At 62.2% G+C, this 263,402-nt stretch overlaps 14 protein-coding genes and 1 long non-coding RNA gene across 50 annotated transcripts; 6 read left to right on the top strand and 9 right to left on the bottom strand.

The window, feature by feature from the left end:
- Positions 1 to 7,422: 7,422 nt before the first annotated feature.
- PCGF1 (polycomb group ring finger 1) lies at positions 7,423 to 12,582 on the bottom strand. 6 transcript variants are annotated; one of them, XM_054824214.1, is made up of 10 exons: positions 12,426 to 12,582; positions 12,133 to 12,210; positions 11,082 to 11,187; positions 10,698 to 10,850; positions 9,412 to 9,483; positions 9,139 to 9,247; positions 8,551 to 8,584; positions 8,261 to 8,347; positions 8,100 to 8,180; positions 7,423 to 7,592 (listed from the first exon to the last, which is right to left on the bottom strand). In XM_054824214.1, exons 2-10 carry the CDS (start codon positions 12,199 to 12,201, stop codon positions 7,545 to 7,547), a joined length of 759 nt encoding a protein of 252 aa, XP_054680189.1. In that variant the 5' UTR covers positions 12,202 to 12,210; positions 12,426 to 12,582; the 3' UTR covers positions 7,423 to 7,544. The 6 variants fall into 6 exon arrangements, with proteins under 6 accessions (XP_054680189.1, XP_054680187.1, XP_054680188.1 ...); XM_054824212.1 differs by lacking the exon at positions 12,426 to 12,582 and having other exon boundaries at positions 8,261 to 8,344; positions 12,133 to 12,371; XM_054824213.1 differs by lacking the exon at positions 12,426 to 12,582 and having other exon boundaries at positions 8,100 to 8,174; positions 12,133 to 12,370.
- A 9,788-nt stretch (positions 12,583 to 22,370) lies between these two features.
- TLX2 (T cell leukemia homeobox 2) lies at positions 22,371 to 27,111 on the top strand. The gene is made up of 3 exons (XM_054823788.1): positions 22,371 to 22,767; positions 25,270 to 25,507; positions 26,044 to 27,111. The coding sequence occupies exons 1-3, from the start codon at positions 22,371 to 22,373 to the stop codon at positions 26,258 to 26,260; spliced, it is 852 nt and encodes a 283-aa protein (XP_054679763.1). The 3' UTR covers positions 26,261 to 27,111.
- A 547-nt stretch (positions 27,112 to 27,658) lies between these two features.
- Positions 27,659 to 29,090, top strand: LOC129206153 (alpha-internexin-like). The gene is made up of 3 exons (XM_054824910.1): positions 27,659 to 27,989; positions 28,436 to 28,560; positions 28,626 to 29,090. Exons 1-3 carry the CDS (start codon positions 27,780 to 27,782, stop codon positions 28,675 to 28,677), a joined length of 387 nt encoding a protein of 128 aa, XP_054680885.1. The 5' UTR covers positions 27,659 to 27,779; the 3' UTR covers positions 28,678 to 29,090.
- A 1,071-nt stretch (positions 29,091 to 30,161) lies between these two features.
- On the bottom strand, positions 30,162 to 32,360 carry LOC129205721 (interleukin-12 subunit beta-like). Its single transcript, XM_054823787.1, has 6 exons — positions 32,291 to 32,360; positions 31,671 to 31,892; positions 31,260 to 31,368; positions 30,999 to 31,180; positions 30,726 to 30,874; positions 30,162 to 30,323 (listed from the first exon to the last, which is right to left on the bottom strand). Exons 1-6 carry the CDS (start codon positions 32,358 to 32,360, stop codon positions 30,162 to 30,164), a joined length of 894 nt encoding a protein of 297 aa, XP_054679762.1.
- A 2,205-nt stretch (positions 32,361 to 34,565) lies between these two features.
- DQX1 (DEAQ-box RNA dependent ATPase 1) lies at positions 34,566 to 42,420 on the bottom strand. Of its 2 annotated transcripts, none has more exons than XM_054824053.1 (12): positions 42,266 to 42,420; positions 41,364 to 41,661; positions 38,973 to 39,166; positions 38,293 to 38,668; positions 37,519 to 37,758; positions 37,139 to 37,238; positions 36,838 to 36,996; positions 36,434 to 36,625; positions 36,179 to 36,304; positions 35,670 to 35,860; positions 35,396 to 35,586; positions 34,566 to 35,164 (listed from the first exon to the last, which is right to left on the bottom strand). In XM_054824053.1, the coding sequence occupies exons 2-12, from the start codon at positions 41,643 to 41,645 to the stop codon at positions 34,984 to 34,986; spliced, it is 2,232 nt and encodes a 743-aa protein (XP_054680028.1). In that variant the 5' UTR covers positions 41,646 to 41,661; positions 42,266 to 42,420; the 3' UTR covers positions 34,566 to 34,983. The 2 variants fall into 2 exon arrangements, with proteins under 2 accessions (XP_054680028.1, XP_054680029.1); XM_054824054.1 differs by lacking the exon at positions 42,266 to 42,420 and adding an exon at positions 42,082 to 42,235.
- Positions 42,421 to 44,402: 1,982 nt separating this feature from the next.
- Positions 44,403 to 121,347, top strand: LOC129205808 (dedicator of cytokinesis protein 2-like). 3 transcript variants are annotated; one of them, XM_054824050.1, is made up of 53 exons: positions 44,403 to 44,526; positions 46,310 to 46,393; positions 46,597 to 46,637; positions 46,859 to 46,914; positions 47,014 to 47,110; positions 47,171 to 47,319; positions 47,808 to 47,943; positions 48,078 to 48,232; positions 49,051 to 49,132; positions 50,286 to 50,421; positions 51,742 to 51,817; positions 52,269 to 52,348; positions 52,857 to 52,982; positions 53,101 to 53,225; positions 53,780 to 53,878; positions 54,400 to 54,472; positions 55,378 to 55,481; positions 57,620 to 57,812; positions 60,169 to 60,266; positions 60,487 to 60,576; positions 61,156 to 61,256; positions 61,443 to 61,577; positions 67,389 to 67,500; positions 74,123 to 74,193; positions 74,774 to 74,880; positions 76,044 to 76,171; positions 76,898 to 76,969; positions 78,638 to 78,733; positions 107,247 to 107,345; positions 107,635 to 107,729; positions 108,378 to 108,456; positions 108,578 to 108,678; positions 108,901 to 108,959; positions 109,891 to 110,039; positions 111,451 to 111,536; positions 112,069 to 112,225; positions 112,518 to 112,558; positions 112,790 to 112,880; positions 112,971 to 113,090; positions 113,602 to 113,691; positions 113,830 to 113,934; positions 115,448 to 115,589; positions 115,774 to 115,855; positions 115,951 to 116,035; positions 116,292 to 116,378; positions 117,689 to 117,865; positions 118,009 to 118,092; positions 118,217 to 118,354; positions 118,716 to 118,801; positions 119,273 to 119,423; positions 119,592 to 119,703; positions 120,248 to 120,381; positions 120,453 to 121,347. In XM_054824050.1, exons 1-53 carry the CDS (start codon positions 44,484 to 44,486, stop codon positions 120,540 to 120,542), a joined length of 5,505 nt encoding a protein of 1,834 aa, XP_054680025.1. In that variant the 5' UTR covers positions 44,403 to 44,483; the 3' UTR covers positions 120,543 to 121,347. The 3 variants fall into 3 exon arrangements, with proteins under 3 accessions (XP_054680025.1, XP_054680027.1, XP_054680026.1); XM_054824052.1 differs by lacking the exons at positions 118,716 to 118,801; positions 119,273 to 119,423; positions 119,592 to 119,703; positions 120,248 to 120,381; positions 120,453 to 121,347 and having other exon boundaries at positions 44,427 to 44,526; positions 117,689 to 117,855; positions 118,217 to 118,351; XM_054824051.1 differs by lacking the exons at positions 44,403 to 44,526; positions 46,310 to 46,393; positions 46,597 to 46,637; positions 46,859 to 46,914; positions 47,014 to 47,110 and having other exon boundaries at positions 47,181 to 47,319; positions 48,137 to 48,232.
- On the bottom strand, positions 81,981 to 103,637 carry LOC129205810 (basic proline-rich protein-like). Of its 2 annotated transcripts, XM_054824056.1 has the most exons (4): positions 103,547 to 103,637; positions 91,094 to 92,989; positions 86,119 to 86,193; positions 81,981 to 82,328 (listed from the first exon to the last, which is right to left on the bottom strand). In XM_054824056.1, exons 2-4 carry the CDS (start codon positions 92,620 to 92,622, stop codon positions 82,130 to 82,132), a joined length of 1,803 nt encoding a protein of 600 aa, XP_054680031.1. In that variant the 5' UTR covers positions 92,623 to 92,989; positions 103,547 to 103,637; the 3' UTR covers positions 81,981 to 82,129. The 2 variants fall into 2 exon arrangements, with proteins under 2 accessions (XP_054680031.1, XP_054680032.1); XM_054824057.1 differs by lacking the exon at positions 103,547 to 103,637 and having other exon boundaries at positions 91,094 to 93,353.
- On the bottom strand, positions 121,305 to 124,125 carry LOC129205811 (BCL2/adenovirus E1B 19 kDa protein-interacting protein 3-like). Of its 3 annotated transcripts, XM_054824060.1 has the most exons (6): positions 123,824 to 124,125; positions 123,035 to 123,167; positions 122,797 to 122,926; positions 122,627 to 122,721; positions 122,334 to 122,483; positions 121,305 to 122,015 (listed from the first exon to the last, which is right to left on the bottom strand). In XM_054824060.1, the coding sequence occupies exons 1-6, from the start codon at positions 123,906 to 123,908 to the stop codon at positions 121,967 to 121,969; spliced, it is 642 nt and encodes a 213-aa protein (XP_054680035.1). In that variant the 5' UTR covers positions 123,909 to 124,125; the 3' UTR covers positions 121,305 to 121,966. The 3 variants fall into 3 exon arrangements, with proteins under 3 accessions (XP_054680035.1, XP_054680033.1, XP_054680034.1); XM_054824058.1 differs by lacking the exon at positions 123,824 to 124,125 and having other exon boundaries at positions 123,035 to 123,594; XM_054824059.1 differs by lacking the exon at positions 123,824 to 124,125 and having other exon boundaries at positions 121,999 to 122,015; positions 122,334 to 122,455; positions 123,035 to 123,598.
- Positions 124,126 to 124,198: 73 nt separating this feature from the next.
- On the bottom strand, positions 124,199 to 135,489 carry AUP1 (AUP1 lipid droplet regulating VLDL assembly factor). 3 transcript variants are annotated; one of them, XM_054825312.1, is made up of 12 exons: positions 135,364 to 135,489; positions 134,799 to 134,936; positions 134,101 to 134,251; positions 132,968 to 133,155; positions 132,810 to 132,882; positions 129,797 to 129,870; positions 128,846 to 128,912; positions 128,157 to 128,262; positions 127,682 to 127,828; positions 127,343 to 127,506; positions 127,049 to 127,137; positions 124,199 to 124,338 (listed from the first exon to the last, which is right to left on the bottom strand). In XM_054825312.1, exons 1-12 carry the CDS (start codon positions 135,411 to 135,413, stop codon positions 124,290 to 124,292), a joined length of 1,296 nt encoding a protein of 431 aa, XP_054681287.1. In that variant the 5' UTR covers positions 135,414 to 135,489; the 3' UTR covers positions 124,199 to 124,289. The 3 variants fall into 3 exon arrangements, with proteins under 3 accessions (XP_054681287.1, XP_054681288.1, XP_054681289.1); XM_054825313.1 differs by lacking the exon at positions 135,364 to 135,489 and adding an exon at positions 134,335 to 134,615 and having other exon boundaries at positions 124,206 to 124,338; positions 134,799 to 134,933; XM_054825314.1 differs by lacking the exon at positions 128,846 to 128,912 and having other exon boundaries at positions 124,206 to 124,338; positions 129,802 to 129,870.
- A 179-nt stretch (positions 135,490 to 135,668) lies between these two features.
- On the top strand, positions 135,669 to 144,807 carry HTRA2 (HtrA serine peptidase 2). Its single transcript, XM_054825129.1, has 8 exons — positions 135,669 to 136,232; positions 137,744 to 137,948; positions 138,019 to 138,213; positions 138,486 to 138,518; positions 138,972 to 139,080; positions 139,930 to 139,999; positions 144,021 to 144,116; positions 144,428 to 144,807. The coding sequence occupies exons 1-8, from the start codon at positions 135,874 to 135,876 to the stop codon at positions 144,591 to 144,593; spliced, it is 1,233 nt and encodes a 410-aa protein (XP_054681104.1). The 5' UTR covers positions 135,669 to 135,873; the 3' UTR covers positions 144,594 to 144,807.
- A 1,912-nt stretch (positions 144,808 to 146,719) lies between these two features.
- LOXL3 (lysyl oxidase like 3) lies at positions 146,720 to 166,769 on the bottom strand. 8 transcript variants are annotated; one of them, XM_054825134.1, is made up of 16 exons: positions 166,678 to 166,769; positions 158,159 to 158,480; positions 157,342 to 157,505; positions 156,047 to 156,258; positions 155,524 to 155,577; positions 152,835 to 152,894; positions 152,357 to 152,576; positions 151,886 to 152,066; positions 151,395 to 151,549; positions 150,376 to 150,549; positions 149,655 to 149,817; positions 149,167 to 149,410; positions 148,517 to 148,632; positions 148,234 to 148,370; positions 147,624 to 147,735; positions 146,720 to 147,402 (listed from the first exon to the last, which is right to left on the bottom strand). In XM_054825134.1, the coding sequence occupies exons 2-16, from the start codon at positions 158,466 to 158,468 to the stop codon at positions 147,329 to 147,331; spliced, it is 2,376 nt and encodes a 791-aa protein (XP_054681109.1). In that variant the 5' UTR covers positions 158,469 to 158,480; positions 166,678 to 166,769; the 3' UTR covers positions 146,720 to 147,328. The 8 variants fall into 8 exon arrangements, with proteins under 8 accessions (XP_054681109.1, XP_054681114.1, XP_054681115.1 ...); XM_054825139.1 differs by lacking the exon at positions 166,678 to 166,769 and adding an exon at positions 166,251 to 166,519; XM_054825140.1 differs by lacking the exon at positions 166,678 to 166,769 and adding an exon at positions 166,095 to 166,240.
- Positions 166,770 to 167,375: 606 nt separating this feature from the next.
- On the bottom strand, positions 167,376 to 189,539 carry LOC129206142 (protein O-GlcNAcase-like). Of its 15 annotated transcripts, none has more exons than XR_008577016.1 (18): positions 188,228 to 188,380; positions 184,608 to 184,659; positions 178,008 to 178,105; positions 177,370 to 177,500; positions 176,254 to 176,500; positions 175,788 to 175,886; positions 175,283 to 175,567; positions 174,840 to 174,968; positions 173,277 to 174,307; positions 173,031 to 173,205; positions 172,662 to 172,718; positions 171,618 to 171,703; positions 171,269 to 171,373; positions 169,399 to 169,490; positions 168,766 to 168,958; positions 168,514 to 168,685; positions 167,880 to 168,134; positions 167,376 to 167,766 (listed from the first exon to the last, which is right to left on the bottom strand). XR_008577016.1 is itself a non-coding variant. In XM_054824879.1 (18 exons), the coding sequence occupies exons 1-18, from the start codon at positions 188,265 to 188,267 to the stop codon at positions 167,998 to 168,000; spliced, it is 3,090 nt and encodes a 1,029-aa protein (XP_054680854.1). In that variant the 5' UTR covers positions 188,268 to 188,380; the 3' UTR covers positions 167,376 to 167,997. The 15 variants fall into 15 exon arrangements, 14 of the variants coding, with proteins under 14 accessions (XP_054680854.1, XP_054680853.1, XP_054680851.1 ...); XM_054824879.1 differs by having other exon boundaries at positions 167,376 to 168,134; positions 173,277 to 173,565; positions 173,605 to 174,307; XM_054824878.1 differs by lacking the exon at positions 188,228 to 188,380 and adding an exon at positions 189,102 to 189,539 and having other exon boundaries at positions 167,376 to 168,134.
- Positions 189,540 to 190,581: 1,042 nt separating this feature from the next.
- Positions 190,582 to 199,902, top strand: DOK1 (docking protein 1). Its single transcript, XM_054824890.1, has 5 exons — positions 190,582 to 192,502; positions 192,967 to 193,263; positions 196,111 to 196,222; positions 196,378 to 196,550; positions 198,338 to 199,902. Exons 1-5 carry the CDS (start codon positions 192,440 to 192,442, stop codon positions 199,448 to 199,450), a joined length of 1,758 nt encoding a protein of 585 aa, XP_054680865.1. The 5' UTR covers positions 190,582 to 192,439; the 3' UTR covers positions 199,451 to 199,902.
- A 3,588-nt stretch (positions 199,903 to 203,490) lies between these two features.
- M1AP (meiosis 1 associated protein) lies at positions 203,491 to 232,532 on the bottom strand. The gene is made up of 9 exons (XM_054824529.1): positions 232,260 to 232,532; positions 225,608 to 225,790; positions 217,225 to 217,402; positions 209,678 to 209,851; positions 208,040 to 208,190; positions 206,711 to 206,852; positions 205,944 to 206,150; positions 204,945 to 205,100; positions 203,491 to 204,644 (listed from the first exon to the last, which is right to left on the bottom strand). The coding sequence occupies exons 1-9, from the start codon at positions 232,506 to 232,508 to the stop codon at positions 204,504 to 204,506; spliced, it is 1,581 nt and encodes a 526-aa protein (XP_054680504.1). The 5' UTR covers positions 232,509 to 232,532; the 3' UTR covers positions 203,491 to 204,503.
- A 15,286-nt stretch (positions 232,533 to 247,818) lies between these two features.
- Positions 247,819 to 252,803, top strand: LOC129206458 (uncharacterized). 2 transcript variants are annotated; one of them, XR_008577148.1, is made up of 5 exons: positions 247,819 to 248,054; positions 248,167 to 248,605; positions 250,542 to 250,802; positions 250,982 to 251,091; positions 252,635 to 252,803. It is a non-coding gene; the product is annotated as an uncharacterized LOC129206458 (long non-coding RNA). The 2 variants fall into 2 exon arrangements; XR_008577149.1 differs by lacking the exons at positions 247,819 to 248,054; positions 248,167 to 248,605 and adding an exon at positions 249,955 to 250,023 and having other exon boundaries at positions 252,635 to 252,774.
- Positions 252,804 to 263,402: the final 10,599 nt, after the last annotated feature.

Raw genomic sequence — 263,402 nt, 5'->3', positions numbered from 1 at the left:
TGGGGGGGGCTCTGCCCCCCGGGGCTGGGGGCGCGGGGCTGGCTGCATGGGCGCCCGTCGTGCCCAAGCCCACGGTGGCCCGGCTGGCTGCGGTGGTCCGTGTTGACCCCCGTGTGGCGGGGCCGTCCCTGGGCCGTGGCAGGCGCGGTGGGGTCAGCGCGGCAGTGCCGCATTCCAGCTCCCGGCAGGGTGATCCGGTTACCCGCCCGGCCACTGGCCCCGTGATTAATCTTCCCGGGTGCCCTTTGGAATTTGCCGCCCGAGGCGCCGGGGGGGGGCTCCGGCCGGGCGCAGGGCTGGGGTGGCGGGGCAGGGGCAGGGGCCAGCGGCTGGCCCGGTATGGCAGCAGGAGCGGGCCGGGCCGGGAGAGCGAGATGATGGACGGGGATGGGCCCGGCACCAGGGTGATCGTGGCCACGGCAGCACGGGCACGTGCCCACCAAAGCCGGGGATGGGGACGAGGATGGGGCTGGGGCTGCCCCCTGGTTCACCTCGCTGGGAGCACCCCTCCGCCATGTCGGGGACCCTCCCTGCCCCACCAGCCCCTGCACCGCGGTGGGTGCCCGGTGCCACCGAGCCACTGGCAGAGCCACCGGGCGCGGGCGCTGCATCATTGCAGAGCGGGAGAGGGACCGCGCCGCCTGCGTGATCAGGGATCACGTGCAATTAGCTGCCAGACGGAGACGCGGCACTTCAATAACCCACCAAATTGATTTAGGGAGAACGGGACCGGGCGGGCGGTAACTGCGGCAAGATGAGCCCCCCCCCGCACTGGGAACGGGGCTTGGGGACGCCCTGCTGGCCCCTGCCCCCCGGCTGGCACCCCGGCTGGCAGCCCCACATCCCTGAGGACACGGCGGGGGGTGGGCAGCAGGACCCCCCGGGGCTGGGCTGCAGACGGGTGCATGGGGAGAGCGGGGCAGGGGGTGCCTGGAGCCGTGGAGCCCAGCCTGGGCAAGGGGCAGCGTTAATGGGGGGCTGGACGTGGGGGTCACCGTCCCCTCGTGGTGCCCTCAGCCTGGCACAGCCCGGCAGCCTTTACGCCCCACAGGGGTTGGGGGTCTCGCACCCTCCCCTGCCCAGGAATGCAGCATGGCCGGGCAGGCACCTGCCTGCTCAGCATCCCCTGCCCGCTGCCGGGGATCCCGCTCCTGCCTTCCCAGCCGCCCAGTGAGCATGGAGCTGCCACCGCGGGAGTGAGCCCAGCCCCTGCCCGCAGCCCGGCACAGCCTGGCAGAGCCGCTGCCGGATGGGGAAATGGCGCGTGGGGGCTGCCGGGCACTGCCAGGCCCCAGCACGCCCTGACGCCGGCATCGACGCCAGCACGGCCGCAGCCGGGGCTCAGCCCGGTGAGTGCAGCTGGGAGCCCCCCGCCAGGGGCTGAGCCCAGCAGTGCCCTTGCAGGGCTGGGGGTGTCAGGGCATGGTCCCGGTGCCCCGTCCTGCCGGGCGGGTGCTGCCACTGGGAGCGGGAATGCCAGGGTGCCGGCTGTGCCTCTGCCCGCGGCGCAGTGGGGAGTGGGCCGGGAGCGCCGTCCTGGTGGGCATGGAGCCACCGGCTCCGCTGGGACCAAGGGCTTCCTGCGAGGAAGGTGGGACAAGGAGGGGAAGACAATAAAACCCAGGAAATGCTCTGAATAGCGAAGGTAACCGCTGCGCCGGGCCCGCGCCGCCGGCACTGAGCCGAGCCGGAAGCCTTGGGGCGCTGGGGGCGGCCAGGCAGGGACCGGGGCAGCGGGGACCCTCCTGCAGCCCCGGCACGGGCAGCACCGCGCGGTGCATCGGGCCGGGCTGAGTCCTCGCTGTCCACAGGAATTTCCAATCTTACCGTGATTTGCCGTAAAAGCCTGACCCCGGCTCCCGCCCGTTAAACCGTGGCCCGTCTTACTGCCGGGGCTCAGCGGTGACCGGGGGTCCGGCAGGGCCGTGGGGATGGGGCCAGCCGGTGCTGTCTGTCCCTGTGGCACCAGGACAGGGTGCCGGCACGGGGGATGCACGTGTGGGGCCAAGGGGCAGGGAGGCAGCAGCGCCCGTCCCGTGGCCCCCACCCTGCCCGGGGCTCTGAGGTCCCCCTGGCCATGCCCTGGGTCCCCCCGGGGAAGAGGGGGGTGTCCCTGGGGGAGATGGCTCGGGGGCAGCCGGCTGCCTGTGCCCACGGCACCTTTGCTGGGGCGAAGTGTGGCCAGTCAGAGCCGTGGGGACCAGCGCGGCTGGTGCCCCTCACCAGGGCCGTGGGCGTGCGGCCGGCCGCGCCGCGCTCCCCCGAGCCTCCCAGCGCCGAGTGATTTATGGCCGGGGGAAGCGCGCGGCGCAGACAGATCGGGCCATAAAACCAGGGCAGGAAGTCGCCCGACTTCAAAGGCCGCGCAGGGCTGCGGCCGCGACAATAGCGGGGCCGGCGAGCACCGTGCTGCGGCACCCACGCTGCGGCACCCACGCCGCAGCACCCGCCCTGGCCCCGGGGACTGGGGTGGCACCCCAGCCTACGAGCACCCCACATCTGCACCCTGTGCACGCCTGCACCCCACGCGTGCATCCCGCGTGCGCATCCCGTGCGCATCCCATGCACGCCCCACGTGCATCTCGTGCGCGCAGCTGGTGTGTGCGCGGGGCCGGCTGCGGGGCACCCCTGCGGGTGTTGAGGCTGCTCCACGGTGATCCCGCAGAGCCCGGTGGGGCATGCCAGGGCGGTGGTCCCGCAGCGCGAGCACGGCCCCGGCGTGCATCCCCTCGCGCCGTGCCCGGCGGCACGCAGGAAGGCTGGGGGGGGTTTGGGCGGCTGCAGCCTCGCAGACAAAGGGCCGGAGGAAACGCCGCCGTCCAAGATAAACCGGGAAAGGTGAGGGGGTGCCCTCCAGCCCCGCTCCCACGGCCCTGCCGCGCCGCACACCCGTGCCTTGAGATGGGCTGGAGGCGCCCGGCCCTGGCGCCCCGTTTGCCGGGGGCACCCGCCCTGCCGCCACCCCGCACCTGGAGGATGCTGAGCCTGGGCTCGTCCCCGCAGCCGGGGCTGGGGCCGGGGGGGCCGGCCGGGCTGGTGTAAGGCTGGGGGCCAGGGTGGGGGGCCAGGGCTGCTCCCAGCACCAGCCTGGGCCACCCTGATCTCCCCCAGGGACCGCACTGGTCCCAGCCGCCTGGCCCAGGGTGGGGACGGCATGGGTGCGGGGGATGTCGGGGTCCTGGGGGCTGACGGGGGGGGCACCGGGCAGGGAGGGGGCTCCCTGTGGCGAGCGCCACTTTCCCAGGCCCCTGTGTCCGCATCCTGCAGGGCCAGAGCAGGTCCCGCCGTGGCCCCCGCAGGAAGGTGCCCCCCCCCCCCGCCCCACGTTCCCACGCTGCCGGGGCATCCCCGTGCCAGCGCCGGTGCCCACATCCGCGGGAAGCCGGCAGGAAGCCGGGTGCTGCCGTCCCGCCCGCCCCAGTCCCACTGCCTCCGCGCGGGCATGGCAGGGGCCGGTTGGCGCCGGCGCGGTGCCGGAGGGTGCACGGGCACAGCATGCCGACCCGTCAGAACCGCACGGCGTCGTTTAAAGACGATCAGGCGGTGACAGGAATTAAATTGTGTTTTGATTTTCTCATTAGCCTAATCTCCAGCGTGCCTCGTTACAGGGTAATTTCCCTGCGCCAACATGACAGCTCATTCCCACCATGACAGCCATATGCCAGCGTGCCCGTGCCGTGCACCGGCGGTCACCGGGGTACCCGGCAGGGATGGACGTGTGCCCCGACGGGCCCGTGGGTGCCCCTGGGGTGGGCTGCAGCGTGGGAGGCAGCCAGGGCGTGGGGCAGCTCTGGTTGGGCCCTGGCACACGTGTCCCCACAGTGCCCATCCATCCCGTGCCCCGCAGCGCGGCGCTGGCAGGTCCCGCTGTGCCGTGGGCTGGCAGCCGAGCGGGACCCTGTGGTGCGGCCCGGCAGCTGGTCCGGCAGCACGGTGCCGCCGTGCCGGCAGTGCCTGTGCTGGAGCCGGGAGGCCGCGGTGATGCTGCGCAGGGGGAGCCCGTCCCGGGGTGCATGGGGGTGTCGTGGGGCTGGCCCCACACGCTGGGTCCCTGGGTGCTGCCCCGCTCGCCCCGGCAATGGGGTGTGAAGGTGGTGGCAGGCGCGGGTGGCTCATTTGTCTCTGTCAGCAGCCGGCGCGGGAGACGGTGCTGCCGGAGCATGGCGGGGATGGCGCAGCTGGGGGTGCTCAGCACCGCCCTGCGGCCCCACTCGCCTGTGGCATGGCTGGTGCCAGCACCATGTGCCAGCTGCCCAGGTGACATTGGAGATCTGGTCCCTGCGCCTGCCTGTGGGACGGGGCAGGGGCTGGGGGGGCGAGCGGGGCCCCCGGGAGCGAGCACTCGTGGGACAACCGGGTTACACGAGGTGTTTGGAGGGAGCTGTGCTGCACCCCTCTGCCAGGCATCCATGGCCCCACAGCCCTCGGGGGGGGTCGCAGCCCCACAGCTTCCCCGTGGGGACCAGCTCCCCCTGCGGCCCCCCCCGACCCTCCCATCACCTACCCCGAGGGGCAGCGGGAAAGGGGGGGGTGAGCCCCCGCCAGGGCCGGTGGGGACAGGCTGTGGGGCAGGAGGGGGGCGGCAGGACGGGGTGCTTGGGGACCCTGGCACAGGCAGCGGTGGTGATGCCGTCCCCCCCCCCGGGCTGTGCCGTGCCCCCCCCCCCCCGGCACTCCGTGGTGGCCCCCAGGCACAAGGGCTGCAGGGCCGCGGGGGCTGTGACCCTCCGGACTGGGGGTGCCACCGTTGCCGATGCGGAGCCGGGCTCGCCCCGGGGACCCAGAGGCAGGGGAGTGGGAGCACCGGGGGCCCCCGCACGGCCGAGAAGCTCCCGGGGGGAGGGGGGGTCCCTGTCCCGGGCGTGGGGAGCCGCGCTGGGACCGGCCGTGCCCAGGTCCTCCCGGGCAGCGCTGTGCAGCCCCCGCCGCCCCCGGGTTAGGGCCGGCCGGATCGGGGGGCTCAGGTTTCCCTCCCTGCCGGGCTGGAGCCTGGGGCCATTAGCCCCCTCGGAGCATGACGGGGGGGCGGGATAACAAAGTGACTTCGCCCTGCGCTAACCGGCATGACCGCGGCTCGCAGCCGGCCCCCGCCCACCCCACGGCCAGGGGTGCAGCACCCCAGCCCGGCACCTGTCCCTGCCCCGCGGCCCCCCGGCACTGCCCGTGTCCACAGCCCGCAGTGGGGACCGGGGGCTCCCTGCATCCCCGAGACCAGCCTGCTCCCCCCGGGCTCCCTCTGCACCCCCGGGCTCCATCTGCTCCCCCCGGGCTCCCTCTGCAGCCCCGGGCTCATCCTTCATCCCCCCCGGCCTCCCCCTGTGAACCCCCATCTCCACGGCTGCCTGGGGCTCCCCCTGCCCCCCTGGATCTCCCCGCCCCCCCCCCCCGATTCCCCCCTTACCCCCCACTCCCCCGTACTCCGCGGCTGCCCCGCTCCCCCAGCTGCCCCCGGTCCCCCCTGGGCCCCGGCACCCCCGGGGGAGGGTACGGTACAGCCCGGGCCCCGGCGGGCGATGGGGCCGGGCCGGGCTGCGGGCGGGGGGCTGCTGGTACCGGCCCCCGCGCCAGCCCCCGCTCCGGTCCCGGCGGGGGCTCATTTACCAACGTCAGCCCCGCAGTTGGTTTGAATTAGGCTCCTCCGCGGCCGGCGCTGATAAGTGAGGGGCGCGGGGCTGGGGGGCGCGGGGGGCTCCTGCCCCGCTCCCGCTTCCTGCTCTGCCGTCTGTAACCGGCTGCCAGAGCCGCTGCTGAAAGACACGGGGACGGCCCCCGCCCCGCCGCCCCCGCCGTCCCGCCATCCATCCATCCATCCGTCCGTCCGTCCGTCCACCCGCCCGCCCGCTCCCCCGGTTGGGACCCCTGTCCCGCACCCCAACCCGTGCCCCTCCGCCCACGGCTGGGGGCTCCAGCGGGTGCCAGGGGAGGGGGGGGGGGAGGCACGGCGTCCCGGCTGCCCACCAGCCCGGGGAGCCCCGGCCGGACGCGGATCCCGGTCCCAGGACGAGCGGTGCAGCCCCGTGTCCCGCTGACCCCGGGCCTCGGCCCGCGTTTCACCACGTACTTAGCGGGGGCTTTGGGCGCGGGGGGGCCGCGGCCGCCCCCGAGTGAGGGATGGCCGACAGCTGGGCCGGGGAGAGGGGCCGGTAACCGGATCCCCCGGCGGAGGCGGCGGCTGCGCGGGGTCAGCCGCGGTGCGGAGCCGGGGGTGAGGGACGGGCCGTGCCCCCCCCCCCCCCCCCCGCGGGCTGGGGACCCCCGGGCTGGGTGGGCGGGCACGGGGCGCCCGGCGGGGACAGCCTGTCCGACGGACCCGCGGCACGGACGCCGAGGCTGGCGGGCCCCGGGCTGCTGACGGGACGCCCGGCTCCGGGGGCGACCGGGGGGGGCGGGCAGAGGGGCCGCCGTGTCGAGGGGGGGACGGGGCGGGGGCTGGGGCTGCCCGGCAGGACCGGGGGTCCGCGGGACGTCCCGCCCGGCCCCGGGCCACCGCTCCGAGAGCACCCGGCGCCCCGACCCCGAGCCCTGTGCCGCGTCCCGGAGCCGCTTTCCCGGGACCTGCGGGATCCGGCACCTGTTCCTCCGCCGGGAGCGCGTGTGCAGCGCCCGGGCGAGCGGAGCGCGGCCCCAGCCCCGCACCGGGGGACACCCCCGCAACCGGGGCACCCCCGAGCCGCCCCGCGCCGGCAGCTGGGCCCGGGGCCGCCGCACGCCCGACCCCGCCGCGCTCCGGCAGCCGCCCAGATGGCTGCGATATTGTCCCCACAATAGCGGGCTAATTAGGCGAGCGCTGGGGAGCGGGGGGGGGGGCCCGCACCGTCTCCCCCCGCTCAGGCAATCAAAGGGCCCATGACTTTATTACGGCTCATTATGCGCGGGCGGCGGGGGGGCGCGCAGCCTGCACCGAGGCGACAGGCGTGTTATTCGCCCATCGCTCCTCATTGGGATTCTGGCCCCGGCGGCGGCGGCGGGGGGGGGGGGGCCGGGCCATGCGGCAGGCAGCCGTGACGGTGATTAATCTCGGGGCGCCCGCACAACCGCGCTCGGCCGAGGGGCTGTGTGGGAGGGGCGGGGGCGCACCCCCGGGCCCACAGCCCAGCCCCCACCCGCGGTGCACCCCCACAGCCCAACCCCTCCCCCCCCCCAATGCAGCATCCACTCCCCAGAGCCCCCCAGCACTGTACCCCATAGCTCAGCCGCTCCCCACCCGGGGCAGCACCCCCTGAATCCCCAAACCTGCAGCTGACCCCCCCCCCCAGAACAGTCCTGCAGGGGGGCACTGCCCTCCCCCCACGCAGCCCCACTCCTGGAGGTGGTGTGGGAGTGAGGGGGGCTCAGCAGGGCCCCCACCCACCCACCCACCGACACCGTAGCAAGCCCCAGCCCCAGCCAAGCTCCCCCAGGATGGAGGAGGGACCCGTGGGGGATTTTCCACAGTTTTATTCAAAAAATAAACTCGAGCAGGAGGGGTATTAAGTTAGAGGGAGCAGGGTGGGGGGCACGGGGGCAGGGCTGTGCTCCGGGGGGGCAGCGCCCACCCCCAGCCCCTACCTCCTCTTGTCCTTGATGCTGTAGTGCAGCAGGAGGGGCGGGGGCTGCAAGGCAAGGAGGGAGGTCAGGGCCGCCGGTACCCCCAGCCCGGGGCAGACACCCCATACCCCAGTCCAGGACCCCTCGGGTGGGCAGGAGCGACCCCTCCCCGCAGGGCCGGCCCCAGGCAGCCTGGAGACCCCGGGGCTGCGCCGTGAACTTGTCCAACCCCTTCTGGGACCCGTCACCCCCCTGACCCGTGCGGGAACCGCGGGCCGGCCGGCTGTAGCACGGCCGTGGGCGCCCCAGGTCGCCGCTCCAGTGAGCGACATTAATCATCCTTGATTCACTGCTCCCCTGCTCCGCTGCCGCGTTCTCGGCACAGCGCTGCACCGAGCTGCCACCCGGGGAGGCTCCCCGCCGGCTGCCCGATCCCTCTGGGCCCCCCAGCCCGGGACGGGGCTCCCCCGCCTCCACCCAAAGCTGTGCTGGGTCCCCTGGGGGCAAACCCCCTGTGGTGGGGGCCACAGCGGCACGGGCAGCGGGCACCGGTCCCACCGTGGGACGCCCACCTTGCCGAACCAGCGCGAGAGCCAGAGCTGCTTCATCGTCATGTGGTCGGGGAGGGCCTCGTTGTTGAACAGGATCTGCACCTACGCGGGGGAGGCTGCGTCAGGGGGGGCTGCGACCCCCGCCCAGGGCCCGTGACCCCTCCCGGCTCCCCCCTACTCACGTGCTGCAGCGGCAGCCCCAGGCGGTGGCACAGGACCCTCCGCAGGTGCCGGATCTGCGCCCGCACGGAGCACCTCACGTACTTCTGCTGCAAAGGGCAGAGGGGTCAGGGGGTTGTGGGTGCCCCCAGCCCTGCGGGACCAGAGGCCCCAGCTCCCCTCTGCCCACCCTGCCTGGGACCCCTTGCACCAAGCCGAGCCTGGAGCGAGGGCTGTGGGGCCAGGTCTGGGCAGAGCCTGGGGGCTCGGGGCCCGGCAAACCGGCAGGGCGGCCGCAGGGACCCCCGCTCACCTGCAGCACGGCCTTGCTCTTGTCCTTGCTGGAGCTGCGGAGGGAAGAGAAGGGGCAGCCTGCCAGCTCCGGCGCAGGGAGGCGGGGGGGCCGCACGCCGTACCCCCTGCCGCTGCCCTGGGCACAGCCCGGTGCAGAGGTGGGGGCTGCCCCGGGCTGGGTGCTCCCCACCCTCCCCGGCGTTCCCCCCGCCAGCCTGTCACGCACACGCGGAGCTGAGGCTGGCTGGGCGGCACGGGGCCGGCAGCTGAGCTGCAGCCATCGATCCCATTACAGCCCCCAGAGCTGCCGCTTATTGACTTTGCTGTCAGAGCCGGCAGGCAGCTGCGCAGCGCCCGCTCCGGCAGCTATTAACGCTGGCAGCCGCCGGCAGGGCTGCAGCTCGGGGGGGGGGGACAGGGCTGGGGCAGCTCAGAGAGGCGGCGGGAGCCCCCCCAGCTCGGCCGGGTCCCCCTTCCTCCAGGGCCACAGAGATGGGGGCATGGGACGCTGCAATGCTGGGTGCCACCCCGGCCCCCCTCCCCACCGTGCCAAGGGGCAGCGGCTCCGTCGGTGTCCCGCGGCCCTGCCTGCGCTGCCGGCACTCACCTCTGCTTCTCCAGGCAGAGCGAGACGTGCTCGTCGTAGCGGAAGTAGTGGGCGCGGGAGTGATCGAAGGTGCTGTAGGGGAGCCCCATGGGGTCGCCCCCAACCGTGTCTGGGGAGATGTGGGGAGGGGGCAGGAGTCAGCCCACCTCCGCACTGTCTGACTGCTGTGGCCGGCTCCCGGAGACACCGCAGCGAGACCCCCCCATGACTCTGACCCCGCTCCCTCGGCCGGTTGCCCCCAGACCCCTCCACGCAGCCCCCGAGCGTGCCCACCCTCACTGCTGGGCTGCGTCACCCGGTCGAGCCCACGGGACTGGTAGAACTCCCGGATCCTCTTCTCTTCACCTGTGGGCGAGAGGCCGGCGCTGCTCAGGGACACCCCCTCGCCCCGCAGCCACCCCAGCCCGTCACGGCTCCCCACCCTGCAGCACCCAGAAGTGGGGGGCCCCAGGCTGCCCTTGGCCCGTCCCGCTGCTCCGACCTCGGCTTGGCAACACAGCCGACCGCCATTGTGCCGCCAGAAACCCAGATCCTCCTTCCCCGTTCGCCACCTCTGTGCCCCCAGGGGTCTCCACCAGGCCCCCGCTGTGGGCTGAGGGGCCCTGTCCTTGTCCCCATCGACACGTCCCTGCTCTCGCTGTCCATCACACCTTTCCCCACTTTCCCCCTCTCCGGCGCAGGGCGGGGGGCGAGGGCCCACGCTGTGCGTTTGCTGTGCGCCCCCCATCCAGCCCAGGCCTCCGTTGCTCCGTGGCAGCGCCCAGCTGACATTTCCAGAGAAGCGTCCCCAGCGCCGTCCCCATCCCCGTCCTGAGTGACAGTGGCTAATCTCGAGCCCACCGCTGCGCCTGCAGCGCGGGGGCTGCCCTCCCCGCACGCTGCTTTGCATTCACCACCACCGACCGTCGGTTCATCGTGCCGTCACTCAGTGCCTGGCCCCAGGGACGCTGCTCACGGAGGCAGCCCCGGCTCGCACGGCTCCCAGCCCCACAGCCGGCTGCCGGAGCCCCAGCGCCGAGAGCAGGGAGCTGAGCCGGTTAAACACACCCCAACAAAGCGCCCACCCTGGGGAGCCATGGCTGCTCCACCCACCGGCATGGCCGAGGGAAAGGTGCAGAACGCCGGCACTGGCACAGCCGGAGCCTCCTGTGGGGCTCTGCACCTGAACCTCCCAAACCGTGCAGTGCCAGCACCAAGTCCCCACCCCACTCTGCTCCCCATCCCTGCAGCCCTGTGTGCTTCCCAGGCACGGTCCCCGCACCCCCCTCCGCCATTTGTCCTGCCTTCTCCCTTGCTCTGGGGCCAGTTTTACATGGCAAGATGCTCCCCCCGGCCCCGTCTCCCCAGCCAGGCTCTAGTACCCACCACAGATGTGGTGAGCAGCATTTCGAAGACCCCGACCCACAGACAGAGTCTCTCACACCTGGCAAGGAAACACATCCCAAAAACATCCGGTTCCTCCCCCTGCCCTGGGCCCTTTCCCTCACAGCTCCCCCCAGCCTGCGCAGGACAGCGGTGCCAGGGACACCAGATCCTGTCCCCTCCCTGAGGACACTCACTCTCCTGCAGGCCGGGCACCAGTTTGTAGACGATGTCCTGCATGACACGGTCCAGCTTAAGGTTGAGCAGCGGCTGCGTCTCGTGGATCTTGGTGTTGCACATGGGGCAGTACTTGCTGGTCTGCAGGTACTTGACGATGCAGCTCTTGCAGACTGCGGCCAGAAGGAGGGGGCATCACGGGGGGCCGGGGGCGGTGGCATGGCCCCACACCCCCAGACACCCACCGTGGGCCATCAGGACACGTCCCCCATGGACCCCCCGGCAGGAGCCGCTGGGCCTGCTGGCAGGCAGGAGAGGCTCTGCCGGCCCCCACCCGGGGGACCCCAGGGACCCCGCACCGCCAGAGCCGTGCAGGCAGCTGCCGCCACCGCGCGGGGACTCACACGTGTGCAGGCACTCGGTGATGGTGGTGGCGTCGATGAAGTACCCGGCGCACAGGCAGCACACGATGTGCTCATTCAGCTCTTTCATCTTCACCTTCACCTCCTCCTGCGGAGACGCGCCACCGTCACCCGGCCCACGGCCCCCTGCACCGCTCGGCCCTTCCGCAGCAGCCCCTGCCCGCCCCACGGTCACCGGGAACACCCAGGGGCACCGGGGCCGGTCCCCCAGGGACAGCACGGCAGGGGGAACACGGGGGTGGGGGCAGCTCCCACGGGCGGAGGGACCCACGGGGTGACACAAGGGGACCGGGCTCCTTATGGCAGCAGCCCCGAGAGCTGCCCCATGCCCGGCCCCATGCCCCAGCTCACCCGTGGCCTCGCCCCACAGCCCGGTCTCAGGGCCCAGTGCAGAGCTGCCACCGTGACGGGGCCGGGGCCGGGACCGGGGCAGGGGCTGGGCATGGGACCAGGGCAGGGGCACGGGCTGGGACCGGGGCTGGCCACTCTCCTGCAGCGGGACCCGGCGCCTGCGGGCATGGGGCTGCCCGGCACCGACAGCCCAGCCCAGCCCAGCCCAGCCCAGCCCAGCCCAGCCCAGCCCAGCCCAGCCCAGCCCAGCCCAGCCCAGCCCAGCCCAGCCCAGCCCAGCCCAGCCCGCTCCGCCCCACCGCTCCGCCCCGCTGCCGCGGCCAGGGCAGGACCTAAATCACCTGTGCCCCACCCCCGCGCCTGGCCCCGCCCCCCGCGCCTGGCCCCGCCCCACCCCTCCACCGGTGCCCCCCCCCGCGCATGCCCCCGCCCCTCACCTGCACCTCGCCCATCACACCTGGCCCCCCCCTCCGCGCGCGCCCCGCCCCCCGCCCCGCCCAGCGGCCCCGCCCCGCCCCCGCGGCCCCGCCCTCCCGCGGCGTGGGCGGCCCGGCGCATGCGCGGGGCGGTCGCACGGCGCCTGCGCGGCCCCAGCGCCCCCCGAGCGGCGTCGCGGCGCCCTCTTCCGCCCACGCATGCGCCGGCCCGGTGCCGCCGCCCGCCGCCGCCCGCCGCCGCTCGCCTCGTTCCGGAGGGGGTCCATCTTGTAGACGGCCTGGAGCTGGTTCCGCAGCCGCATGGCGATCGCCATCGGGCCCCCCTGAGGAGGCGACGCCATCTTAGAACCTCCTCCGCCTCCCCGCTCACTTCCGGGTTCGGGGCGGGGCCGCCGCCGCCCGCGCCGTGACTACAGCTCCCGCCGCGCCCCGCGCGCCGCCAGGCATGCCGGGAACGGCACGGCCGGTGCCGGGCGCGGCCGCCCCCTGCTGGGCGCGGCGGGGAGCGCGGCCTCGCGGCGCTGGCCCCGGTGCTGACCTTGACCCCCGTGCTGACCCCGGTGCTGACTCCTGACCCCGGCCCGCAGGGAGACCCCGGGATCTCAGGGCCGGGCGGGGCGCTCGGCGGAAGAGGACCCCCGACCGGCTCGGCCTTGACCGAGGGGCCCCCGCCGCCGCTGTACGGGCACCGCGCGCGGGCAGGCCCCGGTCACGGGCTCCCGGACCGGCTTTGGAGGGAGGAGGGGGGGGGTGTGTGTTCCGACGGTGGCCAATAGCGGGAGGCACTCTCTTGACAGACCGCAGTCGCCGCCAATCAGAGAGGGCGCCGCGTGAGCGTGGTGTCGCGGGCCGCCGCCAGAGGGCAGCAGAGCACCGCGGGGGAGCGGAGGGCGGGGGGGGCGCGCGGGCACCGCGTGGCCCCGCTGTCCCGGGGGAACCCCGTTCCGACCCGTGACCCGCACAGGGCTGGGGTCCCCGCCGCCGTGGGGCCGTGGGGCCGTGGCGCTGTGCTCACGCCGGCCGTGGGCAGGATGGGGCCGTGCCCCGGCCCCGCCGTGCCCCCCGCAGCCTCAGGAGCTGGCGGCGGCGGCAGCCCCCGCCGGACTCGCTGTCCGAGGGTCCCCGGGAGAGCGGGAACGAGGGCCGCGTGTCCGGCTCTGCCCCGGAGCGGGGGCTGGAAGGTGCCGCAGCCGCGGCCGGCCCCGGGGTGCGGGTCCCGCCGAGCAGCGACCCTGGAGGCTGCAGGGCCCGCACGGCCCCCGATGGCGGCCCCCGATGGCAGCCCCCTCCCCGGCGGGGCAGGACCGCTGGTGGGCAGCGGGCAGCGTCCCCTCCCGCCGGGCACTGCTGGGCCAGGGCGGGCTGGGGCAGCGGAGGGTGCAGGGGGGGCATGGGGGGTGCAGGGTGACGGGGGGGGGGGGCACGCATGGGGCCGAGCTGGGGGACAGTGGGTCAGGGGCTGTACTGGGGCGGGGGTGTGCGAGGGGCTGTGTGAGGGGTGGGAGATGAAGAGGTTGTGCTGGGGGGGCAAGGGATGCAGGGCGCTGTGCTGGGAGGGGGGGCAGAGGGTGCAGGGGGGACGGGAGTGGTGGGGGCTGCGCTGGGCGGAGGGTGGGTGCATGGGACTGGGCTGGGGGTGCAGGGGCCCTGGGCTGGAGGGCGATGGGTGCGGAGAGCCAAGGTGCAGGGGCTGTACCGGGGGGGTGCAGGGGTTCAGGCCGGGGCCAGGGGCGCAGGGTGGCTGCTGCCGGCGCTGGCGGGGTGGGGGGTGCCGGGGTGCTGCCGGCGCTGGTGGGGCGGCCGGGCGGCCTCCTCGGCGCAGCCCGCCGGAGCCTGGAGCCGCGCTAATGGGGGGTGATTGGATCAGGGCTCTGGAGGGGAAGGAGCGGCCCCGCTAATGCAAAGCAGAAGCCGTTAAAGGCCGTAATGGCTCGTTATGGTTACGATTATTGCTCCAATCCCGAGCAACAAGTGCCGTCTGGGGAGACGGCGGGGGCAGCCGGCGCGGGCGAGACTGCGCGGCCCCCCCCGGGACCCCGGGAGCGGGCGGGCGTGGAGGGCGGCTGCTGCCCGCCGCGGGGTGGGAGCGGGCGGGGGCGATGTGGCGGGACCCCCGGGCCGGGCTGTATCCCCCCCGCGACCCCGCTTTCATCAGCCGAGCGGCCGCGCTGTCGCTCCGCGCACCCGGGGGGCTCCCGGGAAGTGATTAAACGCCGGCGAAAACGAAGTGACGCCGTCCCACCGGCCTGGCCCGGCACGAACCTCCTCGGCACGCAGCCCTCGCACCGGCACCGGCACCGCGCTGGCTACAGGGGCAGAGCTAACGGGGGTCCGGCCCCCCGCGGGGCTCCGGCCCAGCGGTGCCTGCAGGAGCAGCCGGGCTCAGCGGGGCCGTGTCTCCGCTCCCCTCGGTCGAGTGTGCGGGGCCGGGGGGGCCTCCGGGGCAGCGGGGAGCGGCGGCTGCGGGGCCCGTGGGCGAGCCGGCATCGGCCCCGGCACCACCGGCCTCCGTGGCACACCGACCAGCTGGCTGCGGGCTTGGGTGCTCCCGGATGGATCCTGGTCCTGGTCAGAACACCTGGTCCCCCAGCCCTTGTCACCTCTGCTCTTCCAGGTCCCAGTCAGCCCAGTATGGCCCAGTCCAGCTGGTCAGGCTGGCTCGGCCCCCCATGGCCGACCGGAGTGGTTCAGCCTGGCCCCGTGCGGTGCAGCCAGCACCGGCTGAGCCCCAGTGTTCCCCTGTGTCCCCCCCGCGGTGCCAGCCCCCCCGTCCCTGGGGGTGGGTGCGTGGCCGGGCTCCAGCACCCGCAGCCCTGCACCCCGGGGAGGGACCCGCCGGCAGCTGCCCGGCCCCCTCCTCGGTGCCGAGACCCCCCCGGGCAGAGGCGGGCAGGACCAGCCCCCTACCCCGGGGTGACCGCGGCTCCCGGACTCGCCCACCCGCTGCCGGCCGGAGCCTGCCCGCCCCTCCGGCCCGTCCTCGCCGGGAGGTGAGAAATGAGGCCGGGGCCGGGGTGACCCCCGCGTCTGGGGAGGGCCCGGTCCCATTTGTACCTGCCAGGAGCAGTTCCTGGGAGGGACGGCCGGGCTGGGGCTGCGGGGGTCACAGCCGGGCCAGCGCAGCCCTGGGGCACGGCAGCATCGCTCACTGCCAGCGCCGCACCCAGCACCGGCACCGCACCCAGCACCGGCACCGCACCCGGCACCGGCACCGCACCAGCTCTGGCACTACACCAGCACCCCATCGAGCATCCCACCCGCGTGCTGCCCCCGCCACCAGCGGTGCGACCCCCTGGGGGGTGCGGTGTGGGGTCTGTGGGGTGGCTCCGGCACCGCCCAGGCACGAAACCCCCGGGGACGAGGGGCTGCGGAGGAGCTGGGGGTCCCGCAGCACCGGGGAAGGGTGCCCACCCGTGCTCCCTGCCGGTGCTGGGCACGGGGGCCGGGGTGCTGTGCCTGCCAGCCTGCCAGCGTGAGGCCGCGCAGCTCCATCTCCCCATACATAATTAATGCCTGGGCGGCAGCCGGCACTTCTCCCAGCCTCAGAGAGGCTCCGGGGCCGGGCAGGCCGGTGCTTTTAGCAGAGACCTGCTCAAATATTCAGCTCCATTTCCGCTGCGGAGCTGCGCGGGGCCTGGGCGGCTCCTTCTGGTAAGCGCCTGCGGGGGGCTTTCCCGGCTGGGCCCCGTGTCGGGGCCGAGCGAGGCCGGAGCTGAGGCCGGACGCACTCGTGACCGCAGTGGGTGCAGGGCAGCAGCGCTCCGCGCTCCGCCCCCCCCCGCCCCGGGTCAGGCGAGGTGGGGGCCGCGGCCGGGCCCGGCCCGGGGCAGCAGGGAAGGTGCTGCCAGCGGGGAGCCGGGTGGGCAGAGCGGGGCCGGGGCGGCTGCCCGCAGGCAGGGACCCGGCAGCAGCGGGGACACGCCACCCCGCATGGCCCCCAGCCCCCACCCCGGGGTGCCCCTGCCCTGGCTGCCGGTTGGGCCCCTCCGCCCCGAGGCGTTCGCGCTGCACCGCAGCCGGAGCTGCGATCCTGTCCCGGCGTCCCCGCGGGGGAGTCCCCACGGCCGGAGCCGCTGTCCCAGCCCCACACCGGCCCCACACGCTGGGTCCTGGCCCCGCGGGGGCCCCAGGGCCGGCGGGACCATGGCAGGGCCGGTGCCCGTGGGTCTCGGGGCCGGGCAGGGCGGGCGGGCAGGGGGCCGCGGCAGGCTGCGGCACGGGCGGGCGGGGGGCTGGGCGGTTATGGACTGAACTCCTGCCTAATGCACCTGATTGCATTTGCAGAATCCAATTACCTGCCCTCGGCCTTTGATAACGAGGTTCTGAGCGACGGCTTCTGTCAACGGCCCCGCGGCAGCCAGAGCCGCGGCCGCCGGCACCCGCGGGCACCCTGGCCCACCCGGACGGGCGGCACCGGCACCCCCAGCCCCACGCCGGGCAGGACACCCCCCCCCCCCATCAGGCAGCCCCAGGCCCCGGGTTGCGGGCACCCCAAGGACCGCCCGGCCCGGCCGAGGAGAGGATGCCAGCGGGACGCCGGGCCCCGGGATGGAGCTGCCCCGGCTCGGCTCGGCATGCCTGCCCGCGGCTCCCGCACACCGGGCACCGGCCCCGCTGTGCTGCAGAACCAGGGCGGAGGAGCCGAGCCAGGCGGCGGGGCCGGAGCTGCCCGTCCTGCCCGACCCCGAGTCTGCCCGGCTGCCTGCAGCCAAAGGGGCACAGGGGCCAGGCGTGCCCCCGGTTCTTGCAGGACCCCCCCCCCCGCTCCACCTCCCACTCCCCTCCCAGCGCCCTGCCCCCCAATCCCAGCGCCCTGCTGAAGGCCCGAGGGCTTGACTGCCGCCCCAGCGTCATGCTGGCCGTGGCGGGTGCCCCCCCGCCCCCCCTCGCAGGGCTCCCCACGACCTCCCTCCAGCCGGGGAGGTGCAACCGCGGGCACCGCTGCAGCCTCCCCCAGCCCCAAAAGCAGCCGCTGCCCGCGCCCCCTCCCCAGCCGCTCCGGCCCCTGCTCCCAGCCCGCGGGAGCTGCCGGGGCCGGCGGGTGGGTTTGCAGGGGGTGGCTCACGCCGCCCCCCCCCCCCCCCCAGCTCGGGCTGCCAGCACCCGCGGGGGCAGGGGGGCTGCCCGGACCCCTGGCTCTGCTGTCCCCCACCCCTGGGGGCTGCAGCCTGGGGACGCCCGCGGGGAGCAACCCCCCCGGCAGCTCGGGGCCGGCGTCACGCTGCAGCGTCCCCGTCGCACCCAGCTCCTCCCTGAGGACGTCGCGCAGACGCCGACGGTCACCGTGACGTCCGGCCGGGGCGGCTCCGGCCGTCGGGGCCCCGGGAGCCCGCGGTCCTGCCTCGGGGCCGCCTCTCGCCGTGCGCGGCGCTGCCCACGCTGCCCCGGCAGCCGCAGCGGCCCCGTCCCGGCCATCTCGGCGGGTCGGTGTGGGGAGCGCGCCCGCCGGCTGCCACCCGCGTCACCCCACGCACCCCGGCCGGGTGCCGGCGCCCACCCCGGGGCGGGCGGCGGGGGGCACCGGGAGTGTTTCATGCGGTTAAGAAGTGTCTGATTGAGGCAGGAGGCGCCAGCAGCTCCCCCGGGAGCCGCAAGCCAAGGACTGGAGGACCAAATGCAGGCTAAAGTAATCCAATCTGGGCTGGCTTCATCTAATTAGCCCAGAATTAACCCAGCAGCCAGAGAGGAGCTGACTGTCCCTACAGTTTGCCAGCGGGTTTGGGGGGGAAGCGGGAGGAAGAAGGGGACGTCCAGCAGTAATGAGATTACGGGGGGGAGCGGGCGGGAGCGGGCGGCTTGGCAGCATCTTGCCGGTGGTAACGTGGGGCCCTTCCAGGCCTCCGCCGCTTAATTGCCGCGCGCTGCCCGGCGCGCAGGGAGCGGGCTGTCAGCGGTGAGGGGCAGGCAGGGACCCGCTTTAAAACCTCCCGCCCCGGCAGCAACACCTGAGCCCGGCAGGAGCCCCCGCACGGGACGGGGACGCTGGCACAGCGCTGCAACCGGCAGCCCGAGGGCCGCAGGAGCCCGAGGGCGCTGTGGGGGACGGGGCGAGGGGCTGGCGGCGGGGGGGCTGCGGGAGCCCCGGCAGATCCCGGGGTGGCCGCAGGGACGGGACCCCCGCACGTCAGACCCCGACGTGCGCACCCCCTTGCCTCCCGGGTCGGCTGCGCCAAGGTCCGGTGGGGCCCAGGGCAGTGGCGGGGGGGGGGGCGCGGGGCAGTGGGATGCAGCTCCGCTCCGGCACACAGCCCTTGCGGCAGCCGGTGCGGCTCCGGCGGCGGCGGGGCCCGGTGCTGTGGTCACCACCGGCAGAGTCTCCGGTGCCACCCAGGAGCCCGGTCACGCTCCTCCCCTGGCGTGGGGACGCGCCCTCTGTGCCCCTCGGGGACCCCCAGGACCACCCCGCGGGGCAGGAGGGGGCATGCACCGGGGAGCACGGGGGTGCGCGCCGTGGCCGAGGAATGAGGAGCGGGTTTGTACCGCTGCGCCGGGTGGTCCCAGCCCTCCCCGTGCCGGTGCGCGGGGGTCCCCCTGCCTGAGGCCTCGGGGGCCACAGGGTGCCAGGCTGGGGGCAGAGCCGGGGGCGGGGTCGCCCCCCCACCTCGGGCTGCACGGCGGCTCTGGGAGCCCCGGGGGCAGGGATGGGGAGATGGCCCCGTCCCGGCTGCTGCTGGCCTGAGGGTCACTGGGCAGACGGGGCCAGCGGCATGAGGAGGTGACAGTGCGGGCCCTGGGGCCAGGGGGGGGTCTCTGGAAGGGTGACCCCCTGCACCCACAGCCGGGGGGGCACGGGGCTCGCCGACTCTCCGAGCGCTCCCAGACCTTCCCCACGGGCCCTGGGGCCTCTCCCCCGCCCTGCGCCATCCTGGGGCAGCCCTAACCGCAGTGCCGGAGGGAGCCGGGCAGGGGTCTCTGCCCCAGCCGAGGGGCTGTGCGTGCTGCCAGCCCCCCCCCCGCTTGGTGGTCCCGGCCCAGCCCCCGGCTGCGGAGACCTCCCGTCCTTCCGGAGCGAGTGCCCGGCGCTGAGGTCGCACCCTGAGCGGGGGGCTGGGGCGAGCACCCACCCGACGAGGCCCTGGCTGGGGGTGCCGCCCGGCAGACCCCCGTGGGCGCGGGGTGGACCGTGGAGCAGGCAGGCGCCGCGTGAGCCCGCGCCGCCCCCGGCCCCGTCACCTGCCCCCCAATCCATCTCCCGGGACCGGCAGCATTCCAGCCCCTGGGCACTGGCAAACATCTGCCTCCTGCTCCAGGTTTAATTAACCTGCTGCCGCCTCCCTCCCCCCAGCACCAGGCATTTCCTCCCCGCCACCGCTCGGGGCCGGGGCAGGCACCGACGGGGCCTGGGCCAACGCCAGCGCCGGTGCCAGTGCCGGCTGCGCCCCGGGGGCCACGGGCGATCCCCTCTGCAGCGGCAGGCCCGGGGCTGGTGTCTCTCTCCGGGCGGGAGAGCCGCGGCCGTGCCGGGTGCGTGCAGCCGGAGCACCGGGCAGGTTTGTCCCGGCACCTGCCGGGCCGCGACCGAGAAATGCCGGGAAACTCCCAGGGCTCAGGGTCCCGGTGCTGCGGGCCGGAGTGCAGCGTCCCCGTCCCCTGCCGAGGCACACCGGGACCCCCACCCGCGGCACGGGCTCCCTCGGGAGCAGCAGGAAGGGAAATGCCCCCGGCATGGGAAGGGGCAGCCCCGCGCCTGCCCGGCACGACGGGGTGGGATGCGGGCACGGCCGGCTCGGCACGGCGTGGGGGTCGGGCAGGGCAGCGTGTGCCCAGCCGGGGCCTGGGGGGACGGACGTGCGCGGGGGGGTGTGCGTGTGCACCGACGCTGTGCAGTCAGGTCTGAGCACGCGTGTGTAGCCGTGCTGAAGTGTGAGGTGTGCGTGTGTGTGCACACAGCTGTGTGGTGCTGCGTGTGCAGGTGTAGCTGTGCCGTGCCTTGGGGGATGGATGTGAGTGTGTGTGTACATGTGCATCCGCGCCGTGCAGCGTGTGTGTGAGCGTGCGTGTGTGTACCCGCGTCCGTGCGTGTGCGGCTGTGCTGTAGGCTGTGCATGCACACGCGTGTGCAGGCAGCTGTGCCCCGCCGGGGGTGTGTGTTTGTGCATCACCACCCTGCGCCGCCGGGTGCGTGTGTGCCCGTGCAGCCCCGGGTGCCCGTGGCCCCACGCCCCGGAGGAGCCGCGGGTGCAGGGACGGTCACGCCACACCGCAGCCGGTCCGGATGAGCCCGGGTCCACCTGGTGCCCCCGGGGCATGCGGTGCCCCCGGCTCTGCCTGGTGCCCCCGGGGTGCGGCAGCTGCGGCTCCCGGTGCCGCCGTGATTTACAGGCGCAGGCCCCGGTAATGTCATTTACCCCAGACCGGTGGCGCCAGGGTGGCCGGGCGGCCGCCCTCCCCCGCCGGCCCCTGCCCCGGAGCCGTGACCCGCCGCCCCGAGCCGCTGCCCGCCCGGGAGCCGGGACCCCCAGCCCGGGAGCCGCCGGGACCGACCCGCGGGGCCGGTCCCGCCGCCCCACAGCCGCACCCCACGGGCTGCATCCACCGCTCGCGGCGCGACTGTCGCGATAGTTGCTGGGAGGCCCGGCGCGGCCCGTGCTGCTCTCCGGTTGCCGTTACCGCCCGCCGGCGGAGCTGGGCCGATCCGCGGGCCGGGGCCGGGGCCGAGCCCGCCCCGAACGGCACCGTCGCACTCCGCGCCCGGGCACCCGGTGGGGCCGCAGCCGGAGCCGCTCCTGCGAGCCAGGTACGAGCGACCCGACGGGGCCGGTCGGGGCTCCGTGCCTGGGAACGGCGGGCCGGGGGGGCCGGGGTCGGTGTCCCGGGAACGGCCGGTTAATAGGAACCGCGGGTCCGCGCTACCGGGAACGGCGGGTCCGTGGGAACCAGAGTCCGTGACTCGGGAACGGCGGGTTGGGGGAACCCGGATGCATCACCCGGGAACGGCGGGCTCGGTGGAAACGGGATCCGTGACCAGAGAACGGCGGGTCCATGGAAATTGGGGTCCGTGCTACCGGGAATGGCGGGTACCGGTGAAACGGGATCCGTGACCCGGGACCGGCGGGTCGGCGCAACTGGGGTCGGTGTCCCGGGAACGGCGGGTTCCTGGGAACCGGGGTCCTTGCTACCGGCAACGGCGGGTCGGGGGAAGCGGGGTTCGTTCCACCGGGAAGGGCGGATGGGTCCGTGCCCTGGGACCGGCGGGTCGGGGGAACCGCAATCCCTGTCCCGGGGACGGCGGGTCCGCGCTACCGGGAAGGGCGGATTGGTCCGTGTCGTGGGAACGGCGGGTGGAGGGAAGCGGACTCCGTACCACCGGGAACGGCGGATGGGTCCGTGCCCCGGGACCAGCGGCTCAGGGGAACCGCGGTCCGTTCGGGAGCGGCGGGTCGGGGCGAACCCCGGGTCGGTGTCCCAGGAGCGGCGGCTCCGGGGGCCGAGAGGTCCGTTCGCTCCGCGGTGGACGGGCTCGGTGGGACCGGGTCGGCGCGCCCGAACAGCGGCGGCACCGGGGAAAGAAGCCTGCGTGCCCCGGTAGCGGCGGGCGTGGTGCAGGGCCGTGCGCCCCGGGATCAGGGATAACGTGCGCCCCGGGATGCGCAGCCGTTTGCGCCCGGGAGGACGGGGGGGGGCGGGGGCCGCGGCTCCGCCTCGGGCGGGCGAGCGGTGTCTCCGGCCCTTCCGCGCCGGGCGCCCCGATGCCGCCGGGGCGCGGAGAGGCGCCGGTATCGCGGCGGCGGCGGCTCCGTTGGCCCCCGCGCCACCCCTTCGCTGCTGCGAGCCGGGGACGTCTGGCGGCTGCCCCGACGGCGGGGAACCGGACCGGAGCGCGGCGGGGCCGGGGGGCGTCCCGGGACCGGGCGGAGCGCCGTGCGCTCGGGGCCCGACGGGCCCGGTCGGTCGCCCCGGGGCCGCGGCGGAGCCGGTGCGGAAGCCCCGGCGGGCGGCGGTCCGGGCGGGGCGGGGGCCCGGGGCCGCGGCGGGGAGGAGGAAGGGGGGGGGGGGGGGAACCCGGTGGCGGGGCGTGGCCCCGGGATGCGCGAGTCCCCGCCCCCGGGGGCGCGGGGCTGTCAATCACGGGGCGCGACCGCCAATCAGGGAGCGGGCGGACGGGATTTTGGCAGGTCCAGATGGAGCGGGGCAGAAAAGCGCGCGCCGCCGGGGCCCGCCGCGCACCCGCGCTCCCGCGCCGGGGCCGCCAGCAGCCGCGGGCCATGCCCCGGACCCGGCCACTGCCCCGGAGCCTGCCCCGGACCCGACCCCTGCACCGGAGCCAGCCCCGGACGCGGCCACTGCCCCGGCTCCAGCCCCTGCCCCGGCCCCGGTCCCGGTCCCAGCCCCGCCGTGCCCGCAGCGGGCGCCCCGAGCCAGCCGCCCCCGCTCCCTCCCCCGCGCGGGGCCGCCCGCCGCCGCCCGCCGCCCCCCCCCGCCGCCCCCCGGCCGCAGGCCCGGCCATGCCCGCGCCCCGCCGGCTCTGAGCGGCGGCCGGGCGATGGAGGCGGCGGCGCTGGCGCGGGAGGGCGGCGGCCAGGGCCCCCCGCCCCACGAGCCCATCAGCTTCGGCATCGACCAGATCCTCGGCGGCCCCGAGCCCGCGGGCGGCGGCGCGGGTCCGGCCCGGGCGGCGGGGGAGCCCGACTACGGGCTCTACGGCGGCGGCTACGGCCCCGCCTGCTCGCTCGGCTCCTACAACCTCAACATGAGCATGAACGTGAGCGTCAACGTGACCCCCGCGCCTGCCGCGCCGCCCGCCGGGGTCATCCGCGTCCCGGCGCACCGGCCCGCGCCCGCCGCGCCGCCCGCCGCGCCGCCGCCGGTGCCCGGGCTCTCGGGACTCACCTTCCCCTGGATGGAGACGACGCGCCGCATCGCCAAGGACCGGCTCTCAGGTGAGCGCGGCGGACCGCCGACCGACGGTTACCGACGGCTCCCGGCGGCTCCGGCGGCTGTCGGCGGCGCGACGCGGCGGGCGCGGAGCGGGGCCGGGGCGGGCGCAGACCGTGGCCGCGCCGCCCGCGGAGACCGGCCGGGGTTGGCCGGGGGCCGTGCGCTCCGCCGGTTCCCGCAGCGCGGGGTCCTCGCCCGCCGCCCGCGGCCGCCGCCGCCCCGCTCCGCCGGGCACCGCCGTGCCCCGGGCCGGGCTCTCGCCGCCGCGGGAAGCGGCCGCCGTCGGGGCCCGCGGAGAGCGGCTCGGGGCTGGCGCGGCCACCGGCAGCTCCGCCGCGCTCCCGCTCCGGCTCCCGGCGGCTCCGGGCAGGGGCCGGGCCGGTGTCCGGCTTCGAGCAGCGCCCAAAGGGTCCCGCCGTGCTCGGCCTTGGGCTCCACTCCGTGTCCGGTCCCTTCCCCGGACCCGGGGGCACCGGGTGCCGGCTCCATCCCGCCCGTAACGGGGAGGCTGCCGGGGGGTGCGGGGCGGGGGCAGCGGCTGCGTCGGGAACGGGGCGCAGGGACCTGCCGTGGGGCTGCAGGACAAAACCCGTCCGTGTGCGGGGAGCAGGTGCCCCTGGGGACGGGGGGCAGGCGGTGGGGGTGCCCGTGGGGCCCGGCTGTGGGGCGCCTGCGGACGGGACCTGGAGACCCGCGTGCGTGGAGCACGGGGAGCGGGTGCTGTGGGAGAGGCTGGGGCTGGTGCGGGCTGGGGCTGGGGAGGGCGGGTGGCGACGCAGGTGTCGGGGAGGCGGTGCGGGGTCCTGATGCTGCTGGCGGGGCTGGGGGCTAAGCGCCTGCGGAGGGGGCCTGTTGCTGTGCCCCAGAGGAGAAGGTGTGGGGTGCTGTGGTTGGGGTGCTGGGCACCGGGGCTGCGTGCTGGGCGCGTGCGGGTGCCAGGGAACCCTGGCCTGGCTCGGCTCGGCTCGGCTCCTTCCCAAGATGGCGGCGCTGCCACGTCCGCAGCGCGCGGCTCCACGCAGGGACGAGGCTGGGGGCCGCGCGGGGCTGGGGGCCGAGCGATGGCCGCGGGGGAGCTGGGGCCATGTGGGGTGGGAGGCCAGGGGCTGCGGGGACCCGGCCCGGGTGCCAGCAGAGCCGGGTTCGCCTCCTGGCCCACCCCGCCATCCCGGCGGTGACGAAGCATCGTCCCCATGCAGGGGTGGCGGGTGACGTCCCCGTCTCCTGCCTGGCGCCAGCAGTGGGTGGACGGGGCGGCCCCTCCCCGGCACGGGGTCTCCCAGCCACAGCCATCACTCAGCGCCACTGGCCTTGGGGTGGTCTGCGGGCTGTCAGCATCTGTTCCCAGCGAGGGGCCGCCCCGCGCGGGGAGGGGGCGCGGGGGCCTCCGTCCCCCCGACTGTGCGGCTCCACCTGCGTCAACTGCGTCCGCCCCCGCCGGCGGGCAGGCTGGCCTCCTGCCCGGGCTGCCTGCCTGGGTGCTGGCGGGAGGGAGGGTCCGGCCCTGCGGGGAGGGTCTGCCGGGCGCCCGGCTGTCCCTGGGGCTGCTGTGGGGTCCGCCCCATGTCCCGGTGGCACAAGGTGCCAGGGGCCCATGGTAGCCCCTTGGGCCCGGCCATGTGCAGCCCTGCTCGTGCGGTGTCGGCACCGGCGAGGGCCGCGGTGCTGCGGGGCCGTGGCTTGGCCGTGGGTAACCGCCGGAGCAGGAGGGGAGCGGTATCGAGGTGCTGTGCCCTGCCAAGCTTTCGCCTTCCTCCACGCCGCTTCGCTGCCCTGACGCTCCCTGTGGCTCTGGCTGCGTCCGGGGCTGGGTTGCGGCACACCGGCCTTGCCATCCCTGGCTCACGCCTCCCTGCCGTCCCAGGGACGGCCCCTTCTCCAGCCCCCGGCACCGGGGCAGCTGGCGGTGGCCAGCCCGGATGCTGCCGGAACACAGAGGGAAACGCCGGCTGCCTCCCGACAGCTTCTGGGGTCCCGTCCCCTCCCCAGGAGGGCTGGGAAGCCCCAGCAGCGCTGCGGAAGCTCCTCTGGGGCTGGCAGCAGGGCTCAGCGTGTGGGGAAGGGTGGGCTTCTGCTTCCGGGACCCTCGCTGGCCCCGCACCGGTCCCGAGACCAGGCCTGCCCAGCCACCCTGCTGGCCCCACTCCACACCCACCGGGCTGGGGGAGCGATCGGGCTGTGGCCGTGGGGTGGGGATGGGCCCTCCTGCCACGTCTTGAGCTGCCCCGCGTGTCCCTGGGCTGCGGGGGCGGATGAGGACGACTCGGTGTCTCCTCCTCCCCTCCTCTCTGCCAGGCAGCGCCGGCGTGTCCCCCCCAGAGCTCCCTGTCCCCACGGCCCCGAGCACCCACCCCAGGGCTCCCGTGCTGCCCGTGCTGCGCCCGCTCCCACCCTGCCCTCAGCACGGGCCCTGCCCAGCCCCTGCCTGCGTGGCACCAGTGACGGGCCGGGTACTCTGCCCGCAGCTCCCCCAAGCCGCCCCTCACCCCCCCCTCTGCCCGCAGCCGCGCTGTCGCCCTTCGCGGCGACCCGGCGGATCGGACACCCCTACCAGAACCGCACGCCGCCCAAGCGGAAGAAGCCACGCACCTCCTTCAGCCGGGTGCAGATCTGCGAGCTGGAGAAGCGCTTCCACCGGCAGAAGTACCTGGCTTCGGCCGAGCGCGCCACGCTGGCCAAGGCCCTCAAGATGACGGACGCCCAGGTCAAGACCTGGTTCCAGAACCGCCGCACCAAGTGGAGGTAATGGGGCCGCCGCAGCCCCCGCAACTCTGACCTGCTCCCCCCTGCAGCAGCCCCCGCTCCCCACGGCTGTCCTCCCCGGGAGAGGCTGGGCCGGTGCGAGACGGGGTGTCTGTCCCCGCTGCACCCCCTGTGCCCGGCTGGGTGAGGCACGGTGGCGCCGAGGGAGGGATGGGCTGCGGGTGGAGGCTGCGGGGCATGGCCGTACCGGTGCACAGCGGTGCCGGCAGCAGGATGGGCTGCGGACGTAGCCTGTGGGGCATTGCCGCATCAGCGCACGTGGTGCTGAGAGAGGGACGGGGCTGTGGGGTGGCGGCTGCGGGGCATGGCTGCACCGGTGCCGAGAGACAGATGGGGCTGCGGGGCAGAGGCCGTGGGGCGGTGCCAGACCGGCGCGCAGCGGTGCTGGCAGTAGGATGGACTGTGGGCAGAGGCTGCGGGTCACCGCTGCGCTGGCACGCTGCAGTGCCGGCAGCCGGACGGACTGCGGGGCGGGGGCTGCGGGGCAGTGCCGGACGGGCCGTGTGTGCCGGCAGGAGGCAGACGGCGGAGGAGCGCGAGGCGGAGCGCCAGCAGGCCAACCGCCTGATGCTGCACCTGCAGCAAGAGGCCTTCCAGAAGAGCCTGAGCCAGCCGCTGCCCCAGGACCCGCTCTGCATGCACAACTCCTCCCTCTACGCCCTGCAGAACCTGCAGCCCTGGGCTGAGGACAACAAGGTGACGTCCGTCTCAGGGGTGGCCTCCGTGGTGTGACCTCCCATGGACGTGCCGGGAGGTGGCGGTGGGTGGCAGGAGCCCGGCGGGGTCTGAGCCCAGCACCTCCGGCCCGTGGCAGGGAGGGGGCTGCCGCTTCCCGGGAGCGCCACCCCCTCGGCAGCCCCCTCCCTCCCCGCTGCGGGCCGGCCCCCCCCCAGGCCCCCTCGCTGGCCCCCCCAGGCCCACAGCTGCTCCGCAGCTCCAGGTGGGCGGACGTGCCCCTGCGGTTGGACTCGAAAGCTCTGCCAACGCCTGCCTGGACCCCTGCCTGGAGCACCGCTGCAGGCAGCCCCTTGCCTGGACCCCCCGGGGAGCCCAGGGCTGGGCCCCCGCACCCCGTGAGCCTCTGCAAGTCCAGCCCCCCCCTCCCCAGAGCCCCCCGCTCCAGGGGCAGCTCCGCGGGTGGTCCCCGCTCAGGACCTGCTGCCCACCCATCAGCGGCTCTCCCGGCCGGGCCAGACCCCGCTCCCCCCAGGGCAGCCGCAGCCCCCGTCGCACCCAGGGCAGGCCGAGCGGGGTGCAGGGTGGACCCCCTCCATTCCCGGTGCTAGGAGCCCTCTTCGCCCTCGCTGGTGGCCGCCGTGGGGTCTGCACCACCTGCACACACTTGCCTTACCCTGGTTGGAGTTTGCCGGCTCTGACTTCCAGCTGCCGTCCCCGGGCTGGACGAGGAACCTGTCCCCGTGGCCCCCGGCCCCCCCAGCGGTGGGACAGACTGACGGACAGGGCTCGTCTGCCCTGCGGGCTGGGCTCCCCCGTGCTCTTGGCTCCCGCCGGTTTGCCGGCTCCCTGCGGCCCTGGGGCTGGACATGCCCCCACAGCACCCCACGATGGACTTGGGGTGCCCCTGCGTGCCGAAGGACTGCACCAGCCCCCCCCCCACAAGCAGGGCTGCTCCCCCCAGACCTCAGCTCCCAGGACCCCCCTCACTTTTCCCCACGCTGCTCGGGGTCGGACAGAAGCTGTGTGACACACAGCACACTCGTGGGGAGGCAGAGGGGTCTGCTGCGGGCTGAACCCCCCCCCCTCCAGCCAATATCTGCCCCCCCCCCCTCCAGTGCCCCCCTGCCCTGTGCCCCCCCCGGGATCGATGCCCTCAGCCCCACTCCAGCCTATTGCCCCCCCATCCCCAGCTCTACCGGTGTGGTGCCTGGTCACCGGGACCCCCCCACCTGAGCCAGCTCTGGCCGGGGTCCCCGGTTAATGATGTGGGGAGGGGGACATAGCGATGACCCTGACCCTAAACTTGACCTTGACCCCCACTCCGCCGCTGTCCATGGTGCTGCAGCCGCTGCACGGGGGTCGGAGGGAGCTTGCCCCCGCCCGCAGCCCAACGGGCAAGCTCCCTCCGACCCCCCTCCCCCGGCCCGTTGCTACCGGGAGGAGGCGGGCAACCACTGTCGGTTCCCCGGCGGTGGGATTGGCTGCGGTTCCGTGACGCGGCCCCGTTTTACCGGGGGGGGATGTGTGTGTGTGTGTGTGTAACCGCTGCGGCGCCGCCGCAGAAGCCACCGGGATGAGCGCGGCCGAGAGCTGGCCCCGGTCCCGGTGCCGGTGGGGCGGAGGTGAGGCGGTGCTCCGTGCCCGTGCCGAGGCTGCCGGGTACCGGAGGTTGCTGCGTGCCCGCGCTGCCGAGGTGGAAGCGCTGCGTGGGGCCGTGGGAGCGTTACACCGGCAGCTGGAGGGGCTGCGGGACCGGCGCAGCGGGGAGCTCGCCAAGTACCAGGTGCGGGTGGGCAACGACACGCGGGGATGTGGGGGGTACGGGGGGGGGGATGACACCCAGGTGGTTTGGGAGGGGACGGATGGCTGGGTTGTGGGGAAGGGGGGGAGGATGTTTGGGGTGGGGGGAGCCCAGGCACCGGGGGGGGGAGGGGGGGGCGGTGAGGGGCCTTGGACACCCGGAGGGCTCGGGGAGGGGGGGGGCGGGAGGAAGGGGGTCAGGGTGGGGATGGGGAGGGGGGTCCGGGTGGGGTTACGGGACGGAGCTGGGGAGGGGCGGGGGTCTGGATGGAACTGGGGAGGGGGGTACCAGTGGGGCGGGGGCCGGGGGGCCGGGCGGGGCAGCGGGACGGGGCTGGGCGGGGGGATCCGTGCGGGGCTGGGGTCGGGGCCCGGGGGTGCGTGTGGGCGGGCCGGGGGTCCCGGGCGGTGCTGACGGCCCGGCCGCAGGAGCGGGTGGCGGAGCTGGAGCGGGAGATCGGCGAGGCGGAGGCGGAGATGGCCCGGTGCCTGCGGGAGTACCCGGCGCTGCTGCGGCTGCGGATGGCGCTGGAGGCGGAGATCGCGGCGTACCGGTACGCGGGGGGGGGCGGGCGGGGCGGGCGGGGCGCGGGGCTCAGCCCGGGCCTGTCTCTTGCAGGGAGATGCTGGAGGGCGAGGAGCTGCGCCTGGGCTGCCTGGCCCCGCCCTGACGGGACCCCCGGCCCCGCTGCGGGACCCCGCGCTGCCGGGACCCGCCGGACCCCCGCCCGGGCCCCCAGACCCCGGACTTCTGCGCCTCGGCGTCCCCTGAGACCCCGCTCGCCCGCGCCTCGGGACCTCTGCCCCCGGACGCCCAGGCCGTGGGACCCCCCCGGACCCTCTGGACCCCTCTGGACTCCTGGAGCCCCGGTCCTTCTGTCCCCCTGGGCCATGGGCTCCCCCGACTCCTGGGACCCCCGGCTCCCCAGGCTCCCCAGACCCCCCGCCCTGGGAGGCCCTGGCCCCCCAGGAGGGCAGCGCCCACGGGGCCGCACTCTCTCACCAGCCTCTCCGGAGCAGCAGCGGGGCTGGGGTCCCGGCCCTGGCCCGCGTGGAAGCACCTCAATAAAGCCCCGTGGCATTACCTGGAGCCGGCCCGTCTGTGGTGGTGGGGCGGCATCCCACGGCTGGGCCCTGCGCTGGGGGCACCCCCCGGCTCTCTCAGCATCTGCCGAGGGCTCCGTGGGAATCTGGGTGCCAAGGTCACGTCCGGTGGGGGCTGCCTGTCTGCGGGGTCTTGGCTCCCTCCCACCTGGCCGCAGCCCCTCGCCCTTGGGCTGGCACCCCACGGGGATGCTGAGCGGGGCGCACCATGGGGGCCTGGCCATGGCCATGTAGTGCAAGGGACCGTGCCCCAGTGGTAGCTGAGCCCCCCTCCCAGTGCTGGCGGGTGCTCCCTGACCCCTCCCATCATAGCCATGTCCTGCTCTGGGGCCAGCGGTTCTGGGCTCAGGCAGGGGTCCTGCACCCCAGCACATGGAGACGGGCTGCCCCCCAGGACACGCCTTTGGTGTAGGGGCACACTGTCCCACCGCAGCCCCCAGAAAGGAGGCAGATCTGGGGGGGGCTGATGAGGAACAGGGGGGTCCAGGGTGCCTGTGTGCCTTGGCAGACCGTTGGGCAGGGCTGTGGGGGACCCCCCCACCCAGGCCAGGACTGGGTACGGCCGCTGAGCTAGGCTGGAGCGCGTGTGCACGTGCGTGTGTTACACACCTGTTTTCAGCCATGCGTAAGGACCCCATGGGCTGAGCCCGGCAGCCCAGTGCCGGCAGGGAGCGAGGGCCTCGCGGGGAGCTGTGGGGCAGTGGGGGCCTCGCGCGAGCCTGTGACCTCCCGTGGGGCAGGGGCCGGCCTGGGCACCTTGAGCAGGAGGGCAGGGCAGGGCAGGGCAGGGCAGGCAGGAGCCCGTGGGGCCCAGCACCCCCCACCCCCCACAAAGACTAGCCGAGGTTTGTGGTGGTAAAGCCAAGCCCAGCTCTTTTTAAGAGAGGTAAAAAGCCCCTTCCAAGCCGTACAAGAGAATGGGAAGGTCGGTGTCGGGTGCCTATGGCTGCCACGCCTGGGGGGTGCCCCCACCCTGGGCGTCCCCGTGCACACAGAGGTGCAGCGGGGTAGGGGACGGGTGCGAGGGGGAAGGGGGTGTCCGTGCGCAGGGTCAGCGCGCTCGGAGCCGGCTCTGCTGGGCTGCGTCGACGTCCTGCCAGGCGCTCCAGGGGCTCCAGGCGGGGTTGGCGTAGGGGTCCTGGCAGCTGATGCGCACCCGCCGCGCGCGCTCCTGCAGCCGTGTCTCCTCCGCGCCCTCCACGTACTTGTCAACCTGCGAAGCGGGGCAGGTCATGGCCTCGGGGAGCACCCGGCACCGGGGCGGAGGGCAGCCGGCATGGGCGATGCTGGAGGGGAGGCTCTGGGGAAGATGGGACAGGGCAGGAGCAGTGCTGGGGGCTCAGGGGTGGGGGACACCGGCACCTCCCCGACCCAGACGGTGATGGTGCCTTGCGTGGGCAGCGCTGGGGGGGGGGGAGCAGAGGTGACAGCCAGGAGTGACAATTCACCTCCCCAAGGAGAGCAGCACTGTGGTGGGGAGGGGGGGCATCGCTGAGCCCCTGGCAAGTCCCTGTTCCCAGTGGCGTCCCTGGGCGGGGAAGGGCTGGGGCTGGGGCACAGCGAGGACGCAGCACGTGCAGGGGCAGGCTGGGCACAGGCATCCCCCCGCCATTACCTGGGTGCCGTTGGGGAGCTCGTACTGCAGCCGGTAGAGCAGGGCGAAGTAGGACTTGGGGAGCGGCCAGGATGCAGGGGGGGCCCAGGCCAGGCGGAGCTGCTCGCCCCGCCGCTGCACGGTCAGGTCCTGCGGTGGGTCAGGTCGCACTGTGGGCAGAGCGGGGCTCAGCATGGGGCAGTGCTGCCCAGCCCTGGGGCTGAGCCCTCCCACAGGGCCCCCAGCGCCCCGAGGACGCCCCCCCGGACCCTGCTACTGCCGGTCTGAGCTCACCGATGTCACGGATGAAGAACTGGGTGGAGAAGTTGAGGTAGGAGTTGTCTGAGAGCCCCTCCAGCTGCAGCTGCAGCGGGCGCAGCTCCTCGCCGAAGGGGCAGAAGGACGGATCCGCAAAGCTGGCTCTGAACCGGCCGCGGCGGCCGGCCGCCGGCACCCACTCCCCCAAGGAGCCGTCGCTGCGGGGGTGAGGCAGGTGTGAGGGCTGGGTGGCCACAGGGCCGGGGCCGGGTTGGGGGGGGTCCCTGGGGCACCCACCTGCGTGTGAGGCGGGCGCGGAAGACGGCAGAGCGGGGTCCGGACCAGGAGCAGTGGAAGGAGCCGTGGTAGGACTCAGCCTGGCAGGAGACGTTCATCCCCTCCTTGCCTGGCGGGGCCGAGGGGTGATGGCTCAGGGGCTGCGTGGGGCTGGGAGCAGTGCCCTGTCCCCACACGGCACAGGCGAGGTTGTCCCCGCGGCCGGGCTCCCCCTGGCCCCGCACAGCCCTGCCCGGTGCATCCCCACGGCCCCGCGGGCTGGGCACGAACATCTACAGATGCACGAGCATTTCCTTGTCCTCAGCCTGCCCCAACTCCCCCTGCCCCATCACCCCCCATCCACCCCCTTGCTCCCTCAGCCCTGGCTCCCCCACCCAGCCGTGCCAGCCCCGTGTGCCCGGCCCCACGTACGGGTGCCGCTGACCACCACGTAGGTGGTGTCCAGCAGGACGGTGCCGGCCCAGCAGCTGTAGTTGCCTGCGGCCGGCAGGTCCAAGCCGATGATGGTGAGATTCCGTCCCTCAGCCACGAGCTCGGCCATGGGCTCCGGCTCCCCATTCTGCGTCCAGGTCACTTGCTGCTCTGAGGTGTTGCACTTCACCACCACGTCCCCGTTCAGTTTCCCCACCTGAACTGGAGATGAGAGGCAGAGACTGGGGTCAGAGGCGGGCTACGGTGTGGGCAGCCTGTCCCCCACACCACGATGGGGCTGGGTGCCCCCTCGTCCCGACACACCACATCCATCCTTCCTCACCCTGCTCCCGCACCCCACATCCATCCCCACCCTGCCCCATCACCCCACGTCCATCCCCCTGCTCCCTCACCCCATGTCCACCCCCCCATCACTCTCGTGCCCATCCTCTAACCCCCCCAGAAGAGCAGCCCTGCCCCAGGCTCGCGTTCCCCGATCAGAGGGATGCGGGATGTGAACGCTTCCCGCTCCCCCCCAGCTGCTGTGTGGGTCCTGCAGCCCCCCCCAGCGGGGTCTCCCCTCCAAGGCCTCCCCTGTGCCCAGGCGGGGCAGGACTCACACTTTGGGGGGAAGGCGGTCAGAGCGTCCGCAGGAGCGAGGCACAGCACCAGCCCCACCAGCACCAGCATCTGGGAGGGGAAGGGCAGCGGTAGGGGAAGGGGAAGGGAAAGGAGAAGGGAAAGGGGAAGGGGAAGGGGAAAGGCAGTCCCGAGCCAGGGAGAGGGGCCAGCCGTACCCCAGGAGCCGGGGAGCCGGTCGAGCCGGGACGCAGCCAGCAGGACCAGCAAGGACAGAGCCCTCGGCCCCGGGATGGCAGCAGGGTCAGGCAGGAGGGGGAGCGGTGCAGCGGAGAGGGGGGAGCCCCGCACAGGGTCGGCAGCCAATGCGACACCCCGACCCTTCCCACCGCAGCCCTGCCGGGTGCCCCCCCGGAGCAGCACCTTCCTGGGGCTCCCTGGTGCCCAAAGCCACCCGGGGCGGCAGTGCAAGTGCCCCCCGGCAGCCCCCCGTGCTGTGCTTACCTCGCTGCCGTGGTGTGCGCTGCTCCAGTGGGCTCAGCATGGGCTGGGGCCGGTGGGCGGCTGGGTATATACTGAGCCAGGACCCCGCGGGGCTGCCCCAAGGTGAAGCCAAACCTCAGAAGCATCACAGTTCTCAGAAGAGGAGAAAGCTGTGCTGGGTGGAGCTGCGAGCCAGGACCCACCCTCAGCCCCCAACCCACCCGGCCCCAGCCTTGCTGGGACTCACCACGGGTACTTCCCAGGCTGGGGGGCACTGGGGACCCGCTGCCCTGCTCCGACCGCGGGCATCACCGCTGGGAACCGCTGGGCGAAGGGGCGGCGCTGCGCACCTGGGACGGTGCTGGAGCCCCGGGTGCTCCCAGCTCCCACAGAGTGGTCCTGAGCCCCGGGACCGGCTGAGGGTTTGCACATCACTGTGTGCCAGACAGGGCACCCACGGTCCCCTGCCATGGCGGGAGCAGGGGCCGGAGCGTGGGGAAGGGACCACCAAGGTCCGTCAGCGCCCGTCCCAGGCGCCGTGCTTGGGCCTGGCTGGTTGGGCTGCGGTGGGTCCCCAAGGAGAGGAGTGGGTCCCTGCAGAGGCTTAGGGTGCTGCACCCAGCCAGGCGCCGGCTGTCTCGCCCCTTCCCTCCCCTCCCCAGGCCACACAGCTGCCCCGGCCACTCGTCCCGTGGGCTGCTGCGCCGGGAACGGGGACACAGAAGCAGCCACAGCCGCTGGCCTCCCCGTCGCCATCCCCGCGAGCACCGGCCCAGCTCCGCCGCATGGCTGCTCCGCTCAGCCGGGCAGGGCACAGCCCCCGCGCCCACACTGGGCCCCGGCCCCCACTGCCTGCAGCCCCGGCCCGGGGAGAGGGGACGGGGCAGCCGCCTCACCCCAGGGGCACGTGGCCCCAGGGCAGGTAGGCGTGAGCTGCGTCCCACTGCCCCCACTGACGTACTTTCTGGGGTTCCTAGAAAGCGAAGGGGGAATTGAGGCTCTGAGGAGGCTGCGGGGAGGCCCAGCCCTCAACTTCCCACCCGACCTTCGAGGTGCTGCGGTGGGGATGGGGCGGTGGAGCCTCCGGGCCCCTTCCTGGGAACAGCCTAACCCCCCCCACGTGGGCTGTGCAGAGGGAGGGAAGGAGGGAGATGGAGGGAAGGCTGGAAGGAGGGAGATGAGGGGGTGTCAGCTGCCGGGATGGAGCAGTCCGGGCCAAGGGGTCTGTCCCGGGGCAGAGGCTGGAGCACAGCATCAACGCTGGGACCCCCGGCCCCCCAGGCAGAAGCTCAGCCCCTGGCTGTGGTGCCGGGGAGTCGTGAGACAAGCGGGACTTGCTGGAACGCTGGAGGAGACCCCAAGGCAGGAAGGGGACCTCGAGGAGGGGGAGGGAGGGGGGCATCTCCCTGGGCGAGCACCCGTGCCCTGTCCCGTCCCAGGGGGAGCAGGAGCTGGCTGCACATCCAGGCTGCCGCCCGCCCCCCCGCCGGCCGCAGCTTCCTCTCTGCTTCTGCAGAAGAGCGCGCGACCGCGGAGGGGAAGGCCCGGCGCAAAGGCCAGGGCTGCCCTCAGCGCGTCGGCGTGACCAGGGGTAGCGGTACGCTACCCAGAACCGGAGGCGGGAGGTGAGCAAGACCAGGGATGCCTCATGTTCAGAAAGCCCCTGGGAGAGGGGAGGCTCGGGCGGGGGTGCGCAGAGCTGCCCCGCGGGGGCTGGGGGAGCCCTCGCCTCGCTCCAGGCAGGACCCCGGGGTCGGACGGAGCCCACCTTGGCCGGACCACTCTGCGGCGTGAGCCACCCCCAGCTGCAATGACGGACACAAGGCCAGGAGCAAAGGTCACAAAACTTTATACAGGAGAGACCTGCAAGCGGCCCCTCGGCCCCCGGGCGCTGCTCCCCCAGCCGTGGGGGGAGTGGGACAGGCACGGCTGCAGCCCCAGCCCCACAGCAGCCCCCAGGGAAACACGGGGCGAAGGAGCCGGGGCGGGGAGGGCCCGCACGACTCCCCTGGCCCCGGGCCAGCGCTCTCCCAAACCGGGCTCCGTCCCCAGGGAAGAAGCCAGGGGCCGGTCCCGTGGCCACCGGCACCGCGACCGTGGTGCAGAGCTGCAGCAGCAGCAGGCTCTGCCTGTGCCTCCCCGGGGATCGGGTCGGCCCCTGCAGCAGCACGGCCTCCCCGGGGCTCTCCCGTCCCCGGTGGCCCTAGCCAAGCCCAGGTGGCCCCGACACAGGGGCTCCCGTGGCTCCAGCTCACTGCAGCACGCAGACTTCCCTCTCCTCATCCTCCCCGCCGGCCGCCTCTCCCAGCGGCTCTGGCACCACCGGCACATCCTCCGCGGCCATCACCTTCTCCCGCAGCTCCATCAGCAGGTCGCGGCTCTCGCTGGGCGGCAGGTTGCTCAGGTAGTACTGGGGTGCCAGCTCCACCAGCCTGCAGGGACGGGGGGGTCAGGGAGGGGCAGCTGGTCCGAGGGGCCTCCCTGGAGCAGCCTCCCCGCTCCCCCGCGTGGGGACAGCCCCCCAGCTGCCCAGAGAAGAGGCGGCCCAGGCCCGGCATCACGCCCCAGGGCTCTGCTGCGCTCCCGGGCCGGCGCCAACTCCGGAGCCACGCGCAGACGCAGCCCAGGCATGACCCGTCCCTCCCCGTCCCCGAGGTCCTCACATTTGGGGCTGGATCTCCGAGACCACGCGGAGGCAGTTGTCCTGCGAGATGGTGAACTCGTGGTAGAGGACCCAGGGGGGCAGGTGCTGGGGGGGCTGCCGCAGCAGGTAGCAGCAGGCGGGGGGCAGGTGGGCCACGTGCTTGTGCGTCAGCATCACGTAGTTGCCGGAGCCGTCGATGTCCCGGGCCACCTGGGGAGCGGAGCGGGAGGGCAGCGGGGCTGGCTGGCACGACCCTCGCCCCGCGGCCGGGCCCCTCGCGGCCCCCGGCCCACCTTGAGGAAGTAGCCGGAGATGAGCGCTCTCCGGATGTTGAGCACGTTGGCGTCGGTGCCGAAGGCGGGGGGCGAGACGGGCAGCTCGATGCGCTGCATCACCTCCAGCAGCTCCGCCCGCACGATGCCGGCCAGCCGCAGCGCCTCCCCGCTCACCGCGTGCTTGCGGCACCAGCCCTCGTCCGCGTTATCTGCGGGGAGAGCGGGGTCAGCACCACGGGGATGGGGCTGGACGGGCAGAGACCCCGCCTGGCTGGGCTGGGGGCTCACAGGACACGAAACCAGGCACTGCTGCTCCCACAGACTGCGTCCCCTCAACGCAGCGGGGACAGAGAGCACGGCCCCCAGGCTGGGGCTGGGACCCCCTCGCAGCCAGGGTGCTCCCCGGAAAGGGTCACGAACGCGGCTGCAGTGCTTGCTCCCGAAGGGAGCAGGGGGCGCGCGAGGGAGCCGTGGGACACCCGTGGGCATGCAGCCCGCCAGCAGTCGAGCCCCTGCCCGGCACTCACGCTGCTGGAAGGCGTTGAAGATGTTGATGAGGGTGAAGTGGTCTCCGTCCGGGTGCAGCAGGGCCCGCCGGCGCATGGTCGCGGCCTCCTCCAGGTGCGTGGAAGGGGGCACAAAGCAGGGGGAAGCTGGGGATGGCGCAGAGGGAAGGTCACCGTGTGCCCCCCGGCACCACCCCTGCCAGCGCCGGCTCTCCCAGGGCTGCGCCGTGCCCCGCGCCAGCAGCAGAGCGGGCTCCGAGCCCCTCGGCATGGTACCCGTGAGCATGGCGGCCAGGCTGACCATCTCCTCCACGCAGTCGAACTCGCAGGAGGCGATGAGCGCCTTGGCCAGCTGGGGGTCCAGGGGGAACTCCGACATGATGATCCCGACCTCCGACAGGTTCCCGTCATCGTCCAGGGCGGCCAGATAGTCCAGGTCCTCCAGCGCTTGCATCAGCGACTCGGGGGCTGGAGCAGGACGTCAGCTGGCTGCCAGGACCAGGCAGCTCTGCCCATCGTCCTCCCGCACCCACCAGCCCCTCCAGCCCCTCTCCAGAGGCAACCCGGGCTGCAGGGATGGCCCCGGCCACGGCCAGCCTCCAGCTCCTCCGGCACGGCTGCCCCTATCGCGCCCCTCCGCTCCAGCCCCCCTATGCCGTGCCTGGCCCCGCCGGCACTACCTGGCCGGTCGAGGAAGTCGCACTGGCCCATGTCGGCGATGTCCAGGCGCTTCAGCAGCAGGACGAGGCGGCTGAGGCTGGTCTCGCTGACGTGGGGCGCGGGGCTGGGGGGCAGGCGCTGCTCGTAGGCGGCCTCTGAGTAGAGGCGCAGGCAGGTGCCTGCAGCAGAGGGGCCGTGAGCCGCGACGGAGCCCAGGGACCAGGCGGCAGGCGCAGGCAGGGCGGCGTGCTGGGCCACGGGCTGCCCGGGGCCCCACTGGGGTGGGATGCATTTGGGGGACGCCCGGGCAGGGGCTCTCACCTGGAGGGCTGCCTGCGGCTCGCTGCATGCGCGACTCTGCCTGGCTCTTGCTGATGGGCCGCAGCACCTGGGACTCTGCCCGGATGCGGGGGTTGTAGACCTGCGGGCCGGGCGGTGAGAAGGGACCCCTGCAGATGAGCCCCCACCTTCTCCAAAGCACCCCCACCCCGCCACCGCCACCTCCCCGGGGCAGGTCCCACATCTCGCACAGCGTCCTCCGTCCCAGGGCGTCATGGCAGGACCTGGGCCGAGCAGATGCCGCAGACCGCCATGGCCCCGCTGCTCCCCAGAGTGGAGCCGGGCCACCCGCTTGCCACCGTGCAGCTCCCCGTCCCGGCACCCCTGGCGCGGGCTGGCACCCCGCGGGCTGGCACACTCACGTTGCGCAGCTCCAGCCCTGAGTCGATGACGAAGCGCACAGTCCCCAGAGAGAAGGACGAGTCCGCGAGCCAGTGGGTGACGATCACCCGCCTTTCTCGGCCGCTCTCCTCCAGTGCCTCGTACACCTTCTGCGCCGCACGGCCCACGCCGGGGTGCAGGGGCAGGACCAGCAGCGGGCCCAGCCCCGGGTTCAGCGCCATGGCCTCGGTCTGGATGGCCTCGCAGCACTCGGCAATCTCCTGCGGAAGGACGGGGGAACACGAGTGACGCCCACTGACGCTCGGAGCAGCCCCATCTCTGGGACAGGGCGCCGCGCCATGGCCTGCGGCTGCCTCCTGGTGCCCTGGGGGAAAAGACTCTGGGTCCCACTCGGTGCCTGCAGCCCCGCTGCAGAGGAGCCCAGCTCTTGCGATTTAATCCCCAGCAGCCCCCGCCATCCTCAGGGCTCCCCGCACGCAGTCGAGAAGGATTTTAAGCTGAAAGAGGGTAGATTGAGATGAGATCTGAGGAAGCAATCCTTCCCTGTGAGGGTGCTGAGGCCCTGGCACAGGGTGCCCAGAGAAGCTGTGGCTGCCCCTGGCTCCCTGGCAGTGTTCAAGGCCAGGTTGGATGGGGCTTTGGGCAACCTGGGCTAGTGGAGGGTGTCCCTGCCCATGGCAGGGGGTTGGGACTGGGTGGGCTGGGAGGTCTCTGCCAACCCAAACCTTCCCCCTTCCCTGTTCCCCCTGGCACCTTGTGGTGTGGTGACACCCCCCAGAAGCCAAGCAGCCCACCTGCTCGCTGGCCAGGAAAAGCAGGACGTGGCCGGGCTCCTGCCGCCGGTGGATGTCCAGCACAGCCTGGCAGGCAGCTGCAACGTGGCCGCGGGCCGGCGGGTCCCTGTAGAGCAGCTGGGGAGGGGGCCCGGGCCCCGGCACCCGCACCACGGGGGGGTCCCCGCAGAAGGCGCGGAGCCGCTCCTCCATGGCTGGGGAGGTCACCACCACCACCTTCAGCGCGGGGCGCTGGTGCAGCACGTCCTTCAGCAGCCCCAGCAGCACGTCGGTGGGCACCGTCCGCTCCTGCGCCTCGTCCAGCACCACCACCCCGTACTGCCGCAGCAGCGGGTCCGACGTCATCTCCCGCAGCAGCATCTCGTCCGAGCAGTACCTGCCGCGGACCGGCCCCGTCAGCGAGGGGTGGCCGTGGGGACCCCCGGCACCACAGGCTGCACCCCCGCAGGCGTCCCCGCACGCAGCCCCGGGGAGCACGGCTCGCCCCCTCCCCGGTGGCAGGAGCCCCCACCGCAGCCCCGGGAGGGCCGGGGCAGCCAGCAGCCCGGTTCCTCGCTCCCCCAACGAGGCCAGGCTGGATTAAGAGATTACGCTGCAGCCGGGGAGCTCAGCGGGATTAGAGCGTAGTGCGACAGACGCTCCCGGCACTGGCGGCCCGCGGGGCCCCCCCATCCCCGTACCTGAGGATGGTCTCGGTGGTGCAGCAGTCCTCGTGGGGGACGCAGTAGCCGACCTCGTGGCCCAGGTTCAGGTCCATCTCGTCCGCCACACGCAGGGAGAGGCTGAGGGCGGCCAGGCTGTGGGGCTGGGTGCAGGCCACCGTGCCGTGGGCGAACTGCAGGGAGAGGGCGTACTCCGTGCACCACTGCGGGATCTGCGGGGCCAGAACGCCGGTCAGGACCTGGGGACAGCGCAGCCCCTGCCAGGAGTGCCGGCATGTTCCCCTCCCCATCATGGAGCGGAACCTGCTGTGCCCCCCCAGGAGGGCAGAGGGACCCTCCCCACAGTAGCCCCCCCTCCCGGGCCACAGGCTGCACAGAACGCTCGACAGCCCAGGCGGGACCTTCCCTCCCCGTGACCGCCACTTCTGAGCCCCAGCAACCTGTGACCTGAGCCCCACAGCCTCATCGCCCCGCACCGGCAGCTTTCTGCCTTGTTAGGGGACGCCTCGGCCCGGGTCCTGCACTAAGGACAGGGGACAACTGCCCTCTCCGCCTCCCAAGGAAAAAGGGGGCTGGGGGGGTACGCGCTGCACTGCCTTCACCTGAGCTGCCAGCTCAGACCGAGCGGTGTCTCCAGGTCACACCTGCCAGGGCTCAAGAGGAGTTTGGACAACGCCTGTAATAACGGGCTTTAACTTCTGGTCAGCCCTGGAGCGGTCGGGCAGTTGGACCAGACGACGGCTGCGGGTCCCTTCCGAGGGGAGCCATCCTGTCTGTTCCAACCAGCCCCCTACTCCTCTCCTGTCACCCCTCCAGGGCAGGTCCCTGCTCAGGTTCAGCGCAGAGCAGCGGTCACTGACTAGGGCCACAAGATCCAGACCTTGCAGCAGCTGCAGCTCTGTGGCAGGGGCTCGAGCATCCTCACGTGGGGCCAGAGGGATCACACACCACCCCAGGAAACCCCACGGTGAGAGACGAGGAAGGCAATGCCGGGGAGCAGCCGCTGCCCAAGCACCCAGCCAGGCACTGCGGGACGGTCCCAGGGCCGTGCGGATGTCCCCTGGGCACCAGGAATCTGCTGTTTAACTGCTCCCAACACACCCACCCGCCTCGCTCGCTCCTCCCGCCCCATGAGCCCCCCATGAGCAGATGTCTGCGCCTCTGTGTCTGCCCAGCACCCGGGGTCAAAGGCAGGCAGAGTCCTGCCCAGGGGCTGCTCACAGCCGGCCAGGAGCACACGGGTCATCCAAAACCAGCCTGGCCCTGGTGGGGTTTATTCCCCAAATCCAGGCCCGCCACAAGGGCTTCGTTCCCTAAATCCGGCACGCCGTGGGTCAGCTGGTGCCACAGTCACGCCCAAGGGAGGGAAGTGCTTTGGGCAGGCGGCCCCGAGCCCACTGCCAAGAGCCGATAGCCCCGGAGGCTATCAGGGTGTTGGCAGCTGCTGTGTGGTGACCCAGCCCACAGAGGCCACGGCTGCCCCCGCAGCTTCCAGGTGATCCCTCCCCGGGTCAAAGTCTGCCTGACGACGCCTCTGGGTGCTGCGGCAGGGGCTGCCAGGCGGGACCAGCTCCCCGGGGCGGGCAGGCGGGATCCTGGCACCCCAGACCCCCACCGTTCAGCATCCGTGCCCTGTGCCCCCGTGCCCGGCTCCAGGGAAGGGCCGTTTCCCCTCCCTGTGCCGCCTCCCGCGCCCGCACGACGCCCTGCGCCACTGTGGCAGCCGCTCCCGGGGCGGCCGTGGCAGCGCTTCCCGGCTCGTGCCGAGGCTTTGCCCGGGGCCCCAGCGCCTGCCCCGGCAGATCCCGGCACGCGACCGCCCAGCTCTGCGCTAGCCCTGCCCCACGCTGGGCTCACCACGGTGGCACGCTCCCAGGTATCGTGGTGAAGCTAAAGCCCAGCGAGCCCTGTCGCCCCCTCCGTCCCCCCACAAGCTCAGATGATGCCGTGGGGTCAGGGAGCTGCTGCCCAGCCATAGTCCCATCTCTGTGCCTTCTGCTCGCAGCCCCGCAGCCGCCCGGGCACCCACCTCCCCACCCCACCATGGCCGAGGGTGTGGCAATGCCGCGCAGGGCCTGCCCGCGCTGCTCCGGCAGGAGCGAGGGCCTGGCGACTCCCATAACATGGGTACTGTGGCTCGCTCGCACGGGAGCAGGATCTGCAGGCAGGCCCCGCGGGGAAGGCAGCGGCCTCGGGCCAGGACCCGGCTGCTGCCGACAGCAGCGCTGCAGGAGGGACGGGACGCTCAGCTGGGAGTCCGGCGGGCGCAGGGAGGGACCGTCGGCAGAACGGCGGGTACCGCAGTCCTGCGCCAGGCTCCCAGGCAGCAGCGTGGCCCTCCCTGGCCAGGCGCAGCCCCCAGCGGGGCCGGTGGCTCCCGGCTGCCCTGCCACGGCCCCCCCCACTCACCTGGGTGCTCTTGCCAGTGCCGGGGGGCCCAGAGACCAGGACGATGCCGCTGTTGCCTTCCAGGTGCTCCATGAAGCTGTACTTGGTGGTCCAGACGGGCAGCTCCCGGCGCTGCCGCAGGAGCTCGTAGTAGCGGGAGGAGAAGGGCAGCCCGTCGTAGGGGTTCACCTCCAGGTCGCCGTTGCAGCCCAGGGCCGGGTCGTCATCCTCCTCCTCCTCCTCCAGCACGGAGCCAGGGCCGCTCTGCCGGGGCGGGGAGCCAGGGGCCCCGCAGCCGGCCATGGCGGGGATGCCGGTGCTGCGAGGGCAAGCGGGAGGTGGAGCGGGACCCGCCGGCTCACGGCAGACCCGGGGGAGCCCGGCGCTGACCCACCCTCGCCCGTGACCCTGGCAGCAGCCTGGTGCGGCCCGCCGTACTGTCCCGTGGGGCGGGGGGACCCGCGGGGCACAGGGGCAGGGACGGGCAGGGGGTGGCACGGCCTGGGCTGGGGAGCAGGGACAGGCAGGGGACCGGGCCGGGGTGTGGGGGGCCGGGGCCGGTCAGGGGGGATCAGGCCAGGCAGGACCGGGGGGGGTGGGGGTGCGGTGGCACCGGGCCGGGCTGTGCGTGGGGGACCGGGCCGGGGCGCATGGGGTGTGGGACAGGGCGCACACGTTGGAGGCGGGCAGACAGCCCGGGGCTGGTTCCGGCTGACGGACCCGAATGGCACAGAGGTACCGGGCCGGGGGGGCACCGGGTCGGACCAGACCGGGCACCTGAGCACCGGGACCGGACCGGACCGGACCGGACCGGGCCGGGCCGGGCCGCACAAGACGGGACGGGACGGGGACGGGTCCCCCAACTCAGCCCCCCGAGCCGCGGTTCCGGTTCCGGCTCCGGTTCCGGCCCGGCCACCGCTCACCTGCGCGCGCCGCCGCCACCTCGGGCCCTCGGGAAACCGTCAGGTGACCGCGGCGCCGTCACGTGGCTCTGCCCGCGGCCGCCAATCAGCGCCGTGGGGCGTTCCCCGCCCGCCGGCGCGCGGCCTGTTGCTAGGCGCGGCCCTGCCTGCGTGGCGACGGGCGGGTCCCGCCGCCCCCCCCCGCCACCGGGCCCCGGGGCCTCCTGAGCGCCGCGGCGGAGGGACGGGCCTCCCGGTGCGCGGGAACCGGCCCGGGGCGCCTCCGGGCTCCGCTCTCCCCGCGGGCTCCGCCCCGCCGCCGGTGTGTTTGTACGGAGCAGCCGCCCGGGCCCCGAGCCCGGAAAGGGGGACCTGTCCCGGCAGCGCTCCCGGCTCCGGCCGCGCTCCGTGTCTGGGCCGGGACGGCGCTCGGCGGCGCGGGCCTCGCCCGCTCCCTGCTCGGAGCCCCGCGCTGCAGCCCGAGCCCGCCGGCACCCCGTGCCGGTGCCATCTGGGTGCGGGGCCTCCGGTGCCGGTGCCGGCCGTCCTGTGCCCGGGACCCCGCACCCAGAGCGGGCGCCCTCAGCCCGCGGCGGCTCCGGCGGGGGCCGGCAGGTGGAGCTCCCAGCCCGGCAGCCGGCCCGGCCCGCGCATCCCCGGCGCGCCTTGGCACGGAGCTCCCGCCGGCACGGCCGGGGCCGCGGGGACCGGGCGGCGGGGCAGAGCCGGGCGGGGACCGGGCGAGACTTCGGCGTCGGAAGCCGCCCGCGTAAGCGGGCTCCGGGGGCCCCGGCTGCCGGCGGAAAGCGAAGCTCCGGAGCCGCCCGCGGTCACCGCTCTGCCCCGCAGCTCCGGGACCGGCCGGGCAGCTCCGTGCTGGCGGGGCGGCACGTCCTGACCTTTCCGCCGAGGGGTGGCGGCTGCTGCGGCTCCCGCCCTCGCACCTCGGCCCCGGACGGCGGCTCTCCCGCACCGAAGGTCCCCGCGGCAGCCCCACGGCAAGCGCCCACCGCCCGGGAGCAGACCCCCAGGAGAGGGGAGGACGCTGGCAGAGCGGTGGCGATCCCGGGTTGTCCCTTCCAGCTCCGTGCTCGGGGGGCACCTCCCTGCTCCTGGGTCCCCCCGTACACCCCGCTCCGCTCGCCCAGCTCCGGCGGCTCACCCAAACCTGCTCGAGCTCCCTTTCCCGTGGGGCTCCCCGTCCCCTTCCAGAAGGGGTTCGGGCTGGGGGTGTCTGCCGTGGGGCCAGGGGTCACCCGTGGGATGGGGGCCCTGTGCCCGGGGCAGGCTCAGGCTGGCGGGGGAGATGGGGACCCGCAAGGGGGGCGCGAGCGGCGCAGGGAAGGAGCCTGACGCTGCCTCAAAGGGGCCGATGGAGAAGTGCTTCAAACCGCGAGAGCGGCAGCCCGGCTGCGGCAGGCCAGCAGCAGGTCTCGGGGGGCCGGGGGTCTCAGGACAGCATGGCCGTGCAGGGGGGAGAGGGCCTGGCCAGCGCTGGCTCGGGGCTGAGCAGGGCCAGAGGACGAGCATCCAGTCCCCGTGGACCTGTGGGTGCTGGTCAGCCGGGGTTTGCAGCAGGCGGGAGGAAGGAAGTGGTTGATGCTGAACCGTTGCTTCGCTCACCGTCCCGGTGCCGCAGGGAATGGAGGGCTGGGCACGGGCCCGCAGAGCCCTGGGTGCAGCCGTGCACTGCACTGGCATTCACACCGCCAAGCCTCGCACGCCGAGGAACAGGGACGGGCCAGCCCTGGCTGGGGAGGCAGAGGCGTTGTCCCAGCGGTGCTGGTCCGGAGCGGTGCGGCTGGCCCAAACGCATGGCTCCGTGCGGCTCCCCGTGCCATGGGGTGGCTGGAGCTGCACTTGCTCCGTGCCCTGGGCTCTGGCCCCGTGTCCCGCTGTCTGCTGGGCTCTGGCAGCGGCGCTCAGCTGGAGGGGCTCGCGGTGCCGCAGCATCGCCTGGGGCCGGCAGCCCCATCGCGCCCCACAAGCAGGGCCAATGACCCGCCTGGGCCCGTGGGTGGGTGGCGTGCCATGGTCCCGGGGGGTCCATCCCTGCCACCCCTGCCCCGGCATGCGGGGGGGTGCAGGGCGGTTGGGTGGGTGCCTGCAGCACCCAGCTGCGTGTTGAGGAAGCGGAGGTTTGCACAAGCCGGTAAGATAACACGTGACCCGGGGAGCGCGGCAGGAGGAACCAGCAGCCGCCCCGCGTAGGGCCCCGGTCCCCGTGGCACAGCCCGCCATGGCCCCGTGGCTGCCCACCAAGGAGGAGAAGTATGGCGTGGGTGAGTGCAGGCTTCGGGGCTGAGCGGGCGCCGGGCCCTGCTGGGCTCCCCGGCTTGGCGGAGGGGTGCGGGGCTGGCAGGATGGGGCGCTCGCGGCTGCGGTGATGCTGACGGTGTCCCCGGCTGCGGTGTCACTGCGGCAGTGGGCTGTGTAGAGGGGCGGGCGATGGTGGCCGGGCGATGGTGTGGGTCTGCGGGGTGAACGGCACCGGTGGGGCTGGGCTGCGTGGGGCCGTCGGCGGCGTGAGGCGGTGTGATGCGGGGGCCGGGTCCCTGTGATGCTGGCACTGGGGGGGTCGGTGGGGGGCTGCAGGGCTGGTGACGGGTGGCCCAGGGGATGGGGGCTGAGCAGGGCAGGTGTCGGTGGGATCCACACGTCCAGAGGCTGGGCATGGCTGGTGCTGGGTGGGGCTGGGGGTACAGCACTGGGGCAGAGGGCTTGGCACAGGATCTGGCCCCCCCTCTGAGCTGTGGGTCTGCGCTCAGCCTGGCTGTTGAAGCGCAGAAGCCCCCACCCAAGGGGTCGTTAGCTCGTTAACGGGCATCCTTGGCTCGAGCGTGACCAGCTCTCCAGGAGGTGCCTGGGGGAGCCCAGAGCCACCCCTATAATGTGCGCCAGGTCCCGGCTGCGGCTTTGCTCCCAGCCCCTGCGTTGGTGACGGCAAAGCCCTGGGCAGCTCCGTTCCCTGCACCACCCCCCAGCTCAGGGGTGCTGACCCCAGCCCCTGTGCGAGCACACGCTCCCCGTGCTGGCCCTCGCAGCCCTGTGCCTCTTCCCATTTCTGGCCAGGGCCGTTTCCCGCACCCTCCCCTTGCACTGCCGGCAGCACCTGGAGCAGGGCTGAGCCCCCGCGGGGTCCTGGGCAGCACCCGGAGCAGGGTCTCCTCTCAGTTCCTGCTTGCGCCTGACGGGTGTTACCGGTCCTGCGAGGAGCCCTGCCTGGCTGGGGCCTGGGGGTGGGAAGGGGCTGGAGGGGAGCGAGCCCGGATCGGGGCCGGGTGCTGGTCCGGGTTGGCTCAGGGTCCTCGTGCGGAGGGCAGGGTGGCAGGTTGGGTCCTGTGGGACCTCAGGGTGCTGCAAGGTGTGCCGGGACCAGCACGAGGGGTCCCGATGAGCCGTGTGGGTCCGGGGGTGTCGCAGCACGAGCTGGCCCTGGCTGGGTCTGGTGGTGGGGACAGGCAGCGTCCCAGCAGGGACCCCCCGGGTACAGGGATGTCTGCAGGGGCCCGTCCCCCGGTGCAGGGTTCAGCCGGTCCTGGGGCCAAGCCGGGGCTGCCTCCACCGGACAGAGCTGTCACTGTCCCCAGGACTAGAAATAGCGGCAGGACTAACCGCAGCCCAGCCGGGTGCAGCCTGTGCCGCAGCAGGAAGTGTCTGGCTGTCAGTGAGCTCCTGCGCTCCTGCTGCCCCTCCGCTGGCCCTGCCGCCGGCCCCCACTGTCCCCAGGGACTGCCCTGCGTGTCCCTGAGCTGCCAGCCCCGGGCAGGCTGTGGTGCGGCTCCCCTGGTGTCGGGGGTCTGCTCCCCACCCCTGCTCCGCTGTGGCCAGCGCTCCTCTGCCTCACACCGTGCGTGCTCGGGGGTCTCACGCCGTTTGTGTGGGGTTGGGGCTCTGCACCGTCTCTCGGGGCTGAGCGATGCCCGCTGAGGGGGCTCTGCCTCCCGTGGGGAGGCTGGCCATGGGGCGTGCTGCCCCGAAGGGTTCAGGGCCCAGGGGCTGTGCTGGTGGGGGCAGTTCAGGTGAGAGACCCCTACTCACGGCTCCCGGCCCCTCTCCCCGCAGCCGTGTGGAACTTCCCGCGCACCAGCGAGCATCACCTCCCGCTGCAGATCGGGGAGACGGTGCACATCCTACAAGCCTCCGAGGGTAAGGGGGTCCGGCAGCCCTGGCCAGGCCCCGTGCTGTCCCCTGCCGGGGAGAGGCTGGGCTGGGTACCCGGCTGCGCCCCGATGCGGGGGCTTTGTGCACCCTCTCTTGGCGGCGCTGCCAGCAGGCACCCAGCCCTGCCCCGCCGCAGGCTGCCAGGTCCCCGAGCCCCGCTGACGGCGTCCCCTTCCCTCCCCTTGCAGGCTGGTACCGGGGGTACTCGCTCAGGAACAGGGCTGCCCGGGTAGGTGAGGGGCTGCTGGGGTCCGGGTGCAGGGGGGGTGCGGGCACCGCCGGCGGCTTGCCCTGTCCCTGCTGCGGGGCCGCGCCGGGCACCCTGCGGCATCGCCAGGCCGGGACCCTCTGCGGGACCCTTGGTCCTGGGGCGGGGAGCCCCTGGCCCCTCGGGCAGGGCTGTCTCCTGCCCAGCTCGACCGCGGGTGCTGACGGCTCCGGCTCCCCCAGGGCATCTTCCCGGCCTCGCTCATCCACCTGAAGGGTGCCGTGGTGGCGCGCAGGGGGTAGGTACCGAGCACGGGAGGGTGGGCCCCATCTGCCTGCCCGGTGCGGGGGCCCGTGCGGTGCCACGGGGCTCCCCGTGTCCCTGTGCCTCTCCCCAGGGCGGAGGAGAGCGTGGTGCCCGCCGAGATGCCCATGGTGCAGGAGATCACCACCACGCTGCGGGAGTGGGCCACCATCTGGAAGCAGCTCTACGTGGTGAGGGCAGGCGGAGCGGGACTGGCAGGGACGCCGGTGACCCTGCGCCGCTGCCCGCAGGCAGGGCAGACGGAGCGGTACGGGCAGGTGAAGCGGATGATGTACGAGCTGATGGAGCGGCGCTCGCAGCTGCTCTCGGGGACGCTGCCCAAGGACGAGCTCCTGCAGCTCAAGAAGGAGGTGACCGGCAAGATCGACTACGGCAACAAGTGAGAACGGGGATGGAGCACGGGGGCGCCCGGGCATCTGCCCCCACCCCAGGCACGGGCTGCGCGGTGCTGAGGGACGCTCAGCCCCTCTGCTGCAGTGTCCCTGCCAGCCTGGCTGGCCGTCCCGGTGTCCCCATCATCTGGCTGGGTGTCCCTCGTTCACCCTGTGTCGCCGCTGTCCTGGCTGGCTATCCCGTGGCCGTTGGGGACAGCGAGTGTGCTGGTGGGCGTGCGAGCCACCCAGTCAAGGGCTATCGCCGACGAGCCCTGGCTGGGGCAGGAGAGTGTCCCTGGTGCTGCCCGGCTCATCCCCTTGCCAGGGCTCCGCTGCTGGCCAGGACCCATCGGGATCTGTCCTGCCCCCACGCCGTGCCTGCACCCTCAGACCCCGTGCAAGGGCAGGCGGGTCCCGGCGGGATGCACAGACCCGTGTCCCCCCGGCCCAGCCGAGCGCCGGGTCCTGCCTCACCCTGTCCTGGCCTCCGCAGGATCCTTTCACTGGACCTGGTGGTGCGGGACGAGGATGAAAACATCCTGGACCCCGACAGGACCAGCGTCATCAGCCTCTTCCAGGCGCACAAGAAGGCTGCGCAGACTGTCACGCAGCGCATCCAGGAGGAGATGGTGAGAGTCAGCCCTGGCCCCCGGCACGCTGACCCCTCCGTGCCGAGAGCCTGCTGCCCCATGCGCGGCCGTGCCACGCCAGGGGCCGTGCCGTGGGGCTGAGCCGTGGGGCTGAGCGGCCTCATGCCCCACAGAGCCCGCAACAGAGCGCGCTGGGCTGCAGCGCCCGCCTGGCAGCTTCGCCCTCCCACAGCCTCTACCTCTGCGTGCGCAACTTCGTCTGCAACATCGGCGAGGAGGCGCAGCTCTTCATGGCACTGTACGACCCCGGCGAGCAGCGCATGATCAGGTGGGGCCCCAGCGGCGCAGGACCAGCCCCGCTGCCAGACCCCTCAGCTGGGTGCCTGTCCCGCTGCTCCCTGCAGCATCCCCCGCTCTTGTCCCCCCTGTGCGGGGAAGCCCCTGTGCCCCCGTTGCCCGCCTGCCCGTCCTGCCCAGCCTGGCTGCCTGCAAGCTCAGCACGAGCCAGCACATCTCATCTCACCGGGAGAGAGGCACGTCTCTCCCCGCCGGGTTTTCTCCTCCAGAGCGGGAGGGTTTGTCGGCAGCATGCGAGGGGTGCAGTCACGTCCCGTGGGACAGCCCGTGGCTCATCCTGCCCGGGGTGGTGCGTGTTTGACACGTTATGGCCCGTCGTGGGTGGGCTGTGGCGTGCTGCCCTGTGCTGGTCTGCCCGTGGCAGGCAGATGCCAGCTCAGCCCGTGCCAGACCCGGGTACCGCTGGGGCAGCGTGGCCCCGTGCAAGGGACTGGTGAGCCGACGTGCCCGGAGCGCCTGCGAGCTGCCCGTCCTGCGGGCAGGGCTGGTCTGGCAGCCTCCTGCTCTGGGGCCGGGCAGGCTGGGCCAGTCTGTGTGTGTGACTGGGGCCGCTGGTCGGACGAGGGGTCTGCGCGGTGGGCGCTGGCAGGGGCCGGGCACGCGAACCGGGGCATGAGCAGCGCCCTGCCCATGGCTGGAACACTCCAGCCCACGTCGTGGTGCGTGCCCATGCCTGCTTGCTGGCCGCTCTGCCTGGCTGGACCCCCGCTGTGCCCCGGCTCCGGCTCTGCCGTCCTGGTGCCCGGCCCCCGTCGCGGGCTCCTCACCCCCCTCGCCTTCCCCTCGCAGCGAGAGCTACGTGATCCGCTGGGCCAGCACGGGCGTCCCCCAGGACATCGAGCTGCTCAACAACCTCAAGGCCATCTTCACGGTGAGCGCAGACCCTCGGGAGCAGCGCTGCTGCTGCCTGCCTCTCCCTCCTGCAGAGCTGCCTGCGCCTCCTCCCCTCCCCGCTGCCTGCAGAGGTGCCCTCCCCCCCAGCGGCATTTCGGATGCCCGTGTCCCCCTTCGAGCCCCCCACTCCTTCCCGCTCCTCTCTCCTTGCTGCTTGTTTCTCCCGCGCTGCCCAGCCCCGCAGCCCCTGCGCAGCCCCTGGTCCTGGCACCGGGACGTGGGTGCCCACCCTCCTCTTGCGGCCTCCCCTCCCAGGGCCAGGGCTGCTGGGGCTGTCGGGGTGCCCGTGCCCCCATCCCCGCTCCATCCCTCTCCCGCAGCCGGGCTCGGTGGTCCCTGGCCGCGGGCGGGAGGAGGCGCAGGCAGCGCCTGCTGACCCAGCGATTTTCCCGCTGCACCAGCAGAGCTGAGCTGACCCTCAGGACGGCCCAAGCGGAGCCATCAATATGCAGATGAGCCGGGAAAATCAATGCTAATGAGCAGCATCAGCACTTCCAGCCCCTGCGGTCCAGCTCCCCCAGCTCTCGGCCACCTCTGACCCCTGCCCGCTGCTGGCATCGGCCACGTGTCCCCGTGTGCCGCGTCCCCGTGCGCTGCGTCCTGACCCTGCCCCATGCCGCAGCCCCGTGCCGCAGCCCTGCAGGAAGGTTCTCACGCAGGGGCAGCACCCGTGGGACCCGGCCCCCCTGAGTGCCCGGAGCTGAGCCGCGTGGCCACCCCACCAAGCCCTAAATTGCGTCAGACCTGCTCCCTCCCAGGGCAGCGTGTCCCCCCGGGCCCTGCTGCCTGGCGCGTGGGTACCCCGTGGGGCCATCGGTCTCCACCAGCCCCAGCATCATCCCCGTCCCTCGGGCTTGGGGCTGCCTGGGCTGCACAGAAACCCCAGGCTCCCTGGGCAGCGGGGCTGTGTGCCCTCAGCTGAGCCCTCTGTGGGGCACAGCAGCAGGAGGACTCCCCAGCCCCTGCAGGCAGAGCCGGGGTGCCAGGAGCAGGGACCCGCAGTGGCTCTGCACCCTCTGGTTCATCCTCCCGCACAGCTCCGGGCACCCCGTGGTCACCCGGCGCCGGCAGAGACGCTTCCGGCACGGTGCCGCCGGCGCCTGGCTCAGGCAGCCCCTGTGTCCCCCCAGGACCTGGGCAGCAAAGACCTGAAGCGGGAGAGGCTTTTCCTGGTGTGCCAGATCATCCGGGTGGGACGCATGGACCTGCGGGACACCTACAGCCGCAAGCTCAGCACGGGCCTCCGGCGGCCCTTTGGCATCTCGGGTGAGAGCAAGATCTGCCGTGGGTGCCGGGAGGAGAACCCCCGGCGCTGTCTGTGCCGACACCCCCAGCACCCACCTCTTGGCCATTGGAGCCGTGGGGCTCGCTGGCCGTGGGGTGCCGTGGTTCGGGGCAGCAATGCCCCGGGGTTGCTCCTTCCTCCAGCCCAGCAGCTCCCATCCCCACGCGTGGACCCCGACTCTCACTTGCCATCCCCCCAGGCTCGCTGCCCTGTCTCCCATGGCGGCGCAGGGCCTTCCCCACATGTGCCCGGTGCGGGGGGGGGATCTGGCACGGCCACTCCGGCAGCCAGGAAAGCCTTGGCTCCCCGCTCCCATGATGGCCAGAGCCAAGCGCTTCCCCTGGCCGCCCTCGTGTCACCCCCACGGGCCGGCCCTGCCCCACTGGGGCCGCGGGTGCTTGGGGACACAATGCACCCGCCCCGGCAGAGGAGAGGGACTGGGGGGGCCCAGCTGTCCCTCCCTGCCACGTGGCTGCCGGAGGTGCCCCCGCAGCGGCCCCGGTCCCTCCGTGGTGCCCGTCCCCAGCGGAGCGGGGAGCTCCCCGCCTCAGCCCGTGGTGCTGCTCTGGGTATTGATCCCCACTGGATGGGCTTCCTAGGAAATTATTGATTTTACTTAGCTAATTAGCGTGTGCTAGGACGTCAGCCACAGGGCAATTACCAGGTGAATTACGAACATATCGACAGCTGATTGCGCTCCAGGCTGAGTGTGTCCCTGGGAAGGGGCCGGATGGCTCATCCTGGTGCCCACTCTGGTTCCCTGTCCATCCTGCACCAAACCCCCTGTCCGTCCTGCACCAAACCCCCTGTCCGTGGGCAATGGAGAGGTTCTGGATAAGGCTTATGTTGGTCAAAATCTGCTCCAGAGCTCTGAGGTCACCTGTGGACCCTTCCCTGGGGGGCCGATGCCGGTGCTGCTGCTGCATAGCCCCCCCGGGAGCGTTTCCCATGGGTGAGCTGTGCCAGGGTACCAGTTCCCAGCCCGTGTTGGCAGCACGTCCGTCCACCATGGAGCTGTGTGGGTGCGGGGTTTCTCCCAGCCGAGAGCCCCGCGCAGCTCGGTGCTGTCTGGCATGGGGTGGCAGAGGGGTCTCGGTGGGGTGCGATGACCTCCCCGTGGAGCACCGGCCGCGGCACAGCAGGGTCGGTGCTGGGGGCACGGGAGGAGCTGCAGGACGGGACAGAACCGGCCCCGGGTGCTGGTCCCGGGAGGATTTGGCCCGGAGGGCCCTGGCAACAGGGGCTGGGGCTGCCAGTGCCTGTGGCAGCCGCCCCATGCTGCCGCCTCTGTGCCGTTGCAGTGATGGACATCACGGACATCACCAAGGGGAAGTGCGAGAGCGACGAGGACAAGCAGCACTTCATCCCTGTGCACCTGTGAGTCCCGCGGGGGCGGGGGGCAGCGCTCCGTGGGCCCGCCTGACACGGGGACAGTGGCCGTGAGGGGGGCGAGAGGTGCCGGGATCAGAGAGAACAGATTTTTCCATTAAATGTGGCTTTGCAAAGGGACTGTGGGTCCTTGGGACACGACGTCTCCAGGACCTCGGTGAGGTGTTTCTGCGGGCAGCCACGTACTGGGAGATCCTGAAGCCCCGCCGGAGCTCCGCTTCCCGGCCCCTCGGGGCACGCGCGTGTGCTCAGGTCCCAGCTCTGCCGTGCGTGCCGTCCTGCACCTCCGTCCCAGCGGGCTGGAGGCCGGCGGGTTGGGCGGCCGCAGCGGGCTGCGGGCTGCTGTTTGCTTTGCTGGCAGGCGGGGAGCAGCCGTGCGGGGTTCCCTGGGGTGCCCGGCGGGGAGCTCCTCCGAACCGCCCCGCTCCGGTGTTTGCAGGGCGGCTGCTGACAACGATTTTCTTCACAACATGATCAGGAAAGCGGTGGAGGGGAAGGACATCAATCACAAGGGACAAGGTAGAGCCCCCGCGCCCCCCTGCCCTGCGTGCCCGCTCTGCGCTGCAGTACGTGGTGGGGGACGGGGCGAGACCCCCTCCCGGCCCATCCACGTGTCCCCACGGCTGCTGCTTGTGCTCAGGGACCCGGCCCCCGTGCTGGGGCAGCCCCCCCATGCCACTCCTCGCAGGGTCTGGGGGCTCGCTCTGGTCCCTGGGCCCCCTCCCGCTGCCTCCCCCAGGCTCCTGCACGCTGTCACCTGCTGAAAAACCGCAGCGGCCACCCACGGGGGTGCGAATCTGCCCCGGGGTGCGACCGGGGCTCACTGTGTGAACTGTCCCGGCTGTCGGGATGGGAGCTGTACAGGGTGACTGGGAGCCACCACCCACCCAAACGCATCCGGGGCTGAGCCCGGGGGGTGGGGGGCAGCCGCTTCCGCAGGAGGAGCACGTGGCCGCGGCCTTGCCCGGCACGGCACAGCTTCGGCTGAGCTGGCCATGGGGCGACGTGCCGTGCTGCGTCCTGGCAGGGTTCTGGGTGTCCCTGAAGATGCTGTGGGGAGACTTGAGCCAAGTGCGGAAGGACCATCCCCACCTCGTGGACCGCAGCACGGTGGTGGCACGCAAGCTGGGCTACCCGGAGGTCATCATGCCAGGCAAGCAGGGTGGTGGGTTGGACCATCCCTGGATGGTCTCTGGGGGTCCCAGCGTGGGGTTACGGGGTGCCCTGCTGCAGGGGAGACCCCGGCCTCGCTGACGGGGCTGTCCCCACAGGAGACGTCAGGAACGACATCTACCTGACGCTGGTGCAGGGCGAGTTTGACAAGGGGAACAAGAAGACACAGAAGAACGTGGAGGTGACGGTGTGCGTCTGCGACGAGTCGGGCAGCGTGGTGCAGGTATGGCAGGCACTGGATCAGCCCGGGGCGAGGGACTGTCCCCTGCGTCGCCCCGTCTCGCGCAGAGGCAGCAGCTCCGCGGTGTGCCGGTGTCGGTGCTGGCGTGAACCAGCTGGAGTAGCCTCTTTTCCTGGTGAGCTGGAGCCCTGAAGCTGCCTTTTAGAATAAAGATTTGGAAAAGAGGTGGGGAGGGAGAGAGAAAATCATCGTCCTTTGGGGACAGCCAGAACCCCCAGCCACCCCCGGAGGCCCCCAGGCGCAGGGCGTCCCAGCCCTTGGTGCCCCAGAGAGGCAGGAGGGGGAAGGAGCCGGGGGGCTGCCAGGAGGGCGGGGGGACGGGGGGAGGCTCAGACACCGGCTGGGTTGTTGGAAAGGGGCACCGGTGCTGGGGGGGGCTCAGGAGGGGGCTGCCGTGGGGGGCTGGACTGCTCAGGAGATCGCCTGGGTTAGCAGGGGATGCAAAATTCTTTGGCGCTTCGAGTTTATTTGATCTGTAACGAGTAATGTCAGGAGCTGACCACGAGGCATCTCTGCTGCCGCTGCCCTCTCTGCAGAATGTGATTTACCACGGCGCGGGGGACAAGCCGGCGAGCGAGTACCGCTCTGTGGTCTACTACCAGCAGCGGCACCAGCGGTGGATGGAGACGGTGAAGGTCTGTGTGAGCCCCGGGGCGCGGGGACTGAGGTGGGACTGGGGCTGCGACCCCCCGAGGCTGCGACCCCCCGAGGCTGCGACCCCCCCGTCCTCCCGCACGGCAGGACTGAGCCGCTGGGGCGGGACACCCCACCAGGGCCGGCTTTTCGGGGGCAAAGTCCACAGCTTCCCCACGTGGGGAGGACAGGAGATGCTGCCGGTGTCACGGCTCGGCCCCTGGTTGGAGACCCAGGGCGACCTGCAGCAGGTCCCGCATCACCGGCGGCTGTGCTGCATCGCCAGCGGCCCTCCTGCATCGCTCCTGCCTCTCCCCACGGGCCCGCGGACGTGCACCGCCAGCCCTGCCCGGACACCTGCGTCTCCAGTTCAGCCCCGTTAACTGAAAGGAAAGCCCGTGGGTTGGATTTAAGCAACCGATGGTTCAGCGCAGCCTTTGCCCGAGCACAGGGGGTCTCGGCCAGCCAGGTCGCTCAGCCCGTGCCCTCCTGTCCTCACGCGGGCACACGTTCTCTCCCCCAGATTGCTGTTCCCATTGAAGACGTCCACAAAACCCACCTGAGATTCACCTTCCGGCATCGCTCCTCCAGCGACTGTAAGTGTCTTTTTTCTTCACGTCTTCCTCCGCTAACGTTCCCAGCGAGGGCTGCCATCGATGGAGGTGGGCTGTCTGCAGCTCAGGGGTGCAGGAGCAGGAGGGCCCCCGAGCGGCCCTCATCCTGCGCCGTGCGGGGAATCATCAGGGATGCGGTGAAATCTGGATTCACCCGTGGGAGCAAGGAAGCTGTCCCCCCCCGTTCTGCTCTGCCCGCGGTGGGCAGCAGACCTCTGGGAAACCGCTGCCCCTCGCATGCGGCTGCTCCCCGGGTGCCTGTGCTCGGCTCCCCGCAGCACCCGCTCTGCGTCCCGTGGCGGCTGGCGGCAGCGTGTGGCCAGGAGGACGGGCTGCTCCCGGAGCAGAGGTGCTGCTGTCAGTGCCTTCGCAGAGCTGAAAACCGCACGCGGTGCGGCGCGTCCTGCGGCCGTGGGGACTTCCCCAGGGCCGTGCAGAGACCTGCACCGGAGGCTGCTGCTCGCCGGTCTGATCCTGCGCGAGCCAAGCCCTGCGTGCCCCACGCCCCGCCTGCCCCAAACCCCTCTCCTTCCCGCAGAGGTGCCTCTCCGATGGCCGCTTGCCCCGGCAGCACGTGCGGGTGGCCGGTGGCTCCTCTGGCCGCCCATCGGCTCGTCGCTGCCGTCTCTCCCCTCTTTCCCTGGCCGAGGTTCCCAAATGGCTGCAGCGGCCGCTTCTCCCGAGTGCCCGGGAGGGGCTGGGGGGGTCTCACTGCCCGTGGGCACGTCCTGTGGCTCCGGGAAAAGAAACGCGGTTTCCCCGGCAGCCCCCTCCCCGACCCGCTGGGAGGGCAGGAGCCCCCGGCTGCAGCTGCCCTTTCCCTGCCCGGTGCATCCTCGGGCTCCTCCTGAGCCGGCGTCACCTCGCCCCGTGTTTGTCTCTCCCAGCCAAAGACAAAAGCGAGCGGATTTTCTCCATGGCCTTCGTGAAGCTGATGCAACCGGACGGCACCACGCTGCGTGACGGGGAGCACGACCTGGTTCTGTACAAGGTACGGGGGGGCCGGGCAGACCCACCCTTGACGCGGGGAGGCTGCAGGATGGCAGATCTCCTGGTGCGCGGGGCTGGGGTCCCCGTCCCTGCCGGAGCTGCCGTGCTGGTGGCACGTACCCAAAGTCCCCCGGAGGGTTTCCAGCCCCTCCTCCCGTCCTTTCTGTCCTCGGCACGCGGTGCCTCTAATGTCTGCGCTGCTCCCTCGCGAATGACAAGTTTTGTTTAGAAAAAGGTAACTTAAATGTGTCTGACTTGGAAGGGAATGTCCCCGTGAAGATATTTGCTGCACTTTACCTGATTTCACCAGCGTTTTCCTGCCTAAAACTGCTTGTTTTTTCTTCTGAGAGAGCGGAGAGAGGGAAAATTCACTGTTCGTTTGGAAAAAGCGCAGTCGGCTCTGACACCGGAGTGTGAAAGACCCCATGAACGCGCTGCCCCCCCCCTTGCCTTGGTCCCCCTCTCCCGGGCTGGGGCTGGCTGCGGCCAGGGGAGCGGGAGGTGCGAGCTGGTCCCCGCTGCAAGGGCGAGCTCAGGACGCGTCCTCTGTGTGCCAGCACCCCTTTAGTGTTCCTCGCTGGCCGCGGAGCTCCAGCCTTCCCCAGGGATGACCTTCCCACCTCAGCCCCTGGGCTGCCCTGGTATTTCACTGAAGTTTTCCAATTTTCCCTGCTGTTCCTGGTGACGTGACCACAGTTACTCAACGTAGACCCATCTCCCTTCCCAAGTCCTGCATCTTTTTTGGGACGAGCACACCCGTCTCCTGCCTGCTGTGGCAGCTGTGCAGCCGGGGGACTGTCCCCTCCACAGCCCGCGCGGTGCCAGGAGCACCCAGCGCCTTCGGGACTTGCCGGTGCCGGCCGGGGCAGCGAGATGAAACCCTGCGCGCTTCCCTCCTGGATGCGTCCTCTCCTTAAAGGGTTGCTGCTGCCCTCGCTGAACCGTCGTGTTCACCGGCATCCTCCGCCCCTGAGCGAGCGAAAGCCGTCGTGCTCCGCTTCGCCTTCTCCCCGGCTGACTTCTGCTCTTCCCGGCAAACACTGGGGCTTGATTCTGGGAGTCAGAACCTATTTCATCTTTTATCTTTCTTTGCCTGAGGAATGTGAATTCTGTGCTTTTAGCTCTTCAGACCTCTTGATCTCATGCTGGTCAAGGAACATCTGAAATTAAGCCAGTTTACCCTACGAGGGCTTAGCTGCCCTCGAAGAAGCGCAGTGCCTCCCGCGAGTCAGCTGGACACCGTCAGTACGCTCAGTGGAGAGAAAAGCCAACAAACAAACAATTTTGCCATCTTTGTCTGACCTTCGGCAGAAAAGAAGTTTATTGCGCAGGGCTGCAGGCAGGGACAGACCAATGCCCTGTTGCGAAGCCACAAGCGAGCGCTCGTGAGCTCAGGGCAGCGTGGCTGTGGTCCATCGTTCGCCCGGTGCTGGCCGCGGGGCAGGGGGCTGTGGGGGGTCCTGCCCCGGGACCCCCAGCTGCTGCTTGCAGCCAGCCATCGTGTATCCGTTGGGCTCTGGGCACCCACCGTGTTCTGGTCTTGCTAACGACTCTGGAAGGATCGTTTGGGAAGTCACCCCAGTGAGTCCTCCTAAATGTAACATCATCATAATTCCTCAACTTACGAGAAGGGGACACAAAGAAATAGGCTGGTTTGCCGCTGTGCAGAGAGACCCCGGCGTGCCCGTGCAGGCACGAAACGTCCCGTCGGGCTGGAGACCGGGCCGGTTCTCGTGTCCTCCCTGCGTGGCACCGGCCCGGATTCAGTGTCTCTCCCGGTCGGTTGATCCAGCTGAGCGCGGGGCCCTGCAGGGAGCAGCTTTGTTGGATGCTTTGTTGAGATGAATGTTGGGTGAGCCCGCTGTGCTGCCTGCGCCGGGCTCTGCAGCGCGGACAGAGATTCCCCTGGGCCGGCTCCTCCATCCCAGCGACTCCCGTGAGCCGGAGGTTGCCAAGCCGTAACGATGCCGTTGGGTGGGAGCCACCGTTACCTGTGCGTGGCTCTGCTGACCTCCTTGCCCTCCCCGCTGTGCAGAACAGCGTCGCCTGTGCAGGGGACTTGATGTGGGGTCAAAACCGAGCCCGCGGGTCAGCCCTGTCCCCTGGGGCTCGCGGCGTGAGCCGTGCTCTGCCTTGCAGGGCGACAGCAGGAAGCTGGAGGATGCCGGCGTGTACCTGACCCTGCCTTCCATGAGGAACCTGTCGGAGATGAAGATCCTCTCCGGCTCCTCCTTCCGCGTGAGCGGAGGCAGCACGTCGGTCTTAACCGTGTCGGCCCGGGACAGCTTCCAAATCTCGACGCTGGTCTGCTCCACGAAGCTGACCCAGAACGGTGAGTCCCGGCTCTGCGTGGGGGTGGAGGGCTGTGCCCCCACGCTCGCCAGACCGCGCTTCTCCCAACGGCCGGCTCTCCGGCTGCTGTCTGCGGGCAGCTGGACCGGGGCCCGTGCCCGTCACACACGGCACTGGGACAGCGTGCCAAAAACGCGGGGAGATCCGGGATGGCGAGCGCTGAATCACCGTTTTGCCACGGTCAGGACTGCCGAGGCTGCTCCGGGCGGGTGCGGGCTCGGGGGGCAGCGTGGTCCTGGGGGCTTCGGGGGCCGCTGTCCCCTGGAGAGGAGTGGCAGCGAGCAGGAATGTCTGCGGCCGGGACAGTGCTGCCCTGCCTGCCGCCCCGGCGAGCCGGGTTCGCTGCCCCGCTGCCCTGTGCCGTGCTGCCCTGGCGCCGCACCGCTCGGACTGGACGCGGTTTGCTGTAGGCTCTGTTGGCGTGTTGCCGGGTCGATAGCTCCGGGCTGCAATTCAGAGAGTTTCTCATTTTCTTCTCTTTCTTTTATTAAGGTTGTCTTTTGGCTTATCTGTTTCCTGAGCCCTCCTGAGTTAGCAGATTAGTTTTCCAAGGCGAGGGAATGAGAACAAACAGTAACAGGCTGCAAGCGTTTCCAGGCGCTGTCCCACCTCGGGGGCACGGCGTGGCTGCGGGTAGTTTGCAGTTTCTTGGCTGGTGCAAACCCTTGCACATGGCAATAATCTGCTCTTCCCCGGGGGGGACTGAGCCGCTGTCTCGGATGTGGGAGCTGGAGCGAGCTGCTGAGCGTTGCTGTCGAGGGCTCCGTGACCTTCCCTGGGCCCTTCGAAGTCAGGGTGGGATTCGGGACTCCCCGTTTTCAGCCCTGCCCTCGGTTAGCTAGCGTGGCTCCCAGCCCGGGGTGCTTCGCCCGGCTCACTGCAGCGCAGCCACCTCAGCGCAGGCACGCCGGCGTTTGCAGATGGGATTTTGCCTCGTACAGAGTGTTTTGGGAGGTGGCGGAAGAAAGAGGTGTCGGCAACCTTGGGCGAGCGCTGGCCATTGCCGAACTGCCCGTGCCCCTCTGGGGAGAGCGGGGCCGGCAGCGAGCAGCCGGGTGCCGGCCCTGCAGGGAGGGAGGGCCAAAGGGGCCGCGCTGTCCGTGCGTCCTCGCTGGCGTCCAGCTCAGGGGAACGGACGCTCCTGCACCTCCGCCGTAACCGGTCTAACCGTGCTGCGCTACGTGGCGGTGCCGGCACTCGTGCCGTGGCCGTGTTTTCAGCACGTGTGTCTGCGTCGCTGCAGAAAGCCTCGCAGCCGCGGCTGCCCATCCCTCGGGGCGGGCGATACGAACGCCTGGAGATAACGTCTCCAACTGCCTGGAGAGTGCGACGCCGCACGGGCGCACTGGCAGCCGGCGGATGCCACGCTCGGGGGGCGAGCGGCAGCGGTGCTTGGCCAGGGGAAGCGGGAAAGCCGGGTTCCCTCCCCGCCGGCAGCACCGCAAGGCTGGCGGGTGGAAACGCTTTCTCCTGCTTTTGCTGAAGCACAATGACGCAGCCGGGGAAACCGCAGCCCCGGCGCAGGGCTCGGGGACCACAGCCTTGCCGCTCGGGGGATGCGACGCGTGGTGACTCATCGCTGCCGCGCTGACAGGGTCTGGGGCCGCTGCGGTTCAGTGCAAGTGGGGCTCGGGGCCGCTGCTGCTCAGTTAATTCCCCTCCTGCAGCACAATTACAGCTTCTACAGTAACAACCTCTTAGGTAGCCGAGTTTTATGCTTTGACGGTACTGAAGCCAGGAAGCTTTCTGTGCTGAGCCGCAGTTGTACAGGGGGTCGGAGGTCGGGGGGTCCTGGCGGCTCCTGGCAGCGCCGTGCTGATCACCAGCTGGTGCGGTGCTGAGCTCCGCGTGTGCCGCGGCTACTCCCCGGAGCAGCGCCGGCGGGTCGGCACGCAGCTGCCGTGGGTGGGCGGTGCGGCCGGGAGCGTGGGGCAGGTACCCCGTACCTGGGTGGGCGCCGGGGAGCCGCAAGGGACGCGGGGACCCTCACTGGGTCCCAGCCCCGGCACGGTCTGGCTGGTGGAGGGCACGAGTTGGGAGCTGGGGGGAGGACGGCGACCCACGGCCCCTCTCCGAAAGGTTTGGGGGTTCGTGGGGAAGCCACAGCTCCGGTGCCGAGTCCTGCTGTGTCGGGTCTCTGTTTCTCTCCCACGGGGGTGTAAAGAGGACGGCGGTGCCTGCCCACACTTGCCCGTGGGGCCAGCAGCGAGCGGCACCGCGTTCCCCGGGATGGGGCCTCTGCATCCGGCTGCCCTGGGCGGCGAGGGTGGGCTGGGGGTGCCTGGGGGTCTGGCAGCAGGCGAAGCTGTGCTGACCGTCCCGTTCCTCCCACCCAGTCAACCTGCTGGGGCTGCTGAAGTGGCGCTCCAAGCCCAGCCTCCTCTCCGGGAACCTCCAAAAGCTGATGAACGTGGACGGAGGGGAGGTCATCAAGGTACGGCCGGGCTCTTCCCTCCCGCCTCCTCCCTTCCCTGCTCCTGCGCTCACGTCTCTGGCCGTGTCCCCACGGCTGCTCCTGGGGGGGCAGAGGGATGTGAAAGGTCCCGGGGGGGTGGCAGTGTCGGCCAGGAAGGTCGCTCCCGCGCTCTGAGGTGGGTCCGGGACGATGGTGGGAGTTAACGCTCGAGCCCTCACAGTCCTCTTGTCTGCCCCAGTTCCTCCAGGACACGTTGGATGCCTTGTTCTCCATCATGATGGAGAATTCGGACACGGATGTCTATGACACACTTGTCTTTGACGCCCTGGTAAGCAGGACCCGCTGAGCGTGGGTCTGACCCCGCTGACCAGTGCAGGATAGGCCCAGGTCAGACTGGGGCGGGTTTGGGATGGGGCTCACCGATCTGACCGGACGAGCCGTGCTCGGAGCCACGCAGCGCCTCTGGCTCCACCGCGGGGCCTGGCGTGGGTAGAGCCCGGCACGGGGCAGGGCTGTGGCTCTGCGGGGACGCTGTCCCTCCAGGGACAATTCCAGCCGGGCCTAAAGGCGTTTCTCCTACACTGAGGCAAGAGTGACCCCGGCGGCAGGACCAGGGAAGGGTCGGGGTGGCTCTCGTGGACACCTGGGGTTGATGATGGTGCGAGCTCCATGCAAACTGGCCGTGAAGAGTCCTGCGGCCGCTGGGCTCGGGGCTCATTTTGGGCTTTCTGCCTCAGACGTCCGCCTGTCCCGGCAGGCTGGGTGGGCACGCAGGGGGCTCTGGTGGCCCCAGCAGCCCCCACAAGGGGTCAATGCCGCTTTGGCCACGGCTGCGGGCACCCGGCTGTCCCCAGGCATCCTGCTGCCCGCACCGCACCGAGCCGTGCCCGCTGCCTGCTCCCCCCAGGTGTTCATTGTGGGGCTGGTGGCCGATAGGAAGTTCCAGCATTTCAACGCTGTCCTGGAGGCCTACATCCGCCAGCACTTCAGCGCCACGCTCGCCTACAAGTGCGTACCCGGCGGCCGCGGCTTGGGGAGGGACGGGGCTGGGGTGGCAGGAGCGGGGAGGGACGGGGCCGGAGCACGGGGAGTGCCTGGCCGGCAGCGCGGCACGGCTCAGCGGCAGCCCCAGAGGCTCTTGGCCGAAGCCGGGAAGCCGACCAAGCCCTGGCCACACGTGTCCCCATCCTGCAGGAAGCTGATCTCGGTGCTGACGCAGTATGTGGACCACGCGAGCCGCGGGGAGCCCTGCGAGCCGCTCATGCGCACCTTCAAGGCCTTGGAGTACGTCTTCAAGTTCATCGTCCGCTCCCGGCACCTCTTTGCCCAGTAAGTACCAGCGATTGCTTCCACCGGAGGAGGTGCCGCGCTGTGCCGGGCTGCTACGCCAGCACCGCGTGTCACCAGCACCGCTGCAGCGTTGGCCCCTGGGGATGGGGTCTGCGGGAGGGAGGAAAGGAGGGTTCCCACGGGGTCCCTGGGCCACGGGAGCGGTGTCAGCGCCGACCACTGGCCCCGGGGACACGGCACCGGCACCTCGACCTGCCTGGTGCTGGTGCCAGCTGCTTGGGTTGGATGCGGCACCCAGGGGCGGCACTGCCGGCTCCCGGCACGCTGTGGACGTGCTGCTGTGTGGGCTGGTCCCCAGCCAGGCTCTCCTCCGCCACCGCGCTTCCTCTCCCCGAGGTTTCTGGCAGTTTTCTGCTGCGCGCTGTGCTCTGGTTGCTGCTGGAGCGGCTGTGGTCTGGTGCGGGTGGCTCAGGGCGGGAGAGCTCCTGTGGCGTGAGGGGCCGTGGCAGGACGGGTGCCGTCGCACGAACCGCTCCTTGGCCGACGCGGCGTTTTGCAGCGTTTGCAAAGCACGTCGTCGTTGAGGCGGCGCACCCGCGTTAGCATGAAGCAAGCCTGCGGTTTGCTGTCCGTCAGGCTAATTGCTGCTGGTTCCTCTTGCGCGTGTGCTGATCGAGAGCCTCGGTGCGAGGTGCTGGTGATAATCGGCGTTGGCACCGCAGCCGCAGGGCTGCCCACAAGCCCCAGCTGCAGTCGGCCGGCGTGGAGCCCACGGTCCCTCCCCATCGCGCCGGAGGCTTTGCTCCATCTCTGTGTGGTCGGGCCACGTGCCGTGGCGTTGAGCAATGCCCGGCTGCTTTGTGCAGGGCTGACCCAAAGGCCATGTGAACAAGGGCAGAGGGACCTGCAGTGACCTCCTGCCCGAGGCAGCGCTGGCTCTGCCCCTGCCCGAGCCGCCCCGCCGGGTGGGTATTTCCAACGTGCTCTTAAAAACCTCCCACGACGGAGACGGCAAAACTTCCCCGGGCAGCCTGCTCCCCTGCGTAGCCGGCACGGCGGCTGGAAAGGTTTCCCGGCGTCCAGCCTCGCTCTTCCTGCTCGTTCCCGGGGAGCTTCTGCCTGCCCGGCCCGTGCTGCTCGGGAGCTTTGTAGCGGATTTTTCCTTGGAGAGGACAACGTTGCGCTCGCCCTCAGCGAGGCTCCTCTTGCTGTGCAGCACCGTTCCGCTCCGCTCGGACCGTCTCAGCCTCTCGTCGGCCTCCGCGCTGCCCCCGCGGCACCCCCAGCTCTGCCGACGGCGTGGCCTGCGAGCCTCCCCGCTCCGTGCGGACGTGGCCGTTAGCGGGTGCGGATGGCGGCAGGCGCGCTGACAGCCACTGGGCAGCGGGGCTGTGCGAGGACCACCCCGGCACGGCAGCGACAAAGACACGAGCCTGGCGCCGGTGGGTTCCTACGAAGCACCCTCTGCCTCTGCAGCTCCGGCCTCGTCCCGCTGCTCTCGCGCTTCAGCTGGTCCCTGGCCTTTCAGATAATTTCAATGCAAAGCGTGTGTGCGGTCTCGGGGGGGCCCTTGCGCCACAGCAAAACCGGAGACGGCACGGTGCTGCCCTGGCGCCTGGGGAGGGGGTGCCTGGGGAGGGGGTGCCTGGGTGGCCCCCCCACTTGTCCTGGCTCAGTGGCTCGTCCCCCTGCTCCGCACAAGCTCTGAAGGGGGCCGTAAGGAAGAGGGAGAGACTTTTTACCGGGGTCTGTAGTGACAGGACGAGTGGCAACGGGTTTAAACTGAAGGAGGGTCGGTTTAGATGGGATGTGAGGCAGAAATCCTTCCCTGTGAGGGTGCTGAGGCCCTGGCCCAGGGTGCCCAGAGAAGCTGTGGCTGCCCCTGGCTCCCTGGCAGTGTTCAAGGCCAGGTTGGATGGGGCTTTGGGCAACCTGGGCTAGTGGAGGGTGTCCCTGCCCATGGCAGGGGTGGCACTGGGTGGGCTGGGAGGTCCCTGCCCACCCAAACCAGGCTGGGGTTCCGTCATAAGCAGCACGAGGGGCTGGGAGACTCGATGGCGCCTGGTTGCTGCGGAGGATGAGGTCAGAGCCCCCCCGGGACCTGGTTTCACTTGTTCCCCATGGACACGAGGTTCCCGTCCCAATCTGTGTGGGGGGCCAGACGGCCCTCCTGCCGGGCAGGCGTGGGTGAGCCCGGCCGTGCTGCCGGGCTGGTGGAAAACCGAAAGCACGACCGATCGGTTACCAGAAAAAGCGAGTTATGTTCCTCTTTCATTCCAAGTACACGGCACCGAAAGCCGAAGCGTCCCAAGGGAGAGGCGGGAGGTGAGGTCCCTCTGCACGCAGCATCGCTGCCTGCGCTGGGAAAGCAGCAGGGTCGCCCCGTGCTGCGGGGCCGCGGTTCGGCAGCGGGTGTTTTCCAGGGAGCGGAGCGAGAGCCCCGGTCTGCCGCCTCCACCTGAAATCCCAAGCACCTGCAGAGGTGCCAGGGAGGGGGTCGGCGTCCCCGTCGGTGCTCTGTGCCCCGCTCACGGTGAGGAGCTGTGTTGGGTTTCCGGCGTCCCCAGGGACTCGGACCCCGCTTTGCCCCCGCTTTGTCTTTGCCGCTCGCCTGCCAGCCCTTCCCAGGGTCTTGTTCGTGGCCGGGCTGCTGCTCCAGGGCTCCGGGGTGCTCCAGCGTTAGACCGACATATCTCCCTCCTCATCATGTATGAAAATACAGAGCAAATTCCCCAGCTTACAGAACTTCTGGCAGAGAAAATTAATTATATGGAGCATTTGCAAACAGCCCTGCGAATTAGTTTACATTGGAATGAAGACATCCCTGAAGACATGTAGTGGTTTTAGTCATCCTCCCTTTATCTTAGTGATCTTAACAGTGCAATAACATGGACTCCTCAGATCTTCTAAATACTTTAAACGGTGCTACAATTTGTACACAGACTATAATTTAAAGAAATTAGATTGTAATTATAATAAGTTACTGCAGGTTGCTGTATCTATTTGATTACGCGTGGCACCGCTGGAATCGGCTGAGCAGCTGACGTAGCTCGGACGAGTACCCCAGGTTGTGGCGAGGGTGGCGGCAGCGGGGCCCGGCCGGCGCGGGGCCGGAGGTTCATCGTGCCAGCCCCTTCGGCAGCTCTGTGGCCGCGGCGTGGGGAAAGGGCTCCCCGATCCCCCTCCTGCCTCAGGCACGGTGGGCTGTGAAGGGGCCGGATCCGGCACCGGCCCTGGGAGCTCTGTGCCCGAAATGCGCCACGCACCGTGCTGGGGCACGTGGGGACCAACCGAGCCCCCCAAAGCTCCCCATGCCCTTCCTGATGTTGGGGACCTCTCCTGTCCCCCACCCCAGCCCTGGTAACCCCGGCTCCCCTCGGAGCCCCCCCCGGCACCCGTGTGGCTCCGTCGCCTCGGGGAGGGGGGAGCTGGGGCTTTGGTGGCGCGGTGACACGGTCTCCCACTCGCTGCTTCCTCCCTGCCAGTTCCTCCATCTGCTTCTGCTTTTTGGCTGCCACCGAGGGTGGGAAAGTTTTCCTGAAAGCGCTTGTTGTCACCCCGGGGCTCGCCCCACGCGGGGTCCGCTCTCCTGCCGGCGCGGGGGGGCTGGGCTTGCTCTCCCACCATCCCTCCACTGCCGCCTGCTTCGCGGCTCGCAGCCCCCTCGCCCAGCCTCGCTCAGCCCCCCGGTTCCTGCAGCCAGCCCCCCGCTCCGGCAGCACCCGTGGGCTCCACTGAGGCCGCGCTCGTCCCCTCCTGTCCCTGGGGCAGCCCCGGCCCCCTGCGAGGGCAGGCTCCTTGCCCCCCCCCCCCCGCTTTAGCCAGTCACTTGTGCAGCCAGGGACCCCGTGGCTGCTGAGCGTCCCCACTGGCCCCCCCTCCTGCGGGGCCTTTTCCGGGGTCCCCGGGGTCCCCAAAGGCTGTTGCAGCTGCGGGGCTCCAGCCACCGCCTGGCTGGAGGCTCCTGCGGAAGAGCTCCGGGGGTCGCAGGCAGGGTGTCCCTTCCCGAGAGCCGCGCTGACCCCTGCCCAGTAAATCACGTTCGGCACGGCTTTCGTTGCGGTCCGTACTAATTAGCCTAGTGGGCTGGTGGCCGGATAATTCTTCCTGCCACTTTGCTGTCGGTGCTCGCCAGATTTCTGTGCCGCGCCTTGAGCTTGGTCGCGTGCCGGAGCCCGAAGCTGCAGGAACCGGGGCAGGAGCGCGCCCGGTGTCTTTACGCCCGAGAGGCTTTGGGCTCAAGGAGTGGGCTCCACCTGCCAGTTTTCCTGATGAAATCTCCAAACCAATAGATCGATGATAAATTAAAGACCACGTTGACCCATGTCTGCTGCGGCAGTGCAAATTAGCCGTTATCTGGGCTTAATTGAGCTGCACGCTCTGGCTGCTTTATGCTGCTCTTGTTTAAGTCATGACACACTTAAAAGTTCAGAAACCGGTGCTGACAATACATCTTTCAATTGTAAAATAGCGTGTCGTAGTCGCGCATGCTGTCTTTAAGATAGAAATGCAGAATTTTGTAGGCAAGAGTTTACGGTGGATGTGAGCTGGAAAATCCATGCCGGTCGGTTGTGGGTAGGTGCATTAAAAAGAGGGACTGTGAAAAATCCAACAGCTCTCTAACAAATGATGATCGTTGCATGGCATTGTTGCTGGGAGAGTAAAATCTGGATGCGGACCTTTGTTTCCTTTTGCTTATTTTAACACATACGGGTTTCTTTAAATTGCCCGGCCTCCGGTGGGGGTTTGTGCCCAGGCAGGCTGCGGGGACGGGGGCTGCCGGGGGCTCAGTAGCTCTTAACCTGCGGGGCGGGAGGCAGGGGCCTTTCCGGGGTTAGTCTAAGCTGTGCTTTGACTTGGAAGTGGGTGGAGGGCTGTGAGCCAGCCGCTGCTCGCCGAAGTTTGTCTGAGCACATCTGAGATGCCTCAGGCTTCTTCCCGCTGCCAAGGCACGGTCTGTTGTGTGTTCCCTTGGGCTCATTTACCAGATAGGAGAGATGAATTTGAAAGGAGAACTATCCAACTGTAATTACGTACAACGTAGCAGCAAAGTTTTTACGAAAGCGTGACTCAATAAAAACAGCCGTTAAGCGAAAAATGACAGGTCCTGTCTGTTCTGCTGCTGTACGCACAATTAGGAACCAAACACAACCAAAAACCAAACACGTTTTGGTGCCGTGGTGAGGGTCAGGTCGGGCTGGAAGACGCGTCTGTCTCCGCGGCCGTGGGGAGATCAGCGTTTTATCCCCCCTTGCCCACCCGGCCCCCCCGGCAGGGCTCGCTGCTTCATCCGCCGTGTCAACGGGTGGGGGGATTCGCTCCGATACGACCTGTTTCTCACAGGGAATCTTGTGTTCTTATGATGATGCGTTTGATTAGCAGCTTTGAAACTTTCTCGCAGTTTTGCACGTCTGATGGCTGCGGTTCCCCACGCGTTCGGTTTGTTCTGTGTCTGGGCACGCGGGTGGGGGCCAGGCGGGAGGGCGCAGGAGGTTTCCCGCTCAGGTGGGCAGGCGCTAACCTCCTCCGAGAGGACGTCGGTGTATAAAATCATGTAAAAGAGTCTATTTTAAAAAAAAAAGGAGTGTATATGTGGGTACGTGTACGTGGCGTATATAAATGCCGCAAGGGAGCAGATAGCAGTCTTTAACGTGGGTAACTCGGCACACCTGAAGCGTTGCTTCCGGCTGGCCCTGGGGCTGGGCAGGGGCCGTGCCGGGGCTCGCTGCGAGACCCCGCTATGGAAACGGTCACCGAGAAGCATAATTAATTGGGATCGCAGGTGACCCCCACGGTCCCTGGGGGAAGGCGCGCGGTGCGGCGGCGGTGCGGTGACTCTGGCTGTTGCAGGCTCTACGAGGGGAAGGAGACGGCCGAGTTCCAGCACTCGCTGCAGGGGTTCTTCCTCTCCCTGAACCAGCTGATGAAGTCCCCGCTGGAGGGTCCCACGCTGCTCTCCCAGGTATGGCGGGGTGCCGGTGCTGCGGGGGGGCTCAGCTCTGGTGCGCGGCGGGATGGACGGTACCCCAGCGGGGTGACGCCGTGCAGGGGTGACACCGGCGGTCCTGCGCGCAGACCTCCCCGTGCACGGGACGTCAAAGGGAGCTGGCACCCTGCGCGGTGCCTCGCTCCCCCCAGGGACCCCCACTTGTGCCCCCCGGTGCAAAGCCCCCCGAGGCCCCAGACCACAAACACCGTGTTGCGCTGGTGCCCAGGGCCGTGGCGCGGGTTTGGGTCAGCAGCTCGGTGCTGCCGGACAAACGCTCTCCCGGCCATGCCTGTCCGACGCCTGGAGAAGAGGGTCTCAGGAGGGCTCCTGGGGCTCGTCCCAGTCCCGGAGCTGGGCTGGCCCCGCTCCCTGCACCCCGGGCCCAGGCTGGCACGGGGGGGCCGGGGGAGCAGAGTCAGTGCCCTTTGCGCTGTGGGTCCCCGCGGGCACGGCTGCGTCCCGGACCTCATTTTACCGGCAGCCGGTGTCGAGGTCCTCCAGCCACAGGTGTGCCGGTGGTGGGAGCTGAACGGGGAGCGCGACGGAGCCACGTGCGCTCTGCGAAGTCGGTTAGCGAGGGGAGGCAGGAGGCGGTGCTGGGCTGAGTCCGTCTCGCTCTGGTGCTGTGCCAGGCGCCAGGATGGGGCCGCACTCGGCACCCCCGGTCTCCCAGCTGGAAGAGGCTCTGCAGAGCGCGGGGGGGGCCTCGTCGGCAGGCTGGGGGGCACGGGGGCCTGGGACAGCTGGCAGCTCCCGCTCCTGCATTGCGCTATTTCGTGGCGTTCTTAGATAATCCCGTATAAACTACGCTCATTTGAAAAAAGCAGTCTGAAGCCCAACATGACAGCTATCCCCGTGGAGTGGAGGAGGGCTGTCCCGCCTTATCCCCCCTCCCACCTAACTACGGATCATTATTCTGATTTCCATCTCAATACCGTTGCTCTAGAGACTGCAGTGCAACGTTACCCGCTGCTGCGCATTCACCTGTGCGATTTCTGCGTCACTCGGCACCTTGTTGGGGTCTGCAGAAAACAATTCACATCCCGAGCAGAGAGGGGAAGGGTCCCAGCGGGAAAGGCATCCCTGCAGCTGCCCTGTTGCTGGGAGTAGGAACGGCGGTGGGGATAGCAAATCGGAGCCATACGGCACGCGTGGCGTGGCAGGGTCCGCACCAGGCACAGACGGTGCAGCCAGGTCCGCCAGCCGCCTGTCCAAAGTGTCGGGGAGGAGGCGGAGGACTGTCAGGAGCGGACGAAGGCCACCTCCGGGATCCAGCCACGCTGCGTGTCCAGCCGAGGCGTGGGGAGACACGCGTGTGCTTCACCCCGAGCGCCCAGAGGCTGCGGCCTTACAGCAGACGGCGGTAATTGGAAAAGACGAGGCCGCAGTTACCTCGGCTGGGCTGGCGTCTCAGTGCCGGGGGAGTCCGGGCGGTCCCCGTCGCGTGGCGGTCCCCGTCGCGTGGCGGTCCCCGTCGCGTGGCCGGCAGCCACTGCCCGGCTCAGCAGGACGATTTTTCCAGCCGCAGCACTACTGCGGTTCCTCTGGGGCGCTCGAGGCACTGTGGGTGTGCGCAGCAGCCGAACATCGTTAAAAAGCAGGCTGGAAAATGGTGTTTCCTCACGTACCATCGCATTGCTTTGGCTTTGGAGCGGGATCCCTTAGTTTGGGGTGAGGGCTCGGCGGGAGCTGCCCGGAGCAGCCCGCAGTAAGCTGAGGAGGAGGCTCGGGGATTTGCCCGCCGCTGCTGCCAGGTTTGCGGAGTCTGACCGCGCTTTCTCCTGGAAACAGCCAAATTCTGCTGTGAGTGGGATCTCAGCTGCCAGGCGGGAGCTTTCCCTGTGAAAATCCCTCTTCTGGTTGCTATTACTCTGTCAGAGAGAGCAGGGGAGATGGAAGCGCCCTGGCAGATCTGTGCTGTTGTCTTTAGGGGAAATGGCCCCTTGGAACCCCCCCAGGCTCTTCCGTGGGGATTGCTGGAGTCTCGAGCAGCAGGTCTAGGTGCTGGGGCCACGCTCTGCAGAGGGCTTCGGTGCTGCACCGTAGCAGGACGCGGGCCTTCAGAGAGACTTTCCCTCTGCTCCCCTCTCTCCTGGGTGTGGATACCTGGACTCGGAGACCTCGTCACCGGGCCGCTGGCTTGGTGGTGGCTCCTTGGAGGTGGCAGACCGGGGAGCTCCGTCCATCCGAGTGGGGCGGCATCAGGGTGGGTTCTCGTTGACCTCCCCCAGGTCATTTTTGGTCATTGCCTCCCAACTTTAAAGTTGTTGATTTTGCGGATGCAGCTTGTGTTGGGTATTTCTGAGCGTGGCTTTGGGCTCAGCCGCATCGCAGTGCGCGGCGTCGACTCGTCCCGAGCGCGGTGTCAGCCGGGTCTCCTCCTCGGCACTCGCCGCCGGCTCTGCTGCTCCACAGGCGTTACGGTCACGGGGTTTCTCCCACGTCACCGACAAAGTGTTTCACTGCGGGAGAGAGTGCCCAGATAAAATTATTCAGTGTGGAAGTGAAAATCAGTAAATGGGCTTAAAAGCGAGAAACCCCTTAACGTTAAATGCACGGTGATGGGCTCTGAGCTGGCCGATGCGCTGGCGGGTCAGACCCGGGGCTAGAACGGACAGTGCTCCGGCAACCTCGGCTCTGTGCCTGGCACCGATCAGGGAACGCTCGCTCCACGTTGGGAATTAGCAGGAGGGGACTCGAGAAGAAAACAGAAAATGTCCTTTGCCGCAGCCTGAGTCCCCGTGGTGCATCTGCGTCTGGTGCCCACGCTTCAGAGCACACGGTCGAGCTGGAAAAGCCCCAGCGAGGGGTGACCAGGTGTATGGGGCAGCTTTCGGGGGGGAACCACCTACCTGGCCAGACCAGACCCCTCCATCCAGGAAAAGAGACGCGCAGGGAGGTGGGACAGGGAGCTGCAGATTCGCTTCTCATCTGGAGAGGGGGGTAGGAAACGGAAATGGTTGCTCAGGGTCGCTCTGGACGGAGGAACCATCTTGTGAACGGGGCAGAGGCAGTGCTTGTTCATGCGATGCAGCTGTCGAGCTCCTTGTGATGGTCTGCATCTGCTCCTCGGAGCAGGCTGTGGCTGCTGAGAGTTTGCACGAGGTTGCAAACAGCCGTACCGATCTGTGGAAGAAAAACCCGTCCAAGGTTATTTCAATATAAAAGCATTTCTGCCTCGAGGCCCTGACCTTGGGAAGCACCGCTGCGGGCCAGTGAGCCAGCAAGGTCTCGTCCTCTTCCCCTCTCAGCCTTGGCCTCGCCATTTCTGCCCCGTCCGGAGGGTCCCGTGGCTCCCCGGCGTCCTGAGCCCCGGCCACAGCTCCCGTGCTGCGTCCTGCACCGCTTCCTGGGGCTCCAGCCGCTGGGTTTTGCTATATCCAGCCCTGATGGGGACTCCTGCACGTCTTGAGCCGGTACTCCGAGGAGAGACCTTTTTTTCCCTTGTTCTCTAGGTGGATTTCGTAGCTGCTCTGCAGAGCTTGCAGCCCCCGGCATCTCTAGCTGCAGCAGCCAGCTCCCATGCAACAGCCGAAGGTGGTACCCCAAAGTGGCTGACGTAAGCTTTGCAGCTTCATCCCTGCTCTTTTCGTTAAAGCTGCAGTTTTCTGATCAGCCCAAGGCAGAGCTGATAATCGCTCCTTAGCTGCAACACTCCTGCAGAGGCCACCTCTCCTGTGGAGAGAGCGGGTCCTCGTGGGACCGCTGCGGGCTGGGAGCTTTTGTACTGTTGTGGCCGGTCGGAGCGGTGGAGAGGAGGGTGAGGCTCCTTTAGCTCCGCTTACTGGTGCCAGGCTGGGGGCCGGGGACGACCCACGGCGTGGTCCCAGCCCGGGAGCAGGAGCTTCAGCCAGCCCCCTCCACCACCCCCGGCAGAAGGTGCCCCCGATGCGGAGGGGGTGCGAGGTACTGGCTCCCTGCGCGCTGCTGCCTGGCGCGTCTCCGGCCGGGAGATGGGGCGTCTGCTGCAGCCGCTCCCGCCATAGCCACGGGGCCCTTGAGAAGAGCTTCCCTCATCCCACCGCTTCCCTCCTGCAGCCCTGGCTTCCCCTGCACCCAAAGAAGTTGGGTTTTGAGGTGGGATTGGGGTATGGACTTAAGCAGACGCTTGGGGCTCGTGCCAGCTGCCGAAGCGCTGAGCGAGGGGGAGCGGAGCGTCACGCTGCTGCCAGCCCGGTCTGCTTCAGGGCACCCGGACCGGGTCCCGCGCCTGGGGACAGCCCGGGCGGGCACGCAGCGACGGCAGGTCACCGCTTGTGCCGGGTGCACGTTTCCCCTTGTTCATGCCCTCAGGAGGACAACCTGCTCCCCTCTCTCTTTCCTCGGCTTCGGTCCGGGCTCACCGCAGCTCACGGGGTGGAGCGGAGGAGACGGCGCAGCCGCTGCGGCCCCTTGGAGTATTTGGGTTTCGCTTGCGTTTCACAGCCCGGGTCGGGGGCTGCCTTTTCCCGAGGGTGTGCTCGTAGTGTCCCCGGCCGGAGCTCTCTCAGGTTGCTGTGGCTCTTCCCCTTGTGCCCGCACGCCACCGGCGCCACGCGATGTCACGCGTGACGGTCACCGCCACACACGCCAGAGGCAGGTCCTGCCCCGGACCGGTGACCACCAGGCTCTGCGCCCGTCCCCGCTCTGCGCCGGGCTCCCTGACGGCCGTCTCCCTGCCCGCGACCACCGGACCCAGCGGGCGGACGCCTGCCGTCCATCGTCCAGCCCCGCCGGCTCCCGGTGCCAGAGCATCGCCAGCGAGGGCAGGGGCAAGGCGGCTGGTTTGAACAAACCTCGCTGATGTGCAGCCGGAGGGAATGGGACCCGTGCGTGTGTCGTGGCCAGGCTGGCACGCTCCTGCCACGAAAAGTCAGTGAGGGGCGGCTCGTCCTCAGCATTGTCAGTTCTGCAGGGCCAGGCAGCTACCTCGGGGGCCGCAGTAAAAGCCAGAACCAGTTTCTGGAAGAAATCCTTTCTGGGACGTAGGTGCTGATATGTAAGTAGTCTTGTAACAGGAAAAATTCTGCATGAGCCTGGTTTTTCAAAGGTGAATCGGATGACCTTGCTAACTGTAGCCCAAAGAGGCTGACCATTGATCGTGGCTCAGTCGTGGAGAGGATGCAATCAATTCAGAGTTAAAGGCTGGCAGCATAATTAATGTTAATCAGTTCAGCTTTACTAAGCATGGAGTTTAATAAAAAAAAAAAATCTCAAATTTAGCTGTTACTTTTTGAAGTTACGAATGTGACTGACTGAGATAACTGACATAATAGGCGAGACTAACAACTGTTTGACTTCATACGGCATTCTGATTTAAAATTAGCATTGCGTAAGTTTATTAAAATAACTACTTTTAATCTCCTTAATAATATATCTTCTCAGTTCTAAAAAAAGGAATTACAAATGGAGAACCGTCGTGCTGGGATGGGCATTTCTTTTGGGTCCCGGGGGGAAGTGGCTCTCGGTCCCTGGATTTACACGCAGAGAGGTGTTACACGGAAATTTCCGGAGGGGCAGGCGACGTGAAGGAGGCTGGTGGATGACGTGCCCGGCCTTGCTGCCCTCCGTTGCAACAGGTATCAGAGAAGGGTTTGCCAAAGGCTGCGGAAGTGACTCAGGGTCTGGTGCGTGTGACAAAAAGCGACGCTATTTCGGTCAGCTAGAAGAGGGTGGCAGAGATGCCGATCGCAGGCTCTGCAAACCCAGAGGGAGAAGAACCTTGCCGGAGCATCGCTTAGCGCCGCAGGCGGAGCCAAATCCTGCGAAGGGCGCTGGAGCTCACCGAGCTCGCTGGGAACGCAGCGCCGGGCGGCGGGATGGGCGACTGCCGCCGCGGGAGCCAGCTCCGTGCCGCAGGGCCTCTGGGATGGGGTTTTCAATCACACCTGGAGATCTTTGGAGAAGCCCGGCTGTCCCGGCTCGGGCCGAGGGTCCATCCTGCCTGTTACTGCCCTGACGTGGGAAGGGGTCAGCGCCGAGCAGAGGTTTCGGTCCCGCTGCAGGGTGCTCCCAGGGAACCCCTCCAGGGGCTCGCCCAGCCTGCGCCCATAGTCTCCGTACTCGCTGTGCCCCGGGGATGTGTCTAGGGTGAAGTTGTCCGGGCACTTCTAAACCGACCTGGACGTGCAGTCAGGCACCGGGCACCCCCGCTCCTCCGGCAGCCTCGGCCGCGGCAGCAGCGGGTGCCGGCGGGCGGGAGCGGTGTTCGAGGGTTTTACAAGCAGCACAAGCCAGGAACCACAGTTTGTGTTGTAGGAACTCGCGTGGTTTCAAAGTAAAAGCTGGAGGCAGTTATGCTTATGGGCCACGGTAGAGGTACGTGGCCGTAGTGGTTCTGGGCGCGTTGCTGGGTGCTGGTGGCTTGGCAGGAGGGAGCTGCTCCCGGCCGGACGCCCCTTCCCCAGGACGGCCGCGGGGCAGGCTGAGCGCAGCGCCGCTCAACGAGATGGGGGGGCTGAACGAGGACGGTGCTGGCTCAGCACCCACAGCCTGGGGGGAGGCAGGAGGGGCCAGGGGTCACCCCCCTGCCCACGCAGCGTCCGTCCGTCGTTCCTGCCCCGTGGGCGCAGGGCAAAGCACGGCCGGTGCGGTCAGCGCTCTCGTCTCTTTGCAGGGAGCAGCCCTGAAGTACCTGCCTTCCATCCTTGAGGACGTGTTTGGGATCTTCGACTCCTCTGCGCTGGGGTAGGGTCCCCATCGCCCCCGGCCCCCCCGGCCCTGCTCTGCGGCGTGCTCGGTGCCTGCAGCCACCGCCTCTGCCCCGCTCCCATCCCGCAGCGACCCCCCCTGTCCCGGAGCTGCTGACGGGGACGCAGGCTGACATCGAGCCGAGGGCAGGCGGAGGGGTCTGGGTTTCCTGATGCCTGGGAGTTGCCTCCTTATCGCCTTCCTAGTGCAAAACCGGCTCAATTTTGGCAGCAGCCTGCACTTCGGGCAGGGCTGAGCCTGGAAGCCCTCTGTCCCAGCCGGGTCCCTTTTGGGAATTCAGGAGGGGTTTATGCCGGGTGTCTCCACGCAGCCATCTGCGGTGGGCACGGGCTGCCTCGCCGTTTCGTGCAGCGGGACCGTCCTGCCCCGCACAGCTCTGCCCTCGTCGAGCAGCTGCCCCCTTCCCCGCAGCCCCTCCTGACCGGAACGTGGGGGCGATCGGTGCTCAGCTCCCCCCGCTGCTGCGTTTGTCTTCTGCAGAAGGAAAGGGGCTGCGTTGCTCGGGACTGCAAAATAAGCATTTAACGCTCATTAAATCCTCTCACCTGGACGGCAGGGCCTTGCTGCAGGACTTCGTTGGGAACCTGCCGCCCCAGCGCCTGCTGAAGCAGAAGCTGCAGTCCCTGACCGACATCGTCAACAGCAAGATCTTCCAGTGCTACGGTGAGAAGGGGCAGCGGGGGTCCTGGCGGCACTGCCCACGCTGGGCTCTCCTGGCGGGGCCGTGGCACAGGACGGGGACGGCTCTGCGGCGGGGGGCAATTCCCTCGAGGCTGTGCCGGAACCGAGCGTTGCCCAGCCGCTCGCCGGGTGCAGCGGGTGCTGTTGGAGTGAACCCCTCCTGCTGCCTGCAGCTCTGCCAGGCTGCCGAGGGCGGCACGGCGCAGCTGAAGCAACGCGCGGCCGGTGTGACGATGGTTTAGCAGTGGTGGTTGGGGAGGGAGCGTCGGGGGCTTGCTGTCAGACTGGAGGGACGTCTTGGGTAGGATTCCCCAGGCCTGCCGTGACTCTGGTATTCTTAGGGGTGCTCCGGGTGATGGAAAAAAGAGTAGATTTGGTAAATTTTGCCCTGTAAGGCAGAAGCGACTGGAGGCACGCTGGAGGACAGACTCAGGATTGAAAATAATCTCAACAAGTTGGAGAAAAGGTTTTGAAAGATAGAGATGGCATTTAAATTAAAAGCAATCCTGTAAAAGCGATCACTGAGCGAGCAGAGGACGGAGCCCAGGGCTGCGGCAGTGCGGCAGGAGGTTTGGGGCAAGGAAACAGCAGGGAAAGGTGTTCCCCCACTTTCCTTCCCCTTGCCCCCGCTTTAGAGGTGCCGTCGTAGTGATGAGCAGCAACGTGGGGCCGTCAGCGCAGCGTGGTGTTGCAAACCACAGCACAGGTTTTCATATATTCAGCCTAGAGACCCCAGTTTATCTAGACGGTGTCCAGTTTAAAAACTCTTCCTCTGCTTAGTTAAATCATAAACACCTTTAACAGAGCAGAGCAGCAGAACAAAGTCCGTCGGTGGAAGCAGAAGCAAGAGAGGTTCAGATGAGGCTTTTCTATGTTTATTTATTTTAGCAGAGAGGGTAAGCAGCCGTGTACCAGGGTGCAGTGAATTCTCTGTGTTGGAGCCCTCCCACCAGGATTTCATGTTTTTCCCAAACCCCTGCTCCCTCCGAGCAGGGAGCCGGCAGCTCCGTGCGTGCGGGGCGCAGCCCAGCCCGGGCATCGTGCTGGTCCCGTCCGTCCTGTTGGTCCCCTCCGTGCCCGGTCCTCTCCCGTGCCGGGGTGGTGCCGGCGCCCGCCAGCCCCGTGCCTCCCTGTCCGCCCCACAGAGTGCCGGGAGCTGCTGCTGCAGACGGCGGTGCCCATCCTGCAGGAGCTGATCGAGAAGGGGGAGGAGGAAGATGCCTGCATTGAGCTGCTCAGCAACATCCTGGAGGTGCTGTACAAGGCCCAGAAGGTAAATCCCCTCTTCTCTGCTGGCTCCTTTTCCCTCTCCAATAATCACCTGGGCAATCGCCTGCCTAAACCCCCTTTGAGTAGAGCTAAGCGCAAGTTATGGCCACGCTACGGTCGGGACTGACCGTGGTCCATCCGCAGCCAAAGGGGGCTGTTGGTGCCCACCATCCCAGTGGGAACCTGCCCGAGATGGGCGTAAAAGCCTTTTGATTTCCACCTCAGCCGCTCTCTGGCGAGTTCCCGTCAGCACCCATAAGCGGGGAAGAGGCCCCCAAGGGATGCACCGACCCGAAGGTGCGGGGGGCACGGCCGGCCGTGCTTCTCGCTGTCCCAGGAGGAAGGCGAGGGCAGGGGAGAAGGCAGCCGGTCAGCGATTGCCTGCTGGCCCCTGCGCAGCGTTGCGCTCCAAAATTAGCAGTGATGGCCCTAAATGTGAGCCAAAGTCCTGTGGCGTCCAGCCCAGCACCCCGCAGCAGAGAGCTGACCGTGCCCAGGCGGCGGGGACCCCCGCGTACCCCCTTCCCCCCGCGCTGCCTGCAGGAGCCTGCCTGCTGGTGCCGGCTGCCAGAGCAAGAGATCACAGTAACACACCGGTCTGGCTGCAACTCGGGGCTGGCCGTCTGACTCGGCACGGTCCTGCTGCGGGACCACCCAAACGTGACTTTGGTGGGCCGGGGCCGTCCTTGCCGGGCATCAGCCCCACTTCCCAGGGCACCGTTTGTTGCAGAGAGCGGAGGAGCTGCGAGGACAGCACGGCATAGGCAAGGGACAGCACAAGGACCGTGGGGATGCAGAGCTGGTGAGTGCCTCTCCGGCAGGCTTCGGCACTCGGCGGATGGCAGGAAGGAGCCAGGTGCCCCTGGGCGTTTGGGAAGGGCTTATCTGCACCTCTCTACGGTGGCAAACGCTGTACGGTCACCTGGAGTCAATGTATGGAGCTGGGCTGCTGGCAGGGATGCTGCAGCGATGGGCTCAGCCCCGAGCAGCGTGCGGTGCTGGGTCACGTCGCTGTGGCGCCAGGCTGATGTACCTGGGGGCCAGGCGTGCCCATGCCTCGGTAGCCGCCCCCCTTTCCCCCTGTTGCCTTCGTGCTGCCCTCGGTCCCCTGCCTTTCTGCAGCTAGCACTGGGCCGTGTCCCTGGGCCACCAGGAGCCCATCGCCGCCTCTCCCCGCAAGCCCCAGTCCGCCCGTGGCGGCGCTGAGCAGCCGCTGCCGGTGGTGGCCGTTCCCGCAACGTTTCGGGAAAGCGCAGGGATCTGTGCCCTGGCGCTGCAGGATACTTCCTCCGTTTCTGTCCTTTCTAGGCCGGTCTGTGCTTTGGGGTCCCTTGCTGGGACCCCTTGGAAGTCCAGATGTCACACCTACAGCACAGCGACCGGCGCTGTGGGAGCTGAATTAGACGCGCGCTCCCCTGTCCTGGGTGGGCGAGGTGTCTGTGTGAGCGTGGCTTGCTTAATTCCCGTGGCGCTGGGAAGCCCGGGCAGCGGAAGGGAAAACTTGGAAATTGTGGTTGAAATTTGGCCTTAACTTTTAAATCTAAAATAGCCTTTAAGGAGAGGACAGTCAGGATGCTCACGGGTGAGGACGCTTCTCTTGTTTCAGCCCTGCGTGAGCTGAAACCCACCGTTGTCTGCGGCACCGGCTGCTCTGGGGGGCAGCTCTGGCTAGCGCGGGCAGACGCGGCTGGGTGACGGCTTTGCCAGGGAGGTGCACGAGGCCGAGCTGTGCAGAAACCCCGAGCCCGTATCTACACCGGAGGGCATCGCCTTGTGCCAGCTCCAGCTGGTCGCCCTGATGCTGCCAGCCCCCCGCGCGGTGATTATGCGACACAGTACTTGCTGTGCTGGAGTGGACAAGTTTTTTATTTCACTATTTCGTATAAATCACGAATCTTTAGAGTCAGCTCGTGATTTCCCATCTCCCAAGGTGCCACGAGCCTGTCCCTCCTGGCAGCGTGCTCCCGCCCGGCTGCCGCCACAGACCAGAGCCGTCTGGTCCCACGGCTGAGGATCCCGGGCGCTGGGCTCGTCCGACGGCCGCGGTCCCCCACGGCTGGAGCTGCAGAGGTGCTGGGGCTCACCTGCCAGCCACGCTCCTGCAGCTGGAGCAGAGCTGCTTCCTCCCCGCTGCCCGGGGCACCGCGGGGTGCAGAGGGAACTTGTGCCCTCGGTCCCAGCTCCCACACCCTCTGCCAAGAATAACTGCAAACGCTTTGCAACCTCCTTGCCTGCTTTTTTTGGTGAGACGCAGTAATTGCGGCGCTGCCAAGCGCGTGTGGCCCGGGAGGCGGCGTGCCCCCAGCCCAGCCTGCTGACTGCACGCAGGGGCTGGGGACCACGTTCCAGCTCTGTGCCGGAGGGACGATGCGGTCGGCTGCGGTGCCGGTGCCGGTCACCCGTGCCCTCCCTCCCGGCTCCACGGCAGGCAGGACCAGGCGCTCGGGCCGTGACACCTCCTGCCTTACAGGTGAAGGTGAAGAAGCACATCCAGCTGATCCTGGAGCGGCTGCTGCACACCGTCAATCGAAGGGTGATCATCCTGGACCGGGAGAACACCCTGCGGGTGAGTACTGCCGCCTCGCGCCGTGCCGGACATCAGGGCTGCGCCGCTTCCCATAGCTGCCTGGGGGTGACACGGGAGAGGCAAAAAAAAAAAAAAAAAAAGGCATCGCTGGTGTAGGGGTCTGGGACCGGGTGACCAGCGCTGCTCCTCGGCTGGCACTGCAGGTATTTAACGCGGCAGGATGCATGAGAAAGCCGAAAAGGGATGGGGGGCCGTGCCAGGAGCAGGTCTGGAGCAGAGGGTGCGTTGGAAGGAGCAGGCAGGGTGTCTGTGATGCAGAAAGCCCCGTTTGGAAGCAGATGAGGGGTTTAGGCTGTGTTCTCCGGAAAAACAGAGACTGGGTCTGGTGAACCATCGCAGTTTTACATGGCAAGAACACGTGGGAGGAACGCGCTGGGACACCCGCCTCTCGTGGGAGGGGTAGGCAGGTCAGAGCGCTGCTCGGCCGAAGCTTCACGCAGAGCAGCTGCAGCGGGCGCAATGATCGAATCGTAAAAGGTGGGAGACAGAGCTGTGGGTTCACGGGCACTCTGCTGTGGACGTGGCAGCAGACCCAGCGCGCTCGGCGAGGCACGGGTCTGACAAGGGTGGCGAGGAGCTGGGTCCGACCGTATTCGGGGAACCTGGAGCAAGCGTCGGGGCTGTGCAGCAGCGGGGAAGCGCCGTGCCGTGCTGTGTGCTGTGCCTGCGGAGGTGTGAGCACCCAGAGCAGCAGCTCAGCCCTTCGCCTGAGCCCTCTTGGAATCACCCTGCAGGTTTGCCATCCAGCGCTTTGTTCTCATTAATAAAGACCTAACTACACCGAGGCGGGCAGGGCGGGAGCTTTATCCTCACTGGCCCTGCCCCTGCTCTGCGGCGGATGAGGGTGCCTGGTCTGCGAGCGTCCTGGGCGCTGGGATTGCTCCCGCCGACGCGCTGAGGCACTGGCGTCGCTGCTCCCTGCCCGGCGACCCCTTCTCATACCCCCCAGGGACAGGGGAGGCGCGAGGTCTCCCCTCCGGCTCCCGGCTCAGCCTGCCCTCTGCCCGCTCGGTCAGACGTTTCCCAGTAGCGGCTCTGCTGGCCTGGGGTGGCTTTACTGGGGTGGCTGGTGCAGCCCCTGGCACGCGCCCAGGCGCCAGCAGCCCCGTGGCCGGCAGTGCCACTTCGCCAGAGCTGCCCCCGGCTCTGCTGCCGAAAGCTGCGCCGCTGGGGCTGTGCCGGGCGGGCACTGCAGGCTCTCGGCGTTGGGGTATGATTCAGGCAGGAGATGCGACGCAGGCAGGAGATGTGACGCAGGCAGGAGATGCGTACAGGGTTGCATTTGGTATCATCTTGCTTTTAGCCTTTGTTCCCAGGCTGCGTGATTCAGCGCCGGAGGAAGCGAGAGCAAAAAGAGCTGTTGGGCGCGCTGTGACAGGCGCAGAGGGACGCTGGGTGCCGGAGCGTGGCCCCACGTACGGCGTGGGAGAAGGGGAGTGATCCTTTGGCTGTGCCTCAGTCCCTCTGCTTGCTCCCCTTCCCACGTGCTGGCCCTGCCAGGCTCCAGAAACGCCGTCTGGCAGTTTTCCCAGGGTCATTCACGATTTCCGTGCCGCTGCCGCAGCCCCTGCCTTCCCCCGGTGCCTGGGGCCCCTCAGCCCAGGCGGCTCCAGCCGCTGCGGCTGCCAGGAAGGTCTGGGGAGACCAGAGACGCGTGTGCCCACGCCGGAGGCGGCCTCGGTCCATCCTGTCGCTGCTGGCGAGAAGCAGAATTTGGGAGGAGGAGACCCCCAGACTCCCTGTCCTGGGAACTTGGGCGCTGAGAGGTCTCTGACCTCCTCTGCCCCCGCCTTGACAGCTCGTCCTCGTCCCACGAGCGCCTGCGGGAAAGGGACGAGCTGCCGCAGGAGAGGCTGCGCCGGGGGCTCGGGCGGCTGCTGGCCAGCGGGGCTGGTGCCGGGTGCTGCAGCATCTCCCACGGCCGAGCACGGGGTCCCCTCGGCACCGCCAGCCCCCCTCAGCACCGCCAGCCCCCCTGGCACCCACCGCCAGCCCCCCTCGGCACTGCTCCAGCCCCGCGAGCGCCAGGCGGGTCCCCGGCACAAGGGACGGGGTTTAGGGCCGTGTCAGCTCCTGCACGTGCGAGTCCCCTGCTTCGGGGTACCGTGGCGTGGGCACCAGCTGGAGAAGCCGTGGCCAGACCTTCCCACCCTCTGCCCCCCCCGCCGCACCTTGGTGGCTGCAGCAGCCGCTCGCAGTGGCCCAGGGTGCCCGGCGCTTCCGGAGGAGGCTGGGCGACGTCCTCCTCTCCGAGGCCAGTGGCCGCGCTGGGATGGCCGTGACTGCTCCTGCCGCCGGCGGACGCTGAGCTGAGCGCCCCGGTGCCGTGCGCGGGTGGCATCGCCTCGGGGCTCCGTGGCGCATCCCGGCGGGCTGGGCGTAGCGTGGGGAGCGCTTACTGCACCACGCTTGGCGGATGCTTGCCGCCCGCTGCTGCCGCCGGCTGCTTTGATCTGGGACCCTCGTTAAACTGACGCTGAATTTCCCCTCTCGTGGGCAGCCTTGCAGAGGCTGGAATATTTGAGCTGCTAATTTCATTCTCCCTGTAATTAGCCGGCACAGCCTGCAGCCAGGGAGGCCCCGCCAGCCGGCCGCAAAGGGGGAGAGGGAATTTCTAGCCCCCCGCAGCCGTGAGCAGCCCCCGCTCCGCTGGCAGCCCCAGGTACGGGCGGTCTGTGCGGGGCTCAGCCCCCAGCCCCCCGGCCACGCTGGAAGGAGAGCCGTGGCCTCTGGGACCCCAGCCCAGCCCGCCCTCCCACCCGGGAGGTCTCGGGGACAGGTCTCCCCCCAGCTGGGGTCCTGCAGAGACTCCGACCGGTTTCCACCGTGTCTGACCGGGGGTGCAGGAGAACTCCTCGGTGCTCCCGGTTAACCTGCCGGCAGCAGCCGGGGGGGCCGGGCGAGCAGCCCACGCTGTGGGGCGCGGGGATGGGGGAGCTGATGTCAGCTGGGGTGGGCTGGGAGCACCGGGGCTGCCGGCGGCCCTTGGGGAGCCCCGAGGCGGGGGGGGCCCGAGGCTGCTCTCGCCCAGGGGCTGCAGGTGCCTGGGGCTGGGCGAGCGCTGCAGCCTGTGCGGGGGAATGGCTGCCAGCCCCCTCCTCATCCTCATCCAGAACAGAAGTGCACAGGCGGGAGAGGATGTAACAAAAATAGCGTCTCCCTAGAATTTATTGAATTCTCATTAAATACAGCCATTGTTCCCCTCGCCTTATTTACACAGGGGCTTCAATACATTAAACGGAACGGTTAAAAATAGAAAAGCTGGTGCTACCCAAACCCTACCGTCAGAGGGAGGGAGAGGAAGGAGGAGACGTGGGCAGGGGGTCAGTGCTGGGACGGTGCCCCCACACTCCTGGCCCGCCAGGCACGGCCGGCTCACAGGAACCAGAAGCATTTGCGCCTGGATTTCTTCGCGTCCAGCTTTGCAGGCAGCTTCGTCGCTGGCGATGGCTCTTGCCTGGGTGGCAGGACAGCCCCTGCCACCGCCACGGGGGAGCTCGGCGTGGCGTCACCCTCGATATGGCTCAGCACCCGCTGGAAGCGGCCCTCCTGCTGCCGGAAATCGTGCTCCACACTGCGGGCAAGCAGGGCGAAGGGGACGGCGTTAGAGAGCATCGCCCACCATGGCCCCCCCCGCCTGCCGCAGCGCTGTGCCCCGGCGCCCGCCTCCACCTCCGTGCCCCCTCCCCGCGTCCCCAGGGAGCTCAGACCCCCCCGCGTCCCCAGGGAGCTCAGACCCCCCCGCGTCCCCAGGGCACGTCCGCAGCGAGCTCGGCCCCCGCTGCCAGGGGCATGTCCCCTGCGAGGGGACGTCCTCTTGGCGTGCACGTCCCTAAGCCTTCAGCCAGCTCCTGCCCACCGCCCTCACCCTCAGAGGCTGGGGGGGGGTGAGGGCAGGACCCGTCCCAAACAGCCGTCCCGCCTGTGGGGGGGCACATGGCACCGCACGGCTAAACCTGCTGTGCTGGAGCATCCAGGGACCTCTCCTTCCGGAGGGGCGGACCGACAGACAGCCCCTGACGTGGTGGCAGGGGGTATTTTGGGATGGGTCACCCTCAGCTGCCCCCCCCCCCCGCACCTTCTTTCTTATCCAGCCCCACAGCCTGGTGCTGCCTCTGCCCTTCTCCTGGGCTTCACTCTGCTCCTTCCTCTGTTTCACCCGCTCGCCAGAGCTCCTCCGCCCCGAACGAGGACAAAGGCACCGAGTCGGTTCTGGGGAGCTGCAAGGGGCCTCCCTAAGCGCCAGGGCTTGTTCCGAGCGGGAGCGCAGCGGCTCCTCTGCCCTGATCAGGCCATGGGCAGCAATGCCCGTTAGTGCCCCGCTGCGACCGGCGGCACTGCGGCAGGGCTGCCCGTCCTCAGCAAGGCAGCCGCGCTCCCAGCACCGAGAGGAGGGCAGAGGAAGGCTCCGGGCACCCCATAGTGATCCCTCGCCGCAGGACCACGCCGTGCTCCCTCGAGCAGGGTCTGGTTTCTGGTGGTGCTGCTCCATCCCCGGGGCTGCGGGGTCCCTCCCAGCTCAGAATAACGCGTGCCGAGACTCTGCCTGGACCTGCCCGGGGAGGGGAGCCGGCCAACCGCCCTAGCTGGGGACTGGTGCCGGTGCAGGGGGGCGAGCCCAGGGTCTGTGGGACCCCAGGTAGCACTGAGCCCCCCCGGAGAGGGGCTGCGTGTCCCTGGGGCCAGTGCCCCTTGTCCTGCCGCTGCTGCCACCAGCGCTGCACCTGGCCCCGATGGGCTGAGGGCAGCTGCGGCATCAGGAGGTGGCACAAGCGTGACTAGAGGTGCAAGGCATTAGGGTGCCCTGTGTCTGGGTAGGTAAGGAATTAGGGTGCCCACCACCATAGCCCTCAGGTTTCCTGCAAGCGCCGGAGCCCTCCGGTGTCCCCGCAGCACCCCGCAGCGCGGCCACGTGCCCTGATGCTCCCTCACATGGAAAGCGCTCCGATCTCCTCACACCAGCCACATCCCATCAGATCAGCGAGGTGCTGCGGTGTGTGTCCACATGTGGCACGGCCGCCCCGCACACGGGGAGCGCTCCATGAGCCCCCACGCGGCACGCCGACACCTCCCGTCACCTCAGCCTGCGGGGACACCGATTGTCCCCAGCAATTTCTAGGATAAAGCGTGAGCCGCAGCAGACAGCTCCTTAGCAGGGGCGGCGTGGGGATGGACCCCAACGCCCCGGCACAGACACAGCGGAGGGCTCGGGGACACCACGGGGGTGCACAGCCGGTGTGCGGCCCCGGGATGGGGGGCAGGTCTGCTCCCCTGGGGGTGATCCCCGAGGGCCGGTGCTGGGACCACTGCCCCGGCTCCTGGCACCCGGCGCACGCCGCGCTCGGTGCTGCCCCCGCGCCCCCCACCCTGTGTCCCCCGTCCCACCGGAGCCTCTTCTCATCACGTGGACGGCAACGGAGCCCAGGGGGAGTCCCCAGCGGGAGCCTGGCAATTACAGGGAGCCACCTCCCCGAGATGTGACAGCTCTCCCTGCCATAGTGCCGCGTGGAGACAGGCTCGTCAGACCCAATTAGCACTGAACTCCCCCATGAGCTACAGCGGCGGAGTTTGTGGTGTAAATAAGCGGAGAATGAGCGAGACGGATGCAGCACTGCTGCGGCGGGCGCGGGGGGTGCCGGTGCGCAGCGGGGGCCGGAGCCAGGGCACCCCCAGCCCGGAGGAGAGCGCGTCCATCCCATGCACGGGCGCTCACAAAGCACAGCGGGGCAGCGGCTAAACCGCCCCACGCGCACACGTGTGCACTGCGGAGCGCTGCTCAGCGCCAGCTCTGTGCGCCGCATCCTGCACTTCCGAGCGCCAGCAGAGTGAGCCTAATTAATAGCAAAACGAGAACACGCCTGGCCAGCCACCCGCACCTGCACGGAGGGAGACAGCAGGCTGCACGTCCGGGGGGACAAACGGACACCCACGGATGCCTGGAGGGGTGGGTGAAGACTCGGGCGAAACTGCAACTCCCCGATTCCCACAGGGCTGACGGGGAGAGGGTCCCGGCCATGTCACTGCTGCACCGGGAGGGCATGAGACACCTTCCCCCGAGACCAAATGGGCTCTGAGGAGAGAGAGGGCAGTGGAGGAAAGCGCTTCCGTGCCCTGACCCGAAGCCAGTGCCGGGGAAGCAGAGCCAAGGCCCCGTGGGCCTGGAACACAGCGAGGGGCAGGAACCCCCTGCGTGACCGGCAGTCCGTCTGCAGCATCTGTGCGAAGCTGGCACAGGGACAACGAGACGCAGCCTGGACTCAGAGCGAGCGAGCGAGCCCACCCACCCGCCACTAATGAGGCTTTCCCCGACATATTGCGTGTACGGAAGATAAACGCTCTGCCATCGAACTGGAGCAACTCATCGAACTGGAGCAACTCATCGAACTGGAGCAACTCTCCTTCCAGCTGCAGCCAGCCAGCTGTCCTTCACGAAAATCACCCCATCCGCTCCTGGGAGCGGGAGCTGCTCTCTGCAGGGATAACGGGACCGGGTTCAGGCCAAGTAACACCCGGACCCTGCTCTGGCCTTTCGACACGTGGAAGGAGCTGGCTGCAGAGCGGAGAGGTGCCGGCACCCACGCTGGGAGCCCCGGCAGCACGCCGGGGGAAGAGCTGGCACTGGTGTGCCCAAACGGCTCCTGGGCTGGCCCGGTGAGCCAAGCCCTGCTCCAAGGACAGCGAGTACCCGTGCCGTGCTAGCACCTCCACCCCTCCAAATCTGCCGCCGAGGCGTCCCGGCACGCCGGCTGCCCGCGGTGCCCAGGGATGGCTTCAGCGTCCTGCCTGGCACGGGGCTGGCCGGGCAGCTGGGTGACCGTGCCCCGGCGCGGTGTAACCTGCCGAGGGAGACGCCGTGACGAGAGCTGGGGGAGAGAGGGGAGGCTGCAAGCTCAGGGCCGGAGCGTGCTGCTGGCGGGGAGCAGCCTGTGAGCCCTGTCTGAGGGCTCCTTGCAGAGGAAGGGGGTCACCCGGCTGGCCAGGCTTCCCTCCAGCCCCAGGGGAGCTCCCAGCACCCGCTGGCCTTCACCCGGGGCTGGCAGGGGAGGTGCCCCCCAGGGCTGGTGCGAGATGAGGGTGTGCTGCAGACTGCGCAGCGTTGGCCCTCTCCTCCCTGCGAGCTGTCGCCCCGTAACTCATGATCAGCAGCAGAATCCCTTCGTGCCGATGTGGGCTTGAGCGGCTTTGGCGGTTGTAATGAGGGCGGTCCTCTGACACCCGTGGGTGGTCTGTACGTGGTGTCCCCTGACACCCAGAGACTCACAAACCCCCTGCACCTCTGCCTCGTAGCCAAATCTGGCGTCTGAAGGGCAGAGGAGAGCAGGGGCCCTGCTGGGAACGTGCAGGGTGCCGGAGCTGGCTCTCACCTGTAGATGATGCAGGCACAGTCCCGGCAGGTCCCGCAGTTGGCGATGTCTTGCCCTGTCCGGTACGAGTGTCGCCTACAACAGAGCAGAAGTGCTGTGAGCCTGGAGACCCGGCCTCGCTCTGCCCGTGCCTCCCCAGCTGCCCCCAGGGCCCTCATCTGCCTCTGGAGTTCACCCTCCAGCAGCCAGGAGCTGGGACTCTCCCCCCTGGATCCCAGCTCCTCTCCCCCCCTGGATCCCAGCTCCTCTCCCCCCTGGATCCCAGCTCCTCTCCTCCCTGGATCCCAGCTCCTCTCCTCCCCGGGATCCAGCTCCTCTCCCCCCTGGGATCCAGCTCCTCTCCCCCCTGGATCCCAGCTCCACTCCCCACTGGATCCCAGCTCCTCTCCTCCCTGGATCCCAGCTCCTCTCCTCCCCGGGATCCAGCTCCTCTCCCCCCTGGATCCCAGCTCCTCTCCTCCCTGGGATCCAGCTCCTCTCCCCCCTGGATCCCAGCTCCTCTCCTCCCTGGATCCCAGCTCCTCTCCCCACTGGATCCCAGCTCCTCTCCTCCCCGGGATCCCAGCTCCTCTCCTCCCTGGATCCCAGCTCCTCTCCCCCCTGGATCCCAGCTCCTCTCCTCCCATGCGATGCCATTTGATTCCAGGCCAAGTGCGGTGCCTCTGAGCTCCACAGATTCCTCAGATGGGTGCAAACCTGAGCCAGGCACGGCAGAAGCCCCGAACCCTTCACACTCCTTTCATCTCCATCCCAGAGCTGTACCTTGTGCCCGCAGCCACCCTGGGTCACCGTGCATCTCCCCACTCGTGGCGCCGTGGAGGGAGCGGGACCGTGGGCAGCGTGAGGTCTGTGCGGGGGCAGTGGCAGCACACAGCAGTGCCCTGACAGATGGGCAGGGGGAGATGCTCCAGACTAATCACCAGCCTACGCCACGCTCAGGATTTATCTCTTTTTGAAGCATCCTCCTCCAGGGAAGGTGCACAGGACTCAAATTAAGCTGATGACTGCCAAAGCTCAGCTCAACCCCAACGCAGTCCTCCTCCCTGATCCCTAGAGAAGGTACCTGCACCCTGAATGTTTCTGCTGCTGGTGCTAAACACCAGCCCCGATGCACGCCCAGGCCAGCTGCACGCTGTGCTGCCCCGCTGCGCAAACGTCGGCTGCCTGCCCTGCCGCCTTCCTGCCCGCAACTCCCCGGGATGCCTGCTCCCCAGGACCAGGTCTGTGCTCCGGTCCCACCGTGCAGACTGAGCGTCCCGTGTCCCCGATGTCCCCGCTGCCTGCCAGCGGCACGTCCCAGCTCTTGCCACCTTGCAAGCACAGGGCGTGCACCGGCCGCAGCGTCCCGGCGTCCCAGGGACTGGCAGTGAACCCCTCGCCCGGGCAGAGCCAGCCCGGTGCTCCCTGAGCTTGGCAGCTTCCGCACGCCACCGCTGGCCCCGGCTTCGGCTGCCGGCAGGAGAGCCACCACCTCCCCGGGGACATAAATGGTCCACCGACGTGGCTCCTCGCTTAGCAGCCTGCAGCTTCCCTGAACCGAGCTCGCGTGCCTTTGGCTTTGCAGCCCTGCCGAGCCCCCGGCACCCCAGCACTGCCGTTGGGTGCTCCCCGCTGGTGCCCCAAGGCCGGCTGCTCTCAGAGCTGTAAGAAAAGGGCCCTGTGAAATGCTTTGGGTCGCCCTTGCAGGCTCCATCTCCACATCTCCATTGCCCCTCTTAGGCAGAGCCCGCTGTGGCTTTTTGGGGGACAGCTGAGCAACCACCCCCACGTCCCACATAGTAGTCACATTTTCCTGTTTAAATCTTCCTCCTGTGACTCGACCTTGATCATGATTGTTCTCAGCCCTCAGAAACTAGGTCTTTTAATGCACCAAATTATGTATTACAATTGGGATTATACTCTTAGCACACAAATTAGATCATGATACTTTTTTTTTATATATATATAAGGTCCATATATATGTGTGTGCGGGTATCTATCAATCACTGTATAAACTGCGTCTCTCTACCAGGATGAGAGCTAACCCGGGGATAGGTGTTTGGTGTGGGAAGTCGCTGGCGGTAGATGCCAGGACCCTGTGAGGACACACTGCACCGCGAGCGGCGTCAGGGCTGGTGGCACTGCTGTGGTGCACGGCGGGCGCCTCGGAGCCACCGCGCGTCTGCAGGACGCTGACCCGTGGCAAATGAGGCCAGGCAGCTGCTCAGCATAAGGACACTGGGATAATTTTTTATGTGATTTCCTATCCCATTCCTTACGTCTCCGGGCATCTTGTTTGCTCATTTGACTGCAACAGTATATGGAGCCGAGATCTTAATTAAGCTGCCCGCAGTGAAGCTAAATCAGCTTCCTGAGCAGACAAGCTCAGTTCTGACCGCGGGAGCAAACCTGCCCTCTCAGCAGGCACCGCTCCGCAAATGCCCTCACCGTACCCTGCAGGGACGAGGCTCGGCATGGCCGCGGCACGGCTGCAGGGCTGCGGGCGCCCCGGAGGGCAGCACTGTGGGCAGGGGGTCACTCCCCGGCCTTTCCCCTCCGAGCAGCCGCACAGCCCTGGGGGCAGCAGATCCTCGTGCAACCCTGACGGGCGAGAGGGCTGTGCCGGGGCTGCGTGGTGAGAGGGCTGTGCCGGGGCTGCGTGGTGAGGGGGCTGTGCCGGGGCTGTGCGGTGAGAGGGCTGTGCCGGGGCTGTATGGTGAGGGGGCTGTGCCGGGGCTGTACGGTGAGGGGGCTGTGCCGGGGCTGTACGGTGAGAGGGCTGTGCCGGGGCTGTGCGGTGAGAGGGCTGTGCCGGGGCTGTGCGGTGAGGGGGCTGTGCCGGGGCTGTGCGGTGAGAGGGCTGTGCCGGGGCTGTATGGTGAGAGGGCTGTGCCGGGGCTGTGCGGTGAGGGGCGAGAGGGCTGTGCGGTGAGGGGGCTGTGCCGGGGCTGTATGGTGAGAGGGCTGTGCCGGGGCTGTGCGGTGAGGGGGCTGTGCCGGGGCTGTGCGGTGAGAGGGCTGTGCCGGGGCTGTATGGTGAGAGGGCTGTGCCGGGGCTGTGCGGTGAGGGGCGAGAGGGCTGTGCCGGGTGCTCAGAGCACGGGGAAGGGCGCGTGGGAGCTGGCACCCCAGGGCTGCTGGCAGCTCCCGGCTGGGACGGACACACACGGGCTGTGCCCGTGGCCGGGCAGCCTGTGCCGGGGAGGGACACGGTGCTGCACGCCCCACCTAAACACCTACGTGGACACGCAGGCTCTTGCTAACGCCTCTGTGGGATCCACACCGCCTCTATTGCCCTAACCGGAAGGAGGCACTTAGCAGTCATTAGGTTTAGACAAAACAATTAAACGTGCGCGGGCACCAGGGCCAGGACTACCAGGAGGTGCCCATCTGGCAGGTCCAGATCTCCCGTGTGCCACCCTGCCTCCCCAAAACCGCTTGCCAAATCAGACGTACCAACACCACTGCGGCACACGCCGAGCTTAGCGTCCCTGGCAGGCTGGGCCCCTCTCCACCTGCGAGGCCAAACTAACGAGCCGTAGAGCTAACGAGCTCTCCTGTCCCCGTGCCCCGGGCTGTCCTCACACGGCTGTACCTGAAATGCCACCAGTAAGCAGCGCGGGGGATGCTCCACACCACCGTGGTCCCCGGCACCCCAGGGCCACCTCGCAGACAGACGGGCAGGATGGGCCAAGCCGTGCCGCTCCGTGCGGAGCCTCGCTGGCCGTCCCTCCGGCCGTCCCTCCGGCCCAGCCCCGGCACTCCCAGTGCAGGTGCCCAGGCAAAGCGGCTGCCTCCCTCACGGCCAACCCGGGGGAATTGCAGCAGGAGCTTAAGGGGAATATCCCGAGTCGTGGCCAGTGCCCGGTACCACAAAGGCTGCATGCACGTTTCTCTTCACCATTTCTTTCCCCGTGAGGAGCAGAGGGCATAAACTGCACAAGCACCAGAGACTGGGAGCGCGTTTTCACCCCACGGGTGATCAAACACTAGGACGGGGGCCTGAGAGGTGGAGGATCTCTGTCCCCCTGGACACTAAACCGCACCCGGGCAAGGTCCCGAGCAGCCTGTCCAGACTGCACCCACCTTCGGTGGGCATTGGAGACCTCCGGCGGTCCCTTCCCACCAGCGCTGCTCTGGGAGGTGGCCTGAGGGCAGCTTTGCCTGTGCTTGTTACAGCCAACACGGGCTTCGTTAGGCGTAAACTGGTGTAGACTGGAGCGTTGCACCGCCCTGGTGGGAGCCAGCTCTCTTGGGGCGTGGGGAACAAACCCCAGAGGGTTTTACAGGAGGGTGCCAGGACCGGCACGGGGTGAGCAGCTCCTTGCATCTGCTGGGATGTTGGTGGCCCTTGCATGAGATGAGTTTGGAGGGTCTCAGCTCTGGGCCATCACAGACTAACCACTAACACCTCGCTCTGTTTGGCAAATACGTCTGGGAGGCCCAGGAGATGCCCTGCATCACCGCCCGTGGAGCAGGTCCTGGGCAGGGCAGGATGGGGATGCGTGGGCACCTCCCCAGAGCGCAGACACAGTCACTGGGGCACCAGCTGCCGAATTTGTGCCTTAAGTAACCCCAAGGCTGGAGCTGAGAGCAGGCGTGAGAAATAAGGAGGCTGTCCCCGGGGCTGAGCCTGCAATCCGGATGCGATACCCCAGATCTCCGCTCCCAGTGACCGATGGGCACGTCAGCTGCACCAGAGCCGGGCAGGGGGCCCAGCTCCCCTTGTCCCCCTGGCCTGCACCCCCCTGCACGCTTTCCCTGGGCACGGGGAGGGCACCGCAGGCTCACGCAGAACAAGCGGGGGCAGGCGAGACATCGCACCAAGACGCAGTGCCGCGTGTCTGTAGACGGCAGCTCCGAGTTTCTCAGAGGGAAACTCATCTGGCAGGCAGCAGCACCCAAATGTCTGGCAGGGTCTCCCCCGTCCTCCATCCACAGCCCCCCCCCAGGACCATCGACCCGTCCGTCTGTCCGTCCGTCCCCGCCTGCTCACCCGTCCCGCTGGGCCTCCTTCTTCTCCAGGTCCTGGATGACGTCCAGCAGCACCCGGATGGTTTGTTGGCTGGTCTCCAGCACCCCTTCCAGGGACTGCAGCTGGGACTGCAGGTCCCCCTGCTCCCCGGGCCCCCGAGGGCCCTCTCCCTGAGATGTCCGGGTGTCCTCGTCCCCCACTGGTGGTCCCACCGGCCCCTTGGCTGCCACCACCAGCTGCAGAAGGTCCTGGACGTGGCGCAGTGTCTCTGACTGCTCGGCGGTGAGGCAGGGCTGCCCATGCCGGGGGACCTCCGATGCCCACCCGGCTGGCTGCGTCCCCACACTGGGGCCCCGTGGGGCTGGGGGCAGCGGCTGCCCAGGGCCCTCTGGTCCTGCCTGGCCGTGCCCAGGCTCGGCGGCATGTAGCTGGCTGCAGATGCTGCGGGGGTCCGGACGGCCAAGCGCAGCTGGTGTCTTCTCTGGTGCCGCAGCGGCAGAGCCGTGCCAGCCCGGCGCTGGTGGAACGGGGACTGGCGAGGTGCAGCAGGGGCCCCCCCAGGTCGTGCCGCAGAGCTGGTGCTGGGGTGGCGGGGGGTCCCGCGGGGGGTTGCCCTGAGCTGGCTGGCGGAGGCCGTGGGTGTCCGTGGCGGGGACGGTCTGCCGGCGGTGCGGCGAGGGCTGCGGTGGCGGGCGCCCGTGGGGCAGGCTCCGTTCCGAGTCGCTCCGGCCAAGCCCCCACGGCTCGGCGGGCGGCCGGGGCTGACCGCAGGGCATGGAGGCTGGGCGTGGGGCGGCCCCACGGCCGCCCCCGGTGTTCCCGCGGAGCCGGGCGCAGGCAGGGGGCAGCGGGCAGGGCTCGGGGGCGCAGGTCCGCACCGGGGAGGTGCAGCGGGCAGCGGGGCACCCGGCCGTGCCCGGATAAGGGGGACAGGGATCCCTGGGCGGTGGCGGGCGGCCCGCCGCGGCGTGCGGGGCGAGGGCTGCGGCTCGGTCACGCACGGGGGGGCCGCCGGGCGCCCGCGGGGGCACAGCCCAGCTGGCACCGGGGGGCACGGCCCCCCCCGGGCACCGGGCGCTTCCCGCGGGGGCGGGCAGCACCGCGTCCCCGGCCACGTCGCAGACGCTCTTGCTGCGGGGCTGGGAGGCCGGGAAGGGCTTCTGGAGGCTGGGGGAGGTCTGGATGGCCGTGCTCATGCACGCCTTCCTGGGCATGGGCAGCGTCAGCGAGCCCGGCTGGGCCCGGGGCCAGCTCCGCCGTGAGGCACAGAGAGCCGCCGGCTCAGGGGCGTCCCTGGGGGGCGGCGAGGCACGTGGGGTGTTGGGGCCGGGGGCGGCGGCGGGCCCCGGGGGGGGGCTGGCCGCCCGCCCCACGCCGCCCTCCACCAGGTCCTTGAAGCGGACCTGCTGCGTGCGGTTGCGCCGGCGCTTGAGGCGGCTCTCGATGTCGGGCGAGTCGCGGTTGAGCAGCACCGAGCGCACCGTCATGGCTTTCTCCTGGCCGCCCTCGCCGGCGGGGGCCGGGCCGGGCAGGGGCTCCCGGCTGACCATGGCTCAGGGCCCCGGGGCCGCTGCCCTGCGGCGGGGCGCTGCGGCGGGGCGGAGCAGGGGCGGCCGGAGCCCTGGGCCGCGCCCGTCCCCGGAGCTGCCCGGGGCAGCGGGCGGCCTCATCCCGCGCCGCCGCGGAGAGGGGGGGGATGCTGCGCGGGAGGCGGGCGAGGGGCCGCCGGGCATGCCGCCCGCCGCCCGGCCCTACAGCCCCCGGCACGCCGCCCCGCCGGCCCTGCCCGCTGCCGAGCCTCCCCGCCGGCGGCCCATGGTCCCGCTGCCGTCCGGCCCGGCTCAGCGCCGCCCGCAGCGGGCTGCTCGGGGCGCCGGGTGCCGGCCGCGGCCGCCCATGGCTGCTGGGCTCCCGGACCTGCGGGGACAGAGAGAGAGAGAGAGGCGAGAGCTCCGTCAGCCCCGGCCCCGCCGCCCCGCGGAGCCGCCGGCCCCCGCCCGCCTCTGCGCTCCCTCCCGGCCCCGCCGTCGCGAAACGCGAAGAGACAAGCTCTGATCCGCGGCGCTGCCTCTTCGGCACAAAATGGGGGGGGGGGGAGAAACCCCTTTAGCATAAACACGTTACGAGTTCACAGCTCAAATCAAGCAGAAGCAGCTGTTAAAAATAGCTCTGCCTCGCCGGGGCTGGTGCCTCGCATTCGCGGGGCGCTGGCGGCGGGAGGGCAGGCGCGGGGGGCTGCTGCGCGTGGGCAGAGCTGGGCTGGGCACGGCGGGCTCCTGCGCGGGACGGACGGACACGGGGCACCCGCTGTACACAGGGCACCGGCTCTGCACGGGGCCGGACAAGGTGTGGGGTGCCCCACTCGTGTGGGCACGGCTGGAGCGGGCACGGGACCTGTCTTGTGCGGGGCAGGGCCGCACTGGGCACAGGGGACCCAGCACGTGTGGGACACGGCCGGACTGGGCGCAGAGGACCTGGTGTGTGTGGGACATGGCCGGACTGGGCACAGGGGACCCGTCGTGCGCGGAGCGTGGCCGGACTGGGCACAGGGGACCCGTCGTGTGCGGAGCGTGGCCGGACTGGGCACAAGGCCCCATCCTGCCCACGGCACCCACCAGAGGTGCGGCAGGGCTGGCTGGGCTGCACGCGTGGGGGATCAGCTCTGTGGGCAGGGGGCAAGACTGTGGCTCGGGATCTGAGCCGCTTCGGGCGTGTGAGAACCCGCCGAGAGGGCAAACAGGCGTTGCGGCTGGGATGGTGACTCTGGTGAGGCTGGGGGATCCCTCCCTCCCCCTCACGGTGGAGAAGGGCGGTTGTTGGTCTCTCCAGCTCTCACCCCCGGCTCCAGCGCAGGGCTGTGGCTTGGCAGGGTTGCGGCTTGGCAGGGTTGCCTCTGGAGAGCAAGGTCTCTCTGGGGCATCGTACCTTCTGCCATGGTGTGGCCCCAGGCAGCCTGCCCACCCGTGCCGGCTGCAGCTCTCGCCCACCCTGCCTCGTGCACAGGCACGCGGCGCGGCTCCCACTCACGCGGCCACTGCCAGGACTGGGCTGCAGGACCGAGGCCACAGCTCGTGCCTGGGGACGTGTCAGGACCCAGGGGGTGGCCCTACCTCTGAGCGGAGGCTTTTGCACAGGGGGGGATCACACCCAGCCACGTCCCTGTCCCTGCCATCGTCCCCTGTCCCTGCCACTATTAGTGCACAGCTATGCAGGGCTCCTCCTCCCCGCGCAGGCAGGGCAAACCTTCCTCCACAGCCTGGTGCCCACCTTGCTCTGCCTCTGCCCACCCTGGTCACTGGCTGCTGGCCTGGCTCGTCACCCTGCCCCCGTCACCGTGGAGCACAGGGCACGCACCAGGAGCCCTGCCCGGGCTGTCCCCAGGGTGCAGAGGACGCTAACAGCTCCTTTCGGGAAGCAGCACCAGGGACAGGGCGGGAGGGAGATGCCAGCCCCGGTGGGCAGCAGCGCTGCTTTGCTTGGAGGTTCGGTCTCCCAGCATTCGAGGTCTGCAAACATCCAGAGGTGCTTGCAGCACAGGCGAGGAGCGGAGCAATGCGGGCTCCCCCGTGGCACGGACTCACCCCCTCGCACCACGTCGTGTCTGCATCCTGCAGCACCGTGGCCCCCACCCCGGACCACATCCCACTGCTCCCCCGGTGCCCCCGCACCCTCTTCGGCACGCCAAGATGGGAGCCTTGCTTGCTCCGCAGCCCTCCTGCCCTCGCTGCGGATGGACGCATGGCAGCAGCCAGCCCCCCCGGCCCCCTCGCCGTCTTGCCTTGTTCCCGCTGTAACGAAGCGGCTGACTCAGCACAGCGGCCCGGAGTCACCCTGTGCTGGTAACGAGCAAACTTCCTGAGTGCTGAGCGTGCCGGTGCCCGGTGCCTCCCCAGGCCGGCAGCAAGCTGCTGACCCAGCGGAGCGGGGGCTCATGCAGCCCTCCCGGCCCCCGCCCCGGCACCACGCGCCCCAGCGCCTCCGCACCCCCCGCACAGTGTTAGTCGGGATGCTGCTCCACGCGCCGCCCAGCCGCCCGGCGCTTTCCTTCCCGAGCTTGGAGCCGTGCCCAGACACCGGGAGATGTTTGTGAGGCAGGACGCGGCGGAGACACAGCGGAGGAATGGGGCACCTCGTTAGTATGGACAGCAACAGGCGGAGGAGAGAGCTGGCTCGGGGATGGAGCCAGTGCCGCCTGCCCCCGTGCCCCCCGCTCGCCGCAGCCTGCGTATGAGCCCGGGAGGAGCAGCCCCACGTTCACGCCTGCCAGCGGGCACCTGGCCTGGGGCCGGGACCGTGCCGGTGCCCGCGCGGGACAGGGCAGAGCCTGCCGGGACAGCAAGGGGCTGCGGGGCGAGCCCCTCCCGAGGGCCTGCCGCAGCCATGGGGTCACCTCTCCCTGCTCACGCTGCAGCGAGGGCCGGTGCCCGGAGCTTGGTGCGCCCAGGTCCCACTTCATCATCCCCGGCTGCGTCTGTGCCAGGGAGGGCAACATGCCGAGTGGCAGAGGGGGCCGGCTGGCACGTCCCCGTGCTGGACCAGCCTCCTGAGCACGGCTCGGGACCAGCGCAGCCAGGCCGAGTGCTCCCGGAGGGCAGCCTGCGCGTGGCCAGCCCGCTCCGGAGGTTGCCTTAACAAGAGCACTAACGGGCACGGGGCAGAGGGTGCCAGGAACCGCTCCAACAGCCGAGCACGGGGCAGGAGCGCGCCGGGCACAGTCCAAGTGCGGATGCAGCCCCCGTGAGCCCACAGCAGGGGCCTGGCTGAGCCGCAGCCGACGGCAGGGCGAGACGAGGCCGTTCCACTGCCTACGCAGCAAGCGCGATGCTGTCAGTCAGCGGGGCCTCTGCCGAGGCACCCTCTGCCTCCCGAACCGCACCGCTGGAGAGATCAGAGACAAGCCACAAGGACAAAGTCTATAAATTATACATGCACTAACTCCATTTGGGAGCAGCTCTGAGGATGTCAAACACCAAAAGCTAGGACCCTCCCACTCGTCTCTCTGCGTATGCTTTATGGTACGGTTAGATTTAGTGCCACGTTCGGGTGCTGTTTGCAGCGTGCCGGCATCTTCGGGTGCTGATAATGAGTCCTGCTGTAGGACGGAATCAGGGCTGTGCAACCCAGCGGCTGCGGTATCTGATGGGCCCCCCTGTACTGCACCTGAATCCGAGGAAACCGCTCTGCCGATGGATCCGTCTGGAAGCGCGGCTCCAGGGACATTTTGGATGCACAGAAAGCGCCACCGGGAAGGGGCTGTGCAGGAAGCGCAGGCACGCAGCACCCAGCCACACCAGCACTTCCCAGCTGCTATCTCCAAGCACATTTACTGGGAAATGGCGCTCAGCACCCCAGTCCTGGGGTCACACGCTCACCCATGCCCCCCACGTGTTTGGCTACCCCAGCCGACGCACCGCGTGTCCGGCACACGGCCACGCTCCCTACTCGCCTTCCTGTGCCCCACCAGCTTCCCCGCGGGCACCCGTGCTGGTCAGACTGGAGGAGCAGGAGCAGGAGCAGGAGCAGGAGCAGGAGCAGGAGCAGGAGCAGGAGCAGGAGCAGGGGTGTCTCCCGCGAACGCTGCCCTACCCCAGCACAAGGTACATACAGGGCCGGCCAGTCCCGCAGTGCCGTCGGGAGGGCAGCGCTGTGAAGCCAGAGCCCCTGTCATTCCCCCCCCTGCCCCGCCAAGGTCCCAAACCCACAGCAGCCCCTGCCGGGGTCTGGTCCGCCGGGACCCCAGGGCTGCGGTAGCTCCTGTCTCCCAGGGGACGACTGGGACTGGGGACAGAGGCAGCGAGGGAGGCCATGGCTGAAGGAGACCTGTTCTGGCTACCGTGTCATGGCTGATGCTCGTCCTCGGGCGCCTGGTGCAGGCAGCTCTCAGGAGATCCCCGCTAGTGAGGGGGAGCGGGGAGCCCTGCCCTGCCAGAGCTCAGCCCGGAGCGGGGCTGCGCGACCTCCTGAGCCCCAGGCAGGAGCAGGGGGCTGAGCCCCGGTGCTCTGCTCTCGTGTGCCCCGTGGGCTCTGCGCCTGCGGGACAGGGGACACCGGGGTCCTCCCTGGGGCGGTCAGTGGAGAGCAGCCTCGGGACAGCCCGACTGCGTGGGATGGGGCAGCGGCAGAGCCCTGGCCCGGGGGGGTGCCAGCAGGGTTCGGGTGGGCCGGCACCGGCTGGGGGCGGTGGCAGGGGATCGGGCTCGGAGCTTGACTAATAACAGCTGAAGGACGGCAGCACGTACCAGTCACGCCAGTCAGCACAGGGCCATGGAGAACACGGCTCATCAAGCCAATTTGCTGTCTGGTTTGATGAGGTTCCAAGTTTGGTCGATGAAGGTAAAAGCCTCGACGGAGCAGACTTGGATTTCTGTGAGGCATTTGACATTTTGACGAAGGAAGCAGAATAATATGAAAGCAATGTGGCACACATTAAATGGATTAAAAACTGGCTAACCAGCATGTCTCAAGATACGATCGTCCAGTGATCATCGCCAATTAGCCGTGCTTCTGCCCAGGTCCTGTGGAGGGGCAGCTGGGCCCCGCGCGGGCGCTGGCCATCATTGACCTCATGGAAAAAACTCAGCGCTGAGGAAACGTGTGGATTATAGCACGGCTGAAAGAAGGGGAGGAAGGCAAAAGACAAGCACCGAGCCACGAGAGGAGCACGGAGCAGACGCTGCGCAGGAGGGGTCTCTGCTGCGGGAGCCTCGGGCTCCTCTCCGGCTGGGCGGGCAAAGTGCAGCAAAACACGGCGGCCCAAAATCAGGGGTCGGCGCAGTCAGAGGAGCGACTTTCTTAAAAAGCGGGGCCAGCCGGCGCTAGAGCAACTTGGAAAGGATTTGCACAGTGGTGGATCCTCCGTCTTGGCAATTTTTTAAGGTCTCAGTGTTTTTCTCCTCTAGTTCACATGGGAATTACGAGCTCATGAATAAGGTGAGACAGCAGGTCACATCAGATGATGTACAGATAAAACCAGACGATGCCACTATAGTGCAGTAGGTGACATGAGTACTTGGGCGGTGGGCTCTCCAGTTCAGCTGGATGCTCAGCGCAGTTGGGAATGACGTCTCCTCCGCTGAATGAGCCCAGGAGCTGAGGAAGTGTCAGGGACTGCTTCCTACGACCTGGCCACGGACACCACCGAACTTCAGGCACTGACTCCCACCCAGTCCGCAGACTGCCCTCGCTCCCCGCAAACATCAAACGTCAGCCCGGCTGCCATCCCCAGCCCAGAGCCGTCGGATCCACGAGCCTGTCGCGTCACTTGGGACGGTGAGATCCGAAACCTGGTCCTGCATCGCCAGCCCGTGCTTTGCTGGTGCGCTGCCAGCTCCTGCCTGCAGCCTGCAAAGGGCTCGTGAGCCGGCCCTTGGAGAGCCAACGGCCCCGTGGCCGGGTCACTCCTCTGCGGCCAGTCCTGGCGGACGGTGAGTTTTGTGAGAGGGAGGCACTAAATCTTCCGGGTTTGTACCTTAAGACTCGTCTCTCATGGGCCGCGGGGTTGACCTCAGAGGAAGAGAGCCCTGTTTCACACCGTCCTTCGGAAAGTTACCCCCCAAAAATACTGCAGAGCGGAGGGAAAGCCTCCAGCTGCCCGCCGCCGCCTCCTCCTCCTCCTCCTCCGGGGCAGCAAGGCCCGGCTCAGCTCTTCCTCCTGACTCGACGGACACCGGTGTCCTGTGGGAGAGACCCCAGCTACGGCCACGGCACAGCAGGACTGCAGGCACCGACCGAGGGCCCAGCTGCCCCCCACACCCGTGAACAACCCTGCTCGCCCCCAGCCAGCTTTGGCCCTTTTTCCACCCATCCTCCACCTCGTCCTCCTGGAAATGTCTGTGGCAGAGGGAAAACCAGAGCAGACACATAAATCTTCTCCTCAAGACGCAGGAAGCCAGGAGATTAGATTTATGAGCGAGGAAGTTATATTCTCCTGGAACTGCAGAAGAGAACAGCTAATTACCCAGCTCCACTCGCTGGGGACGATGACTTCTCTTGGGACAAAACCTTTGCTGTTCCTGATCTCTGGAAAGGAAGGACGTGCTACCGGTGCTGAGAGGGGCGGCACTGGAGGATGAGGCATTTGCTCCCAGCAGAGGACGGGGCAGGAGCCAGGTTCGCAAAACATCACTCAGCAGCACAGCTTAATCCCTCTTTGGCTCCGAGAGGACTCAACGCCTTTGTACTCAGATTGGAGCATCTGTGGGACCTGAGGATGGAGGACTAAGAGCGTCTCCCTGGGCAGCTCACGAACCTGAAATCCGGTTCCTCGCTGAGAAAGCTCCACCACGAAGCCAGCTCGTGCCCTACCCTCGCGGTTCTCTTGGAGGCTCTTCCAGAGCCCGGCTGCTCGGAGGCTCACAGACCTTCTAATTTCCTGCAGGCACTTAATCACGGCCAGTTTATATCTGGCTGCGCTCGTGCCAATGTAGTGTTTCCACTTGAACAGCTCTTCTCCCTTCTCAGCGTTCGGCCCTCGCGCGTTCACAGCGAGGACACACGTTCTTTCTCCGGCCGCGCTTTGCAGCGCTCAGCAAGTCCAGCTCTGCCAGCGTCCCCGTGTCTCCGATGATCCTCGCAGCCTCCCTCCACACCCGCGGCGCTTGACCTCCTCCCTCCTGGGAGCGTTCAAGGCAAGGTCTCGGGCTCTGCTCGAACGCTCCGGGGCCCCACCAGAAACACCCGGGCTGGCCCGGCTGAGCATGGCAGGCGCAGTCCCCTGCAGCCAGGGCAACGCCCCGGGTGCCTCGCGCTCCACGGCACCCCCAGCACCCCCAGCGAGCATCGCCCGGGGCCTCTGCGGGGCGTTGCTGACACACGGGTCCTCCCCTGTGTCGGCCGGGGCCTGGTGCAAGCAGCAGCTCGCATGAGCCAGGGGATCTGCACGCATCTCTATTTAGGTCACTGGCTGAAGTGCTCTGCAGGAAAATGAGTCGCTCTCCCAGCCGCAGGGCCCAGGAGAAGGCTCGTGTTGCCCGGCTGGAGCGCGGAGCACCCACCACCTGCCTCCCCGCAGCGCCAGCACCCCTGGGCACCCTGCGGGCACCTCTCCAGGGCTGCCTGAGGCTCCCGGCCGCCCTCACCACGGCTAATGCCCCATGGAAGGGATCCCCCCAGCTGGGGAAGAAGCAAGACCATCCTCCTCCCGGCACGCAGAGGTCGTCGACTCTCACTTGCATCGCTGCTCTCTCTTTCAACTGCAGATATGCTGCTGCTCTCGGATGGAGACCTTACGTGGTCAGGAGACACAGTGAAGTACAAAGCCTTTGCACAAAGCCTTCAGAAGCCTGCAGAAGCCAAATTATTCCTCTGTCTCCCATGGACGCTAATATGGCTGTCATGACAGTAGTGCCTCTGTTCTCATGCTACCCGCTTGCTTTCCCACCTCTCTTTGCCAGGCAGAGGAGCACCGATATCACCGTTTTAAACGATACGTGAAGAGGTAGGGTGCCCCACCTAGGGGAGCACGGGCAGGCCGTGGCACACAGCCCATAGAGAGCGAGATGAGGTCAGGAGGAGTTTGTTTCACGTCCCACGTTTTCTCTCAGCTGCGTCCGTGGAAGAGCAGGCGAGCATCCCTCGTGCAGTCTGCAGCTGCTGCTGGGCACTGCGGTTCAGCACCTTTCCTAGGGGCTACAGGAGAGACCGCCGCGGGAGGAAGCAAACACCTTGTTTGGCTGCTTCCTTCCCAGTGAACGTGGTGTGGGCAATATCACGTTCCTCCGAGTCCTGGAGACGCCTAGCACAGCTGCGGGAAAACGCTTGACGCAGAGAGCCGGCCCGGAGAGCAGGAGAGCTCAGCCAGCGCCCGGCACCTCCGACACGGGCTATTCCCACAGTGGTTACAGGGCAAGGGAAGTAGGACACAGCCCCAGGACCTTCAGTCACGGGAGACACGGCTCATTACAAGATTTCCCACAGCTCTGCGCTTTCCTGGGGCGGAACGTCTCACGTCTTGGAGAAAGGCGCTCGGGCACCCATCTGCAGTCAAACCGCCCCAGCGAGCGGAGCGGCTGGCTGGGCTGGGGAGCCCTGACAGACTGGGACTCCGTGTGCTCCTTCGCATGCCAGAAATCTTACTAGAAAGCCACAAGCTGTCCACAAAGCACCTTTCTGGAAAAAGCTAGAAAGGCTCCGCCGCCCAGCAGTTCACAGCGGTGACCGCAGGGCCATGGTCAACCCTGCGTGCGCCAGCCCAGACTCCTCGGGCTCGGCCCCGAGTGCAGGCAGTGCCCCCCAGCAGCCTCGTCGGCCCCCGCCGGGCAGCCCCCGTCCTGCCGGCACTCGCCCGGCCGCAGTCCTGGCAGCCAGCGCGGGAGGCCTCTGCGGCTGCAGCCTCCCAGCACAGATAGGGAGAAAGTCATTTCAGAACACAAATTCCTGCCTTTAAGTGGATTTCCAATGCCATCAAGCAGCCACCCCCCACTTTATTTTCATGCGCCTTAGACAATACTGGGTACCAGGGGAATTTAGGAATTAGCAAGTGTCTGTCTTTGCCATGTGCCTCGGTTTCCCCACCCACCAAGCAGCCAGGATGAGACGGACTATCTTTGTAAACACACACGAGAGACCCTGTCCAAAAGCACCAGTTAGGACTGAAATAGTATTGTTACTACGGAAGGGAATAGACCCACTAATTATTTGTGGCCTCTGGATGCTACCATACTATTAAATAATTATAATAACTATAATTCATAAAGAAGATAACCTCCGTCTAAAGGAGCTTCTGCATTTAAATCCACTCCACTCCTCCGAGCGCACTGGAAGGACTGAACACTTCCCGCAGAGAGGAGACGTACCGGGAAAGGGCGGCGGGCGCCAGCCTCAGCCCGGCTCTGCCTGGGAGTCGCTTCCCCGGCGGCTCTCGGGCCCCTCTCCTCGGGCAGCACCAGCAGGGAGGGAGCACAGCTGGCGGTCCCCAGTGTCCCCTGCCACCACGGCTGTCCCAAGGGACTCGCTCCCGTGCCCCTCGGGAGGTGACGAGACCAGCGGGAGCTGCAAGCTGGCAAGGAGAGCTCTGCGCATCCAAGATCAGGCAGGCGGCCTGGCTGACACCCGCCATCCCCGCGCGGGCACACGCTGGCAAAGCCCGGGTCCCGGCGATTACTCATTCGTGTCCACCTCGTGCTCCGAACAGAAAATCGGCTCCACGGAGACCTCCAGGCTCCCTCCACACTTCTGTGAGGAGCCGCGGCTCTAACTGGGTTTTGTGCGCACTCCCACCGGGAGGAGAGGGGCTGGAGCAGTCCTGGAAGCTGCACCTTCCTATTTCTCGGGGAGCAACTAAGGCTGCGCCTGGCTCCGCTCCTGCCTCAGCGGCTGCCGAAGCCCCACCGGCAGACACAAAGGCCTTGAACGCAGAGCACGGCGCTGGGAGCTGCTGGGAGCAACGTGGGCTGAATCCCTCCAGCGCGAGCAGCCGTACCCTCGGCCGGCGTCAGCGCGGCGTGCGGTACAGAAAGCGACATCCCTGGGATCATGCGTGCGCGTGTGTCAACCAAACACAGCCCTGGCTGATGGACGCATCTCCTAACGAGGGGGAGCAGAGCGCCAGCCAGGCTGCTCCGGGTGCGCAGCTCCCCCACATCTCCCGCACGGAGCTGCTCGGCAAGCAGCGGTGCCACGGCCGGGTGGCACAGCAGGGCAGGCGGAGCGGGCAGCGGGGCTGCAGCACAGGGGCCTGACCCTCGGGGGTCTTCTAACGCAGCAGCTCTCAGCGCAGATTTATCTCCCTCGGCCGCGCACCACGCCACCGCCTCCAGCACGGCTGTGTCCCCTGGAGACCCCTGCCACGGCAGCCAACGGCTTGCTCGGTGCAGGGTGCCACCGGCCACCTCGCTGCGGGGTGCCCAGCGTAGGGTGCCCGGCGCAGGGTGCGCGGTGTGGGGTGCCAGCCGGCTCCGTGCCTCCCGCGCTTCCCCGGGCAGCCCCTTCTCGGCGGCGGGGCAGAAGAGGAGAGGAGCGGGGGAGCGCTGTGACCCCCGGCAGCACCGAGGCCGCTCGGGACCGGGCACCGCGCACCGGCGGCGGGGAGGAAGGGGCACGGCCGCCCCGGGCACCGCGGATCGCCCCCCACCCCGCCCAGCCCGGCTCCCTGCCCCGGCCCCGCCGGCCCCCGCGCATCCCGCGGGCTCCCGGCTGCCCGCACCGCCCCCGGGCTTCCCGCACCGCCGAGGGGTCCCGGTTTCGGGGCTCCCCGTACCGCTCCGCGGTTCCCGGCAGCAGGGTCCCCGCACCGCACCGGCCGCCCCCGGCCGCGGGTGCCCCCGCCCCGGCCGCATGGCTACCGCGCCGCCCCGGGTGCCCGCGCCGCCCGGGGTCCCGGTCCCGGCCCCGGCCCGGTCCCGGCCCGGTCCTGCCGCCGTGGCGCTCCCGGCGCAGCGAACGGGCGCCGCAGGGCCGATGCCCGCAGAGCCCGGCCCGGCCGCCGCCCCGCTCCGCTCCGCCGATCGGGACCCCGCTCCCCAGCCCGCCCGGTACCTGGTGCTCGGCGGCGGCGGCGGCGGCGGAGGCGCGGGTCGGGCAGCGGCGGGCGCGGGGCACGGCGGGGCGGAGCCGCGCGAGCTCGCCGGTACCGGGGCGGAGCCGGCAGGGGCGGGGCCGGGCTGGGGCGGAGCCGGTGTCGGCCCGGAGCGGCGGACGGGCGCTGGCGGCGGTGCGGGCTGGACGCGGGGATTGGGGGCGTCTGGACGGTGCCGTGCCGTGCCGTGCCGTGCCGTGCTCTGCCCTGCCCTGCCCTGCCCTGCCCTGCCCCGGTACCTGTCGGCCGGGTCCTGCCCGGGCCGGGCTCCCCGGGCGGTGCGATGGCTGCACGCTCCTCTGGCACCGCGGGCACCCGGCGCTGCCCCGCGGTGTCGGGCAGGCGGGGAGGGCAGAGCCGGGCCGGGCCGGGCCGGGCGGGGGAGAAGGGGCCGGGACCGCCGGGGCTCGGGGGGGGGGGGGGGGTGCAGGCGCCGTGGCCAGTCCCGTGCTCGAGGCCGCGCACACGGCGGGCACAGCCCGTGTCCCCCCGCCGTCCCCCCGCCAGCCGCTGGGCCCCGGAGCAGCTGCACGGCGCCGGGAAAGGCCCCTGCCCGCCCCGGGGCTGGGGGCGCGGTGGCAGCCGTGGGCAGCGGGGGAGGCCGGCCTTGGCCCCGGGCAGGGCTGCGGGACCACCGGCACAGCGGCGCGCAGGGGCTGGGTGCCCGCGCTGGGGAGCAGCAGGCAGGAGCGCAGCATCGCCCGGAGACCGCGGACCCCCTTGTCCGGCTTTGAGCCTGTCCTGCCTACGGCCCTGCCGTGTGCCCTGCGGCCGGGGCTGTGCTGGGGCCGCAGCTGCTGGTGCTCCGGGAGGCGCTGGGTGGTGGGACTGCGGCTGGGCCGGGGGCTGTCCGGGACTCTGTGACCACCCAGTGAGCTTTGGGGGTCGTGTGATGTGCCGGGTACCCCTGGGCCCGTTCGCCGCACACACACCATCCACAGAACAAACCACGTCCGTGTGTGCAGCAGTGCCTGGCTGTGTGGCTCCCAGTAACGTAATTTAAATGTAAATACGGTTTCCCTTGAAGAAGGTGTAGCAGGCGGTGCAGGGAGTTCACCTGAATCTAATTCCAGCAGCCACCAGAGCAGCTGTTTCCAGATGACTGAACTGATCTCATCAAATCCCCAGAACAGACTGGCTTGCCGCAAAAGTTTCCTCCCGTCGCCTTCCTGCCTTGCCCCGCGTTCCCCGTGGGGCTGTGCTGGTTGCGCAGCACTTCCCTCGGAAGCGAGGGTGGGTGACGTCCGCCCCTGGCTGGTGCGTGAGAAATGCCCCCCCCAGAACCTCGCAAAGGCTCAGGTCGCTCCTGCTCTGCTCCGGTGAGCCGCGCGGCCACACAGCCGGGCTCTGTCAGCGGGGAAGGCGGCCCCGGCTCCCACCGCAGGGTCTCTCCCGAGTCTGGGATTCTGTGGCACTGCATGCACGGACGCTCAGGGAACATAGGTGGATTTGTGGCACTTTCCCTGCTTTGCCGGTGCTTGGTGCTTGCTTCCTTGCAGATAGGACATCCCCTGCTCCTGAGCTCAGTCCTGGGAGCAGGCCGTGCTGCGCAGTGAGGAGGAACTCGCCTCCAGCTTTGTGGGCAAGTTGTACTCGCTCAGGCTCGCGCAGGCAGCCGGTGACCTGGGGGTCTCTGCGGGACTGCTGCAGCGTGCCCGTGTGGCTTCCCCGCGTGCAGGAGCTGCTGGCCCTGCTGCGTGCCGGCGTTCAGCAAGGAAGCCTCAGGTCTGTGGCTTCACTTTGATGCTAAAAGGACTGGGATTTATCGGGGTTTTATTCATTTGCTTCTCAAAAGATAATTCCGGGCAAACCTGCCTGCACCCTTGACGTCAGCCGGGGCTGGCCGTGGGGCGCAGCAGCAATCCCTGCCGCATGCTGCCGCCCTTCCCGAGGAGCCCCCCCTGCGCCGCTGCCGGGGCTGCCCAGGGGCCAGCGGGGTGAACCTGGGGCCCTTGGTCACAGGCAGCAGCTGAGTGGCCCTGGGCTGTCCCCCTTGGCCTCTCAAACCTCTCTGCGCAGGCTGCTCCGTGCAGCTGGCCCGGGGCTGCGATGGGGCTCCGTCCCTGCCGCGGGGTGAGGGAGTGCCGGAGCTGGGGGAATGAGCCAGGAGGAGGCTCTGGCAGCGGCGGAGCTGCCAGGGCTGGAAGGGGCCTGCGTCGCCCCGTGCCTCCACGCAGCTGCCGGAGCGGCTCCTGCGCGCCTGGGGCGGGCAGTGGTGCTCAGCACCCAGCGGGCCCTCGCAGCACGGCAGTCTCCAGGGAAGGGTTGGCAGCTGAAGCCACCCACAAAGCTCTGTCGGTGATGCTGGGGCACGGCAGGGCCTTTGCTCCTCCTGAGCTGCCAGACGATGCACCCTCCTGCTCTTACCCCCAGAAATAGCCGCCCTTTCCCGCAGTTTCCAGTCCTGGGCACGCCCCAGGACAGCTTCCTGGCTGAGCAGTCATGCGGGGGCTGCGCTGGACACTGCTGGAACCTGGGTCTTTAATAACATGAAGCGTGTTCTCACGGCCAAGCCTTCGCCCCACTCAGCCCCGGCGGTGCCAGGCTTCCCGCCACGCCGGAGTGACCTGACCGACCGCGGGCAGTGCCCGTCCCGGGCACACCATGGTGCTCCAAGGGCGGTTGGGTTGGGTTGGGTTGGGTTGAGTTGTGCGTTCCCTGGCATGTGCAGCTCTGGTGGTGGTTTGCAGGGTGACGGCACCCTTGCGAGGGTGGTTGATGCTGCGAGCAGCCAGCTTTTCCATGCGCTGACTCTGCTGCTGCGCTGCGGGGCTGGACCGGGGCTGCTGCATCCCCGGGTGGCTTTGGATGTGGGACAACTCCTGAGATCAGTTCCCCAGGGAGTTTCCGGTAGCTCTGTCCCAAGAGCGAAGCTTCCTCTTAACGAGGCAATACTCAAAGTGCTTTAAAGTCTATTGCAGACTCAGTATCGTCCAGAAAACGTTGCGCTGATTAGCTAAAGGGAAGGTGAAACGCTGGAGGGAGCAGCAGGCGGGTGGTGCACCCTGCCACCCGTGCCTCTCATTTCACAAGCGGTGCGGCTGCACGCAGGGTGGAGATCAGGCACGGCCTTACTCACCGTGCAGCGACGGGCACCCTGGTCAGCCAGCGCCACTGCCGCTCTGCCTGCCTCGCGATAAAGCTGTGTGAGCACCCAGAACAGGAGTGGAGTTAATGGCTCAATTTGGGACCCTTCGCCAGAGGAAGTCTAGACACATCAGCCTCCAGAAAAAAGCTGCTTGCCATTTTCAAAATGCACTTACATCCACATATTGCCTTAAATTACCTTAAAAATGACAGACGTATGCTACAGCAAATACGCTATGTAGTTACGTCGGTGTCCTCCCCGGATCACGGCAGGTGCCAGAGCTGTCCCAGCCCCGGCGTGGGATGTGCGGCACCGGGAGGGGAAGGGCTGGCTGCGGGAGCCGAGGCTGAGTGGGGCAGGAGGAGAGGTCTGGAGAGCCGGGGAGGGGGGCACCGCAGCAGGCGGAGGGCGAGGGGTCCCCGGGGCAGCTGGGGGTCCGGGGTACAGACCCGCTGGAGGAACGCGGACGGGGCCCCTGCAGTGCCAGCCATGGGGGGCCCCCTTGGCCCCAGCACAGCCCACGGTGGCGGCCGTGGGGCCTCGGCAGTGCCTGAGCGGCCTCTCTCCCCCAGAGTCACTACGTGGCCTGCATGGCTGCCATCCTGAGCCAGATGGACAAGGACCACTACAGCTCCTACATCAAGGCGTTCCCCTCCCGGCCCGAGCTGATGGTGAGTGCTGCCCCACGCAGCGAGACCTGGGCCCTCCATCACCGGCACCTCCCTGCCTCTCCACGCCACATCTCGGCTGGGGCGTCCCACTGGTCCCAGTGCCCTGCCTGCACCCGGCACTGGTGCCACCTGCCCTGGGTGCCGGCACAGCCACATCCCCACTCCACAGAGGTGAAGCTATCGCTGTTGGGTGGCAAGGGCTGCTCCCAGCCCCGGTGCTCAGCACAGCATCCCCCCAGGAGGGCATCACGGTCGAGCCCAGCTCCTGACATCTCCTCCTCCCCGGCAGGACTTCCTCATGGAGACCTTCATCCTCTTCAAGGACCTGATAGGCAAGACGGTGTACCCGTCTGACTGGATGGTGATGAACATGGTGCAGAACCGGTGAGGACCTCTGTGCTGGGAGGGACCTGCGGGCAGCCGTTGGGGCTGGACGTGAGAGCCTGCGGTGCCTTGCGGGGGCAGAGGGCATGCAGGCGCTGCAGCACGGCTGTGCTGGGCAGCCTAAGGCTGGCTGAGCCCCCTCCAAATCCCCCTCAAACAGCGCTGGGTCTGTGCTCAGGCTGGCTCAGGGCAGCTCCAGACGCTCCCCGCTCTGTCCTGGGACAGTCCAGCCCCATCTGGGAGCCGGGTGGCAGAGCCGCTCTCTGCAGCCCCATCCGTGTGCTTGGGGGGCTCCCGGGGGGCAGCAGGAAGCTGATGCCAGACACCCCATCCCTCCCACCGTGGGCGTCTGCGCACGGCGTGGATGCCAGGCGCGCAGGACCGGTGCACCGGGGCAGCATTCGGCTGCGCCGCAGTGGGCAGCAAGGACCGGCTGGAGCGTGGGTGCGGGAAAAGCACGCTGCGAGCCCCAGCCCCAGGGCACTGCGAGGACTGGCCCCGCCTGGCCCCGCCACTGCTCCTCGCCTCGCCAGCACCGGGACCCCCAGCCCGGCTCTCCCCCCGCTGCAGTCCGGCCCTGCCTGCGGGTCGGTGGGCAGGCAGCACGGCTGCCCTCCGCTCAGCGCCCCACGGCCGCTCGCCCCACAGGGAGTTCCTGCGCGCCATCAACCACTTTGCCGCGACCTTGACAGAGATGTTCCTGAGCAACAGCAGCTTTGAGCTGCAGGTGAGCGGGCGCTGCCCCGGCACCGGGGCTGCCTGTGCCCTGCGGGGACCAGGGGGCCGGGGAGGGGACCCAGCCCCCCGTGCCACCCAGCCTGGCATTCATCCTCATGTTCTCTCTGCAGCTTTGGAACAACTATTTCCACCTGGCCGTGGCTTTCCTCACCCAGGACTCCCTGCAGCTGGAGAACTTCTCCCAGGCCAAGCGCAACAGCATCCTGGCCAAGTGAGTCACCCTTGCCCTCGCTGGCCCTCCCTGGCCCAGCCACTTGCCAGCAGTGCCGCGGGGCTGAGCTCTGCAGCTCGGCTTCGGGTTCCTGCCCCAGCCTTCTGCCGTGCCACGGGGTCGGGGATTTTGGGATGAGCCCGTCAGACTGTGCTTGGGCCCCTGGCCTGGATGCTGCGTCCTGGGCTGCAGAGTGACGCTAACCAACATCTGTCCTGGCAGGTATGGGGACATGAGAGCCACGATCGGAGCTTCCATTCGGGACATGTGGTACAACCTAGGTGAGCCGCAGTGCCGCAGCGTGGCCAGCAATGAGGAGGTCTCGCAAGTCTCTCCAGGCTGGGGTTCATCAGCACTGTCCCCAGCGTGGGTGCTGGGGAGCGGGGTGTTGCTGGTGTGGGGCATGGGAGCCCGAGGGCGTGAACGGGGTGTATGAGCACGCGAATCTGCAGGCACGCAAGCCTGTGGGACACGTGAGCCCGTAGGATGTGCAGTCTGTGGGACACGCGAGCCCGTAGGATGTGCAGTCTGTGGGATGCTATGGGATGTGCAGTCTGTGGGACACGTGAGCCCGTGGGGTGTGCACATCTGCGGGCACGCGAGGCCGTGTGTGTGCAAGCCCACCGGCGCTGTGACCAGTCACAAACTCGCACTCCCTGCCCCCTCTCCAGACTGGTGTCTGCCTGCAGCCCTGCCTTCCCATTCCCCGGTCCCGCGGGCTCCTGCCATGCCCCGTTTCCCCGGCACGGTGCGGGTCGTGCTGCCGGCAGCATCCCGGGGCCAGGCAGGGAGGACGCAGTACCTCGGGTACTCTCTGCCCCACGCCTAGCAGAGAGCGGGGAGCTGTGGGGAGCGCGTGGGGCAGCCCGCAGCGCAGCAGTGGAGCAGCGACGGGTGCCTGCAGGCTCCTGTGTGGGTTGTTGACACGCGCCAGGGCCTCCAGGACATAGCGCAGCCCCAGCTGATGGTCCCGTAGTGTTTGCCGTGCTGTCCTGGCCGTACAGCATTACCCGCCTGCCAGCACGGCTGCCCCGGAGGATCGCCCGGCTCTGCCACGGCTGCCTGCCCCGGGGCGTGCAGACCTCCTCCTGGCACCACTCTCCCTCCTCCCCTTCCACGTGTTGCTGCCCATTCGCAGCCGTGGGGCCCCAGGCCGGGGCTGGCCCCGGGGGACAGGCTGCAGGAGCCCCCAGCCTTCCCTGCCCTCCCCAGGCCATCGCAAGATCGAGTTCATCCCGGGCATGGTGGGCCCCATCCTGGAGATGACGCTCGTGCCGGAGCTGGAGCTGCGCAAGTCCACCATCCCCATCTTCTTCGACATGATGCTCTGCGAGTACCAGCTGACCAAGAGCTTCAGCCGGGTGAGTGCCCAGGGCTGCGGCTGGGCCGTGGCAGGAGGCCAACGCGGCCGGATCCTGCTCCTCACCCCGGCTGGACCGTCCCTTTCGGGGTGGGTGGAGGCAATGCTCAGCCTCCCCTCTCTCATCCTGGGATGCGGGGATGCAGGAGGGAGGGATGAGGGAGCTGGAGGGGACGTGAGGAGCAGGGAGGGCTGCCGGGTGATGCAGAGGATTTCCCAGGGACGAGCAGGCATCACCCACTCAGCCGGTCCCAGCACTGCCTGGAAACAAGAACACAGTGGGAGGGGGGAGGTCTGCATAAACCTCTGCATTTCCACTTGTCTTCCCTCATCGCTGTGAGTTTTCTCCATGCAAAAGGCTCTTCCAGTTTATGATGAGGTGGCATTTGTCTCTTCTGAGCTGGAAGCCTTTCACCCTGTTGGGATGTCCCATGGGAGGAGAGGGGCTGGGACTGCCCTGGGAGCCACGGGTGACACGGGTCGTGGTGGAGTCCCTGCCCCTGCCCGTGCTCGCACCCGGGTCTGCAGCCACAGGAGAGCTGCGTTGGAGGAGCAGCGTGGGCACGGCTGGGCTCACAGGACCTGAGGCCCTCGCAGGGGATGTCCCTGAGCCATCCTGCTGCAGCACAGGGGCTCTGCAGCTCAGCAGCCAACCATGGCAGCACCCCTGGCCCAGGGGGACAAGGTCCCCCAAGTTTGGGAAGTGCAGACCCCGGAGGGACCCAGCAAGGGGTACCAACGGGTACCAGCAATCAGATATCTGCTCCAGACCTGCCCCCCCCATCCCATCCCATCCCATCCCATCCCATCCCATCCCATCCCATCCCATCCCATCCCATGCATGTGCAGGATCCCCCAGGCTTTTGGGTCCACCAGCTCCAGCCAGACAAACCCCACGAATCTGAAGGCTGAGCATCACCTGGGCGATGGGGGGCCCCAGGCAGGCACAGCTCTGCCACTCCTGGCAGGGAAAGCTGTGGCTTTGGGGGGCACAGGGCACTGTCCAGAGACCCCCGGGGTCAGTTGGGGGACGGCGACGAGGCCAGCGCAGGAGCGGGACAGGGACCTGGAGAGCAAGTCGGGGACCTGCCTGTGCTGGGGAGCAGGTCAGGGACCCAGAGAGCAGGATGGGTCCCTGTCTGTGCTGGGGCAGTGCGGGGACTCATCTGCACCAGGGAGCAGTATGTCCTGGGAGGGAGGACAGGGACCCGTCTGTGCCGGGCAGTCCTGGGGGAAGGGGCTGCAGCAGCAGATCCTGGGGGCTGTTTGGGGGCCCGAGCTGGCTCCAGCCCCCGCAGACCCTCCCGTCCCAGTGCAGCAGCCCCAAGTCCCAGGCACTGCAGCTGCGGCAGCCTGGCGCCAAGCTCGGCACGTCCTCGGCTCCTTGGCTGCGCTCACGCACATCTCTGCAGTTTGAGGACGAGATCCTGCGCAAGCTGGACAGCGAGGTGGAGGGCGGCCGGGGAGATGAGCAGTACAAGCAGCTTTTTGAGAGCATGTGAGTGTGCAGTGACATCCCCACAACCTTCTCGCCGGGGCATGACCCCTTGCTGCCCACCATGCTCCTGCCCCGGCTGAATCTCGGCCATCCAGCTCCTCCTCACGCTGTGCTCCCACCCAGAGCATGCTTCTCGGGGGAGCGGGACCTGAGAAAGGGAAGACTGCTGCTCGGTCGCCAGCCAGCCCGCCCCTCCCTGCCCCCAGCAATGCCCCTGCCCCAGGAATTGCCCCTGCCCTGCGTGATGCCCCTGCCGTGCCCAGGCTCTGCTCTTGCCCCGTGGTGCCCATCACAGATTCGTCTGCAGGGTGGCTGGAGCTTTCAGGTCTCGCCCCCATCCCTGACGTACCTGTCGGGGCACAGCATGGGGCTCGCTCTGTCTTGCTGGAGACCAGGTGTTGCTTTTTGTCCCCGTTGGGGGGGCTTGGCCCCCCCCCAACGCCCTGCACCTTGGGGGAGCTGAGCTGGGGAATGGTGGGAGCACTGCAGAGCTGGGCGTGCAGCGAGACTCATGACCTCCTCTCCTCCCCAGCCTGCTCAGCTGCTGCCAGAGACACCCGGAGCTGGCCAAGCCTGGGGAGAACTTCGTCGCGCTGGTGACTGGGCTCCTGGAGCGGCTCCTTGACTACCGGGCTGTGATGAATGACGAGAACAAAACCTACAGCATGAGCTGCACCGTCAACCTCCTGGTGGGCACCTGCCCCGTGCCCCCAGCTCCCCCAGGGCTCAGCCCCGTGGTCCCCCCCAGGTCTCCCCAGGGCCCGCGGCACAACAGAGATGGGGTGCACACGGTGCCAGCCCCAGTGTCCCCCGGAGGTGCTTGCTGGCAGCTCCCCACTGCCCAGGGCAGCCCAGTGCCGGAGTGGGGACGGTCCCGGCAGCACCATGACCCAGAGCAAAGTGTGGGAGCATGGGGGAGGGGGCTGCGGCACGTGCCCCCTCCTTGGCCCACTCAAAACAGCCTCATCTGCTCTTCCCCAGAACTTCTACAAGGAGATCGACCGCCAGGCCATGTACATCAGGTGAGCGCAGCCCCGCGGAGCCCGGCATTGCCCCCGGGGTGAGCGGTCCTGGGGCCCCGAGCTGCCCTAGCCCCCGGCCCCAGGCACGTGGGATGGGGATGGCGGAGCGGCCAGAGGGGTTGGGCGCTGGGGGCTCTGCCCCCCACCTGGCTGCCAGCCAGGGATACAGCAGGGGCCGGACCCCGAGCCACGCCGGCCGTTGTGCCCCACGCTCGGTACCCTCGCCCCCAGGTACCTGTACAAGCTGAAAGACCTGCACGTCAGCTACGAGAACTACACGGAGGGAGCCTACACCCTGTTGCTGCACGCCCGGCTCCTCAAGGTGGGACACAGGGGGGCTGCGGGGGCCATGGGAGCCGCCCAGCCGGGGCCCGAGGGCTCGGCATGATGGGCCCCCACTGCCTCTGCACAGTGGTCGGACGAGGCGAACACAGCCCCCATGCAGGGCTTGCACAGCCCCAGCCTGCACACCCAGCGCCAGCTCAAAGAAGCTCTCTACAACCAGATCATCGACTACTTCGACCAGGGCAAGGTGAGCGTGGCCAAATGCCCCCGGCAGCCCCCCTCACCCCGGCCAGCTGGCGGGAGCTGGGCTGTCCCAGGGCAAGCCTGGTTCCCCAGCCACCGCCGCCTCCTGCTCCGAGCCCCCAGCCGCGGCACAGCCCGTCCGCTCTCCCCGCTGCCGTGGTGGGGCTGGAGCTGCCCCACGGCGAGCCCGGGCTGGACGGTTCAGCCCCACGGCCGCCTGGCTGCCGCGGCTGTCCTTCCCCCGTCCCGTCCCAGCCAAGCCCAGTCTCAGCCCCCGGCCCCATCACTGCCTGGGGGCCGGCAGCTGGGGACAGCGGGAAACCGAGTCCCGCTGCTGCCCACCAGCACCCGGCCAGACCACCAGCCCGCACGGGGAGAGCCCTTCCCTCCTCGCCGAGCAGCAGGGGTGCAGGTGCCCCCGCAGACGGGGCGGGTCTCCTCTGGAAGCCCCCTGTGCCCCCCGCCCCAGCTCACCCCACACCATGGGGCCCCTGCCCTGGCCCCGTCTCCTGCAGATGTGGGAGGAGGCCATCCACATCTGCAAGGAGCTGGCGGAGCAGTACGAGAGCGAAGTCTTCGACTACGAAATGCTGAGTGACATCCTGGTGAGCGCCCGGCCGGGTGGGGGGGGGCGGCTGCTGGCAGAGCAGGCGAGCCGTGGGGAGAGACAGGGGGGTCTGCAGCGCTGCCGTCCCACGGCGGGGCCCTGATCCGTCCCCATTCCTGCCCCTGTCCCCCTGCAGCAGCGGGAAGCCAAGTTCTACGAGAAGATCCTGAAGGTGCTGCGGCCCAGCCCAGACTACTTCGCCGTGGGCTACTACGGGCAAGGCTTCCCCACCTTCCTCCGGGTAAGCGGCTCCAGCCGCCCCGCAGCCAGCACCGCGCCAGCAGCCGGCACGCTGCGCCTGCCCGGGCTGGCGGCCTTGGCCATCTCGGGGTGGCACCCTGCGAACCGAGCCCTGGTGTGCCCCTGCTCCCTCGGGACGGGGCTCCTCGCCGACCGGGTGCCCAGGGCCAAGCGCTCCGGCCAGGCTAGCCCCGACTGGGAGAACCTGAGCAGGTCTGGCAGTGCTTGGGGTCCCTGCCCGCTGGGATGGAGGTGTCCCCGGGGACAGGGCGAGCGGGCACAGCGGGGAGCTCGGCGCCTGCTGGGAGACAGGCTGGCTCGCTGCGGGGTGCAGCACAGGGTCTGTGAGCCCGCGCTGTTCGGGCGTGCTGCTTTTGAGACCAGGGATGTGCCAGGGTTGGAACAGGATCTTGGCCAGAAGTGAAAAGCACAAAGCGAGCGGCAGGTGAGAAGCCCCTGCTCCTCCAGCTCCCGGTTCCCTTCCCGGAACCCTCTGGGAGCGCTGCCCCTCCAGCTCTCGGCCTGTGCTCCAGCAGCAGGGAGGGTCGTGTGTGCAGCACGTCCCCCAGGTCCGCCTCCTCCTTATGAAAGAACTGATGAAATGTCTCACGTTAGCAGCTCTCACTTGGCGTGCGCTGCCAGTCCTGCCCAGGCCAGGTGCCAGCCGGGCGGCGGACGTGACCATGGCCCTGGGTGCCACCTGGCTCCGCGAGCGCCTGGGGCGGACGCTCCTCTTCCCAGCACGCGCCGCACTCCTGCCCCTAAGGCAGCAGATCGTCCCGTCGAGCCTCCTCCGAGGATGAGCGGCGTGGCGGGGTGGGCTCGGTCCCAAAGCTGCTCTCCTCCGTGCCCCCGCCCGCAGGCGCCTGGCCGTGCCTGCACCCCTCTGGCACGGGGCAGTGCCAGGTCCAGGCAGGTTTGGCTTTGCTGGCGGGCGCCCTCCCCGTGCCTCCCACCGCTGCCCGTGCTCTGCACCGTGTCGTATCTGGGGCGCGGGGAGGGATGTCTGTGCTATGGCACCTGCGGTGCAGAGATGGGTCTGTGCTAACGGTGCTGTTTATGAACAGCTTTGGGTACCTCCGGGGTCACTGCGGGCCCCTCGCCCCGCCGACCCTCTCCCCGTCCCTGCAGGGCGATGCTGTAGGCAGGGGTGTGCTCAGCACCTCTCCCTGTCCCTGTGCTGGCCAACAGGCTCCTGGCGTCCACCCGCGAGAGCAGGGTTTGTCTTTCTGGACGAGAGCAAAGCGTTGCACCCCCGTTCACTCCTGTTACATTCCTTAGGTTTTTAATCCACTCAGATATAAGTTGGCGTGCTTGGTGGGCTTCTTCCATCCAAAGTGTTCATCCTTATTTTTTTTCAAGAGGGGGGTCTCCCAGTCGGCTGGGGGCTCGGCCTCATCGGCACCTGCACCCCTAACGCGCTGGGGCTTGCCGCAGCCGGAGCACAGGGCCAAGGGCTCCCTGGCCCCGCTCCGCAGTACGCTGGGATGGGCTGCCGTCTTCTTCCCCCACAGAACAAGGTCTTCATTTACCGGGGCAAGGAGTACGAGCGCCGGGAGGACTTTGAGATGCGGCTGCTGAGCCCCTTCCCCAACGCTGAGAAGCTGAAGAGCACATCTCCACCCGGCCAGGACATCACCGGCTCCCCGGGCCAGTGTATCCTCCGAGCACGGGGACGGGGCTGGGAGGGCGGCTCGTTCCCTGCGCCATCGCCCCCAGCACGGGTCCCACAGTGCCTCCCCGTGCACCCCTGGGGCTGTCCCCATCCAGGCTCTGGGCCCCTCTCCCCCACAGCCCCCGTCCCCCACGGTGTGTGCCCGTGGCTCCTTCACTCCCGCAGACATCCAGTGTTTCACCGTGCAGCCGGTGGAGGAAGCCAAGGTCCGGTTCAAGGACCGGAGCATCCCGGAGCAGATCACCAAGTGAGTGCCCCGGCGCGGAGGGGGTGCACCCGCCCTGCTCCCCCCCCCGCTGCTACAGGGGGACCACTCCCATGCTCTGCCCCCTCCCTCTGCAGCTTCTATAAAGCCAACCACGTCCAGAAGTTCAGCTACTCACGGCCCTTCAAGAAAGGCCCAAAGGATCCAGACAACGAATTTGCAGTGAGTGCTGGCGGGGGCTGCTGGGCCCCCCAGCTAGGAGGGACGGGGAGAGCTGGGGGGGCCCTATGAGGAGCCAGGTGTCCAGAGGTAGGGGATGCAGGAGAGACGGGGTGTTCCCCCAGTCCTGGGATGGGGAAGGTGGTGGTCCCATGCCCATGGGAAGGGGAGGTGGGAGCCCCCTGCCCCACGGGGCGGCCAGGGGTGTCCCAGGGTGATGGGGAGGAGGGTGGTGGGATGAATGCTGCTCTCCCCGCAGACCATGTGGATCGAGCGAACGACCTTCATAACAGCCTACCCCCTGCCCGGCATCCTGCGCTGGTTTGCGGTGACCTCCACCACCACGGTGAGGAGGGAGGCGTGGGGGGAGCGGGCCCCTCCCAGGGCATCCCTTCCCCAAGCAGCACCACAGGCCCCGGATCCAGGCGGGCACGCTGCCCCCGGCCCCTTCCAGGCTTCCTGAGCTCAAGTGGCTGAAGCCGGGGTGCGGGGAGCACGTCCCGCCTGGTACCCCCGCCGAGCCCCTGCCCCGCTCCCCGCATCCCATCGGTCCCTGCTCTCCGTGCAAACCTGGTCCAGCCCACCCAGCGCTCGAGCCCCAAACCCTGCGACTCCCAGCTCACCCCCGTGTCCCCGCGGTCCCTTGGGCGCGTGGCCTGGGACAGCGTCTGCGGCGGAGCGGCACGGCTCCCACACGCACCCTCCGCCTGCAGAATGGGGTGCGAGCACGGTCCCCTCCCCTCCGCGAGCACAGAGCCCGGCTCCCAGCCCTGCCCCGCGGCGGGGGATAACCCTCCTTCGGCATTGCCTTGGCCCCCGCTGCCCCGGCGCTGATCTCAGGCCTATGCCACGTGTCCTCGGGCCACGGGGAAGGGTTTCTCTGCCGATAGCGGGCACGGAGACCCCCCAGCACTCAGGGCACTGACCGGCTCCGTTGGGTGGTGCCCATGGCATCAGCCTGGTGACAGGGACCGGTTTGCGTGGCTCACCCAGCGGGATGCACGTCACCTGGGGACAGCAGGAGACCGTGCGTGGGGAGCAGCAGAGGCGCTGGAGGGGTTTCAGCAGACCGCTGCTACTTCTGGCGCTGCTGACAACAGCTCCGCGCGTGGGTTTTACGCCTCTGTCAGATGGAGGTTCTTGGCCAAAGCCCAGGGTGTTTCGAGCGCGGCAGCAAGGAAGACGCGTGCAATGCTCTGGCTGGGCTGTCACAGGACAGCTGTGCTGCGCGGCGACCGTACGGCTGCGTCGGTGCCGCCACACGCACGCGTCTGCCGCAGTGCTCGGGCCGTGCACGCTGCTGTTGCACAGCTGCCCCCCAGGACGACGGCGTTTGCCCGAGTTTCCCATAAGCTCACGCCGAGCCGTCGTTGCCACACGTCCGTCACCTGGCCTGCGGCCTCTTGCCTGCAGGACTAACCCTGCCAGCGCCTGTGCTCGGAGCCGGGGACCGGCACTTCCAGTGCTCCCCCGTGAGCCTTCGGCTCAGCTCAGGCAGCCGGTGCCAGGGGTCCGAGGGGCTTCGTGGGGTGAGATGTGAAACCCTGGGGTCTCCCTCCTGCGGGGCCGGGGAGAGACCACCCTGCCGACCCGCACCAGGATGGGCAGGTCTCTGGGCCAGCCGGCTGCTGACCTGTCCTCCCTCCCCGGGCACAGACCATCATCTCCCCCCTGGAAAACGCCATCGAGACCATGATGAAAACGAATGAGAAAATTATGAGTGAGATCAACCGGCACCAGAACGACCCCAGCCTGCCCGTCAACCCACTCTCCATGCTGCTCAACGGCATCGTGGACCCTGCTGTCATGGGTGGCTTTGCCAAGTACGAGACGGTGAGGACATGCGGGTGCTCCGCCAGAGCCGGTGCGGGCACTCTTGGGGCTGGCGGCCGCAGGCACTAGCACGCTTCACACCATTCCCTGCCTGCGCGGAGCCGAGCCAGCCCATCAGCGGGACTGAGAGCAGGTTGTTGCAGGCCTTTTTCCAGGAGTCCTACCTGCAGGAGCACCCTGAGGATGAGGGGAACATCGAGAAGCTGAAGGACCTGATCGCCTGGCAGGTACAGCCGGCGGCATCCCTCCAGGGGCCGGAGGGGACAGCTGCCCTGGGGTGCCAAGTGCCCAGCGCCCCGGTCCCAGGGGAGCCCCACGAGCCCAGGCAGACCTGTCCCCATTCTCCTGCAGACCCCGTTGCTGGCAGAGGGGATCCGGATCCACAGGCGGAAGGTGACGGAGGACCTGCGGCCCTTCCACGAGCGCATGGAGCAGTGCTTCGTGCAGCTGCGGGCCAAGGTGGAGAGCCAGTACGGGGTGCGGGAGATGGTGAGTACCGGGGGTAGGCACAGCGCAGGCACGGCCAGGGCTGCACGGGTGGTGCGTGGCAGCCACGGGATGACGCTGGACAAGCCAACGCAGGTCTGGAGCAGCAGGGAACAGTTTGATGGGGCCACGGCTGCAGCATCAACAGGGTGAGGGGCACTGTGCCTGGGGGGCCTGGGGGACCTTGGGGTCCCTGCCCGCCCTGGGCTGGGGGGGCAGCACTGCCATGGGGTAGCTGATAGTGGCACAAAACCGGGGCCCGGCAGAGAGGGCACTGCTGGCCCCGGCTGAGCCAAGGGAAGGAGAGGGGAGGCTCTGCGCTCCCATCCCTCCTGGCTCACTCTCATGCTCCCTGCGCTCTCAGGTCTGCTTCGAGGAGCGGCGGAGTGGACGGCCCCGGTCCATGGTGTGGGGACCTGACTGGGACCGGCTGAGCCATGCTGGAGACAGGCAAGTGCTGTGGTGGGGAGCGCTGGCCCCAAGCCCCCCCCCACTGCCCTCACCCCTCCCTGCTGGCCCCACACTGCTGAGCCATCCTCGCTCTCCTCCACCCCAGACGCTTCTCTCCCACCTCCCCAGCCCACTGCCCTCCCCGCTCCCCTCTATGTCAAGCCACATCTCAGGGGTCCATCCCGCCATGCCACCATGGTGGCCCTGTCCCTGTGGAGGGGCATGGAGCAGAGACGCCCCACGTACAGCCCCCAGGCTCACCTGGACACCACTGTGACCTGAGCCAGCCACACTCGTCTTGCTGACTTGTTCCCCACCCAAGCACCCACTGCTGAGCTCGGCCGGAGACGGTGCTGGTGCCTGGCTGAGGGCGGCTACTCCTGGCCATGGTCCAGCCGGCCCCCGGCGTAGCCCTGCTCCCCATTCCCCCTGCCGCCCACCTGCCCCTCACCAGCCACAGTTGCTCCACAGCCTGGAGGCAACCCTGACCCCAAAGCCTGTCCCTCGCACCTCCGAGAGCGAGGACCACAGGAACGAGCGCAAGGAGAAAAGCTCCAGCACCTTCTTCGGGTACCGGCGGCAGGACCTGCGCCAGTCCATCTCGGAGCTGCCGGAGCCCAAGGTGATGTTCAGCACAGCCCTGGTGCCTCCCCTCCTCCCCAGGCGCCCGCTCACGCTCCCCCGGGTGTCCTGCTGCACCTGCGGCCCCTGGCTCCTGGGTTCCCGGGGCTGCGGGTGCTTCCATGCAGCCTGTCCCCCCCAGGCGCTGAGCCTCCCCTCTGCACCCCAGGACGAGAGGCGGAGACTCTCCCGCAACATGAGCGAGAGCAGCCTGGGCAGCTCTGACGGGAAACCGCCCCCGCCAAGCCGAGATGCCCCTGGTGCTCAGCCCAGCGCAGCAGGTACTCCCCACCACGACTGCTGGCCCGGGGTGCTTTCCCAGCCACCCCCCGCCCCTGGCATGGCTGGGGGGGCACCTCCCCCGGTCCCTACAGCCACCAGCAGCATCCAGCCCTCGTCCCCACGAGCAGGGCTGTGCCCCCACCCCAGCAGTGCGGGTACCAGCACCCCCAGCACAGACACCCTCACCCCCTTGCCCCATCCCCACAATGGCGCAGCTGTGTCCCGCAGCTGGGAGCTCCGGGTACCGAAAGCACAAGCAGACCCCGCGCGGCCCGCGCGGCCCCCGCCAAACGCTCCCCGTGGAGCTGCCGGCCGTTGATCTCGGACCTGGTGCCGCTGGATCTCGGTGCTGAGCTCAGCCCCCAGCGGGAGCCAGCCCCTTCTTCCCGGCCGGGCTCGCACCCCACGCCACCCCCAGCCCCTCTGCCCAGGGCCGCGATGGTCCCGCACGCGGAGAGCTGGCCCTGGCAGCCCAGGGCATCCGGCGGCCCAGGCCCCCCCAGGGCCGGGTGTCTGCCCAGCCGCCCTCCTCTGCCCGCGCAGGGCTGTCCCTGTCTCCCACCGGTTTCGGTGGCCGTGTGAAGAGCGCCAGCAAGGCCCCGCCGCTGCCCCGCAAGATCAGCCCCACCGTGTACGAGACGTTCCTGGAGCACAGCGATGCCGCGACCGGAGGGAAGGTACTGCCTGGCCCCGCTGCCCCCCACCCCTGCCGCCCCCCGCCCCCAGTAACGGCCCTCGCTGCTCGCAGGCATCCGCACCGCCGACAGCAAACGGAAATAAAGGGCTGAAGTCGCCACCACCTCCGCCACCGAAATCCAAGCGAATGTCACAGCTCTGACCTGTGCCCGCTCGCAGCCGCGCCGTCCGCTCGCAGCCACCCCTGCCCACGGGGACGGAAGAGCCCGCGGTGCCGCTGCTCCCAGCCGGTCGCTGGACTAACGGCCCTGCTTGATCCTCGCCCGCCGGACCACCCCTCGCCCGCCTCCCTTGCAGCTTTTACACCAGAAGCACCCTGCACAGCCAGGGCAGCGCCGTCCTGCGCCCAGCCGGGTCTGGCGATCGCCACGCTCCAGGTGCCCCCCAGGGCTGGGACTCACCCGTCCTCGGGGGCTTCCCAGCCCCAGTGCTCTGCATCGGCCCCCGGCCGCGCTCGCGTTCCTGCCGAGGCGAAGCAGCTCGCGCCAGCCTGTGCCAGGACGCCTCTCCCGCAGAGCTGTGCCGAGCTCCCACCCACGCAGCCCCCCCAGCGGGACGACCACTGCGCCAGAGGGTTTTCCTCCCTCTGCCCCGAACTGCCCATGGACCGCGCCACGTGCAGGGTGACAAAGCTCCCCGCCGGCACGGGCCGAGCTCTTCCCTCCCCTCCTGCGCTCTGCCCCAGGGGCAGCTCCTGTCCCTCGGCCGCCCACCCCATCCCGCAGCACCAGGACAAACGCTTCTGGCCCAGGCGCTCTGACTGCACGGGAGTGGGCCCGGGCAGCGTCGCGCTTTGCAGTGCCAGCTCTCCTGCCGGTATCTGGCGTTGCAGCCCTGCCTGCGCCAGGCTGGTGCAGCTGCCTTGGCCGGCCGTGCAGGGCTCCGGCCCCGGCCTCCCTGCTGCATCAGGCCACAGCCACGGCCACCTAATAAAGGACTAACGCATCAGCTGGGCACCCTGCGGTGAGGCTGAAAACCCTGTGTGCACCCCAGCACTCGTCCCTGCCCACGCGCAGCCCAACCGCGGGCCTTTCCACCGCCAGGCACCACACCGGCACAGCAGCCCAGCACCCTAAAGAGCGGGGACTCGCCCTCCTGCAGCCTGGAGCCCCACGGCAGGCAAAACCCACAGGAACCTGGTGCTGCTGGGGAGCACACCCGCTCTCCCCCGGCTGGGTTGTGCCGGGTCTGGCGCGGTGACTGCTGGCACGCTGCTCTGCCTCCCGAGCTGGCACGGGGCTGTTTATTCGCACGTAGTGTTGTGGGCTCAGGAGTCGTATTTACAATCTTGTGTTAAAAAGGAGGAACCTGGACCCGTAACCAAGGGATGGGGAGGGCAGGGGCTGCCTGCAGTGGGGAGCTGCCATCAGTGGGTTCCTGTCTACGGGGGAGGGTAGGATCAGCTCCCTGGGCTGGAGCTAAAGAAGGGACAAGGGGAGACAGCGCCTTGTGCCACAAACACGAGGTCTGGGACCAGATGGGCCGCGCTGGTGCCTGGGCTCCCTGCACACGCTGAGCGGAGGAGCAGGGCAGTGGAGCCACCCGTCTCTCGCTGAGCCCAGCTCTTCACAGCGGGTTTGCCGAGGAGGCTGCCAGCCGCTTCCCAATGTAGATCCTGGATTGGAGAGAGCGACTGTAAGGCACTTGCAGAGGGGCAGCCTGCTTGGCCTCAGCGAGCCAGCAGTGAGGGGAGAGGGCAGCAGCCGTGGAGACGACTGGGAGAAGTGGTGTAGGACAGCACCCAAGGATGAGCAGTCCAACTCCAGGAGCGTTCCTCCACTTCCCGTGGGGACAGCCCCCGGGGTCGGGGCAGCCAGAGGCCCCCGGACAGCCCCAGACACCCAGCAGCACAGGGCTCACCCTGCCTGCACCCGAGGGGTCGGTTCTGGCCAAGGCCACTCGACAGCACAGGTCAGGCCCGTCAGAAACTCACCCCAGTCCCAGGGTCAGCACGTGGCTGAGCAGCAGCGAGGGGATGAAGAGCAGCAGCAGCTCCGAACTGAAAAGTCTCTTCTTTCTCCCCACTGCACCTCCCTGCAGGCTCCACAGCACCGGCTGGGGGGAGCACACAAAGGCAAACTCCCTGGGGAAAGCGCACGGTTAAAGGGGGCACGAGGGAAGAGGGCAGAGCACACAGGAGGGTACGGGGACAGCAGGATGGGGCGGTGAGGCAGACAGCAAGGGTGGGGGACAGCAGGACACGCCGGTGGGGGCCACGGGCCTTACTTTGGAGACAGATGCCGAGGGCGGCGGGCACAGGCCCAGCCGAGGGATGCTGGCAGGCGTCGCTCCCTCCACTCGGCTTCCTCCGGCACATCCCGCTAGAAGGAGGTGTAGGGCAGGTGAGGCCAGCGGCACGGCCCGCGGGGCGCAGTGCAGGGGGTCGGCTCCCTTACCTGCCGGGGGTGAGGGCAGCCCGGCTGGGGCTGGCTGCGGGGAGGGAGCAGCTCGCTCTCCCTAGGCTGCTCGCTCGCCTGCCTGGCTCCATCGTCGTCCCAGGCCGGGGAGCCCAGCGTGAGCAGGCCACTGCAAACATAACCCCCTCGGTCACCAAGGCTGCGCTGCTCCTCGACCCCCCGACGCCCACCCTGGCCAGGCAGGACTCCAGGTGCCCGGATCCTCCTTGGGACTCACCCGTCACCGCTCTCCGTCTCCAGCTGGGCCTCCAGCAGCATCCGCTCCACGTCGGCGTGGCAGGAGGAGAACCGCGAGGGCACGGGCTCGGGCTCTGGGCACCCTGGGCCACACCACAGCTCCACCCAGGAGCCTGGGGGGGCCGTCAGCCCAGCACCAGCCCGTCCCCCGAGCTGCCCACCCGCTCTGCCCCAGGCCCGCCAGCGGACCCCGCTCTGCTCAAGAGGCGTCCCTGGCTCGCCCCGTCCTGGCTGGGAGCCCCCCCCCGGTGCATCCTGCACCGCTGCCCAGGGCCCCACCGAGCACAGTCTCCGACCTGGGACGTCCCGTGCACCCCTACCTGCCCCGGGGCTGCTCCTCGGCACGCCCCGCTCCCCCGGGACCCCCGTCGGTGCAACGCCAGCCCGCCCGTCCATGCCCCCCGTCGGTCCAGCATCCCCTGGCGCACATCAGCCCCTCCCGGTGCGTGCCGGCCTGCCCGGGACCCCTGGGCTCCCCGCTGACCCGGACCCGCGGCGCACGTCAGCCCACCCAGGCTCCCCGGCGCCCGCCAACCCTCCCGGGGCTCCCGCTGACCTAGACCCTCCCGCGTGCACGCCAGCCCCCCCCCGGGATCCCCCGGACCCGCACCCCGGATCACGCCGGCCCGCCCGGGACCCCCCACTGACCTCCCCCCGGCGCACGTCAGCCCTCCCGGGGCTCCCACCGACCCAGATCCCCCGCGTCTGGCCGGCCCGCCCGGGACCCCCGGTAGCTCAGCCCCCCCGTTGCCCCGCGCGCCCCACGGACCGTCGTCGCACGCCATGGCCCAGCGGGTGCGGCCGCGCTCAGCCCCCGCCGCTCTGCCAGTCACGTGGCGCCCGCGAGCCCCCATGTAAATAAAGCCACCGGCACCGGGAGCTCGCCTCTTAAAAGGGCACCGGCTCCGTCCTCTGGGGCCCGCGGGGTCGGCACCCCGGGCTAAAGCGCGGCCGCCGGCTGCAGCCCGCCCGGCACGGGAGGCGCCGCGCTCGTCGCGTTGCCCCTTTAAGCGGCGCCTACGTGCGGCGAGCGAACGGGCGGCAGCCGCGGCGCGTGCGGATCCGCACGGAGCCGGGGTGGCCCCGCCCCCCCGTGGCCCCGCCCCCCCGTGGCCCCGGTGCCCACAGAGCCGAGCCGCGCCAGACGCTGCCGCCGTTTATTTCCGCCGCCAGGGGGCGCCCCGGCCCGGCCGCGCAGGGCACGGGAGGTTCCGGGGCCGCCCCGCCCCGCCCGCTCAGGGGCTGCCGCCGGCCCGCGCCGCGCCGTGCTTCTCGGCGAACCTCCTGCGGGAGAAAGCGCCGTCAGGCACGGCCCCGGCCCCCGCCGCCCCCCGCGGGGGGAAGCTGGCTGGCATCCCCCCGCCGGCTCCTCCCAGACACCCGACCGGGAAGCTCCGTCGCCGGGGAAGGGGAAGGGGAAGGGGAAGGGGAAGGGGAAGGGGAAGGGGAAGGGGAGACCCCACGGGGTGAGGGGGCCGGAGGGCAGCGCCGGGCAGCTGAGCGACCCCCCAGCCCCCGGAGGCCCAGCGTCAGCCACTGACGCGGGACCTGCCCAGACCGCACGCTCGCTCGAGTCGCACCCCGTCTTCACTTCAAGCTCGTCTACAGCCTTAGGGAAACTCGGGCGAGCGCAGCAGGCAGAGCAGGCGGCTCCAGGGAAGCCACGGGGCTAAATAAAGCCACGGCTGGGACACCCCAACGGCATTAACCCAGCACGGGCTGGAGACCAGCAGCAGCCGCTCCGGGCCCAGGGCGGGTCACTGCCCGGCTTTGGGGACGGGGGTTTCCTGACACAAAGGTTCTCCCAAACCACCCTGCCATTCCACGTCCAGCAACTCCAGGCACGGCCTGCATCCAAAGCGTTCTCCCTGGGTGAGCTAAAAAAGCACACGGGGAGCGGTGCGGGCTGCTGGTAAGAAGCTGTAACTGTCCCTGAGCGTGGGACGGTGAAAGCCAAGCCTTACAGCTCACTTTGGACGAGACACACAACGCTCCAGGCCCCAAGGGCAGGAAAAGGTGCCAGACCAGACCAACCCCACTGGGAGAACGGAGAGGCGACATTGAAGACCACCAGACTCCTGTGACCACTGTCCTGACCTGACAGACACCCAGCTTCCGCCACCGCCTACGTGCGCTGCCATTCAACACCGGCTAGCTGCAGAATGAACTGTCCTGAAAAAGCAAAATCCTGCCCCGAGAACAGGCACGTCTTGCACTGCGATTTGCTGGTACTGTCCGCAGCCTGGGCAGAGGGCTACACGAAAATAAAACATTCAGCAAGCCTTGAGCTGCGAACCTCTTCTGAGCCTGAAACGGCTGAGTGACAGGGGTTGCTGCTGTCACTCAGAACTTGAGACAGACATGTACCTGCTCTCGAGCCTGGGACAGCAAGGGAGGCCCTTCTTTGGCGTAAAGAAAGGTGAGGAGCACAATCGCCTTTCCAAATCCCATTGGGATCCCTCCCTCTCAGAGAAATACAGAGATCACTATAGCCAGAAGAGCCTCAGAAAAGGGACATCAAGGATCGGCACACAGAAGAGTGACAAATGCAGGGGGGTATCCACAGGAAAGGATTTCCACCCTCTTTGCTGGTGAACACATCATGCCCGGTGGATCCACCAAGAGCCCTCAGCCATCTCTGTGCTCACGTCAAAAGGTCTGAGGGACAGTTCCGAAGACAGAGTCTACCATTCTCTACGCCATAGTACTATTCTGAGATGTAATTTCTCTAAACTGAAAGGACTTTTCAGAAGAACAGACCTGTTTAAATTCTTGGTGACTAAGAGCTACCCAGAGTCACCTAGGGCTAGCCCTTTACACATGGGCACTTAGAATTTGCCTAGCTTCAACTTTCAGGCATGGGAATTCCTGACTTTCAGTAGTAGGGAGAAGCTGATGCGGTGTCAAAAAGTCACAGGATCTCAAAGGTTTAAGTGATCCCTGAACCTTCGCAATCTCCCCCTGCCTCTCCCGGAGCAAAGCTCAGCACAACACCCGAGCACGACACCAGACAGGTTCTCCCCTTCAGCAAGGCCCTACAGAGAGGGGAACCGATCCTGCAGCAAGCAGGCCTGGTCACTCCGGACTGAGCCAAACGCTCCGTTATCTCTACCATCTTCTACAGGGTCAGCCAGGCACCGAGAAGCCATCATTTCTGATGGAAGCTTATTCCACTGATTAATCCATTTCCTTTGCAGAAACGACTACCCCATTACCTGTGTAAAATCTGTCTGCCTACAACTGGTAACCATTAGTTACTATTCTGCTTTTCTCTAGCACATTAAACAGCCTTTCAGAACCTGGTTCCTTCACCCAGAACTATATATAGTGTGCCATCTCATTTACAGTTAAGTTAATCAGACTTAACCTCCCCTCCAAACTCATCCTGAATTTTCTGTATCTTTTCTAAAAAAAGACCCAGACGCTTGTTCCAATAGCTGCCTCATCAAAACCACGCACAGAGGTCAAACTCGCTCCCTGCTCTGTTATTCTCCGCTTACACTGAGGAAGATTAATTGCACTGTCCCTGCTGCCAAACAGCAAACTTCTTTTTAAAATGAGTGTTCCATAGCATCAATACCGATTTCAAGGAAATCTAGTCCCGCAATGACTTCTGTCAGTCAAACCCGCTACACCAAAGAACCAAACAAGGGTTTTTTCTGCTAAGCCCTATTCCTCAGCAGCCGTGTTTCTGGCAAACAGCTTCTATCCCACCTAGTCCCCAAAACCAGAAGCCCAGTGGCAATTCAGGAGACAGAGAGTGCTTCCCAGGAATGACAAGGGGCTGCACACTTGGAAGACGTGAAGCAGACAAACATCTGCCTCCTCTTTCCTTCAGCCAGGGTTCACCACCTCAGCCCTGCTGCCTTGGGCCAGAGGAGAGGAATAGGACGCGAGGCAAAGCAAGGGCTGACCCTTCCTTGGGGCATATCTGGGTGCTGCTGGGGACGGGGCTTCGGGACTCTGACGGGGCGAGGCGCAGGTGGACTCTCACCTCCTCGCATAGTCGTACAACGCTCGTTTCCGCTCCTGCAAGGACAGATGCCGCTCCACAGGGGACTTTGCAAATTGCTTTGTAGCTGGCTGGAACAAAAAGCACAAGAGCCATCAGGAGACAGTCAGAGCCAGGAGACCGCCTTAGTGGCTCTGCAAGGACTCGGCATGCCAATTCACCCTCCAGTTTAAAATGCTCCGTTCCCCTGATGTCATGGCTGGTCCTGAACACAGGCCATCATGCTCTGGCTGCGAGCCATCAGACCAGAGGAGAGGACACAACCACCAAAAGTACCTTGGAAGAAGGCACAGCTACGGAGCCCTGGATGCCAGAAGCAGCTGCAGCCTGGGAGGTAGACGGGGCAGGCAGGTCAGTACCAGCCTCCTTACTTTCAGGGAAGAAGGGTACTCTCCCCTCCAGCAAGTTGGCAATGGTGGTATCCACACAGTTGGTTTGCGCTGTAGGGACAAAGAGGATCTGTTAGAGAGGGAGCTGCTACATCAGGACCCTCACATCCTTGCTGCCATTGTGCTCCACAGTGCAGCAGGGACAAGGTTTCTGCTATCAGGTGTCACAGAGACTTGGCGTGGAAGGTGACCCTGCGTCGCTGCTAACACCCCAGGCATCACCTACCCAGGTCTATCCTGATGACCTCCAGAGGCACATGAGGCAACACCTCCTTGACCCGCTGAGCCATTGCCGTGATCCGCACGTCCTCGGGAGCAACACCGGTCAGGCTGGAAGGCATCCTGGGCCTGGCTGCCTGGGGCTGGCTTGAGGCTGCAAGAGAAAGAACAGTGGGCACAAGAGAGTGGCCTAAAGGTACACGGCCTTCGAGCTGCAACAGCTCCGCTTTCTTTAGTACGAACTGGTGTGCTAAGAAAGCTGGACCTCCTGTGCACAACCTGTGCTCAGGAGCAGTGGTCCTCTCCCTGCCAGCTAGCTGCAAGCCCCAGCCCAGAGCACACAGGCTCCTGCTCCCCGGGAGGATGTCGAACATGCCTTCTCCTCTCCCTCCATGCACGAGTAACCAAGAGCAGACTGAGGCCTCCTCAAAGGCAAAGCCTAAGTGGCAGTTCCTAATCAGGACACTACCCAGGACACCCACCTGGGGCAAAGGGGAGAAGCGATGTGTGTCTCAGCCTCTTCATGTGCTCAGTTTTATCTGCTGCGGTGAGCCGTGTGGATACCACACCCAGCTCCATGGCCAAGAGCTGCAGAAATGCAGAGAAGAGTCACATGTACCCGACACACAACACGCGTGACCCAGGCATTCCCATCTTGCAGGGGAGCATATCAGATGTACAGGCCTGCGTGGAGCCTCGGCGAGGGGAAGAGGACTGGGAACTGATTTCTCCAGGGCCTCAGTGACGCATTTGTGTTGCATGGAGCACATGAAGGACCAGGAGTAGGCAATATCATCCTGCCAGAACGGGCTGACAGGGAGACACCAGATCTTTGGTACAGGAGCTATGAAGTACCCAGCACATAAGGGAAAGGTGGAGAAACAATCACTTTACTTGATTTGTGGTATTATGAAAAAGGAGCGAAAGGTTTGAACTAAATGGGGAGAGCCTTGATAACCGGCAGAAAGGATTAATGGGGGGGGGGGTAGCAAATAGGCCATGGCAAAACTGAATCATTATAAGGGGCAATAAATATGGGCCAGAGTTCCCATCATACAAATACACCCATCCAGAAATGCCCTTTGCAACTCTGCTCGCACCCCACTCTCCTCTGGGACCATCCCAAATTGCAGCAGTCCTACACATCCCTCTCCCACGTCCATCCTCCTACCTCCTGAACTCGGAGCGCAAAATCCTCACTCAGTTCTTCAGCTCGTCTGGGGACAGACGGCATCCACCTGAATGGGGACAACAGCACTGGGCTGACTGCTTCAAGGGCTGCTGGAGGAGCCAGCCCCATCTGGGATCAATCGTGCAATGGTGCTATCCCCACCTCAGCTCTCCCTGCTCACCCCAAATCTCTCCCCACAAGACCAGTGTCAAACCTCAACACTAGCTTTGAAAATTAAGGGCAAGGCACAGCTCAGAAGACAAAACTGGCTCACAGAATCTTTATTAGCACTCAAGCGTAACATGCGAAGTATCTCCTAATGAAGTTCCCAGTAAGGCCCCAAACGAGGAGACACTGCCATTTGCATGAAAGTAGAAAACAGATCAGCAAGGCCGGGGAAAGCTACAGCACAAGACTTTTCTTTACTGAAATACCCCAACCCCTAAATTTGTCTCCAAGCCCCTTCCACTGCCTATGGACCCTTATTACACCAACGCTACTCAGCCAATGTGGGCTCACCCGGGCCCTAGACACGTGTCTGAACCACCTCTGCAATTTCCAAGGGACTGCAGGGAAGAGACAGATGCTAGAGGACCGAGCTGCCTGCAGGGAGTCACCCATGGGACCTGAGCAACCCTGGGGTGAATTACAGCAGAGCAGCTAGCTTCAAAAATATACCCAGCAAACTTGATGTAAAAGCCTTGAGATACTCCTGTCCTTCACCAACTGAACGCACGAACCAAGAGCCCTCTCCACTTCAGAAGCTGCTTGAAGCTGGTCCAAAGCTGGACCTGGCATGGACCAAATAATGCTGAACAAAGCCATGCTGAGACACCACAACGAGGGCGCGCATTAGCGCATACCAAAAGATCTCTTACTACAACAGCAGAAACTTCAGATCCCTGCCCACCCTAAACCCTGCCCCAAATGGAAGAGAGAGAGAGATAGTACCTTACTTGATAAACTGTGAAGGGAACAAAGAAGGTCCAGACCAGCTCTGTAATCCAGGAGGAGTCAGCCACACTCTGGGGAAGAGAGCACAATGAGATCGCAGCCCACAAAACACGAGCTGGTCAGGTCTCTATCAGGGAAGCAGGCAGGCAGAACACAGCTAAGCCACGGCAGCGAGTAACAGATACACGGGCAGAGAGATGTGGAGGACTGGGAAAGAGGGAATGGCAAACCCAGTGCACAGTGAGGGCAGCTCCAGGACAGATTCACCTTCAGTAGTCTTCACCAGGCAGAGCAAGAGAGTTGAAGTTTTCACTGCTCCGAGTCATCTTTTCCTCCCACTAGGGCAGCAACATTTTCCCCTCAATATCTCCACATTCTCTACCAGACTGTGCCTTTAAAAAGGACTGAAAATGCCTTAAGAGCTACTAATGTGTCCTTAGAACCATGAACAATCCTCCCTTATTCTGATGGGAACAGTCCATGTAATGTCTCAACTCCCATAAGCGTTATCTCTTCATTTCCAAATAGGGTGCACTGTGAAGTCTTAAACAACACCTCTCTCTGAAGATAAATCATTAAAGGTGAGCTGTAATTTATTACTTTCTTCCTATTTCTCTTTTCCCTAAGAAGTACTGTGATGCTTGCCAGCAGAGAGCACTGGAACAGGCGCTCTGAAGCAGTGGGCTCTCCATCCTCCTCAACGGGACACAGCCCTGAGCAGCTGGACCGTCCTGAGAGGCTAGTCTGACTGAGAGCAGAGAGCTGAAGCGAAGACCTCCAGAGACTTCCCCCAACCTGCACTTTTCAATGATTCTAAAGAATTTGCTATCGAATGGGTGTTGTTCCTAGGATTTCTGTAGTTGGTTACTTTTATCCTGCAGTGAACAAACTTTCCACAAGCTGGCGAGAAAACCATCTCAAGATCTACAGCTTACAACGTAGCTGCCTCAGCTTCTTTTACACCTGACTTCGTTGTCAACCAAAGCAGCGTGGCTCCAAGACAGGCCTCGTGCCTGGTTTATTCCACAGCCTGGAAAGATGTGCTATAAATGAGAAAAGCCCAGAAACCACAGCCACCAAGGGTAACATAAAGAAGCCTCATCTCCTGGATAAACAGATCTAAGAAACCTAAAATCAAATGCCTTATAGTGATGCCGACAGACAGACTTCAGTTACGCTGCCTTGTGCCACAGAACAACACCCTCCTTCAAGGTTCCAGCCAAGTGGAGCTGGAGAAAATTCTTTCTTAAACCCAAGTCTGGTGGTTTGCTCAGCCCAGTGTCTGATATATATCACATAAGTGTCTAAGAAAGCTTTCCGTAAAGCACTGATCGAAGTATTCAAAGCATTGCATCTCCAGTCCTCGGAAGTTTCTGATGGTTTACAATTACACACGAAATCCACCGGGATTTACTTAGCCAATGTGCATCAAGGGCAAAAAGTCCTGCTCGAGCCCTGAAGGTAAAAATCTGAGCCAAGAAGTGACTATAACCAGCATCTTCAAACAGATCTGCAGTTACGCGCATGTTGTTCTCCCCAACATTCATGAAGGGAGGGATGCACAGACAAATACACAAATTGTCACATCTCACAGAACTTCTCGGAGGAGCCAAACCCACAAAAAGATATTCACGATAAGCAGTCCAGAATGGGACAGCTCTCCCACTTCTCTGGAGCAGTCGTTCAAAAATTTAAAGTATCTTCACTGTTAGAAAACTGCATCTTAATCCAAAACTGTGTAGTACCAACATTCAGTCTCAGCACAAAGACTGCTGCTGTGTGCTTTGTCAGACAAAAAATAAGAATTCTCCACTCTTAAGCCTCTCCTCCAATGTGCAAGCAGCTGTCCACAACATTCTCTCTGCCTTTTCTCTGATAAGCTGAGTGCCTTGAAGTGTTGCTCTCTGGATTCTGCATCGTGCTTATGGCCTCCTTGAACTCCCTCTACTACCGCCCCACTTTCCTGGCAGTGGGGTTACCAAAGCTTTGCGTAATATTTTAGCAGTTTTCAGCATTGCGCACATCCAGCTAACACTGTGTTCCTCACCCCGGCAGATATTCCTCGTTACGTACCCACAGACCACATTAGACTTACAAGTAACAGCCGTTACTGGCACCTATCAGTAGTTCAGGGGATCGCAAGCAAAAATCTGGCTGCTTCATTATTCACTAACCTGAACTTCACCAGCAGGGATCTCAATATTGTAATCTGCAGTGCCGATAACAGCACTAAACAGCACCCGGCAAAGAATTAATCCCTAACAGAATCTCACTTTAAAAATACCTGCACGCTGATGTTTTAGTACAGGCAGTGATGTTTTCTGACCTGCTGGTAAGTGGATTTAAATCTATCCACCTTAAAAAGATGGACAACAGAGAATCAACTAGAATGTCAGACAAATATAAAACATCTTTTAATCAAATAGATCCATAAACCATATCAAGAAATAAGAAATTCAACAAAATCTCACTCTCTAAATAAGCTGAGAACAGTTTTATTGCAATCTATTTAGCAGCGCTAGTATTATCATCACGAACTTTGCCACTTTTCTGAAGCTAATGTTGCATCATATCTGCATTTGGGAGACAAGAGTTCAAGAACCTACTCCAGAGAGCCTTGCACAACCTTTGGCACATCAGCCACTCTCCAAGGTGACTGGAGCTATTCTTTCAAAGCTCTTTTAAAAAGGGAGCTCACAAAGAGGAGATGAGGCACAGTGATGCTACGATCATGGAAGCCAGATGGCACAGCGTTAGACAGCTGAGCCACTAAAACGTTTATCAAAATTGCCAGCATAACTAGAAGAGTATTGACTTTGCAGAAGTTCCCTGGGAAAGGCGCTTGAGAAACAGTGTTAGCACTGAGAAGCTAGTCCTCGGGGTGACAGGACACAAGGCCAGGCTGCGCTACCCAGAGGCTTCAAAGCAGAAGCAGAATTAACAGCATTGCCAAGACCCTCACACAGCACACGCCTCCACAACTCCTCCTTGCCCTACGTCCCTGACTCACCACAGTGATCAAAGGCCTCTGAACTTGTAGGGCAACTGGCTGTACCACATCCAAGATTGAGAACGGCCAAGAGCTGAAAAGGAAGAATTCGGCAGTGAATGACCCCAAAGCTAAAACAGTGACGACAGCCCTGCCGCAGGAATACCTGTTCCTAGTACCTGAAGCGGAGCAGGCCGGCCCGGCCGTTGGTGGCAGCCTCCTCCGGGAACAGCAGCAGCGGTGGGTTTTCTCTGTGGGACGAATACACCTTCAGGGAATCCACCAGCTCTGCTCGGCTTCCCGTCACTCCCAGCTCCATGAATCCCCGTGACCAGCAGATGAAGCCAGGGGCACCATTCAATGCAGGCTGCAAGGGAAAACGAGAGTAAGGAAGAAACGCCGTCCTGCCCTCCCCTCGAGGTCTGCTTTCCCAGATGACAGTGAGAGACAAAGTTCCTATTTATCAGCATAAATACCAGCCTCTGGGGGCTGAGGGAACAACCTGCATGCTAAAAGTACTAGCAGCAGAGAACACGTTACTGCCAGGCTTCAGTAACTGCTCTGGCCCCAATTCCATAGGAACTTCATTCCTAATCTTCAGTCCAGAACTGTACTCTGTCTGCCTGAGAAACAAACTGCTCCCCTGCCCTGGGCAACACCGTGTTTCCCCATGGTCTCTCCAGTAGTTTCTGACACGCTTGGCAAAAAATACACTACTTCCAGAGTTACTTTTCTCCAGATAAGGAACAAATCTATCACTGTTCAGGATATAGGACCAACGAACCCACTCCCAGGCACATTCGGAGCCTGTTGATTCAGGAACTCCACACATAAGGAATTTCACAAGAGTACAGGGAAAGTTACACAACCACCAGCCCAGCAGAATAACCTGGGCACCACCGCCCCGCAGCTCCCCTCAGCGCTCCTCTGCAGCACAGCCGGCTGTCCACATGCACAGAAATAGCACCCAGTGCTGGGGGAAAACCCCACAACCAACCCTGCTTCTGACACCACCTATCTGAAAGGCCAGAAAAAGACACAGATGCTAGGATTTGTCCACTCTCTTTCAGTAAAATCAATACCCACCGTAAGATTTCCTCTGCTTCCTCACCCTGTTTCTTTTTTTCCATGCAGAGCCTAAAGCGTGACACTGAACCACAGAAAAAAACCTCAAGGCTTGTGCAATCCTAGGTTAATAGATAAGAACTGAAGAGGCTCAGGGCTACACCTAAATTCTGAATGAGCTCCCTGTGCACTTCTCTTGGAGAGAGGTGCTTCCAGACCTGCCGTGCTCCGACTCCAAGTTACTCACCGTATTACATGAGGTCAGAAGGTTGATGACGTTGTGATCGAATTGTGTCACGTGGTTGGCGATATACACCCTCACATTGACATCACGAAGCCGGGGATCACTTTGCCGCACAAATAAGCCCAGCACCGAGCACATCACGCGTACAATAAACCTGGTGCGGGGGGAAAGAGGTTTCCTCGAGTCCTGCAGTCTGAGCCATTGCTGGCTTACACATCCAACCAACAGAACAGAGACCTGGGAGTTTGTGTGACTTGACAAAGGACACTGGTGCAAAATGGAAACGATATGACAGATGTCTGGGACAGGAACTGACGGAGGGCTGCAGTTGGGGCTGAAGGCTGCCTGCAGAGCTGTAGCTGCAGCATGAAACACGGGGCAGCAAGCCACCACAGAATTTCTTAGCAGGATACCCAGCTGATCCAAGCGTTTCAGATCAGTCCTTGAGCACTCAAGAGGCAATTGCCAGCTTTGGTCTTGGCAGAGAAGGCACCTTCATGGGTCCTGGGGACAGAGTCCTGAAAGCACAGCTCCCTGTAAACCTCTGCATGAGCCAAGCCTCTATGGCTAAGGACCCCAAACGGGCAAGGGCAGCCCCCCGCCCCATGCTGTCCCACAGCGGTGTCTGCACACCACATCCCCCCCCCGCCCCCGGGCAACAGCAGGAGCTCTGCACCCTGGGGAGAGCCAGGCTCACGCACCGTCGCAGCACGCTGTCAGGCAGGGCGCAGCTGACCAGAAAGACGTGTACGCCGATGAAGAGGCGCAGGATGAGCAGGCAGAGCCCCACGGGTGCGTAGAGCAGCAGGGCCAGAAGCAGGAACCCATCGGTGGGAAACCTGTAGGGCCCAAGAGCAGCACAGACAGCCTGAGCGTGGCTGAGACACATACGGGATGGCCAGACCCCCAGCTGCCCGCCCGGCCCTCCCCAGGGACCGCCCTCCATCCCCCGCTCCGTGTAACCTTCCGGGCCTCCCCAACGAGATACCCAACCGATCCCGGGCCTCCACGCGGGCCTCCCGGACACACCGTGGACCCTCATCGGCCCCCCCGCGGGACACCCCGACATTCCTCGCGAGGCTCCCGGAGGATACCCCTGCCCCCGCTGGACCCCCAGGGCCTCCCCCCCGCAGGGCCACCCCAGCTTCCTGCGCGGACCTCCCACGGGACACCCCGAACCCCCGGGCCTCGCCCGGGAGCCCGCGGCCCACCCCCACGAAACACGGAGAGGGCCGCGCGCGCCCCCCAGGCCGCCACAGCTCTCACCGGTGCGAGTCGAAGAGCCGCTCAGGGCCCGGGGCCGCAGGAGACTCCATCCCCACCGCAGCCGGTACCTCAGAGACGCCCGACACCCGCCGCCATCTTCCCCCGCGGCCGCCCGCCTGGCCCGCGCGGGGCAGCTTGGGAGGCCCGGCGCCTTCCCGGCGTGCAACGCGCGACACCCCCCCCTCCCCCCCTCCCTCTCGCCGCGGAGCCCTTGGCGGCCGGTGACGCGGGGAGGGCGGTTGGCGGGTCCGAAGGGCCCGGTGAGCTGCTCTCGCCGCAAACCCCACCTGCCCTCCCCCGCCGGCGGCCGCGCTACGCCTGCCGGCACGACTCGCAGCAGGACTACAGCTCCCAGCGCGCCCCGCGGCGGACTACAGCTTCCGGCAGGCCTCCGCCTCAGAACTACAGCTCCCAGCGTGCCCCGCGGCCGGACGACACCTCCCGGGCGGGCCTGGCGGGGCGGGACTTCAGCTCCCAGCGTGCCCCGCGGGCGGGCGGGCCCGCAGCAGCATGGCGGCGCTGGCGCGGTGGGCGCGGGTCCCGGTGCGGGTCCCGGTGCGGCCGGGCGCGGCGCGTTGGTGCCGGGCGCTGTGTGGGGCCGCCGAAGTTCCCCCGCCGCCGCCTCCACCACCGCCCCCCTCTCCCTCCCCCGGGGGCCGGGCGCTGGCGGCGGCGCTGGGCGCCGGAGCGGCGGCGCTGGTGCTGTTGTGGGCCCGGGAGGGCGAGGGCCGCCGGCCCGCGCTGCCCGCCCTGCGAGCCGCTGTGCCCGCCCCGCCGCCGCCCGCCTCGCCCCGCGCTGCCTTCAACTTCATCGCCGACGTGGTGGAGAAGACGGCGCCCGCGCTGGTCTACGTGGAGATCGTGGGCAGGTACCGGCACCGCAGCCCCCCGCGGCCCGGAGCCGGCTTCCCCGCTACCCGGCGGGGCGGTTTCCCTCCTGACCCTGTCTCGGTCCCCTCCCGTCCTGCCCCTCCGGGAAGGGTCTGGCCTCGTCCTCCGCGCACCCTCCAGGGAGGGACCCCCCGACGCTCCCCGCGCAGCGCAGCCCGCTGTCCCGGCCGCCCCGTCCCGTGTGCCAGGCACCCGTCCGGGTGGGGCCCCACGAGTGCCGCGGGAGGGACGGATCCGTCCCCTCGCCACGCAGCCGGCACATGCAGCCGGCACACAGCTGGCACACAGCTGGCCTTCGCCACAGGGACACGTCACTGCCGCCTTCTTGTCCTCTAGGGCTGTTTTGGCAAAGCCGCTTTCTAGGCAGCGGCCCCAGGCTGTCCTGTGGTGCAGGTCCTGCCCCAGGAGCACGACTTTGCGTTTGCCTTTGAATTCCATGACGTTCTTGCCATCCTGCGTCGCCATCCCACGTCTCCAGCGTGTCCAGGCACCTCTGAATAGTAGCTCTGCCCTTCAGCTTGCCAGCCGTCCCCTCCAGTGTGCTGTCACCTGCGGGCTTGCTGAGTGCCTGCAGCGTCCTGTTCTCCGGTTCATGAACAAAGGCATTAAATGGTGCTGGCCCTTCTCTGTTCGTGAGGCGTGGTGTCAGTAGCTGACCACCAGCAGCCTTGCAGGCTGGTGCGATGTTTGCCCTTTTCCGGCCATCAGGAGCCCCTCTTTACCACTGTGACATTTGAGCATTCACAGGGACATCAGGCACCCCCCTCATATGTGTCCTGTCTGGTGCCACGGACTTGTGCGTGCCCAGCTGGCTTCAGCAATCCCTTCCTTGATCTTCTGTGTAATGCTGCGTTTGCACAGGCTCTGAGCACGGGGGCTTGGGAGGCCCAAGGAACAAGGCAAAAAGGCACTGAGCACCTCAGCCCTGTCTGTGGCTTGTGTCACTAGGTCCCTTGCCTCACCCAGCACCAGGCCTTCCCACAGAGGTCAGGGTGATTGTCATCCCCCGTGGGGACCAGAGCCTGCAATTGTGCATCTTCCTCTAGCTATGTAAAGAAGGTGTACCCATCACCTCCCAAGTGGTTATTACCTGCTCTGAGGCAAGGCTCTGTGTGTTCAGGCTACTTATTTGTGCAAATCACAACCCCTCCTAATTGCCTCCCTGCGGCTCCTTCCCCTGCACCATCCATTGCAGCTCTCCACTCGTGTGAGCTTCCCACCCTGCCTCTGTAGTCCCGGCGGGATCGTACCTGCATGGTTGCACACGGGCTCCTGATTGTTCCTGCTTGTTCCCCTGCTTGTGCGCATGTTTGTGCAGACTCTCGAGATGGGGACCTATCATGGGGAAGCGAAGGAGTCTCCCCATCGTGCTGTTGCCCCGACACCCTCACTATCCCCAGCTTCTTTCCAGGCCTACCAGTCTGCCTGGCCCCTGCCTGCCCTCCCCAGGGTCCCTGTCGCCCCTCCCTGACCTGTGCCCACCTTGCAGGCATCCCTTTTCGGGCCGTGATGTGCCCATCTCTAACGGGTCGGGTTTCCTGGTGTCTCCGGATGGGCTCATTGTGACCAACGCACACGTGGTGGCAAACCGGCGGCGCGTGCGAGTGAAGCTGGCCAGTGGCGAGCAGTATGACGCCGTGGTGCAGGACGTGGACCAGGTTGCAGACATCGCTACCATCAAGATCAAGCCTAAGGTGCGCATCACGGTCGTGGAGATGCTCCCTTCGTTCCCTCTCGTCTGCTCACCGTCCTCCTCTCTTCCAGCACCCGCTCCCCACCCTGCCCCTTGGGCGCTCCTCCGAGGTGCGGCAGGGAGAGTTCGTGGTGGCCATGGGCAGCCCGTTCGCCCTGCAGAACACCATCACCTCTGGTATCGTCAGCTCTGCCCAGCGGGGCAGCCGGGAGCTGGGCCTGACCGCCTCCGACATGGAGTACATCCAGACTGACGCTGCTATCGACGTAAGGGGAACTTGCGGTGCATGGCGGGTGGGCAGCTCATCCCGGCTGCCCTCTTTGGGGAGGGGGGAGCTGGGGAAGGGCTGTGGGTGCTGTGAGGTCAGAGGAGGCTAGACACAGAGCACTGGGGGACAAAGGGGTTCTGGCCAGTCACCCAGCGCTGGCTGCGTTTCTTGGCCTGACCCTGTTCTCTGGACTCTGCCTCCCTGCTGCGGGTCCCGCTGTGCAAGGATATCACTTTCATGGCCTCTTTACTGCTCTCTCCTCTGCCATAGTTTGGGAACTCCGGGGGCCCCCTCGTCAACTTGGTAAGTTGTCCTGCTGGCACCCTCGCTGGCTGGGGCAGACGTGTGCCATCCGCCTTTGGTGTGTGGCCCGTGGGGCTCGGTGCCCCTTGGCGGAAACACCTGTGGGTGCTACAGCTGCCAGGAGGGAGGGACTGTGCGTGCTCCAGGCTCCCTGTGAGGAGGAGCGGGGATCAGCCCAGCGTGGGAGCCCTGTGCAGCGTCTGTGTCGCGGAGCCTGAGCCGATGGGGTTCTGCCAAGGCAGAGCTGAGCCCTGCCCTGGTGAGGCAGCGTGGCTGACGCTGGCAGGGCAGAGAGAGGGGCTGCGTGGGCTGCAGCCTGTGGGACCGGTCCCCGCGCAGCCTCAGCAGGGTTGGGCAGTCTGCAGAAGCAGCAGGCTGGGAAGGGATGGGTGCACAAACGGGACTCCGGGTTTGCGCAGTAGTTCTCTCCACACGGTGCCCTTTCCCCTGCAGGACGGTGAAGTGATTGGGGTGAACACTATGAAGGTGACATCAGGCATCTCTTTTGCCATCCCCTCAGACCGGCTGCGGAAGTTCCTGGAAAAGGAGGAGCAGCGCAAAAGTGAGTTGGGTGTCTCCCTGCTCGCGTATTGGGGGAAGGAGGCCAGAAGGAGGAGGATGAAAGAGGGAACTCTGGCACAGCTGGGCTCCGGGCCCTTCTTCTGAGAGAAGGGCAAGCAGAGCGGGAGAAATAGTCATTGGGGGTAAGAAGATTCTCCCGTCTGGCATGAAAGTTCCCTCTGCCATGGGAAAGCTGTGCTGCTGCTTCCCTGCCCACAGGGGCCTAAGGGACTGCAAGGAGGACGCTGGCCTGCATCTGCTGCGCATACAGACGTTTTAAAGTGTCCCAGGTAGCTAGCACTTAGGTCCCCAGGGGCAGGTGAGGATTTTTTTTTTTTTTGTCCATTGCTACTTTTCATTAGATCTCAACATCTGGGAAAATGAGTGGAGCATTTGTTGATGTTCAAGAAGGGAAAGGATGACCTGGAAACTGGGGGCAACTTAGCCTTGTGTGTACTAGTGAAAACACAGGTGCAGGATTCAGCTGCATCGTAAAGGACAGGTAGTTAATGTAGTTCCTGTAGAACATTGCCTGGTTTTGTTCCTTTATGTTTGTGGTAATATATTTAACGCAGGATCTTGTTACCTGGCTCTCATGTTGACTCCATGAAGTGATATTCTCAGTCAAAAAAATGACAGCTCAAATCAGGAAAGCGAAGCATGCAGTACGTATAAAGCTCTAACTGGTAAATGGAACTTAAATAAGCTGTTGGTAGGGAATCAGAATGGCTGCCTCTGCACAGCGTCTGCCTTCAGGTGTGGGCTTTGTGACTCGGCCGGCTCAGACGAGTGCTGTTCTGAGTGCGTGTCTGTTTTCAGCCTTGCCACTTGATGTCCTTTCCTTTGACAGGCTCATGGTTTGGCAATACAGAGACAAAGCGCCGTTACATAGGGGTGATGATGCTGACTCTTACACCAAGGTATGTGTTCTAAGGTTGGGGGCCAACAGGCCAGTCTTGTTGGGGCGTGTGGCTGTGTGATGGGATCTCACACGCTAACCACGAGCGCCTGGTTTTGGGAGGATTGTCTTCGCAGCTTAGGCATTCGCTCTCAGATCTCTTTATGCTCATGTTGTATTTAGACTCTAGGCTCAGAGGTAAATTAGAAGCTTGCAAGTTCCTACACTTGTGGCAGAATCTGCAAGCAGATGAAAAGTCCCTGAACTTACCCACAAGAGTGCTAGATGAGTCTGTAATTGTCATTAGGGGGAGAAGACAATAAAGAGCCCTTGCAGCACAGCATGAACGAAGAGCCACCAGAAACATTGTGAAATTAATAGATACGCAACATACCAACTGCAAGTTGTGATGAAACTTGCCCGCAGTAGTTGACTGGGGGAGGAGGTAAACAGGTAGGAGAGCAGGTTGTGTTGGTGCACACAGTGTGGCTGCCACCCAGAGGGTGGTGTGAGGCTCCTGGGTCTCAGGAGGAACGGTGGGTGCTGCCTCTGCAGAGAAGTCATCGTGGTGCTGACCGTGACAAGTGGGAAGAGGATGACTTGTGTGTCTGAGACTCTACACCCTCGTGGCTGTGGCTTGGGAAGGGCATTGTGTTACCTCTGCATCTCAAGGAACGCTCTGGTCAGCAAAGAGGACTGGGGACAGACAACCTGCTTGGGTCTGGTGGAAGGATCACCCACTACTCTTGCTTCAGCTGGTCCCCAAGATGTGCCTGTGGCTTTGGCAGCCAACCAAGCACCCCGAGACTGGTGCCCTGCAGGCAGTGGCAGCTGAGCCCTGCTGAGGGCTGGACAGCGCTGGTCAGGCCTGCACGGAGCTCTGCTCGGGGCTGCGAGCCCTGGGAGGGAGCTGCTGCAGCAGCTAAACCTGAACACCTACCAGCAGCCTCCGAGATGCAGCAAGCGCATGTGTTGGGAGCGTGCTGGACCTGCACTCTCACCTCTGAGAGCAGTTCTCCTTGTCAAGGACAGAGCGCCTGCTCTGCTCCCTTGGCTCTTGCAGCTGCCTTTCAAGAGACCTTTAGTGACTCTTGGGGCTCAGTGTGGCAGCGGGGTTGGTGGCTGTAGCTCCCTTGGCAGAAACACCTTTCAGGGCTGTGCTGTGTCCCTCACTAAAGCTCTCGTGGCTCTTGTGCCTTCGTTGGGTTTGCAGGCTGCCTGCGCCTCTGGACACCGCGAGCGGTCTCTGGGGTTCCTGCCTGGGACGCAAACGGAGGAGCAGATGCTGTGTGCCTCCCGAGACTGGGGGCAGTGGGGTGGGTGGGGAACGCTGCCAGCATTGCTGTCGTGCCCGGTAGATGGTGCTGGTAGTCGGCAAAACCTGTGGGATGTGGGAGCCCAGCCTCTTCCTGCTTCACTGGACAGGCGTGCAGGGCGAAGTCTGTCAGAGAAGTCGTCGGAAATGCTCAGGACATGGCTCCTGGGAAGCGGGTCCAGCTTCAGCACAGCCAGCGAGCAGTCTGGGCCTGGGAAACCATCTGACTGCAAGGCTTGTTTGTGCCCGGTTGCTGGGAAGATCTCCCAACAAAGGATTGCTCACCTTGGAATCGGGTGATTACACTGTCTGGACATGCTCCTTTGAAAGGCCAGAAACTTGCCCTAGCACAGGAAGAAGGAGAAGCTCCACGTTGGGCGCACGCTCCTCGGCATCCTGGTCCTGCTGCACAGATTGTCTGGCAGGCAGGAACTGCCTGAGACACCGGGCCTTTGCTCCGCCGCCCGAAGGGAACAGCCACGTGCTAACGGCTTGGAGCTCAGCTGGGGTGGAGCTCGTCGGTACCCTCGCCTTGGCCGCAGAAAGGCACAGGAAGAGACGGGACCCTGGGTAGCGCAGCCCTCTGCAGTCATCTTACAGCATGGAGTAGGGACTGAGCAAAGGACTTTGACAAACAGCAAAGGAAAGAGACGCTGATTGTTGGGAACAGGTTCTACACGGAACTGCTGCTGGGGTGTGTTGCTGGTCGGGGTGTTACTAGATGGATGTCCAAAATAATGGGTTGGTTCTTCGTGCAATCTGTGATAGAACTCGCTGACGTTGTAGGGTTCCAAAGAGCAACTAGAAAACTTTACAGAAAAAAAATCTTACTGGCTTTCAAATGCAAATATGCAGCGTTCCAGCTCAGGAGCTGCTGGAGCCGGGCAGCTGGAGGCCGTAGGCAGCTGGGAGCTCTCTCATCTGCAGCTGGCGTTGTAGGCGATAGGGTGGTCGGAAAGATGGACCCCTCATCTGGCCGACCTGCGGGCTGGGTCTGGCTGGAGTCATTTTCTTCATAGCAGCCCACGCGGTGCTGTGCGTTAGATCTGAGACCAAAACTCTTGGGTTTAGCTGCTGCCGAACAGCGCTTACGCAGTGTCAAGGCCTGCCGTTTCTCACTCGGCACCCCAGGGAGGAGGCTGGGAGGGGCACGGCCGGCGCAGCTGACCTGAACTGACCGTGCCATATGACGTCGTGCTCGGCAATAAAACTGGGGGGAGTTTTTCCAAGGTAGCCATTGCTTGGGGATTGGCTGGGCATCCGTCTGCTGGTGGGAGGTGGTCAGCGAGTGCCTTTGCATCACTTGCTTTTTTTTTTTTTCTTTTCTTTCTTCGCCTGTTAAACTATCTTTATCTAGACCCACAAGTTTTCTTGCTTTTGCCCTTCACATTCTTTTCCCCATCCTGCCGTTGGAGTGACCGAGCAACTGCGTGGGGACTTACCTGCCAGCTGGGGTCAAAACCCACCGCAACCAGGTGCAGCCACGCTTAGTGCTATTGTAGCCTAGGATCAGGGAATCACGCGTTTACTGTGTCTGTACAGAGACCTGCTCAAGGGCGCGTGGCGTTCAGCGTTAGTGACAAAGGAGAAGCAGCAGACGTGACTTGGTAAACGTGCAGGCCACATCAAATCGGTTCTATCGGTAGTGCCCAGTGACAGCACAAGAGGCAGTGGGCACCAACTGAAACACCATCTTCCATCTGAACACAAGAAGTCACTTTTTTTCTGTGAGGAGGGTGGTCAAAGCCTGGCACAGGCTGGTTGGAGAGGTCGGAGAGTCTCCAACCTTGGAGATACTGCAAACCTGACTGGATGCAGTCCTGGGCAACCTGCTCTGACTGAGCCTGCTTGAGCAGGGGGGTTGGGCTAGATGATACCGAGAGGTCCCTTCCAACCTCAACCGTGCTGTGATCCTGTGAAATCGAGAAGGGGTGGCAGCTTGAGAGTTCAGCAAGGACCAGTGCGAAGTGGGGAACCAGAACCGACTGAAGGGGTACCAGCAAGGAGCTGGGCAGAGAGACCGTGAGAATTTCTGGGGCTGCAGCGGATGCGAGCTGATGCAGAGTGTTTGAGGGAAGAATGCTGTTTACATGATGCACGGTCCCTCGGCTCTGGTGAGATCCAGCTGGAGCACTGTGTCCAGTTCTGGATGCTTTCAGGAGGGGTGAGGAGCAGTTGGAGAGAGTCCAAAGAGGAGCAGTGAGAGGTGCGGAATTTAAGCTAGGTTTAGAAAACCTAATCTGTGGGAAGGTTGGAGGAACTGGGATTGTTTAGTCTATAGACTCTGGAGGAGAGATGTTGGTTTACCTCTGCTTGACGCATCTGGCAAAAAGGAGCATAGCTTTTGTTCTCTGTCCTCCCTGCGAAAGGCAGAGAAGTGAAACGGGCAGGGGAGAGGTAGATCTGATAGCAGGAAGGGCGGTCTGACGTGGGGCTGCTCGGACAGGGGAAGTGCGTCACCAGCAGCGGTGATCCAGCTGGCAGCTGCTCTGGTAGCTTCCAGCTCTCCCTGGTGCAGTCAGGACTTTTGTCCTCTAGTTTTTGACAGGAAGACGGTGGTGTTTGGGTGCCCCCGGGGTTTGCAGCTGGTTGCTTGTGCTTAGCGGTGTGCGGGGACGCAGGAGGAGAGGTTCTGTGCTGTGGTCTCCGAGCCTGTGCAGCCATGGCGGGGTGGGAGCCCTGCTCTGCCTCCCGGCTCCTTACCGTGATGCTGATTTTCGCTTTGCAGCATCCTGGCTGAGCTGAAGCTGCGCGACCCCAGCTTCCCCGATGTCTCGTACGGAGTGCTAATCCACAAGGTGATCATTGGCTCCCCGGCACATCAGTAAGTGCTGCCCTGTGCCTTGGGGGGTGGCATGGCAGAGCAACCACGCAAGATGGGAGGTATTTAGCTCTGAGTGTGTTGCTCCAGAGCAGCAGGGCTTGGGCCCCACAGCCATCAGTCTGCAGCAGAAACCAGCTGGTGACCCTTGCCCAGGCTTGGCGTCGCGGTGGCCAGGGTAGCTGTGTGGCTGGAGGAACGCCCGGTGCAGTGGCCCCAGCCTCCTGTAATGCCTGGCTCCCCATCCTTCTGCGAAGACAAAGCTGAGCGTCTGCTTTGCCCGCTGTGCGTTCCTGTCGTCGTTCTCCCCGCAGGGCAGGGATGAAGGCAGGTGATGTTGTGCTGGAGATCAACGGGCAAGCATCGCGCCGTGCGGAGGATGTGTACGAGGCAGTACGGACGCAGCAGAGCCTGGCCTTGCTGGTGCGGCGTGGCTACGACACTTTGCTGGTGAGCGTCGTCCCTGAGGTCACGGAGTAGCGGTGCTGTCGCGCAGGCGGCTGCGGGTGCTGGCTGGCGGTGCTGGCCGAGAGCCGAGGCATGGGACTGAGCCGTGCCTGTGCGCCGGTCGGGGAGGGACTGAGAGCTTGTGAGGGACTGGAAGGGGCCAGGCAGAGGGGCCCGGCCCGGTGCTTGGGTGGACTCGTGGTGCAACCATTGCCCTCTGTACTCAAATAAAGCACTTTTCTAGGGACCCCACAGTGCTGCCTGGCCTCTTTCCCACGGCGGTGGCAGCTGCCTAGGGGAGGCTGGGCTGTGCGGGACCCTGCCCCTCCTGCCGGTCCTCCCGCGAGTCCTTCCAGCTGGGAAGGAGCACGCTGACTGTGCCGCCAGGGATCTCCTCCGTGTTAGGGTAGAGGTGTCCTCCCAGCCACTCGGCATCTGCGCAGGCTGGGATCTGACCCCTCTGTCTGTAACACGCAGGCGCCCGTCGAGCTGTGGCTCATGAGGCCACCTCCTCTGCGAGTGAGAGCGGCCCTGGAGCTGCTCTGGGGCAGGCTTTGCCAGGGCGGCTCTCCCGGCCTCCCTGGTGTGCCCGCTGAGTGTGCCCGCTGCGGCAGTGCCCGCCTCTGGCCGTGGCAGACGTCTGCCTCGTCAAACTGCTTCCACTGGGAGCATTGCTCCGAGGTCTGCATCCACATCTGCACCCGTGAAGCAGCGTTCTGGGCCGTGGTGAAAGGGGTGTCGATGCCGGACTCCCACATGGTCGGGGCAGCGTCTTAGTGGCCCTCATGTTCGGGAAGGTGGAAGCCGGGGCCGGGACTGTGAGTGCCTCGTTGGCGCTGCCTGTCCCTCCCCCAGCCCGGCGTCGGTCCGTGCTGGAGCACTGCTCTCCCACGCACGCAGCCCGGCCCCTGGGGACAGTTGGGGCCCTCCCTGTGCTCTGCAGCTGGTGGCAGAGAGCCCGGCTGGCCCTTCTGGGAAGCAGCAGCTCTGACTGTTCCTTGCCTTCCTGGAAGAGCCCCTGCTCTGCTCCGGCCCCTACCAGAGGCTGCGGGAGGCAGGCAGCTCTGCGGCGAGGGCTGCTCTGAGGGGCCGCATCCAGCCCTGCTCCGGTGGCAGGAATGCACGCGCTGAGCCAGGCCCTGCCTGTGATGGGGCTCCCGAGCCCTCGCCCCTGCCTGTTATTTTTAGGAGATGAAAGAAGCACAGTTCCTTGGGGGTGCTGTGGCAAGGGCGGCTCCGAGCCGCTGCTCCCCCCCCGTGCTCCTCCTGCCCCAGAGAACAGGCCTCCTTTCAGGCGGCCCTGGCCCCGCCAGAGGAATTTGCTCCCCCGGCAAGCCCCAGCCGGCTGCTCGAAGGGGAAATAGCTGAGACGCCGGGCGGCGTTTCTTGCATAGCTGCTCCGGCAGCGCTGACCGCAGTGCTTTCCACTGCCTGGAGCCAGGGCCTGCTCCAGCCCAGCCACCGGCTGACCCTCTGCTCCTCCCAGGGCGTCTGTCCCCCAGCGACACCGAGGTTGCTGAAGCTGCCTTGCTGTGCTGCTCTCTGCTGCGGATGGGACCAAAGCGTCTGGCTGAGGTGCGAGAGCTGCAGGAGCTGGGGTGTCCCTCCCTTTGCCCTTGTGTCTCGCCCTCGCCTCTGCCCCAGGCTCTGCTCCCTCCACCCCAAAGCAGCCCATCTCCTGCAGGGCTGCCGCCCTCGTGGGTCACGGCCACGCGGTGGGATTTCTGCTCAGTAACACTTGCATTGCGCCTGGTGCGGGGGAACCAGCACTTCACCACGTCCCTGCTGCCCAGGGTGGCCCCATCTGGTGCCGCACCATGGGGCTGGGTCAGGCCAGAGCAGCTATTGCTGGCCCCTTCCTCTCACCCGCGCGGGCTCCTCCCAGAAGGACCGGTGCCATCTTCCTCTAGCCCAGCACGGGCCGAGGGTGGTGCAGGCAGGGGAGCGGGAGCTGGTGTGGGGCTGGTCCTCGCCCAGCCAGGGCTGCGGGGGGCCGGGGGGGCTTCCTTGCTCCACGTGGGCGTTGGAGGTGGGTGCAGGGGACGGGGCGGGAGGGCAGCTCCCACGCTCTGCGCTACCCTGCAGCGTCAGCTGCGCTGTGCCTCCCGGTCCTGCCAGGCTCCTTGTCCCACCCCAGAGAAGAGCCAGCAGCCGTCGGGGAAATAGAACTGACAACTTTATTAGAGAAAATAAAATTACAACTAAGATGGGTGTGGGAGCTGCTGCCGGGCAGCTGGAGGCGGTGCTGCCAGGGCAGGGGCGGCCGCACCATCCCCAGGGGACAAGGGGCTCCCTGGGGCTCCGCCGGGGCCGTGCAGGGCTGCGAATCCCTGTGTGGTGGTGGGGCCTGGGGCTGAGGGCAGAGCCCTGGGGAGGGCCATGGGGGTGAGGGGAACCAGGGCAGGGTGGGGGAGCAGGGGGTGGGGTGCAGCTGGGACGGCAGGGACTGGGAGCAGAGGGGGGGGCGCGGTGGGGGGGGTACGGGGCCTGCCGGACCGTACCCGTGTGCCGCAGCCCGGGGGACGTGGGCGCAGAGTCTTCTGGCCAGTGGTTGGGGTGGAGGCCCCAGGCTGGGCGGTGCGGGCGTGCAGTGCCAGCTCCCCGAGGCAGGGAAGGGCAGCTGGTGACGGTGACAGTCCTGGGCAGTCCCCAGCAGGGCACAGTGGCGGCGGTGCCGGGCGTGAGGCCTCCCCGCTGGCCCCCAGCAGCTTCCTCCCACCAGTGCAGGGCGAGGGTGGGAGATGCCCGTCTCCGCAGGGGCTGGGGCCCTACGAAATCTGGTTGTTGAGCTGACCTGGGTACTGCTCAAACCGCTTGTTGGCCTCCTCGCTGAGCGCATCGCCTGGGCGGGCAGAGGGCAAGAGCTGTCAGCTCCGGCGCTGCACGCTGCCTGCCCCCCCCAGCGCCTCCGCTGCAGCTGCCCCTGGACCCCAGCCCATGCCTCCCTGCGCCATCCTGCCCCCCGCCCCGCTGCTTCCTCCTCCTGGGCCACCCCTGCGGGACGCTCCCTGCCCCAGCGTGTCCTTGTGCGTCCCCCCCCCCGCCACGTCCCGGGGCTGTTACCGATGTGGCAGCTGTGCACCCAGATGCGGTGCCCGTCGTACTTGCAGTTGCATTTCATGGCGTTGTTGGTGAAGTCGCTCTCTGCCACCTCGAAGTTGGGGTTGATCACAACCTGTGGGGCACGGACAGTGAGGGTCGCGGCCCCCGCCCCACACCTGGCAGTGCTGCAGCCCCACACCGTGTCAGCTTGGCCCTCCCGGCTTCGGTGGAGCCGCTGCCTGCAGCACGGCCCCCAGCACCCCAGCCCCAGCAGGACTTGTCTCCCCAGCTGCAGCGGGATGTGCCGGAGGGCTCCGAGGAGCCGGTGACTGCTGCTGCGGCAGGGTGGCCCCGTCACTGTGCAGCGAGCGTTGCTCAGAGCAGGAAAACCCAGGCTGAAGCTGTGCCGGAGCAGTTCTCGCACAAGCCCTGCACATCTCTGGCACGAGGACAGGCGCTGTCCCACGCCAGCACACGCCCTGCCAGCCCCACTGTGCCCCAACCTGCTCAGAGAGCAGCGAAGAGAGGGCCGGGTGGCTGGGGCGCATGGAGAGCTGGGGGTACGGGGCAGCAGGTGGGGGTGCACGGGGGAGGGCTGCAAGAGGGGCCAGGGGCGGCTCGGCAGCAGCACCTGCAGGATGTAGTTGCCTGGCTTGACATCGGTGATGTCAATCCACTGGCAGTCGATGTCATGCCGGTACAGGTCCCAGCAGCCCACGGTGATGCCCTGCTCCCCAAAGTTGGCGCACTCGTACCGCTTGGCCACATCTGCGGGCAGGAAGAAAGCGCGGCTCGTCGCAGCTACAGCTCTGCGCGGCCCCCGCATCGCCCCACCAGGTGCAGCGGCTGGGCACAGGCAGCCCTGCGGTGGGGACGTGGGCAAGGACGGTGCCCCAGAGCTTCGCAGCGCCCACCTTCCTCACACTCGGTGTCCTCGAGGCAGAAGCTGGCCTTGTGTCCCTCTGCCACCTTGGTGCCGTTGGGTGTCAGGATGTCGTAGTGGGTGAAGATATCCATGCTGTGGTAGTGCCTGCAAGAGGGAGCCCGCGGCGTCCCGGCTGCACCAGTGCCCAGACGCTGGGCAGCTCGGGGGATGCTCGGAGCGGAGGAGGAGACGCACGGAGCAGACAGGAGACTCACGCTGCCCTGTGCCTGGCCCCCCCCGCCCCCCCGATGCCTGCCCGGCCCCTTGCTGTCAGGGAAGGTTCCTGCACCCCCCTGCTCTGAGGCCGCAGTGCTGCAAGGTCAGAGCTCAGTCTTGCCCTCAGCCGGGTGGCCCAGGCTGCATGGCACAACCTGCAGCTCCGTCCCTGTCCCCCCCCCAGCCCCAACACTGCTCATCCAGGGACAGCCCTGAGCCAAAGCAGGCAAAACTGGACATTGGGCAGCAGAAGTTGCCTCATCCAGCCTGTGCCTCACCCGGCACCACCCTCACCCCAGCGTCACCCCAGCAGCACCATCACCCTCTCCCCAGTCTGACACCCACCCCCCCCCACTCCCTCCCCCCCCGGACCAGGCTGTTCCCCTGCCTGCCTGCCTGTCCCTGCCCGTGCCACACACGCACCGGTGGCACTCATGCCAGACCCAGGAGTGCCGGCCAGCCTTGGGGCGGAAGTCGGCGCGGCCGTTGTTGTGGATCTGGGAGGAGAAGCGGAGCAGGCGACGGTGCCCGTAGGGCCAGTTGGCCAGGCGGGCTGAGCTGGACAGGCAGTTCTCCTCGGCGGCGCAGTACAGCATGTGCAGCGGCCGGTCCTCGATGTACGCCGTCTCCTGCACCAGCGGGGCGTGCAGCAGCAGGTCGGAGGCGGCTGGGGAGCAGGCAGCTGCTCAGGGACGGACGGGCGCCCTGCTGCTTGGCAGGCGGCAGGGATGGGGCGAGCACCGGGCGCAGGCAGGGCTGAGCCAGCCGGGGGAACGCACGCCCTCCCCATCGGCTGGGAACAGGCTGAGCCCGCAGCCCCGTCATCTGCAAAGCCCGCTGCCCACAGCCCCGTTGCTCACAGCCCCTGCTGCCCGCAGCCCCCGCTGCCCGCAGCCCCCATCGCTGCTCACTCTCGGAGCAGATGACGCCTGCGGCGAAGCGCGTCCCCGTGTTCCTGCAGTTCAGGCTGGTGCCGTGGTGCTGGCAGTGGCTCAGGGACATCTCATGGCCGGCGCACTTCACCCCGCTCAGCACCATCTCCGTCACGTTGCTGGCGTCCCAGTACCACGTCTCCTGGGGAGGGGGCGAGACAGGCTGGGTGGCAGGGCTGGCTGCCACGGGTGCCTCACCTTGCCCCTCCCAGTCTGCAGCCAGCACCCTGCCACGGCACAGCCCTGCCCACGCGCCCAGGCTGCCCACGAGGGTCCCGTCCCGCGGCGCGGAGCGGCCGCATCCCTTTGCTCCCATATATCCCCACAGCCGTCAGGGAAGCGCCGGTGCCTGTCCTCGCTGGGGTGTCACTGGGGCCCTCCCCACCGGCACCTACCGTCACCGCGTGCAGGGAGTAGCCCAGGCCGAGCTGGCGACAGGCCACCATCGCCTCCTTGGTGGTCCAGCCATCGCTGCACACCATGCCCCACTTACTGCCTCGCTTCACCTCCACGCGGCCCTCAAACGCCGTCCTCCCGCCGGCTAGGCGGATCTGCAGGGAAGCCCTGGGGCCGTGAGCAGGCGCCCCACGCCGTGCCGCCTCCCCCCCATCCCTGTGCCCATCCCTGTGCCCATCCCTGTGCCCGTGGAGCAGTGGTGGTGGCGGCTCGCTGCCCTGGCCAAACTGGCGCTGGCACCTACTTGTAAGCCGTGGTTAGCGAATCCCAGACCCAGCTGGCGACAGGCCACCATCGCCTCCAGCGTACCCCAGCCTTCGCCGCAGACCAGACCCCAGCGGGGTTGGTCCCCGTCGCCAGCCCCCACCGCCACCTCGACCCGCCCCTCGAAGCGGCTCCGGCCCCCGCTCAGCCGAATCTGCGAAGAGAGGCAGTGGCAGCAGCATCACAAGCGATGCTCCTGTTGCTGGGGCTGTGTCCCGCAGGAACGGTCCTGCCCAGCCCCTCCGGCTGCAGCTGCCCCATCCCTGGCGCAGCCAGGACCGTGCTGCGGCGCCCGGACGGGCCCTGGGCCGGGGGCTTCGGGGCACGCGGAGAGGCGGCAGCCAGGAGCTGAGCAGAGCCAGGCACAGCTTTGGTCAGCAGGGAACTCGCCAAAAATGGTGGGTTTGGGGGCCAAGAAACTGCTTGTGAGTTTGGGAATTGTCTCACCAAAGCAGGGAAAATGGTTCATTTTGAAATGGCACTCTCATTTCAGAAATGACAGGTATGAAAGAGTTAAAAATTGTTAAAAAGCCCAAAGTGGATGAAATGACAGGCCAGGGCAAACAGGAACACGTGGCTCCATTTGCTCATTTCATCATCAGTTTAAAAAAAAAAAATCTCTCTCGGTTGGCCCACAGTGATTTTTTTTTTTTTTTTTCTGGCGCTTCTGCTGGGGAGCTGGCATGGGCCGGCAGCAGGGAGAGCGTCGGGGAGCAGCTGCCCCCACCCCACAGGGCACCCAGAGCCCCCCATGGCCTCCCTCCCTCTCCTCACAGGGACAGCTTGGGACTCCGACCCACAAACCCCCCAGGACAGCCCTTGCCTCAGAGCAGGAGAAAACGTGTGGGGTGCCGTGAGGTGCGGAGGAGGAGAGATGATGGGCCATCCTACAGCGGGTCCCACGGGCCCTCCCCCAGCACCCCGCTCCGGAGGCCCCGATGCCAGCAGCCGCCAGGCACCGTGGCCCCGCAGATGCTGGCAAGCCCCCGTGGTGCGCACCAGGTTCTCGTAGCCTGTGTAGGGGATGTTGCAGCGGACGGCTGCATCCTCCGTGTGCTTGCAGTCCTCCTGCGTGATGTTCTTGAAGGGGCAGCTCCAAAGGGACTTCTCGGTGCCCAGGCACTGCACCTCATTCATGTGGATGGGCCCCATCCCTGCCGGGGCGATAGCAGGGCTCAGGGCCCGGTGACACAGGGACGGCCGCGGCCATCCTGTCCTCATGGCTGCCCTTGTTCCTCGGCGTGCACCGAGGGAGCCCGGCGCGCTCCTGGCCCCCGTGGCCGCTGCCCGGGGCAGCACGGCTGAGTGGCTGCGGTCCCCTGGGGGTGCTCGGGACAAGCCCTGCACCGCGTGCGACCGGCGGCCGGGTGCCCACAGGACAAGCCCCGGCCATGGCTTCCCCCAGCCCAGCAGAGCCTTGCGCCTGGACAAGCGCCTCGTCCGCAGGCCCAGGAGGGCGATGCCTGGCCCCTCCACTCCATCACCCTCACCTTGGCCCATGCGTGCCCCGGTGAGGGCCTCCTTGGCGCTGCCGAAGCCCAGCTCGCGGCATACCACGCTGGCCGACAGCAGGTTCCAGCGGTCGTCACAGATCGTGCCCCACTCGCTGCTCTTGAGCACCTCGACACGGCCCTCGCCGACCTTCGCGCCGCCCTTCAGCCGGATCCGTGGCTGCAGAGGAGCGGCGTCAGGGCATGGTATGGGACAGCACGGTATAGCGCGGTGCCGAGCGGCATGGCGCGACACATTGCAGCGCAGCACGGCGTGGCACAGAGGTTGCCGGCCATGAGTCCTGGGATGTGCGGGGACAGGACACCGTCCCCACCTCCTGCTCCGTGAGTTGGTCACCCAGGGACCCACACACTCGCTCTCGGGTGCAGCCCGGGGGACAGAGCCCCGCAGCGGGGCAGCGGCCAGCTGTGGGGCACCACAGGACTTGTCCCCCTCCCTGTGGGGCTCACCTGGCCCTGCTGCTGCTGGCGCTGCTTCTTCTTGTGTGCGTTGCCAGTGGCAAAGAGGGGCCCAGGCACGCAGCTGACGACGGCAGGCATGCCGGCCCCGCAGGCAGCCGAGGCGTTGCCCCGGTAGAACTCGAAGGCACACATGGAGAGGTGCACCTCTGTCCCCGTGCAGGACACAGAGTGCAGGCGGTAGTTGAGCTGCTGCCGCTCCGTGAAGAGTCTGCAAGGAGAGAAGGGCCCTGAGACACGACCGGCACAGCCGGCCAGCAGCGAAGGTGCTGAGGGCCACCCTCCCCGTGGCTGCGCTCGCTGTCCATGCCCCTCGCGCTGTCTGCTGGGGAGAGATGCGCTGTGCCTGCAGGACGCCCGTCCCTCGCCAGCTGCCTGCCCCATGTCCCTGGCAGCGCGGGGGCACGTACAACTCCGGTGGGACTGAGCGGGGCTCCTGGCACTCAGGCTCTCCACTGGAGCCATTTACCTCTTCTTGGACCCTACGTCCTCCCTGCGCTTTTGTTTAGGCTGAGATTTGGAGGCCAGCCTGGAAAACAGAAAACAACCATCAAGGAGCCCGGGACCTGAGGCCGTCACCTCCACGGGCTGCACTGACACGGGGAGCACGGCCTGCCCTGTCTTCGCTGAAGACTGAATTGGGCACATTGGCCCCCCCGGAGACTCATGCACGTCCCCTTTGTGTCACGCACGGGTGCAACGGCATCATCTGCTGCCAGCAATGCGCTATAACTGCCCTCCACAGCAATGATGCAGTTTCCTGCCCACATCCCACCAGGAAACCGTGCTGGCTGCAGCAACATCCCACGCTGCACTGCCACACAGCAGAAGACCAAACACCAGCAGCAACGATTTGATCTGTGGGGTACAAGTGAGGTGTGCCCATGTCCTTGTCCAGACACCAGACAACATCACTGCGCCGTGCTCCAGGGGGAGCAGGACGCCCAGCAAGCACGGCACCAAGCGAGCGGCGCAGGCAGTGGGTGCTCTCCCCAGTGCCACGGGGCACGGTGAGACTCGCTGCGGGCTTGCAAGGACCCACCGCCAGTGAGGGGAGCTCCCGGGGCACACGCCGAGCGGCGCAGGCAGGAGGAGGCTGCCCGGGGCCCAACGCACACGTGATGTAGGTATGGTCCCAATACGCTCAGATGCTCTGCTTCACGTGGGAAGGAAGATGCTGAGCAGGGCCAAAACCCCAGGGACCACACGGAGTGAAGAGCAGAGTGCCCCAGAACAGGGCAGGGGACTGACACCTCCCCGGGGACGAGGCAAAACCCAGCCTGGCAGCTGACCCCGCTGGCCGGCAGCAGGTTCGCGTCAGCCCGCACGGCCCCGTGAGCCCCAGGACGTAGCACGGGGCCGCCAGGAACCGGGATTCAAACGGCTGGATGGGGGATATCAGCACCCGGTCGAACTCATGAAACATCTTGATCCTGCACCCAGTTCTGGGTCCCCAGCAGGCATCAGCTAAGCACTGTGAGCCCTGTGGAGAGCCACCGAGACAGTCAGGGCTGGAGGAGAGACGAGGGCGTGGGGCTGCTCCAGCCGGGGGCCGAGGTGGCCTCAGGGGGCTCTGGCAGTAGCCGACCTGCACCTGCAAGGGGCTGTCAGGGAGCCAGAGCCCGGCTCGTCCAGCCGTGGGAGGGAGGAGCACGAGAGGACACAGGCGTGACTGGCCACACGAGGTTCAGACTCAGCGTAAGGAAAACTTTTTCCCCATGAGGGCTGTTCAGCACTGGAGCAGAGGCCACAAGGCTGTGGGATCTCCATCCTTGGAGGTTTTCAAAAGCCAACTGGATGAAGTCTTGGGCTGACCCACAGCTGGCCCTGCTCCCTCCAGGGGGGTGGATCAGGACGCCCCGAGGTCCCTTCCAGCCTGCGTTAGTCTGTATGACTGCAGCCACGCAGCCCCAAATTGATCTGCCCCGGCAAACCAGCACGTGGCTTTCAGGAGGCAGCTGAGGGAAGGGAGCAGACCGCAGCTTCGTGGACTGCGCAAAGCATTTCGCCCAGTGCTGCAGGGGAAATACCCACTCATTGGAAAAGGGGTAGCCAGCACCAAGCCCGACAAATAACAGCACGTTGCAGTGAGGGGGACCTGTGGGTGGGGGTTTGAGGAGACCCCAGTGGGCTGACCCCATCTGGATTCCCATCACCAGCATAGGCATGGCTGCAGGAGCTGGCAAGGATGCCTGTTGGGGACGTAGAACGGGGACCAGAGACAATAAGGAGCTCGGGATGGGTCCAGAACGTGGGGCACCTTTGGCACCAGGGAAGGTGGTGGGACCAGGGTGAGGTCGTGTACTGGGGGCAGAGCAACATCTCTGCGCGGCAGTGGGCTCAAGTGAGAGTTGCCACGGCATAGCCCGGAGAGGTTGGGCTCAGGCTCGCTGCACCCACCACCAAACTTGGCAGCAGGGTTCAGGGACGGAGGGAAGTGGCAGCCAGACTGTCCCTTGGGACTGGCAGAAAGGCAGCAAGACGCGAGTGGGCAGAGGGTGCAAGAGATCCCGAGCAGATGGACAAGACCTGCCACACCGCGCCCATCACACCGGTGCCCAGCACTGTTAGCACCGCCGTGCCCATCACCCTGGTGACCCGCACCGCTAGCGCTGCTGAGCAAGTGCTCTTCTCATGCCTGCACCAGCCCACCCTGCAGGGAATGGAGGGGTGCGCAGCCTTTCCAGCTTCCCCACCGCTGCTTTCTGCAGAAAGCAGCCCATTTCCACAGCCATCCCTCCCCATCCGCCAGGAGAGACGGCTCCGCTCCAAGGCCTCCTGGTCCCCGTGGGGCCACGGCACAGGACGCTGGAGCCTTCTCCGCGCCTCCCAGGGGATCCTGCCCACAGTGGGTCTGCGCCGCAGACGCTGACCCTGTGCCAGGACTCCTGCCTGGTGCGTGGGATGGGGGCTGCTCTGCCTGGGGCACAGCCGGCCCGGGAGAAGGATTGTCTCTCGCGGGGGACGGGGTACCCTGGCACGCACAGGCAGGTCCCACCAGGGCGGGGTTTGTCCTGCCTGCCCAGCACCGCCCTGGCCCTCGGTCTGCTCCGTCTGGATCCATTTGCGCCAGGATCTGTTCTGACGGCAGAGACCGGCAGGGCCGGACAGCCCAGCTCTGCCAAGGGCTCAGCAGATGGGGCGCCCCGGCCCCTTACCTGCTGCCTGGCCTCGGGCTCCGGCCCTTCATCCTGGTCGCGCGCTTCAACCGCCTGCGGGAGCAACACCGTGGCTGCCCGGTCAGGGGCACGTGCAGCACCAGGCACCGCACTGGGCACCACACCGTGGGCAGCGTGTCCGTGCCCACACCCCTGGGCCCCTCACTCAGGCCATGGCGATGCTGGGGCATCGCTCTCTGGCTCGGCTGCAAACCTCCCCTCGTCACGGGGACCCCTGCGCTCCGTGCCGGAGGGAAATGTGGAGCTGCACCACTGCCAGGGAGCAAAAGCCGCCCTCTCGGAGTGGCCTCTGCGGTAGTGCATGGGGCAGGCGGGTGGACACGGCCCCCCAGCCACGCCATGGCCCCCCAGTTTGGTTAGTGAGTGCCATCCCCTCAGCACTGTCCCCCTGCCGTCGCCCCAGCACTGCCCCTGGCACTGTCCCCACCTCTGCCCCAGCCCCATGCCCCCCGGCTCTGCTCCAACAGCCCAGCCCGGCAGGCTCCCTGCCGGCCTCACTCACTTGTAGAAGTTCCTGTTGACCTTCTTCTCAGCAGGGAAGCCCATCATGCCGCAGATGACGCGGCTGTTCTGGCCGTCCCAGCCCTCGTCGCAGATCTGTGCCCAGCCGTCCTTGTAGCGTACCTCCACGATGCCCTCCGTCACCGGCAGCTGCCTCCGGGCCCCGGACACCACCGGCCGCAGGCGAACCTCCTCCACATGGCTCTGCTCGGTCTGCAGGTGGGGAACAGAGGCAGCCACATCTGATGGCCCCGGGTGGCCAAGGGCCTAACTCCACCCTGTGCAGCCAGTGCCCCATGTCCCCCCTGCTCCCCCGGTGCGTCTCGTGGGAGCACAGCCAGGAGAGCCAGCGCTGCCGTCTTGGGGCCCAGCACCCGGAGGGAGGGTGCCCAGACTGCCCCACGCCCAGGCACCCACCCAGAGCAGGACGGCAGCAGCGGGTGCCAGGACGCTGGACACGGCCCCAGCCCCCCTTGCCTCGCGGGAGACCTGCTGTCCCGCGCCCAGAGCTGTGCCGTGTCCCCACACCCAGGCCACATCCTGAGCAGAGGAGCCTTGTCCCCCGCAGGCACTGTGGCTGGGGGGGGACGAGGGACCCAGCTGGGAAGACAAGGGCAGCCACAAGAGCTGGGCTGAGAAACAGAGAGCCTGGAAGGGAGAAAGAGAAAGAAGGAGAGGCGAAGCGTGCTGGAGGAGTGTGGCGTGGAGGAGCGGCTCTGGGGCCGAGGGTCCCCGGCAGGTGGGAGAAAGAAGAAATCAGGCTGCAGAGGTGTGACAGACCCCCTGGCCTGGAGAAGCTGCAGGTTGGGATGCTCCGGGGAGGCCGTGGCAGCGCCACGCTCCCATGCAGGGCAGGGGAGGGATGTGCCTGCTGCAGGGTGGCCCGCCGCAGTGCCGACTGCTCCCTACGGCCCCAGAGCTGGGCTGGGCGCACCCCAGGGAAATAGGTGCTCACGCAACGCAGGGGCACTGCACGTCCGGGGAGCCAGAGCAGTGCGGTAGCACGCTCCCCTCTCCATGGGGAGACGGGGACAATCCGTGTGCTAGGGCTGGGGGAAGGCACCGACAGAGTCCCCCGCTCCTGCACATGGGAGCCTGCCAGAGTGCGGTAGGGAAGCTCTTCAGGGAGGACTGAGGCCAGGCTGGGCTGCCCCACGGCAGGGCTGCCCCACGGCAGGGCTGCCCCACGACAGGGCTGCCCCACGGCAGGGCTGCCCCACGGCAGGGCTCCCGGCAGCCTGCTCTGCAGGATCCCAGGCAGCATCGGCTGCCCGCTCTGGCCAGCGGCTTCCTCACCTCGATGATGTTGGAGTCCTTGAAGCCTGGGATGCGCTCGTCCTTGCAGATGACACCCGCATCTTCCTCATGGCTGCAGTCACTGTTCCCCCAGCCCCGGTGTTTGCAGTCCCCAATGCTCTTCTCACCGCCGGCACAATTTACGTTGTCCAGCCAGATCCGCCCTGCCAGACACCAGGGCCAGGGGTGAGGGGGGCCAAGCCCCTGCGGCATCCCCCAGGAGCAGGGAAGGTGCCTCCGGAGCACGGCCAGGGACCACGCAGGTGTACAGCAGGAGCGTGGGTGTTGGACTGCGGGCAGCCCTCCCTCGGCACAAAGCTGAGGCCAGCGAAACGCAGAGCAAAGCCCTGAGCAGGGGGATCTGCAGATGGGGAGTTTCCACCTCCCCAAGGGGCTGCTCTGCCAGACGTAAAGCCCCCATGTAACGTGCACCCCGGGGTCTGTACAGCATCTCACCTGCAGCACAGCCCGCTACGCCTCTGCACCACACGCCCACGCCAGCCCGGACCTGCAGCCCCCTGCACCACCCAGCACAGCCCCACCGCTGTCGTGCCTGCCTGCAGCCTGCGCCCTGGCTATACGCACAGCCGCGCGCACACAAACACGCAGAGTCTCCCAGCCTGCTTCGCACGTGCATCCGCGTGCACGGGCACTCAGCAAACACGAGACCTGCCCGCCCCTGCCCCCCCACCACCAGTGCATGCAAACCCGCTGTGGCACCCACACCGCCCCATGGCAGCGGGCTGAGGTGCAGCCACAGCCAGGCTGGCCCCAGCCCATGCAGTACGAGGGGCCGTGCCCACTGCCCCTCTCTTACCGACGCCTTTGCCGTACTTGGCGCTGTGAGCCCAGCCAGTGGCGGCCACGAAACCGAGGTGCCGGCAGAGCACGTGCGCGTTGGCCAGCGTGAAGTCGTCGTCGCAGATGGTGCCCCACTCGTCATTGTAGAAGACCTCGACGCGGCCCTCGTTGTGCTTGCGTGGGTAGCCAGCCAGGCGAAACTTCAGCTGGGGTCCGGGGGTGTGCGTGGGGCCCGGGGGGGTGGGCTGGGCGCTGCCCACCCACAGCCACACGCCGCTCAGCAGCACCAGCAGCTCCTGCCGTGCCCACGTGCCGCAGCTTCCCATGGCAGCTTGGCTCTGCAAGTGCAGAAAGGGTCAGGATGTGCAGGACGGACAAGTCCTGCCAAAACATCAGCTCCCCTCACCCAGTCCCGCGCTGGTTAAACCCCCCGCTCACACGCAGCTTGGCTCAGCACCAGCGTGCCCGTGCACCTTGTCCCCGGCCAGAGCCAGCCCGCTCTCGCCGCCCACCCGGTGCCTCCCGCGCGCGGCCCCCCGCACCAGCCCTGCACCCCCGGGGCTGCCGTCGGCCAGGGCTCTGCCCAGCGCCTCCCCATCACCTCGCACCCCTCTGCGAACGGCCGCTACCGAAATCCCACCGTGCTGCCAGGTCGCATCTCCTGCACCAAAGGGCAGTGACGGCAGACAGGCAAAGGGGTGTGCGTCACCCCCAGAAGAGTCAGCCAGAAAGGAGGGGGGTTGGCTGCCAGAGCAGAGGAAGCTGGAACAGGCCCAGGGCCCAGGGAAAGCCCGGCTGGAGCTTGAACCACCAGAAGCGGAGCAGCGGCTGCCGGCCGTGGGGGGCTGCCAGCCCACGCTCCTGCCCACTGCGAGGAGAAGGGCAGCGCCTTTCACATTCCTCTGCGTGCGGCATTTCTCCAGCCCTCCAATAACGTCTGCGGCTCCCTGAATACCTGAGGGAGATGTGGTATTCCTGCACCAGCCCCATCGGCAAACAATGGTGAAAACACTTCTCTGTGAACCGCCTTCCCCAGCGCTATTCCCACCGATCCCGGCGGGGACCACTTTAACCCCGCAGGTGCCGGAACAGCATCTCTGCACAGGCGGAATCAGCCCTGCTCCACGCTGGGCTGGCCGTGCTCTTGACAGCAAAGCTCCGATGCTCACCCAGCACCACCGGCACGATGACCTGCCTGCCTCCTGTCACCGCAGCCTCACGTCACCCTTCCAGCCTGTCCCTTCCGTGGGTGGGAAAGCGCACCCCCAAACCTGGGAGCCCCCCCAGGACAGGCCCACCAGAACTATGTCTCTGCGCCCTAGACCCCCACCCCAAGAGCAGATCCTGCCCACTGCACTCGCACAGGTCGTTTGTCATGCGACGACGTTAAAAAGAACAAGGTGTCGCTTACCCACACGTAGGGTGGGCAAGACTCCAATGTTTAAGACTCCGACGTTTAGTTACAGGGTTACAGAGGAAGGAGGTAGGGTCCCCACAGTGGCTTTGGGAAGGGGGTCCTCACAGAGCGAAGGGGCCGGGGAGTCCCCCCTCGGACAGCACAGCCTCTCCGGGGCTTCACCGTCAGCCTGGCTGCCAGTACAGGGCTGGGCTGGTACGGCTGACCCGCCGCCCTGCGGCCCCCGGGACAGGGCTTCCACAGAGGCTCCATTAGCAGGAATCGGCTCCGTTCCTGCTCCGCTCACTTTTCCAGACGATGGAGGCCAGGTACCCCCTCCAGCCCCTGGGAATGCCTCCTGGACCCGAGGCAAGGATGAACCAGGAGGGTTTGAACCCAGAGAGAGCCCCTTTTCCATACCCATTGCACCAACAAAAACCCCCAAACGGGCCCAGCCCCGCTGCCCGCCTGCCCCTTCGGGCGTGCGCCGTGTCGGGGGTGCCACCACGAGCAGCGAGTTCCTTGGGATGAGCGCCTGGTGCCCGCAGGGATGCTCGGGGAGAGTGAGGGGTAACAAGGACCAACGGCGCCCGTCCAGGTCCAGGCCAATGCAAGACACCGTGGCGGGAAGCGCACCAACCCCCTCGGGGCAACCGCACCAGCGCCTGGGCACGGGGACAGCCCCCCCAGGCGTGTCCCTGGGACAGGGCAGCGCTGATGGCGATACGGCAGCAGGCAGGAACGCGCCCCGGCTCGGGGCAGCCCCTGAGCCCTGAGGTTGGTGGGAGCTGGCTCCAGGCTCCCCGCACCTCAGCTGCCCGCTCTGGCACTGCGAGAACAAAACAAAGCCCAGCAGGAAGTGTATTTGTGGGCAGGCAGCAGGGAAACGCTTTGCTGAACCTTTTAATCAGCCTGTTATGGCAGGAGAACGAGGAGGGCAAGCACAAAGGGCCACCCCAGCCCTGCCAGCGGCCCGGGGAAGGGGGGCTCTGGGCTTGCCAGGGGCAGGCAGGGCTCCATCCGCATCCCTGCTCTATCTGGAAAGCAGCAAGGGGATGAGCTTACCATCTCACAGCAGTAATAAAACACTTATTCCACCCATTGGTCACCGAAGGGACATCCCCCCCGCACAAATAAATCCTCAGAGCTATACCACTTTGCACATGACACAGAAGTTCGGGCCCTCTCAGTGCTAATTGCTAACGCACCTTGGGAGACTGCGGAAGCAGCGAGTGCCTACGGACTAAAGCTTCCTCAGCACTTGCACCGAATCCCTGCTGATGCGGACTGCAGGCAGTCTCCAGGCTGTTTTGCAACAGGGTCAACGCAACGCTAAAGGACAGCAGCACAATTAATGCCAATCTCCACAGTACTGCAGAAATAGCCTGGTCAGAAAGCTGGTGTGACCTTTTATGAGATCACAGGGTCGGTTAATTGGAGTAACTGTGTTGATATAACAGGCTGAGACTGGAAGGCATTCAATTCATCTTGCACCACCTTTTAATGAATAATTAGCACTCAACAAAATCAGTGCGCCTTCTACTAAGTGGATTAAAACTGGTCACCTGCTGGAACTAAAATGTGGTTACAACAGGGAAGTCACCATTCAGTGGGCTTTCTGGTGAGGATCACACGCTTTTCAGAGCAAAGCTGTGTCTGGAGGAGGAAAAAAGTTCTCTCCTAGTACAGCCTGCAAAGACAGAAATGGGGCGAGCGTGGAGAACTGTGATGGGGACAGACCTGGTCAGCCTGGCAAAACAGCATCATGTAGCCTATATCCTTGACTACACGGAAAGTTTAAGCCCGTGCACTTAGGAGCAAAGCATGCAGGACCAGAGACCAGAACACAGCACCTGAGAAAGCGCTTGGGCTTTGCGCGGCACAGCACCAAGTCCTCACCGAGCCCCAGCAGCGTGACCTCCAGGATCTCATTGCTCAGCCTGAGCAGGATCACTGAAGTCACCAGTGTCAGTGAGACCCTTGGCTTGACGCGAGGTCTCAGCCCCAGCCCTGCAGTGACGCGGAGCAGCTCCACATGCGCCCGCTGTCTTACAGCCCTGCCAGACGAGCGCCTGGCCCCATGGCTGGCTGGGCACGGGGCGCAGCCGGAAGAGCCGATGCTGGGAGAGCCTCCACGTCCTCACACCGTGGTGGTCGGGGCGAGAGCCGTACGGCTGCGCGAGGCCACGACAAACGTCCCCCAGCCCAGTACCCCAACCCCTACAGCAGTGGCAGTGATATCCCGCTGATGCCCTGCTCTGTCACCCCCAGCTCGGCTCCCTTAGCCTCCGTATTTAAAAGACCACTGTGGATTTCTCTTCCTCACAGTCCTTCAGTTGCTTCTGAACCTGCTCAAACTTCTGCCATCCCTTTCTGCATTAACCCCAGCTTGCTGCCACCCTTGGCGCTCTTCTCCCGGGTCACGGCTTTCCCCTGCCCAGGCTCCAGCTTCCCCTGTCCATACTGCACTTCCTCTGCCCTCGCAGCTCAGCCTGTCCTCAGCTCCCGCCGCTTGTCTCGGAATTTCCCAGTGACACGTCCTGTTGAGCTCTGCACAGGCCACCAGCACTTCCCGCACCCAGCCTAGGACAGCTGCCGGGCTGGCGGTGCAAGCTCCCTAGGGCACGGCAGGAGCCGTTTCCCCATTTCTTACCACCTCCCTCCCTGAACGTGCTCCGAGTCCATGTACCAGGGAGGTCAGGCTAACAGGGCTCTCATTGTCCAGATCACTTTTTCCATTTTCTGAAACTCAAGCAGTGCATTTGCTCTTCTCCAGCCATGTGACGCTGCCCGACTTCCCCGCTCTGCTGGCAGGCTTTGCTCCCGGCGAGGCTGTCCCAGGGAGCTCTGCCCACCCCCAGCCGCAGCGGGGCTGTCCCGGGGAACGGCGGCACAGCTTTGCGGGCTGGCAGAAGGGGCCGATCCGTGCGCAGCATCTCCCGGTTTCAGCCTGGGGCCCCTTCCCTCCAGCCGGAGGGCCGGCCCTACACAGCCTTACGGGACCGCGGTCCTGCCGGCTGGCACGGCAGGAGGGCACAAGATCTGTGCCAGGGCCGGGGCTCTTTGGCTGGGACGGACAAGCCGGGGGAGCGTCCCTCCACCCTGGAGGGGCTGATCACGCAGCACAAGAGTCCCAAGGGGGACTGCCCGTCTCCTCCCCACCTCTGGCTAGGGGAAGGTGCACCCCTTTGCCCAGCCTCCACGGGCTACTCCTGCTGAGAGCCACGGTCCCACAAGGGCGGCAGCTGCCACCCCGTCGGCACACGGGACAGCTGGTGCCACCAGCAGCACCGCGGGAGGACGTGAGCGCTGGTGCTTTCAGAGGAGCGGGAATCCGCAGGAACCGCACGCGCCTCCTGGAGAGGGTGAAGGGCAGAGGTACAGACAGCCTGGGCAAGGCCAGTCAGCACCTGTGGGAGGGGCAGGGGACTGGGAATAACCTGGGACAGGGACGGGGTGTCCACGCGTGTCCCCTGGCTGCCGCCGCCGCGCACGGTCCTGACTGGCCTTGCCTGCCCCAGCCGTCCTGCTGCCGGCTGCCTGCTCCAGCCAGGGACAGTCTTCTCTTGGACTGGGGCTCCTGCCAGAGCCACTGGCCAGCCCGTGCCGTGCCGTGCTGAACGTGCCTGTCCTGGTGCACAAGTGGGCTCAGACACACAGCAGCACTCACGCTGCAAGCGGAAAGGGCTCGGGAGGACAGGCTGGTCCTGAGTAAACGATGAGCATGGGAGTCGGAGAGCAGCCCAGGTCCTCGCCACTGCCCAGGAAACCTCAGGAATGTCCTGGCCGGGCTCGTGCAGGGCCCCGAGCCACCTCCCAACCTGCGGTGCAGCTGGTGCTGGCGGCAGGGCATCCAAGAGCCCTGTGGGGCTGAAACCCCAGGGGCGCCCGCACTCCCCCGGCCTCAGCCCTGCGCTGCCGAGGCCGGCGTGGGCGCAGCGACCCTTTGGTGCAGAGGGCAGCCCTGCGCGGCAGCAGGAGCCACGGCACTGCTCGACCTGCTCCCATGGCAGCCCACTGGCTCTGCCTGTCCCAGCAGATGACGGGGGGTCCTGTGCCCGCCTAGGACTGAACCACCCTGGCAGGGCCTACAGCCCTCCCAGCCAGGCACTGCCCCCACCGTCGCTCTGCTCCCCCGACTGCATCTTGCACAGGGGCTGCACCTCCTGGAGGGGCTTGGCTGTGCCAGCGGGGGTGAGCGGTGCTGACAAGGGGTGCCCAGAGCCCGGGGCGGGGGGCTGCTGTCTCCCAAGGACTGTTCAAATCTGATGTGCCATTCGGCACCCACCGGGCACTCGGAGGGACATCGGTCTGCCCCAGCAAAACCCCAGCGAATGGCAAACAGACCTCGGAATGGGGCAGCTCCTGATGGACCGGGGCCCCTGGCAAGTCAGCAGGTTTGATCAGCGTGCGTTAGGGCAGTCAAGCGTGGGGCATCCTTGCGGCAGAGGGACAACATCCCAGGCCGCAGCAGCGGGGAAGGGCCAGGCCACGGTGGGCACCGCAGGAACATGCTCTCTCACCAGCGGTCTTGGACGCACACAGAGACATGGAGCAACCCAGGCACTGACAACTGGAAGGACTCAGAGAAGAGCAGCGCAAGCGACTGAAGAACTGGGAAACCCGCCAGCACAAGAAGGAAGAAGTGCCGTTTATCCTTCCTTGGGAAGGTTAAGGGGTGACATGGTCACACTCTGCCGAGGCCCACTCTGAGAGCGTGGGGTCGCATCCCCAGCACTAGGGGCAGGAGAAGGTCTGGCGGGTCCCGGGGCTTCAGGCACTGGGCTCCATCCCTCCCCTTCTCCCCAGAGCCCCAGCTCGCAAAGCGCAGCGCTGGCCCTTTCGCAATCCCAGCTGCCTGGAGGGGCCTGCTTCACTTTTCCTGCTTCCTGGCAGCCCTGGGGTGCCGGCAGCGCGTGTGCACGAGCTGGGGGAGCCCCGACACCCCCCACCCTGCTCTGGCCGGGACTGGCCGGCTCCCTGCCTGCAAGGGACTCCGTGGGATCAGAGCTCCAGGGTGAGCACAGCCAATGTCTGGTGCGCAGCAAGGCTCCACAGCTGAACTGGTCCCAGAAGCACTGGGGAACAGCCCAGAGCCACCACAGGAGCCTGGTCACCCTGGCAGGCTTGGTGATGCCTCCTGACACCACCCACCTCCTGCTGGCTTGGGAGCTCACTGCCCCCTCAGCGCCCGGGTGCCTGCCCATGCCGTCCTGCTGCGTGCCCCCATCCCGGGCAGTGACAGGGACACTGCTGTGGACAGCACACCCCGGCTCCCAGGGCTGTCTGGGGTGCCAGCTGCGGCAGAGCACTGAGCGCACACTGGGGCCGCGCTTCCCTTCCTCTGCCGACTCTGGGTCCAGCCCCGTTGAGCCACCTGATGTCCTCCTGTCCCGCTGTCACCCTCTAAGCCAGGGCGGGTCACAGTACAGCTCTTTGCAGTTCCTAACACCCCCCCCCCCCAGTTTCCTCAGGACACAGCAGGGCCCTCAGCTCTGCCAGCGCTTGCCTGCTCTGCTCTGCGCTCCCCTGGGCTCTGGAGGGGCAGCCCTGGGAGGAACCGGGTGTAAGCAGGAGGGAGAGACCCCGGAGGAACGTGTACTACACTACAGCCATCAGCCACACGGTCTCACCAGCCCAGACAAGCTGAGGGGCAGGTGACAGGTCTGGGGGGCCCAGGCACCCCAGAGCAGAGGCAGTGTACCTGGAGCTGCTGGGAGATAGGTGACCTGCTCAGCTGCCCGCCTGCTACTCTGGAGAGCAGCTGGGAAGATGCAGGGCCAGCAGAGAATGAGAGCAAAGAGAGAGTGCCCCCCCCAGCCCTCCTGCCTCACATCCCTTCATGCATCCTCTCTTCCAAGGGCTACAGCAAATTGCGTCTTCACGGAAATCCTGAGTCTCCACCGGCCTTTGCAAACCGCAGCTCAGCAAACAAGCCTCCCGGAGCCCGCACACAGCACGCTCAGGGATACGGTGCGGCTGCACGGCCCAACGTGGCACCCCACAAACCTGCTGGGTCTGCTGGGCGCCCCTTCCCATCCAGCACGTGGGAAACGCGCGCTGCCCGCGCTGCCCGCGCTGCCCACACCCTCTCACCCTGCCACACCGGGCCACGCGGCACAGCTAACGGCTTTACACGACTCCCCGGCCCGCGGTGCTGCCGGCACAGCGCACAAAGCAAGCGAGCCTTCTGCGGCAAACACCGGGCACCCCCGCACGACCGCGGAAAGCCAAAGCCCGTGCCGCCAGCACCCCACGGACACGGCACAGACGCGCTCCGACAACCGGGGGGCTTCGGCGGGGAAACCGGCGCCCTGCCCGCTCACACAGCCCTCGCACGGCGCGGCCCCAGCAGCCCGCCCTGCCACAGCGGCCGCACAGGAGACGCCCGGGCCACTCGCACCCGGCTCCGCTCCGCGCCCGCCCCGAGGCACCGCCGGCCCCCGCCGCCGCTCCTCACGCACCCGCGCGGCGCGGCCCTCCAGCCCCACGCGGCCACCGCCGGGCCGGCAAGGCGGCACCCCCGCCCGGCAGCAAACGGCCGCCCCCATCGCACCCTCGGCCGCGTCCCGACACGGCCGGTCGGGCTCCGCGGGTGCCGGGCGCGGCTCGGCGCGCCCAGCCCCGCCGCTCCCGGGACGGTGCCGCGCCGGTCCGAGCCGCGCTCCCCGCCGGCGCCGGGCCGGCCCCACACGGCCGCCCCGGGCGGTACCTCTCGTCCCCGCGGGCTGCGCAGCTCCGGCAGCGCCGAGCGAGAGCGTCCAGCCGAGTGCCGGCGGGGCCGTGCCGGGCCGAGCCGTGCCGTGCCGTGCCGTGCCGCCCCTCTCCGCCCCGGCCCGCCCCGCGCCGTGCCCGAGTGTCCGGGGCCGGGCCCGCGCCGAGCGGCCCCGGCCCGGCCCCGCAGCCGGTACGGCGAGGACGGGCCCCGCGGCCCCGGCCCATCGCTGCGGGATGGGGCCGGCCCCACCGAGGCTCCCGTCCCGGCTGGGCTCCGCTCCAGGGCCGGCACCGGTCCCCCCGGATGGAGCCTCGGGGGCTGCCCCACCGCTCCGGGGCCGCTCCGGGAGCCGGGGCGGGGGGCAGCCGCGGGCCTGCCTCCGGACAGCCCCAGCCCTCCCCACCCGCCCGTGGAGGATCACCGAGCTTCGCTCCCACCCGCGCGGCCGTGGGCACTGGGTCCCACTGAGCTCCCCATCCAGCCTGGGTGACCCGCGGCAGCCTCGGGTACCCTTCGGAGCGGCTCTCGGGGCACAGCAAGCCAGAGAGCGCAAAGGCTCAGGGAAGGGCAGGGCTCCTGGCCTCTTGGCCACCCCTGCCCCAACCTCCTCCTCACCCCAGGGACTGCGGGACGGCCAGCTCTGGAGGGCGTGGAAGAGAAAACTTCAGTGAGGGTTTGCTCCTTCCACCCCTCCCTCCCAGCTCTTCTCCGAAGGGCTGGACAGACATCCCCCCTCGGCCATCCTGCCTGTCCTGGACCTGCAGCGGCCCCCAGACCCAAAAGGCAGCTGTGACCAAAGGGAAGCCCCAGACCCGGGGTGTCACATCCCACACGGAAGCCCCGGACCCGTGAGGAGCCTTCCCACGACCACGTGCTGCCAGCTCCTGGAGCTCCTTCCTGGAGCACGGTGCAAGGGGAGAGTGAGGGCTGGTGAGCTGCTGGAGAGGCGGACACGTGGGGAGCTGCTTTGTTTGAGGTTACACAGGACCAGCTGTAACGACAGCCGGTGTGAGACAGACAAACGGGGCTGGCTGGATGGTGGGCATGAGAGTGTGAGAGGAACATGCTGGTACCCGGACACTTTCCCCCAGGAGACAAACCACGGTGAGAGCCCAGCAAATGCTTTATTGCCAAGGACAGCACTTCCCCCAGCCCCTGGGCAGCAGAGGTGGAGGCTACCTCGCTGTGTCCCATACCAGATTGGTCCATACAGACAAGAAGGTCCTGGGTGCCAAGAGCCAGCCCCGGCACCGGCTGCCCAGCCTAGGGCCACACAGGGGATGCAGAGAGCTGGACAGGCCAGCCTGTGGGTCAGGGACTCTCCCTTGGCACTAACGCGCTGTGCCGTGCTCTGAGACCACCACCCTAAATACCGCCCGTGTGGCTCCTGCCAGGCCTGGTGGTCTGCAGACAGCCTGGGAATGTTGCTGGCTCCCCAGCAAAGGTGGAGGGTGCTCAGCAAGCAGGAACAGCTGGGGGAGGAGTAGAGGGGCCCCAATGCCCAAATCTCCTGAGATGGCAGAAATACCTCTCTGTCGCCCAAGGACCTTCACAGCGTAGTGCCCTGCACGCGTCCCAGTGACACCCTGCTCACCCCCAGGCCATGTCCCCCACCACGTGTACCTGCCCTGATCAAGGTGCCCCTCTGCTCCCGCTCCCTCAGGCCGATGCTGCGTTGGATGGGGGGGGTCAGCCTGTCCCATGGTGCTGCCTCCCCATGCCCGCACCCAACGCAGCGTGCTCAGAGGAGACGTCCCAGGAGCTGAGCGCTGGGGGAGCTGCCCAAGGCCACTGGCAGGGCGACGAAGCCCAGCTTGCCGTAGAAGCTCAGCTGCTGCCGGTCAGTGGCGCTGACCTGGCAAAACACTCCCCGTGACCCTGGAAGGGAGGTGAGAGGTCAGGCCCCTGGCACCAGAAACCCAGTGCTGGGGCCGGGGGCCAGTGGCTGGGACCCCCTCCACGAGGAGGTCACCCTCTCCACTGCCCTTTGGCACTGGGTGCCCGTGGGATGCCCCGAGACACAGGTCCGCAAGTCCCCTGGTGCAAGGGGAGGGCACGGCGCCCGGGAGCTGGGGCCAGACTGCATCAGAGAGGGGACAGGGAGCCCTGGTGAGGGCTACCCCAGCCCGGGGCTGAGAGGTGGGGTGCAGGTGGGGCCAGCCCCCGGCTCTGGGGTGGGCAAAGGAGCAGCCGGGATGGGGTTGTACTGGATGAAGGGGGCCTCAGCCTCCCCCCAGCACGGGCAGGTCATGCTCACCGTTGGCCCTGAGCGCGCTCAGCAGGCAGATAGCCAGGCTGCGGCTGGCCCCCACGTCCAGCACGCGGGGGGCTGTGCCCAGCTGCACCAGGGAGGGAAAGCGCCGCAGCACAGGCAGGGGCACAGCCGGCAGCTCTGCGTGGAAGAAGAGCAGCGCTTCCTCCAGGGCATCCTGCAGGAGACAGACACAAGTGAGGGAACCCCCTCCCCCCCCCCCGTACCTGCTCCCCTCTGCTCCAGGTGCCCCCTCACCTGTCCCAGAGCTGGGCCACCCGCACTCAGGTCTTGGGGGTACTTCTGCCGTACGGCAGGCAGCCAGTTGCTGTCTCGCTGTCGCAGGAAGCCTTCAGCGCAGAGTGCTCCGGCCGCGTAGCCGCACGGCCCACCCTCGTCCTCCAGCACAAATGTGTACTCGGGGCTCAGGCTCAGGAAGCTGCCCAGCAGCCTGCCAGCCAGAGCAGGAGCGCGGCTGAGCTGCTGCCCGGAGCCCAGCCTGGCCCAGGGAAAGCTCAGACCGGCCAGCCTCCTCCTTCCTGCCGCGGTGGGACAGCACCCCGGCGCTCGCCAGACCATCCCTTTGAGACCCCCCCGCCCAGCAGAAGCCCTCAGCCAAGGGGAGCCGCGGCAGCCCCCCTGCAGGCAGGCCGGACAGCGGGTCCATCCCCACGGCAGCTGCAGTGACCCAGCTGGATGTCAGTGCGGGGGCTGCCCCCCTGCCCCCTCCCGCAGGGCGAGGCCACCGCCAGCTGCGGTGCAGGCAGAGCTGGTCCCCGCAGGGGTGCGAGGAGAGGCCGCTGCCTCACGCCACGGCCCTGCGTCGCCCAGCACGCGGCCGGGCTCAACACGTGCCTGGCAAGAGGGAGCCCCAGAGGGGCTGTGTCTCACCTGTCACCGAGGAGATCGGGATGGGCCGCAAGGACGTCTGCGACTTTGGGGTCACAGTCCAAACTCTCCCGGCACATTCGGTACAGCTCTCCCTGGGAGACCCAGACACACCTCAGCCCTGGCTCTGCCTGCCCTGCCCAATCCCTGCCCCACTGCTGCCCCTCGGCTGCCTGCTGCCCCCGCCACAGTCCCTGCCGGAGCACAAGTACCAGCAGCTGCCCAAGCTGCCTGTAAAGAGGGACCGCAACCAGGGCTGTGGCCTCCAGCGCATCCTGGCCAGGGGAAGCTATGAAGGTACGTGCTGCAGCCGTCCAAGGGCGCTGGCCTCTGTGCCAAGCGATGCACCGTGCACCACCTTCTGCTGGCCTCTGAGGCTCGTTTTCGCAGCGCAGCAGTGCTTCAAAATGAGAAATTGCCATTCCAGTCAGGCACCCTGGAGCAGCCGCTGCTGAGGAAACCCTGCTCAGCCCCAGGAGAGAGCATGCTCAGAGCAAACAGAGCTGCAGTGAAACCAATACTGAAACTCAAGTCTCCACAGAGCATGTGCAAAGGGGGACATCTCAAAATTTCCAGTCTCGCTCCGATTTGAGTTTGGTGCTGCTCACAGGATCAGCAAAAAAGAACATCCCGATAAAACCATTGCTTCTCAAAGCCAAGGCAGCCCCGACCACTGAGCGACAAGGGCAGGACAGCCGCACGTCTGAGCACCATTCCCAGAACGGGCTGAAGTGCTCAGCTGCATTTTTCTCTCAAAGTTTCACTGGACACAGACGTTCAGCTTGTTAAAGTTTAGCTTGATCAGATGAAATCTGACAACAGGCAATTGAAAACAAGCTCTTGCAATGGGAATTGCTGGCAGCTGCAGTCTGATATTATAATCTGCTCTCGTGTGCTTGCAACTTCTCTGCTGTTATTTACAGGCGCTGCAGCTGTGCGTTGCCGGGCACTGTGTTTAGCAGGGATGTGCAGTTGTGTCCATGATGGCTGGATTTGCAGCATTAGCATTTCCTTCAGCTAGGAGAGGCAGCAGGGCGAGGGAGCGGGGTGTTCGCTGCATACTGTGCGGTACGTGGGGAACCCAGGGCTCTGCCGGATTTGGCAGCAGTTTAACTTGTGTGTCCACCCACCTCCAAATTCTCCTCTTCCCTCCCCATCCCATCGAACTGCGGAGATGTCAGACAGAGGAGGGGGGGGCTGGCACCAAGCAGGTCACGGCTGACAGAGGCCGTTGTCTCTCCAGCAAGAAATCATCCCGTAAACCGGATGATTGTCTGAAGAAGGAACTGATTTGGAGATTAACCTGGGCAGGCTCAGGCAGTGTCCAGAGCTGCAGACTGATGAAGGCTACAGAAGGTCACGATCCAGACTTGTCCCGTTCTGGATCTTTCCTGGCATCTGCTCGCAGCCACTACTGGAGATCAGCGCTGGGGGTGCTCTGGAGATCACCCTCGCAACCTGGTGACCCCAAGTCTGTGCCAGTTTATCTGTGGCTGTGCCTGCTGCTCACTTCTGAGCCCGGTCTCCCTCTCCTGATGCTGGCTGCCAGCAGGGGCTCTGCCCGGGCGCTCGGTGCAGGGAGGCAGGTGCTGGTGCCTGCTGAACCCGCTGGCCACAACACCCGCGTTCCAGCCCAGGGGCCTGACACGCTGCTGGACACAGCCCCAGGGGACCTGCCCCAGGCCGACCAGCTCTGAGCAGGGGCTGGACCCCACAGGTCCCCTCCCACCTGCATCACCCTGCACTGCAACCTCAGCCTTGGGGTCAGCGGCAGACGAGCACGTATCTTGTTAGCGCACGTACAGCACAGGCCACGCAAAGGCGAGCTCTGGCCTGAGTGGTGCGGGCCACCCCTTCGGGCCATGGCTCTCACCTTGTCCGGCGGCAGCAGCGGGCGCAGGAGGTACAGCTGGCTGGATGGGAAGAGCGGAGGTGGGTGGTAGAAGAGGTCACAGCTGTTCCCCACGGGCAGCAGTGCCTGGAAGAGATACGCTCTGTCAAGGAGCAGATTGTCCTGGCTCCAAACCTTGTCCTGGAGGCAGCAGGAGGAGGGTCCCTCTGAGGCACCCTAAAACCCAGGAGCTGCAGCCAAGGTGCAGAGGCCCGGGGCAGCTCTGCCTTCCCAAGCTTGCAGCAACCCAATGGAAGGGCCAGGAGCAGCACCTGGGACTCTGGCTTCCCTACAGTTCCTTCAGCCCCCGCAGATATTGGCATGCTCTCACCTGCAGCTCTCCAAAGAGGCCCCCACGATGCGTCCAGGGTTCAGCATCCCCCCCCAGCAGGATCGGGGCAGCGATGCTCTGGCACCCTGGAGGCAGCAGGAGACAAGCACATGCAACATGAACGAAAACCTGCTGGGCCAGGGGAGATCAGTCTCCACCACACCGCAACATCACGATCACACTGGTCACAGCTCCAAGGATCTGCCCCCACAGCTGCGCAGCCCGGGCACAGGACCTTGCCTGGGCTCGGGCAGCCGGCCCCACGCGTTGGGGTAGCAGCACACCCTCTGCAACAGGGCTCGAGGTGGGGGAATGGGGAAAGGTGTAATCGTGCCTCCAGGAAAAGTGTAAGGTAAAGACACAGCTCCTGGCTACAGTTGGGAAGCTGCAGCCTGGCACAGAGAGCAGCACGCTGCTTTCTGCCCGGCCAGCCAGCTCTGCAGCGCCTGTGGGAACTTGCCCTGCGTGCTGCTGCTTCCCTGCGGAAGTCGTTCAAGGCACACGGCACCAGCTCACACTGGACTTGGAGACCCTCGCAGGCTGTCATCCGGTAAGAGTTCCTGGTTTGTAGGAAGTCACGAGTCCCACAGAGCAACCAGGGAACCCTAAATCAGCGGAATGGGGGCTCCCAAAGTGATGCACAGGCATTCAAAATACAGCCTCACCTCCGCCACCCAGGGCATTACTGCTCCCAATGGCCCATGGATCCCTTTGACCAGAAAGGCTAACGGGTCTTTGGATTAAAGGGGCTGAGGAACCATGCCCTAGAAACAGGCATTCCTTCTAGACTGCGGGAGGTGGTGAAGAGATGCTCCGATGACGGCCCTGTCCCCAGCAGCAGTGCCCCGTCCTGCCTCGGTGTGTCTGGGCGCGCAGGGGTGCCAGGCTTCCCACGGCCATGCCCGCTCCACTTGGCAGGCAGGGTGCGGGAAAGGGCAGCCCGATGGCGAGCGCTGGCTGCTGCTGGGGGGCTGGAGGTGACGGAGGGCAGCAGCCAGTGCCCCACCGCCCAGGTGGGTGAGCCACGGCAGCACTGGTACTTACAGCCAAAGCAGCTTCCCCAGGTGACCTTGGGGTCAGGGTCGCAGAGGAGATGGCCATCTGCAAGGGAGGCGAGGTGGTGAGCATGGGGGACAGGTCAGCGGTGGGGAAGGTGTCAAGGGGACGTGTACTCCCAGGACAAACCCTGGCACCCCCGGCCGGACGCAGGGGCCCCAGACCTCTGGGAGGGGGTCCCAGACACCTTCACCTTTTTAGGGGCGGAAACAGTGGATCACCACAGAACAAGCTTCAGATGCCCTGGGCGTGCCGCAGTGCCTGGGGGCCCCTGTACTTCCACATGGCTGGATTTGGCCAGGGAGTGAATACGTGCTACGGGGCCACAGGGGCTGGCTCGCGGCATCAGCCACGTACCCAGCCAGAGGATGAAGGCACTGGCGGCCAGCAGCATGTTGCGGATGTCCCAGAGGTAGGGGTGGAGATCATAGAGCAGTGCCCGTCCGGCGCTGCTGACGAAATGGCTGTGCAGGCGGCATATCTGAGCGCAGAGCAGCTGGAAGGACTGGGCTCGGCCACGCCACTGCGTGCCCTGTGGACAGACCAGGCGTCAGCGCAACCATGACGGGCACCGTCCCGCAGCAGCCCCTGGACCAGCCTTACCCTGCTGGCGTCGGTTGCTGTGGCCGGGACCGCCACGCTGAGGCTGTTTGCCCGGAGCCACCGAAAGTGCTCCAGGAGATGCTGCGCCTGTGGCCCATGATGGTAGGGCAGGTAGAAGAGCTCCACCAGCATCCGCACCTCCCCCAGAGTCAGTGGTGCTGTGGGGCTGGACCTGGCCTCCTCGAGGGTCAGCAGTGCCGTAGGGACAGAGCCAGCCTCCTCTGGGGTCAGCAGTGTCATGGGGCTGGACCTGGCCTCTTCTGGGGTCACCGGTGCTGTGGGGCTGGACCTGGCTTCCTTTGGGGTCACTGGTGCTGGGGGGCTGGACCTGGCCTCCTTGGGAGTCAGTGGTACCAGGGGGCCAGACCCAGCCTCCTCCAGGGTCAGCAGGGCCATGGGGCTGGACCCAGCCTCCTCTGAGGTGGGTGGTGCTGGGGGGCCAGGGCTAGCACCAGCCCCATCAGTGAGCGGTGCTGGGGGGCCAGGGCTGGTGCAAGCCTCAGGCCCTGGGGGTGTCTGGGGCACATCAGCCCTGCTGGCCTCGGGCTGGGTACTGCTGGGGGGCTGGGGAGGGCTGCCATCCCCTGTCCTGGCATCACGGGTGGGTAGGGGAAGGTTCTGGCTGGCGTTGGCCCCATTGCTGCAGCGCATTGCGGGGCCTGAGCTGTGGAGGGTCTCGGTAGCCACCGGGGTTCCTGCGGACTGGGCACTCCCAGCTGCGCTGGGCAGAGCAGAGGAGGGCTCACAGCTCTCTCTGTTCCCCATGGGGAGCTGGTCCCCGTCCCCTGTGGGGCTTTGCTGACCGCCAGCAGAGATCCTGCTCCCACCGTCCTTCTCAGGCTCCGAGGTCACCTTCCTCCTTCCCTCCCCTGGTGCCATGCCACAGGGCTCAGGGCCGTGCTGGTCCGCCCCACTGGGAAGAGGGTTGTGGGGCTGGGGGTCGGGCGTGACCTCCTGTTCTCCGGCTGTGCCAGACTGCAGCCTCGTTCCTCCCTTGAGGCTGATGCTGGGGTGTCCCGAGGTCCTTCCTCCTGGCAGAAAGGAGCAAGGGGACAGCCCCTGTGGCATCTGCATGGAAACTGCTGCCCATGGGGCAGGACGGCCCTGGGGGAGGCCATGCCAGGAAGCTCCACCTCTGAGCTGGCAGAGACCGAGGAGCTGCCAGGACCATGGGCTTTGCATTGCTCTGTGTTCCGGAGTTCAGGCCTCCGTGGCTGGTGAGGCCACAGGTTTTGCAGAAGCAAACAGCGTGAAACACCAAATTTGCACCTGGCTGAACCCCCTCTTCCAGAGCCATATCATGGCCCAGGCTCCCATGCTGTCAGCCAAGGAGATCCCCTCTGGGACGTGGCCAGGGCAGGAGCATCCACAGGACAGCATGGGGCAGTGGACACCCACACCTGCCCACCACGACACACACAGACCCCGCTGCAGCACCAGCCAGAGCACCCCATCCAAACGGGCAGGGCATGGGGCTCCCTCACCCCGCCAAACTCCCAGCAGAGCCGGTCCAGCGCTCCAGGGTGGGTGAGGGATGCTGCACGGTGCGAGTTCATCACCTACCTGGCTCCAAGGCCTGCTGGTTTATCTCGGCCACCCAGTCAAGCAGCGCAAGCTCCAAGGCCTCCTGGGGGCTGTAGCTCCCCTCCTGTGAGCCCTGGCTGTCCCCCAGAGCTGCCGCAGCCTCCATCCCTGAGGAACTGGAGCTCATCAGCCTGGGCAGTCCCACTCTTTGCTTTATGGAGCTATCCCATGCCACACCGAGGGCGGGCAGCGCCCCTCCCCTCCGGCCCCAAGGAGATGCCCCCCAGGATGGATCCCATGCCCCGGGATGTTGGGTGGTGCCCGGCCAGGTGAGACACCTCACCCAGGCTGCCATGCAGGAAAGCCTGCAGGGCCATGGCAAAGACGGGCAGCGATGGCCAGGGCCCTGCCCCGGGTGCACAAGCTCCCTGTCAGCACGGGGCCCCACGTACAGAGCTGCCTGGGGCGCGGGGGCCAGGTACCTGTGTGATCAGCGTGGGCACAGCTCCTCAGCTCGCTCTGAAACCAGCTGCTCAGTGTGTGTATGGGGATGAAGTTGGCCTGGAGCTCGCAGTTGGGGTTGAGCAGCAGTCCACGGAGCCTGGGCACAAGGCCGTGGGCACGTCCCGTGTAGGGGCCCAGGAAGACGCGTCTGCAGTCATAATCGTTGGCGTACAGGTTGTCCCAGATGACAGGTCGGCGCTGCAGGACACCCTCCACCTCCTCCAGCATTGTGGCCGAGAGCTCCTGTGACACCACCTTGGGCCCTGGAGCATCACGGCACGGACATGCGTGGAGCAGCAGGCAGCGCAGTTCACCATGCGCTCGCAACAGGGACATGCATATGTCTGGGCACTGAGCATGGAGACGAGGGTCAAGGCACCCCACCCCACCCTCCCTAGCCAGAAGGAGAGCAGACCCACAGCCCACCCCACTGCCTGCCTGGCCAGGGCTGCACACCCCCACAGAGCCGGGCCGGGCGCTCACCGGTCCAGATGACACCGATCCCTGGGAGCAGCTCCTGGCCGAGGGTCAGCAAGTAGCAGGACTGGCTGGGGCTGGGAGAGCACAGAGAACTGCAGTACTCTGGGGAGAGAGCACAGAGCATCCCTTGAGGGGCAGAGAGACCAGGAGAGGAGAGGCTGCCTGGGGCCAACGGACAGAGGCTGGGGAGGTGCGCGGTGCAGGGAACGCAGCGTGCACGGCTGCTGAAGCGCCAGCCCGTCTGCAGCCTGGTCCTGTCCCAGCCCCGAGATCGCCAGGGCTCCCGCAGGAGCATGAAGGGACTGGGGGGGAGCGGTGGAGGCTGTCAGGGCAGTCAGCTCTCAGCAGACACAGGTGCTGGGTGCAGCCAGAGGAAGGGTACCCCGGTCTGCTGTGGGGTGCCACGGCCGGCCGAACACCGGGCTCCCAGCGGCGGGGTGGCTGGGGCTGCACGGCTGCAGGCAGTTACCTGTAGGGCAGAAGAGGAAGACGGAGGGTTGGCCCAGCTCCCGGTACACCTCGTTGGCCACAGAGGCCTGAGCCTGTGCCAGGGAGGGGAAGACGTCTCTGTCAGCTTGGCACATGCAGGGGTCGATGTCGTCAAAGAGCAGCGCGAAGGAGTGGCACCCCATGGCAGCCACCTGTGGGCATGGGCATGGGCTGCTAGGATCCCTGGGCAGCAGAGAGAAAAAAGGCAGCGAGCCCCGGACATGGCCCTGCCGCCTGGGCCCCATAAGGACAGCAGAAGTCTGGGGTGCCCAGACAGACGGGATGGGCAGAGCAGCCCTTGCCATGTCCCCCACGCCTGCCCAGCAGATGCCACGCGCAAGGCCCGGCCGTTCTGCGTGCGCGCGCCAGCCCCGCAGCCGCGGCCCACCTCGCTCCAAGCCCTGGGCACGGCTGTGTTTGCCGTGGGCCAGGAGCCCTTTCAAACCAGAGTTCGTGCTGCAGTGGCCAGGAGCCCACTCCCACCGTGCCGCTGCCGGGCAGCCCTGCTCGCCGCCCGCTACATCCGCTCCCCCTGCGCCGCAGCCCCGCGTCACCCTGCAGTGCTGGGAGCCCCGCAGCAGGAGCAGAGGCCAGCAGAGCCTCGGGACGAGCCTCGCCACTTGCCCGGGCAGGCGCTCCCTGCACCAGGGCTGGCTGGGCGCAGCTGGAGGGGCGGCCAGGCACGGTGCAGTGCAGGGCGGGTGCTGCCTGGGCTGTGCCGTGGGGAGGAGCAGCTGCCCACGGACCCAACCTGCCGTGCCAGCAGCTCTACCCTCCCTGGGGAGTGGGGGCTCGCACCCAGCCTGCACCGGCCTCCGGTGCTGCCCAGCGAGCTCTGGGGCTCGGCTGGTCCTTCTCCTGCCCCTAGTGCTGCCGGCTAGCAGTCAGGCGTCCACCGAGCCCTCAGTGCTCTGTCACCATGACAGGGACAGCACATCCATCTGCCACCAGGCACCCCACAGAGCTGCTCCCTGATGCGCAGCAGCAGGACAAGTTTACAGCTTCACACCGGCCTTCGGGGTGGGCACGGGGCCCACGCACAAGCACGCGTGCCCCTCGCCTGGGAGCAGTGGGATGAAGGAATAGCCCACGGTACCTGCCTGAGTTTTTGCTGCAGCAGGAGCCGATCCCCAGCACTTGAAAACACCATGTCCTGGCCAGCAGAAATGGCAAAAACAAACTCCACACCCTGCCCGTGGGCAGCTTCGATGAGAGATCTCATGCAGGCTGGGGACAAAGCAGAAGGGGTGCTGTGAGTGCTGGGAGGCAAGGGATGGAGGGAGGCAAGGGATGGAGGGAGGCAAGGGATGGAGGGAGAGGGAACCACAGTGGCCCAAAAGGAAGGAGCTGAGGGCATTGGGAGGCATGAGAGAGCATTGGGAGGGGAGAGGCCCAGGGGAGAGTTTCCAGTCTTGGGACTCTCTGCAAAGGTCTGTGGGCCCTGGCATATTCGAGCATATTGCCAGAGACCCACGTGGGGAGCTCCCCATGCTGGGTGGGCCCCTAGGCGATTCCATGTGATGGGCAGGGCCTAGGGGTCTCCTCGCACCAGGCAGGGTCTAGGGGTCTCCTCGCACCAGGCAGGGGCTGCAGGGCTCCCTGCAACGGACAGGTTCCTGGCAGGAAGAGCGGTAGCAGCCAGCCTGACCCCGCCTGAGATGCAGACCATGCTTCACCCTTGAGGATCCGGGACGCCTGCAGTCCACCCGTGCCGGGGCCCAGCAGAGCCACTACCTGCCTCATGCTCTGTGTAGGGCTCTCGCCAGAGCAGTCGGTGCTTCAGCTCATCCTTGGGCGCGTACATGTAGCAGTTCAGCCCCCAGCGTTCCAGCCTGTGCAGCAAGGACAAGGGGTCACCCAAGGCTCCAGATGGGCTCTTTGCAAAGAGGCGTCTGGGCAGGTGCCAGCCTGCAACACCAAGAGCTCCTCGGCACACGGTGCCCTCTCCTTCCCTGGAGCTGCATCAGGTCCCGCAGGCTTCCAGCCTCTGCTCACACAGAGCCCCCAGACTGCGGAGTCACAGCTCTTCCCCTGCACAGGGAGCCCTGCCCCACATACTTTTGACGGCCGCACAGAGACATAAATCTCACCCAGGGCTCCCAGTGCTGAGCCCAATGATTTGTGTTGTTTAGGGACCTCCAGAAAGATAGTGCATCTGGATTAGAAAGTCTCAGAGACCAGCAGGATGTTGCCTCCTGGGAGATGAGTTAACACCCCTGCTGTGGAAAAAGCGATGGGAGGGACCAGCTTAGCCTAAACAGCCTGTTTTAACGCTTGACAAAGTCCTGTGACAACGAAAAGCTCAATGTCCTGAGCAAGGAATGGAGGAGGGGCGAATGGCCAGAGCAGCCTCCAGGGGAGGAAGGGGAGATGCTTGGGGGAGACTGAGAACAAAACGGCCATGGAGACAGAGGATGGGGCTGGAGCGATGGAGGGAGCCGCTCACGGTCTGCTGCTCCATGGGGCCCCTCGAGGGTGCAGGTGGCCCCAGCCCTGAAGTCCAGCTGTGGAGATCCATCAGGCCAAACCACCCCTGTAGCTTTGCAGCAGCTCTTTCAGGGCTTGCAGTGAGACCTGTGGAAGCACTTAGCATCTTGTGTAAGCATGAGTGGGGTGGGGTTCTTTTCCCTTTCTCTTCAGCTGTGCTTCTAATTGTGCAATCAAGAACCAAACGTGTTTGTAGCCCAAACACGCAGGCTGCCTGTTGCGACAAGTGACTCCAGATGACACAGGTACCCACGAGCTAGTTGCCCCTCTGGATGCGAGGGGTCTCTGCGGAGCAGGACCAGCAGAGACACCCTGGAGAGCTGGTACCTCACCGCTCCCCCAAGCTCAGTGTACAGGAGTGGGGTGCGCCTGCCAGGCACAGTCTGGCCTGGGGGACTCAGCCCGGGGTACCTCTTTGGGCATCACACACACACGGGGAGCCCTCACCACTGCAGACCCCCTCACATCATCCCCTTGAAAAACCCACGTCCTGTCTGCAGGCCGGCCCGACTCCACCAACAGTCCCTATACGTCTGCTGCACCGTTCCCAAATCATGCCTTCATTGCTTGAAGAGGTCAAGACCTTCAAAGCTTGCACTCTACAATTGTTTTTGCAGCTACTGGATCTCACTGGGGCTCTTCTGCATTCTTGCATTTTTCCATCCCTTCTCCAGTGAGACACCAGCACAGGACACAGTGCAGCAGCCCCTGCCCAGCCCTGGACACGGAGGCTGCAGCCTGCTCACAGCCACTGGGCTGTCCCTTGCCTGCCCTGGTCTCCCGTTCTCCACGCTGCAGCCAGACATGCCCTGCACCATCTGCCCAGCTCATGCACAGACACCTTTTTTTTGGCTGCATGAGGTGGTATTTCAATGGATGGGGGCCCAGAGCAGGCTGTGTGTTTAGTGCTGGGATGATGTGCATGCCACATGCCGCTGTGGTCTGACACAGACCCAGAGGCAGCTCTGCAGCAGCTGCTGTGCACATCCTGCCAGTGAGGCTCGAAGAGCAGCTGCAGAGAGCCTGCACCCCCCTCTGTTGCACCCAGTTAACATGAGGGCCAGCACTGCCCCTCTGACGGGGACCAGGATTCATCAAGGTGCAGCATCTGGCATCAGCATAACTCTGCTTTAACTGAAGTCCTTTTACAAGGAATCAACGAGCTGCTGGCATTAGAATCACAGAATGATTTGGGTTGGAAAGGACCTTTAAAGGCCATTTAGTCCAACCCCCTGCCATGGGCAGGGACATCTTTCATCTCTCCTCTTTCCAGATCAGGTTGTCCAAAGCTCCATCCTGCCTGGCCTTGAACACCTCCAGGGATCCAGGGGCAGGCACAGCTTCTCCAGGCAACCTGTGCCAGTTTCTTCCTTATGTCCAGTATGAACCAACTCTCCTCCAGTTTAAAACTGTTATCCCTTGTCCTGTCACTACCGGCCCTGGTAAAAAGTCTGTCCCCACCTTTCTTCTAAGCCCCCTTCAAGTGGTGCTCTAAGGTCTCCCCGCAGCCTTCTCTTCTCCAGGCTGAACCACCCCAACTCTCTCAGCCTGAGGTCTCCATAGCAGAGGTGCTCCAGCCCTCGCAGCATCTCCGTGGCCTCCTCTGGAGTCGCTCCAACAGCTCCATGTCCTTCTTGTGCTGGGGACCCCCGAGCTGGACGCAGCACTGCAGGGGGGTCTCCCCAGAGCGGAGCAGAGGGGCAGAATCCCCTCCCTCGACCTGCTGGCCATGCTTCTTCTGATGCAGCCCAGGATATGGTTGACTTTCTGGGCTGTGAGCGCACATTGCCAGCTCACGTCCAATTTTTCACCCATGAGTACCCCCAAGTCCTTCTCTGCAGGGCTGCTCTCAATCCCTTCTTCCCCCAGTCTGTATTGATATTGGAGTTTGCCCTGACTCAGATGCAGGACTTTGCACTTGGCCTTGTTGAACTTAATAAGATTTTCATGGGTCCCCTCGCCAAGCCTGTCATGGTCCCTCTGGATAGCATCCCCTCCCTCTGCACCACTCAGCTTGGTGTCATCTGCAAACTTGCTGAGGGTGCACTCAACCCCACTATGTCAATGACGAAGATATTAAATAGTATTGGTCCCAGTATGGACTCCTGAGGGACACCACTCGTTACTGGTTTCCACTTGGACGTTGAGCCATTGACTGCAACTCTTTGGACGCAGCCATCCAGCCAGTTCCTCATCCATCGGCAGTAACACGCACTACTTACATACTCCCCCCTTACTGTAGTGTCGACAGGTCGAACGATTCCTCAGCCAAGCACAGCCAAAGGCGCACGGGCTGGAGGTACCCGATCACCCTCCTGCCGGCCTAAGACCAGCGTAGGGGTGCATGTGGGAGCACCCGAACCCCAGCTGTGCTGCAGGGCCCCCAGGACACATCTCCTGGACAGCTCGGGAACCTGCTTCAGCAGTGCACGAATCCTGCACAGCTGCTCCCCGCAGGAGACAGGGACAGTGTGGGGGAGAGGAATCCCCTGCTGCACGTCCAAACCCAGGCACTCTGTTATTAACGGGGTCACGCTAAGGTTGATCAGCAGACATTAAAAGGCCTGTCAGAGGAACTCTTTGGGACTGCAAGATTTTTGCCAAGCCCTGCAGGTGGAAAGCCCAGAGCGCTAAAAAACGGTGAGTGCTGAAGCAGAGCTTTGGCAGGGTGGGCAGCAGAGGTGGGCAAGCGTGAACCCGTGGCAGGACGCTGCGCCTGTGCAGTTCGCAGGTGGCAAAGACCAAGTAAGTGGAGAATAAAGCTGCAAATACAACACTCGGAGTGATTTGAACTGGCTGCTAAGCTGGGCTGCAGCAACCAGTATACTTCTTAATGCAGCCAAGCATAAAGTCCTGCCTAGGTGAAAGAACGCAGAAGATACGGCATCTGAAGTAACAACTTAACGATCAATTAGTTGACCATGAGTGTCCTCTGCAATGCCACTGGTGACTCGGGATAACAGAGAGCCTCGGATTAATGGGTGCAGAGCGTCAGGCGGGACTAGGGAGGTTCTGTGACCTCTGTGCTGGCTGCAGATGCTGCCAGAGCGGTGGCCATGGCGTGGGAAGGATGCGAACACACCGGAGCGAGTCTGTCAAGGAGCCACGCACGCAGACACGGGCGGAAAGCCTGTGAACAACTGAGCCTCGGAGCACGGTCTGCGCATCTCTCCAAGGGAAAGCCTCAGCCCACCAGCACGCCGGAGGAGAGAAAAGCCACTCCAGGCCGTCGGGGACATGGCGGGGTCCAGGGGTGACTCACGGGGATGCGCATTTGGGCGAGACAGGACAGGAAAGGTCTCTGGCTCTCCAGATGCTGCACTGCAGTTGGAGCTGAAAGGAAGCACGTCTGAGAGAGATCAGGGCCTGCCTGCTTCATGAGACCAGACTGCGCTGTCATAAGGCCCTTCCTGGCCTCAAAACGCACAAATTCCTTCCAGAATCTCCCAAGCGATCCACGACTCACTGGAAACTATTAGGACCGGGCAGACACCTCCCTAGACAGCTCTTTTGGCACTCCTGTATGAAAGCCATCTGATACATTAATTTATTTTTATTTATCCTCCTCAGTAGACGATGTTTTACATTTTCCCACAATGAACAGACTGGGAAGCACTTTATGTACCACAGGATACAAGTGCCTCATCTTGTTTCTTTCTAGATTAGAAAAACACTGATGAACGTACCACTCGTGTGTGCAAACGTAGGAACATACATCCCAGTCCGGTACCAGACAAGGCCATCATTAGACCTTCTCATTCCTAATATACTTTAAAACAGCACATCTTGTCTTCCTTCCTGCACATTTCCCCCAAATTTTCTAAGCTCCATTTTTCTGTATCTGCATCTCTGGTCCCTGCACTATGGCCCTTACTTGCACTTGTGACCGCCCACACTGTCACCAGTGCACTCTCACAGCATGGGTGGCACGTTTCCCACACACACAGTGCCCGGCTGCCACCGCCGTCACCAGCACACAGCCCTGCCATCTCTGGCCCACGGTCCAGCTGTCACCAGCGCACTGCCCACGCCGTCACCGGCACACTGCCCACGCTGTCACCAGCGCACTGCCCACGCTGTCACCGGCACACTGCCCATGCTGTCACCAGCACACTGCCCACGCCGTCACCAGCGCACTGCCCACGCTGTCACCGGCACACTGCCCATGCTGTCACCAGCACACTGCCCACGCCGTCACCAGCACACTGCCCACACCGTCACAGGCGCACTGCCCACACCGTCACCAGCACACTGCCCATGCTATCACAGGCGCACTGCCCATGCCATCACCAGCACACTCTCCATGCCGTGACCAGCGCACTCTCCATGCCGTGACCAGCACACTGCCCACGCTGTCACCAGCACACTGCCCACGCCGTGACCAGCACACTCTCCACGCCATCCCCAGTGTGCATGCCCATGCCATCGCCAGGGCAGTACCCGCACCGACCGGTGCACTGCCTGGCCCATGAGCATTGTGCTGCCCATGCCCAGTGCTCCATGGGGGGCCCTGTGAGGCCCCAGTCTGTTGGTGGCAGGTCCCGTCAGTGCAGATCGTCCCACTGATGGCCAGTGCATGGACGCCAGCTGCCAGGAGAGGGCTTTTTCTCTTCAGCACAGACCAACTCCCATCCCAACGTGTTTCTCGCAACCAGCCAGTGACACATCCTGCCCACATCCTTCCATCGCAGGGACACACGGTGACACACAGATATACATGGGGACTCACGGGGACACAAGAGCCACCTCCACACCAGGCAGGGATGGCAGCCTCGGGCTAAAGCAGCCACCTGTGCCCACGGTGGAGTGATGTGGGTTTACTGTGCCATCTGTTTCCACAATGATAAGCCTGGTTCCAGCGAGGCTGGGCTGGCTGGAAGCACCCACCGGGTGCCCACACTGGGAGCACAGGGCCGTGGGGACAGTGGCCCCAGGCAGGGCGAGCCGGCCGCTTGCTGTGGGTGGCAGCAGGCACGCAGCGTGCTGTCCTGCGACCAGCGTACCCACAGGGGCTGGTGACACGTGGCACTGCCCAGGCCTGCACGGTTCAGAGATGAGGCAATGGGCACTCGTCTTGCCAGGTCAGCACCCGAGGTGGGCTTCCAGCCTGCTGAACCCCGCCATGTTCTCTCTCACACGATCTGACTTCCCATTTCCAGCCCCAGCCCGTCCGCCTGCTCCCTGACACCCCTCCCGCGCATGGGCTGCCGTAGCCGACCCACGCCACAAGGCAGTCGGGGCAGAGCAGCTTTTATGGTGCCTCCAGAGGCAGCATTGTCAGGCTTGCGTAGCCCCCACGCTCCTCTCCAAACCCTTCCCAACTGCCATTGCTCCTCCCATGGCGTGGGCAGCAGGGTCTGACCCTGTCCCACTGACAGTTCCCTGAGGGTCTGCGCCCTCACTGGAGCGCCCGTGCCAGCTGCGCGGTGCCCCATCCCCAGACCCCATTTCCTTGGGGTGCACAGCCCCGGCCCAGGCCTCCCAGCCAAGCACATCTGGCTACAGCTGGGCTGTGGCAGAGTCCCAGCACCATCTGCCGGCACAGGGCAGCACAGCCCACATCCGTCCGGGCGTCCTTGGGCTGCCCGTCCACCCCGCACCACCACAGCCAGACCCAGGGCAGAGAGCTGGGCTCAGGGGTTCAAGAGTGCTGGGACAGAGCGGTAACTGGGAGAAGCCTGAGTCCCCTTCGCTGCCATCGCCCTGGTGTCCCAAAGGCAGGCCAGCCCCAGGAGTCTCCCTCCAGCATGTTTTCCTCACTGCTCCTGCCTCCACAGCACTCTGGCTTCCATCTGGTCACTCTGCCACAGGCTAGGACCTTCAGAGAGGAAAATTCAGGGTACTTGCCATTGAAAGAGAAGTTTCCTCTGTTCCATAGACCATGGTCTCCCATAGAAACCTGTAAAAGGGGAAAAAAAAAAACAAAACCCAAAATGCAATTGTCAGTAACTGCCTTAAAACAGAGTCTCTCTCTGTACTGTCCCTAGGCGGCTGGCCTTAAACCCAGAGATCCAACAGTTGTCCACCTCTGCGTACTTCGAATGTCTGTTATCCTGCTATGATCTTGCTGGGTGTTGGCATTCAGGCAAGTGGGTATAATGTCTGTGGTTCCATCCTTCCCGGAAAGAGGCAGCTGGGAAGAATTGCACAAGGTAGCGCTTAACCTGGGAGGGGGAAACTGCACGGTAAAAGCCAAGCCTAGAGGAGACAGCTGAAGGCTGGCTGGGTTATAAGGCACTCTGGCATGATTTTGGGGTACACCAAAGCACAGAGCTATTACACATCCATCCTAGCATTTTCTGCCTGGGATTTTCTTCTTTACAGAGACCAGCTCTGTGTCTCTTTGCATCTCTCTGTGTCTGTGCAGTGTCAAGCAAAGCATCATCACTCCTGTACGGGCTATAAAAGCTGCTCTCTCTGTCTTTAATCACCGCACAACTCAGACTGCACCAAAACCGCACTGATGCAGCTCTCCCCACACCTTGGGAACACATACCTGCACTGTAGCAGGGCAGGACTTTGAGGCAGCATCCCTGTCCCACGGCAAGCTGTTCAGATCAGGAATACACAAACAGCCTGCGGGGATGCCCACGGGTGCTGGGACTGTAACTCCACAAAACATTTCACAGACACCTTGTCTGTCCCCCACTGGAAACCACCATCCCCATAAGCTTGCAAAGGGAAAAAATCCAGAGGGGAAAGCACACCGGGGAGCAACTTTACCAGTTGTCTGCTAACAAAGACACCAAGGCTGGCCGCAAGGACATTGCCCTTCCAGAAGGTTCACATCAACAAAACCGAATGCAGGAACTACAGATCCGGAGTCAGCAAATTCCCAAGTGTTTCTTAATATTTCCACTTCTGCTGCTTGCAGGCGTTAGGTGGTTGTTGGGCACCAGTGTCTGACACAAGCCTGAGGCTGCAGCACCACAGCAGCTGACAGTCTGCCCTGTGCCCTGCGTGGCGGGGAACCAGTCTGTGACTGGATATTGTGAGCGGGGGGCACTGCTGGACATGCAGCACCCATTCCCCCGTTGGGACCACTTGCGAGGAAGAGCCCTTCCTATTTCTGCATATAGGAAGATCTGGGAGGTGCAGGGTTGTCTGCAAAGCCAGCGAGAAAGAATACCGAGCGGAAAGCAAGCCAGTTCACTTGGGGACAATGGGAGAATAGGCAGGTAAATAGGTTTGGAGACATGTAGATTTGACAGCTTCTTAAAGAGGAGGTTAAGGGGAACCTCTAGGTGTACCAGCACAGACCTGACATTTGGCAAGAAAAGGATCTTCAGTCACTTCAAGTCTCTGCAAGATCTGGCAGCTGCAATGTGAAGTCTCACAGAAAACACATTACGTCTTGAACAGTGATGGCAATTAGTCATGAAGGCAGCTTCCTAGTTTCGGAGGGGCTCCGCATCATGGGCAACTTTTAAATCAGTCAATGTACTTTCTAGCAGACAAAGCCAACAGGAGCAGATATTCAGGGAAGTGAACGCATTCATTGAACTGGGCAGTGCAAAAGGGCAGAGCGCAATGACTCTGTTAGTCTGGGAGAAAGGACCAGCTCTCAGCGTCTGGCACGAGGCCGGCATTGCCCGGAAAAGCACCCGTGTCTCCCCAAAGCAGCTGCGTGCACCGGAGCTGGTCTGCCCGGGAGGGGGCCCTGATGCCATGCTCCCTTTGGCAGGAGCCCACCCTGCAGCCCTCAGCACCAACCTTGGGCAGTGGTACAGTAGGCTGCGACACAGCACACGCCGAACGTTGCCTTCTTTGCAGGTAGAAGGCATCCACTTTAAAATAACGCACATTCCATCCACTTTAAAATAATACATATTCACCTTGCTAGCCGTCCCCCACCATGTACGGGGCCAAAGTTGTGGCTACTCAAGGATCCCAGCAAATATTTCACCCGAAGAAAGTATTTCCATGATAAATAGATTTTCCATTTCCCAATCCATAGGAACTCCTGCTCAGCTCACAGTACAGTCCCCGGAGTCCCTGTACAGCACCTGCCTGCCAGTGCCTCACCCACACTTTGCTGTCAACTGGCACTGCCTTGCAGGTATGACACTCACCCCTTACACATGCCCTGCCAACAGCAGCTCTGCTGAAAATGCCATCCTAGTGCTGGTAAACTGGCTTACGTTGTACCAGCAAAATCCTTTCTGTACCTGTGGCTGCATCTCCGAAGGAGTGATGTTGGTGCTCTGCTTTTCTGAAGACAGGTGAGCACTGATGAGTGATGCTGTGTGTTTGCACCTCGGCTCTCCCGTAGCCCAGAGCGCTGCATCAGTAACTCGTCAACACCGTTACTCGCCAGACTCTGGGCCATCTGGGATGTCCCTCAGCAATTTATCCACAACCATTAGCAAAGTCCCGATGAACACACTGGGAAACAAAGTCCCTAGGCCCCAACTGTTCCCCAGCCCCTCCTCTGTCCTGGGTGCAGGTCACCCAGAGGCGTCAGTCTGTCCGTGCTTTCTGGCTGCTGCTAGCAATGTCCAGGGTGTCAGGAGGGAGCAGGGGGCCCTGTGTATGACACACTACTCCCTGCCACGGCTGCACCCTGCTCAGCAGCCTGCCTGGCAGCACCACCCTTTGTTCCCTGCTAGGTCCTGTGCCACCAGGGTGAGGGATGCCTTTCCTTCCTTCCTCACTCTCTAGGGACCTCCTCCTCCTGGCACGGCTCTGCTGGCAGCATCTGTGTCCTTCTCTTTCCCAGGTCAACTTTCCTATATCAATGATTCTTTCTGACTCATTTTTCTTTTTACTATCAACTTCCCCATCCCTGCACTTTCTATTTGTGTTTATTTGCATGGTGCTTTTGCTTCCTCCCTGGCAAGGCAGCGGACAGTGGGCTTCAGCGGGGTACTGTGCTGCCAGGAAAAGTGGAGATGCTTTTGTCTAGTGGGTGCCAGGCCTGGCCCAGCTCCAGGGGTGCCGTGCTGCAGAAACAGGAGGTGGGGGGGTGGAGTGGGGTAGGCAGAAGGACAGGGCTGAGCCATGGAGAGCTGCCAGGAGAGACCAGGCTGTTCCTGGCCGGGTCTGGGCACGGCTCAAGGTGGCGTTGCACGGCGGGCAGTGAGGCAGGAGTGGCACACACCGGGATGCTGCCCCCACACCCAGGGCAGAGAGGGGAAAAAAAAAAAAAAAAAAAAAAAAGGCAAAGTGCTGGAGCCAAGAGCAGCGGGTTCCCGGTCCCCACTGCGGGGGTGAGGGAGAGGGTCGGCTGTACTGGGATGGCTGCGGGGTGCAGCAGTACTCTGGGGAGGAGCTGGGGAGCCTCACTGGGGGGGTGCTGGTCCCCTGGGCAGACACAGGGTGCTGTGCAGGGGCCCGGATCCCTGCCTCCCCTATACCCGGGGTCCCGGCAGCCCTTCCCGGCCCCGGTTCGCTCTGGGCGGACCGGGCCAGCCCCTGCAATGCCCGGGCGGGGCACCGGCCCCAGCCGCGGCCTCGGAGGGACCTACCTTCCACCACGCCGCAGAGGAAGCGCGGCCGCCCCGCCATGTCCGCGCAGGAGCGGCCCTGCCGGTGCTGGGGCGGGCGGAGGGGTGCGGGGGGATGCACGGAGAGATGGGGGAATGCAAGGAGGGACGGAGGGATGCGCGGAGGGACGGAGGGGTGCGCGGAGGGACGGAGGGGTGCGCGGAGGGACGGAGGGATGCGCGGAGGGACGGAGGGATGCGCGGAGGGACGGAGGGGTGCGCGGAGGGACGGCCCCACCGCCTGCCCTCCTCCCGCGGAGACGCGCCCGCCGCAGCGGAGGGGGCGGCCCCCGGCGGGTGGGGCTGCGGCGGGGCCAGGGCGCGGGACTGGGGGGGGCTCAGCGTAGCCCCCCGGGCAAAACCGCCCCGTGGTGGGCCGGGCGCTTCGGCCCTCGCCAAAGACCGTCCGGGAGGAGCTGCCCGAGCCCCTCCGCTGGAGCGGGGCCGCGGCCCGGGGCGGACCTTCGGCAGCCCCTCGGCAGCCCCGCCGGGCCGGAGCCCCCGCCGCCCTGGCCACCGGGTGGGGCCGGCCCGGTGCAGCGCCTGGTCCCGACCCGCAGCCCGGTGCCGGCCTGTGCTCCGGGTGCCCACACCCGTCCCCCGCACCGCGTCCCCCGGCGTTCCCAGCTGCGGGCGTTCTCCCACTGCAGGCTGCGGGCAGCTCTTTCTCCTGCCTGGGCGGCTTCCCGGGAAGCCCCAGCCCCCCGGTGGTCGGGTGTCATTGCCCCCTCGTATTCATCACTGAGGCGACATCTTCCCCACCGGTACCCTCATGCCGGGCACAGGGTGTGATGTGTCTCTGGCTCGCCGGGTCCGTGAGATCAGGACTGTTTCATGTGCCTCGCACGTGACTCACCTGCTTGCATATGTCAGGCTGCTATTTGCCTTTTGTCACACTGCGCTGAGTTGTTGACACATGTTTGGCTTGTGATCCTCTCCGACCCACAGGTTCTGGTTTGCAGAAGTGCTGCCACGTCATTAGTTCCCTATACTGCAGCTGCACAGTCACTTGTACCTACTTACATGCAGGGCCGCGTGTTTGATGTCACTGAATTGCTCTGCTCTTTTTCTGACAACTTTTCCTGTTTGTCAGTCTTGTTGTAAGGTGGACCTGCGTTCTGCAGCATCCCTGCAGCCTTCCCCAGCCAAACGGCATCATGACCCAGAGAGGAAGTACACGACTTTGTTACCATGCAAGGGTGCGGGATGGAGCCAGGAGAGAGCAGAGGTGCGCTCCTGCTGCAGCGAGGCACTGCCAGGCGCCCCCCCAGCAGCTGTCACCACCTGGAGCTGTTTCATCTAACCCACAGGCATGGGCTTGCACAGGAGAAGTGGGCATCGGAGGCCTAGAAAATCAGGGATCTGTGGCATCTCCCTCTTCCCTTTGCAAGTTAAAGTGCCAGGAAACAAGTCATGGTGTCTGGGCCATCAAAGCAGCAAGGAGCCCAAGAGCAACTGACCAGCAGTGGCCTGGCAGGGAAGAGGCCATCAGGGCGCAGTGCGGGCTAGCGAGGTCGGCCCAAAGCTCAGCAGTATGGCATGGAGGAGGCTGCGCAAAGTAAGGAGAGCCCGGAGCGCTTAAAGCGTCAGCCCCTGAACAGGGGTCTCATAGCCAGACTCACGTACAGCAATAAAAACTGCGTGCTGGGTACAGGACAGATAACGACGTCGCGGGAAAGCCAGCTCGGCGCTACCAGGTCGAGTTATTCACGTGCTGGGAGCAGCTGCTGGGGCTGGCTGGGCACAGGCCATGCGTGCGCTTGCTCTTTGCCTCACGGCCTGCACCCTGCTGAGTTTTGCTGCTGGGGAACACGGAGCTGGAGCCTGGCCCTGCAGAATGCTGTTGGGGCAGACTTGAGTGGCCAGCCATGGCAGGGGCAGTGCTGGGAGCTGCCCAGTGCCCCTGGAGCGGCCGCAGTGCCCAGGGACACGGCATGGTTAGAGGTAGAGAGATGTGGATGACATCACCCTGTCCATGAAGACTGTCAGAGAAGGAAGTCAGGCAGGGCTGTGCATACACGAGCGTGTTTGCTGCGATTCTTCCCCCTTCTCTGTTGTCTCTGGGAGCACCTGGCTGTTTGTTCCATGGTTTTCTTGGACTTTGAAGTTGAGCTAAGTGGCCTCTACTTCTTCACTTCCTTTTTTTAATCCTGTCAAAGACAGGCACCGTGTCACTCCTTTTTACTGTTCTCCGAAACCCCCATCCTCTACCAGTTCTCAATATTACCCTCACTTGTCTTCAGTCTAGCCAGTCTGATCACATCTTCCCTTATCTAGCATGAGCATACACCTCTCTCACTTGTTAGTGGTGTTAATCGTGCGATTGCAGCCACCCTCCTCAGTGCAGGCTGAAGGGAAGAAGCCGTTGAGTCCTGTCACCTTCTGCTGTCCCTCACAGCCTCAGTAGGACAGTGGGCCACATGGGCTGCTCAGCATCCTCCTACTTACACCTTCCTTTTTGAAGGTTTTCTTGCAATCCTTCATGTTTCTTGCTAGTTACAATTTGTCTCATATTTTGGCTTCCCTGATTTTTTGTTAGTTTTTTTCTGTTCTGCCTAGTTTTGTCACCTAGTTTCTACTTTTATGCCCTACCATCTGAAATTTCAGGTCATTTTCTGAGCTATGATCCCCCTCTTTCCCTAGTGCTGGAATAGTTTCTGTTTCATTAAACCCTGCCAGGTTTTCCGAATGCATTTTGTTAGACCTGATCTCCAGCTCCCTGAATTCCTTAGATTTTCTCTGAAAGGCATTTTGAAGTTGCTCTCCATTTCGACACCCTCAAGCACTTCCTCTCTCCTATCTAGGGTAAGGTCTGGGAGAGCCTCCCCTGGGGTTCCCTGCACTCCCTGGCCCAAAGCCCTTGGTGGCCCAAAGCCCTTGGTAGCCCAAGCCCGTGCGGGCAGCCGTGCCCTGGTGCAGGCAGCCCCAGAGGATGCCCGGCTGTGAGGGACGCGCAGGAGGCTCCTTCAGGGAGGGCCCTGTGGCAAGCTGGTTTTATCCTTCTCATTTCCCAGGTGACCTGCCTTCTGGAGGTGAGAGCCAGTCCATACCTAGGGTATGCCCAGCAACATCTTCCTCTTCTGTGTTTGCTCTGTCTCGACAAGCCACAGCCCCTAATTCACAGGCCAGTCCTCAAGGTGTGTTATGCCAGCCAGGTCATTTTAGATGTCTACAAAGACCTCGCACTGCAGCCGCTCGTGGCTGGTGGCACTTGCATAACTGCGTCAGTAAGTGGGGCAAGGACCGTGCCATCCTGGGGGTGATGGCCCTGGATGCCCACCTCCCAGGGCACCTCGTGGGCGCTGGTCATGGACTGCGGCTCACGGTGCCCGCTCCAAGCTTGACCTTGCTCAGCAGCTGCTGTCAGAGATGTGAAAGCTGCAAGGTGGGGAGGCCCCCACGCCTGTGGAAGGGGTGGGAAGGATAAGGCCAAGGCTCCATCTCTTCCTCGGCCTCAGGACAGTGTGGGACATGTCCTCCAGTGGGTCTGGAAGCCAAGACCTCTCGCACTGGATGTGGAGAGCACGGCAGAGCAGACCCAGCCATGGCAGGGGCCAGCTCCTTCCCCAAGAGGCTGCAGTTTTCCCACCTCTGCCAGGGCATGGTCGGCCCTCCCACAGCTCCTGCACTGGCGTGACACAGCCCTGCGGAGATGGCTCTGGGGTGAGGATAATCCTGCTCCCTGCCTCCGCGCGCCCCAGCCCCACGCGATGTCATGCGTGGCTGGGCGGAGGGGGCTTCTGGCGGAGCCAGCACGGCACCGAGCGTGGTGCCATGAGCTGAGGGGACGCAGCTGCTGGGGACGTGGGCCAGAGCCACGAGGAACCATCCACAGCCCCACGGGCCCTCCTGGAGACCTGGAGGGGAAGCCCCATCCCGGGCACCCAGGACCGTGGGCACCACATCGGGGAGCGGCACCCGTGCACGCACGGGGCTGGCGTGCGGTACCGAGCACGCGTGGCCAGCGCGCGGTTGGTACGCACGACACACACCCACGTGGGCGTGCGCGTGCACGCACACATACGCCCACCCACGCGCACGCACACGCACGCACCAGGTCTGTCTCCCTCCCTCCCTCGCTCCCGCACCCGACACGCGAGTCCCCAGCGCGGCCCCGCCCCGGGCCCGCCCCCCCCCCGCTGCCGGGCGGAAGCGCGCGGCGTGTCGCGGCGCATCGCGGTGTCGCGGCGCGGGATGGACCCGCCGGCCAAGGAGGGGCCGCTCCTCGTGCAGCACAGCCACAAGTTCGGCACCAAGGTGGGCTGGGCGGGCCGGGTCGCGTAGAGCCAGGCGGGCTCTCTTCCTGCCTCCCGGGGGCCGGGCGGGCTCCGTACCCCCGCCCGGGCCGGGCCCGCCGTCCCCGGTGCTTGCGGCCGCCCCGGCTGGGCGCGCTGTCGGGCCGCGGGCGCCGCCCGGCGATCGGGGAGGTAGGGCCGGGGCTTTGCCGACCCCGCGCCCGGCCCGGCGGCGGCCGAGGGGGTCCCGGGCCCGCCCCTGCCCGCCGGGGCTCGGCCCTTGCGGGGCCGTCTGGGCGCGCGGGTGCCGGCGGGAGCGGTCGGGGCCGGTCTCCGCCGCTCGGCGGGACGGGACGGGGCCGCCCGGGCTGGGGCGGGGGGGGGGGCACCCCCGCCGAGCTTGTCGGCCCGGCCGCCGCGCCCGGCGGAGCATCCCGGGCGCCCTTGCGGAAGCCGGCCCCGGCCCCTGACCCCGCTGCCTTGCAGAGGTGGAAGCGGAGCTGGTTCGTGCTGTACCCGGCCAGCCAGCACGGCGTGGCCCGCCTGGAGTTCTTCGACTGCAAGGAGCCGGCGGCGCCGCCCGAGCGGCTGGGCACCAAGCGGCTGGACAAGACGGTGGTGCGGCTGGCTGACTGCACCAGCGTGGCCCCCGTGGCCGAGAGCGGCCCCCGGGCCGGCATGGCCGTCTTTCGCCTGGAGACCAGCGACAGGAGCTACCTCTTCGCAGCTGATAAGCAGCAGAGCGAGGAGTGGGTGGCGAAGCTATGCGAGATCGCCTTCCCGGTAAGCCCCAGGGTGAGCGGGGGGACATCCCGAGCTCCTTGCCAGGGCCTGGCCATGGCCGCCCCTGGGGAGGAGGGCGGCTGCAGGCAGCCTGTGCTGGGGGGGGAGGGCCCAGGCATCAGAGCATGCGGTGGGGGTGCGACCTCTTCCTACGCAGCAGGAGGGCTTGGCTTGGCGGCACGGGGAGGGAGACCCTGAGGCATGTGTGAGTGGTCCCAGAGCGCCTGGCCCTGGGACTCTGGTCCCCTCTCGATAGCTCCTGCTGTGCCAGCAGCCAGGCGCGTTACGGGAGTCCGTGGCATGCTGTCAGTAATTCTTGCTTGCGGCTCCGAATTTCAAGTCGGGCTCTTCTCCCCCAGCATGGGGCCTGTCCTTGCCCCCTCCAGAGACCTGGCGGAGGCCTGGTGATGGCTGAGGAGCATTTCCTCTTGGCCCACCCACCGCTGCCTTTCCTGCCACAGCAGTGGCGGAAGCGGAGCCCCAAGAGCGTTGCAGCGCCTGGCTCCAGGACCCACCTGGCTCCTGGGCGGCAGCGCCAGCAGCTGCAGGGCCGGCGCAGCCCTCGCCCAGCCTCGCACCTCACTCCTGCCTGTTGCTGGGAACACCCCATCAGACTGGGCCTGTGGCACAGCCCTCCGGCTCCCCCGTCCTCTGCCCGCACCCCCGTAGCAGCTCTGCAGCCTTCCCTGGAGCTGGTGGTCAGCCGGTGGTCAGCCGGTGCGACACCTTCCCGTGAAGGCAGTTTGGACAGCGGGTGGCCTACAAGTGTGGTTGTCCACACCGCTCTGCGAGAGCAGCCCACGCCCGCCCTGCCCCACAGGTCCCCTGCTCTCCCTCCTGGGAGATGTTTGCACTGCACTGGGTTGTGCTCCAGCCGATTCCAGGCTTTGAGTGCTGGGCAGGGCTGCCATGTAGGATGGGTGGCTGCACAGCTGGTGATCCCAGGATCTTCCCACAAGTGTGTTCCCCCGGGTGTCTGCCAAGTGTGATTTACCTTAAGCCTTTTTTTGTCCCTGCTCGCATCTCCCTTCAGTCTGCTGTCAAGCCAAATGTGTCTGTGCAGCAAGTGCCCTGCTGACCAGGCCGAGAGGCACTGGCGTGGTACTAGAAATTACTTCACGTCCGTGCCTGTGTCTGTCTAGTGCAGACAGCGTTGCAGCCTTTGTTCTGGAAATGGCTTGCGGGGCTGAGCAAGGGACGCAGCACGTGCCTTTCGAGTGGTGCAGGGCAGTGGCAAGGCAGGAGAACATCTGCTCAGAGCAGAGGTGTGCTCATACCTTCCTTCACATGGTAGCTCTCAGTTGTGTGCTTGAGGTCCAGAAGCAAGCTGACAGTTTAGGAAACGGTGAGCAAAAGGCTGCAAGGGTGGCATGTGTTCTAGAAAGGCCTGGCCTGGAGCAAGAGGCATAGGAGCTGCGCGTGGCGTCTCTGTAAAAAGCTGAAGATCCTCAGTTGTGATTTCTGGTCATCGGCATGGAGAGCGCGACTTTCTGTCATGGTGTTTGTTGGTGCCCAGAGGGTTCAGTAGCTTGGTAAGTGGGGCCAGAGGTTTGGGGTTCAGAACAGAATTTCTTTTTCTTTTGAAGATGAGGGAAAGTGCAGTCAAATGGAGCCCTAAAGGGCTTTGGCAGATCGGCCGGTCCTTGACTTCCTGATCCCAGGCTGGAACCCTGCTGCATTAGATGCTTTAGCTGAGCGGGAGCTGCTGTTACCAGTTCTAAGGACACTAGGTTTTAGCAGTCCACGTTCTGTTTAGGAGCCAAACAAGAGGGCCTCATGGCCCTTTTTGGGTCTTGCCTCTTGTCAAGAAGCTCATGTGGCTAGGTTTTAAACTGAAAGTGTGACAGCTTGCCTTCTGCAAGATGCACACTCTGCTGCAACCCCATCCCACGTGACCCTGAGAAACAGCTTCCAGCTGCTGTCCAAATACAGACCCTCATGTAGCAACGCAAAGTCTGCTGAAGCAGCTCTTGCAGGGAATCTGTGAGCCTTTGGTTTGTGTGGGACTTCCCTGGAGGAGGATCTTTGCTATCTGGTAGCAGCACCAGGGGTGCATCCCCCTTAGGGGACCCTGCTGCAGGGGCACGGTTGCTGACAGAGTGTGTGCATTGCACTTTCAGTTCTGCATGTGCTAAAATAGAAGTGCTTGCTTCCCTTCTGTGGGCCGTGCACTGATACTGGCACTGCCTTCCTGCCTGTGCAGAAGCAGGACGCAGACCCTTGCTTTACTGGGTCATCCCATCAGCTCCCTCCCTTGCTCGTACCGCTGGGAGAGCGTGCCTGGGCCTATTCAGTGCTTTGGGTGCTGATGTCACCTGCGCTGGAGCACATCGGTGAGGACGCAGAGCTGTTGTCTGCCTCAGTACCAGGGCGCCTGCATGGCCATGCCATAGTGGTCAGACGAGCAGCAGTGGAGCGGATGCGTGGGACCCCCAGGTGCTGCCCCGCAGGAGGCTGTGTCTCAGTGCCGGCTTGTGCTGCGCTGGGGGGCAGGGTCTGGAGGGTAAGGCTGCTGGGAGTAACTGCTTTTTTCTGTACCTTGTCCAATGCACAGCCCAGCTGGGGCCCACGGTCGTGCCGGGAGCTCCGGGGAAGCCCCTCCTGCGCTGCCTGGCCCTGTTCATCCATGTTCGTGTCAGCGAGGGGGCCTGGCGTCTGTCGCTGGCTCTGGGCAGGGAAGGGCTTGGTATTGCTGCAGGACAGCCAAACTGCGTGGGGCTGGGGTAGGCCCCTCAGGGGGGTGGCAGGGTCTAGGCAATGTGGGGCTGTGGGGGCAGTGGCTGCAAGGGGACCCAGGGGTTGATGTGGGAAGGGGGGGGCTGGGTCTGATCTGCTCTCCTTTGCCAGGGAAACGGCCCCAGCGATGCTGGCGTGGCAGCCCGGCGTGGCAGAGAGGACAGCGGGGAGGTGCCAGCCCTGGAGATGGCCGTGAACTCCATCTACTACTCAAGAGATGAAGGTGGGACCTGCTGCTGCCCTGACATTGGGCTACCTTCTGCAGGGCCTGTCCTGCTGCTGCCCCATCACCGGGGCTCCAGTGGGCAGGACAAGGCCTTGCCTGGAGCTGGGCACGTGGCTTCTTCTGCTCTCCCTTGAGCATCCCTGTCCCCACAGTGAACGCCTTCTGGGTGACGGTGCAACGGACTGAGGCTGCAGAGCGATGCGAGCTGCGTGGCACCTACGTGCTCAAGGCTGAGCGTGACAGCCTCATCCTGAAGGACCCACGGACAAATGAGATCCTCTACGTCTGGCCCTACCGGCTGCTCCGGAGATACGGCCGGGACAAGGTGGGCAATGGGGGGGGCCCTTTCGTGCCATGCGCTGAGGCCTGTACCCCCCTCAGGCTTTCCCTTGCCAAAGGGTAAGGAGCTGATGTGCCTGACCAGCCTGTGGCAGCCATGCAGCAGACCCTGCCAAATGCCAGAACTGCTGCAGCCCTTGGCGACAGGATCTGCGATCCTCTCTGTCCTCAGCTCCCACCTGTGTCGCTGTGCAGGAGCGTGGGCTAGCAGGATGCTCGTCCCCGCCAAGGCCATGGCTGTGCAGAGCTCCTCTCTGCGTGGTCCTTGCCCTGCTCCCACTGGGGCCGTTGCAGCCCCTGCTGGCCCCTCTGCCGAATGTCCCCACAGCTGGCTTGGCCCCGTTCTCCATCCCGGTGCTCCCCAGCCCGTGCCATGGGCAGGCACGTCCTTCCACGCTGTGCGTAAGCTCTCCCCAGCCTCAGGGACCTTGGCTCCCTGCAGTCCTGGCTGTGCCCTGGATTCAGTCCATCCTTTCTGAAGGATGGTGCCCAGAGCAGGAGGGGCTGTTTGAGACACCAGTTGCTCTAGATTTGTTCACCTTATGGGGCATACTGCTCTTAGCCTGGCTGACCTGTGTAGGTCTGTCCCCTCTCCAGTGTCCTCCAGCAGTGGGTCCCTGATCTGTCTTGCTGTTACCCTGAGTGTGAGAGCTACATCCGTGCTGGATGGGGAGGAAGTGGTCTCCCCAGAGCTGTTTATAGAAGTGATGGTGTCAGCTGCAGTCTGCTGATGGCGCTTTTGCGGCACTTGACCAAAACAGAAGTGGAAACTGAGCTGTTCTTGAGGAGGCATCTGGCTCGTCCGCAGGGTCTGCGCTAGGGGCGGGATGAGAGCCCTGTTGTGTGAGGAGCAGGCAGCTGCACCCACAGGTCTGTGAGCAGTAATAGGTTGGCTGTGCTTGTTTGGGAACATTGACCCACAAAAGGAAGTCTTGCCCTGGAGGCAGCAACCCCAGACTGCTGCTGCATGTGAGAGAGCACCAGTGAGGCAGAAGATCTCACCTGGATTCAAGGACTGAGGTTCAGGAAGGGTGTGGGCATCTGCTGGTGGGAACCTGCACGTGACTGTGTGTTCAGGCCTGAGGAATGTAGCCTTGGTGCAAGACTTCCCTTTAAAGTACTTTGTACCATTAACAGAGTAATGGTGGTAAGGCAAGCGCTTTGCTTACTATTGGTAGCCAAGCTGCTGCTTCTGGCCTTTCTCCTGTGGAAAGCCGTGTTCCTCCGCCTTGTGTCTTTCACCTCTGGATTGTTTCCCTTCTGCCTGGCTAATGCTGACTTGCCCAAGATGCCCATAATAGTTTCCCCTGCTGAACTGTCACTCATCTTCTCACTGTACTCTGTTCTCAGCACTAACTGCGTATTATTTCCTAGACTATCTGGTGCCGGTTGTTTACCCTGCTGGAATTGCTCAGGTAAGGCAGCAGGTTTCCAGCAGGACCTGCAGCTCTGGCCCTGGGACGTCTCAGTGATGTACGCTCAAGCGTGCATCCCGCTCCAGTTTCACAGCTTGTTCTGGGCTGCTAGGCAGCGCAGCCTCCCCCCGTCCAGGCGCTGTGCAGCCGCTGAGCGCAGCATGCCCCAGGGGTGGTGCTCGCTGAGCTGTGGCCCTCGCTGTGGGTAGCGAAAGGAGCAAGGTGTTCAGTGAAGTCTCTTGCAGGACGTGCAGGATCAGCGTCGCAGCCACGTGCCCTTCAGCAGGAAGCACGGCCTGCATGATGCGCTGGGTCAGCAGGTGCTGGGCAGGATGTGACCCTTCCTCTTCCCCTTCAGGTGATGTTCTCCTTTGAAGCTGGCAGGCGCTGTGAATCCGGCCCAGGGAACTTCACCTTTGAGACCAAGCAGGGCAACGAAATCTTCCACCTGGTGGAAGCCTCCATCCGGGAGCAGAAAGCGCAGGTGGAGGAGAAACGGCAAAGCTGTGACTCACTGGATTCGGACAGCCGCAGCGTGGTGCTGATCCGCCAGGCCCTGGCCGACTCACTGAGCCTGGAGCTTCCCGTGGAGGGGGATGACACCCTGGCACCCAAAGTGGGGCTGGCACCCAGGCCCAGTACGGCAGCAGAGGAGAGAGACACCACGTCTCTGCTGAAGACCCGGACTCTGCCAGAGCTCCCTGTGCCACAGGCCAAGCCCGCGGTCCTGAGCACACCCCCGCGCTCCCCTCTGCCAAAGGTGCCCCACGCTGTGCTGCCAGCCGAGGACCTGTCCAGTGTGTACTCGGAGCCCCTGGACTCGGTGAAGGGCTTCCGGCCCTGGCCGGACCCACTGTACTCAGACCCTGTAGACAGCAAGCCCGCGAGTGGGGCCAAGGTGCCCAGCGGTGCCTCAGACGAGACAAAGCTCCGTCTGCTGGCGCCACTGTATTCTGGCACGTACGAGCAGGTCCAGGCCGAGGGACGCAGCCAGGCCCTCACGGTGCCCGGGCGGAGGGAGCACATCTACGACGAGCCTGAGGGTCGTGCTCCCCGCTTGCTGCCCCCCTCCACCTGCATCTATGACGAAGCGCGGCCCACGGGCGAGGCGTGGCGCACCCAGGGCCATGATGGCAGGGGCGGCTACGAGTATCCCTACAACCCCAGCACTGATGACTACTCGGTACCTGCCTTCCAGGCCAAAGCCAAGGGCCCCAAGCCAGTGCCTGCCCCCAAGCCCCAGGCAGCCTTTATCCCTAAAGGTGGCGAGAGGAGCGGGGACCCTGGCAGGCGGCGAGGGAACCCTGCTCCTGAGAAGGTGGTTGTCAAACCCAGCCTTAACAGCAGCAACAACAACAACGTGGAGGTGCTGTACAGCCAGGTGGTGAAGCCCCAGCACGTGCAGAAGAAGGAGCAGTCTGTGGATGAGTGCAGCTTGTCACCTGTCTACGAGGACTTAGGAGAGATATAGCGTGCTGCTGCTCTGTACCTGCTTGGGAGAGACTGGGGGGGCCCAGGCCCGTTGTGAGCAGTGCCGGCTGCTGTCCTCCACGGGTCCTGGCAGTGGCTTCGGGCTGGGGACTGTTCTGGCTCCGGCAGAGCCGCTCTTGCTCACCGGCGCTGGGGGGCTGCCTTTCCCTGGAGGCCCTTTCCAGAGCAAGAGCAAGAGAGCTGTGGCTGGTGCAGGTGCCAGCGTGCTTCTCCGGCTCTGGAGCTGGCTCTGCTGCCACCTCCTGATCCCCAGGAGGACTGGCTGTGTCGCCCTGCATCTGCTGCTCTGGCTCTGCTCTGGCTCCCTCTCTGACCAGGCCGTAGGGCTGGGGTGCCCGTTGCGGTGCGTGGAAGACTGCTTGCCATCAGTCTCCAAAAGTATTTTTATACAAAATTATTTTAATATTAAAATCTGTATGTCTCAGAATGAAATGTTTGCCTGTGGCGTGTCTGGGCTGTCAGGCGTACGGATGGGGCGATGCTGGCGCAGGGCAGCCTGGCTGAGCAGTGTTCACATGGTGGCACCTTCTTGTCTGTGCCAGAGCTACTGAGCTAAGAGGAAACGGGGAAGAAAAGCATGTGCCAGGTTCAGCTGTGGCTAGGATGCCTTGATGCCAGGGGATTAAGGGATGTGAGAGTCAAGCTTGCAAATACCTTTATGTGCTGATCAGGGCACAAAATCTTGTGATGGCCTAAAGACATGAGGGTCTCCTCCAAGTGTGAGGCTGGGCAGGGCCAGGCTCCAGCTCTGCTGCAGCTCAGACTGTTGATTAGTCACAGGATCTCTCCTTCCCCAGCCCGATCCCTCTGCTGACTTCTGCCCCCTCCCAGCTGCTCTTGAAAGGCCTGGGGTGGCCCAGTCTGGATCCCATTGGCTTTAAAGGCCAAACCCGAGATCCCTGCTGTGTGGTCTGAGGCCAGGGGTTTGGTTGCGGTTGCGGTTGCTGTGTAGCTAGCCTTGGGCAGAAGCCTATGCAGGGGGAAAAACAGGTTATCCTTTTGGTGCTGGTAATGGTTTTAAGACAATTTATGTCCCTTCTGTGTGGGGCTAGATCAGACACTGTGGCATTGGCCGTTCCTGAGTCTGGATGGTGCTACTGATGACTTCTGTACGTCTGCCAGCCTGTTGATACAGACAGCAGCAAAACAGCCAGCTGACAAACAGCATTATGATGTACCTGTGCAGAGGACTAAGCATGACTTCTGCAGCCCCAGGGAGCCACAAACCATTGGGGAAGTCTGATGGATCAGGTTCGGGTCCCCAGACTGGTGAGATGGTGACAAGGTGGTGAGCTCTGACTGGGCATTTGTCTGATGCCCATGTTGCAGGGGGAGAGCCTCAGGCCTGTAACAATACAGCGCAGCTGTAGCCAGGACCAATTTGTGGTTATTCTCCTGTGCTGAGTCCTCTTCCCCACTGGGGTTTTGCTGCAGGAGAAGGGAAGAAGCCCCTTGGGAACCTGAGGAAGGCTGAAGCAGTTTCTGCCTGGCATGAGCAGCAGGCATCTGCTGCTTGTGGTTGGCTGCTCTGGGTGGTGTCGTGGTTGCGTTCCTGTCCATGGTGCGTCCCAAGAGCAGTTCTGCCCCCCTGTTCCAGAGAAGAGCTCTGGGCGTTGTTTGACAGGGGCCCAGGCCACCTGCCCATAATCCTTGCTCGTGAGTCCAGTGTGAGACTCTAAGACTTAAACGAAGATGAGCCTCCCAGGAGTGGAGCCCTGGGGCTCTCCCTTCCGTATGGCCATGGGTATTTGTGCATCTCCATCGCTATGACCGCCGTATCTCAGTGCACTGCGTCTGCTCTGTCCTGCGGAGCTGACGTGGCAGTCGTGCAAAGATGCTGACCCAGCTTTCACTAAAGAGGGTGATGGTGAGGAAGAAAAATACTCCAGCATCTGTACCAGACCAGTAGTCCCTGCACTCCTCTTGGTTGGGAGGAAAGGATATTTATTTTTCTTGCTTCAGCAATGACATCATCTCTCATAGTCCCGAGTCGGCTGTTAAGATGTAAGTGTGCAAGGCAGGAGGAATGCTCCTACGTGTGCCCTGCTTTATTTATGCACCTTGCCACATGACAGAGAAGCGCATGCAGTGGGGAAGGCTTTTAGTCTCTGCTCATCAGGAGAGACACTCCATTCTCTTCTGGCTCGGTGTTGTGGACCAGACCTGTCATCTTGCTCAGTGCTGCTCTGTGCTTCGCTTACCTTCTTTCTGGCAGCAGTTCAGGGTGTAATAGATGCTTTGGGAAAGCATAAGAAATAAAGTAAATGCAGAGCGAGCCTTTGGCTGGTCACAGCCTTCCTGTTCCAAAGCAAAAGTCTGCAATAAACCCTGACTTTAGGACCAGGGATGATCTTTCTGGATTCTGCTTAGATTAGGATTTCTTCCATCTGCTTTCGTAGACTCATGGAATGGTTTGGGTTGGAAGGGACCTTTAAAGATCATCTAGTTCTAACCCCCTGCTGTGGACAGGGATACCTTCTACTAGATTGAGTTGCTCAAAGCCCCATCCTGCCTGCCCTCGAACACTTCCAGGCATCCAGGGGCAGCCACAGCTTCTCTGGGCAACCTCTGCCAGCGCCTCAGCACCCTCATGGTAAAGAATTTCTTCCTAATATCTAATCTAAATCTACTCTCTTTCAGTTTAAACCTGTTACCCCTTGTCCTGTCACTACACTCCCCATCTTTCCTGTAGCCCCTTTAGGGACTGGAAGACTGCCGTAAGGTCTCCCTTGGAGCCTTCTCTTCTCCAGGCTGAACAACCCCAACTCTCTCAGCCTGTCCTCATATGGGAGGTGCTCCAGCCCCCTGATTATTTTCATGGCCCTCCTTCTTTGCCTTTCCTTTGCCTCACTTTCACTGTCTCCTTACAACTAATTTTCATGTGTTGAACAGTTAGCAGCCACAGCTGGGATGCAACAGAAGCAGAAGTCTTGGTCTCTGTAGGCCAGGTGGCAGTTTTTACCAGGAGAAAATTACTTGGGAGCTGCTCAAAACCCAATCGGCCTCTTCCCCTTGGTGCTACCTTGTTCTGTTTCCTGTTCTGAAAGATACGTCCCTTTATAACTGCTACATCCTCCCTTTTAGGGTCTAGCATGGTGCAGGCATGAGACAACTGTTCTGTCAGGACATCCATTCTCACGCTGGCATTAGGGAAAGCACCCAAGTTCCCTCTGGCTGTCAAGAGTCAGTCAGAGCAACTGCCCTGCTTAACGCTGCGGTGATCGGGTGGACGGCTTTTCAACGGGGACCTCCAAAGAGGCCCAGTATTGTGATTTGCTTCCCCTTATAGTCCCTTTTCTCTCTTACCAAGTTTCCCCTTTAGCAGCTTCCTTCTATCAGGAGTAAATCACAAGCCACTGTTTGTTTACCCCTTCCCATCAGCAAGGTGTTTTGTTGACTTTGTACCCCAGTTTGGTATTTATGATACAGTTGCCAAAGTAATTTTCACCTGCATCATCAGTCAAGCTAATCCCTCCTCATCTCCTCCCCCCCATCTGCCTGATTTTGTCATTTTCATATTGTCTGGTTTGCAGACAGGCATTTGTATGTGCATGCCTGCCCTTTCCCACTGCTCCTTCCCCAGTTCCTCATGCTGTGAGCCTGTTGGAGACAGGCAGGGATTAGCTACCTGCTTGCACACTCTAACAAACCCATATCCCTGTGCCTGCAGGGATGTCTGCTCTGTCCTCGAGGTACCTGACCTTGACATCTTACCCCAAGCAGTTGCCTGAGATGCAGCCTCCTGCCAGGAGGCATGGAGTGCTGCCAGGGCATGGGAAGAGCGGGTCCACGTCCTGGGTGGCTAGCAGGGCGTGTTACTGAGCTGGGATCCCAGGGAAAAGGGATGGCTCTGCTCTCCTGCTGTAGCAGTGCCCCCAGGGGCACGGCGTTTGCATTGTGCCCTGGGTCAACTGCAGCTGTTTCTCAGGAGGTACAGGTCAGTGCTGGGATTGCTGCATAGAGGACATGTTATAAACTACAGGCAGTAAGTGGACATTCTGGTGGATAACTTTATTTTGAAACAGCTTGTCAGAACAAAGTAAGTAGAACTTTGTAAGCACCCTCCTGGTGCTTGGCATCCAGGAAGCCCCGTGAGACCACCCCACCTTGGCTCGGTTGAGTCGCCCTCAGCTCCTGCCCTGCCCGGGGACACCTGTCCTATGTCCGCACTGAAAAACAGGCTAGCATCTGTGCAAGCACTGAGCAGAAGCTCTCTGGAAAGCTCCAGGCTAACTCCCCCCATCTTCTGAATCCTGCCAAAAAAAGTACTTGTGTTGGCTTGTAGAACAGCCCCATGGGCACAGATGGGCCATAAGGAGGAGAGCATCCAAGCAGCAGTTGGCGGGGATTATGGTGCTGTGCTGCAGCTCCAGCTGTGGTGAGCTGTCACTGTGTAGGAGCTAGCTGGGGCATTACAGCTGGCTTGGCACTTGCTACAAACCCCTTCGTGAGCTAGGGAGTTGGACAGTGGGACCAATTATGGAGGCAAGCACATCGGCAGCATCGTGGGTAGTGCTGCTCTCAAGAGGGCAGCATTCTGGGCATTAAGATTAAATTCAAAAGCCCTGTTTTATGCCTGTTCAAACACCCTGCTGAACCTGCTCCTGCAGGATGAGGGCAGCTTGACGTTACTGCCTGCTTTATCTGACTTCCTCACTGCCCTGCTTGCAGCTTTTCTGCACCTGCTGACGGTAATCTGTGGTTTGTGGCCTGTACTAGCCTAGTCTCAGAAACCAAAATTTGAGGTGTGCTGGTGATGTGTGCTGACAAGAATGGGGAATACGGGGTGTTGCAGGGGACAGGTGAATCTCTAGACAGAGGGCCCCAGAGGAGCAGGCTTCCTGCGGACTGACTTGTTGACTAACAAAACCATAAAACAACAAGGAGGAACAAACGATGGGAAGTGCCTGTCTCACCAAGGCCAAGCTTAGTGTCTTGCCCAACCGCTTCCGGCCTGGTGTGTAAAGCTTGGCAGCCAAGCAAGAAGCCAAGCTGTGACTGCACGTGAGCAGCCTCAAGCAGTGCCCTGGGGTTCACTGCAGGAACTCGTCGTACTCTTTGGGGAGCAGAGAGCGCTCGCAGGAATCTCTCCTCATCGCTGCTGGTCTGGACACTTGGACAGGAGAAGGAGCCATCAGAAGGGGTGCCACCGTGGCTTTGGCTCTGCTCTGATGCTGCAATACGGGGACAAAATACGGATGTACCTTGTGGAAGGAGGCACTGGCTTGTCCAACAAGCGCACTGTCTGATTGTGTCTGCGTGTGCCAGCTGTTCCGCATCCCTCTCCTCAATTGCATGAGCTTATGCTATGCCCATCCCCTGCTGTGCCAGCTGCAAACGAACGTTGCCGCTGCCGTATGCTGCCTTCCCTGTACCGCTGGGTTATCAGGGAGCTGCCCTCAGCCCTTCCACAGGAAGCAGACCAGAAGGGCAGAACAGAGACTATCAAGGCTAGTCAAGGGCAAGGGACGTACCTGCTTGGGTTGATGCCGCTCTGGTCGCTGGTCTCTGGGCTGGGCCTGCTGCCTGTGCAGAGGTTTGTACAACAGACTCTTCAGGTATTTGTAGAGGTTGCTTTTTAGGTGCAAGGGGTTATAAGCAACTTCCACTTCCAGGCTGTTCAGGGCACTCTGCTCAGACAGAAAAAAGAACATAGTGGCTATGAGATGTGACAGGTAGAGGCTGTGGGGTTTGCTTGGGTGGGTTTTTTTTTGGTTGTTGGTTTTAGTGTCAAGGGCTTTTTTTGCAGGGATGAGTGTTATAGACACTCCGTGCCACCCTGCAGTGATGGGAGAAGGGATCTTTGGCTGTGCTGCTACCCACAAGGACCACTCTTAGCTGTGTACAGAACGAGAGGCATCCGCAACCAGGTCTTAATAGATTTAAGCATTTCCTTGCAGGATGCAGTCCTATCCTCCCCCACAGCCAGGAACACCCTATCTGAGCACTATCACCCCCAACTCTCGGCTTCGTAAGGCCTCTTCCCCCTCTCCTCAACAGACATGCAACATTGCTCCGAAGGACAAGCATTTGCTGTCTGTGAAGAAAGCTGTAGGGTATGTTGGCTGCTGGGAAGAAGTTTTGGAGTGCTCCATCATATTCCAGCTGTCACTAGGCATTTTCACAGCTGTTTCCTCCTCTACTGCTAAGACCTATAGCGAGGGCTGTGCTCTTCCTGGCATCACTTGAAGCAGAGGCAGACAACTCAAGAACATATGGATGCACAACAGGAAATGCAGAAGTCTGAATCTATTGGAAGAAACAGAGACACTTTATGTATTGATTTATCTTATGCCTAAAGCACCTCTCTCTGCAGTCTGCAGAGATCCATGTTCCCCAGCAATGAGGGAGATAGATACATCTTCAGCAGCAGCTGCGTGTCCTGTCTGTAAAGGCTGTTCATTACTCTAATCCCTGCTCGTACGACGGGGACCTTTCCCACACGTATTCGTGCAGGGCTGTCAATAACTTACCTCTACAGGGCCATGCACTCTCTCAGGATGTTCAGCAAGGAGGGCTGGGAAGGTTGATGGCAGCAAGAGCTCTCTGCTGGCGACTGCTTTGACAAGTAGAGTGGCAGAGTCAGAAGGGACAATGATGTAGTACGAATGCACCGTGATGTTCCAGTTTGGAGTTGTGTTCTGTGGCTCACGTCTGGCCAAAAGCATCCATTTCCTTTTCTAAATGGCAAAAGCCAAAACCGATGTGAACAGTGGGCAATAGCCACTTCCTTCAGCACTTTCACTGTAGGGGCTGCCGGGTTCGGGAGCAGAGACATTCATACACGTCAGAATAAGAACACTGTTCTGCATTATGGTCGAGGATAGTATATTGTTTGTTTGTTTGTTTTTAATTGAATGCAAGACAGTTATTAAGAAAAACATCTAATTTTGCTTTACGACTTGGCACTGATGGAAAGTCGTCCACTTCCAACCCTTGGTTAGTTATTTTCACAAAGATGCACGTCTAACCCCAACCCTGACTTTTGCACTTCATACCTCCAAACACTGGATTTCTGATAGGCTAGAGAGTCTTCTCTAAGGTTTGATGTGCTGTAGTGTCATTCCCGTGGATGCATTGGCTGGAAAGCTTTACAAGCCCAACTCTGACCCATGAGATGAAACTGCAGCTTTTGAAACATGTTTTCTGGCACAGGCTAGACAGATCTTACTAGATGTGCACTAACTAGTTCTTTCTATGGCAATCCTTCCCCATGAGACTGCAATTTTCACACACTCACCAGAAGACTATGACATAGAGCATGGAAGCTGTGCTGGTTTATCTCCAGTTCATCCCAGTCTAGCTGCCAGCAGCTTGTGGGCCTGATAACGAAGGGCAGTCCATACAGTACAGACTCACAGACCCCCTCAGATTTCAGAGCCCTGCAAGTACACAGCTCGTGTTAGATAAGCACAGCCAACATGAAACTAGCGAGAAGACTCTACCGGGAGATGACTAGCTCAAGTGGCTATGGCAGTATCAGCTGCAATACTGCTACAAGCACTTCATGTCTGTATTGCTGTGGCCTGTCACTATGAAACCTTGCAGAAGAAGTTCAACTGCAGTGAAAAGAGGCTTTCTTGCTGATTTCCAGATTCCCTTGTATCTGCATTGAGAAGAGCATGCCAAGACACAAATCTGATCTTCATGCATTTTGTAAGTAAACCAGATTGTTAATCTAGCCTCTTGGGCAATAACTCACCCAGGCAATTACGTCTCTTCCTAAGTAATTTTTACTAGACTGTGGTTATCCTTCACTTAAACTGACATGTGCCCTACTCCCGCACAGAGCCAACATCCCACCACAAACACCGCTACAGACTTGACATTGCCTGTCCACAGCACACTTCTGCTTCATGACAGAGCATTATTAAGTAGCTTCGGTGCTTTGGCTGTGGGCCATTTATGGATGATTACTGAGTCCTCTTCAGCTGCTGACAGGATGAGACTCATTTTAAGAACATCTGTATAGTTCAGAAATTACAGAATATTTTTCCTATAAATAAACCTCAGAAAAGATGCTAGAGAGCATCACTCTTGTTACACTCTGTGCTTACCAGCCATAGACTGCTGACAGAAAGAGAATAAATTCTTATGTGAAGCCACACAGCACTATGAGGCTTTGCTTGCTTTTTTACTACTAGTCAACTAGTTAGCTCAGGCTCTGACATCCAGTTAACTGCTGCGGCCGCATCAGGTAGTGAGAGAACAGCAGAATTATATATGGAGCAATGGCTGCAATCTACAGAACTTCACACTGGAGGGAAACAACTCTTGCATGAGTAACATCTATGGTGTTACACTCATAAAGTGCTAGTGTCATAGTAATGGTAATACCATTTTTGACTCTGTACTCCTTTCTGCATGTGTGGGATCTGCTGTTCCATAACACTAAGAGTTATGGGGGTTGAGGGTATCTTACATCAGAATTTTGCTCGCTAGCGCTCTGAGTCCCATAGCGCTTTATGGTGACGTTACTAGGTCCTAGCTGAAACTGCACAGAAAGAATGAAGGCTGCTATTACACCAGCCTTCCAGTTACCAAGTGCAAAGGATGTAACAACACTTACTTTACAACCTGGAGTTTATGCAGCACTGTAGCTGGCCAGGCTGCCATCTGGCAGGGTGAATTAAAATCTGCTGCTCTCACGGTGCCATCAGCTGTCCCAGAAAGTAGAGCTGGGTCGAGCAATCTCTCCTGCAGATCGCACTTCAGGCACACTAGGAGAAGGAGATTGGTTCAGATCGCTGGAAACGGCAATGTTTAGCACATGACATGCTCAAAGCACTTACAAAGTTAATGTTTTCTAGCAACAACAACTATTAAGGGAGGAACAACACTAAAGCCTGTGACATCTATCCCCATTTTACACGCAAGGGGAAATACCGCATGCTTGGCATGTTAATGAAACAACGATTGGCTGGTAACCGGGCAGGCAAGTTCCAGTTCTGGCGATGAGTGGCCAGCTGTAGAGGGAGCAGAAGCTTGTTTCCCAATGCCACACTGGGTTCAGGGCCACACATTTCCTGCCAGCTTTTCTATCTGTGTTTGTGGAAAAACCCAGCACGCTGATGACACCAGCTCTGGTCTAATACCATATATAGCTGCATACAATTTCTCCGGCCTTCTACAGATTTCTTGAGTGTGGGAAGGTAAAAAAAACCTGACTGCAGTGTAACTTGGTTTGTCTTGCTAGCTATAATAAGACAATGCATCAAGAAGTCAATGTTGTGATGAAGGAAAATCCACTTTTAATAAAATAGCATAATTGCCTGTGCTGGTCAGGAGGCTGTTATGGTAGCTACTACATAAATAAAAAGCCACACCAGGCTTTCCAATCTGCTTGCTGTGGAGCGTATCTGCAAAAGCCACCAGCACCTCTGTATGAGCTTTGCTTCCAGTCTGGAACTGGCCTGCGGATCACCAGAAGAAAACAGGCATGCTTCTGCTGCAATGGTGATGGGAAGCTGCACATGAGCACCACGCTGGAGAGGCGTGGAAAAGGGATTGCCGGAACTGCACGTGCAGATTCTCATGGCAGTGCAAAGGTGACAACACAGTTAGCAACAACTTACAGGAAACACCTATGTCTACTGTAGTTGTTGGTGTTTTCAGTGCTCACCCGAGGATGGATTGGGGATTTGTACTTAGACTAGTAAACGAAAAAAATAATTACATATTCCTTATAAATTTTCCCATGCGTGATTATAACTGTTGGCAGCTCCAGCTAGAACATTAGCTATTTTAGTGCTAAATCAACAGATACAAATACAAGCCAAGTCCCTTTGTAAGACAGCCTTTATTTAAGTGCAGCTCTGGCACAGCCTTTTAGTATCAAACACAAGGAACACAATTTTTAGGGCCATACAACTGAGCCAGGAGGTCCTTGGCTCTCAGTATGTAAGGCCCCTTTACCTTGACCAAGGAGCTATAAATTCACCTACTCTTCAAGGCACATTTTTGCTGCAAAATGAAAATGAATTATAGCATCAGCAGCCACAGGACATGGCAGCAACCTACAAGTACTCTAAGGAAATGGCCCCTCTCAGCCTGAGACAATAGAAACTCCAGACAGCTTTCAAAGTTACCCAGAGACCTTACTTGGGTCTCTAAACGTGAGGGAACATGCCCATAGGACAGGCCTGGGTAATCTTTAAGGCTGTGGGATTTACGAACTCCCAGCAGAGGGGGAGAGAAAATGAAATACTTAGGGTGGTCTTAGGTGCAGTGGCATGGCTGAAGCCTCCTGACGGAAGGAGGAGATGGAGGTGTTCTCTCTCTGTGCCATAGTCATGTAGCCATGTTTTAAACAGCATCTCCAAGCTGATGACATTGTCCTCTATGGTTTGCACATCGATGTCCATTCCCAGGATTGCAATATCTGCAGGAAAAAAAGGTGGAAAAGAACAAATCTTTTCAGCCATAGAAAAGAACATTCTTTTGCATTTTCCACTACACCTCCTTAGTCCCTCAAGTGCTTTTGCATAAGAAGTGCTTCAGAAGCCATTACCACGCAAATCACAGCACAGCACTGTGATGCCAGCCCTCTTAAAAGGACATTGCTAGAAGTTGAGCTGCTCCACAGGCCACACCAACACCCTTCTCATCAGTGGGGTGCGTGGACTGGCTACTGCCATCTTCAGAGGACTAACCGTGACCAATGCAAACCGTCCTCTGCTGTGGTCATCCTAGCACGGGCCTCAGAGACTCTTTTCACAATTTTAAACCACTTCTGCCCTTTCCCTAAGCAAGGGACACTGGATATGTGATGCTATGAGAAATCAGAGACTGCAAAACTGAAATGGTATACTAATGGGGAATTTTGTAGTAGTGATGGAAAAGTACTACTCCTCATACAGAAGATGAACATGGCTTTGCAATATGGCCCCATGACTAAATTGCTAAACATCTTCAATGTGTGTTTAAAGGAGCAGCTGCTCACAGCACTGAGAAGAACAGAAGCAAATCTTGACCTGGACCTGACCAACGCAGAGGACGTGTGTCAAGACGTTGAAGTGCTGCCTGGTAACAGCAATCCCACAGTAGCACATCCTTGCAGATACAACAACGGTCAAAATGATCCACCACCATTACATTTCATTTCAAAGTGAAATGCATAAAATTTAGAGACTTGTTAAAAAGAATTTAAAAAGAGAAAGTAAACATGTTTGCAAGGACATAACAAGTATTTAAATTACCATGTTGGAGGTGCAGAGCAAATGTATATGATCTAGCAACAACATTTAGGAAGGGAGAAATGTAGGTTAGACAGCAGAGTTAGGGAGGTTAAGATTAAATGCTTGCAAAAAATCAAACCAAAACAAAACCACCAGAATACCCCTAAATAATAACTCAAAGGTGCATCCAAATGAGAAGCTAGCATAAAGTCTAGCAGATTAAATAAATAAAATTCAAAATAGTTAAAAGTGAAAAAACCAATCTGCAGAACGCATATAGAAAAAAGCCAGTATCTATATCACGTACAAATATTAACTTTCGTTAGCAAATGGTTTGGCAATGCTCAGATGCTTTAAGCGTTTGTAATGCGGCAGGGGCAAGAAAGACATAATAATAAATCTCATGTTATCAATTAGAGGCCAGTCCACTGCATTCTATCGATTACTCCCACACACTATTCCTGCCACAAATGCTGTATGCATTGCTCTCTTTATGGGATTTATATTATATCACGATCTCTGCTCCAGTCTACAGTCTGACAAGCCCTAATGTTTTATCATTAAAGAAACATTGCAGATTTAGTCTCTGTCCCACAGAAGAGATGCTTTGCAGTTTTGAAAAAGCAATCCTCGATGCTCGTCACATGGTCTTTGTCTAGAAATGCACTCTCCCAAGGAGGTTGCTCTTGTGAAGAAAACAGCAAGCCTTTTTCATCCACAACAGGCTGTTCTTAGCACATTCAAAGCTGTTCTAAGCCTTGCCAACTGTGGGGCTTCAATATATTGGAGTCTTTTCTAGCTGCATTAACCTGGAGATGAGCCTATGAGAGGGGAGACCCTGATCCTGCCTTCCTTCTTTCAGTAGCACAGAAAATGGTAACTGCATGTTTGGTTTTTGTTGGTGGGTTTTGTTTGTTTGTTTGTTTGTTTTTCCCCCTCCCTGCTATGGTAAAAGAGAGAGGAAATTTTCTGGGTGAGCTGAAAATCAGGTACTTTCTCAGGACGCAGATTTTGCATCTCCACATCTTCTTGGCTTTGGAGGAAGCAATTTGTAGTCTAGTAAAATAACACAGATAACATTCATTAATGGTCCAGTAGGAACCCTTGCAGTGGATTAGGATCTCACCGCAGGAGCTGCAGTATAAGCAAGGCAATGAGCTTTGAAGGTCTTATGGTCCAACAGAAGATCCAAAAGAAGGAAGCAGGCTAATACCATATACTCCGTTGGAGTCTAAGAAGAAAATGCAAGCTTCTCACAGAATTGTCCGTACGAATATCTTGAAATCGTGGAATACAAGTCCATTTTATCTGGGAAGATAACCAAGTGACATGTCTCACTGAAAGCCCGAGCCAAGTGTCACGTCTGCTACTCCCTAATGGCTAAACCTCCAGCTTGTTGTCTGTGCCTTCCCCAGTACAAGTGTCTGTTTTGAATACGATACTCAGCAGCATAGTCAACACTATAGGTATTTTTTTCTTGCATAAATGGAAACTTCCAGCCTTGACCAGATATTTAACAAGCGCATTTTAACAAGGCTGTTTCTGTGTATCTAGCATTTGTCAAAGATGACTGCTTCATAGAGACAGGGAACAATTGCACAAACATGCCCCAAACCTTGTTTTTTTCCTCATGTTCATTAATTAGAATTTGCCTTATGCCCTTAAATTTCACTTCCAAAATTCCTTAGAGGGTTGGGACAGTAGGAGGGAGAAAAGCTAAGTATTTAATTCCAATAGCTATATCTCAACAGAGGTTTGTTACTCACATAAATGGTCTGCAGATCTACAGTACTTCTTTAAAGATCAAAAGAGACGATAGACCCTATAGCACTGATTTGCAAGTTAAGTGAAAACAGGCTCACTTTTTCTTTTCCCAGGGTAGTGTGAGCCCAGACCAGTTTCCTGATATTGAGGTTTTGATGGAGGAATGGAATGGAGGGATTTAGGACTGTTTATTTCAATAACAATGGCTTATGCAGTACACAAAAAATTACGATTTTTTTAGTTGTTCCTGGAAATTTTGGCAACTTCTTTCATTCCAGTATGCCCTGAATACCAAGTCATAATTGTTAACCAAGTCTCAGAGCTTCTAAACATCCTTTTATCTAAAAAAGAAAAAAATAGTCAAACTTGCAAAACAACTTTTAAACATAGAAGATCACAGAAGATCTAAACATAAACATGATGTATAAACATAGTTCCCAGCTCCTTAATTCTTAATTTAACTGTTTTCCTGTGGTATAGCTTTTATATGTACGTATATATGTCCAATAACCTCAGTTTTGTTATCGCAGTGTTAAAACAACAACTGCGTTATGTCAGAGAGCGTGGGATTGTTTTTCCCTATCACACTGTGATAGTAGTTCTCAAGCAATGTAACATCTCTTGCTATATTTCCTGAAACAATTTTGTTAGCTGTTGCAAGTTTCTTCAGTGAAGCGGATTGTCTAGCAAATGGTTTCAGTTCATGTAGTAAGCTGTTAGGATACTTCTTCCATTTCTAAAGGAAGTTTTTGTGATGCTTTTCAAAATGTCATTTAAGCGAAGTATACTGTGCTATTAAAACATAATAAAGGCAAAGCTTTGTTTCCTTTTCAATCACTCCATGTTCAGCAACAGCCATTGGTGGAAATCCCACATCCTGCATGGGATTTTCACTAAGTTTACTCTTTTTTTCTGCCTTTTCCTAATATATTTTTTCTGTGCCATTTCGATGGTCACTAAAGTTTGGTTTAAATACACATATGATGTTCACCACTACCTAACTCACACTGTAAACATTTTTGCAAACTATGCTTAAAATTTCACTTTTGTGTCACCTTAAATAGTGTAACGGCACATAGTGAAAGAAATTATCAGCTTGTTTTTGAGGTTTGGAGACAATAAAACTCAGCACTACTGTTGCATGCAAAAGAACTGCCTGGCTGCACTGATGTTATACCTGAGTACTTGCCTGTTACTCCCACTCAGGGACTCTGCCAGTAACAAATCTTGTGTCCTTGGGTGAAAAAAAAAAAATCTAGTAATAATCAAGAGCTACAGCTCTTCATTGTTAGAGTCAGTCCACACTTCTATTGCTTCCAAACTTGGCATTCGTGCTAATGGGTGGCTGTTGCTGGCCTGTAACAGACTTCACCTTATTTCTTTACCTTAAAATTAGATGTCTTTCTAAAGGTTCTTGATTCTCCGAAAGCTGTGGGCTTGATTCAAAAATCTAATCAAACTGTACCCCCGTGTTATGAAGGGAACAAATTTAGGTCATATTCTTCAAGTCTGTCAGTATTTAAAAGATGAAACAAAAAATCAAAAGGTACATCGGAGCTTCCTGATTTGGGGACCTGATTTAAACCATCTCTTTTGAAAATTTGGGGCAGTGAAATGAAAGAACTTTGCTAGCAGGACACAGCTAACTGATCCTTACAAAGCAGAATATGAGGTCCAGCAGCTGGAACAGCAGAAAGAGACAGAAGCCTACAATGGTATAAAGACTTTTCGTGAAACCCAGTCAGAAAATATTTCCACTCTCATTGGTACACATGGAGGCCATTAACTGTTAAGACCTCAAAAAGAGGACGATAGAGCCAACCAAGAAAAGAGCTCAAACTCCTCCAATCTAACATTAAAGCCCTAGAGCAGGTCAGAAGAGATTTTGAGAGCAATTTACCAAAGCTATTACAAATAGGTTACTTTTTTTCAGGCTAATCAGATTCACAACATTTTAAGATCTCTGAGCTCTGTGGTAGAGCTATATAAAACAATAACAGAAAAATTAAATTGGAAACTGTCGTTTGCTTCCAATAAGCTGAGATGGAGAGGGCTCAAAATTAATTTCTCAGGCAGAGGATTTAAAAAGAGATGGTTTTTCGATGTACTACAAATATAAATGCAGGATGCAATGTCACAGCAATGCTCTGGATATTAAAAATGTAAGTAGGTTCAAACAGCCACTAAACAAACTAATGGAAGAAATACCCACGGTGGGACGAACCTCATAATTAAGTGCTGCATCAGAATGTTTATTTTGTAGTGGGGGATGGGCTGCAGTTGAACACAGCACTAATTCTTGCACTTCCTGCATGATAGATCTTGCAACTTTAATGTTCTTTACTGTAATTTTTTGAATACTTTTTTTTTTTTTTCCAGAAACAGAGGAAAGGAGCTCCAACAGATAAAAAATCCTCTTCATAAATCAGTTGCACTCCTTTTTCAAATTATTTGGACTATCCATTCCCTGATGCTCCTCTTAGAGAGTAAATACATCATCTGAGTCTTCTCATAAGTAGAAGACTCAGAAAATTACAGTTTTATCATCTGAAATTTCAATGGCCTTTGTGTCCCTGTTTATGTTTTCATTGCATTGGGTGAAAGGGCCACACTTCACTTTTAAACACAATATGGTGGGGTTTTGCATGCTCTAAAGCAGTCTTGTGACCGAGAGGCACACAGCATCTCCTGTTCTATGGTGTCTAGTTTTCCAAGGCTTGCCCACAGGGTTCTGTGCAGCACCAGCTTGACGCAAAGTGCTGACTAATCCTCTTCGCTTGAGAAGCCAGCATCTGCAGCCACCCAAAATACTATCCTCTTCCCATATGGACAAGATCAGTGCTTTTAAAGAATACCTCAGCCTTGCAGCTGTAGGCAACAGTTACTTCCACAATTTTGTAACTCACAGTTTTGGTGCGGTTTTGGCATATTAAATTAATTCTAAAGTTACCTCAGAGTGACAGAACCTTGCTAGATCCTCTTCCTTAGGACTCACTGTCCCCAGTGTTAGTGGTAACGGTGCTGGTCAGAAAGGGAAGGGACAAAGGGGCTCTCTTTCTCCCGCCAAGCATTCTACCTGCAGAGATGAGTGCTCTCCCCCAGGCTTCTGTTTTCAAACAGGCAGAGTACACAATAACCCCTTCAGGGCAGGAAGCTTTTAATGGGTAGTGAGAGGGTTGATTTACCTCTAAGTGCTTGATTATACAACTCAGTGTTTGATTTGGTCTGCCACCAGACTAGTGGGATGCAGAAGCAGCAGAGAGAGCAGTCATGTCTGTAGCAAGATGCACCTCGTCAGTGCTGTGCTGCAGATGGGAGAAAACCAGCGTAAACTCCTGCTATTTAGCAGTCATTTTATCAGCCTTGAGAAAGAGCCGAAATAAGTGAGCAGGTTTGAAAGTTAGCTAAAACAAAATACAGAAATGAAAGTTGCAGTTATAGCAGTGTTACAATGGACAGGCTTCTACCACTGAACCGCTGTGGTACTGGACTTTTGATCACCATCTGGCTGGTCAGCACCTTTTGCTTTGAAACAAAAAGGTTCAAAACAGGAGCTAACAGGAATTTCTCTTTCTGAATTTCTCATTAATGTAGCTTAAATTCTCACTGCTGAAAACTGTCAGATTAACGGGAGTTCTTCAGAGATATACATGGCCAGGAAAAGTAACATTCAGGGTCTGGCATGTACTCACTCTTTCACTAATAAAACACGTGGCCAGGTGTGCAAGGGACGGGGGAAAAGGGAATCTGCGATCCACCTAAACATTCCCAGCCCCTACTCTGCCAATTGACTAGAAATTTGCTGCTGCAATGAGAAAAGAAGAACAGCTAGAGACAGGTAAGGCAACAACATCCAACATTGCCTGTCACTCAGTAAAAACAATATTGCCATTGCTAGTAACAGGTCTTACGCTAACTTTGCAAGGCATCAGGACTGAGGTTTTTAGGCTTGTTATCAACTCATTGTGAGAACCTGCTGTGTGAATCAGAGCTTGGTACCAGGTGTGTCTTCTTGACGGGGAGTTTAAATGGAGACCTGGATTGGAAAACAGAGACTGCAGGTCTACAAAGAACTCATTGATGTGTAGTTACTGAAGAAGTGCAGCCTTAAGGGCTCAAGAAAAACTGACTTAAGCATACAGAAAAGTAGCAGCAGCAGTGTAAAGAACAACAATATCAGTGACAAAAATCAACAGGGTAGGTACCTGACTTGGTCTGGGAAAATAACTCTTCCCAGCATTGTGCAACATGTAGCCTGGGGGAAAGTATTAAAGGCTCAGAATTATCTAGAAACCAAATATCTTGTAAAAGGACAAGATCTTGAGCTGGTGAGGGGGAGGAGGAGGTTATTACTGTAGGATCTTTGAAACTGTAAACAGCCTGCCTACTTCTTTTTTCCTTCCCTTCTGCCTGCTTCTCTCTCCCCTGACTATCTGCTTTGACAACTCTGGTTGCCTCTGCCTGCACCAAGGACATTTTGATCAGCCAGTCAATTGCCCAGGGTGATGTCAGTAGTATGACTATGTGTGTCTGAGATATCCATAAACTCTATGTATTGCACATTAAGTTAATTTTAAGTAACACCAAGAGATTCAGTTACGTGTGAAGTCTCTATTGCCCAAATGTGATAAAGCCCAGAAGTGCTGTGGTACAAACTTTTTGCTCTTCCTCCAGGCGCAGTAGCTCCCACTTACACAAGTGATGTTAAATGGTGAAAAGAAAGTGGCATATATCGGACCAAAGCAAGTGCTAGTGGTTGTCCTGCTGTCCAAAGCCATAACTTCCCTGAGTACCCTGTCTGTCTTATACTCACCATTGCTGCTGTGCTCTTCTGCTGGCATGCACTGTTCCACATCCTCAGGCTCCAGAAAGTCCCTCTTCAAAACCTCAATGACTTGTATTCTTCGCAGACTCACAAGGTCTACATCTTTTAATTTCTTTTCCAGCTGCTTTACCATTTCTTTGCTGGACTGGCTAGTCAAAATTGTGATCTGAAACACAAATCAGTGTGTGCAAGAGCTGCCTTTACCCTAATCCTCCCTGGATATGCGATGATGCCTGGTCTGTTTGAGTAGCACAGGTTCCACTATGGAGAGAGGAGAGAAATCTCGCTGAAATATCTCATTGATTCAAAAGCAGATTTAAATGGGGTTTTTTCTTTGTTTTTTGTTTTTTTTTTTTTTTTTTTATCTTTGGCTTATATTTAAGCCAATATGAAATGGATTGAGAGGAACACCAACAGGTTTTGTGCTGCTGCTGAAAGAAGATGGAACAAACCACAACTGTCTTGTATTCTATTCTTTGTGCTTACGGTCAGAGAGTCTGTGTGTGTGTACAGAAGGGACTCTGCCTCAGAGTTTCTGAGGGACAGTGCCGCTTCCCATTACTGCATCAATTATAGTTCAAGTAGATTAAATTTGGCCTTCTCGCTTGAAGGCTGAATGGGACTGGTTTGTTTTTTTTTTTTTTAAAGTAGTAGATCATCTATGCTAAAGATGTTTCTTGAGAGAGCAACAGTAGGTGTGATTCTTACCTCCCAGTTTTGATGTAATATTAAGTAAGTGACTGCAAAGAGTTTCTTCATCATTGACAATCAGCAACAGTTTCTAGAAACGTGTCAGGCATGTTTGACACCAGCTTCTACCCTGAAAGAGTAGTTAGGTGAGGAAGTTTTGAGTTCTGACCTTGCCTGATGTTTAGTAATGGTGAAGTACTGAATCTTCTCAGCACATCTGCTCATTGCTCCAAAGGACTATTTAATAACTCTAAATAAAAGATAAGGTGTATTTTAGGCAAGGCTGCTAACTAATGACCTGTGTATACAAACGCACACACATATATCTATTCCTGCTAGTGGATCTCCGTCCTGCGCAGCCAGAGAGGGGAGCAGGCTGCGGCCAGTGGTGCAGTCGATGTTTGTGTGAGTGCTCTGAGTGTCTGTCGGTCATCTGTGTGACCAATTACACGTGTGTGTATGTTATATACATGTGCTCTCTGTGCGTCTGCCGGCTCGGAATACGTGTACAGCCACACAACTGGTTGGGCCTGGGGACGTGGATCTGTGGCAGCCTTGCCGATGTCAGATCAAGCCTGATTTCCCTAACAAAGTATACCTCTCCAACAGAACTTATCCCTAGTGTTTGCCTCTGAGTTACTGGGAATGAAAAAAATTATTATGGGCTCCTTTTAGGAGCTAATGAAAATGGCTACCAGGCACTGTTCTTCAGCTGGGGGTAGCTGAGCTGTCTAAAAGATATAATTATCTTTTGCAGAGCTATAGACAGAGCATTTGCTACACCAATGCACCTTTATTTCATCAAAACCACAGCTGCATTGCATCTGAGCCTATCACCTCCAATTTACCCTTTTCACAACCTGAGTCACACTAGCACATTCTGGTCAAAGACTAGGAGAAATATTTGACCACATACAAAAACTGAGGTAGCTACTGTGACTTCCCTTCATATTAACACAGTTTCTAGATATAATCCCTTAATGCCATTACATTTCCTAATCTGACAAAAAATGGGCTACTGGTGACTTGAAAAGTGTTTTTCATCCTGTTGCAGATCGGCCACATTTCCTGCCCTGTTGCTGCTGCTGAGACAGCTTTGCTGATGCTGGTGGTTTTTCCCCTCTGAAGTCAGGATCTCAAAAGAGTAAGTATTTTCAATGCTTTTAACAAATATTTGAGTTTTAAACGATTGCAGGTTGTAACAAAGTCAGCCTCCTATGCTTACTAGTCAGCTAGGAATATTCTTGCCTCTTTGTGGTTTAATTGTTAGGAAAATGCACATTTGCCTAAAGACTGCAACCGATTTGCACAAGTAAATGGCCAGTGGTGCTCTTGAACTATACACACTGGCCATCGTGGTCTCACGCTAAAGAAACTGGCTTTGTCAACAGATTCCAGCATACTGTGTTTCTTCATCCTGTTGCTGTTCATAGTCCTGTCCTGGCCCTCCTGCCTCTTCCTGCTGAGCCACAGCAGGCGTGTGCTCCACTGCTGCCTGCAGTGTGCTCCACTGCTGCTGCCCTCCAGGCTTTGCCCGCGGTGCGGCGGCAGTGGGATGGTGCTGCAGGCAGTATAGTGGCTGCGCGTTCCTGGCGTGCAGCTCCGGGGTAGTCTCTTCCACATGGATGGAAGCATGTGGACAGATTTTTGGTTGTGCCAAAAAAGCTTGTGTTGCTTTAGAAGCATAACAGCAAAAGCAAAAAAGAGCACTGCTTTCAGAAGAGAAGGCTTCACAAACAGTAGTGGTAACTTTCTCTGCTGAGACGAGCCAGTGCATCTCAGTGACAAGTCTGGCCCCTTGCTGGCTGCCTCTTCTCCTCCTGCCCAGCTGTGCACACTCCCTCTGCTAAGCATCTTCCCTCTGCTGCAGGATTTCAGATAGTGATCTTACTTGTTCCCAATTATTTACTCCTCAGTTGTTTACTGACTGTCATTATATGCTGGTAATTTGCTGTTGCAGCCAGCACCATGGGTTACTGTATCTCAGTAACAGGGCCACTGAGATGTCAGTTTGGCAATTGGGCATTGATGCACCAAAATGACATACAAAACATTAAATTCTGATGAACAACAAACACTCCAGGTAAGTCTTATGTTAAATCTTAGCTGCAAAATAGTAGAAACAACTGATTTATGAAAGCACTTAACTAAGGCATGAAGCTCTTGAAACAGAAGGAAGAAATTGTATTGGTAGAACCTGACATTCATCCCATCGAAAAATAGATTCAACTAAAGAGTTGAAAATATTTGATATAGTAGGGCTTATTTCTTCTTGTCCATGCCTTATAGTTCAATGCAGAAATACTTCTCCTAATATGTTTTCTAATCATAGAATAGTTTGGGCTGGGAGGGACCTTTAAAGGTCACCTAGTCCAACCTCCTTTGCAACGAGCCAGGGACATCTTCAACTAGATCAGGTTGCTCAGAGCCCTGCCCAACCTGACCCTGAATGTTTCCAGAGATGGGGCATCTACCACCTCTCTGGGCAACCTGCTCCAGTGTTGCACTAATGCTTTAAGGTATCACAGAAACAGAACTGCTACTTCTCTTCACAGTGGACTAAATAGAAGATGCTTGTGGGAGATGTTAAGTACTCAGTCACCACACACGGTCTGCCTGATACAGTTGAATTTAACAGGGTAAATACCTACTTTAACTGGTTTAAGTTATCCAGGCTTCATTTCCAAGAAGGTATAAATATATTTTTTTTCCTTCTTTACAAGATACTGTATCTGAGCAAAAACATTCAAATGCCTTCTGAGAAAAGGAAACAGAAATAAAAATCCAACTTACTCTGCACAGAAAAAGTTCTTGTGATGAAAACAAAATTTCAGTCACTTAACTATCTGAAGCAGAAAGCTGCCTTTTTTAGAAACATGGCCTTTTGTAAGGGTGAAATATCCTTCTGCCTTTCTCTGATCACAGGCTTTTTAAAATTTTTTTCTTTTTTAACAAAGGTCTGAGAATTGTAGGTGCTCTTCTGCTCAGTTCTTGGCTCTTTAGTGATCTGATGGTGCTTATTCACCCTTACGTGAAAGACCAAGGCCACCCCTTAGATTCCATTTAGGTCTGTGAAACACCTTTTGTCGGGATTTGCAGAAGACTGAATTTCATCCACAGCTTACACTTACGTAGCATACGGAACAGGAAGGATTGCTAGCTTGGAGAAAAGTCCTTTGCCCTTGAAATTCTCCACAGAACTAATCTTTCAGCTAAAGTTTCCTCAAGATAGGCAAGTATGATGTGTTGCCTTTTGGAAGCCCTCAGTACCCTCTTCAGTACCTGTGCTAAAATCAAGTGTACCGTTGTTGGAAATATGCAAGAAAGTAATCAAAGGATGCTACCTAGCCTCTGTAAATAGTCAGTGAGGTGCATCCCTGAGAGAAGAAACAAGATGACACCATCAGCCAAACAAAAGAAATACCAAGATAAGAACAAGAGGAATTCTACTGCTGACAAAGTCAAAGAGCTATTCGAACTGTGAGTGAACTATCCTAATTAGCATAGCAAACCTACACCTCTAGAGGAGAAAAAGCCCACCCCTCACTGAGCATGCTGAGTAAAAAGATAGGATGCTGTAGCTTTAAGCAGAGACGGGACATAGCAAGGACCAATAAAAACAAGGGTAACTAAGCGTAATTGTTAAAGTAGAAGCAAAAATGCTGATAATGGTTGCTTGAAATGTATAAATACTTGCCCTGTGATGACTAAGGTGTGCTATAGCTTTGTGGAGGGACCACCTAGCACCCACCTCTGTGCAGACATGAGTTAAACAAATGTCTGTGCTCTGTGTGTTAGCAGCTCTTTGCGCACCGGGTAAAGAACCCTGTTTGGAGACAACTCTACAATACTTCAGTTCTCTACATTCTTTGAATGATCTCTCTAGTTTTATTTTGTATAATTTTCAAATGAAATAAGGTCACTATAAATTGTATCCACTAATGAAGTCACAAAAAAAAGCTATTCCTAACTTAGTTTTTCCTTCTGCTTTATAAGGCATGCATTCTTGGAAGAAACTTTAGATGCCCGTCACAATCGGCTCAAAGGGAAGTAAGGCAGTAGAAACAGGGAATGAAAAATAGTTGGCATGGAGCAACTCAGAGGGAAGGCTAGAGTCTTGGCAAGTGTGACGTGTCTGTGGTATTTGCTGTTGTATGGAAACTGGGAAAATTCAAACTCTACAGTGTGGACGCTATTTCGAATGTGGGGAAGGGAAGGGGATCATATGTTCAGCTGTGAGAGGCTTCTAGTTTACAAGGATGGCAGGGAGCTCCTCTCACCTGTTCAACTGACCTTCTGCAAGGGTTCTCGAATACTGTATGAGATAAATTGCTGCACAGAGAACCTCTGCCAGAAAATAAGTACAGTCTGCTGCATGAAGTTTCTGAAAAATGGCCACATCTCCTGGGTTAGAGTTCTTGTCCTCCCTAAGAAATCTTTCAAGTTAGAATCCATACCTATTTGAGAGTGGGGTTTTGTTTGCTTGTTGTCTGAGTGTTGTAGTTTTTCTGTCTGTTTTAGGGGTTTTGTTTGTTTTTAAAACAAAAATCTACTACATCATTCTCCAGTTTGGGTATGCTGGAATTAATCGTACATTTATACAATACATTTGGTCAGACTGCTGTTCCAGCTAGGCACGACAGCCAGCTCTACATCTTCCCAGATTGCCTTGAGCTTTTCTTTTATAAAGACTCTCCTCGAGGGTGGTCTTTACCTGGGACTGAGTATACATATCCAGGACCTTCGCAGGGCCAAGGATAGTGTAACAAACCACGTGAACTTGCTATTTTCTAGTACCAGGAAGAAAAACATTTGGTTACCTATCAAAATTACCAACAAAGTGGTAATGTGGTCAGATTAATTCCAGAAGAGTGGAGGGCACCCAGTTTTCCAGGCTGATCCAAGTATACGAAAGCAAATACAAGTTGGTAAATTGTCAGAACAGGAGTAATTAGCGTTACATCTATGTGCACTCTTCCTATGAGAAAATGAAAGTAGACTGTAAAAATGGTGGTCAACAGTTTCAAATAAGTATGTAATAACACAGCCTGTCACTGCAGTAGGGGTGTTACTTCCCCTTGCAATGAAAAGTATAGTATATCTGCATAATCTAGAGGAACAAGGATCACTTAGTGGAGTATGAACTCCCTATATTAATGGATAACTTAATTTTGAATGTAGCCATCTCATTCCTTCAACTATATTAGATGATGTCCTGGAACTTGTTGTGTGTCAGAAAAGGTCTTGTCTCAAAAGTGTACTCTGCTTGTTCTGACCCTCAGCTTTGAAGTTAAAGCACAAATCACATTTGAAATGGTCAGGAAAAATCCCTCAAGGCCCTAAGAAAATCAGAGAAGCAATAAATCAGGAGAAAGGCTTCCTGGACAGACACTAGAAGTGAGTCTTCATTACAGCTGGGAGAGTCTGCCTAACAGCATGACTCTGGAAGGATCTAAATAAAGTAGAAGGACTAGGGAAATTTCACTCATGGGAATCTGGATTCCTTTTTAGAACTGACAAAGCTCCAAAACCAGCTGGACCCTGAGCCTGTGAAGTCCAAAATGAAAGATAGTTTGGAGCTGGTGCTTCCTCATGACCAGAAGAAAACACCACTTCTGTCCACGTCCTTCCCCTCTTGAAAACTGCCTGTCCTTTCGCATCAGTTGATACTACTTAAAAAAAAAAAAAAAAACAACCAACCCTACTTCCTCTCAACCTTGCTCTGCTTTCTAAATTTGCACATATGTTTTCATGTGCTGTTAGCAGCTTCCCTCCCACTTATGCAAGTATATGCACCCAGCTGAGAATACAGCCACTAGTATGCACCAAAATCTAACAGATCCTGTCCCAGGACTACTGTACATATAGTTTTTCCCTAGATATTTCCTCTTTTCTACAGGAATCTGCCCAGAGGGATTTGAGGACTTGATATATTCATGCAAGATTTCTGGACATTGGATCTCTGAGACAGCTAGGTTGCTGAATACTTAAAATTTTCTGGCACGTTCACTGTACATAGGGTCATGTCAGAGCCACTGCTCAAGCTAAACAGTGACAACACATGTATATAATTGGCTCAGGAAGCACTGGACAGACCTGCTGTGTGCACGTTCATTCCCACTGAGAATCCTGGGAAACGAGACACCAGTATGTATGTGTACTGAAATTCCAGACACACATCAGGCTCCCCTATCATACCAACTCACGTCACTGACTTGTCCAACAAGACTCATTTAGCTGAAGTCCCTATTCTTTCTACTTTCTTCTGGCAAATCATCAATACCCAGTCTCAAAACTTCACAAAGCCTCAGCAGACAGGAAATGTTTGTGTGTGGTGTTTCAAAGCACTTTACCCCTCTCTTCCCAGGGCCTTCCTCCTCAGAAGTAAGTCTGGGAACTGCTGTGGGATGGGATTCAGCGTAACACGTGGCCTAGAGCTGGGATGAACAGAAATACCTTTCATGATGCAGGAATGCTTATTTAGCTGTACAACTTGCTTTTAGTCTCTCTTTTTATGAAATTTCCTAAGCTATGTGAGTGTAGGTGGAACATGAGAGATAAACATCTATAAAGTATGATTCATGAAGTGGAAAGTGAGAGATAGAGAGTGCTGTTAAATGCATTAGCAGCTGCACCTTATTCAGAGCCTTGTACAACGCAAGGATTGTGGATAAAGTACTAGTGCACTAGGATGGAGATAAAGTACTAGTTCATCATGATTACAGCAGGCACAATTCTCCTCTAATTCTCTGGGGCACGGGCAAAGCAATTGGATTGCCCCATTCTTTGTGTCTGCCATAAAGGTGTCACAGATTACCCTTTTTCCCTTCACCCAACGTAGGGATGCATGCCAAGAACAGACATGATACTTCCTGAGTCTCAGGGGCTACCTGTTGTACAGAGCTTACAAGGGTCTTTTCAGACTTTTAAGTTACTTCATGCAGCCATTGCCAACAATGCATTCTAAGGGACCCCTATTACAATTTGCAGAGTAGGAGCCCTGTGGAATTCCCAAGCTGCCACTGAGAAAAGAAAAATGCTAATTATAAACAAACCTTCTTGTTATTCCAAATACTGACCGTATTTCCTTTTTACTCTGAAAACTGAGTTGAAGAGGACTGTGCCAAGACAATGACCATTCTGTAGGCTTTTCCTATCCTTTGCAACTATATCAACTACTCTCAGGATGAAATGCATTTCTGTTGTCTGTATGAGTTCACTTTCAATGAATTGTGGACGTTCTTTCAGGCACAATGAGGACCTTCGTACAAACATCCTATTGTATCAGTGAAAGTTCCAGACATTATAACTGCAGAATATAACTAGGATGAAAGGAAAACCATGTCCATAAATACTGTGAATGTCTTTGCCTTTGACACAGTTCTTCTGTAAAAGTAATCAGAATAAAGCTGAAAAAACATCCAATCTTAAGTGCTTGGAAATTAAATTAATTTTTCTATACTGTAAAGTAAGTCAGTCTCCATAAGCAACTCAAATCTGAATCTGTCTTGTTTCCATGAGCATTCAGAGATTCCCACATGGGTTTTTTTTGGAGGGCTTATTTTCTTAATTACTCTCTCCCTCCCACGGACCTTAGATTCCACACAGGCTATCGTCTTAATGTGCTAACAGGTGGCAAGTCTGGTGGATGGCTCCCACTACCTTCCCAACATTTTCTTACCTCAGCAGAACTATTTGTTGAGCCTCCTGCTGCTGTGTGTCTGCTGTATTGTTTGAACTGGAGCAATCCATCCTGCACAGCTTGTACCACTCCATTTCCCCACTGTGGGAAACAGCCTTCTCTTGGTAGCGAACGGAGCTCCAAAATGCAGGCTTGAACTCGTGCAAAGTTTTCTCTCACTTGCTGCAAAACAGTATTCAATGAAATTGAAAGACTGGAAATGTCAAACTGATAATATGAAATAAGTTTCCATAACATGGAAGGAGGCTTTTGAATTCACAGCACTGAGATAACACTGGGGGCAGGAGCCAAGTCGTAAAGCAGTGAACAGCGATACGACTCAAAACCAGCTGATTGTTATGCTAGTAACAACACACGATCACTCCTCAACTTTTCAGCCATCTACCTGTCTGTTGCCTGCTGCTAGCCAAAATGCAGTAGTTTGGCATGCCCCTCTCCTCTGGCCCTGCATAACACAGAGGCAGAACTTGAGACATAAATAGGAGCACTGAGGCGATGTGATATCCCTAGGCCATGATCACCCCTGCCATAGCCATACTCCTTTACTCGTCAGGCTGTGGACCTGCGTTCAGGAGGGTTTGGAGTCAGACTGTGGCGACAAGCTCAAAAAGGGGTTCCACAAACTCATGGGTAATGTGTCCAGAAGCAGATACCAAGAGGAATAGCCTCAAATGTATCCTCTATCATTGTTAATACAAATAGGGGACTGTGAGGAGAATGAACTGCAGAAAGTGATTGGGCACGGGCACTCCCCCAAAATAGCCTTTCATTTTGAGACTAGGCTGATGGACTGTTGGTCTGACTCAGGAGGGTATTTCTTAGGCTCTCACACGGCTCTTTTAGGACGTTCACCACAGCAATGATTATAAAAAAAACAAACACTGATGGAAGGTCTGTGGACCCTCCTGCTTCAAAGATGAGCTACCAGAGCAAGTGTAGAAAGGAAAAACTGTTCTATAGCTGTCATTTGTAAAAATGTTTTATTCCTTCAGGCAACAGCTACCACAATACAAAGGCTGCCCTGAGCACAGCTGGTCTGACTCATTATGGCAGGATGAACATTAAAAACGCACAGATTATTAACCCCTGGTGCTCCACTATGATGCTTTGTGTCAGTCTCGTGGATTGGAGGATATTGGGCCATATTCTCGCTGCCTGCTATGGCGATTTGGATTACCTGCAGTCCAGGGTGCTGCTGAACCCTTATATCACATATGTTGCTCAGCACTCCCTTGAACTTGGTACTTATACTGGTCACCTAAATCCACAGAAGGCAGTCTGAATATGAACCAGGCTGGCCAGGATCATGGTAGACCCCTCTCATCTCTTTCTCCATGCAATATTAGTTGAGGCTATCTGGTACCTATTACCCAGCCATGACCTTTCCTTGGCATAGACATAATGATGCTAGGTGCACCCTGGATCCAAAGGGGGGGGGGGGGGGTGTGGAGCATCTCAGCCAGCATTCACACAGATGTCAGCTCCCCTGAGCTTCAACAAGAACTTGGAGTTAAGACATACCCAGCAGGTAAGCTAGCAAATTTTGACCATAGGAGAGATTATTAGTGAACTCCAACAAATCTGTTTGAAGCAATATAAGATACTGCTGCCAGAGGTCACCTTCCTCACAGAAGAGGCAACATTTGCTTCAGATGCTTGGAGCTCTGACTCACTGAACCACTCCCGAGCAGCCACAGTTTACAGCATCGTCTTTCAGCGTGACTAAGTTATGAACCAGGGGGCTCAAGCATGCGTTCACAAACAGCTCTGATGGTTCCACAAATAAGGTGGGGAAGAACGCTGGGACAGCTCAAACCTTGCCTCAGAATGGTGAAGAGAAGGAAAGACACCACACTTTGTACTCTGCAGTGCAAGAAGTGTCTGGCCCATTATGTCAGTTCTGCTGTGAGGTTAGCAATCTTTGATAAATGCACCAAGCAGATGTAGCCAGGAGCCTCTTCAAAGTCCTACGGCAAAATTTCCTGCAGTTCAGATGCCTGCCCTGCAATCCCAGGAGGCAGCTGCAGCTCACACAGATGTAAACCAGCTGTCTCAGGTCAAGTATTGCTCCTAACTGGGGCAGAACAAGGCTCAGCATGGGCTGCAGGGCAGCCTGAAGGTCCAGTTAAGTACCTGTCCTTTGGAACTGGCACCAGCAGAGTTGCGTTTTCTCTTGTATATGCACAGCTACTTTAAATGTTAACTTGGACAAGTCTACACAAGCTGCAGTTTCAACTCTGGAATGTGCTTGGGACGTAAAGTAAGCAAGCTTCTAAGCAAAAATTGTGGTGTTTAACTATTTCTGACTGCACCCCTCTTCCAGGCGCTGACACCCCCAGCCCATGGGCCTTGACATGTCTCTTTGTGTGTGACCATGTCCCTTCATTACACAACTACAAGAATTCATAACTTCGCACTGTGCGTCCAACAAAACATTTTAATCTGCAACACTACATCGCTCACAGAGAAAAGCTACCAAAATGAGAGATCAAAGCAGGCCACGAGACGGGGTAGGCACTGTGCTCACTGCCCTGTCTGGCTCCTTCCACATGTTGTACCCTCACCTACTTCAATCTGCTAGTCCCTGCAGTTAACGTCTTTCTCCCTTGTTTCTTTTTCAGCCCTTTATGTCAGGGAGGCTCTGGGAGTTGTGCGGGATGGCTGACCATCCCAAGGGAAAACCAGTAGGAACAGGGCCCATCAGCTGCAGGTGCTCTGCTCAGAGTCCTTACTCAGTCCCACATTAAAGTTCTATGCGCACTTCCCCTCGTCACCATCTGTTGTCCTCCACCAAAAAACCAAAGAAAGGTGTGTTGGGTTTGTGTGGCAGGGTTTTGGTAGCGGAGGGGGGCTACAGGGGTGGCTTCTGTGAGAAGCTGCCAGAAGCTCCCCCTGTGTCTGACAGAGCCAATGCCAGCCGGCTCCAAGACGAGCCCGCCGCTGGCCAAGGCCAAGCCAATCAGCGCCTCTGTGATAACATATTTAAGAAGAAGAAAAACACTTAGAGAGAGAGCTTTTGCAGCTGGAGAGAGGAGTGAGAAGATGTGAGAAACTCTGCAGACACCAAGGTCAGTGCAGATGGAGGGGGAGGAGGAGCTCCAGACACCAGAGCAGAGATCCCCCTGCAGCCCGTGGTGAAGGCCATGGTGAAGCAGGCTGTCCCCCTGCAGCCCATGGAGGAAGGATGAGGGGGTGTAGCGATTCCACCTGCAGCCCGTGGAGGACCCCACGCTGGAGCAGGTGGAGGCACCTGAAGGAGGCTGCGGCCCATGGGAAGCCCACGCTGGAGCAAGCTCCTGGCCGGACCGGTGGACCCATGCAGAGGGGAGCCCACGCCAGAGCAGGTTTGCTGGCAGGACTTGTGACCCCGTGGGGGATCCCACGCTGGAGCAGTTTGCTCCTGAAGGTCTGCACCCCGTGAGAGGGACTCCATGCTGGAGCAGGGGAACGATGAGAGGAGTCCTCCCCCTGAGGATGAAGAAGCGGCAGAAACACCGTGTGCTGAACTGACCGTAACCCCCATTCCCCGTCCCCCTGTGCCGCTGAGGGGGGGAAGGTTGAAGCCGGGAGTGAAGTTGAGCCCGGGAAGATGGGAGGGGTGGGGGGAAGTGTTTTAAGAGTTGATTTTATTTTCTCATTCCTCTACTCTGTTTTGCCTAGTAATAAATTAGATGAATTCCCTCTCTAAGTTTGGTCTGTTTTGCTCGTGACAATAATTAGTGAGTGATCTCTCCCTGTCCTTATCTCGACCTACAAGCATTTTGTTATGCCTTTTCTCCCCTGTTTGGTGAATGAGGGGAGTGATGGAGTGGCTCCGGGGGGCACCTGGCCCCCAGCCAGGGTCAACCCACCACAAAAGGCTATTTACTTTCTTCCTGGTTTCCTTTTCTTTGGCATCCCCCTGCCCTTTTCAGGGAAGCTCTTTGGACTTGTTAGGGTTAGGCCAATAGGGCAGAGCAGTAGGAACAGAGAGCATAAGCAAGCGCCCAGGAAAGACTAAGAAAAGGGTAACCATACGTGACAGTTCCCCATGTACTCTCCCAGTCTCTATTTTCAGCTCTGGGGCTTTCCTGACTTATATGATTTGTCTAATAAGCAACCTTTAATATAGCTCTATCTTGGTTCCTCACTGAGAAGTATCAAGTTGTTCTCTAGCTAGATCAGAAAGTCAATGTGATAAACAGCATGCCCTGTTGAGGCAAAGGGGCAAATTCAAGAGTATAAAAAAAGCAATGGTATTTCTGAAGAAGGCTGAAATGGAACAGATGTTTATTAGATAGAGATGTAAAACTGCTGCTGATTCCAGAAGCTGCAGAGGACCAGATATTGTTATTAGTGAAATTAGGTCCAGTGAAGAAGATAGTCATCTTGATATACTTTACTGTTCCCAATAGAGAAAGAACAATTCTGAAAAACAGCCTTCAGTACAACAGCACATGTCCAAAATAAAGAGATGGCTCATGTGGCAGAACATCCAAGCAAAGCTGGGGAGGAGTGGGAGCTCACACTAGAGTTGTGCCTATCAACTGGGTATGCACTAGTGGCTCAAGTCTTTGAGTGTGAACTTTGCTCTCTTGGACAAGTCCCAGAGAAACACAATATTATGGCAAAAGAGTTGATGTGATTACCAGTCAGGCAAACAAGAGGAGGGGTTATTTTTTGGGTCTCTGTACAGCATTGCTGAGTCCAGTATTGGAATGTAGCATTAAAAAAAATCCCAACAGAACAGTGAATACATAGAAGGGTTTGGACGTTACTAAGGGCCTGTAAAAATGCCTTGCAGTTAGTCTTACACTTTGTTCTCTTTCATTTACCAGCTAGAAGGTTGAGAAGGGACCTGATTATGTTTAGAGGAAGAAAGTATAAAATACAAGCAGGTTCTTCAATCTAGCCGAAAGAGGAAATACATTAACAAATCCCTGGAAGGTAAAGCCAATAAATACAAATTAGGAACCAGGTGCAAGTTTCACAATGACAATGATGAACCACTGGAAGAAATTATCAGCTGAAGTACTTGATTCTCTGTCTTGTAATATCTCCAGATCAAAACTAGATGTCTTTCTGAAGGAAGTGCTTTAATGACAAATGGGTACTTTAGTGAAACATAATAGCCTGTGATATGAAGGAAGCCAAACAATGATCTAAAGGTTCCTCTGTCTTTAAAAACTGTGATTATCAACATGGTATTGTTGTTTAAATAAAAAAGACAACCTATCATGAGCAGAAGATTCATATGATGTGGCACATAGAGGGATTGTGTCAAAGTGCAGTTGTGCTCTGGTGAGCCATGATTACCAAATGAGATCTGAGGTTGCTGTCAGCCAGCACATGTTGGATCAGTGTCAGGACATACCTAGCAAACAAAAAAGTGGGTGTTTGGCCCCAAACACTTACAAATTAACTTGGACATAATGCAGAAATCACAGAAAACAGGCCTGGAACCAGTTGTGAAACAGATTACCTAGTCCATCCTACAGTGACATGCCAGGATGAATTATATTTAAATTAATCCTAGGAAGCAAGACAAGTGTCTGTTCTTAAAGCTGCTAATCAGAGTGATTTCACAGCATCTCCAGAAAATGTTTCTTTGGTATCCCCTTAGTTATCCTTGTCACATTATCTATAACCTATTCTACAAAATAAACACCACCATTAGCCGCAGTCGTCTTGCAGATCACATTTGCCATGATTTTTTTTTTCCCAGTTGGCCTCTACCTTTCCTGAGGTGTGAAAACTTGACAAAATATTTCAGAATGTTTTCACCATCACTGAATAAAGTGGAAGGGTTAATACTGTGTGTTTACACTACATTGCATAAATGAGATTGCTCAGCATGACTGTTTATAATAGTATGACTTCATAGATTCTTGTGAACTTTATGATGCTTTGTAATCTCCAACTTTTATTGTTGAGTCATTCTCCCTCTATATTTATTCTGCTGCATATCCCTAGATGAGTGAAATACTTATTCTTACTGACTTAGATCTATATTTAGATCTATTATCTAGATTTATATTTAAAAGACGTGTAGATGTGGCACTTAGGGACATGGTTTAGTGGTGGACTCGGCAGTGTTAGGTTCATGGTTCAACTCAACGATCTTAAGGGTCTTTTCCAACCTAAATGATTCTATGATTCTGTGATTTCAGGATATGTCTCAAATTTGGCAAAAAATACTTTGAATTCTGATCCTTTCCCCTTAAATGTCTAGAACCCCTCCCAAAGTGGTAATATTTGTGTAATATACTGACCATTTCATCTCCACATTATTACTGCTGTAGAGTTGTGTTTGATAATTTTGATAGAGAAGCAGTACAGACAGTGCAGAAAGTACCATATGAAAGGGAGAGGTACAACCGATGTGTTAGAAGGGAACAGTACAAAATCTAATTTATGCACGTGAGCAACTTCACAGATCAAAAATACGACACTCCTCTTTTTAAATATCATTCTTTCATAAAATTCACCTCTTCCATGAAGTCTGTGAAACTATGCTCTTTGAAAATGATTAATTTTTACATAGTAATTTTTACCTATACATTTGTAGTAAATCATAACTTTCTTTACTGAACTGCAACCATGTATTGCATTCATGTTTGTTAGATCCCAAGAGACATAATTTCACACATACCGTAAAGGGAAGCAGACACTCTTGCTGGTTCTGCACCATGTAGATGCTCAGCAGGGGAACACGGCAGGGGCCTGTCAAACTGCATGCCAAACAGAGTGTGTTTTCCAGAGCTTCAGAGAGTATAGAACAAGTGTTGGTCCAGGAAGGTGATGTGACATCCACAATGAGAATCCGTGATGGCTGCTGGTAGTGTACTTTAGTAGCAGGAAATGTTCTCCGTGTTTCTGAAAGTAATTTTCTAGAATTCATGGCTTCTGAACATGGGTATTTGATGCCCAGTTATCCATCTGCCTCTGAACAGGAAAAAATAACAAATAATAGCAATGAGTGAGACGCTCCCTTTCCCATTCACTTAAAAGCAACCTGAGACATAGCGGATGGTGATGAATTAGAGTCCTATAGCTTTCTCCAAAGCAATCATTGTCCATACTCTAAGATAAACCTACACAAAGACAAGCAATAATGCATACGGTCAGAAAACAAAATGGTTCAACTAAGGAAAATGCATGGTAGATATACTGTTACGGATGCAACTGGAGCAGTTAAAAATGTTAATGGCATAGCCATGCCTAGCCCATGGATGAGCTGTGTATATGTCGCATGAGCCCTCAGTATGGCTCAGGTGCGTGGCATCAATCTCCAGCAGCTGGTGGAGAGCAAGACTTTGAACTCCTACTCCTATCTCTGCAGTGGTCAAGTGATTATACCCAAACACCCTGAGGAGAACGCAGTCCCCACTCCTTAATACCCACTATGAGACAAGTAGCTGTCATATCCAAAAAAGGCCAGCATGATGCAGCAAGAAAATATTGCATATACATAAATTTTACTTTGTGGACAGTGGAGAACCAACCTTTGTCCATCAGAGCATCTAACACCTAGGGTTGGCTCCTGCACTGACAAAAACCTCAATGAATGCAGCAACTAAGGTTGCCCAGCAGTATCTCATACTGTTCAAGAACACGGCAGTGCTGCAAGCCTTAGAAAATCTGTAACGCCAGAAACTCCAACAAAGTATTTTCAGCCAAACACCAGTCTTGATTCCCAGAGCTGGCTGGAGATGCTGGAACACCATGCACGGAGGTGGCTGCACTTCACGCATCACAGAGCTGTGCCAAACAGCAATTCGTTAGAACAGCTCAGTGGGGCTGTCACTGTTGCAGGCAACAGCTCGCACGAGGAAGGAAAGGAAAGATTAGGGCTCCTCAGTTCCCAGGTCCCGTGTGTGTGGGAAGAGAGGTGGTTCTTGCTGCAGTGACCTGGGAGACCATGGATCCTCGAGGTACGCGGACAGAGTGTGTGGTCAGGACACGTTTCTCCACCGCCTCTTTTTGTGTGTTTCCTTTCAAACATCCACCCTTTCATCCAGCAGCACCACTACATATCTCTGCATGCATAAGGCTCAGCTGGTGCTGTTCTGAGAGACTTCCCCACAATCTTTAAGAAAATGTGACAGTTTCTGTGAAACAGTAAGCAGAGAAGAAGCGAGCAGCAAACAGGAGGAGCGTACTGTCAGGTCTTGTGTCTTTCCTGTGTCTCATGTGTACGAAACAGAAGAAACCACTCGGCCCTGAGCCCAGAGTGAACACCTCATAGTTTGGCTCAGAGGTTTAGAGGCAAAATATTCACATGCACTCATCCTCTGACCTTGAGTATGATGTTTGTTTCCCCCTCCCCCATTTTCCTTCAATGCATACATCTTAAGCACAAGAGCCAGCATTTTCCTGTTAAAAAATTCTTTTTCTTCCTTCACCATGAACAAACATCCTGCCTAAAATCTTCTCTTCCCTAAGTCTAAACATATCTGCACAAAGCACTCAGTGCTGTTTCTAAGGATATAGAAGATGCTTTAAAAATGTGTCTTGGTCTTGGTAATAACAGTAGCATGTAACCATAGATGCCTACTTGTGCCCAGATAAGCATTTGTATAATTGCACATACCTTCTCAATATGAACTAGAATAGCTTCTTTCTTCCTACACCTGTGTAAATCCCCAGCAGGCTTAGTAAAAGTTTGAGGTGACCCTGGGTTTACACAGTTGGGCTCCGGTCAGAACCCAGGCCAGTATGCATTCCGGTAATTTGTGTGGTACGTTCAGCTGAGACAAATAACTCTGCTATGTTCACCAATGAGACAAGCTACCGTATTTCCTACAGCCTCCAGCACTTTGGAGTAAGAATTTCTCTACGTCTTGAAAAGAGCAAGAAATGCATTTCTATTTAATTGAAGTATCATCAGAAAAAAACTGTATTTCTAGGATGTTTGTCAGTGAAGGCAAAACAGACTGGTCACAGATTGAATTTCAAAACTGAAGCTAACATTTCAGAACTGGTGAAAATGTTTATATATATATATATATATATATATACACACACACACATATCTATCATGTACATACGTGTAGGTATCTTGCTTTGACTAGTAACCTGATATAATTTCATTGGAAAATGAAAAACTGCCAGATACCACTTTAATCAGTGTCTCTTCTGGAGGTTTACAATTTACAGGAGAGTTTACTAAATTACTTCACTGAATCTGGGAAAATGTTTGTCTGTCTGTATTTTTTGTGATGAGGCTTCATACTGCTGAACTCTGCAAGCCCCCAGTGCTTTCTCAAACAAGGAAACAAAACCCATCCAGCAGTCAGAAATCTAGAAGAGTTGGGTCTTTGATTTGCATTGGTTTCAGAGAGAAAAAGGAGCCTTGATTCTGAAAAAGACACAGTTTCACGGAATTTGAATGAATTCTCTTATGCTTGACACTGTACAGGACTGCTTATCTTAAACTGCTTTAGTAAAATGGATCCCTCATCAGCTGTGCTCTTTATCAACTAATGAATTTAATTCCTTCATAACTGTGGTGTCTTAATCTCTGCTTAGCAATATTAATATGATATTTATGCAGTTCTCTGTACAATATTTGACGTATAATGTAAACTGCCCAAGTCTCTTACAGCCTACACCACTTACACTTAGGTGTGATGAGGCTGGGTAACCGAAGAATTCTGTATAGTCTAACTGGTTGCTACGGTAAAATCACATCTTCATTTAAGCAGCAAGTGAACTGACAGAGAGCCTAGCCTAAGGGATTACACCATAATTCAGTGTGCATGAGTGAAAACTGTTAGTTCTAGCAGCTGATATGACATTAACTTATTGCTCAATAAAACAGAACTTAGCAACTGTCAGAGCTAGTTGCTAACGGTGATGTACGTTTTGCTCAATGCAAGAAGACGTCAATTTTTCAGAACTAGAAAGACAGGGACAGAAAGAAAACTTTGCCATACTGAATGACTTGTAAGTGCTGATGACATTCTGCATATTATCACATGTGCTTAATCTGTTCCAGTTATACAAACCCATTAAATAATAGCCAAGTCTAAAAATAGTGTAAATGAGAGGCAACACCAAAGGCACTGGTTAAAGAATACTAAGGAGAGTCTCCATCTCCTTTCTAATATAAGAACCAGCAAAACGTGGATCCAACCTCACTCTAAGTGAGAAGAAAAAACCCACAAAAATGTGAATTTTGAGTTTAAGTTAAGAATGCCTTTCTGGGTAGCTAAGCCCTGCAGTCCTACAGCTATGAAGATGACTACTTTGACAGTGATCTGTTTACACAGAAGTAGGGAGTGAAACCAAGAAAACCCTGAGATGCGGTAGTAATGAATACATGTTATTGGCAAGGAAATGCACAGAAAATGGTGAACAAAACGCACCAACAGACAGTAATAGTCAACAGGCTTAAGGACAATAAAAACTTAGCCTGTAAATTATTGAAAAATAAAAGATACTCCTTAAACACATCAAGAACAAGAGACAATCTCGAAATAGTATAAACCTGCTATTAGCTTATAAGAATTTCTTTAATGATGCAGAAAAAGTGTTCGATAAGTATTTTAATCTGCATTTAGAAAAAAAAGCACTGATAACTAGTTATTCTTTTTTCCATTAGCGGTTAGAGAGGATATTAACCTGCAGCTGCTAGGACTGTGAGTTTTACCCTTCAGCCAGGGGATCTTTGTGCACAGGAGTTCTTTGAACCATTCCTGTTAACCTTTAATTCCTCTCAGAGCTGTGCAAGTTCCAGAGTAACCATAATGTTCCTGTTTAAACAAAGACCACACAAAATGATTCAGATAGCAATAGCATAGTTGTCATAATGTACATACCAAGCAAAATCATAGAAACAGTGATATAATGCAGCCAATAACAAATTAAAACATAGTTGCATAATTATGCAAAATAAATCTCATTAATCAGTAGATTTTAGTAGGATTAGATATAGGCCTAGGTGCTCAAGACGGCAATGTCAGCAGAGTATAATTTCCCTCTATTGAGCATTCAATTTAAACACACTTGCTTTTAGTCACCATATCACTATGAAAAGTAATGAAACCCCTCAATGAATAGATTAAGAGCTCGTTAATGGAAAAACTGGACATATCTATACGTGAGGATTATTCAGTAAAATGTTTCCACTGCAGTCATACAGCAATCCATTTTTTTTCTTAATTACGTAGAAACCAGATAATACATAAAAATTTACCTCATAAAATCTACAGAAGGCACAAACACTGACACTGCAAAGAAGAATCATTTATAAGAGCTTAACACAGTTGTTTATCAAACCAGGCTCATTTGCACACTATGCATTTTAATATAACCAAATGCAAATTAACCAAAAGAGCAGCAGAAGTAGCAAAAGGTAAGAGTTTATGTCACCTTCGACTCAGGAAGTCCACGAGCTGCGAATAGTTGGAGGCAGGGACAGCGGTCTGCAGCAGCATCACTGCAGACTCACCCTCTTCCTACGCTCTTCCCAAAGCATTTGCTGTGAGCCACAAGTTCTCGGGTCTTAACCTGTGTCACTATTTTCATATATTTATCACTGGAGTTTCAAACTATCTGGTTTTAAAATGTGCCATTTTCTGATTAAGCTTCAAGACCCTGGGAAACATGAATATTCTCATGTGGAAAACAGATCAAGCTACATAAATAAGTGGGTTTACTACAGAAAAAATCAGCAAGCCATGGAGAAACCTGAGCCATGAAGTGGCTATGCAGTGTGGATGGCCTCTGTTGTAAATCTTTTTGTCTGCCTAGCCTAGAAAGGAAGGCATTTATTTAAATAGGTCAGGATGAACAAAAGCATAAAAACAAGCAAGCAAAAAAACTTAGCATAAAATCAAGCTACTGAAAACAAAATTATTCAAGATCCTATATAACAGAAGATATTATATGTTTTTCTATACACCAGTGCTATAACCAATAATAAATAAGGGGCTTTAGGCTTGTGCTTTTATTGACATAAAATTACCAAATCTTAGTAAGAATAGTCACTTTATCATAGTGTTAAAATCACTCATTATAACCTTTATAGTTTTTTTTTTTCTTAAAAGAAGAGGAATTATAACATTATAGGAGCTTAGAAAAAGGCATTTTCTAATTCTGAATCACTAAAAATGATGCAGCAAATGATTGTGAATGCTTATCAACCAGTGTGTTGACATATAAAGCAAAATAAGGACAAGATGATGCATAATGCATATGCCCAAGTGCCCCTACGAACAACCAACCAACTCATAAAACCTGTCAAGAATGCTCTGAGGAAAGTCATGTTATCATGAGGGACTTCTGCTTGAGTGATGTGCTGGAACTCTCAGAATTAAAACTTTTTAGGTATTGTAATATCTTTTTGATGAGATTATATGTATGATTAATGAAGCCTCAGAGGACATACACTCTATCTTGCCTGGCATCTTGATTAAGAAACTAGAATGATATGAAGTCAACATACATATTAAATGGATAAAACCCTGCATAATTTATAAGCCTCAAAATATAATTGTAGATAGGCAATCATCACTGGGGGTGCTTTAGTAAGTGCACATGAAATTGTGCGATAATGCACGTATCAGAGCAGACTAGAATTGTCCTCCATAGTAATGCCTTACAGACAGACAAACTCACTTTTATTTCTTTTTCTCCTACTCCCTGACAAAAAGCATCTTGAATCCTTTTCAACACAATGAAACAGGATGGAGCAAGAGGGGACTCTTATTTCCTTTCCATTACACCTTGAAATATGCTTTAACCTGATGGTCAGGGCACTTTTCTGAGAGGTAGGGTATCTTATGTAAACTCTTCACCTTGAGAACAGCATTGAATCCATACCTTGCATGTTCTGGATGTCTTTTCTAGCCATTAATCCAGTGTGTGAAATGATTAGTGGCAATAGCCACATCACCTTCAGCAGAGGAGTGATCTCTTGTTTTCTGAATGCAGCAATTTAGTTAATGGCACTGGGAGAGATCTCTGGTGTGTGCATCCTCAGTGGAAGCAGCTACCTCACCGTAACCCAGAACTGACCATTACATGCCAAAGAAGTTAGGATCTAAGATACCACTTTCCTTTCTCTACCTCCACCTGGCCAGCTAAGGTAATTCCTTGCTCATGGTTAGACCCAGAAATCTAACACTGTGGTCTGGGTTCTGCTTTGGTTCTGCACAGGATCTTCTCAGCCGTGACTGAATAGGGCTTGCCCTTGAACAACTAAAAGCAATGCTGAAATCACAAACCTCAGATCAAAGAAGCCAGTCTTCTCTTTCTCCATCAACACCAAATTCTGCTGGACCATGAACAGCAGGAGGCTGAACGAGCCAGAACTGCTGCGGGGACGGTTTTGGGAAGGAGGTTTGGAACAGCTGCTGCTCTCAAATCTGCCCCGCGGGGAGGCAGAAGCTGGTAGAGGAGAGCGGGAAGACATCCTCACAGATCCCGAGGCCTGCATCCTCAGGAAGAAGTACACACCAGCCTGCAGTGCAGATTGATTCCCCAGATGCTACGGCCTCCCTTCCTATGCAGCTGCCCCACGAGCTGTACAGTAACACAGAAGACCTAGCAGGAGTTAATGTTGCTTCACAGCAAAACTCATGACTAGATTTACAAAGGAAATCCGCAGTTTGGCAAGGGACAATGCTGTGGAGAGAAGTCAGTCCCCTGCTCCAATCTCTCCCTCCTCAAACCACTTTCCTCTACCAAATAAAAATTGGTGTAAGAAACTATTACTATTACTATTAAATTGTCTTTATCTAAACCTACGAGGTTTTTTTCTTTTCTATTTTCAATCCTCTCCCCCATCCCACTGGGAGCGGGGAGTGACAGCTGTGTGGTTGTTTTAGCTGCCTGCTGGGTTGAGTCACAACAATGCCCGCTGCTTACACACACAGTTCTGTGTGTTTAGATTGTGTGCTACAACCCAAACCCCTTGTATCCTCGATGTGACCTCAGAGTCTTTAAATTTTCAGTCTCACTGTAACATTCTTACAGGTTCATGCTTCCTGTACACTTTTCTTTCAAAAGCTTTAGAAAGCAATACTACCTCACTCACGAGCCCTGTGACTGGATACTCAGGATAACGGAACACAGCACGCAGCAGCCTGCCGCGCTTGTCCTCTGGCCCACAAGACTGACACCATAAAATCTGCACATTTCAACTGCGTGTCCCACCTGGAATACAAGGAAGTGCTGAGGTGGCTGTGGCAGTTGTGGTCTCTAAACTAGGCGACCTCCCCCACTGCAAGCCCGGTCTGTTCTGCTGCAGTGCTGTGGTAATGGCAGAGCCTCTCTGCTCTGCCCGCGGTGGGTGCCCGCTGGAGAAGGGCGTGCGGTTAACGTGGCAGGTTTCACAGTAAATGGGCAGGCTGGATGACATGGGTGAAACACTGCTGGTGCCATTCCTCCTCCAGAAATGGAATCATAGAATCATTTAGGTTGGAAAAGATCGAGTCCAACTGTTAACCTAACACTACCAAGTCCACTGCTAAACCATGTCCCTGAACGCCACGTCTACAAACACTGGGAGGAGGGTCAGGATGGAACTTCTCCCCGTCCATGGGGACCCTGCCCACAGGGGACGTGCCTGTGGCAGCCATTGTGGGCTGGGCACGGCCCTGCTGTAGGGGACGTGTCTGTGGCAGCCATGCTGCACTCAGGCTGACTGCCAGCCAGAAGTGCCCAGTCTGGGCCCGTGAGGGGCCTCCGTGGTCAGCCATGCTGGGCCTGTGGTGCGAGGGGAGCCCTGCACAGGCAGGTGGTGGCCGGCGCTGGGGTTACCTGCACAGCAGTGCCAGCAGACATGCCCAGCAGCGGCGCAGCAATCCCGGCGGACAGACGGCTCTGGCTGTTGCTGCCCAGGGCTGCCTCCGGCAGGTAGCCAGCGCAGGCAGTGGTGCTGGGCTGGACTCCTCCTCCCTCCGGCCAGGGCCGTGTTGCACACCCTCACCTGTGCACACAGACGTGTGCAAGGTGGGCACAGGCATACGTGCTCACAGGCACACCTGGATGTGCACACACGGTCACAGGCGTGCATAGGCATGTATAGGCAGGCATATGCGCGTGTAGGCACACGCGGGTAGACAGCAGGAACACGTGAGGCTGAATAGGGAGAAGGACTGACAGTCACTTCTGCATCAAAGTAGCCGTGTTTTTTGCCTGTGCCCCTGCCCTCTCATCTATTAGGAAATGGAGGTTTAAAGTAAGACCTGCATTTTTCAGAAGGGATTTTAGTCTAAGAATACATGCTGGAGATCTCAGGCTAAAATTGTTGGCTGAAATATGAAAGAAGGAGTTAACATTTAGATTGTGTATTCTGAGCTGCGTATTCATTATTGTTTATTGCTTGAGAATAAGATAACCAGGGATTTGAGAGCAGGAGGACCATCTTTGGAACCTTCAAATGTATTTAATTAGAATGAGGTATACTTAGATAAAATGTAGCAAAGGAATCTTGAACAGAGGAACACTTGTTAAAGACAAGGAGATGCACATCCTTGAGAGCCAAAAGTCAGCAAAAGTCCTCTAATTGGTGTCCTTAGAGTGAACTGTGTCGTTAGAATATGAAAACCACACCTCCAGTGCTAAAAATACCCACCCCTAGATAAAGACCCCTACTCACTGAACACGCGTAGTGAATTTAGAAGGTACTCTGTCTTTAAATCAAAGCGAGCGAAGAGTTAACCAATTGTAGTTTAGAAGATGTGAATAGTAGCAGAACTAACACCGTGGACTGTGTAAATATATGATGTAACTGTTACCCGTGTGCTACCTTTGTGGGAAACTACCTAGCACCCATCTTTGCTCAAATATGGAATAAACAATATCTCGTCTCCGTGTGTAAGATTGGCTTATTGCACACTGGGCTAGTGAACCCGACTTAAAGGGACAACAAAATCAGTAAAGATCCTTGCCATTTCAGAACATTCTACGCTAATTTTTAAACTAAATACGCCAGTTAAATAATAAACTTAATAAAACTATAAACTAAATTAAATAAATATGCATCGAATCTCTATTACATTCTGATACCTCATCAGACGAGTTTCTGATCAGATGCTACAACAATCTGTTATCTCCCATGTCTTTATCATTCATTTGAACAGGTGTTTCTAGTCATTGTGGATGAAGATTATAAATAACACAATAACCAGAACAGTAAATAATAATAAATACAGACCAGCTGGAATAGAAATGTGTAGGTCTTATTTGCAGGTTGCAGCATATTTGTGGGAAACAAGAAAATATTTTGGATCATAGTGAAAATTATGTAACATCTTAGAGTGACGCAATTGTTAAGAGAGGCAGCGCTATCCTATTATGTTGTTAAGGAGATTTCAGCTTAGAAGTACAGAAGTGCATTGTCTCTACATCCTAGTGCAGAGGATTCTTTACTCTATCAGACTGAAAAACAGCAAATCCAATGACTGGGAGCTGAAGCTAGAAAATTATTTATACTCTTAGAATGTTTTCTCAGGGAAAGCATGGCTGGGGTCTCTGAATCTTTATTATTAGTAGTAGTAATAGTGTGTCTGTATCATTGATATTTGTATTATTTATTCATATCATGTTACCAATGCTACGGTCATCTAGCAGGACTTAATGGCACTGAACACTGTTCAAACATGGAACAAAACCCCAAGAGACTATAGAAAGCCAGGAGTATACAAGTGACCAACATTGCAGAAAACACTGGTTTGCATTGTGTAAGTCCACTGTGAAGCCATTTTTGGAGAATTCATGCCCTTCTGATCCTGCCATCTTGAAGGAGATAAAGTACAATTAGAAAAAGTCAGGGAAAAACAATGGTTATGAAATACCTGTCAGAGTTTCTGAGGAAGGAGAGATTAAATAGATTCTGATTCCTTAGCTTCTAAAAGAAATGGCCTAGGGGATATGTGATGGAAGTATTTAAGGTTGTGTATGGTGTTGAAAAAGCAAAAAAATGCTTATTCCTATTTCTCTTAACAAAAGAGGTAGCAGATATTGAATAAAATGATCTGGCAGAAGTTTAAAACAAACAAACAGAAAACCCAGCATTTCCTCATACAGGGCATAATTAGAGTTCATAGGCAGAGGATGGTGTACAGGCCAAAACCATGAATGAGTTCCAAAACCAATCCAACTACTTCATGCAACGAGACTCTATCAGTGGCTGTTAAACTGAGAGATGCAGATAAAACCTGTGTCCTAGAAAAAGTTCCTAATCTGGAGATGTTTCAGTAGAATTATCACCTGTATGCGCTCAGTTCTGACAGTCCTGCTGTCAGCATCTCCTCCTGACTACTGCCACCACACTGGGCAGACCGGGACTTAATCTGACCCAGCTCCTCCAAGCTAATTTATGATGATAAGCAATGGGCTCAGAGTATCATTTTCCAACTGTTACCAAGATTCTTAAGACATAGGATTGATATAATTTATTAAATCCAAGGAGTTATAAAGAAAATACAGCTGCTTTCAGGAAGCTAGTGGTTTTGTTTTGTGGATAGCAAGAGTAAAAACACGAGAAAGAAAAAAAAGCAACCAAAAAAAAACAAACCAAAGACTGTCCATAGAGATTATATTTTAAGGCTTATTAGAATTTGAAGCTGAATGTATGACACTGAATGAGAAAAGGGCAGTAGTGGAGGATGTACCAGGTCTCCATGTGTACTACAGAAGCTAAGTCTAGTAGGAGACGGATGGGGATATGCCCCTCCCTGGTCTTCAAGCATATAAGATGATGCAAAGAATAAGAGAATAAACCCTGTTTTTCCAAGTGAACAGGGCAAGTCACAATGGTGTTTGGATAAAAGCTTTGTGATAATGAAGCACTGAGTGTCTGAGTCCAGCTGCTGGAGGGATCCACGTTGTACGTATGGAGATAGATATGTATGTGTGTATATATATCTACACACACTATATCTGTATCTATATATCTATATCTATCCATGTATTCCTGTTAGTGGAAATGATCATCACACATAAAAGGCTAGTGCAGAAATTATTGCATGGATCAAGGTAGTACTGTGGGGTGCAGGCAACAGTAATAGATTTGAATAGACTTGAATATGTATTTTATACTTTATACGCATTAGGTTAACAGTCCATTCTGTTGCCATGTGTCGTGGTTTTACCCCAGCCGGCAGCTGAGCCCCACGCAGCCGCTCGCTTGCTCCCCCCCATCGGGATGGGGGAGAGAATTGGAAAAGTTAAAGTGAGAAAACTTGTGGGTTGAGATAAAGACAGTTTAATAGGTAAAGCAAAAGCTGCGCGCACAAGCAAAGCAAAGCAAGGAATTCATTCACTGCTTCCCATGGCAGGAAGCTGTTCAGCCATCTCCAGGAAAGCAGGCCTCCGTCACGCGTAACAGTGACTTGGGAAGACAAACGCCGTCACTCCAAACGCTGCCGCCTCCCCCCCCCAGTCCCTCCTCTTCCCTAAGGCTCTTATAAAGTGAGCATGACATCATAAGGGATGGAATATCCCTTTAGTCAGTTAGGGTCACCCGTCCTGGCTGTGTCCCCTCCCGACTCCTTGGGCACCCCCAGCCATCGTGCTGGCAGGGCAGTGCGAGAAGCAGCAAAGGCCTTGGCCCTGTGTAAGCACTGCTCAGCAACAACAGCTCCGTATAACAAAAACATCTCTATATTATCAACGCTGTTTCCAGCACAAATCCAAACCATAGCCCCATACTAGCTACTGTGAAGAAAATTAACCCTCTCAGCTGAAACCAGGACATCATGAAGCAACTCCCGATCTCTGTTCAAGGCCTGTGTGGGAACTTGCTGGCCCAGGGAAACATTTTCTTTGACTCTTCCACTAGCACCGTCACAAAGGCTTTCCTTTCCATAGCTTTAGGTACCATTCTTCTTGTACTAGGTTTTGCGTACTTGGGCAAAGTAACAGGTTTTCCTGAAGTTTCATGTTAAATTCACCTTTGTTAAATGAAATGTGTTTTTTCCTTTTTATAGGCACGCTGTTCTGCCTGCTCTGATACAGTCTATACAATCACTTTTGCTCCCTGTATGTCTCAGAAAACATTTGCCTTCTCTTCTCCCTTTCCCTCTCCCCTCCCCTTCTCCCCACCTTTTCTCCCTTCTTCTACCCTTTATAATGTGACAGTAAGAAAAAGTCACAGCTTGTGTTCAAATGCCTGTATTGGGTTTGCCTGGTAAGGTTTGGGGGGGGGGGGGGGCGGGCACAGGGGTGGCTTCTGTGAGAAGCTGCCAGAAGCTCCCCCTGTGTCTGACAGAGCCAATGCCAGCCGGCTCCAAGACGGGCCCGCCGCTGGCCAAGGCCAAGCCAATCAGCGCCTCTGTGATAACATATTTAAGAAGGGAAAAAAACACTTAGAGAGAGAGAGCTTTTGCAGCCCGAGAGAGGAGTGAGAAGATGTAAGAAACTCTGCAGACACCAAGGTCAGTGCAGATGGAGGGGGAGGAGGAGCTCCAGGCGCCGGAGCAGAGATCCCCCTGCAGCCCCTGGTGAAGGCCATGGTGAAGCAGGCTGTCCCCCTGCAGCCCATGGAGGAAGGATGAGGGGGTGTAGCGATTCCACCTGCAGCCCGTGGAGGACCCCACGCCGGAGCAGGTGGAGGCACCTGAAGGAGGCTGCGGCCCGTGGGAAGCCCACGCTGGAGCAAGTTCCAGGCCGGACCGGTGGACCCGTGAAGAGGGGAGCCCACGCCAGAGCAGGTTTGCTGGCAGGACTTGTGACCCCGTGGGGGACCCCACACTGCAGCAGTTTGCTCCTGAAGGTCTGCACCCCGTGAGAGGGACTCCATGCTGGAGCAGGGGAACGATGAGAGGAGTCCTCCCCCTGAGGATGAAGAAGCAGCAGAAACACCGTGTGCTGAACTAACCGTAACCCCCATTCCCCGTCCCCCTGTGCTGCTGAGGGGGCGGAGGTTGAAGCCGGGAGTGAAGTTGAGCCCGGGAAGATGGGAGGGGTGGGGGGAGGTGTTTTAAGAGTTGATTTTATTTCTCATTCCTCTACTCTGTTTTGCTTGGTAATAAATTAGATGAATTCCCTCTCTAAGTTCAGTCTGTTTTGCCCATGACAATAATTAGTGAGTGATCTCTCCCTGTCCTTATCTCGACCCACAGGCGTTTCGTTATGCCTTTTCTCCCCTGTCTAGTTAAGGAGGGCAGTGATGGAGTGGCTCCAGGGGGCACCTGGCCCCCAGCCAGGGTCACCCCACCACAATACCAAACAAAGGACTCTGTTAGAAAAAGGAATATACCCAGTACTAGATATATAGCTGTCCTGTCTACTTTACTATGGAGCTGTTATGTCCCTTTTTTTCTGACAGTGTTTTTTCTCTTTTTTTTTTTTCCTCTGCAGAATTACAAAGAAAATATAAGGAAAAGCACCATGCTTGAAAGTGTTTCCATGATTGGAACCTTTTTACAAACTACTTGCAAACAGTTATATTGATCAATTTTGGATAGTTTTTGAAATCTAGCAGGGTTGTTTGGCATGTATCATGTTCTGAAATGACATTTAGCCTGTCCCTGTAGCATCTTTTATTAACCTTAGATACTACTTTGCCAGTCTTACAAAAGTGAAAGTCAACGCCTGCTGTCTGTAGATTCTTACATTGTAGAGGACACTCAAGCTGTTTAAGATGTTATTCATCCACCTAAGATACAAGACTGCCTCCCCATAGCTCTGTTTTCTCTGCCATTTTCCAACTGCAGAGGTATTTGTGCATAAAAGTAATTTTCTTACTGTGTAGCACAAGGAATGGACTAACAAAAATGAGTAGCATTGATGCTGTCATCAGAGCTAGCAACAAACATGGTACCTCACCGCCTTTATTACTGCTGACGTAGTATCCTGGGGAGAAAAGCATAGTGATGTAGCTCCCAACACCTCTGAAGAATTCGTCTTTAAGCTTAACTCGTTGACTTTTTAACTAGTGTTGTGATACATGTATGGTAACTTCAGGCTAAAAAGCAAACCATTACTCTACAACCACTCACAAACACTTCCTTGCAGTTTCTCAAATGGAAACTCCAGTCACTGTTTGCCCGCCTTAAAGTTGTTACAACAGCCATATGCTTCTTTGACTTTGTCAGTTCTCCAGTGCTGCAGTCCCCATGTGCTTAACCTCAAAAATCAGTGCAGAAAGAGCACTGTCAATCCTAGAAACAGAACTGTCCCAGTGTATTGGGTTTTTACGTTATTTTGTCTGTATTTCTATAAATATACGTAAAGAATATTAGAATCATAGGGTATCTCAAGTTGGAAGGGACCCATAAGGATCACCGAGTCCAAGCCCCTGCTCCTCGCAGGACTACCTAAAACTAAACCGTGCGACTAAGAGCAAGTGCTGATCACGCGGCACGCTCATCAAACATCTTTCGCACCGGAATAACAGATGTACTCCTTTACCACGGGACACATCCGGCACAGGGACAAATTTCGTGCTGTTTTTGTCACACGACCGTCCTTCTGCACCAGCCAGTGGGTTCAGAATTATGAACAGAAAGGACAGGACAAGCTACACACCCACACAAGCCTCATATCCCTAAGAAATTATTTAAGAAGAAAAAAAGTAAAATTCCAAGTTTTAGATTGTATTGGCTTAGGGACTGCCTCCTTCAAAGTGGGGGGGGGGGGGCGCAGGGGGGGTGAGGCGTGGAAATCGGCCACAAAATTCAGTTGCCTAACGAGAGACGGCCCTTCTCCTCGCAAGGCAAACATTTCAAAACATTGTACTCTTTCCCGATTTTACCAACTCCAGTCGGGTTGCCCTGCCAGCATGAGTTGGGGACGTTTCCCCGTGGCTCCATTTGATGCTAAATTAAATTTTCTGCAAGTAACCGAGCCTGAGATGGAAAGCAAGCTAAGATACTGCCTGCCGTACACCATCTGATGTGGAACTAATAGCAAATAGATAATTTTTATATTTAAATAGTTAATCAAAATTGTGTAAGAATGCATACATTTTAAGTGTTTTCTAATGTGTGATTATCACACATTTTAATTGAACTATTCTAACTGTAATTACCAGATTAAATTATAGATGACTCTGACTGGGCTGCAGGTAATTTCTAGCAATTAGAACATGGCTATTTTTATGAAAGCATTCTAATTAATTGTGATTCTAATTCTAATTTTACACCTTCCTCGAGGGGGACGGCGGAGGGGGAGGCGCTGACCTCCGCTCTCTCCGGTGACCGGCACTAGGACCCGAGGAAACGGGACGAAGCTGCGTCAGGGCAAGTTCAGACCGGACGTTGGGAAAAGGCTTTTCACTGAGAGGGCGGTCGGTCAGTCACGGAACAGGCTCCCCAGGGAAGCGGTCGCAGCCACCGAGCCTGTCAGGAGTTCAAGGAGCGTCTGAACGATGCTCTTAGTCGCACGGTTTAGTTTTAGGTAGTCCCGCGTGGAGCGGGGGCTTGGTCTCGGTGATCCGTATGGGTCCCTTCCAACTTGAGATACTCTATGATTCTGTGAAATCTTCTGGGTTAGAAACGACCTTATTGTAATAGAGAATTCGCTGAAGGTGGCTTTGTGCAAGGACTGTCGTCTTAGAATATCTTTTTTTTTTTAATTTTTTTTAATTTCTTTTGCCACAGATACGAGAAAAGCTCTGTCCAGAGATGCGGAGACGGAATCAGCTGTACCTCTGCCTCATCCCGTGAGACCGGAAGACATTGAGTAACTGTAAGCTGTGATTCTCAGGCAAATTACTGAGAGAGCTTTTTCTTTTTAAAAAGCGTGTGACCGAATAAAGGCTCGCCGTCTCTTTCGCCCTCCCGGGTGCGTTGGCGCTTCCTTTGCGGGGGGCGAGGCGCCGTGATGGAGGGCAGGGGAGGAGGTGTGGGGGGGTCAGGCCATGGCCCCCTGTTCCTGCTGGGCTCCAGCTGGGGGTTGGGGCTGGAGGAGCCCCAGGTGCGGGCAGTGAGGCGGGTAGCCACGGCCCCTCCCCGGAACCGGCTGCCGGCGTGCAGGGGCTGCTGTGAGCCGAGGGAGGAGCGGAGGCGTCGCCGGGCTGCGGCTGCACGGAGGGAGAAGGTGAGCGGGGCAGCGGGACGGACCGGCGGGTCCCGGGGAAAGCCCCGAGGAGGGCGGCGGCAGCGGTGCCGCCTCCGAGGAGAGGCGGGGGGGCGGCGGGGCGGCGGGGTCCGTGTCACAGAGGGGAGGGGGGGCTGCCCGGAGCCGTGCGGCGGGTGGGGGGGGGTGCGCGCCGTGTCGGAACCGGGCGGGGAGACCGTCCGGAGCCGCGCGGCGGGGGCTGCCCGGAGCCGGCGGGCGTCCGCGCCTTTCGGAGGTGGCTGAGGGGAGGCGGGGGCGGGGGCGGGGGGGGGGGCGCCAGCCCGGAGCCGCGCTGCGGAGCTCGGGGCTGCCGTCGCGGCTCGGCGGGGCTTTCGGGTGAGTCGGCTTTGGGGTGAGGGCACGGGACGGTGTCCCCGCAGGGTCAGGAAGCGTGGAAGGCTGCCTCCCGCGGCACGCCGGCAGTTGCAGTCTTGGGGCACGCGGCTGCTGGTCGGCCATATTGGCTCCCCGGAGCACGCCGGGAAGTGTAGTCTTACGGCACTCTAATGGCTGCCACGCGGCGCTTGCCAGTGCGTGCCGGGAGGCGTCGTTTTCGCGGACGTGGCTGCCGGACAGCCCGACTTGCTCTCGCAGGAGCGCGAGGTTGGGGTTTTTTTGCCGGTTTCGAGTGGTTTTCTGCAGGCTTCCAGCCGCTCCCGAGCAGCGGTGCGGCCGTGCTACGAGAGCGCATGCGTGGCGAGGCGTTGCCCGGTGTCCCGAGACGAGCTCGATTGGTCGGACTCCGCGCATGCGCACTGGCGTTTCAAACCGCGCTCCCCGCTGCCGCCGAGCGACCAAAAGGCGATATTGCGGCTCAGGAGCCGCGCATGCGTAGTGACGCGCGGCACCCGGCTCGTTGCTGCCGCCTGGTGACCAATTTTCGGTACTGCAGCACGAGCGCCGCGCAGGGGCGCTGGCTCCTGCCCCCCGGCGACTGAACGGCGGGAACGCGGGTAGACGCCGCCGCGCTCCACGTTGCCACCCGCCGGTAACGGCATTGCGTTGTTGCAACGCCTGCGGGCTGCTGCCGCCGCGCTCCTTGCTGCTTCCCGATAAGGAAACGCCTCTGCCTCACGGCGGGCGCTCGAACTGCAGCGCCGGTGCCGCCCCGGGCGCGTGCCGCCGGCCGGGAGCTCGCTGCTGCTGCTGCCGCTGCCGCTGTCTCGTCGTAGCCGAAGCACCGTGCTGCAGCGCCGGTACCGCACGGGTGCGCGCAGCGCCGCCTCCGCTGCTGCCGCCTCGTGGCCGAAGGGCGGTACTGCAGCCCGGCCGTCGCGCGGCGGCTGCGGCCCCTCCGGCACGCCGTCCGTCCGGCGCATGCGCGGTGCGCGGCAGCAGCATGGCGGCACGCTGGGCGCCGGTGCCGGCGGCGGGTGAGGGCCGGGCTCAGCGGTGAGGTGAGCGAGCCCCGGCGGCGGGTGCAGGCTGTGTCGTGCCCGCTGGCAGCCCGGGGATGGCGGGACGGGAAGGTTCCATCCGCCCGCTGCCGCAGGCTGCCGCTCCGCTGGAGGCGAGAGCCGGCTCAGGGCAGCCCCAGAGAGTCCCGGGAGCTGACGGGGGACGAGAAGGCGGACACGGCCTGCCAGGCGCAGGTGCTGGGCGCCTCCCCGAATCGCCGGAGCTCCCCCTGAGCCTCCCCCAGCCCCACTCAGCTTGTGCAGCAGCCCCCGATTTCAGCAGCTCTCCTGAAGCCTGTCCGGCAGCCCCAGGCCGCCCCCGAGCCCTGGCGTGAAGGCGGCAAGCTGGCCCTCGCCTGTGCCGCTTTCTTCCTGAACAGGGGTGCTGGCGGCGGCGGCAGCGGCAGCAGCGCGGGGAAAGAGCGGCGTCTCCGGAAGCCCCTGCAGAAGGAGGAGGGTCTCCGGCCAGGGCCGACCTCCGGTAGTAACGGCCACTGCTTTTTCTTTCCCTCTCCCAGGCCGCGCTGAGGACGTGGTTGCCCGTCCCTCCCTTGGGGATGCCGTCGACTGCACCCGCCTCGCCTGTGCCTGGCCTGGCTCGCCTCGTGGCGTGGGGGCGAAAAGGGACAGGCGGCGGAGCGCTTACCGGCCGTGGACAGGAGCTGCCCTAAGGGAAGCTGGAATGGCCAGAGAAAGGTGAAGAAGAAGAAGAAGAGATGGAAGGCTCTCCGGCCGGCAGCTGCCTCCCGCTGCAGGCAAGAGAGCGCCTGCCTCGCCGGGTGAGGAAAGATCCCTCGTTGCGCTCCGCGGCAGGTCAGGCTGCCGACGGGCACCGCAGGGTCGCCACGCGTAATCCAAAGCACGGTGCGGCCGCGTACCGAGGGAGGCAGGGAGGCAGGCTACTCATCTAGGCAGACTCGTCTCCTCGGAGCTGTAAGACACCCGTGTATTCTCTTAGGCGGAGGACAGCCGAGCGACCGGAGCGACAGCAAAGGAAAGGCGGAGAGCGGGAGAAAGAAGCGTCTGCGCTGGCAAGCTCTCCCGGCAGCGCCGAGAGCCAGAGCTGCGGTGAGTCCTGGGCCCGCGGGGCCCCATCGCCTCTCCTCTGCGTCGCGGGCCCTCCTCTGCCCCCCTCGCTTTCCCACCCCGCTGTGGGGTTTTTTGGTTTGCTTTCTGCTCCCCGCTATGTTCTTTTTCCATCTCGCTCTGACGGGCTGCCTGTCCCCACCTTTTTTAGGTCCTCGCTCTCTCTGCCCCGTAGCCCGTGGCTATTGTTTCCTTCTCTCTCTCCCTGTCTCTCTGTCCGGCCCCCAGCCACTGTTTCTGCATTCCTCCCCCTCGGTCCTGTAGCCTGTCGGTATTTCTGCCATCTCTGGCTCTCTCTGTGCGGCTCCTCGTTCCTGTTGTTCGAGGTCTTCCTTCTCGGCTCCGTAGCGAGTCGTCGTGAGTCTCTCTCTTTCTCCGTCCCTCTTGAGCCTCTTCCCTGCCCCTCGTTTTGAAGGCCCGCCTCTCTGTCCCGGCACCCGTCGCTATGGTTCCTTTTTTCGGTCTGGCTCCGTCTCGCTCCCCGTCCCTGTTTTTCTAAAGTCTCCCCTCTCTGCCTCCTAGCCCGTCGGTACCTTTTTCTTTCCCCGTCGCGGTTCGTCTGGCTCCCTGTCCCTCTTTCTTTCTTCCTTCCTTCCTTCCTCCCTGTCTGCCCCGCAGCCCGTCCCTTCGTTCCTTTCTCCTTCCCTCTCTGTCCCTCTCCCGGTCCCCGGCATTAAACTCTGCTTCTCTGCCCGGTAGCTCGCCACCGTCTTACCTTTCCCCGTCTCTCTCTCTGTCCAGCTCCCTCTCTCGAATCTTCAATTCCTCCCTGTCGCTGCAGAAGCCTGTCGGGACTTTTTCCCCTGCCCGGCTTGCCTCTCCCTGTCTCGCGATTCCTCCCTCTCTGCCCTCTTAGCCGCGACCGTTTTTATATTCTCCGTCTCTCCCTCGGTCCGCCTCGAGATCCCGATTGTTTTTTAAAGCGACCGAATCGTCGAGGTTGGCAGAGACCTTTACGATTATCGGGTGGAACCGCGAACCTGGCGCTGGCAAGTCCCCCTCTGCCCCGCAGCCCGTCCCTTCCCTTCCGACGGCCTCTTTCTCCACCTCCCTCTGTCCGGCTCCCGGCCCCTCTTTTCCACTTCCGCCCTCTGTACCCTGTGGCTTTCCCCCTCTTCTTTCTCTCTCTGTCTCTGTTTGAGGAGGAGCAGCTGCCGCCCCAGCGTTCGCACCCCGTTCACGGTGTCGCGCGCACGCTTCTTCTCGGGCGCGCTTCCTCCTCCTCCTCCTCCTTCGGGCTCGACCCGAGGCTTCCGGCGGCAGCAGTCTCCGGGTGTCGGATTTTGTAAAATAATTAACGTAACTGAAAGGTGCAGCAGCGGGATCGGCCCGGGCGGGGCGCCTCCAAAGAGAGGGACCCCGAACAAAGAAATCCCGGGGCCGTTCCACGCTTGGGTCCCGGACACCCGCCCCTCGCGCGCTGTCCGCGCGTCCCTTAGTCCCGCGGTGACTTTTGGTCTGGGGTCTTCTACCGTCGTCTCGGATTCTTCTTCTGTATAGCTGTGGGCGGTGCGTTATTCCACAGGTGCTGCTGCGCCGATGCTCCGTACGTTCGCAGTAACGGGTAGAGCGGAAGGCTCCGTGGCCAGGGAAGAGCGGCACGGACGCGTTCCTGCTCGCTCCGTTGCACCGGAATTTCGACGGCTGGGTTCGGCCGCTAAATTGATGGCGCTACCGGAAGAAATTTCACAAAAGTGAGTACTGTGCTTGTCTTTAATCTTTTAAAGTAATTTTTCTACGGGCGCCCGGTCCGTGGCTTAGATATTTGGTTTGCGGCGAAACAGACCCGGAACGTGGCTCCAAGTAGCGTTCCGATTCGCTGAAATTCCCCGTAGTCAGAGAGCAAGAATGGTGAATGTTGCTTGGCGGTTTGAAATCTCAGGCTTTCTCTGAAAGCTGACCTGCCAGAATGAGCCGAAAGCAGGCCGAACGCCAATAGGGATGCCGCAGAAAAGGTCCTCTTCTTGACAGGAGAAGAGCTTGGCGAAACGTCAGCGCCGTTTCCCGTAGGGCCTCCGACGTACCGGTTCGGCAAGCGTGGGCTTTGTGCGATTCCCTCGGGGACGATGGCGAACAAACCTTGTACGGCAGAGAGCATCTTAGCTTACTTTCCATCTCCTGCTCGGTTACTTGCAGAATATTTAATTTGGCGTCGCACGGACCCAGAGGGACGGGTCCCCAACTCATGCTGGTAGGGCAACCCCAGTACCAGCCGGTAAAATCGGAAAAGAGTGCGACGTTTTGAAACGTTTGCCTTGCGAGGAGAAGGGCCGTCTCTCGTTAGGCAACTGAATTCTGCGACCGATTTCCACGCCTCACGCGCGTGCGTGCGCGCCCACCCGCCCCCCCACCCCCCCCCCCCCCCCCACAGGCAGGCTTTGAAGGAGGCAGTCCCTAAGGCAACGCGATCTAAAACGTGGAAGTTTTTTTTTCTATTTTTAATAGTTTCTTACGGATAGGAGGCTCGTGTGAGCGTTTAGCCTGTCCTGTCCTTAATTCTGAACCCACTGGCTGGTGCAGAAGGACGGTCGTGTGACAAAAACAGCATGAAATTTGTCCCTGTGCCGGCTGCGTCCCGTGGTAAAGGAGTACATCTGTTATTCCTGCGTGAAAGATGTTTGATGAGCGTACCGCATCGTCAGAGCTGCTCTTGGTCTGCCTGCAAGCCGTGGGTTATGATTTAGAAATACGTTCGCCTACCGTTCCTTAACTGTGTGGTTTTGGTTTTTATTTTTTCAAAGAAAGGGTGGCTTTTTCGTCGATCTCTTTGTGAGAGTATCAAATCAGGCGGCGGTAAATACGTAGAAGCAACTAGGCGTACTACGGCGTGTACCGGACAGCGTTGGCGTGCCGCTCTGCTAGCAGCGGAGAGCCAGATGAGGATGCCCGTGGTAAGTACTCGTTCTGCCTCCGGCTGAACGGAAAGATTCTCATGTGGAGGGTTCCTGGGCTTGTCTGTGTGATTAGCATTACTTTTTTTTTTTTTTTTTTTTTTTTAATATGAAACAGGGTCAGATAATTGTTGATGAGTGGGACTTTGCGTACTCCTTTAGGTAGTTTTTCGTACTGAACCTTAGATCGGTTACAAAACTTAATCTTTGTGCAGTTTACACGTTTTGTAGCAACTACAAAGACATTTATCCTGTAGGTAAGCTGAAAATAAAAATGCGGTTTCTCACCTGATTTTTCTTTCGGAGGAACGCTCGCCCCCAGCGGCTGGTTTTTTTTGCTAGTGTTGTCGGGGGGAAGGAACGGCGGCGCTTGCCTGATTTCTTCCCCTAGCCAGGGACCTGAAACTTTGTTTTCCTCAGCTGTTTCACTAGAAATTTACAAGTGTCGGTGGTCAACAGTGGCAGAGAATTGGGTGGCGTTTTCAATTTCAAAGGGAAGGAACGTGTTGATGTTAATTCTGTTACCAAAAGCGAAGTACCAGCTGCTTCCTCTTTCTAGATCTTCTCTCCTTTCGCCGTCCTCCCCGAGGGGTAACGTGGCCACGCCGTATACCTTTTCTGCTCTGGTACCGTTCGTTTGATACGCAGGAGCGCTGTGAAATAACTAGAAGGGCTACGGACAGACATCTGCCATCGTTGCGGCTGCCTTAAATCGTGTATTTGTCCCTTTAGCCCGTCATTTCCTTTCCGCTCAGTTGAGTTACGTGCAGCGTTAGGTTCCAGTCGAGAGCGGTGCCGCCGAGCAACGCTCTGGGAGCGTGCGCGGAGGAGGGCGACCGAGATGGCGAGAGGTCTCCGAGGCAAGACTTAGGGGGAGCGGCTGAGGTCACTTGGTTTGTTCAGCTTGGAGAAGGGAAGGCCGAGGGGTGACCTCATCGCAGTCTACACCTTCCTCGAGGGGGACGGCGGAGGGGGAGGCGCTGACCTCCGCTCTCTCCGGTGACCGGCACTAGGACCCGAGGAAACGGGACGAAGCTGCGTCAGGGCAAGTTCAGACCGGACGTTGGGAAAAGGCTTTTCACTGAGAGGGCGGTCGGTCAGTCACGGAACAGGCTCCCCAGGGAAGCGGTCGCAGCCACCGAGCCTGTCAGGAGTTCAAGGAGCGTCTGAACGATGCTCTTAGTCGCACGGTTTAGTTTTAGGTAGTCCCGCGTGGAGCGGGGGCTTGGTCTCGGTGATCCGTATGGGTCCCTTCCAACTTGAGATACTCTATGATTCTGTGAAATCTTCTGGGTTAGAAACGACCTTATTGTAATAGAGAATTCGCTGAACGTGGCTTTGTGCAAGGACTGTCGTCTTAGAATATCTTTTTTTTTTTTTCTTCCCCCCCCCCCCCCCCCCCCAGATATGAGAAAAGCTCTGTCCAGAGATATGGAGACGAAATCAGTTGTACCTCACCCTGTGACACCGGAAGACATTGAGTAACTGTAAGCTGTGATGCTCAGTGAAATTACTAAGAGCGTTAAGTTTCCCGTGCCTTTGCTTTCACTCTCCCATTCTCTTGTCTTGCGGCACGTCGCATTTTTTGAGGCCGTGGAAGCGACACCGGGAGCGATGGGTTGTCAGAACCAGGTCCTCCTGCCCGTCGCTGGTTTTGCTTACCTTCGCCGTCTCTGTGTACCAGCCTGCGTCTCTCTCTCTCTGTTCCTCAATCCCTGTCCTCTCTTCTCTGTTCTGCTTTGTTTCGCTGCGTATGTCCCGTTCCCTGTCCCACCTTTATCCTTCCTTCCTTCTTCCTCGCCTTTTTCTTTGTCCTTTTGTCCTGCTCCCCGACCCTGTTTCTCGCTCCATCTGACCGTCCTTTTCCTGGCACCTTGGTGTCTCTGCTCCTTGCCCCCGTCTTTCTCTCCCCTCTGCCCAGTCCTCGTCTCCCTCTTTTGTCTCTCTGTCCCTCTGTCCTCCTTCTGCCTCTGCCCCTCTGTCCTGCTCCCTGCCCCTCTTGTTCTCACTCTGCCCCAGCGTCCCGCTCCCCGGTCCTCTTTCCCTCTGTTGCTCTCTCCTTTTATCTCTCCTTCTCCCTGCTCCCCAGCCCGGTTCTCTCACGCTCCCGCTTCCTTTTTTTATTCTCTGTTGCTCTGTCCTGCTCCCCGTGCCGCTGTCCCTCGCCGTACCTCTCGGTCCGGCTCCCTGCCCTTATTCTCTTTTCCTCCCTCGCCGTGGCGCTGCCCGCCCAGGGTCGTTTCTGCCTCTCTGTCCCGCTCCCCGTCCTGGTTTGTCGGTCACCGTCCCGCTGCCTCTCTTCCTGCCGCTTCTTCCTCCCTCTCTGTCAGGCTCCCTGTCCCCGTCCTTCACTCGCCGTCCCTTTCCTTGCCTCGTGCTTTCTCGCTCGCCGCCGCCGCCCCCCCCATCCAGCTGGCTGCCCCTTTTCTCCTCTCTTCTAGCGTCCTGCAGCTGGCTCCTCGGTTTTGGCGGCAGCCTGCACATAGCAGCCCAGCTCTCCAGCAGCCTGACGGACCGACCGTGTGTCTGTTCCACGCCGGACTGGCGAGCGTGGCTCCGGGTAGGACAGCCGAGGTGCCCCAGGGCCGGGCCCCGAGCCCCGGTGCGGAGTCTCTCCCGGAACCGGCTCTGTGTGTGACTGAATAAACGCTTGCGGTCTCTTTTGCCGTGCCGGCTGCGTTGGCGCTTCCTTTGCGGGGGGGGGGGGGGGGGGGGGGGCGAGGGGCCAGGGGCCGTGATGGAGGGCAGGGGAGGAGGTGTGTGTGGGGGTATTAACGTATTCAACAAGGTCACATTGCTCGCATCCTCGGGATCCAAAAGTGATGCTTCTTGGCTCCGCCCCTGACCCATGCCAAACTCCGCCCCCCCCCGCAAACTCCGCCCCCCCGCAAACTCCGCCCCCCACAAACTCCGCCCCTCACGCACACCAAGCCCCGCCCCTCATGGAAACTCCGCCCCCGGCGCAAACTCTGCCCTGATGCAAGCCAAGCCCCGCCCCTCAGGCAAACTCCGCCCTGATGCACGCCAAGCCCCCCTCACGCAAACTCCGCCCCCACACAAACTCTGACCCTGGTGCACGCCAAGCCCCGCCCCAATGCAAACTCCGCCCCTCACGCAAACTCCGCCCCTGATGCATGCCAAGCCCCCCTCACGCAAACTCCGCCCCTCACACAAACTCCGCCTCTGATGCACGCCAAGCCCCGCCCCTCACGCAAACTCCGCCTCTGATGCACGCCAAGCCCCGCCCCTCACTCAAACTCCGCCTCTGATGCACGCCAAGCCCCGCCCCTCACTCAAACTCCGCCCCGATGCAAGCCAAGCCCCGCCCCTGATGTAAACTCCGCCCCCGGCGCAAACTCCGCCCTGATGCAAGCCAAGCCCCGCCCCCGATGCAAACTCCGCCCCTCACGCAAACCCCGCCCCTCACGCAAACTCCGCCCCCGGCGCAAACTCCGCCCCGACGCAAGCCAAGCCCCGCCCCTCACACAAACTCCGCCCCCCGACGCTAACTCCGCCCCTCACGCAAACTCCGCCCCCGACGCACGCCAAGCCCCGCCCCCGACGCAAACTCCGCCCCTCACGCAAACTCCGCCCCTCACGCAAACCCCGCCCCTCACGCAAACTCCGCCCCCGACGCAAACTCCGCCCCTCACGCAAACTCCGCCCCCGACGCACGCCAAGCCCCGCCCCTCACTCAAACTCCGCCCCCGACGCAAACTCCTCCCCCGACGCACGCCAAGCCCCGCCCCTCACGCAAACTCCGCCCCCGATGCAATGCCAAGCCCCCCTCACGCAAACTCCGCCCCTGATGCACGCCAAGCCCCGCCCCTCACGCAAACCCCGCCCCCGACGCAAACTCCGCCCCTCACGCAAACTCCGCCCCTCACGCAAACTCCGCCCCGACTTATGCCAAGCCCCGCCCCTCACACAAACTCCGCCCCTCACTCAAACTCCGCCCCGACGCAAGCCAAGCCCCGCCCCTGATGTAAACTCCGCCCCCGGCGCAAACTCCGCCCCGATGCAAGCCAAGCCCCGCCCCTCACACAAACTCCGCCCCCCGACGCTAACTCCGCCCCTCACGCAAACTCCGCCCCCGACGCACGCCAAGCCCCGCCCCCGACGCAAACTCCGCCCCTCACACAAACTCCGCCCCTCACGCAAACCCCGCCCCTCACGCAAACTCCGCCCCCGACGCAAACTCCGCCCCTCACGCAAACTCCGCCCCCGACGCACGCCAAGCCCCGCCCCTCACGCAAACTCCGCCCCCGACGCAAACTCCTCCCCCGACGCACGCCAAGCCCCGCCCCTCACGCAAACTCCGCCCCCGACGCATGCCAAGCCCCGCCCCTCACGCAAACTCCGCCCCTCACGCAAACTCCGCCCCCGACGCACGCCAAGCCCCGCCCCCGATGCAAACTCCGCCCCTCACGCAAACTCCGCCCCTCACGCAAACCCCGCCCCTCACGCAAACTCCACCCCTCACGCAAACTCCGCCCCCGACGCAAACTCCGCCCGCGACGCACGCCAAGCCCCGCCCCTCACGCAAACTCCGCCCCTGATGGAATGCCAAGCCCCCCTCACGCAAACTCCGCCCCTGATGCACGCCAAGCCCCGCCCCTCACGCAAACTCCGCCCCCGACGCAAACTCCGCCCCTCACGCAAACTCCGCCCCGACTTATGCCAAGCCCCGCCCCTCACACAAACTCCGCCCCTCACTCAAACTCCGCCCCGACGCAAGCCAAGCCCCGCCCCTGATGTAAACTCCGCCCCCGGCGCAAACTCCGCCCCGATGCAAGCCAAGCCCCGCCCCTCACACAAACTCCGCCCCCCGACGCTAACTCCGCCCCTCACGCAAACTCCGCCCCCGACGCACGCCAAGCCCCGCCCCCGACGCAAACTCCGCCCCTCACGCAAACTCCGCCCCTCACGCAAACCCCGCCCCTCACGCAAACTCCGCCCCCGACGCAAACTCCGCCCCTCACGCAAACTCCGCCCCCGACGCACGCCAAGCCCCGCCCCTCACGCAAACTCCGCCCCGACGCAAACTCCTCCCCCGACGCACGCCAAGCCCCGCCCCTCACGCAAACTCCGCCCCCGACGCATGCCAAGCCCCGCCTCTCACGCAAACTCCGCCCCTCACGCAAACTCCGCCCCCGACGCACGCCAAGCCCCGCCCCCGACGCAAACTCCGCCCCCGACGCAAACTCCGCCCCTCACGCAAACCCCGCCCCTCACGCAAACTCCGCCCCTCACGCAAACTCCGCCCCCGACGCATGCCAAGCCCCGCCCCTCACGCAAACTCCGCCCCCGACGCAAACTCCGCCCCGACGCACGCCAAGCCCCGCCCCTCACGCAAACTCCGCCCCCGACGCACGCCAAGCCCCGCCCCTCACGCATCGCACAGCGCATGCTCGCTCGGTGCTGCCGCCTAGTGACCAAATTTCGGTACTGCAGCGGCAGCGCCGCGCATGCGCAGTGCAGCGCCACGCCCCCTCCCCGGAACCGGCTGCCGGCAGCCGGTGTGCAGGGGCTGCTGTGAGCCGAGGGAGGAGCGGAGGCGTCGCCGGGCTGCGGCTGCACGGAGGGAGAAGGTGAGCGGGGCAGCGGGACGGACCGGCGGGTCCCGGGGAAAGCCCCGAGGAGGGCGGCGGCAGCGGTGCCGCCTCCGAGGAGAGGCGGGGGGGCGGGGGGGCGGCGGGGTCCGTGTCACAGAGGGGAGGGGGGCTGCCCGGAGCCGTGCGGCGGGTGGGGGGGGTGCGCGCCGTGTCGGAACCGGGCGGGGAGACCGTCCGGAGCCGCGCGGCGGGGGCTGCCCGGAGCCGGCGGGCGTCCGCGCCTTTCGGAGGTGGCTGAGGGGAGGCGGGGGCGGGGGCGGGGGGGGGGGCGCCAGCCCGGAGCCGCGCTGCGGAGCTCGGGGCTGCCGTCGCGGCTCGGCGGGGCTTTCGGGTGAGTCGGCTTTGGGGTGAGGGCACGGGACGGTGTCCCCGCAGGGTCAGGAAGCGTGGAAGGCTGCCTCCCGCGGCACGCCGGCAGTTGCAGTCTTGGGGCACGCGGCTGCTGGTCGGCCATATTGGCTCCCCGGAGCACGCCGGGAAGTGTAGTCTTACGGCACTCTAATGGCTGCCACGCGGCGCTTGCCAGTGCGTGCCGGGAGGCGTCGTTTTCGCGGACGTGGCTGCCGGACAGCCCGACTTGCTCTCGCAGGAGCGCGAGGTTGGGGTTTTTTTGCCGGTTTCGAGTGGTTTTCTGCAGGCTTCCAGCCGCTCCCGAGCAGCGGTGCGGCCGTGCTACGAGAGCGCGCGCGCGGCGAGGCGTTGCCCGGTGTCCCGAGACGAGCGCTACCGGTCGGACTCTCCGGAAGCCTGTCCGGCAGCCCCAGGCCGCCCCCGAGCCCTGGCGTGAAGGCGGCAAGCTGGCCCTCGCCTGTGCCGCTTTCTTCCTGAACAGGGGTGCTGGCGGCGGCGGCAGCGGCAGCAGCGCGGGGAAAGAGCGGCGTCTCCGGAAGCCCCTGCAGAAGGAGGAGGGTCTCCGGCCAGGGCCGACCTCCGGTAGTAACGGCCACTGCTTTTTCTTTCCCTCTCCCAGGCCGCGCTGAGGACGTGGTTGCCCGTCCCTCCCTTGGGGATGCCGTCGACTGCACCCGCCTCGCCTGTGCCTGGCCTGGCTCGCCTCGTGGCGTGGGGGCGAAAAGGGACAGGCGGCGGAGCGCTTACCGGCCGTGGACAGCAGCTGCCCTAAGGGAAGCTGGAATGGCCAGAGAAAGGTGAAGAAGAAGAAGAAGAGATGGAAGGCTCTCCGGCCGGCAGCTGCCTCCCGCTGCAGGCAAGAGAGCGCCTGCCTCGCCGGGTGAGGAAAGATCCCTCGTTGCGCTCCGCGGCAGGTCAGGCTGCCGACGGGCACCGCAGGGTCGCCACGCGTAATCCAAAGCACGGTGCGGCCGCGTACCGAGGGAGGCAGGGAGGCAGGCTACTCATCTAGGCAGACTCGTCTCCTCGGAGCTGTAAGACACCCGTGTATTCTCTTAGGCGGAGGACAGCCGAGCGACCGGAGCGACAGCAAAGGAAAGGCGGAGAGCGGGAGAAAGAAGCGTCTGCGCTGGCAAGCTCTCCCGGCAGCGCCGAGAGCCAGAGCTGCGGTGAGTCCTGGGCCCGCGGGGCCCCATCGCCTCTCCTCTGCGTCGCGGGCCCTCCTCTGCCCCCCTCGCTTTCCCACCCCGCTGTGGGGTTTTTTGGTTTGCTTTCTGCTCCCCGCTATGTTCTTTTTCCATCTCGCTCTGACGGGCTGCCTGTCCCCACCTTTTTTAGGTCCTCGCTCTCTCTGCCCCGTAGCCCGTGGCTATTGTTTCCTTCTCTCTCTCCCTGTCTCTCTGTCCGGCCCCCAGCCACTGTTTCTGCATTCCTCCCCCTCGGTCCTGTAGCCTGTCGGTATTTCTGCCATCTCTGGCTCTCTCTGTGCGGCTCCTCGTTCCTGTTGTTCGAGGTCTTCCTTCTCGGCTCCGTAGCGAGTCGTCGTGAGTCTCTCTCTTTCTCCGTCCCTCTTGAGCCTCTTCCCTGCCCCTCGTTTTGAAGGCCCGCCTCTCTGTCCCGGCACCCGTCGCTATGGTTCCTTTTTTCGGTCTGGCTCCGTCTCGCTCCCCGTCCCTGTTTTTCTAAAGTCTCCCCTCTCTGCCTCCTAGCCCGTCGGTACCTTTTTCTTTCCCCGTCGCGGTTCGTCTGGCTCCCTGTCCCTCTTTCTTTCTTCCTTCCTTCCTTCCTCCCTGTCTGCCCCGCAGCCCGTCCCTTCGTTCCTTTCTCCTTCCCTCTCTGTCCCTCTCCCGGTCCCCGGCATTAAACTCTGCTTCTCTGCCCGGTAGCTCGCCACCGTCTTACCTTTCCCCGTCTCTCTCTCTGTCCAGCTCCCTCTCTCGAATCTTCAATTCCTCCCTGTCGCTGCAGAAGCCTGTCGGGACTTTTTCCCCTGCCCGGCTTGCCTCTCCCTGTCTCGCGATTCCTCCCTCTCTGCCCTCTTAGCCGCGACCGTTTTTATATTCTCCGTCTCTCCCTCGGTCCGCCTCGAGATCCCGATTGTTTTTTAAAGCGACCGAATCGTCGAGGTTGGCAGAGACCTTTACGATTATCGGGTGGAACCGCGAACCTGGCGCTGGCAAGTCCCCCTCTGCCCCGCAGCCCGTCCCTTCCCTTCCGACGGCCTCTTTCTCCACCTCCCTCTGTCCGGCTCCCGGCCCCTCTTTTCCACTTCCGCCCTCTGTACCCTGTGGCTTTCCCCCTCTTCTTTCTCTCTCTGTCTCTGTTTGAGGAGGAGCAGCTGCCGCCCCAGCGTTCGCACCCCGTTCACGGTGTCGCGCGCACGCTTCTTCTCGGGCGCGCTTCCTCCTCCTCCTCCTCCTTCGGGCTCGACCCGAGGCTTCCGGCAGCAGTCTCCGGGTGTCGGATTTTGTAAAATAATTAACGTAACTGAAAGGTGCAGCAGCGGGATCGGCCCGGGCGGGGCGCCTCCAAAGAGAGGGACCCCGAACAAAGAAATCCCGGGGCCGTTCCACGCTTGGGTCCCGGACACCCGCCCCTCGCGCGCTGTCCGCGCGTCCCTTAGTCCCGCGGTGACTTTTGGTCTGGGGTCTTCTACCGTCGTCTCGGATTCTTCTTCTGTATAGCTGTGGGCGGTGCGTTATTCCACAGGTGCTGCTGCGCCGATGCTCCGTACGTTCGCAGTAACGGGTAGAGCGGAAGGCTCCGTGGCCAGGGAAGAGCGGCACGGACGCGTTCCTGCTCGCTCCGTTGCACCGGAATTTCGACGGCTGGGTTCGGCCGCTAAATTGATGGCGCTACCGGAAGAAATTTCACAAAAGTGAGTACTGTGCTTGTCTTTAATCTTTTAAAGTAATTTTTCTACGGGCGCCCGGTCCGTGGCTTAGATATTTGGTTTGCGGCGAAACAGACCCGGAACGTGGCTCCAAGTAGCGTTCCGATTCGCTGAAATTCCCCGTAGTCAGAGAGCAAGAATGGTGAATGTTGCTTGGCGGTTTGAAATCTCAGGCTTTCTCTGAAAGCTGACCTGCCAGAATGAGCCGAAAGCAGGCCGAACGCCAATAGGGATGCCGCAGAAAAGGTCCTCTTCTTGACAGGAGAAGAGCTTGGCGAAACGTCAGCGCCGTTTCCCGTAGGGCCTCCGACGTACCGGTTCGGCAAGCGTGGGCTTTGTGCGATTCCCTCGGGGACGATGGCGAACAAACCTTGTACGGCAGAGAGCATCTTAGCTTACTTTCCATCTCCTGCTCGGTTACTTGCAGAATATTTAATTTGGCGTCGCACGGACCCAGAGGGACGGGTCCCCAACTCATGCTGGTAGGGCAACCCCAGTACCAGCCGGTAAAATCGGAAAAGAGTGCGACGTTTTGAAACGTTT

Source organism: Grus americana, chromosome 4, assembly GCF_028858705.1.
Source record: "Grus americana isolate bGruAme1 chromosome 4, bGruAme1.mat, whole genome shotgun sequence".
NCBI lineage: Eukaryota > Metazoa > Chordata > Aves > Gruiformes > Gruidae > Grus > Grus americana.
Note: the sequence above shows the minus strand (reverse complement) of the source record. Positions and strands in the feature narration are given on the sequence as shown.

Excerpts from the sequence above, each read along its gene's own strand:
- DQX1 (XM_054824053.1), bottom strand. The coding sequence starts at position 41,645 with ATGGCCGGCTGCGGGGCCCCTGGCTCCCCGCCCCGGCAGAGCGGCCCT. Across the intron at positions 36,997-37,138 it reads AGCCGCAGGCAGCCCTCCAG|GCACCTGCCTGCGCCTCTAC; the intron begins GTGAGAGCCCCT and ends CCTCTGCTGCAG. Across the intron at positions 35,165-35,395 it reads TCGGAGATCCAGCCCCAAAT|GCTGGTGGAGCTGGCACCCC; the intron begins GTGAGGACCTCG and ends CCGTCCCTGCAG.
- AUP1 (XM_054825312.1), bottom strand. The coding sequence starts at position 135,413 with ATGGAGTCTCCTGCGGCCCCGGGCCCTGAGCGGCTCTTCGACTCGCAC. Across the intron at positions 128,913-129,796 it reads TTCACAGTTTATCAAGTAAG|GTGGATGCCGTCTGTCCCCA; the intron begins GTACTATCTCTC and ends GTCCCCATTCAG. Across the intron at positions 128,263-128,845 it reads TTGCGCTCCGAGTTCAGGAG|CTCTTGGCCATGGAGCTGGG; the intron begins GTAGGAGGATGG and ends GCATTTCTGCAG.
- LOC129206153 (XM_054824910.1), top strand. The coding sequence starts at position 27,780 with ATGAGCGCGGCCGAGAGCTGGCCCCGGTCCCGGTGCCGGTGGGGCGGA. Across the intron at positions 27,990-28,435 it reads GGGAGCTCGCCAAGTACCAG|GAGCGGGTGGCGGAGCTGGA; the intron begins GTGCGGGTGGGC and ends GCCCGGCCGCAG. Across the intron at positions 28,561-28,625 it reads GCGGAGATCGCGGCGTACCG|GGAGATGCTGGAGGGCGAGG; the intron begins GTACGCGGGGGG and ends TGTCTCTTGCAG.
- LOC129206142 (XM_054824876.1), bottom strand. The coding sequence starts at position 188,267 with ATGGCGGGGCGGCCGCGCTTCCTCTGCGGCGTGGTGGAAG. Across the intron at positions 174,969-175,282 it reads TGCCCACGCTGATCACACAG|GGATGGAGGCTGCGGCAGCT; the intron begins GTACCTGGCCCC and ends CCAGTTCCTCAG. Across the intron at positions 174,308-174,839 it reads CCAGCAGGCCTTGGAGCCAG|GAGGAAGGACCTCGGGACAC; the intron begins GTAGGTGATGAA and ends CCTTTCTGCCAG.
- LOC129205810 (XM_054824056.1), bottom strand. The coding sequence starts at position 92,622 with ATGGTCAGCCGGGAGCCCCTGCCCGGCCCGGCCCCCGCCGGCGAGGGC. Across the intron at positions 86,194-91,093 it reads AAGGAGGCCCAGCGGGACGG|GCGACACTCGTACCGGACAG; the intron begins GTGAGCAGGCGG and ends GCTCTGTTGTAG. Across the intron at positions 82,329-86,118 it reads TGTGCCTGCATCATCTACAG|TGTGGAGCACGATTTCCGGC; the intron begins GTGAGAGCCAGC and ends GCTTGCCCGCAG.
- LOC129205808 (XM_054824050.1), top strand. The coding sequence starts at position 44,484 with ATGGCCCCGTGGCTGCCCACCAAGGAGGAGAAGTATGGCGTGG. Across the intron at positions 110,040-111,450 it reads TGACCAAGAGCTTCAGCCGG|TTTGAGGACGAGATCCTGCG; the intron begins GTGAGTGCCCAG and ends ACATCTCTGCAG. Across the intron at positions 120,382-120,452 it reads ATGCCGCGACCGGAGGGAAG|GCATCCGCACCGCCGACAGC; the intron begins GTACTGCCTGGC and ends CGCTGCTCGCAG.
- PCGF1 (XM_054824209.1), bottom strand. The coding sequence starts at position 12,228 with ATGGCGTCGCCTCCTCAGGGGGGCCCGATGGCGATCGCCATGCGGCTG. Across the intron at positions 9,484-10,697 it reads GGTGCCCGGCCTGCAGGAGA|GTGAAGAGAAGAGGATCCGG; the intron begins GTGAGTGTCCTC and ends TCTCGCCCACAG. Across the intron at positions 8,585-9,138 it reads CTCTGCCTGGAGAAGCAGAG|CTCCAGCAAGGACAAGAGCA; the intron begins GTGAGTGCCGGC and ends TTCCCTCCGCAG.
- LOC129205811 (XM_054824058.1), bottom strand. The coding sequence starts at position 123,450 with ATGGACGGGCGGGCTGGCGTTGCACCGACGGGGGTCCCGGGGGAGCGG. Across the intron at positions 122,722-122,796 it reads GCTGCCCTCACCCCCGGCAG|CGGGATGTGCCGGAGGAAGC; the intron begins GTAAGGGAGCCG and ends ACCTCCTTCTAG. Across the intron at positions 122,484-122,626 it reads CCTCGGCATCTGTCTCCAAA|GGAGTTTGCCTTTGTGTGCT; the intron begins GTAAGGCCCGTG and ends CGCTTTCCCCAG.
- HTRA2 (XM_054825129.1), top strand. The coding sequence starts at position 135,874 with ATGGCGGCGCTGGCGCGGTGGGCGCGGGTCCCGGTGCGGGTCCCGGTG. Across the intron at positions 138,519-138,971 it reads GGGGCCCCCTCGTCAACTTG|GACGGTGAAGTGATTGGGGT; the intron begins GTAAGTTGTCCT and ends TTTCCCCTGCAG. Across the intron at positions 144,117-144,427 it reads ATTGGCTCCCCGGCACATCA|GGCAGGGATGAAGGCAGGTG; the intron begins GTAAGTGCTGCC and ends TTCTCCCCGCAG.
- DOK1 (XM_054824890.1), top strand. The coding sequence starts at position 192,440 with ATGGACCCGCCGGCCAAGGAGGGGCCGCTCCTCGTGCAGCACAGCCAC. Across the intron at positions 192,503-192,966 it reads GCCACAAGTTCGGCACCAAG|AGGTGGAAGCGGAGCTGGTT; the intron begins GTGGGCTGGGCG and ends GCTGCCTTGCAG. Across the intron at positions 196,223-196,377 it reads CTACTACTCAAGAGATGAAG|TGAACGCCTTCTGGGTGACG; the intron begins GTGGGACCTGCT and ends CTGTCCCCACAG.
- TLX2 (XM_054823788.1), top strand. The coding sequence starts at position 22,371 with ATGGAGGCGGCGGCGCTGGCGCGGGAGGGCGGCGGCCAGGGCCCCCCG. Across the intron at positions 22,768-25,269 it reads CGCCAAGGACCGGCTCTCAG|CCGCGCTGTCGCCCTTCGCG; the intron begins GTGAGCGCGGCG and ends CTCTGCCCGCAG. Across the intron at positions 25,508-26,043 it reads AACCGCCGCACCAAGTGGAG|GAGGCAGACGGCGGAGGAGC; the intron begins GTAATGGGGCCG and ends GTGTGCCGGCAG.
- LOXL3 (XM_054825132.1), bottom strand. Across the intron at positions 152,577-152,834 it reads GACGTAGGGTCCAAGAAGAG|ACTCTTCACGGAGCGGCAGC; the intron begins GTAAATGGCTCC and ends CTCTCCTTGCAG. Across the intron at positions 147,403-147,623 it reads GGTGCACAGCTGCCACATCG|GCGATGCGCTCAGCGAGGAG; the intron begins GTAACAGCCCCG and ends CTGCCCGCCCAG.
- M1AP (XM_054824529.1), bottom strand. The coding sequence starts at position 232,508 with ATGAATTCTAGAAAATTACTTTCAGAAACACGGAGAACATTTCCTGCT. Across the intron at positions 217,403-225,607 it reads CAACAAATAGTTCTGCTGAG|ATCACAATTTTGACTAGCCA; the intron begins GTAAGAAAATGT and ends TTTGTGTTTCAG. Across the intron at positions 206,853-208,039 it reads CATAAACTCCAGGTTGTAAA|GGCTCTGAAATCTGAGGGGG; the intron begins GTAAGTGTTGTT and ends GTGTACTTGCAG.
- LOC129205721 (XM_054823787.1), bottom strand. The coding sequence starts at position 32,360 with ATGCTGGTGCTGGTGGGGCTGGTGCTGTGCCTCGCTCCTGCGGACGCT. Across the intron at positions 31,893-32,290 it reads GACCGCCTTCCCCCCAAAGT|TTCAGGTGGGGAAACTGAAC; the intron begins GTGAGTCCTGCC and ends TCTCATCTCCAG. Across the intron at positions 30,324-30,725 it reads AGCTCCCCAACGGCACCCAG|GTTGACAAGTACGTGGAGGG; the intron begins GTAATGGCGGGG and ends CCCGCTTCGCAG.